This window comes from Bos taurus, chromosome 12 (assembly GCF_002263795.3).
Source record: "Bos taurus isolate L1 Dominette 01449 registration number 42190680 breed Hereford chromosome 12, ARS-UCD2.0, whole genome shotgun sequence".
In the NCBI taxonomy this organism is placed as follows: domain Eukaryota; kingdom Metazoa; phylum Chordata; class Mammalia; order Artiodactyla; family Bovidae; genus Bos; species Bos taurus.
Window position 1 is genome coordinate 23,257,514 of NC_037339.1, and position 288,358 is coordinate 23,545,871.

The 288,358-nt window shown below is 40.5% G+C and overlaps 2 protein-coding genes, 1 long non-coding RNA gene and 1 other non-coding gene across 5 annotated transcripts; 3 read left to right on the forward strand and 1 right to left on the reverse strand.

Moving 5' to 3' along the window:
• Nucleotides 1–521: 521 nt before the first annotated feature.
• STOML3 (stomatin like 3) lies at nucleotides 522–27,617 on the forward strand. 2 transcript variants are annotated; one of them, XM_024999865.2, is made up of 7 exons: nucleotides 522–1,136; nucleotides 15,148–15,251; nucleotides 15,333–15,405; nucleotides 20,592–20,674; nucleotides 22,198–22,401; nucleotides 24,096–24,230; nucleotides 26,379–27,617. In XM_024999865.2, exons 1-7 carry the CDS (start codon nucleotides 1,085–1,087, stop codon nucleotides 26,601–26,603), a joined length of 876 nt encoding a protein of 291 aa, XP_024855633.1. In that variant the 5' UTR covers nucleotides 522–1,084; the 3' UTR covers nucleotides 26,604–27,617.
• A 5,548-nt stretch (nucleotides 27,618–33,165) lies between these two features.
• Nucleotides 33,166–191,622, reverse strand: FREM2 (FRAS1 related extracellular matrix 2). Its single transcript, XM_002691799.6, has 24 exons — nucleotides 186,153–191,622; nucleotides 181,225–181,314; nucleotides 118,883–119,029; nucleotides 112,514–112,744; nucleotides 104,235–104,360; nucleotides 102,900–103,151; nucleotides 78,558–78,707; nucleotides 76,454–76,663; nucleotides 74,428–74,625; nucleotides 73,196–73,360; nucleotides 72,062–72,244; nucleotides 68,462–68,592; nucleotides 66,257–66,415; nucleotides 64,153–64,456; nucleotides 61,633–61,764; nucleotides 59,759–60,090; nucleotides 51,543–51,735; nucleotides 49,644–49,748; nucleotides 48,010–48,137; nucleotides 47,781–47,915; nucleotides 46,377–46,503; nucleotides 43,358–43,545; nucleotides 42,998–43,144; nucleotides 33,166–40,834 (listed from the first exon to the last, which is right to left on the reverse strand). Exons 1-24 carry the CDS (start codon nucleotides 191,323–191,325, stop codon nucleotides 40,322–40,324), a joined length of 9,519 nt encoding a protein of 3,172 aa, XP_002691845.2. The 5' UTR covers nucleotides 191,326–191,622; the 3' UTR covers nucleotides 33,166–40,321.
• Nucleotides 191,623–219,343: 27,721 nt separating this feature from the next.
• Nucleotides 219,344–220,905, forward strand: LOC132346713 (uncharacterized). Its single transcript, XR_009496626.1, has 3 exons — nucleotides 219,344–219,425; nucleotides 220,183–220,260; nucleotides 220,402–220,905. It is a non-coding gene; the product is annotated as an uncharacterized lncRNA (long non-coding RNA).
• Nucleotides 220,906–265,523: 44,618 nt separating this feature from the next.
• LOC112449153 (U6 spliceosomal RNA) lies at nucleotides 265,524–265,630 on the forward strand. The gene has a single exon (XR_003037645.1). It is a non-coding gene; the product is annotated as a U6 spliceosomal RNA (small nuclear RNA).
• The last annotated feature ends 22,728 nt before the right edge of the window (nucleotides 265,631–288,358 follow it).

The window sequence follows — 288,358 nt, forward strand, 5'->3', positions numbered from 1 at the left end:
AGTCGCTAAGTCATGTCCAACTCTTTTGCAACCCCATGGATTGTAGCCCACCAGCCTCCTCTGTCCATGGAATTTCCCAGGCTAGAATTCTAGAGTAGGTTATGGTTCCTTCTCCAGGGTATCTTCCTGACGTGGGGCTTGAACCCATGTCTCCTGCATTGATAGGTGGATTCTTTACCACTGAGCCACCAGGGAAGCCCAGAAGTGACCAAAAGCAACATAGAAACAAAAAGACATGGCCATGTTCCAGTAACAGTTTATTTACAAAAACTCAGTGGTAGGGCAAATTTGCCCAGCTGAATGCAATTAGCCAACCCCTGATCTAGAGGAAGAAACAAACATTAACCAAATAATAATATGTATGGTAACATGTGCAAAGGCCCTGTGGCACAGAGGACACATGGGTTTAGTAGTTTAGTAGGGGTTTAGTAGGGTTTAGTTTAGTACGGTTGATCGAGGCCAATGGGGCTATTGCTAAATGACAGATCATGTGAGTGCGGCTAGAAAAGGAGGGAGAAACAGACCAGCAGTTCTTTTAGGGCACATACAATTTTCATCTTTACGTATTAACCATTGGCAATCAATGGATTATTTTAAGCAGGATGGAGATATCAGATTCGAGTGTCAGAAGATCACTCACTGCAGTGTGTACAAGGCATTGGATGAAATTTCCTCATCGGAAACTTAAGGGTGGAGATGCGTGCCCTGTGGATTGGACAGTTCATTATGATAAGCAAATTACATGTGGTATAGATGGGTTTTATATCAATGATACAGACAACTACATGGGGATAATCTACAAGAAGCAGCACAATCAGAAGGTCCTACACATACCTTTGAATTTTCTCTATGAACAGTGGCAGTCTGAACTCAGGAAGGAGATTGTTTTGTTTATGTGAACAGACTTCCTTCACCAGGGTAACTAATCCTTAGGGTGCTCACGAAAGAAGAGGAACTTCTTTCACTCTCTCACTCTGCCTCTCTGCTCTTTCTTCTCTCAAGCACATCTGGGTGCTTCCTGGAGCCTAGGTCTGGCTCCAAACCCATGAAAATTTGCCAAGAATAAAAGCTTCTCAAGAATGAGATGGATCCCGGGGCGTCCTCTCCAGAGAAGCTGGATAAAGAGAACTTAGTGGGTAAGTTCATTTTTCCTGCCTTAAGTTTATTTTATGTATATTACACAAAATGGGAGTTGTATCATTGCAGAGAGTAAGCACGAGGTGGATTAATGCATATTGAAATTGGCTTCAATTTCATTTAGAGCCCAGAATTTTGAAGTCATGGCATATTGTGGTTTTTATTTGCTTCTTGAAGACCAGTCTATGACTTGCCCTTTTTCTTAAGTGTTAGAGAGAATTTGTGTTTATCTTTATATTCATTTTTTGGCATTAGCTAGCAAAGTTATGTTGAGCAGGCTAAAATTTATTCATTCTTAAATATCATTTGATGATGGTTTGATTAAATAGAAAAGTTGGTTTGAGCTGCACCATGTCTGATATACTGATCTCTCAAGTTGAGGAAAATAGAACAGCCTGTAAATATGAAGTGTAGCTTGAATACTAATGTTCTTCTGTATTGCAGAGCATATTGCTTGCATTATTTTAAATCTTAGGATATTTCTAAAGTAGATTCTTTTATAACTTCATTTTATGGTGGAGAAAACTGAGCCTTCGAGAGTTTGAAAACTTGGAGGTTCAGAAAATGGTTATGGTGATGATGGTGATGATGTTGGTGTATGTGTGTGTATGTGTGTGTGTGTGTGTGTGTAAGTCCTAACCTGTGCTCTATACAAGTAACCTGTGCTTCATGACACCAGTTAGAAATGCGGGACACATTCGGTATGATCATTTTGTAAAAAAGAAAATATACATTTAGAGATACCTACCTGAATTGGAAAAGAGACTTTTCTCTTGAAGTAGATCTAACAACACAGATAGATTGAAGACCATGGACATCATTTGGAAGGTGCATGTGGGACCACTCTTCCAGTGAACCTGGATTATTTTTTTAAGAAGTTTCATGAGACTTTTTAGCTTCCACTTAACAGGTTAAGACATCAACTGGATAAAGGGCACGGCTGAAGCTGTATCACCAGTGAAATATTTTAAAGCGTTCGTGGGTCTACTTGGTTTTGATTTTTGACTACAAGGAACAACCTGCCCTATCACAGAACAAACAGAAGTAGGGCTTATACACAACTTCTGACTTCACGTGCTCTAGGCAGTTTATGAGGTGCGATGTCGGTCCTTCTCTGAGACGTGTGGCATGTGTTTGCCCTTGCCCTCCTCCATCTTGGACACATTGAGAAAACAACACCATTTGGTCTTTCAAGCTGTATAGGAAATTCCACACACAGTGTTAGGAGAATTAAATGAATAACTGAGTCCTAGTTATCACCCCCAGTAGGAGCCCTCTGCAGAATGTGCCTCAGGCTTGGACCAAATTTCGAAAGCCCCAAGGGTACATTTCTTCCTGACTCCAAGTTCCGTGACGTCACAAGGATAAATCAGAATGTACAGAATGCTATAAACTAGGGCTTTCCCTCCCCACCCAGGGACCTCATTAGCACTTCTCATTAGCCTTGGACAGAAAACCCTACCCCTTCCTTTTTTTCTTTCTTGTTTTTCTTTAAGAGGTAAAGTGAAGTTAATTGGCATCTCGGTCATCTCCATCTTAGAAATTCTTCTCAACGTCAACATGCAAAAGAATCTTTCTGGGCATTGTTTTTAAAACACAGATCTGGTCCTCACCTCTAGAAGTTTTCATCCTTCTCAGACCTTCTGAGTCTGAGATGGAATTAGAAGTTTGCCTCCAAGTAAATTCCTAAACTAGTGAGGTTGCCAGATTAAGATCACATTTTGAGTGATTTAATTTAAATTTGGTTTCTTAAATTTAGCAATTCTGCATTTTTCCTTAAGGAAAAAAAGTTCTTGATACAGCAATCTGTGTGGATATTTGAGAGAAAAAGGGAGGAGGACAGACAAATTGCAGGTGATGAAAAGATAGTGTTTACCTGTTGGGTTTCACTTTAGATTTTATGTTCGGCACTTAAAATCCTTGTTTCACTAGAGAAAGGGCCAGGAAGTTGCTGAGACTCTGTTTTACTGGCTATATCTCCTCAGGATCAGAAGCAAACAGAAAAGGGGAAAGAATTTGTAACACTCTTTGCCAGGCCCAGAGAAAGTGATTGTTTTTATTCCACATACATTTTATTCCCCACCCAGCAAGAAGCATCTGGTCTTTCCTGTTCTAAAAATACACAAGACTTTTTTTCACTTGACTTGAGTAGTTTTTTTGCATAGAGAGTCCCATGGACAGAGGAGCCTGGCAGGCTACAGTCCATAGGGTTGCACATAGTCAGACATGACTGAAGAGACTTACCATGCAGATGGGTAGATTTTTATTTTTAAAGTGCTTTTTAAAATTATAATGGTAGCAAAAAATAAGAAAATTCTGAGCAGTATAAACCAGTCATACTTCCAACACTCAGAATTAACCACTGTTAATATTTTGGTTAATTTTCATCCAATATAGTTATTGTTGTTTTTTTAATGTGGACCATTTTTAAAGCTTTTATTGATTTTGTTACAATACTGCTTCTGTTTTATGTTTTGGTTTTTTTGCCCACAAGGCATGTGGGATTTTAGCTCTCCCTGCTCCCAGCATTGGAAGGTGAAGTCTTAACCACTGGACCACCAGGAAGTCCTCATCCAATATTTTTTCTAATCATACTATTTTACTAACAAGGATTATACTGTCCATATAATTTTACATCTTACGATTTTTTTCTTTTAACAATATACCACAGCAATTTTCAGCTTCCCTGGTGGCTCAGATGGTAAAGAATCCGCCTGCAATGCCGGAGACCCAGGTTCGATCCCGGGGTTGTGAAGATCCCCTGGAGAAGGGAATGGCAACCCACTCCAGTATTCTTGCCTGGAGAATTCCATGGACAGAGGAGTCTGGCAGACTAAGTCCATGGGGTCGCAGAGTCGGACATGACTGAGTGACTTACACACATAGCAATTTTTTCATGTTTTTGTAACTTAAAAATTTTTTATGGTTTTTTGGCGAGATGTCATGGTTCACTTAATTATCCCTCCATTGTACTTTCAGGGTGTTTTTCTTTTTTTTTCAGGGTGTTTTGATTTACTGCTCTTATAAATAACACTATCATGAGAATGTTTGGGCATAAATCTTAAGGACAAAGTAATTGTATTTATTATGGGTAGTTATTTCAGACAGAAAAGGAAAGGGAGAGATGAGAATGATTTTAAGGAAAATGTTTTCTCTTTATTTTCTTCCTATAATGGTGGGAGTTGAGAGATAACACCTATGAAGGCGAAAACTTGAGGACCTGTTGTTCTCAGGTTAATTGACTCTCTTGAGAGCAAACAGAATCTTCTCTGATGGATCATTATTTCCAAACAAGAAACTTCAAACATATCAATACATCTATCCATCCTGTTGCTGAACATCATTTTTGATAGTCCAAAGTGTTGAGAGCACCGCCAACTTCATTCATTCAATGAATGAATCCAGAAACCACTGTGTTTCAGGAGATGGAGATGTCAAAATAAAATGCCTACTCTCAGAGCAGTAAAAATTCACAGGAAAGTTAACTAAAAATTACAATGTACTATGAAAAGTGATGGTAGGCGGTGTTGTAGAAACTCAGAAGAGGAGCCCCTGGAGGTGAAGGTACGATTGGAAAGTCTTCCTAGAAAAGAAAATGAGAGAAAGGAGAAGGTAGGGTGTGCAGGGGGTCTAGGGAACACAGAAGCCCACATAAAGCACAAGAACAAGTGAGGACTTTGGTGTTTTCTCTACCAAAGGGGATGTTTATGTGCTGTTAGCGTGTGATCTAGTCACCTAGATCCAGAAGTAAGAGAGACTGGGAGCTCCCTGGAGATCCAGTGGTTAAGACTCTGCACTTCTAATGCAGGGGGTGTGGGTTCGATCCCTCATCCAGGAACTGAAAGCCCACGTGTTGCGCAGCAAGGTCACAAAACTAAAACAAACAAAAACCGATAAACAACCAACTCCATCCCCCAAAAGAAAAAAAACAGAAGTGAGAAGAGAAGGCACTGCTACTTGAAAAACTAGATCGAAGATGCTCTAAGAGCCCATGTGTCAAGCCTGGTCTCTGAATGCCAGGCGTGGGAGTGGCTACTGCGTTTGACCGATGGCGATGGATGGAGTCCCGTAGGAGGCTGTGGGCCAGGCTGCCTGGGGTGGGAGAAGGTTATATAAAGAGGGGCACGCGAGTGGGGCTTTGTGTTGGCAACACTTACGTTCTTGGGCTGAAAGGGAGTGTGCACAGTACTAAAAACATTATTTTTACACCTTTTTTAATATTCCATTTCAAAATACATCTTAACTCTTTCTTTAAAAGACCAAATGGTTAAAAAGAAACTTAGTATTAATATAAATGTGTCATGAAGTTCCTGTCTGTAGTTGAGATGTAAATCTCAGTTTAGAAAACTCTTGGGGTTATGGAATTTTATAGCCCTAAGGACTAGCGATGATGATTAAATCATCACCTACACTGATTTGGCAGTTTTACAGCAAAGATCTGGTTGTCTTTCTCAGTGTCTCTCTGTCTCTCTCTCTCCTTCTCTTTCTTAAGGTTCTAAAAGTGGTCTGAAAGAACTTACAGAGTCAGTGACCAAGCCACTTTTTAGGAGGTAGAAACCTGTAGGAGTTAGGGTTTTATTGTATGTCCTCTTTTAAAATATAGTTTTTGCACATGGAGAGGAGCCATCCACTGGATGGGCCAGAATATCCACAGCTGATATTTAGAATTGTATGGTAAAAATAAATAAATTAAGAAAAATATGGATACACGTATATGGATGGCTGAGTCCCTTCACTGTTTGCCTGAAACTACCACAACATTGTTAGATGACTATACCCCAATACAAAATAAAAAGTTTAAAGTTTGGGGGAAGAAAAAGAAAACAAATGTCAGTTGTCAAAGCACGCACTGACCTGGACAAAATTAAATAGGCAAAAAAGGAAAACCTTACTCAAGCCTATTGCCGTCGAGGAGAGAGGAGGTCAAAACTCAGTCTGAACCAGCACCACCGAAACGAAGAGGTGTAGGGTGTTTCTTGTTTGTTTTTATACAATTTTGGTTGTTGTTTGGCTTGCGGGATCTTAGTTCCCCAACCACAGATGGAACTCAGGCCCGGGAAGTGAAATTGCCCAGTCTTATCCATTAGACCACTGGGAAATTCCCCAGGGTGTGGGGTTTTTAAAGGCTGCAGTGCACTAGTGGAAAAGTATGAATGACTTTGCAGGGTGGTCATAGACCATCTGGGTTTGGTTTGCTAATAAATTTCCCACATCTTTATGACGGGCAGTATATTTTACAACTTGCAGCGCAGTGTCTACTGAAGTCAGTCTCCTACCGCCCACAGAGACTGGGAGTGACGGGTGCTGTCTTCTTAGCAGTTGCGTTTCAAGAGAAGGTCTCCCAGGTCCTTGAGATAGATAGTCCCAGATTGCAAAAACCGGCAAGAGGTTTTGAAAAAGGCTTACATCTCAAAGGGGCAGAGAAAGAATTTACAAGGATAAATGTTCTAAAGGAAGTGCTCATGGAAAAGGGAAATCAGGGGCCTTGAGTCAAGAAGAATCTCTTTAAAGGTTCATCAAGCTGAAGGAAATGTTCAAAACTTGAGGAAATTCCTAGGCAGTGGCCTAGCTCACTAGGGGGCTTCCTAATGAGATCAATGATTTCTTTGTGTGTGTTGTGTGCTCAGTCACTTCAGTGGTGTCCGACTCTGCAACCCCATGGACTGGAGCCTGCCAGGCTCCTCTGTCCATGGGATTTTTCAGGCAAGAATACCAGAGTGGGTTGCTAGGTCCTCCTCCAAGGCATCTTCCCAACCCAGGGATCGAACCCACATCTCCTGTGTCTCTTTCACTCCAGGCAGATCGTTTACCACTAAGCCACTGGGGAAGTACTATTAATTCCTTTACATGTAATTTATTTAATCCTCAAGGCTAGCTATAATTGTGCTAACAGAGAAGGAAACTAAGACCCCAACAGGCTGAGTAACTTGGAAGGCGTCATCTAGCTTTCATGTGCAGTGTCTCATTTAGAACGCAGGGTCACGGGACCTGGGACCTACAGTTTCCATCCCTGTAAGCACTGCCCACAGGCTGGTTGTGCTAAAGCTCTTCCATTTTCTCCATCCTCTTTTTTTTCTGAGTTTGCAGAGCAAGCAGTGAGCTTTCCATCCTCAGTACTATCCTGCCCATGGGTACAGTGCATAAGTCTTAAACCCTTGGCTTGAGAGACTGAATACACAAACAGACAAAAGGCTGGAGCGTATCTAAAAATAGGACTCTGACCACCAACCTGCAGCAACCAGCCCAGAAAACCAACCCTTCATCTATAATAACCAGCCCAGGAAGCCAGCCTGCTAGATGGCAGATTTGCAGGGAGTCAGATTGTTATCTCTGACAACAGTTCAGGAAGCTGAACAATTACTTCTGTAACAATCAACCCCCAGTGGCCAGGGCTTGATTAATAACTGACAGCTCTCCTGCTCTCTGATTGCAACTTAGGATCAACGGAAGAAAACCACACGGCACTCCTCTGTGATGGTTCTCCTAGACCATCACATAGGATGCTCTGCCTCTAGTTTGTCCACGCATAACTTCACCAGGGTGACAGCCTCCAATCAAGGCACACCTGGAGCCTTCCATTTTTCCCCACTATAAAGCTTTCCCACTCCTCTGCCTACCTTTTAGTCTCTGCTTGTGATAGCAAATTCTGAATAAATAGCCTTTGCTTTTCTCTTTGCTGGCTGGTTTTCATTCTCACAGGCTCAATATGTGTAAGTCTATGTAATCACCACCCAGATCAAGATACGGAACATTTCCAGCACCCTGAAAAGCTCTCTCATCTCTTCCCAGATAATACTCAACTGCCCAAACTCCACTACCCAGAGACAGTCTACTCTGACTTCAAACATAATAGATTAGTTTTGCCTTTTCTTGAATTAAATGATACAATACGAGATCATGCAGTATGTATTCTTATGTTGTTGTTGTTTAATTGCTAAGTTGAGTCTGACTCTTTTGAGACCCCATGGATTGTAGCCCGCCAGGCTCCTCTGTCCGTGGGATTTCCCAGGTAAGAATACTGGAGTGGGTTGCCATTTCCTTCTCTAGGGGATCTTCCTGACCCAGGGATCAAACCTGTACATCCTGCCCTGGCAGGCAGATTCTTTACCGCCAAACCACCAGGGAAGCTCATGTATTCTTATACATGGAATCAGAAAGTATGTACTCTTATGTCTAGCTTATTTTGCCCAATGTTTTGTCTATGAGATTCATTCATATTTTGAATATTTTGAATTCATATTTTGAATGCTATAGGAGTATAGCTTTTGTCTTTTTTCCTGAGTAATCTTTTATATGAACATAAAACAACTTTGTTCATTCTACTGTTGATGGGTCTGGATGGTTCTTTGTTTCTTGGATTTTATGAATAAAATTGCAATCAACATTCATGAATATGCTTTTCTCCATAATCAGCCTTCATTTCTCTGAGATATTACTTAAAAGTTGAATACTAAGTCATAAAGTAAGTGTGTATTTGGCTTTAATAGATACTTTCAAATAGTTTTTCAAGGTGATTTTATCAATTTGCATCTATGAAACCTCCAATTGCCCCACAACCTTGATAAAATGTGGTGTTGCTGCTGCTGCTGCTGCTAAGTCGCTTCAGTCGTGTCCGACTCTGTGCGACCCCATAGACGGCAGCCCACCAGGCTTCCCTGTCCCTGGGATTCTCCAGGCAAGAACATTGGAGTGGGTTGCCATTTCCTTCTCCAATGCGGGAAAGTAAAACGCGAAAGTGAAGTCGCTCAGTCGTGTCTGACTCTTCGCGACCCTGTGGACTAAAGCCCACCAGGCTCCTCCATCCATGGGATTTTCCAGGCAAGAGTACTGGAGTGGGGTGCCATCGCCTTCTCTGAAAATGTGGCATTATCAGTCTTTAATTGTTTGCCATTCTGGAAACTGTGTATTATTATCTAATTGTGGTTTTCATTTCCCTGATGTATACTGTACATCATTGTTTTGGTGTTTTTAAACAATGTCATTACCTAAATGGCTATTTCTGCTTAGAGAGGAATTGACTATGTATAGTAACACATATCTGTGGGCTTGAATTGTATATAGTACTGATCTCGACTGAAGTGACTTAACAGTAGCAGCAGCAGCAGATCAAGACAAAATTGGGAAATAAGCAAGCAAGTCATCTAAACTATTTGATTTCCTAAAATTTGTTTCTACTTATAATGCCATCTAAGTGGGGTTAGTGATCTAGAATGTTCCTTCCCTACTTCCTAACCTCATAGGAGTTAACATCTTGCCCTGAGTGTTTACACTTAGTCCTGGAGAGTATTTAAGTCTCCTCTGGTGCTATGGGCTGCATCTAAGCTCCAGGAACAAAGCCCCAGAGGCATGCACCTACAACTTGAAGCTTGGTTTTGCCTCACTGCCAAAGATTGTAGAACTTGCGGGTACCATTTTACTTAAACAGAGATTAAGGTGATGGTGACAGTGCTAACCAGGATGCTTTCTGGCTGCAAAATGAAGAGTTGGCCTCAGTTATCCCTAAATCCCTTCCAACTAAAGTCCCAGAGTCCTTCTCCCCAGAGTCAGCAGTGCTGGGACTCTGGTGTCTGTGCCGTATGGCTCATCTTTTGTTTCGCCAATCGAGGGGAAGATGTTCACCAGACACTGTGCTGTGCTTCATCCCCACTTACTTCACCAGCTGTGCGTATCTGAGAGGGAAGTGCAGCAGAGCCAGGACCCTGTTATCACACTGTCCTGTTGTCGATTTTCCTGTTAGATGTGAACTCTTATTGGAAAGTTCCCCATTTTATTCTCTTGCATCTGCAGCTCTAGCACCGCGTACCTGACATATAACTGCTAAAAAGTGAAAAAAGTGAAGAGTTAGTCAGTCATGTCTGATTCTTTGCAACCCCATGGACTGTAGCCAGGCTCGTCTGTCCAAAGAATTTCCCAGGCAAGAACACTGGAGTGGGTTGCCATTCCCTTCTCCAGGGGATCTTTCTGACCCAGGGATTGAACCCAGGTCTCCTGCCTTGCAGGCAACTTCTTTACCGTCTGAGCCATCATGGAAACCCCAAGCTGGTAAAATATCTGTTAGACGGATGAAGGAGAAATCCGGGTCAATTTGCTGCCCCCAGCAAAGTCCAGTTCTCCACCAGGGAGTAATACGATGGCAACTTCATGGTATGGGGACAATTACGCAGTTGGATGGCATCACTGACTCAATGGACATAAGTTTGGGTAAACTCTGGGAGTTTGTGATGGACAGGGAGGCCTGGCATGCTGCGGTTCATGGGGTCGCAAAGAGTAGGACATGGCTGAGTGACTGAACTGAACTGACAATTACCCAGAGGAAACACCCCTCCACATATTAGGATAAAGCAGGAGATGAACAGATGGCTAAAGCAGGAGATGATCAGAGAGGATATGGCCCCTTTTCTTTCCACCACCCCCTCAAGGGAATGGCTCTGGAAGGATCCTTGTGTAGGATAAGGTAAAGGGTGGGTATGGGAGATGTATGAAGAGCCTTTATAATACAATCTCAGTATTCCTTTGAATTGGAATTGTAATCCTCAAATCCACTTCTCAGCACAGCGTCCTGGTTTTAGCTGTGGGGGAGGTGGGGAGGAAGAAGGCTGGTTCTGCAGGAGGCTGCAAAAGCAGCTTGGTGCTCCCCCAGAGTTGCTGTGCTCACAACGCTGAGCTGCACAGCCTTGAGGGGACGGCGACAGCCCCACTTTAACAGCAGCTAATGACACCCCAGGCTCCACTGATCCTCCTGGGGCAGCGGCCTGGGTAATTCTAATGCTCAGGTGTAAATCTTGGAAGATTAATCATGTCCTAATCATGTCCTCATCTCTGGCCTCTCTCTCGGCACATTTAGTACTTAACAGAGCCACGCTCGCAGGTAATGATGCTAGGGACTGCGGCGGAGCTCATGGAGGTCAGGGCAGTTTTCTCCGTGACCAGCACTTTCTATTGCAGCTTGGTGTTAAGGCTGTAGAGTCTGGACGTGTCTAGGGCTTGCTTGGGCTTCCCTGGTGGCTCAGACGGTAAAGAATTAGCCTGCAATGTGGGAGACCTGGGTTAGATCCCTGGGTTAGGAAAATACCCTGGAGGAGGGCATGGCAACCCACTCCAGTATTCTTGCCTGGGAAATCCCATGGACAGAGAAGCCTGGCGGGCTACAACCCATGGGATCGCAAAGAGTTGGATACAACTGAACGACTAAGCACAGCAAAGGGCTTGCTCACGGCATAAAGTGTAGCTGAGGTCCTTGTTGGAGTCCCAGCTCCCTGTGCGTGTGGTAGTGTAAAGTCACAGCCCCCAACACCCCTAGGTTTCTGAGCACCAACTGTGACAGTGTCAGCAGGGCGAAAACACACCAAAGGGGCAAGGACTGTGCTGCGTTCTCAAAGCTTTCCTCAAGATGCCAGCAAAGTGCGAATCATCTGGGAGAGTCGTGTCCAAGCAAGGTTATTGCAGCCTTGTTTGTAAAAGCAAAATTGCCAGTAACCATAATATCCATCAATAGGAGAACAGCTAAATAAAACTTTTTTTTTTTGAGTCACACATTTAATATATGAGGCAACAATGAAGAAGAATAAGGTAGATCCAGATGTAGTGCCATGGAAATATCTCCAAAATGTATTCAGTGAATATATTTTGAAGGCAAACAGAGAAGAGGAGGGCAGAGGATGAGATGGTTAGATAGCTTCACCAACCAACGGACATGAATTTGAGCAAACTCCGGGATATAGTGAAGGACAGGGAAGCCTGGCATGCTACAGTCCATGGGGTCAGACATGACTTAAAAATTGAACAACAATATTCAGTTTAAAAAAAGAAGTAGAAACAGTGTGATGCCATTTCTCACAAAATCTACAAATCAAAACCAGGGTTTTCTAACTGTAGATACAAGTATGTAAATACACAGCAATCGGTCTCTAAGGACATATACCAAACTAAGTGGACTGAGGAGAGGATGGTTGGGGGACTCCAGTTTTATTCATATTTCTTGGATTTTTTATTAATGAGAATGTACATATACAAGGTCTGTCATTAGTAATAACTTTAAAATGCTAATAAATAAAACAACAAAGATTCTATGAGAAGGCACAAAATGGCATTTTATCCTGCATAATAATAGTCTGATCTACTATTGTATGATCAGATACATAATAGTATGATCTACCATACATAATAGTATGTATGTAGATCAGATACATAATAGTATGATCTACCATACATAATAGTAGATCATACATAATAGTATGATCTACCCGATGTGGTCCAAAGTTTCGGAAGGTGATATATTGGAAATTTAAACTTTGATATACGCAGGTAAACCCTTATTGTTATGGAGTAGATCTTTATGTGCATTTAAAGCCTATTAAAGAATATTTGCACTCAGAAGTTTTTCACATGAAATATGTATCTGAAACTTAGATGCTTTTCATTTATTAGAATGCAGCAACTGAAAAGACTGAAAATAAATGGTGAGGACAGGGTGTGTGGGAATAGGCACAGGGTACAAACTCTTTCAAGGGCACTTACCATCTATCAAAATTGTAAATACTAATCCCCTTGACCTAACACTTCCACTGCTGGGAATTCTCCTACACAAGTCCACAAAAATACACATTAGGACTCCTCACAGCATTATCTCTAAGAGCAAAATCCTAGGATCTTGTCTCAGTTCAGTTGCTCAGTCATGTCCGACTCTTTGCGACCCCATGGACTACAACACACCAGGCCTCCCTGTCCACCACCAACTCCTGAAGCTAGCTCAAACTCATGTCCATCGAGTCAATGATGCCATCCAACCATCTCATCCTCTGTTGTCCCCTTCTCCTCCCGCCTTCAATCTTTCCCAGCATCAGGGTTTTTTCCAGTGAGTCAGTTCTTCCCATCAGGTAGCCAAAGCATTGGAGCTTCAGCTTCAGCATCAGTCCTTCCAATGAATATTTAGGACTGATTTCCTTTAGGATGGACTGGTTTGACCTTCTTGAAGTCCAAGGTACACTCAAGAGTTTTCTCCAACACCACAGTTCAAAAGCATCAATTCTTCAGTCCTTAGCTTTCTTTATAGTTCAACTCTCACATGCATGTATGACTACTGGGAAAAACCATAGCTCTGACTAGACGGACCTTTGTTGGTAATGTCTCTGTTTTTTAATGTGTTGTCCAGGTTGGTCATAGCTTTTCTTCCAAGGAGCAAGCATCTTTTAATTTCATGGCTGCAGTTATCATCTGCAGTGATTATGGAGCCCAAGAAAATAAAGTCTCTCACTGTTTCCATTGTTTCGCCGTCTATTTGCCGTGAGGTAATGGGATTGAATGCCATGATCTTCGTTTTTTGAATGTTGAGTTTTAAGCCAGCTTTTAAGGATCCTTGTAAATATTCATAAATGCGTGTTTGTCAAAGCACTGGTAGCAGTAAAATGGATAAGTGAGGATGAATTTGAGATGGTATCAGTGAGGCTTAGTGTCTTCTGTGGTTGGCCTGGACAACAGTATGGATGGTTAAGGCAATCATTGAGACAAAGGTAGCATAAGGTGTATGTGGATCATCTGAGTGGAGATACCAGCAAGTATTATTAGTTCCAGTGCCTGTGTGGAATGTGGAATTAATCAGAGGAAGTTAGGGGTGAGGGTGTGGTTGTTTGTCAAGGAGAAGAGAACAAGAAGCAGTAAGGATTTAAAACAAGGTGAAATAGTGAATATAAATAATTCTAAAGTACAGGGATCTACCAGACCTGGATGCTTTACAAACAAGAATCATAGTACTTGAGAAATTATGTAATTGATGTGATTAAAGCTATAAAGCTTTAAGTGGCTGAAATATGATTTGAATTTAGTTCTATCTCTTCCTAGGTGATATTAAGCTAAAATGCCCCTGCTGTGGTAGTATGTGATTAGCAAAAAGACACTGAATGTAGTGAGCTGATGTAACAAAATTCTATGAAAAAACAAAATTATCAAATATCAGTGCCTGACAAGTCTCTGTAATATTCATCAATCTGTAACGTAGGGACAATGGTAGTAATAGACATTTACTAAGATAGATATAGGGCCTTTCCTGATGGCTCAGCAGGTAAATCAGCTTGAAATACAGGTGACACAGGTTCAGTCCCTGGGTCGGAAAGATCCCCTGGAGGAGAAAAATGGCAACCTACTCCAGTGTTCTTGCCTGAAAAATCCCACGGGCAGAGGAGCCTGGTGGGCTATAGTTCAAAAGGTCATGAAGAGTTGGACATGACTGAGCAACTATGCACAAACATGAAGGTAGATACTAATGTATGGGTTAGATGCCTTATGTAAACAATCCCATTTAGTCCTCATCAAGTTCTTCAAGGTAGGTAATATCTGCCCCCACCCTACAGATGAAGAAATTGAGGCTCAGAAAGATTGAGTGGTTTTTCTGAGACCACAGCCCTAGGGAGTTAAAGACTCTCATAGAAACTCAAATGTAAGCACTCTTGAAAATGTTTTTCCTTGTGCTACAAGGTCTCCTTTGGGATAATAGTACCTACCTATCTGCCTCAGAGGTTGTCTTGATTTCACCTGGGGAATTCTGAGGCCCTGGGAATCTGTCTTTTATTTATTTATTCCATTTTTATTACTTTTGACTGCACCATGAGACATGCAGGCTGGACCTGTACCCTGGACCACCGGGGAAGTCCTCAGGAATCTGTCTTTTAAGATGGCACCCTGGTGATTTTCATGTGTTGAGAGTAATAAACCATGGCAGCCCTATGTAAATGCTATGGTTATTATTATTACTGATTGCTATGAGATGTGTCTTGGAAGGGACAGGTCCATCTTCATCTAAAAACCTGAAGGAATATTTTCTGTGTGTGTGTGTGTGTGTGTGTGTGTGTGTGTGTGTGTGGTATTACTGCCATCAAGAGTGTGTGTGGATTCAGGTTGCTTCCTCAGCCCCATTCCAGCTTGGCCAGCTCCCTGGATGGTTTCTTCATGCATGCCACTGAATCGCTTTCCTAAGAACCATGTCAGTTACAGGCTTGCCTCCTTCCCGTTACCTAGGCATCAAGAATAAAGGGCTTGGTGTATGTGGCTGGATCCTGCTTTTCCTTTCTTTCCTGCTGATGGTCATTACCTTCCCGATCTCCATATGGATGTGCTTGAAGGTAATACCCTGGGAAACAGATTGGTCTCTCTGTGTGAGTTGATGAACCATTAACACTAAATGCTCTCCCTTCATCTCTTAGATCATTAAGGAGTATGAACGTGCTGTTGTATTCCGACTGGGACGCATCCAAGCTGACAAAGCCAAGGGGCCAGGTATAACACTGGTTTTGTTGAACTATCATCAGGTTTACTTGAACTCTGTGACATTGCTAATGTTTGTTTTCAACTCACCGAAATGGCAATTTCATAGGACAGATTCTAATATTCTTGAAAGAAGAGTCTATTCAAACAGTAACTTAAAAGGCATATGGAGGAAAATGGTTATTTGCTACACCTCTCTAGTAATGTCTGTTGTCTGCCCCCTAATAAGATGTGTTTAAGTAAAACCATTCTCTGTTCAACTATATTGTGGAGTCTCTGGGGAACTTCCTTATTCATTCTGTGTGCTCTGCACTTGGCCATGTACTAAAGCAGGCACTCAGGTGTCTGTTACATTTTTAAACATATGAGAAACTTCAAAAGGAGAAGCTTGTTACAGAGACTTGGCCATTTCAAGTAGTATGATCCTACTTGTCTAATATAGACTTCCCTTGTGGTCTAGTGAAGTGAAAGTCACACAGTCGTGTCTGACTCTGTGACCCCCATGGACTATACAGTCCATGGAATTCTCTAGGCCAGAATACTAGGGCTTCCCTGGTAGCTCAGTCTGTAAAGAATCTACCTGCAGTGCAGGAGGCTCAGGTTTGATCCCTGGGTCGGGACGATCCCCTGGAGAAGGAAATGGCAAAACACTCCAGTAACCTTGCCCGGAAAATCCCATGGACAGAGGAGCCTGGTGGGCTGCATCTATGGGGTCGCAAAGAGTCAGGCATGACTGAGTGACTAACACTTTCACACTGGTGGTCCAGTGGCTAAGTCTCCGAGCTCCCAGTGCAGAGGACCTGAGTTCAATCCCTGGTCAGGGAGCTAGATCTCACATGCTTAAATTACATGCTTCAGTGAAGACCCTGTGCATTGTCTAATAAGGAACCTAAAGGAAAGAAAGCAAGAAATGCTTGTTAATGGGTATTTTTATGAGTTCATCCAAATAGTGGTGATGGGATTATCCAACTGAGGAATTACAGAACAAAGGTAAACCCTTTCTAGTCATGTTTCACCTGGTGGAGCCAAGGTTATAACTTAGAAAAAAAATTGGATTTGAAATAGGTGGAATAACCACAGCTTGAAGGACTCTGGAGAAAAGTCTCTTCTAAATGAATTTTCCCAGAAGAGTTCACCACTAAATGTCCCAGGGTAACAAATCTCGTCATACACGTCTCTGGGGCTGAGGAGTTACCTCAGAATGTCACAAGAGCCAGAGGGAAACAGGCCAAATTGCTAACAGAGAACCTCTCCACTTCTGTAAATCGTAAACTATTCTTTAATAATAAAAGTATTCATAACAGGAGTTACTACTTCTTGAGAACTTAATACATGCCTGGCACTATGATTTTTTTTAATAATTTTATTTATTTATTTTTATTTGTGTTTCTTCTGCATCCTCCTTGCTGTGTGGGCTTTTCTTTAGCTGTGGTGAGCGGGGGCTACTCTCTAATTGCGGTGTGCGGATTTCTCATTTCAGTGGCTTCTCATGGTGGAGCAGGGCTCTAGGGCATGCAGGCTTCAGGAGTTGCAGCTCCCGGGCTCCAGAGCACAGGCTCAAGAGTTGTGGTGCATGGGCTTAGTTGCCCCGTGGCCTGTGGGATCTTCCTGGACCAGGGATCACATCTGTGTCTCCTTCATTGACAGGTGGATTCTTTACCACTGAGCTACCAGGGCACTATGTTTAGCATTTTATTGCGTTATCATGTTGTGTGTGTACTGGTCGCTCATTTGTATCTGACTCTTTTCCATCCCATGGACGGTAGCCGGCAAGGCTCCTCGGTCCATGGGATTTCTCAGGCATGAATACTGGAAAGGGTTGCCATTCCCTTCTCTGGGGGATCTTCCTGACCCAAGGGTTGAACCCAGGTCTCCCATATTGCAGGCAGATTCTTTTGCCATCTGAGCCACCAGGGAAGCCCTGATCATGCTTAATCTTCACTATCATCTTATAGGAATTGGGTGACTGAAGCTCAGAAAAATTAGATGAATGTTTCTAGGTCACAAGCTAGTAACCAATAGGGCTGGGACTTACCTCTGACTAGTTCTAAGGGCCATGATTTTAACCAGTGACCTAGCACCCAAAAAAGGAGTAAATTAGGAAGTAATCCTTACCTCAGAAAGGCTTAGAGACCAAAAGAAAGAAAGCACCTTAGCAGTGTTTTCTGTTGATGCTACTAGCCCTTTGCAAGGTACTCAATGCAAAAACTTGTTTCTTCTTTGAAAACAAAAACAGAATCTTTTCGGTAAATGGAAAAGGATGGGCGTCCCCATCGTGCTGACATGCTTGTGGTTCTAGTCTTGGTCACTCTTGCTGTAGAGAAGCTTCACCAGAGCAAAGTTAAGGCATCATGGAATCCTCAAAGCAGTGTCCTCAGCCCTCCCTGCTCCCCAGTCTAATACTTGACAGCTCAGAGAGAAGTAAGAGTATTCACAATTGAGGAAAGTTGTTGTATATAAGCTAGAACACAGTTACAGAGAAACTGTAAATGTTGTAATACATTAGTTTTAGGGACACTGAAATCCTGGGAAGATTTTAATGCTAACATTCCTTCAGTCCTGAAGAATATAAATGAGAATGTGGACAGACATTGATATTCAAGGCCTAAAGTCTATGCTTGAATCTTTGTACAGATACCTTTAACCCAGGGAAAAACCAATTTCCAAAATATTCTTATAAATAAATGTCTAACTCAATACTTGAATAGAAGTAGGTCCAATGTTTTTTAATTTTTAATTTCAATTGGAGGATAATTGGTTTATAATATTGTATTGCTTTCTGCCATCAGCGTGAATCAGCCACAGGTATACATAAGTCCCGTCCCTCTTGAAGAATATCTAATAATTAAATGTTAGGGCTTCCCTGGTGGTCCAGTGGTTAAGACTCTGTACTTTCACTGCAGGGGTGTGGGTTTGATCCCCGGTTGGGGAGTTAAGATCCCACAGGCCTCTCAGCCAAGAAAAACCAAAACATAAAACAGAAGCTATATTGTAACAAATTCAAGAAGGACTTTAAAAAATGGTCCATAGAAAAAATATTGAAATAAATCAAAATTATACGCCAAGAATTTTTAGCTTCTTAACAAAAGATTTTAATTTCTAGGGAATCACTTTCCTTTAGTCCTTAACTCATCAGGTCAGTTCAATTCAGTCGCTCAGTCATGTCTGACTCTTTGCGACCCCATGAATCCCAGCACGCCAGGCCTCCCTATCCATCACCAACTCCCGGAGTTCACTCAAACTCATGTCCATCGAGTCGGTGATGCCATCCAGCCATCTCATCCTCTGTCGTCCCCTTCTCCTCCTGCCCCCAATCCCTCCCAGCATCAGGGTCTTTTCCAATGAGTCAACTCTTCGCATGAGGTGGCCAAAGTACTGGAGTTTCAGCTTTAGCATCAGTCCTTCCAATAAACACCCAGGACTGATCTTCTTTAGGATGGACTGGTTGGATCTCCTTGCAGTCCAAGGGACTCTCAAGAGTCTTCTCCAATACCACAGTTCAAAAGCATCAATTCTTCTGCACTCAGCTTTCTTCACAGTCCAACTCTCACATCCATACATGACCACAGGAAAAACTATAGCCTTGACTAGATGAACCTGTGCTGGCAAAATAACATCTCTGTTTTTTAATATGCTATCTAGGTTGGTCATAACTTTCCTTCCAAGGAGTAAGTGTCTTTTAATTTCACGGCTGCAGTCAACATCTGCAGTGATTTTGGAGCCCCCAAAAATAAAGTCTGACACTGTTTCCACTCTTTCCCCATCTATTTGCCATGAAGTGGCGGGACCGGATGCCATGATCTTCGTTTTCTGAATGTTGAGCTTTAAGCCAACTTTTTCGCTCTCCTCTTTCACTTTCATCAAGAGGCTTTTTAGTTCCTCTTCACTTTCTGCCATAAGGGTGGTGTCATCTGCATATCTGAGGCTATTGATATTTCTGCCAGCAATCTTGATTCCAGCTTGTGCTTCTTCCAGCCCAGCATTTGTCATGGTGTACTCTGCATAGAAGTTAAACAAGCAGAGTGACAATATACAACCTTGACGTACTCCTTTTCCTATTTGGAACCAGTCTGTTGTTCCATGTCCAGTTCTAAAACTGTTGCTTCCTGACCTGCATATAGGTTTCTCAAGAGGCAGGTCAGATGGTCTGGTATTCCCATCTCTTTCAGAATTTTCCACAGTTTATTGTGATCCACACAGTCAAAGGCTTTGGCATAGTCAATAAAGCAGAAATAGATGTTTTTCTGGATCTCTCTTGCTTTTTCCATGATCCAGCGGATGTTGGCAATTTGATCTCTGGTTCCTCTGCCTTTTCTAAAACCAGCTTGAACATCTGGAAGTTCACAGTTCACGTATTGCTGAAGCCTGGCTTGGAGAATTTTGAGCATTGCTTAACTAGCGTGTGAGATGAGTGCAATTGTGTGGTAGTTTGAGCATTCAGTGTCAGACTTTATTTTTTTGGGCTCCAAAATCACTGCAGATGGTGACTGCATTAAAAGACGCTTACTCCTTGGAAGGAAAGTTATGACCAACCTAGATAGCATATTGAAAAGCAGAGACATTACTTTGCCAACAGAGGTCTGTCTAGTCAAGGCTATGGTTTTTCCAGTGGTCACATTTGGATGTGAGAGTTGGACTGTGAAGAAAACTGAGCACTGAAGAATTGATGCTTTTGAACTGTGGTATTGGAGAAGACTTTTGAGAATCCCTTGGACTGCAAGGAGATCCAACCAGTCCATTCTGGAAGGAATGATACTAAAGCTGAAACTCCAGTACTTTGGCCACCTCATGTGAAGAGTTGACTCATTGGAAAAGACCCTGATGCTGGGAGGGATTGAGGGCAGGAGGAAAAGGGGACGACAGAGGATAAGATGGCTGGATGGCATCACCGACTCGATGGACATGAGTTTGAGTGAACTCCGGGAGTTGGTGATGGACAGGGAGGCCTGGCGTGCTGCGATCCATGGGGTCGCAAAGAGTCGGACACGACTGAGCGACTGAACTGAACTGAACTTGAGCATTCTTTGGCATTGCCTTTCTTTGGGATAGGGGGAGATAATTACCCCAAAGTTAAAGATGTACTTATTGAAGATCATCTGATATACTCCCACAAAAATAATGTACTGTATATCTAGGAGACAATCTATTGCAGTTATTTTCAGTTGGTCAAATTTTAAACTGTATTTACTTTTGCACAGGTCTGATTCTGATCTTGCCCTGCATAGATGTGTTTGTCAAAGTTGATCTCCGGACCGTTACTTGCAACATTCCTCCCCAGGAGGTAATGCTGACTAAAGATATGTTTCTGGAAATAAAGCCAATCTCTTCCCTGTTACATGGACAGTTGAGAATTCATAATATATTTTCAAACGATAAAGGGAAAGATGAACTGAATTCTTAGAGACCTGCTGGAGGAGTCCTAGGTGGCTCCTGAAACTTTGGGGCCTTGTTTTGCCAGATGAGAATGGAGCCAAGAGCAAGGGCTGCAAAGGTAGAAAACGTGGAATGATTGGGTGGGAGAAAGTCTGGAAGGAGAGAGAGAATGGATACAGAAGGTAGAGAAGCTGAGATGCAGAATGACAAGCAGATGCTTGGGAGAGTCTGATAAATGATTTTAAGAAGGAGCTGAAAGTAATTTGGTAGGTGGCACTCACTGGTTATGATATTATCCTTTTCATCACCTTTTCAGGAAATGCTTTAGTGTCATCTATATCTCTCACCTCTGCTCTAAATTGTTTATCTGTTTGGATCCAGTAATGTGAGATGGGCATGGAGAAAGAACACCCAGGGCACAGGGCTCACCCGCAGTTGGATTTCAAATAATGCTTTTCAGTTCTTGAAGTACTGAAACTGAATGAACCAAGCCAGTGACTGGGGGACAGGGGAGAGAAACAGAGTTATTAATCGTCATGCAACTTTCTAATAAACAAAAACAATCCAGGGAGAGAAAAGAAAGTGTGTGGAAGAGCAAAGGGGATTAGAAGAGAGAACAATCAACATCTTTGGGTAAATGATAATTTTCCTCTCTCTGGTCCAGAAAACTGAATCAAGACCCAGCCATGATGTCTTCATAGCACTGGCGGGAGTTACAGAGTGCTTACCTTAGAATTCAGCCCTAATCATAAGAGACCTTGGGATGCCTAGGGACCTGTCACAGGCTTTTTATGGCTCCGTGGTAAATAGTTCTAGGTGGGAGAATGGAGTTCTAGGGTCTAATTTCGTGGTATGCCCAGAAATCTGATTTTTCCCAAAGTCCCTTGTCATGTTAGTTCAGAATAACTAATGCAGAGCCTCTATAAAGTTAAATTGGTTTTTCTTTATCTGAATATAGAACACGGATCTCTGGTGCCATCTATGTTTTCTAAGAAGCATTGCTATTCATCAAACTGATGAAACTGAGAACCGAAAAGATTTCAAGTATCAGGGAAATGACTTTTCTACCTCTATTTAGAAGGTAGAATTTCAGCAGGGGTCTATATTTTAAAGTGGGAACACCTGCTTCACCTCTGAGTAGGGGATGTGAGACTTCCATAAGATGCAGTTACAGGGATAGGTACATATCACACCTATGTAGGAATTTGGTTACTAATTAGGATGATAGTAGATTCAAGTCAGGGCAGATTTTTGGTGATGCTGGCATGAGTTGTGATGAGCGCTCTTCTTCTGTGGAGTGGACTCTGAGGTAGTCTGCCGCTGTTTTGGTCATTGTGAAATTCATGTGTCTCTGTGCTCAGTTGCTCAGTCGTGTCTGACTCTTTGTGTGAAAGTCACATGCATGTGATTTTCCGTGTTCTTGCTCTCCAGATCCTCACCAGAGACTCTGTGACCACTCAGGTGGATGGAGTGGTCTATTACAGGATCTATAGCGCCGTCTCGGCGGTGGCTAATGTCAACGATGTCCATCAAGCCACGTTTCTGCTGGCTCAGACCACTCTGAGAAATGTCTTAGGGACACGGACCTTGTCCCAGATCCTAGCTGGCCGAGAAGAAATCGCCCATAGCATCCAGGTAAAGCCTGCATTGTTAATCCACTCATTTTAATTATCGGTGATAATCAAATATCAGCAGTTCAAAGCACCTCCTCCACGTGTGCACACACACATGTGCACTGCTGCTCTTAACAGATGGGCTTCAGTTTAGCATTTCTTTTTTTCTTAAACAATCGTGAGGTCCAGATTTAAATATGTAGGTGGGAAGAGGGAGCCACTGGAATTGCTTTTGGAACTCAAAATGTTGAATTGAAATCATACACTTCAGCTTTTTCCTCCTAGGAAAGCTGACTTCATGCTCCCAATGTCAATAAAGATATGAATAGTAATCGTAGTTATACTATTGATGAGGATGTAACAGGTAGCCCTCTCACCTCTTGTTCACCCTAGATTATGTATATGTGTGTATGTGTGCTAAGTCTTGTCCAACTCCATGGACTGTAGCCTACCAGGCTCCTCTGTGGAATTTTCCAGACAAGAATACTGGAATGGGTTGCTATTTCCTACTCCTACTTCCTGACCCAGGGATTGAACCTGCATCTCTTGTGTCTCCTGCATTGGCAGGCAGATTCTTTACCACTGTGCCACCTGGGAAGCCCTAGATTATAGACAATCACATTTCTGTGTTTTTGGAATCAGTTATGTTTTTATTCTGAGCCTGCCTTCTCTAAGAGGGAAATTCATCTTTGGTCCTTCTTGGCTTCTCCTCCAGTCTCTAAGGTAGCACAAAGTCCCTGAGGCTTTATAAGATAATATCAATTCTGCATGATAATGCTCCATGCCATTTTAAGAGCTTCACAAGTTCAATGACTCAGATGTTTCCCCATCACAGTTAGGTCAGTGGCTTCTTGGGAGTTCTCCCCATCTCCCGGCTCTCTGCAGGGATCACAGGAAAGCAAGGGCTCACTTGCTAGTTGGTAGCACGGAGATCTCTGCCCTTTACGCTTTAGGAGAACTATTCATCTAATCTCGCTATTTCTTGAGGCATTCTTTCTCATCCCTACCCCTCCAGGATAACCAGCAAGCTATCTTCAGTTGTCTGAAGCTCTAACGAAGGATGAGGATGTCTTTGGTTTTAGGCTTCTTCTGCCCTAAAAAAACATGTATGCCTTGCTACCTGTTTAAAACTGAGCCACAGGTCAGAGGTTAAACAGAGCAAGAAAAAGCGTATCTCAAAAAGTACCCAGTGATAATGTTAAGATATATTGAATTATTGCTGGGCAATGATAGATATCTTATGTGTATTCTATCCAAACCTCATGGCAATCCTGAAAGAAAACCTGTCATAGGTATGAAGACTGAGAATCAGAAAGGTTAAGGAGTGAGCCCGATGATTCACAGCTGTAAATGGCAGAACCAGGACAAATGCCATTGCTGCCTGCTTAGTGTCAGTGACAAGAAAATGTGGGGTATCTGCTCAAATCTGGATGAACAGTGTATGTTCTTTAGGAATGGTTTGGGTGCATCTGCTGAGTAACCACCTCTTAAAAGAAATACCAACTTATGTTTCTGAATCCTTCCTGGGATTTACTTCAATTCCAGGAAGGCAGTGATAAGAACTCCTATTTTCTTCCCAAATGGTCTCACTCCAAATGCTGTAAATTCAAAAGGAGAAAAGGAAGAGTGTTTCTCTTGCATATGTAAAATATAGCAGACTCTTTTATCGCATTGCCTGTATTCTGATTGATGTCCTTTCTTTTGACTTGGAAACAGACCTTACTTGATGATGCCACTGAGCTGTGGGGGATCCGCGTGGCCCGGGTGGAAATCAAAGACGTCCGGATTCCCGTGCAGTTGCAGAGGTCCATGGCCGCTGAGGCCGAGGCCACCCGGGAAGCCAGGGCCAAGGTAAGGGCGACTCCAGTCGGTACTGGAGGGTGAGCCCCCCACCCTGGAGCCCATGAGGATGGAGCTTGAATGGAAGCTCAGGCTTCCTCAATGATTTTAATAAGAAGGCTGCTTCTTTTCCTCCCTTTGTTGTTGTTGTTTTTTTTTAGAAGTTTTACCGAGAATTTCTTCCTGAATTAAAAGGTCATGGGCAACTTTGAGGGGAAGGATGGGGGAAGGCATATTAAGGGAGTTTGAAATGAACATGTACATCTGCTATATTGAAAATGGGTAACCAACAAGGACCTACTGTAGAGCACAGGCAACTCTGCTCAATGTTATGTGGCAGCCTGGATGGAAGGGGAAGTTGGGGGAGAACGGATACATGTATATGTGTGGCTGAGTTCTTCTGCTGTCCATCTGAAACTGGCACAGCATTGTTAATCAGCAATGTTGTTGTCGTTCAGTTAGTCAGTCAGTTGTGCTGGACTCTGCGACGCCAGACTTCCCTGTCCTTCACTGTCTCACGGAGTTTGTTCAAACTCACGTCAATCATCTCTACCCCAATGCAAAATATTATAATATAAATATAGATTTATATTATACACAGTGACTTAGCAAGGTGGGTCCCCTTGAGAGACATGAGCAAGGCAAACACCAATCCCCAGGTCTCACCTCAGACTCAGTGAAGCAGAGGCTCCAGTGGGCCCAGGAACCTACATTCTCATGTAGCTGGTGATTCTGATGTAGCAACCTGGTGCCTGTCTTTCGAGCGTTAACCCTCTAGTATGTTAAATGAACACACTAGATTAAGAGGACCAGGTGCCTACAATCCAGGTTAGAGTTACAAAATATGAGCACAACTTGGTCTCAAGTGTTCTTGAATCTATTGGATTCATAGCCTTCTTGTCTGTGTAGAGGAATTTCCTGAAGTATCAGAAACCCGTTGAGATTAGAAGCCTCCAACTATCCTCTTGGGAATCTTACTTGGGAGTCCAGGAAGATTCCCTCTGCTTATCTCTGACTTCTCTGTTGAGCTCCAGCAGCTTCTAAGCGGTGGACTTGGGAGGCACTTTTGCACATGGGCAGTGAGTGCCCACGACGGGGGAGTTGAGTTCCAAGTCATTCCTGGGCAGCTTGAGAACCAGAGGAGGTGCAGGGTGCTTAGGAGGGTTCCAAAGAGGGTTTGCAGACTGCACTAGCTGCTGCTTGTAATCAAGAGCAGGTGGAACTGGAAACAATTCTTACACTGTAAGAAGGAAACAAAATTGGAAATTTTTTTGTTCTAATTCTGTGAAAAGTGCCATTGGTAGTTTATTAGGGGCTGCATTGAAACTGCAGATTGCTTTAAGTAGTATAGTCATTTTCACAGTGTTGATTCTACCACTCCAAGAACATGGTATAGCTCTCCATCTGTTTGTATTATCTTTGATTTCTTTCATGAGTGTTTTTTAAAGTTTTCTGAGTACAGGTCTTTTGCCCTCTGTAGGTAGGCATTTTATTCTTTTTGTTGCAATGGTAAATGGGATTGTTTCCTTAATTTCTCTTTCTGACCTTTCATTGTTAGTGCATAGCACAGGGAGCTCAGCTCGGTGCTCTGTGATGACCTAGATGGTGGGATGGGGGGTCTGGTGGGAGGGAGGTCCAAAAGGAGGGGATATATGAATACATATCGCTGGTTCACTTCCTTGTACACAGAAACTAACACAATTATACTCCAATTAAAAAATGAAACAAAATTGGCAACAGAATGAAAATTTTTTAAAAATCTGTGATAAATGAAACTCACAGAAGAAAAAGCCAGTTGGAAGCCTTGAATTTCAGACTTCTCAGCAAATGAAAGCAGCAGATGGGGAGGACAGATTCAAGAGCACCACTATGGTGGCTGGACCTGTATTTGTTTGGGTTAAAGGCAGGGCTTTTATTTTGTTTGGAATGAAAAGTAGGGACTCATAATTTGTAAGTTATCTCCCTGTTTCCTGCAACCTCCTCAAATTTCTCTAATCACATAAGGATATGAAACTCTAATCCTTGCCGAAACATGGGTGAAACATGGGTGGCCAAGTGGGGGCTAGGAGAGAAACATCATTGCAGACCCAGAAAAAGAAAGCAAGCACTAGTCACAATCGGGAACCTTATTTCTAAAGTCTTTTCTTTCTGTTGGTGTAGGTCCTTGCAGCGGAAGGAGAAATGAATGCTTCTAAAGCTCTGAAGTCCGCCTCCATGGTGCTGGCCGAGTCCCCGGCAGCCCTCCAGCTGCGTTACCTGCAGACCTTAGCCACCGTGGCCACAGAGAAGAATTCCACCATTGTGTTTCCTCTGCCCATAAATATGCTAGAGGGCATTGATGGCATCACCTACGACAACCACAAGAAGGTCCCCAACAGAGCTTGAGGTCCTCCTGCTGCCTCTGGCCATCACTTAGACATATCTGTTCCTATGGCAACCCCAGCACTTAGAAGTGTTGAGAATGTCAACACTATTCAAGCAGAGTAACTTTACAGCTGGATCAGCATTAGCAGGAAAAGGCATAGAGGCTACAAAAAAAAAAAAGAAAGAAAGAAAAAAAGAAAAAAAAAGAAGGGCTGTATGCTACTTTTATTTTTAAGAAAGGAAAGAAAACTTTGCATTAGTCTTAGGATAATCAGTAAGTAGGCATCGCTGACTTAGAACAGGAACTTTCTTGCTGTAGCTGGGGTGATCTTTGGGTGACCGTGATTATGATTTCAGAATTGTTTTTTAATGAGGTTAAGCAGGGCTTCCCTGGTGGCTTAGATGGTAAAGAATCTGCCTGCAATGTAAGAGACTTGGATTCAATCCCTGGGTTGGGAAAATTCCCCTGGCACTCTAGATAATCGACAAAGTAACACATTTATACTAGCTATTTGCCTTATCAATAGAAAGTGATTATTTGCTCACTTTCCAGTTCTAGCTATCTGCTTTGTAATTCCAAAGTAGTTATTAGCTAAATTTCTAATTGTGACAACAAATCCCCAGAATGCTTAAAATTATGATTGATTTTGATGTTAAGGACTAAAGAGGCACTGAGGCTTCTGGCTGCAAATTTATCACCACCTCCCTCTTCCAGGCAGATTGCCCTCAGCTCCCTGGCTGTGTGTCCTCCTCCTGGAACTGTGGCCAATCCCGGCCTCCCAGCACCTTTGTCAGAGGGTGAGATAAGACACTGCGATCCTGCAGGCTCCAGTCTGCTTATTTGTTCACAAGTGAGAAGCTGGCAAAAGGCTGTGTTATTTGAAATCACTGGGGAACAGTAGCCTGCGAACTTCATGTTTTCAATCTATCCTTAGTCCCAAGAGTCACAAGTCATCAAGGATTGCTTGTAATGATTCTTCCTCTCTAACCCATGCCCCCAAACCCCTCAAAAATAAAGACGCCATAGAATGTGAATGTATTTTAAAAATTGCTTTTTTGGAGATTATTTTGTTGCCATGGTGCAGTTTTCTTTTGGGAGCCATTTTGAGCAACAGGATAGAATTTTTTAAAGTTACCCTTTATTGAATGTCTGCTGTGTGTGACACTGTGTTCCATCCCGCATGGATGCTAAGAAGTATTCTTACATTATAAAGGAGAAAGTGGTGTCAAAAAGTTGAATGACTTATGCAGAGTCCCTTAGCCTGTGAGTGATAGATTGGGACTGGAAATCAGATCTGCCTCCAAAGTTCTTGCTCTTAAATATCATTGAGTTTTCCTGGGGAGAGGTGAGTGGGGGAGGCGATGGAACCCTTCCATTGCTTTTTTGCCTTCAATTCCAATCTTTTATGTTCTAGAAGTCTGGGTGCTCACTATAGTTTTCCACTGTGTCTAGGACTCTTCAGAGCTTGCACACACATGAGCACACAAATCCTCATACACTCAAACTCCTTTTCACACTCGACGCATACTCCCCATGTAACACCCACACTTACTTTCTCCCCCTCCACCTACCCCCATCTCCACTCACATCTCCTCCGCATGCTCCCCTCAACACACAGGGACTCAGTTCAGTTCAGTTCAGTTCAGTCACTCAGTCATGTCCGACTCTTTGCGACCTCATGAATCGCAGCACACCAGGCCTCCCTGTCCATCACCAACTCCCGGAGTTCACTCAGACTCACATCCATCGAGTCAGTGATGCTATCCAGCCATCTCATCCTCTGTCATCCCCTTCTCCTCCTGCCCTCAATCCCTCCCAGCATCAGAGTCTTTTCCAGTGAGTCAACTCTTCACATGAGATGGCCAAAGTACTAGAGTTTCAGCTTTAGAATCAGTCCTTCAAAAGAAATCCCAGGGCTGATCTCCTTCAGAATGGACTGGTTGGATCTCCTTACAGTCCAAGGGACTCTCAAGAGTCTTCTCCAACACCACAGTTCAAAAGCATCAATTCTTTGGCGCTCAGCCTTCTTCACAGTCCAACTCTCACATCCATACATGACCACTGGAAAAACCATAGCCTTGACTAGATGGACCTTTGTTGGCAAAGTAATGTCTCTGCTTTTCAATATAGTATCTAGATTGGTCATAACTTTCCTCCCAAGGAGTAAGCATCTTTTAATTTCATGGCTGCAATCACCATCTGCAGTGATTTTGGAGCCCGAAAAAATAAAATCTGACACTGTTTCCACTGTTTCCCCATCTATTTCCCATGAAGTGATGGGACCGGATGCCATGATCTTCACCTTCTGAATGTTAAGCTTTAAGCCAACTTTTCCACTTTCACTTTCATCAAGAGGCTTTTTAGTTCCTCTTCATTTTCTGCCATAATGGTGGTGTCATCTGCATATTTGAGGTTATTGAGATTTCTGCCGGCAATCTTGATTCCAGCTTGTGCTTCTTCCAGCCCAGCGTTTCTCATGATGTACTCTGCATAGAAGTTAAATAAGCAGGGTGACAATATACAGCCTTGATGTACTCCTTTTCCTATTTGGAACCAGTCCGTTGTTCCATGTCCAGTTCTAACTGTTGCTTCCTGACCTGCATACAGATTTCTCAAGAGCCAGGTCAGGTGGTCTGGTATTCCCATCTCTTTCAGAATTTTCCACAGTTTATTGTGATCCACACAGTCAAAGGCTTTTGCATAATCAATAAAGCAGAAATAGATGTTTTTCTGGAACTTTCTTGCTTTTTCCATGATCCAGTGAATGTTGGCGATTTGATCTCTGGTTCCTCTGCTTTTTCTCAAACCAGCTTGAACATCAGGAAATTCACAGTTCATGTATTGCTGAAGCCTGGCTTGGAGAATTTTGAGCATTACTTTACTAGCATGTGAGATGAGTGCAATTGTGCAGTAGTTTGAGCATTCTTTGGCATTGCCTTTCTTTGGGATTGGAATGAAAACTGACCTTTTCCAGGTCTGTGGCCACTGCTGAGTTTTCCAAATTTGCTGGCATATTGAGTGCAGCACTTTCACAGCATCATCTGTCAGGATTTGAGATAGCTCAACTGGAATTCCATCACCTCCACTAGCTTTGTTCGTAGTGATGCTTTCTAAGGCCCACTTGACTTCACATTCCAGGATGTCTGGCTCTCGGTCAGTGATCACACCATCGTAGTTATCTGGGTCGTGAAGATCTTTTTTGTACAATTCTTCTGTGTATTCTTGCCACCTCTTTTTCATATCTTCTGCTTCTGTTAGGTCCATACCATTTCTGTCCTTTATCGAGCCCATCTTTGCATGAAATGTTCCTTTGGTATCTCTAATTTTCTTGAAGAGATCTCTAGTTTTTCCCATTCTGTTGTTTTCCTCTATTTCTTTGCATTGATCACTGAGGAAGGCTTTCTTATCTCTTCTTGCTATTCTTCAGAACTCTGCACTCAGATGTTTATATCTTTCCTTTTCTCCTTTGCTTTTTGCTTCTCTTCTTTTCACAGCTATTTGTAAGGGACTATCTGCATATAAATGCGAAATGGAGATCCCACTCTACTTTTGATTTTCTAACCTGTTTTTTCCCCATTAAGCCATATCATGCTTTATATGATTTTTGGACAATTCACAACTTACAGATTTTTCAGTAGATTCAACTGACTCTATAACTCGAGTGAAAGTGTTGCATCTGACTCTCTGCAACCCCGTGGACTGGAACCCACTAGGGTCTTCTGTTCATGGAATTCTCCAAGAGAGGATACTGGAGTGGGTTGCCATTTCTTCCTTCAGGTATCTTTACTGTCTCAGGGATCAAGCCACATGTCTCTTGCACTGTAGGCAGCAGATTCCTTACCTTCTGAGCCACTAAGGAAGCCATAGAGTCCAAGAAGGCTAACCAATTCCTAGACCTGTGTGTCTTTCATATGCAAACCAAGCAATTCAGAGCTCCTACCCGACCCGCCTCCTTTCTCTGGCTCTAACACTCTGGTCCAGATCTATGTGCTCCAATCACCCCAGCGCCAGGCACTAGGTAAGCAGAGACAACTCTGTCTAGAGCCCAGTGAAATGATTCAAACCTAATAATTTCAGCTCAGTGTTCAGCTCATCCTACACAAGTTCACCTGCCTTATCCATCCCTTCCCATGGAAACCACAGTAGTGGCTCTTGCCTACACTTCACCTTCACTCCTTTTGCCTCCTGATGGACACTGTGGCTCCCCTGGCGCTCATTTTGGGAGCTGAGTATAATAAGTATCTTTTCAATGGCAATTATCTCTTAATCTGTTGGCCTTGTCATACCTGAATTATAATAAAACTTACATTTAAGAGTTTTATTGGGCTTCCCTGGTGGCTCAGAGAGTAAAGAATCTGCCTGCAATGCAGGAGATCCAGGTTTGATCCCTGGGTGGGGAAGATCCCCTGGAGAAGGAATGGCAACCCACTTCGGTATTCTTGCCTGGAGAATCCTATGGACAGAGGAGTGGGGTGGGCTACAGTCCATGGGGTCGCAAAGAGTTGGACACAACTGAAAGAGATGAGCGATGGCAACCCACTCCAGTACTCTTGCCTGGAAAATCCCATGGACGGAGGAGCCTGGTAGGCTGCAGTCCATGGGGTCGCGAAGAGTCGGACACAACTGAGCAACTTCACTTTCACATTTCACTTTCCTGCAATGGAAAAGGAAATGGCAACCCACTCCAGTGTTCTTGCCTGGAGAATCCCAGGGACGGGGGCGCCTGGTGGGCTGCCGTCCGTGGGGTCGCACAGAGTCGGACATGACTGAAGTGACTCAGCAGCAGCAGCAGAGAGACTAGCACTTTCACTTTCTATTTAAGATATGGCAGCTGGTGGTTAGGCAGGAGTCTGTATCGGGTCAGCTCAAATGGGCCTGACTCATCTCCTGATGGCTTTTTTCTCTAGTCAGGTCCACTTTGACTAATTCTGGCTTGGGGACGTTTCCTTTAAATTGAGCGCCTCTTGGGGTGGTTGTGACTTTCTGGCAGGGAGATCTTAGTTCTAACTGTCGGTATTCTCGTGGAGCTGGATGGTCAGTCTTCCCTTTCTTGGTTCCATTCCCCAAGCTCCTGAAGGCCAGGCTTTCTCCCTCACAGCTTGGAAATTTCCAGCACACAGACCTTCTTTTTCTTCTGTGGCGGGGACTGACCAATCCATCCACATATCTCTGTTGCTGATCACAACCTTTCTGCTAAAACACAACTTTTTCTCCCCTGACTCTTGGAAGTGTTGGGAGAACTTTGACACAGGAGTTTCCCGTCCCCCCAGCTCCAATAATTCTGTGTATTTTGCCCATTTTAGGGGGTAATTCTTCAATAGCAGGGCTTCCCTGATAGCTCAGTTGGTAAAGAATCCACCTGCAATGCAAGAGACCCTGGTTCAATCCCTGGGTTGGGAAGATCCGCTGGAGAAGGGATAGGCTACCCACTCCAGTATTCTTGGGCTTCCCTTGTGGCTCAGCTGGTAAAGAATTCACCTGCAATGCAGGAGACCTGGGTTCAATCCCTGGGTTGGAAAGATCCCCTGGAGAAGGGAAAGGCTACCTACTCCAGTATTCTGGCCTGGAGAATTCTGTGGACTGTATAGTCACGGGGTCACAAAATAGTCGGACATGGCTGAGTGACTTTCACTTTCACTACTTCAGTACCAATAAAAGGCTGTCTTTTTGTTTCCTTTTGGCATTAAAATATTAGGGCATTCCCTGGTGGTCCAGTGGTTAAGATTCTGTGCTTTCACTGCCAAGGGTGTGGGTTCAATCCCTGGTCAAGGAAACTAAGATCCTGCAGTGCGGTCAACAACAACAAAAATAAAATAAATACAAACTAATGTAAAATTAATAAATGACTGGTTTAAAATAATCAAATGATATTAAAATAAACCAAACGAGATTACTGACTTAGGTTTGTTGCTGTTGTTTAGTTGCTAAGTCTTGTCTGACTCTGAGACCCTGTGGACTGTAGCCCACCATTCTCCTCTGTTCCTGGGATTTTCCCAGCCAGAATTCTAGAGTGGGTAGCCATTTCTTACTCCAGGGGAGCTTGCCAACCCAAGGATAGAACCTGAGTCTCCTGCATTGGCAGATGGATTCTTTGCACCAAGGCACCATGGAAGCCCATTAACTTAGGTTAACTTTGCAAAGAAGTGACTAATCTCCTTGGCAGTAAAGACCCTTGGCAACAGATCAGATGAGTTGGTTCATCTTCACCAGTGCAGCTTAGCCAGGTCTAGTCAACCTTCCCTCTCATCTGCCATGGCCCCACCCCGTGAAATGTTAGTCACTTAAGTATGTTGTTGTCTCTAAATATCCATTGCCCTGGCAGCTCTCTGGCCGTGTCTGCACCTGTTACAATGGGTAGGCAGGTGCTAAGACCCTGAGGAGCAGCAGTATTTCACCACCAGCATTAAGGAAGTCATGGGGTAGACAGACCTGTAGGTCCCAGGGTGAAAACCTACAGATGCTCAAGGCTGTAGAATCAGAATGGAAAACAACTGCCAGTCATTGCCGACTTACAGGGATCCCGTGATTTTTGTGTGGCTAAAAGGTATAGAATACACCCCAATAACTTAGCCGTTTGAACACTTTATGTTTATACGGGTTTTATTTATATTCAACATGTGATATGTTGTAAAGGAAAACAGGTGCAGTTATAAAACACAAGGGGAGCAAGAATTCATTTAGACATGGACTTAAGACTGAATAACTCCAAATTGTTTGCATAATTGAATTCCCAGGGATAAACTTCAATATCCAGCAAATATGCAGTGCCTTAGTAAATAGAAAAAATAAACCTAGATTCTGTGTGAAGAATTCCCATGGGAAAAATCACAAAGGCTATTAAGTTCTCAAATAATTCAATTACACACCGTTATGTCACTCGGGGGCTAGATAAATATAAATTTGTCGAGTGTTTTGGAGGGCACTTGATACACAAGCAGGCACTTAAAATGATTATAAAGCACACAATTCTTTGTCCAGGATAAAGTTTTTTGTATAGACAAATGGACTTAAAAAATATCTTGCCAAAAGCTTGAATTCCTAAAGCCACAGACAAAGACTCTGCTTTGTATTCTTTTTGTAATGTGCTTAATGTGGGCCCTTACAGAAATTTTCTTTTAGTCTTACTAATAATTATCTTCTCATATTTTAAGTGATTTTTATTATAATGGTCTTTGTTTTTAATATTAGTTTTTAAAGTTTACGTTTCTCTTTTCTTTCTTCTTCTTTTTAGCTACAGTACTGAGATTTCCTGTTACAGGATCACTCAAACATCAGAAAAAATAAATGTCTGTAGCAGAAATTCACTGAGAGTGTCTAAACAATCATGTACTCAGTGGAAGCCACATCTGGGCAGCAGTAAAGGAGTTTTGTGCATTTGATGACTGTAATTTTAAATACTTCAACAGTGTTAACATTTTAACAAAGTTTCTGGCCATTCATTTCATTCCAAGGTATTCCATCATCCAAAACAACCTCATCTTGTGATCTCTGACCTTTTATTCTTGCTCAATTAAATTCTTAAAGGGATGTTTTTTACATTTTAAATGTCAATGTTGAATCTCCACTGAGAGAAAAATCAAGACACAGATTGTCATCACATTATTCAATATGATGCCTTTGATCTTTTGCAGGAAGTTCTTTTCTCCTCCTTCATCCAAAAGCCTTAACGTTTTCTAAAGAAGGGACACTATACAAGCCCTGTGCTCACTTGCCAGCTTTCAGATGACTGAGAACACTAACGATTTAGTGAAAACAGTAACGGTTTCAAAACTAAAAGGGAAGCACTACTGAAAAAATGACAGATCTCAGAGAGGGTAAAAAACAAGCCCACAAGAGAAACAAGGACATAAAGGAGGGAAAACGGAAAGAAAACAAAGTGAAAGTAGATGTTGTTGCTAGAGCAGTAGTTTTTGATGTCGAATTTGTTCTTTAGCAAAACACAATATTGAAAACAATATAAACAAATATTAAGGAACAGAAAGCAAATGCACTTGAAAGACAGGAAAGGGAAAAAAAACACCTTTCTTGTTTAAAAGTTTGTAAGTTCAACATTCTCATTTTTCTTCCATGAAAACAAAGTCTCACATTAGTCTGTATTGTTTATCAACTTTAGTTCTAAAAGAATCAGCTTTCTTTCCCTATTTTAAAGGTTTCTTTGTAATCTTTTTAGTAAAAACTGTAGGAAAATATCATGCATTTCTGTTTTAGAATCTCTTATCAAAATAACTACCAAAATCTCAAAGTACTATGTTCTTAATATCGAAGGATATGGAAACAGAGAGAATTAAACACGGTTACCTTGAACATATGGATAGTTTCTAAGAAGAAACTAGAAACCTATGTCATTCAGTTCAGTTCAGTTCAGTCGCTCAGTCGTGTCCGACTCTGCGATCCCATGAATCGCAGCACGCCAGGCCTCCCTGTCCATCACCAACTCCTGGAGTTCATTCAGACTCATGTCCATCGAGTCGGTGATGCCATCCAGCCATCTCATCCTCTGTCGTCCCCTTCTCCTCCTGCCCCCAATCCCTCCCAGCATCAGAGTCTTTTCCAATGAGTCAACTCTTCGCATGAGGTGGCCAAAGTACTGGAGTTTCAGCTTTAGCACCATTCCTTCCAAAGAAATCCCAGGGCTGATCTCCTTCAGAGTGGACTGCTTGGATCTCCTTGCAGTCCAAGGGACTCTCAAGAGTCTTCTCCAACACCACAGTTCAAAAGCATCAATTCTTCGGCACTTTCTTCACAGTCCAACTATGTATTAATATTACTTGAATCAGTTCTAGGGAAACGATCTCTTAAGGAAACACATTAACCTTTGAATTAGTATCAAAGAAACTCCCACTATGGTCTGTTTTTACAAATGAGCATTGTGTTGACCTTGAAAATCTTCATAATGGGCAATTCCAGTTAAAACTATGGTTTTCGGGTCATTATTTCCTAGAAGTGTGTTTTTTTTTTTTTTTTTTAATGCATGTGAGCCTCCGTGTGTGTGTTAAGAGTAGTATTTATAGTTTCTGGCCAAATTATACTTTTTAAAGCCTTGACAAGTTGGGCTGTTGAGCATGTGTGTTCTATTAATTTGCCATATGGTCAGTGAAGACACCTGTTTCCATCCTTTTATTATTGCTATCATGGCTAGAAAAAAAATGAAAGTTTCAAAGATCCATAATATTCTGGCTTTCAAATTAGTATAATTATGTAAATTCTAATTTGTAAATTATTTGCATCTTTAAAAATATTTCTTTTCTTTTTCCTATTAAAGTATAACATTGATTTCTAAGTTAATCCTAAATAGATATTTTCAAAGCAGTAGCTGAAATCAAATTCCCAACTCTTAAAATCTAGATGTCATTCCATTTCACTGTTATTGTTACCCTAACATTTCTCAGGCTGGGGCTATTTTAACCCCTAGCACCAATTTGTCTGAGGAAGGGCTCTCTGTGGTTTTTACTCAGTTCTGTTTTCATTTTGAAAATTGACTTTGGAGTTGGTGAGTAGGCTGGTGGCTCAGATGGTTAAAAATCTGCCTGCAATGCAAGAGACACAGGAGACACCGGTTCGATCCCTGGATTGGGAAGATCCCCTGGAGAAGGAAGTGGCAATCCACTCCAGTATTCTTGTCTGGAGAATTCCATGGACACCAGGCAGGATACAGTCCATGGGGTTGCAAAGGGTTGGACATGACTGAATGACTAACACTTTGGAGTTGGTAACTTGGAAAATAATAAGAGGTAAGATAACTTGATAAAGAGGCTCTTTGTTGCTTCCAGAACTGAATCCCTTGGCATTGAGCCCAGAGTCAATCCTCTTGTCACAAACACTCTGCAATAGAATGGCAGCGGATTACTAGTGGCCTTTCTTCATATCATTCGCAAATCGTGATGCTTGTGTGAATCACAGCGTGCGACTTTAGGACATGCGGTTGATGTTAAAGAACCAGAAGAGCTTAGCTGTTACACCACATCCTTGGAATAAAGTAGGCCTATCTTCCATGAAGAAGAAAAAATACGCCGGGCCTCCCACATTACTGGGGCTTCCCTGGTGCCTCAGTGGTAAAGAATTTGCCTGCCAATGCAGGAGATGGGGGGTTCAGGCTCTGGGTCAGGAAGATCCCCTGGAGAAGGAAATGGCAACCCACTCCAGTATTCTGGCCTGGGAAATTCCATGGATGGAGGAGCCTGGCGGGCTACAGTCCATGGGGTCACAAAGAGTGGGCCTCGACTCAGCGACCCAGCTCTCTGCAACATGCTTTCTCTGCACAGTTGTGTAAAGGATGATTCCATCAAATTTCTTATTTGAAATATTTGGTGTTAGATCTGTGTTCAGAATGATCCATAACGTGGGGTTCTTTAGATGGAGAGGAGCTGACTCCTCTGCTCCTGTGGAGAGAGGTTGTTAAACTATAGTTCACAGATAGGCTTAGTGTCTTCTTCATCCAAGAGGGAGACAAATGCAAATCTTGATCCCTTCAGTCCAAAGAAACAGCCACATTTGATGGTAACCTGCCCCAGGGTACGAACAGTAGCTTGGGCTAATCCTAGAGGAACATTCAGTAAATATTAACTGAGGGAACGAACTGAAATAAATAAAACCATATGTTAAAACACACTTATGCATTTTAATGTTTCATGGTTCATATGTCAGGTGAGCAGTTAATGCTTAATATTGAGTTTTGTGTTTCCTATGCAATGTCAACAGACCTTGTTTTGTTGGAGTCAGAAGCTACTGAGATCTAAGGAGTGATTACTGCTTACACCCTGTCCTCTATGGGCATTTATTTTAGGTATTTATTTTATGTATATATGGGAATTTATTTTACTAGAATGATTCTCTAAAACTAGAATATTGAAACTATTCTATAAGGGTCTGTCTTACTGTACAGAAAAGCATATGTCTGATGCCTTTTTTTTTCCACTAAAGAGTTTTTAATGATTAGACATCTATTAAATCACATATTAAGTATACATATATTAACAAATGATGCAGAAGTCCAAGTAGTTCATACTTAAGAAAGCTATACCTGCCTATTTCCCATAGGCTCTTTTCCCTCCACCCCCATGGGGAAGGAAGAAGAGAAAGGGAAATAGAGAAGGAGATGGGCAGAGAGGAAGAGATTTTTCTAGAAAGGGCATTTTCTATATTACGTGAGCTCTCCAATTTATCCAGTCATCTCACCAGAACAACTCATTGTAGAGAGAAATTTGGTATAAAACCAGCCTGGCCCAAAGGTTTACAATAGCCTTCTTGTAATGACACTTGCCTGATAACATAGTCAGTGATAGAAACCCCCAAGGCTGTTTGACAATCAGGCTCAGAGCATCTTAATAAAACATAATATAAAGTCAATTGAGAGTACTTGCTCTAAGTTTCCATAAAACTGAATCCAATGCTAAGTTGTAAAAAAAGTCCACACGCTATTTAAAGTTGCTAAAGAAATGCCCATTCTTATGCAAGTCACGAGGTAGCCAAAGAAGTCGCTAAGCATCTACCAGAAAGCAAAATAAAAGGGAAAGTGATCATTAAGAAAGTATTAATGTTTATTTGATAAGTGATCTCCTGGGTCATACAGTACTTTCTGTCTATAGAAGTCCTCCCGTGGACCACCTACACTGGAGTTGTAGGTGACATTTATGTATTCCCCAGTGCAAGAAGACTACAGTCTACCCTATTCTTTAAAAGACTTTGAATGTCAAGTTCAGGGCTGCCCCCACTTCTGGCCTCTCTCCCAGCACCAATGTCACTTCTTTTCTCCAGTGAAGTGAAATGACTGGGGCTCACAGACACCAGCTTGAAAGTGCCTGAATGACCCAAGGAGGCCGCTGTGACTGTATTAGTCAGCCGTGTCTGACTCTTTGCCACCCACGGACTGCAGCCCACCAGCCTCCTCTGTCCACGGGATTTCCCAGGCAAGTGGATTGCCATGCCCTGCTCCAGAGGATCTACCCAACCCAGGGATTGAACCTGCATCTCCTGCATTGCAGGCGGTTTCTTTACTGACTGAGTCGTTGACCTTCTAAAAATCTCCAGTCCACCAGAATGTCCAGCTTGGCCAGATTATACCTAGGCATGAGAGGGAATCCCAGACAGCACTTGAGAGGGAGTCTTTAGGTCAGGTTCTTTTCCTGCTGACCTATTTCTGCTTGAAATACATGTACTAACTTTTGGAAGATTGGTCACTAAACTACTGACATATTCCCTTATCAACTGAAAATTCTGCTATTTGGTGAAACCATATTTCTCAGAAAGACAATGGGAGGCTTTTCAAATAAGCTCACTCAAGTTCCTTGGTTTTTAACCCTGGAAACAGTATTTTTAGATACTGAGATGGACTGCAATGCAGTTCATTTCACAGAACTGAAGATGTCAGAGAGCTGAAGCTTTCTTCTTTGATCAAAGAAGAATATGATTGGTGATTCCCTGGTGGTCCGGTGGTTAGAACTCTGAGCTTCCACTGCAGGGGGCACAGGTTCGATCCTTGGTTGGGGAAGTAAGATCTTGCATGCCTTGTGGCATGGCCAAAAAAAGAAGAAGAAGAATATGATCAGTGATGCTGGCCATCTCTAAGATCATCTCTGGAATGACGGTTGAAGGGATTCCCGTTGTTTGGACCAGGTGCTGCTTAGGAAGCTAATAAAATGCCTTCTGGACAATTTACATTTAGGACCTCATTGTGTAATGCTATTGTGAGGGTTAACCTCATGTGTCATTGTCAAAATGTTCTTTTATTCTATAAAGTATACGTAAGAGGCACTTTGGTTAAACATATTATATTAATAAATACCACTTTCTCCCTTCACCATCATAATGACATTTCTCCTTATCATTTATGGGTTAAATACTGCAAACATCTAGGCTCAGTTCTTCGAGAACATTGTCTTGTAAATGGGGATCTAACTCTATGGCATTTCTTCATCATCAAACTGTCACCATCCTTCTCATGTCCCACAAATGAGCACCAATAAGGTATATTATTACACAAGAACTCTACTATTTCTTACTATGTACCCAAACAGAGCAGTCTCTCTTCAACCATCTTCTCCAGACTCAACATATTCTTTGGTTTAATTTAAAATTAAATAAGCAAATGAAACAAGCAGGATCCGACGAAGATGAGGAACAAAGCAAATGCAAGTAGCTGAGCTACTTGCCCTCTATCTTTCCTTCCACTCCCTCTCAAGTAGGAAAAAAAGGTGATTTGTGGGTTGAGCTACCCTTGGTCATAATTCCATGCTGTCTTCGCCTATTAGAAAACTTGTCACCATAAACAATGTGTTTATCATTCTTCAAGACTACTGATGAAAACCTTTCGAGTACTAAAATGTTATGTAATGAATAAACAGTGTGATAATTGCACCTTCAAGATTCACACCAACATAGCAACAAGAGACTCCTGTTAAGTTTCTGAAGGAGTCTGTGAGCACCAGGTTCATCTCCACTGCGTAGAGAAAATGCCTAAGGTGAGTACATTCGTCGCCGCCTACCATGGCTCTGTGTACACCTGGATATGCACTTGATGCCTTCTGGGCAAGAGGAAAGATGTGGTCTATGGTCTGAAGGTGTCCTCTGATGCCTGAATGAGTAGACAGAATGCCAGTCAATGTTCACTAGTACAGGCAGGTCCTCTGAGCAGCTTTGTCACAGAAGTCCCCAATTCTCTGCTGTCGACAGAAGCACTGGGTTGGTTTTGATTGTCTTTTCTTGGGCACTGGAGGAAAAGGCTGGGTTTCCCCTGCAGCCATCAAACCTCCGAGCTGTCGCTGTGGTGGCTCACTGAGGGCATCATGGGCTCACGGCTGCCGGGGTCCTTGGGTGCATCCTTCCTCCTGGCACCCTTCCTGCCCTGGTGCATCCTCACCGTGACGGCAGTGAGGATGACGGCCAGGAGTCCCACCACGACGCCCCCCACCACCGTGAGCAGGCTGACCTCAGAGCTGGGACTGTTGAGCTCCCGGGGGAGGACGCCGTCAGGGGAAACCCTCCCGTGAAGGATCTGCTTCCTGCTGCTGCGGTCCAGGGCGACGTGCTGGATGTTCGTTCCCCGATTGTTCTCAGCCCCGATTTCCCACGCCAGCGGAGGGCTGCTTCTGATCTCCCTCTTCTTCCGGCTCTTGGTAGCTGCCTGGGGCTTCCCTTGACCCACCAAAGAGTGGTACCGGTACTCCACGCTGCGTTTGCCAATGCCTCGGTTGGCACTGTCTTTCGATCTTACTGTGTAGATGGTGTGTACGTACCATTCTCGACCCAGAGCAACCTAGAAACACAATTCTACTCATTAGAAAATTTAATCCTAGGGCAATCTAAAAATTCACAACTCTCTGCAAGAGAAATTCATAACAGAGATCATGAATAATCATTTAATTTAGTCTGCAGAATTAATATATTTAATATCGCTATATGTGTAGTCTGTGCAAGGCTTTGTGTAAAGCACTCTGTAAAATACTCTGTGCAACTCTTAAGGGAACATGTGCAGGTAAATATCTGTCAGGGCTGCAGAGAACTCCAGACCACACAGTCTAACGTATTCACTTAAAAAATGAGTGGATGACACAGACACAGAGAATAAATGAGTGGTTACCAGCAGAGGGGAGGGTCAACATAAGGATTGGGAAGTGGGAGATGAAAAAACTATTGGATGCAAGATAGGCAATAAGGATGTACTGTATGACATGGAGATAGAGCCAATATCTTGTAATATTAATACCTGTAAATGAGACAGTAACCTTTAAAAACATATAAAAATTTAACAATTAAAAAAAGTTTAAAAATGAGCAAATGAGAATCCATAGCAGTTAAGTGACTTGCCCAATATCATTGAACTAGTTAGAATCAGAGGCAGGGCTAGAGGTAAGACTTTCTGAAGCTCAGAACTCTTTTTCTAGTGTGTCTTGCTGTGTATTTACATATAAGGCCATAGAAAACTTTTTCTGCTTTTTTCAGGGTCTGTGAAAAGAAGGTTCTTCAAAGACTTCAGGATTTGACTTCAGGTCAAATGCTTTGAGGGCTAACAATAAAAACAAACAAACAAAAAGTCAGGATTTCCCTGGTGGTCCTGGTCCTGGTGGCTCAGTTTATGTGCTCCCAATGCAGGGGCCTGAGTTGAGTCCCTGGTCCGGGAGCTAGATCCTGCATGCCGCAACTCAGAGTTCACATGCTGGAACTAAAGATCCTGCTTGCTACAGTTAAGACCTGGCACAGTCAAATACATAAATTAACAAGTAAATATTTTTAAAAAATCATACTTTGACTTCCTATTTGAAAAGATTCAGGATAACAGACATGCTTCCTTAAATTCCCTCTTTAGCAAAATAGTGAAGTGAGAGTTGCTCAGTCGTGTCCAACTCTTTGCGACCCCATGAACTATAGAGTTCATTCAATTCTCCAGGCCAGAACACTGGAGTGGGTAGTCCTTCCCTTCTCCGGGGGATCTTCCTAACCCATGGACCGAAGCCAGGTCTTTAGCATTGCAGGTGAATTCTTTACCAGCTGAGCCACAAGAGAAACCCTTAGTGGAATAAGGGTAATATATTTCTCCAGCCCATCCTATTTGGTCAATTTTCAGTAAACATCCTGAAAGATGCACGTGCTACCCCAAGGATTCACAATATGAACACATCTCTGAATTTGTCTCATTTGTCTGCTCAATGTTATGGTCTCCTGGGTATCTTTCTACCTTCTGTCTCTAGGTTAGCTCTTCTTATTTTGGTCTATGAAGAATGGAGATTTCTGTGCTGTGCACAATAGTTTTTCTGAGTCCAGCTGTTCATTTAAGATCACTCTAATAAAGACAGTCATAAAAAGTCAAATGAAAGGAGATTTTGAAGAAGACCACCAGAGTTCCTAACCAACAGGTTTAGATTTATACTCTGGGCTGAATAAGGGTCTTCATTACATATAGACATAAAACATGATGAATATATTGATAAACATAATAATAGCTAACGTTTATGGAATGTTCATGATGCACTCGGAGAAGGCAATGGCACCTCACTCTAGTACTCTTGCCTGGAAAATCCCATGGGCGGAGGAGCCTGGTAGGCTGCAGTCCATGGGGTCGCTAAGAGTTGGGCACGACTGAGCGACTTCACTTTCACTTTTCACTTTCATGCATTAGAGAAGGAAATGGCAACCCACTCCTGTGTTCTTGCCTGGAGAATCCCAGGGACAGAGGAGCCTGGTGGGCTGCCGTCTATGGGGTTGCACAGAGTTGGACACGACTGAAGTGACTTAGCAGCAGCATGATGCACTCAGGACGGTCCGGAGCGGTTTACATACATTATCTTACTCAAAGTTCACATGAACTCTACACAATACGGCAATTACTGCCTCTTATCTGGGAAATGTCTGAGGCATTCCAATGTTAAGTGGCTTGCATGTGATTGCACAGCTATTGTAAGGAACCTTGTTTCTGGCTCACCTGAAAGAGTGGTGTTGAGTCGACTTTAAATCCATCAGATCCAGGCTGATTCACTAAGAGGATAGCTTCAGGGTCATCCACTGCCAGTTTGGCATTAAACAGGACATTTCCAAAGCTGGTGGCTTGTGTCTCTGGTTGAGCTTTGTCCTTTAGGCAATAAGGAAAACGAGGATTGCTGTGGATAATGCCAACGTTTGCGAACACAGGAGGTTTTCCTATTAGTTTTGTGCAAGTACCCTTTACCGTAAAAGATCACCATTTGGTTTCATTTTTAAAAGATGCTTTTGTTTTAAAATAGAAGACAGAAACAATTAACTTTGACTGTCTAATCTGGTGCATTGTTTGGGTCAGAGCACTTACCACAATTTTAAATCTATATAAGAGTGAAGGTGAATCAGCCAAGCAGCCGTATTCTGCGTTCGTTGGATTGTACTTGGGAACGTAGCCGTCAGCCCCGGTGCACAGAAACACCTTTTCAATGCTGCAGTAAAAGGAATCACCTAGATTCTGGACTGGATCCACCATGACCCGACCATAAATGATATCACCTGCAACAGACATGTGGCAATGTCCTTTCTATTAAGGGATATGGTGTGTCTCTGTGACGCAGCAAACAGTTTATGACAATAATGACAATAACAATAATATTCCCTTCTCTTTCTAATCTGGTATCAAATGTTGAAGGACTGTCTGCATGAGCTTCAGGGTCTCGTCCACTCCCAGGCCTCAGATAGGACCACTTGGCAGATGACCACAAGTACTGAAGATTTATTGACCTTTACATGCCAGTGGGAATAACCTCGAGGCATGGCTCATAACTTAACATTCATAACATCCCGTTGTAGTTTAAGCCCAGTTTACACAATACATTATTAGTTGGCAAGATGTAGGAAAATCATTATAGGATAACACAAAAATGAAAACACCAAACAAAGCCAAATTAGCTTTGTTTGCTTTTAAAGGAGGGTTTAATGAAACTCCCTGGTATTTCCTCATCTATTTCACGGCCACTACTGAACACCTACTGTGTGTACTAGGCATTTTGCTAGGTTCTGGGAATATATCACTAAACAAGACAGACACAATCCTAACCCATGAGCTACATTCTCATGTACTTGGGTGTATGAAATATTGAGTGTGTGCAACACACAGTAAACTGTGGAAAATTCTGAAAGAGATGGGCATACCAGACCACCTGACCTGCCTCTTGAGAAACCTACATGCAGGTCAGGAAGCAACAGTTAGAACTGGACATGGAACAACAGACTGGTTCCAAATAGGAAAAGGAGTACGTCAAGGCTGTATATTGTCACCCTGCTTATTTAACTTATATGCAGAGTACATCATGAGAAACGCTGGGCTGGATGAAGCACAAGCTGGAATCAAGATTGCTGGCAGAAATACCAATAGCCTCAGATATGCAGATGATACTACCCTTATGGCAGAAAGTGAAGAGGAACTAAAAAGCCTCTTGATGAAAGTGAAAGAGGAGAGTGAAAAAGTTGGCTTTAAGATCAACATTCAGAAAATGAAGATCATGGCATCCAGTCCCGTCACTTCATGGCAAATAGATGGGGAAACAGTGGAAACAGTGTCAGACTTTTTTGGGGGGGCTCCAAAATCACTGCAGATGGTGATTGCAGCCATGAAATTAAAAGACTCTTACTCCTTGGAAGGAAAGTTATGACCAACCTAGATAGCATATTTAAAAGCAGAGACATTACTTTGCCAACAAAGGTCCGTTTAGTCAAAGCTATGGTTTTTCTAGTGGTCATGTATGGATGTGAGAGTTGGACTGTGAAGAAAGCTGAGCACCGAGGAATTGATGCTTTTGAACTGTGGTGTTGGAGAAGACTCTTGAGAGTCCCTTGGACTGCAAGGAGATCCAACCAGTCCATTCTGAAGGAGATCAGCCCTGGGATTTCTTTAGAAGGACTGATTCTAAAGCTGAAACTCCAGTACTTTGGCCACCTCATGTGAAGAGTTGACTCATTGGAAAAGACTCTGACGCTGGGAGGGATTGGGGGCAGAAGGAGAAGGGGACGACAGAGGATGAGATGGCTGGATGGCATCACTGACTCTATGGATGTGAGTTTGAGTGAACTCTGGGAGTTGGTGATGGACAGGGAGGCCTGGTGTGCTGCAATTCATGGGGTCGCAAAGAGTCAGACACGACTGAGCGACTGAACTGAACTGAACTTGCAAAACAAAAAACATCCAAGGAAAAAATTCCAGACTTGTTTCAAAAATCACTTCAGTTCAGTTCAGTCGCTCAGTCATGTCTGACACTTTGAGACCCCATGAATTGCAGCATGCCAGGCCTCCCTGTCCATCACCAACTCCCGGAGTTCACCCAAACCCACGTCCATTGAGTCAGTGATGCCACCCAGCCATCTCATCCTCTGTCGTCCCCTTCTCCTCTTGCCCCCAATCCCTCCCAGCATCAGAGTCTTTTCCAATGAGTCAACTCCTCATGAGGTGGCCAAAGTACTGGAGTTTCAGCTTTAGCAGCATTCCTTCCAAAGAACACCCAGGACTGATCTCCTTTAGAATGGACTGGTTGGATCTCCTTGCAGTCCAAGGGACTCTCAAGAGTCTTCTCCAACACCACAGTTCAAAAGCATCAATTCTTTGGCATTCAGCTTAGTTAAGGGAAATCTCAGTTGGTAAAGAATATGCCTGCAATGCAGGAGACCCCGATTTGATTCTTGGGTTGGGAAGATCCCCTGAAGACATGATAGGCTACCCACTCCAATATTCGTGGGCTTCCCTGGTGGCTCAGGTGGTAAAGAATCCATCTGCAATGCGGGAGATCTGGGTTCGATCCCTGGGTTGTGAAGATCCCCTGGGGAAGGAAAAGGCTACCCACTCCAGTATTCTGGCCTGGAGAATTCCATAGACTGTATAGTCCATGAGGTTGCAAAGAGTAAGACATGACTGAGAGACTTTCACTTCACTAAGGGAAATAAAGGTTGATTTTCTGAGAACAAAATTCATCCTGTAACATATATCTGGATCCCTAGGTGGCTCAGTGGTAAAGAATCCACCTGCCAATGCAGGAGATGTAGGTTTGATCCTTGGGTCAGGAAGATCCCATGGAGAAGGAAATGCCAACCTACTCCAGTATTCTTGCCTGGAGAATCCCATGGACAAAGAAGCCTGGAAGGCTATAGTCTATGGAGTCGCAAAGCACATTAAATACATATCCAGTTTCAATGACCCCTCCCCCATCCCTGCCAAAATGATAAAGACCCAGTTACATTCTCAAAACCATAAAATAATTTGTAATTGTCCCCCTCAATCACAATCCCAATAAAGCAAAGGACAACAGACACAATGGCAAACAGACAGAGCAGGCCTCTCGTTTGTAAAGTGATACCTTCTGCAAAGGCAACGTCGCTCTCCTGCCCAAATCCCATGGATCCGTCAGACAGCCAGAGGCTCTTCTTGGAGAGGAGGTACATCTGGGTGTTCAAGCTAAACTCAGCCGCCACTGGGTCACTGACCTAAAACCAAGTGTAAAAGCCCTCTTATGTGTTGTTGATGGTTCTGGTGGTGCACAAACACATTATTTGCAGAAACACACATGCGCTGTCCCCTGGCATAAAAAACACTAAACTCTGCACTGTGATCAGTGTTCATGTCCAACCAAACCGACTTAAGGAATTATGACACTGGCTTTGTCCTTCTTAAGAAGGCAAAATGGTCAACATTAAACCATTTTTTAAAACACTTTTTTGATGTGGGTCATTTTTAAAGTCTTCATTGAATTCGTTACAATATTGCCTCTGTTTTTTATGTTCTGGTTTTTTTGGCTGCTAGGCATGTGGGATCTTAGCTTCCTGACCAGGGATCAAACCTGCGTCCCCTGCATTGGAAGCTGAAGCCTTAACCACTGGACCACCAGGGAAGTTCCAGGGTTAAATCATTTTTTAAATGGGACTAACTAGCATTGCTTGAGCTTATTTCCACTGATTTATTGGGATATATAAAGGATGTATATACATATCCTTTATATATATAAAGGATATACAAATTGGGATATATAAAGGATATGTATACATACCCTTTATATATATATAAAGGATATATAAATATCTCGGTCAGTGGAAGGGCCAACATTTAGTGTAAGTTCTTGGGCAAAAGATTTTCTCATATTTCTTTTAATGCATATTGACGATTTGGTACTTTGAGGCGGCGTAAATGACAGGATATTCATTCTCCTCAATGATCAAGAGCAAGACAAAGAAGTGCAGAACTCTGGGGAAAAGACTCAAATCTCCAAGGTAGCAGACTCCAGAGGAGACCAGATCACATAAGAAACAGTAACCCTTACAGACTCTTAAACTGTGGATTTGATATACTGAACCAGTAAGGAATAAAGGGCAATTCTTTCCTCTTTCTTTCCCCTCTTGCTCCCTTACTGCCTGACTTCCTTTTTTCTCAGCATGCAAGAATTGAAGTCACTGGGTAAGAATTTTTTTTTTTTAACTGATAAAAGTAAACTATGCCTTTAACAAAGGGCTTCTACATGGGAAAAGGGACTTCCCTATAACTCAAACCGTAAAGAATCTGCCCACAATGAAGGAGACCAGGGTTTGATCCCTGGGTCTGGAAGATCCTCTGGAGAAGGGAATGGCAATTCACTCCAGTATTCCTGCCTGGAGAATCCCATGGACAGAGGAGCCTGGCAGGCTACAGTCCATGGGGTCGCAGAGTCAGACATGACTGAGCAACTAACACACACACGTACACACGGGAAAAAGCATTCTATGAGACACACCTGTTGGAAGCGGATGTCAAGGTCAAAAGTGATAGGCTCTCTGGGGTTGCAGGTGACAGGCAGGCGGAATTCCTGATGGGATGGGGTGGTGCATGGCAGCAGTTTTACTGTGTAGGTCCCCGAGTAGTCACGGACCTTTAAGGAGCAGAGAGTTTGTGCTTTTCACTTAAAAATCTGAGGCGCAATCAAAGGAAGTAACAAAGACAAATGAAGAGTCTTAGTCACTTACTGCAAAGTCAGATACGAAGCTCCACTGCTGGACTGGCTGGTTATAGGTTGGTTCACTTCTTATGAGACGCAGGGAAAACGTTAGACCTGGATGATCGACTGACATGATCATTGAGCTTGTGAAGGATGCTAGAAAATTGCCAACAACAATAATGGTCTAGTGGTTAAAAGGATCATAACAGTTTAGAGTGTTCAAAGTGCCTTATGATACCTTATTTGCATGTATTCTTATAATAAGCCTACAAAGTTGGTATAATTATCCTCATTTCTCAGATAAAGAAATGGACTAAGAGTGACTGTGTGACTCTCTCCGGATCACACAGCTGGCATATGTGCCTTCTCATTCCTAATGCGGTGCTTTTTCCACTCTATTATTCTGCCAAAAAATAATCGTACAGAAATGCTCAGATGGTTCAAGGCTACTTTCCAGGGAGGCACAGCAGTTCAATAAAGGCTGATATGAATGCAGTCATTGTGCACTGAAGCTATGAAGTGAACCTCAGTCTACTCGCATCTGGGTAGACAGATCCGGGAAAACCCAATTTATAAATGGAGTCTAATTTTAATTAGATTGCCTCAATCGTGTCTAAACAAAGACTCAGTTTATTAGAAAGGTAGACATGCAGAAGGACACTGAAAAGACCAGGAAATCCTCATTTTGCAAAACAGTCAGCTGCAATAAAGCTAAATGATTCTTTTTGGTTCTGTATTTCGGAACTCAGACTCACAAAATTACAGCAAACCATCTTTCTCTTCCTGTGTCTTCAGGCTTAACCTCTTTTTTGTTTAGAGCTTGGATCCAGAAAAAGGAAGGACACAGAAGACAGTACGTGAACTATTTCCCCCTTCCAATCTGACATGAGTTGGCACACCAGTAAAATGTGCAAGCCAGTTTAGTAATGTGAAGTCGAATAAGAAGTTATTTCTGATGAAATGGAATTTTTAGAAAAGCTTAAACATAGGACATTAGTGACTGCCACATTATTGATATGTATAGCACAATCTGCCAAATTAGTAAAATTACGTAGCTAATACTTTAGAAAGTTAACATGTCTGAAACTAGGTATCATAGAGAAATGCTACTTCTGACACCATTATAACGGTCTCTTACAATACCTGGAAAAGAGCTGTGCTTGCTGAATAAATGGTCAAATTTCTGAACAATGCATTTAAAGTAGAGAATGGGAATGTTATAGCTATGCTCTCTATCTAAAGGAAAATTCCTCTTAATTAACTTGGTAGATTTTTCTTTTATTTCTTTTGTTTAATTAATTTATTTTTTTGGCCATACCACGTGGCTTGTGATCTCTATTCCTTGACTAGGGATTGAACCTGGGCCACGGAAGTGAAAATGTTGGATCTTGACCACTAGGGAACTCCCGATAGAATTTTCGTTTAAATTAACTTTAATCTTTTGGTATTTCCTCTAGAAGTCTACAGTGATGATTTTGTAGTTTATGAGACATATAGCTGAACAGTGATCAAGCCCTCATGTAGATACTCGCACATACACAATTCATTTGAAATTAAGGGCTTCAAAGCTCATAGGTAAGCATGTGGAAACACATGCAAATATGGAAAACCTATCTTCTTTTTTTGTCTGCAGAGTGGCTGTTTGTGGGTAATGGGGCTTACCAGGATGTGACAGCACAAACAAGCCATGGAACTGAGCCTCTGTCTTGAAGTTCACGACCAAACGCCCCTCTTCACCGATGCGCATGCTGGTTGGGTAGAGAGAACCTAGGATGGGACGATTCACAGGAGTGGAAATATTGGTGACCAGCAGCTCCAAACGTATGGAGTTTCTTCCAAAGCCAAATTCAGATTCATCTCATGTTTAAGTATTCTAGCCAAAGGGTATTATCAGAAAAATTCTAAGTGATCAGAGAGACAGAAGTATTCTTATTTTGTTCTGCTTTTCTAACAAGAAGAATTGTCTGGCAGGCAGGCAAAATAGAATTAGGTCATACGAGTGAGGTCCATATGAAATATATGGATTGACGACAATAGGCCAAAGTATTTTTGAAGCTTTGGTCTACATAAATTAAACTGTAAATGAGAGACAGAATGAACTGGTCAGACTTTGAAGATCTGCACATGTAGGTGGAAACAGGTTTTTGTTCTCCAGAATAATTCCAAATGTTATAGGCTTGATGAAAACTCCAAAGGCTTCCTAAGAAATTTAGCAAGTTGATCAAAGTTGGCTCCAGGTATAAGAAGGTAACCTGAGATTCTTATGTGGAAGCTGAGAACTGAGCGATGAATCTGCAGTAAGATTCACTTAAATATACATTTCTAAGGCAAGATATGGGATTAAAACATTTGCAGGGATCTAAAAGGTTTGTTCAGGGTGATCATATTACCTTTCACATAGCCTTAAGGTAATCTTAAAGCCAGTCCATTCTGAAGGAAATCAGCCCTGGGATTTCTTTGGAAGGAATGATGCTAAAGCTGAGACTACAGTACTTTGGCCACCTCATGCGAAGAGTTGACTCATTGGAAAAGACTCTGATGCTGGGAGGGATTGGGGGCAAGAGGAGAAGGGGACAACAGAGGATGAGATGGCTGGATGGCATCACTGACTCGATGGATGTGAGTCTCAGTGAACTCCGGGAGTTGGTAATGGACAGGGAGGCTTGGCATGCTGCGATTCATGGGGTCGCAGAGTCGGACATGACTGAGCGACTGAACTGAACTGAACTGAATCTCTTTAAGATAATAGATTTTGAGATTTTTGAAAAAATATCAACAGTATTTTCTCTCTGGCTCATAAAAGGTCATGATGGTCAGACATGCAAGGAACCAGAACAGCAGTATGTGCTTGAAAAGAAACAGCATTAATTCTACCAATGGAGTAATTTACTTTATGCTTATGGACTTTGAATTATGGTTCTGACACTGAGATTGAAACTAAGTTATTATTTGGGGCAAATGATTTTGGGGCCCAACAGTTAGTGGCTCACACCACCACTCTTCCAAGGCATTCAGCTTAAGTATTACAAAATAATAGAATTTTTAAACTGAAAGAATATTAGAAGTCTAGTCTATCTTTCATAAGAAGTTGAGTGCCAGAGATTAAGCAATATGTTTGAGATCACACAGCTAGTTAGCTGTAAACCCAGAAATAGAATCTGGGACACAATTTATACTAGGCTTTAAAATGCCTCTCTCACTTTCAGAAACAAAAATGTGGAAGTTTTTCTCTGAATTCTTTCTTTTCTTTCAATTGGAACTTCCTCCATCCATTATCTAAAATCTAGAGGGAGAGATAGATTGTGTTGAGTACCGCATGAGCGATTAATTACCTTAAATGGACATTATATTTAATAGTCACAAATGCAAAAATTTAAGGCATTGATATAATTTAGTTAAAATAGATTTTTCCATGACAAAATGAAATTATTTTAAAGTATGAACAATAACAGTAAAATTATTGAAAGTTGCTTCTCTTATTTTTAGCTGCAGTAAAAATGTCACTTAAGTCATTCATACAGGTAAGAAAAATGTTAATTTTCCAAGTTTCTGTTAACTCACCTTGGAGTTCAGCTTCTGGGGGGCTGCCAATTCCATCGGTCCACAAGATGGCAGTGTCATACACGAATGTCAGACGGAGTTCGGACTTCAAGTCAAAATGCTGCCAGCCTCCGACCCCAGCGGGGGAGTGGAACACATAGGAGACGTACAGAGGGACTCGGAGAGTCACGTAGGACTGCACGAGGTTTAGGACCTAAAACAATACAATTATGTCTATCAGCACCATCTGGGGTTAATTAAACACACTTAATTTTGTACAAGCCATTTTCTCCTTTCACTTATCTGAAGATTTTGAGTTAATCATCGAGGAAAAGAAATGAGAGCATTGACAACACTACTGCCCCCTCACTTAATTTTGGATTGGGGTCATGGAGGATAAATAATTATGTACTGAGCGCCTACCACTGACATTGTGTTGGGTTCCCAAATAAAGCTACTCAATATTTTCATTCTCTCCCATAATTGTATTTATAGGTATGTGTGAATGACTGAATGAATGGATAGAGGGGTGAAGGATAGAGACAGGAGAGTTAAGACTGAAAGAAATAAAGCAAATTTCCCAACAGAAATTTCCCACGTCCTCCTGGAGTAGCCCTGCCAGTAACAAATACCAGTCTTTGGCCCATGCTTGTTCTACTCTTTCACACTTGATTATATTCCAAAGCTGAGCGTTGTCTTATGATCACCTACCAAAGGTTATCATCCTTAATTCTCAGAATAGCCCTGAAGAATAGCAGGGCAAAGACAACTATCTTCTTCTTATACATGAGGAAATGGGCTTAGGTCAGATCATACTGCTCACAAGTTTGAGTCAGGTTTTCTGATATATCTATTTCTCCTTCTATGTTGAGCTGGCAATAGGAATCACACATGTGAGTTACTGAATAATTAAAAACATGATAAACTCTCATTTATCATGTTTTCATGGAGTTAAAAGTAAACTCCTCAAATCACAAAATGACCACCTGAATCACGAACAAAAATGTATCAAATGAAAACCATCTGGGGCTTCCCTCATGGTAAAGAATCCACCTGCCAATGCAGGGGACACAGGTTCGATCCCTGATCCAGAAAGAAAAGATCCCACTTGCTGTGGAGTAACTAAGCCCGTGCACCAAAACTATGGAGCCTGTGCCCTACAGTCTGTGCTTCACAACAAGAAGAGCCACCTCAACGAGAAGCCCTTGCATTGTAACTAAAGAAAGCCTGACCAGGAACCAAGACCAAGCACAATCAAAAATAAATAAAAGAAAACCATCCACCAAGCTGTGGATTATTTGATTCTCAGCTGTGTAGTAGCTAATACTCCCCATTATCTTCTAAGGTAGTCAGCAGAAGAGGGGCTTTACGTCGAGGTCTTTTAAGATAGCATTTTCTAGGACTTGCTATTCTTGCAGTCATTGAGAAATTGATCTTGAAGTGCAGTTTTAACACCCTGACAGTGCAATGGAGAGTGATTGCTAATCCATATACCACGAGTAATTAAGATGACTCTTTCATCCTGTGATTTTAATAAACACTCATTAAAAAATAGGCTGCAGACATGGATTCCCAATTAAACTAAAAGAATAATTTTGCCTACATTACACACTATCCATCAAATGTTACCAAGTGTGCTATTTTGGAGAAAACTAACATTGATGTCCTAGGGACAAGTTACTTGGTGTACAGCTCCCTTACTATTTCTTCTTGATTTCATTTGATTTCACTGGTAAACTAGAGTTTAATTGTTTCTGGATGTGGAATCAGCATCTTATTGCATCTTCTTCTCAGCTTAGAATCTCTGTCTAAAGGAATTGGAACCTAAATGGAACTAGGTAGATCATTCAGGTCATTTACCTGTTCATTCCTATAAAAATGAAGAATGCAATGCATTCATTTAACTTCTAAATATCATGTGAATGAGCAGTTAATTTTCTTAATCCAGTACATCACACATACATTTTAATATGCCATCAATAAACATAATTTTAATGTAATATTTTAAATTATTATTATTATTTTTGCGCCAAGTCTTTGAAACCTGGTATGAATTTTACATGCACAGCACATCCCATTTTGGACTAACCCCATTCTGAATGCTCAATGGCTACACATGGCTAATGACTGCCATATTGGACAGCACAGATTAAACTCTTCTACCTGAGGTCTTTTAATTAGAGCACACATTGAAAACAACAATCATTTAAAAATATTTGACAGTCATGTATCAATAGTCATGATACTCTATGTGGGATATGTGATAGCCATGATATTCTGTGTGGGATATGTGACTTGTGCTTATGTCAAAGGAAACTGAGCCAGAGTTGTTAGAATCTTACTTGAGGATTTCCCACTGGTTGAGATTTTTTTTCTGTTGCTGCTTTTGTTGACAGACACATGTCTATATCATCAAGATGGTGGTGTGTGTGAATGTGTAAGAACAGCTCATAGATCTCAATAGCTTGAAGTCTCAATAAAGTGTGTACTTAGCTACTCAGTGGAGGACATTGTTTGAACAAGTCAGAACTCTTAGCCAAGGTCTCTTGAGTAATAGCAGTCTACACATCCAGGAACACTTGGACGGAGATCTTGGCATCTGTCCCATTAGACGCCTTTCTGAACAACTGTGGTATCAGAGATGAATGAGGGACCTTGAAACAAGGAGGAGTCAATACTAGTCCACAAATTCTTTAGGACAACTCTATAGGACATTACAATAGTAGAATCAGAAATAATCTAAATGACCAATAATAGAAGAATGGTTAAATAATTATGATGGCATGCCAACAAGGTGAAAGATCAAGTTCAGTTCAGTTCAGTCGCTCAGTCGTGTCTGACTCTTTGTGACCCCATGAACCGCAGCACGCCAGGCCTCCCTGTCCATCACCAACTCCCAGAGTCCACCCAAACTCATGTCCATTGAGTCGGTGATGCCATCCAACCATCTCATCCTCTGTCATCTCTTCTCCTCCCGCCCTCAATCTTTTCCAGCATCAGGGTCTTTTCCAATGAGTCAGCGTTTCACATCAGGTGGCCAAAGTATTGGAGTTTCAACTTCAACTTCAGTCCTTCCAATGAACACCCAGGACTGATCTCCTTTAGGATGGACTGGTTGGATCTCCTTGCAGTCCAAGGGACTCTCAAGAGTCTTCAAAAGCAACAATTCTTTGGTGCTCAGCTTTCTTTATAGTCCAAGTCTCACATCCATACGTGACCACTGGAAAAACTGTGGCCTTGACTAGACGGACCTTTGTTGACAAAGTAATGTCTCTGCTTTTTAATATGAAAGATCAAGTAGTAACCAAAAATCATGTTTATGAAGGACTCCCTTGGTGATCTGGTAGTTAAGAATCAGCCTGCCAATGCAAGTGACACGGGTTCGATTTCTGGTTCAGGAAGATTCCACATGCCACAGGGCAGCTAAGCCCACGCACCACAACTACTGAGCCTGTGCACCCTGGAGCCTGTGCTCTGCAACAACAGAAGCCACTGCAGTGAGAAGCCCACACACTGCAACTAGAGAGTCGCCCCCATTCGCTGCAACAAGAGAAAGCCTGTGCGCCGCAATGAAGACCCAGTGCAGCTGAAAATACACAAATAAACATAAGGGCTTCCCTGGGGACTCAGTAAAGAATCTGCCTGCCAATGCAGGAGACACGAGTTCAATCCCTGGCCCAGAAAGACCCCACATGCTGCGGAGCAACTAAGCCAGCGTGCCACAACTACTGCAGCCTGCACGCTCTGGAGCCTGTGCTCCGCAGCGAGGGAGGAGCCCTGCTCGCTGCAACTAGAGAAAAGCCCGCACAGCGACAACAACCCGGAACAGCCAATAAGTTAGTAAAATCTAAAACCATAGAAAAAATCATGTCTGGGACGAATTTTCCTTGTCAAGGAGGAAAAGGATTATAATATGTTAAATTAAAAAGCCATAACCAAAGAGTATAAATAATATGCCGTTACTATTAAAATGCATATACATATTGAAAAGAGACTAGAAAATATGCCTGTGTACAGTGATTGTGGATAAGGAGTGAGTTCTTTTGTAAACTTTTGGTTTCCCAGCTTTCCATAGAACTATCCTTACTTTCACTAACAAAAAAACCTACATCACTAAACATATTGACAAGCTTGACAACATAGGAAGCAATGTACTTCATGAAATTTATACATTTTGGATTCTTCTTGCTATTTCTCACAAAATGATTTAGAGTGGCTTACAATTTTTTTTTTTAAGAGTAAATTGGTGTGCTAAGTGGAAAATAATGGGATGGAAAGAGATGACTTCTAAAGTAGATTCTAGCCTCAGGGGTGTATGTTTCTAAATCAAACAGTTTTTGTTTTTTTTTAAAGGAAAAGTATTCCACTGATCAAAACAACTAAGAAAAAACATGCATACTTTTCCAGAATTATATTATGTCTTTTCATGAGTAAACTGCCATTTCATGTGATTGAAGTTGAATTTCTGCAACTTGTTCATTCTCCTTGAATAATGTTATCTGTTGCTAATAAGGTGAGAGTTAAACCTCTGACCTTTCAATGCTGCTGACCAGGCTGTGAAAGGTGGAATGAACTGAGATCTTTTAGTCTTAAGAGAAGTCGTTTACAAGAGAAAGTCTCCAAAAGAATCCAACAGTTTAAAAATTTAGTTCAACTTTAATGACTATTTTGCATCACTAGTGTTTTTCATTGTTTCACCCAAACAATTTAAAAGTTTATTCATAAACGAGGTCACACAAAACGATGGAGCAGAATAATTTTCAATTTATCTCTATTTCTCTCTTCCTGCTGAATCTGCTTTTACATTTTAGAAACTAACTATTAAGAGGGATTTTAGCATTGACTATCATTAGAGAAATTCCAAATTTCTTTTTGTTGGAAAGTAAATTGTTAACTTTTATAAGAGTGAGTATTTAACTCCTGTAACTCGACTTGGAGGGAGTTTAACGTCTGTGTTTGATGTCCTCACCGGGTACCCATACAGACCCTGGCACAGAGTAGGTGCTTATTCAATATTTCTTTAATGAATAAGTGGCAATAAATTAGATAGAAAATGCAGAACCAGTCTTGTGTGCGTGTGTGCTCAGCTGTGTCTTTTTGCAACCCTTTATATTGTAGCCTGCTAGGCTCCTCTGTCCATTGGATTTTTCAGGCAAGAATACTGGTGTGGGTTGCCATAACTTACTCTAGTTGATCTTCCTGACCCAGCGACTGAACCCACATCTCCTGCATTGCAGGCGGATTTTTTTTTTACTGTTGAGCCACAATGAATAAGACAGAAAAAGCAGAACAAGTCTTAATATTAGCTAAAACTAGTTGTAATCAAACTGAATAAAACTTAATAAAACTTCATTTGCTGTTAACAGAGAACTATCTTGGATATTTCATGTGATTCTTTCAGTTTGGCAACTCTGTCTTGTAAGTTAAATAACTTGAAGCTGGGAGGTTAGACAAACCAGAAACCTTTAAAAGTGTGCTACAAAACAGCTTTTTAGTCACAGAGAAAAATGCAGAGACCTGGCAATATTTCCAGGCAGTAGCTCTTGCTACTAAGAACATGAAAGATAAAAATCGGTCCTTCATCATGTTGTTCTTGGCAGAAGCAATTACCACTTAGTAAAATTGGTTTGCATAGTGATTACCTTGATCTAAGTTGGCAAGTCTAGAAAAGGACTAGAAGAGAGAAAGGCACATCTATTTGCTGCTTGGCCAGGGAGATGCGGTATTGGCAGAAGACAAACAGACCCGGGCTTATTTCTGTTCTTGTTTAAGGAACGGAGAACAAAGTTTGTCTTTCTTGCAATTTCATCTGTGACCATAACCATTCCTCATGTTCACCCAACTAAATGACACTGAACTCACTCAAATAAATGTCCAGATAAGTATCATGATGTGGTTAAGAGCAGAGGCTTACAAACAAATTGAATTGGGATGAGTTATTTGAATTCTCTTTGCTTCAGCATCTCCAAAAAGGGAAAAAAAATCATATTTGTCTCATAGTGTTTTTGTGAGGGCAGATTTAGTGGAAAAACGTAAGGTACTTAGACATGATGACAGGTATAAGGTAAGCATTAAACAGATGTTAGCTATACTATTATTGTCTTCCCTGATGGCTCAGTTGGTAAAGAATCCGCCTACAATGCAGGAGATGCAGGGTCGATCCACGGCTTAGGAAGATCCTGGAGTACGAAATGACAACCCACTCCGGTATTCTTGCTGGGAAAATCCCATGAACAGAGGAGCCTGGCGGGCTACACTCCATGGCGTCCCAAAGAGTCGGACACAACTGACGTGACTGAGCCAGGGTAACTGCAGGCTTTTCAGGAGGGAAGCCTGTCTGGACTGCATGCATAAAAGATAGAAAAGTACTGCCATTTTGCAGAGAAGATAGAAAACATTCTTGAGACTAAAAAGTGACCATAGACTCGATAAGATCTACAGAGAAGCTCCATGGTACGAAAAGCTTTTTAAAAAACAAGAACCAGAACAACAGTGGAATCCTATTACTATGTCCCATTGTGTTTATGCCAGTAGAGCCCATGACTCTGGCAAGATCCAGAGAGAAGAGCATCCAGACAGAACACAGGAATGATTTAATAATGCATCAAAAACAGGCTCTGTAAGGGACAATCAAAAGACTGGAGATACTTGTCCTCTAAAGAAAAAGGCTGATATAGATGTGTCAACGTGAGTCTTTATTCTGGGGATAGGACTTTGTTTCTTTCATGTTTCTTCCAGGTGGCAAAGAGCGACTTGAAGAGGTAACACTTATGAGGGTTTAAGTAACCTGCCCAAGAAGACGGAGCTAGAAAATGTCAGAGCCAACTTTAGGTCTGCATTTGCTAAATATCAATATGCAGGCTCTTTACACCCTTCTATACTGTCTTCCTGTTGGTGTTCTTACTTGGGATTTTTAGTAATTCAAGCAAGTTTCTGGACATTTGTTGCTTTTAGAGGATGTAGAGATAAAGTCTCACATCCTTGGAGTCCAATAGATCCCAGACATAAAATACATGGCCATTCGACATCAACGCCAGCAGAACTGCTCCAGGTTTACAGCTTTGCTCTGGGGGTAAACCCACAGTTATGATCTACATTCCCCTTACTACTAGTTTTCTTATATTTTAACATCACAGGAATATAGCACAGAAAGAAATATAGACTCATGGTTAAATTTTGAAAGACAAGATTATTCTGGATACCATTTGACACTTTAATGTATGCATGTGTGCTAAGCCTGCTAGGCTCCTTTGTCCATGGGATTCTTCAGTCAAGAATACTGGAGTGGGTTGCTGTGCCTCTTCCAGGGGATCTTCCGGACCCAGGGATTGAACCCACATTTCTTACATCTACTGCATTAGCAGGCAGGGTCTTTACCACTAGCGCCACCTGGGAAGCCCTAGTTTAATGTATAAGCCTACTTATATAAACTTTTGTTCAGCCCGGTAGGACGGAGCAAGAGTTTTAATTAAAATACTCATTTCAAATCTAAGCTACACCCTATATATTTTAGATTCTCTGTTATAACTGCTAATGAAGACCTTGCTTCACCACCATTTTAATAACAACTTTGCTGCTGATGGTGGTGGTGATGGGGGGTGGAGTGTGTGTATGTGTGTCTATTTTTATGTATAAATGTCTGCCTGTGTAGTATGAAGAGGAATAAGTAATTGTAGAGTAGAAATAACAGTAAGCTTTAAATGAAAATACTTTTGACTATGTTAGTGATGGACTATGTTAGTGATGAACCAAATAAGGAAGAAAAGGGGAGAAAACTAGAAAGATAAAGGAGGCACAATGGAGGCAGAAGGAGAGAAAGATAGATGGTAGGTAAAGAAGAAAGTAAGGAGGGAGAAAAACTGGACTGACTTTGAGGACTAAATCCTTACTTTAGATGGTTCATGATACATCCCAGGCATCTGGAACACAACACAAAAAATGCAAATGTATACTTCGAAGAGAAATTAGTATTTGCAGTTTTATAATATCAGAGTAGATTTGGAGCTTACAGCATAGTTATATGGTGTCCTTTCAATCCAAAGATAATGCTACTGACCCATTGCTTAAAAAAAGACATAGATTTCTAGAAATAGACATGGATTTTTATAGCACTCGTGCCAATCACCTACTCTTTCTTGTGCCCAGTAACCTCCATCACCAAGATGGAAAACAGAAGCTGGGACTTCTGTCCAACCGGTTTGTCCAGTGACCAAAGCTCAGATGTTAAATGTCCATACCTGTCCATCGGTTCCAATGGTCCCTCCACAGTCAGTGAGCAGCTCGGACATGTCGTAGTAGCTAACAAACTCCCATAAGCAGGCCTCTAGGTTCAGGTTTCGGTAGAAGCGTAAGGTATTGGAGCCTCTGATAGATGAGCTGTACTGGTAAGGATAAGTCTCTCCAATTATTTCTGGATTTTTGGTAGCATCAGTCAAGAAACCGTGGTGGGTCTTTACTTCGGTGTAATCCAAGAGGTTGGAGCACTTGTGGTTTCCAACACGGGTACCATCAGGGCTGAGTGTGAGCTCAAAGTTGGAAAGCTCTTTGGTAGAGATTACAGGGAGCATGCCTACAAGGAATTGTGATAATCACTGTTACCATTTTCACCAACAGCAAAGGGCTTTGAACACTTGCTTTATAATCTCTTTATCTCTTGAAAAGCTAAGTGAGCAGTGACAGTTCAGATGGTAAAGAATTGCCTGCAATGCAGGAAACCAGGGTTCAGTCCCTGGGTTGGGAAGATCCCCTGGAGAAGGCAATGGCACCCCACTCCAGTATTCTTGCCTGGAAAATCCCAGGGACAGAGGAGCCTGGTGGGCTGCAGTCCATGGGGTCGCTAAGAGTCGGACACGACTGAGCGACTTCACTTTCACTTTTCACTTTCATGTATTGGAGAAGGAAATGGCAACCCACTCCAGTGTTCTTGCCTGGAGAATCCCGGGGATGGAGGAACCTGGTGGGCTGCCATCTATGGGGTCGCACAGAGTCAGACACGACTGAAGTGACTTAGCAGCAGCAGATATATATAATATTGCCTAATATTGCCTAAAGCTTCCTGTCCATTAGCTACTTAAACTATAACTAATGTACCAACTAATAGAATTAATGTTTATATACTTTAGATATAAAGTGAATTAAGAGGAATAGAATATGAAACTGTCTTCTGTACATTGGGAAATGTTCCTAAAGTGTGGATAAAGTTACTGACTCAGAAATTCTGGCTGCACTTCGCTATCCAGAGAAAATGAACACAGAATTTAACATTGTTAGGGGTATTTTTATCTTATTTTAATGCCTAAGAAATGTCTTAGTTGTTGCAATAAATATTGGCAGAGATTTATGAGATTCTTGCTATGAAAAAGCAAATAGATGTTGAAGGCAGGGACTGAGATATCATGTGCTTTAATGTAAGTCTAAGTTCAAGAGTTTTGAAGGCACACTATGCCATTTTGTAAAACCACATCAACCAAAGCTTTGTTTCATTGTGTTGTGACATGTATGACACTTACCTAATTTTAAACACTGAAATTGTCAGAAAAAATAAAACTGGGCAGACAGATAGCAAAATACACTCAAAAGAAGCAAGACTTGAAACTTAATGTAAACTGAGCATTTATTGTACACTTGGTTATTCAGAAAACAGGCAGACCTCAGAGATACCACAGGTTTGGTTCTAGATCACCGCAATAAAGTGAATATAAAAATGAAGTGAGTTCCATGAATTTTTTCATTTCCCAGTGCAACTATACTGTAAAGTGTGTAATAGCGTCACATCTAAAACACAATGGACCCACCTTCACTGAAAAATATTTTATTGTTGAAAAATGCTAACCATCACCCGAGCTTTCAGTGAATCAAAATCTTTATGCTGGCAGAGGGTTTGAAATATCGAGAGAATTACCAAAATGCGGCACAGAGATGTGAAGCAAGCAGATGCTGTTGGGAAAACAGTGCCAACATTGCTGGAAGCAGGGTTGCCACCCACCTTCAACTTGTAAAAACCGGAGTATCTGTGAAGTGCAATGAAATGAGCTCTGCCTGTATTCAGTAAAATAAACCAGGGAAAGAGAAACCCAAGCCATCTCCACGCTTTGCTTACGCAGTCACCTACCGTCTGTGTGGGGCATCGTGACGGTGAGCTTGATGAGGTTCGTGTACTCTGAGTCCTCGGGGCCCGTGTAGCGCAGTTTAGCTGAGAAGGGCTCTGCTCCCACTATCCCTGGCACTCGGGGCTGGCAAAGGCCTAAGGCACAGTGAAGACACTTATGCTAAAAGAAGATAACGGTTGACACCTAAAGTATATACGTTTTTAATAGGCACTATTATTTTTCTCTACTTTAAAATTCTCTGTGGACCATGGCATTGCTGAGAGTAGATACTATGAGGAATCAAAAGACCATTGTGTGACAAGTAATTCCAGCAGACAGTCCAATGGCTACTTCTTAAGACTTGGAGTATCTTCTAAAGTTTGAGAAAAAAGAGTTATTGTTCAATGTGATTTAATATATGCTGTACATCATCGGTTATGGTCATATTCACAAGATTATTTTATTATAAACAGATACAGTTAAAATGACTGAGAAACAATAGGAGAAAAGTGTCAGTTCAGTTACTCAGTTGTGTCCGACTCTGTGACCCCATGAACTGTGGCACGCCAGGCTTCCCTGTCCTTCACCAACTCCCGGAGCTTGCTCAAACTCATATCTATCGAGTTGGTGACACCATCCAACCATCTCATCCTCTGTCATCCCCTTCTCCTGCCCTCAATCTTTCCCAGCATCAGGGTCTTTTCCAACGAGTCAGTTCTTCGCATCAGGTGGCCAAAGTGTTGGCGTTTCAGCTTCAGCGTCAGTCCTTCCAATGAATATTCAGGACTGATTTCCTTTAGGATGGACTGGTTGGATCTCCTTGCAGTCCAAGGGATTCTCAAGAGTCTTCTCCAACACCACAGTTCAAAAGGTATTTATGAGAATGTCAACAAAATCAGAATCAGGCCCTAGCATCAGGCATGTCTGTTTTATTAATAAAGGGTGATTAATTTAAAGTCATTGTTTAATTTTTTTGGCATCAACACAATACTTTGGCTTTAAAAGAAACTTAAAAATCATACATTTTAATCCTGATAAAAGAACATGTTTACTACACTGTTTATTAATATATATTGACCCTGAATATATAAGGGTGGGAGATGGTCCATATAACCTTTCTTGCTGCAACAAACATACTTCTGAAGAATTGTTTACAAATGGAATTTTTAGAAATAGAATCTTATAAAAATAATTATTTTTAAACTCTAGGTTAAAAATTCTGCAGAGTAGAGGGTTAGTTTATGAAGTGGATTTCCCGTCTTTTCAATGTTGTCTCCAGCCACATCTATTTCCCACCTCCACTGTGTCTGGGCTCCAGTCCTGCCTCATCATCAGTTACAGTCAAATTCACAAGATCATTTTAATATAAACAGACATAGTAAAAATGATTGAGAAACAACAGGGAAAAAGTAACTGTGGTTTAACTAAATGAATGAGATTGTTATCCTAGAATTAAATACTTGACTAGTCATAAAATATACATTATTTATAATAAAATAAAGTTAAAAATGTACTCATTTTAGAAATGAAAACTAGAATCAGAGAATCTTAAAGAGACCAAAATACATAGTTTTCTCTCTCTATATGGTTTCTTACAGTATGTACTTCCCTTATTAACTCCCTTGTAATAATAAAGTATAGACACTCTTGCATACCTCTGTTCTTGGACTGTCCTTCCCCTCCTGCCCCAGCAAGCTCCTGCTCATCCAACACCCAGCTGGGAGTGCCCTGGCTTTGCACCTTCACATGAGCCACGCTGCCCAGATCCGACCCGCGTGTACCATCTGCTTCATCTGATCACCCCTCTCTCCCCTACATGCTGCCTTATTTCTCTGCTTGCAGTTCCCAGAATACTCTAGGTTTCCTCGTGTGTCTATGAGTCATTGCTCATGCCTTTCCCCCACTCCTGTTTTCAAAATTCAGCTTAAGCATCTCCTCTTTGATGAAACCTTTCATGATCCATTCAGATTAGAACTCATCACGATGACTTTTGCATTTCTGAGCCCTGGCCAGACTAAAATGTGTCTGTCTTCAACTTGAGTGTGAAGGAAGGGCAGGAATATGGGAGGGCAGGAATCCTGCCTTATTTTTCATATTCCAGCAAAATTGTAACATTTGTGTGGTGATTGAAAAATGAACAATGAGTATATATTTGTTTTCTAATGTCTATTTTTGTGAAAATAGATTATCATTTTAAAATACCTATCATTTTAAGAGCAGCAATGGCTCAGATGGTAAAGAATCCTCCTGCAATGCAGGAAACCAGGGTTTGATTCCTGGGTTGGGAAGATCCCCTGGAGAAGGGAATGGTAACCTGCTCCAGTATTCTTGCTTGGAAAATCCCATGGACAGAGGAACCTGGTGGGCTACAGTCCAGGGTTGCAAAGAGTCAGACACAACTGAGTGACTAACACTTTCACTTTATCATTTGAAATTATCAACGTATCACAGAATACATGGGGCATTTGGAGGAATGAAAATAACTAGACATTAGACATATATAACATTCCTCGGTATTCCAGCAAACATGATGTGAAAACTACCTTCTTCTCTGCCGATGGTCACAATAGGACTCATCAGCTCCAAGCCTTCACTGCCGTCAGCATTCACAGCTCGAGCTGCACACTGCACTCTGGATCCAGGCTGGAAGTATATGGAGTCTAAAGTGATCATCTTGGACGAAGTGAAAAAGGTGTCAAAGTCCACTTCTCTCATGGGGCTGGTCACGCCGTCGGGGCCCGCGGGGGCGCTGATCAGCCATCGGTACCGGGTCGAAGTGTCATTGATGTTCTCACTTGCACAAATAGAGCCTGTTTTTTCATAGTCTGGATATTTAGGGTTGCAAGCCTATGGGAAACAAATAACTATGTTAGGGCCACAGGATAGAACAAGGTGGAAATTATTCCTCTTAAATTCTCTCTACTTTAGTATCTTTGGTGCTACTTTTTTTCACCCGAAGTCAACAATGCTATTCATGCAACTTTCAAATTCCTATTCCTATCCATGCTAGCTTTCAGGAACTCTGATCTTGCATTTCAAACAGCTTATGGGGCTTTTCCGCCTTTAACTTGGTAACTTGAGTAAAAGTGACACTCATTTCATCATCTCTCGCATCCTTAGAGTTGTCGGATCATCCCTGTTCTTTCTCGCTCCCTCACTTTCCTCTTTTTATTTTGTCCCCCATGTCCAGTGGGTGAGTGAACTTGGTTGATTCTTTTTGTGCACTGTCTCGTAAGTTGGTCCCTTCTTCCCATTCCCAGCATCACCTTTCTATCTAATTCAGAGCCTTTCTAGTCAGGGGACCATTGCTGCCATGGTAACACTTCAGTACAACCCCTCTGCTCATGTCATTCTTCTGGGCAAGAGCTCCCTGCTGCTGCTGCTGCTGCTAAGTCCCTTCAGTTGTGTTTGACTCTGTGCGACCCCATGGACTGCAGCCTACCAGGCTCCTCTGTCTATGGGATTCTCCAGGCAAGAATACTGGAATGGGTTGCCACTTCCTTCTCCAGGGCATCTTCCCAACCCAGGGATCAAACCCTTATCTCCTGCATTGCAGGCAAATTCTTTACTGTCTCAGCCACCAGGGAAGCCCGATACATACACTGCTGCGGCTGCTGCTAAGTCGCTTCAGTCGTTTCCGACTCTGTGCGACCCCATAGATGGCAGCTCACCAGGCTCCCCCGTCCCTGGGATTCTCCAGGCAAGAACACTGGAGCGGGTTGCCATTTCCTTCTCCAATGCATGAAAGTGAAAAATGAAAGTGACGTCGCTTAGTCGTGTCCAACCCTCAGTGACCCCATGGACTGCAGCCTTCCAGGCTCCTCTGTCCGTGGGATTTTCCAGGCAGGAGTACTGAAGTGGGGTGCCAGTGCCTTCTCCGATACATACACTACCATGTATAAAATAGCTAGCTAGTGGGAAGCTGCTGTAGAGTGCAGGGAGCTCAGCTCAGGGCCCTGTGATGACTTACAGAGGTGGGAGGGAGGCACTAGAGAGAGGAGATATATGTATACGGACATATAGATGATTCACTTTGTTGTACAGCAGAAACTAGCAGAACATTGTAAAGCAATATAAAATAAGTAAATGTGTCCTGATTTTTGCTCACAAGGTGCTTATAATTTATAGCAAAGAGAGGGTAACTAAAAAAAGTAATGATAATATGCCATTTGTAATGCAACCATCATTTTGGAATAATATTTCCTTATGTGACTCAAACTAGTGACCCTCCATCAGACCGTCCCAAACCTTCCCTCACAGGTGGAGCTGCGGTTCTATTTCCTAGTTTGTATCATGATAATGCTCATCTTGCCTTATAGTAGAGTGACAGAGTCTTACATATTTTCCTCTTCCTTATTTTTAAATTCCTCGAGCACAAAGTTTATATCTTACTAATTTTTCTCCCAGTGACAGATTCTGAGAGAATATGAGATACATACTATGGGCACATCAGTTAGTAAACCTCTGTCAGATGAAAGGGAGAAAAACGGGAGCTTCACTTGAGTAATATTTTCCTCTCCAAAGACCAAAGAGTAAATACTGCAGTATTTTCCCACTTTTATCTCATCATGGCAAAGCCCATGCGACCTTGGTTAATGTTCATAACTATTTTTACTATTTCACAATTTTCCTCCATTTCCTACTCACTGTGATACAGACGACAGGATAACCAGACACAGGCCCAGCACTCTCTTTGGCCCTGGAAGAGTCATCGTACGTCAGCAAGGACACAACTTGAGGGACAGAAGGAAAAGTGACATCGGCCATGCTGTTCATTTCTTCTATATACACGATGGCTTTGGTCGCCTTGAAGGAAAAGATAAGTTACCCATGATTATTGAAATATCAGACTCTGGATGCTTCTACTGTGCAGAACAATACCGACAAGTAGGCAAGTACATGGTTTCAATATAATAGCAACTGTCACACCCAGAGACCCTGCGGTGTGACAGGCCCTATGTGGCTTGTTTCTAATGACTCCAGAATGTACAAGGGAGGGGACCTGCGCCCAGGGCAGTCTGTTGGCCAGTGGTCCACAAAGTATGTGGTGGTAATTTTTTCTCCAAATGGTAATGATACTGGCTAAATGTAACTTGGTTTGAAGTGTTGGGGTCGTAAAGTGGAAGACGATGACAAAGTCAGTTAATGAATAGTGGGAGGAAAGCTGAAGGAGCCATGGGAGAAGGTGGATTCTAGGGGTCACGTGAGATTGTGGATCCTGCTGAAGGGGATGGCCGTGCAAAGTGAAGCTTTAGACGGGCAGAAGCACAGCGTGAAGCAAAGGCAGAGGGAGAAGCTGAGTCGCAGACAGAAGAGGGTCCTGTGAATATCTACTGCTCGTAGGGTGATAAGAACACCTTGCTGATACATTTGCCTTAGCTCCTGAACCATCTTCCAATATCTGATGATACCTCACAGTTCCTAAGCCTATACTTACCAATGTCCTCTTAAAAGAGGCTTTGATCACTTAAAGTCATTTGAGTGAATCTCTGTTCCTCTTACTCAGGAGAGGTTAATACAATGCTCCATAAAAATTAAAGACTCATTTCTTAGGTGATCAAGACTTACATTTGAAAAAGATTTGCTGTTCCTACTTCTTGAATTTTAACTATGACTTGAAAAAAAAGCCAAGTAGCAAAAATTATAAAATATTAAAAATACTTGTACTTAAGGGAAAAATATCTTATACTAATAGTGAAGTCACTAATATATAAAAGAAATAGAATAATATAAACATTGGTCAGTTTCTTAAATCTTACGATATCACTTATATGCAAAAATCTTAAAACAATGATACAAATGAACCTATTTACAAAACAGAAACAGATTCACAGATTTAGAGAATGAATTTATGGTTACTAGTGGGGAAGGGTGGTGGGGAGCGATAGAATGGGAGTTTGGGGCTGACATGTACAAATTGCTCTATTTAAAATAGATAAACAACAAAGACCTACTGTATAGCACAGGGAACTTTGCTCAACATTCTGTAATAAATGGGCAAAGAGCTTGAAAAAGAACAGATACACCTATATGCATAACTGAATCACTTTGCTGTAAACCTGGAACTCACACAACATTGTTAATCAACTACTCTCCAATATGAAATAAAGATTTAAAAATCCTTTAGTTTTAAAAATTAGGTTTAAAGGTCAAAATTCTATGGAGATTATGGTTATCTTGAAGAAAATCTGGTCGATGATACAATATAAAATAAAATGAAAACAGAAAAGAATTGTTAGGACCGTAACATTTGAGTCTTTGAGCCTCTGGACATCAGTTTAATAGTTATGATGAACAGGTGGGGATTTTGAGGGTTAGAAAATAGTTTCATGGGTTAAAAATGTGTGTTTTAATGAGTTATGGCACTAAACTAATAGCCTCATCCTTGTGCTGAGACTACAAAGCACAAAGGTTAATCCCAGATTCAATCATTATTAGATTCAATCATTATTGACTGAAATGGAAGGGTAAACTGGGCTGCTGTGGGACTCAGAGACTCTAGTCCTTGACTTCCTACAGACATGATTTTTCAAGAAAGAGACAGGAATCTTTTTTTTTTTTTGGCCGTGTCACTTGTCTCGTGGGATCTTGGTTCTCTGACCAGGGATGGAACGCAGGTCCTTGGCAGTAAAGGCGTACAGCCCTAACCATTGAACCACCAGGGAATTTAGGAATTTCTTCATTCTTGTTTTCCAATGGAAGTAACATTTATTTAGGAGGTGAAGAGAGATTATGTGCATCTTCTTTATACAAGTCTAAAGTCCATGACTTAGCTGTATACTGGGGATGGTTACACGCATTTTCCCTGATAAAATGTTGGCCATGACTTTATATCCATATCTGATTACTTACCTGTGTCTCTGCTATCATATTTTCATCAGGTTTTAGGTGGACAGTGAAGGCCTCTCTCATTTCTCTTACGCCATCGAATATTACTTCAATTTCAACAATGTGCTGGGTTTCTCCCTCCTTAAACTCAATTTCTACAAATGCAAAATCACAGGTTTAAATCCTTTACATAGGAATATGAGAAGCTTCTGGTAACCTTTGACAATGACCCACAATGAGAAATACATTTTATATTGTGGCCCAGTATACTTAGACTATGTAAAGATACTCACATATCTTGCACATGTTTATGTGCACATGTGGGTGTGAATAAAATGAATAAAGTTTTTAAAACATCATCTATTCTCACTATATGCATTGCATGCTAATATTTTTCCATTCCATTTTATCCAGAAGAAAACTCTAATCATAAGCTACTAAATTGATTTTTTTGATTCACAGTTTGAAAAAATGCAGAGTGATGGAATAGGCAATTCATAATTCTAATACTGGAACAACCAGACAAACTCACCTCTCATTTCCCAGAATTTCCAGACCAATAGGACGTGTGTCAAATATATGATCACACAGGTATTACTGAGTGTGAATAGTATTTTCATTATGTATGTATCTAGAAAAGCTGGACATAAAATGGTTGCAATTTTTAACATCATGTCAAATTATATTTTAAAAAGACTTCTTTTGTTTGTTGATGTTAATCTTAGAAATGCAGAACATTTTATTAACAAAAGCATTAATGGTGTTTTTGCTCTCACCCTGTTCCTCCTCACTAAAAATAATTCCTTCATTGTTATGAAAATTAAACCCATCATGATAATCCCCTTTTAATCATTTATTCTAAAATTCTCAAGATATTAAAAAATTAATTGATTTTATTGAACTCATGAATAAGCAGCTGACCAAAGTTGGATAAACAACTTTGTGGGCTTTACAATGCCTTTTAAGAAACTGGTTCAGGAGAGAAAATAAAGAATATAATGCATAATCATTCCAATCTGAGAAGATAACAGATGCTGCAGTATTTGATCATTATAATTCTAAATTAAGAAGTCCTTTAAAATGTAACAGAAGAAAATGTGTCTTTAATGTATCTTTCTTTGCCTACTTCCATCAATTATGAAAAAGATTTTTTCTTTAAAATTGTGTTAGTAAGCCAGACTCATCTTTCAAATCAGTTCTGTTTCTCAGTACAGCCATTTCTCACATTGGCCTTAACCTATAATTTGAGTCCATCAGTCTTATATTTCTCCCACGCCAGGAGGGCTTATGCTTCTTGTTCCAGAGGGTGAAAATAGCTGATCACTTTCGGGTCATCAATTTGTTTGGCTTGACCTGTGATGATGTTGCAATGGAAAGTTAGTTTCTAATCCTTCAATATCTGGGGATTTCACAGGAAAATACAGATTTTTCATATCTTTTGCACTTTTCTGACTGCACACTGTCATCTGGCTATGACCATACAAGTTTTGCTCAGCAGGGAATGAACTTTCTTGTTGAAGAAGATTTCCATTATTCCATCTTTCCCTCATACCCTCCTTGATCTACTCATTTTCATTGCTTATCTTAGCCTTATAAGCATCTGAGTTCGGCAGTGCTGTGAATTATACAGACCCAGTTTCTAAGAAGTCGAAAACTTCAGTATTTATTTTAAATGCTTAGATTACTGTCTTCTTACATATATGTGCTAAATGACAGTTCTTCCTTCAATCAATATATAGTCTTTATCTGCCACTTTAGTCATTTTTTTAGGGTTTCTTTTTTTTTGATGTGGAACATTTAAAAAATCTTTATTGACTTTGTTATAATATTGCATCTGTGATGTACTGTGATGCCTTTTTGGCAAAAAGGCATGTGGAATCTTAGCTCCCTGATCAGGGATTGAACTTGCAGTCCCTGAAATAGAAGGCAAAGTCTTAATCATTGGACTGCCAGAAAAGTCCCCAGACATTTATAACACAAAACTATTTCAACTTTTATTCTATGTTTAATTTTTTGTTTATTGCAAAGGACTGACCACAATTTGGTCCATAAGAAGATGTTATGTTTCAGGAAAGATTAAATTTTTATTATAAACATTTATAAATAGCATGCTCATATTTATAGGACAAAAGAGACACAGGTTGATTTAACATTTTATGTTTTCTCTGACTTCATTTGTCAATTTACTATATACATATGATTTTGTTTTTGTCTTAGCAAAAAGAATGGTTTTATTTCTAAGAAAAATATTTTCTGTTAAAGGTCATATTGTACATATTTAGAAGATGCTTCCTTCATGTAAAACATGCTTATGTTAGAGATACTTATTTCAGATTTTATAATTTCATAGCTGATCAGTTTTTTCCTCTCCTTTTCAGTTTTATGTGATTTATTTCAAATAGATTATCATTCTTTACATAGGAAATAATATGAAGATAACTTTGAAGCTCTATAGCAGTTCATCAGACTTTTACCATATATGCAAAGAAAATACATGGTTCTTTGTAGAAGATGCTGTTTTTTCCTATTGTCTCATTAACTCAGTCAATGACTGATAGTAACTATTAGTCACTTTCTAAACTGTTCTGAAGTTGGCAGACCAAGATGAATGCCTGTAGTCTATGATCACCAAAAACTGTTGGCTGTGGCAGGTAGAAAACTAGAAACGAAGTGGGTAAGGACAATTACTACTACTAAGTCGCTTCAGTCGTGTCTGACTCTGTGTGACCCCACAGACGGCGGCCCACCAGGCTCCCCCATCCCTGGGATTCTCCAGGCAAGAACACTGGAGTGGGTTGCCATTTCCTTCTCCAGTGCATGAAAGTGAAAAGTGAAAGGGAAGTCGCTCAGTCATGCCCAACTCTTAGCGACCCCATGGACTGCAGCCTACCAGGCTCCTCCATCCATGGGATTTTCCAGGCAAGAGTACTGGAGTGCGTTGCCATTGCCTTCTCTGGATAAGGACAACTAACTACAAATAATTCATAAACTTAATTTTGGACATCATTTTATGTCTATTTTGCCAGTAAATAATCCAGAGAGAGAGAGACTAATTGATTTGTTTTATACTTCTAAAAATAGATGGTGAAATGATCCAAAAGTTTGAAGAAGAAAAGGGATGGATGAAATGTGTTTATGACAAGCTCGTGAAGCCCAGAGAATTCATGGTCTCTATAGTTGGTCGTCTGTTCCCCTTTTCACTGCCTTACATTAACACAAAATTTTCAAGCTTGACGTTTTGGATTGTTGGTATTCTATAAACTAAAAAAGACTATCTTCTTGGCTATGACATACATTTTCCATGTAATAGAATATTCAGGAAAGTTATTATTTAATATCGAATGACCATAATGAAGGTAAAGATTGTTGAAAATGAAAGTAGACTCAAACATCTAGCAACTTTATTCAAAATTTCCTTAAATCCTAAGACATATAGTCTGTAAATCAAAAAGGAGATGCCTGGAAATAAATTCCATTGACTTTGTTTTTCTGAAGGAAGTTAACTTAAAGGAGTATGTGCATCTGTATTTCAGGTAAATGGATATTTCTCTTCTTTTTCTTAAGGACACCAGCACCAACGCAGTGCGAGTACAACTCATCCGGACATCCCGAGAGCCCCCATACCTTCCGACACAGGGTGATAGTCCTCTCCAGAAGTGGCCGAGCCATCCTTAGTGTGAACTCTCACGATGGAAACTTTTGAAGTGTCTCCTTGGCGAATCACTGGAATTTTTATAACCACTGACTGTCCTGGTTCTTTGGGTTCACTGACGCTGAATTTGGTCTCTCCAAATTTAATAATTGTCTCTGAAACAGTAGGAAACATGGGCAAATTAGTTTGTAAAGGGAATGCTTTTTCCTTCATTTCTGACAGTTTTTTTTTCCCACGTGTGTGCATGTTAAGTTGTTTCAGTCATATCCAACTCTTTGGGACCCTATGGACTGCAGCCCGCCAGGCTCCTCTGTCTATGGGATTCTCCAGGCAAGAATACTGGAGTGGGTTGCTATGCCCTTCTTCAGGGGATCTTCCTGACCCAGGAATTGAACCCCTGTCTCCTGCATTGGCAGACGGGTTCTTTACCACTAGTGCCTCCTGGGAAGCCCCTTTTTCATGTGGGTGGAGCTTAATTATATCATATGCTGGGCTTCTCTCTGTCCCCTCAGTATAACTGGTGAGTGTGTCAGGAGAAACTGGGCATGCGTGGCCCAGCTCCTTACTTGGAAATTAACCAGCCCCCAGAAATCACGTGCTCTGGGCTGTCTCTGTGTGCCAAAAATTTTTACATGAGTGGGCCACTGACTGCGGGAGGGGAGGGAAGAAACTGTTGCTCCAGAATTACCTGCACTGAAGGCAGGAGGAGGAACAAGCAGGTATGAGTGCTCTGGACTCAGCATTTACGTATAAACAATGTTCTTCAACATCAACTTACGGTTTAAATGGTTTACTGCCTTCTCCATTTATCTTAGTCTTTTTCCTATTTCTTTTTAACAATCTTTTTTTTTTAAAGTTCTTTTTATTTATTTAGCTGCACCACACGGCATGTGGGAGTCTCCAAATAGGGTTTGAACCTGCACCATCTGCATTGGAAGGTGGAGACTTAACCACTGGACCGCCTAGGAAGTCCCCTTTTTCCTATTTCTCAACCACTTAAAAAGCCTAGTCAGGAAGAGGGGCTTATTTTCTGAGCTACCTAAAACTTGAACACAGATGGATTTCAGTTCCCAATTTACAGCTGAGCACAAGACACGGCTTCTTACTATCAGCATCGTCTCGGATCCTTATCAGAGTTTCATTTTGTTCCCCAACTGCAGCTCCAAAAGGAGAGTTGCTTTGTGGGGTGCCAAGAACCAGTCGGAGCTCCTCTACCTCCTCGTACAATACGTCATCCATCAGCTCCAGGATGCAAGGCTTTTCGATCTCCCCTGGAACGATAATCATGAAAGCAGGTCAGTCATATCCCTTAAGCCCTAACGGATACCTCTGCAGTAGAAGGTAAACACCACGAGGGTGGGGATGTTGTTTTGTCCCTTGCTGCATCAGTAGTGCAAAGAGCTATGTCTAGCATGTAATAAGCCTTCAGTTACTATTTGCTGAATGAACAACGAGGTTTGAATGTATGCAATGACAGGTTCCTATTAGTACAGGGAATTTCTTCTGTCTTTAAGTTTTGTTACTCATGTCTGAAAACAAGGGGAAAAGAGCAAATGTTAATGTCATTTACAAATTTCTAACATTATGATCAGGATGCAAATTTAGCAAATTTGTACCAGTTGGTCATTGTCAAATGGATCACAGTACATGTTTCTTGGACTGTATAGTCCATGGGGTCGCAAAGAGTCAGACATGACTGAGCGACTTTCACTTTCACTTTTCACATGTTTCTTACACAATTATTGGATCAAAGTAGTCAAGTATTTTAAGACATTGAATCCATATTGAAAACGTGACACCTATTTCTTTTCATTTCTATCATTTGAACACTAAGTCTTTCCCACTATTGTAAAATCTGTACATGCCATTTTCTGCTGAATAAGTTTTGAATAAACCATATAGCATGTGTGCTCAGTCGTGTCTGACTCTTTGCGACCCCATGGACTGTAGCCCGCCAGGCTCCTCTGTCCATGGGATTCTCCTGGCAAGAATACTGGAGTGGGTTGCCATTTCCTCCTCCAGGGGGATCTTCCTGACCCAGGGATCAAACTTGTACCTCTGCATTGGCAGGTGGGTTCTTAACCGCTGATCCACGAGGGAAGCCCAAACAATATAGCACATCACTAGAAACTAATCAACACACTGACACAGAAACCAAAGGGAAACGCATTCAACCTGTTAAAATCAACCTCACTTCATTGTCATCTAGTGCACATTAAACCATGTCAGAAGCTTGAGGGAATCAAGAACTTGTAGAATCAAGTATCCTTGATAGATACTTCACACCCAAAACTTGGCTTCTGCAAACTCCAAACAAAAACTTCAAGCTGACACGTACCAGGGAGGAATGTGATGATGGAGATGTCAGTATTGGGGCGTTCTTCGAAGTCCATCATCACCTGTGCAGAGCCCTGTCGCGTGTAGCATCTCACTGAAGACCTGTACCGGGTATCCCCACTCCGGTGGATCGTGGCGACTATCTGCCCATCATTTTCATTGCCAGTGTATACTCGTTCTTTGAATTGCATCTTAGGTACTGCAGAAAACACAAGAACATAAATACCTGAATCAAAGTGAACAGAAATTTGAGGAAAATGGAATTTCAGAAAACATGGCTCAGTGGGAAGAATACCAAAACAACAACAAGAACTGGATCCCAGTCTCTGCTCGGTTACTGGCCGGTGTTTTGGGCTTGAGCTAACCACTTAACCCGGAGTTGCGATTTCCTTATCCTTGACATTTCGCTCTGCCTCTTTTGTGGAGTAGGGAGACACAACGAAATGGGAAAAAGTAGATAAAACCAGAGACTTTAAGATATCTGTATCTATATACATTGGGTTTCCCTCATAGCTCAGTCGGTAAAGAATCTGCCTGCAATGCAGGAGACCTGGGTTCAATTCTTGGGTCAGGAAGATCCCCTGGAGAAGGAAATGGCAACCCACTCCACTATTCTTGCCTGGAGAATCCCATAGACAGAGAAGCCTGGTGGGCTATAGTCCATGGGTGTGCAAGAGTTGGACATGACTTAGCCACTAAACCACCACCATCTATATATATTGCTTAATCAAGAGCCTTTCAAAATTTCTTCATATGAAAAACATTAAAGATTGTGTACATAATTACAAGCATAGTTACCCAGACCATAATGGAAAAGATGACAATGACTATAATATATATATTACATAATACATGTGGAATTGCATCAAGAAGTGTTAGTTGCTCAGTCATGTCTGACTCTTTGCGACCCCATGGACTATAGTCCACCAGGCTTCTCTGTCCAAGGGATTCTCTAGGCAAGAATACTGGAGTGGGTTGCCATTCCCTTCTCCAGGGGATCTTCCTGACCCAGGGATTGAACCCTGGTCTCCTGCACTGCAGGCAGATTCTTTACTGTCTGAGCCACCAGGGAAGCCTTTATAGAAAACACAGGTGACACCTATACTGGGTCAATTAACTATAGATCTCATTGATGAGTTAGACTCCTCCAAGTAATGCCAAGATCATCATGGTAGAAGGTTATTTAGAATTTCCTTTCGACGATGAATCAGAGAGCCTCACTTTTGGCATATCGTTAGGAGTAATTTCAGGACTGTCTGTGTGTAAGGAGATAACAGGAAGTGTCTGGTGTTGAGAAGTGGGAAAAGACCATTAATACTCGAGGGTTTGTGCAATCTCACGCAGTTGCACCAATCTGTGGGAGGGAGTTCTTGACACACAAGCAAGGTAATGATAACAATCTCACTTTTATTTTAATTTGAAAGGAAGACTACAAGTTTTTCTTCTGAGACTGTCTAATTCTATCAAAACAATAAGAAAACAATCAGGAGAAGAAAGAAAGACTCTGTCAGCTAAGGTATTATTATGGGATGAACTGTCCGTCCACACCTCCCTCCCTGCCCCCTGTTCATAGAGTGAAGTCCTAACAACCCATACCTGAGAATATGACTTTATGTGGAGAAAGGGTCTTTACAGAACTAATGAAGGAAAAATGAGGGCATCAGCGTGGGCCTTAATTCAATATGACCGGCGCCTTTATACAAAAGGGGAAATTTAAACACATAAATACACATAGAAGGTGATGTAAAGACACATACAGAAAAGATGGCTATCTACAAACTGAGATCTGGAACCGTTCTTTCCCTCACATCCCTTTGAAAAGGTTGTTGCTGTTATTCAGTCGCTCAGTCAGGTCTGACTCTTTGTGACCCCGTGGACTGCCACACGCCAGGCTCCCCTGTTCTCCACTATCTCCTGGGGTTTGCTCAAATTCACATCCATATAAAGCCTAGTTTATCATTTTACTTAACATTTATGTAAACACTAGCCATCTTTTTACTTATCGTCATCAGTTAATAAACACTCACAATCTGAGACAGAATCATTTATGGTCACCGTGGCTTTGCTGGGGTCCCCAAGGGCTGCATTCATAGGCATTCGGAGCACCAATTCAAATTGCTCAATACCCTCCAGCATTGGTTGTCCGAGATCATCCAAAATGATAACACGAATGGTTTGCATGTTGACTCCAGGTGCAAAATCTAAATTACGGCTGATTCCCACGTAGTCTGTTCCAGCTGTGACAGGAACAAAAGAATGTTTCAGCTGGGGACTGGCTAAATGCACACAAAATTACGAGATGAAAACTATGTTTTCAACAGACTTGTTTATAATTCTTTAAAAAATATATTGACTAGCATAACATTACAGAGAAGTGTATTTAATGAAATGTAAAAGATTAGCATTTACATTGGATATGAGATGGTAGCTCAAAGACCAGGTTCCTAACTCTGTCGTATCTATGTCTAAGGTTATTTTACTTTTCTGTTATTTTAGCTTTCTGTCTTGTAGTTTATCTATTTTGGAATTCTCAATTAGAGCTAATAAAAATCAGGTCTAAAAATAATCAGCATATCAATCAAGTATTTGATCATAACAAATTATGAAATATAAACATGGAAATAGTCAACCATAGTTAAAAAACCATTTTTTATTTTCAGAAGTTACTACAGAACATCTTATTTAGGTGTGTGATTGTCTGCTGGTTAAAGCAACATATTTTAGATATAAGCTTTTGTCCAACACACTTCACCCATTCCTATCCCTGGCAAAGAAAGCAATCTTTAATTCTCAAAGACATATTTCGCTTTTAGTGTATTATTTTTCAGACTGTGGGGTGCATACTAATGTTGACACCTCCATATATGTCTAAAGTATTTAAGAAACAAAACTTTCTCTTAATCTTTAGGCACGACATCCATGAAGACTGGGAACAGGGGAGACAGTTCATTATTATCTCTTTGTTTTCATATCTAATGCTCTTCTAACTCTCATTTTGTATCTATTTACCTCTGAATATGCAACTATAATTAAGTACATGTCTTTATTTTTAAAAATCTCTATCTCGTTGTGTTTCCTTTTGTATTTTTCTTGTCCTCTGCTTCTACATCTTAATTCTCATCTCTTTGATTGGAATGTTCTCTAAAGAAATGACTAATTTGGCTAAACAAAGGTTTATTGGACACGGACCACATTCAAAGCACTCTACTGGTTCTACGACATTTAAAAAGTGAAAACTTAAGGGTGACTTTTAAAATGGAACGGCCACTACTTGCTTTGTGTGTGAGCATGTGATGAGTGTCTTATGTGTGCGTGTGTGTATGAATGAGAAAGAGGTAAATTGTACTATTGTTCATTTAATTTTTTTGAAGTATTTTCATTTACTTATTTATTGGGCTGCACTGGGTCTTAGTTGCAGATGTCACGGTTTCAGCACGTGGGATCTAGTTCCCTGACCAGTTCGATAACTGGATCTCTTGCATTGGGATCATGGAGTCTTAGCCACTGGGCCACCAGGGAAGTCCTTTATTGGTCATTTACATGAGACAAAGAGAAGGCAATTTCATATCTTATGCTTGTCCTAAGTTTCATGATCAACTTTTTGCACATGTAGATTCCAGAATCAAAGGCAACCATGTGCCAGCTAGGACAGATTGTATAATGAAAGGTAGAAAAAGTCTTTGGGGCTCAAGTACTTATGGGGATGTTTGTTTAAAATGAAGAGGGAGCTAAGCCAGAGATCCACGCCTGCATGACACTTAAATGTCACTAGATTCTGTAAGGGTGGCCAGCAAGATTATTCCTGTTGTGCAAATGACGCCATAGGATTCAGCCATGGTAGATTTGCCAGGTATAGATAGAACCCGTTCAGGCAAAAAAAGGCATTCAAAGTTAAAGTTCTTGACTTACATGTTTATAACTTAGCTTTCGATTTGTGGCCCTGGGGTGCATTTTCTCACAATAGTAAACAGAGTGTAAATTTACTTACTATATAGCAATAACGTCAGGAAAAAAGTACATTCAATCAGACTGCTTCAACAGAAGTGAAGTATTTGGGCTTTAAGGTATTTTGTCATAAGAAGTTGAAAATTGTGGAATCATCAAAAAGAATCATTGTAGGAAACTACTCACCATCGGCTGAGGGAGGGTCTGTTTTCTGCGATGTCACGGTGACACTAGAAGCCTGGGACAGGTCAGTGCCACTCCTCCACACCCGCACCTCCACCGAGCCCGCACTCTCATCCACCTTGTACTCGACGTCACCAAAGTAGAAGACAGGTTCTGTGAAGAAGGAAACAGAAACCACTTCTGTTACATTTGCTTTTCCACATCAAACTCTACATATGTAATTACCGAGAAGAGTTAGCCTCATCTCATAGACATCCTTAGAAGGTCATATTATTTCCTTTTAGCAAGATAACACCTCTGTATTTAATTTATTTTGGCCATGCCATGCGGAGCCAGAGTCCTAGAACCCTGACCAGGGACCAAACCAGTGCCCTCTGCTTTGGGAGCACTGAGTCTTAGCCAGTGGACCACCAGGGAGGTCCTGATGACATCTCTTTAATGTCTAGACTTCTACAAGGCTTCAGATTAAAATGTCTCTGTTGAAAAACAGAAATACACACAGTAAAGTGTCTAATGGAACTTTTTTTATGGCTTGTTTTGGTTTTTTTTTGGCCTTGTCTTGCAGCTTGCTGGAGCTTAATTCCCAGACCAGGGGTCGAATCAGTGCCCCCTGCAGTGGAAGCTCAGAGTCTTAACCACTGGACTGCCAGGGACGTCCCTCTAATGGAACATTCTTCTTTTGAGGCATATGAGTTACTTTGTCCCCTGTACGTGGAATTATGAATGGTTACTAAATGCATTTCCTAAACATTTAGCTGGTAAAATAGCAACAAAATGAAACAAAACAAAAAAGACTGAAATTTTATAAATTTGGCCTGACTGGTCAAAATGTTTCCTACTGAGTTATCACTTTGGAGACTATTTGCATAATGACATCTTCTAGTCCACTGAAAGTGAAAGTTGCTCAGCCCTGTTTCTTTGTGAACCCATGGACTACATAGTCCATGAAATTCTCCAGGCCAGAATACTGGAGTGGGTAACTGTTCCCTTCTCCAGGGGATCTTCCCAACCCAGGGATCAAACTCAGGTCTCCCGCATTGCAGGCAGATTCTTTACCTGCTGAGCCACCAGGGAAGCCCAAGAATACTGGAGTGGGTAGCCTGTCCCTTCTCCAGAGGATCATCCTGACCCAAGAATTGAATCGGGGTCTCAGCAATACATGAACCATGAACTTCCAGATGTTTAAGCTGGTTTTAGAAAAGGCAGAGGAACCAGAAATCAAATTGCCAACATTCGCTGGATCATCGAAAAAGCAAGAGAGATGCAGAAAAACATCTATTTCTGCTTTATTGACTATGCCAAAGCCTTTGACTGTGTGGATCACAATAAACTGTGGAAAATTCTGAAAGAGTTGGGAATACCAGACCACCGTGCCTCTTAAGAAACTTGTATGCAGATCAGGAAGCAACAGTTAGAACTGGACATGGAACAACAGACTGGTTCCAAATAGGAAAAGGAGTACGTCAAGGCTGTATATTGTCATCCAGCTCATTTAACTTATATGCAGAGTACATCATGAGAAATGCTGGGCTGGATGAAGCACAAGCTGGAATCAAGATTGCCTGCAGAAATATCAATAACCTCAGATATGCAGATGACACCACCCTCACGGCAGAAAGTGAAGAGGAACTAAAGAGCCTCTTGATGAAAGTGAAAGTGGAGAGTGAAAAAGTTGGCTTAAAGCTCAACATTCAAAAAACTAAGATCATGGCTTCCAGTCCCATCACTTCATGGCAAATAGATGGGGAAACAGTGGAAACAGTGGCTGACTTTATTTTTTGGGGCTCCAAAATCACTGCAGATGGTGATTGCAGCCATGAAATTAAAAGACACTTACTCCTTGGAAGGAAAGTTATGACCAACCTAGACAGCATATTAAAAGCAGAGACATTACTTTGTCAACAAAGGTCTGTCTAGTCAAGGCTAGTCAAAGGTCCGTCTAGTCAAGGTTTTTCCAGTGGTCGTGTATGGATGTGAGAATTGGACTATAAAGAAAGCTGAGCACTGAAGAATTTATGTTTTGAACTGCGGTGTTGGAGAAGACTCTTGAGAGTCCCTTGGCCTGCAAGGAGATCCAACCAGTCAATCTTAAAGGAAATCAGTCCTGAATATTTACTGGAAGGACTGACGCTGAAGCTGAAACTCCAATCCTTTGGCTACCTGATGTGAAGAACTGACTCATTGGAAAAGACCCTGATGCTGGGAAAGATTGAAGGCAGGAGGAGAAGGGGATGACAGAGGATGAGATGGTTGGATGGCATCACCGACTCAATGGACATGAGTTTGAGTAAACTCTGGGAGTTGGTGATGGACAGGGAGGATTGGTGTGCTGCAGTTCATGAGGTCGCAAAGAGTTGGACATGACTGAGTGTCTGAACTGAACTGATAAGGTTTTGAGGGTACTCTATACCAATGGAGGTTCCACTAGAGAAATAATCTTATACCAAGGAGTTTACATTTATTTTAAACATGTATGAAAATTGTGTGACTCAGGTCATTAAAACAGACACATACATTGGAGACTTTATACTTCTCTCCAGTACTGATGATGAATTCCCCTTGTGACCAGGAGTTTACCTTGCAAAACAGCCGGAAGTCTGAGGGACTGCAGTTAACTGACTAATGAAGAAAGCAGAGATGATTTGTGAGTTTGCTTTAAAAATTCCCCAGACTTATTCTGAAATATTTATAGGCTCATGAGAAAAGGCAAAAATAGCATATAAAGCATATACTTTACCCACTGTGAGCTTATTTTATAAGCAACCATTAACAAAGATAAATTAATTGCATATATTCACTTAATAAGGCAAACAGCCTTTGGCTTGAGACATTTTAGTCATCTGTGTTTGGTTTTACAAGACTCCAAAGGACTAAGTCTAAAAGGTCACACAACTCACATCAGTGTTTCCTAAAAGGCAGGGCCATTCAGGAGATGACTATCCCATTTCAGAGCATCTAATTGAATTATCAAACACAAAAATCAGACAAAACTCTGCAATTGTGGCTCACAGCCACACAGGAAAGCCAGTTTGGGGCACTGCTCAAGTGGAGTAAAGATTCTTTATTTTCCTGTCTGCAGGATAAATCGTCTTCATTGAAACTGGTGTTTTCTTTGTTTCTTCCTAAGGCATGTATAATAAAAAGCATAGAGCTCCGTGGACTCTTGAATAATACACAACCAACCTTGGACATTTTGCCTGCACGCTTTGGTTCATGAAACGATAAACCTGCCCATAGCATACTTTCACCGGCCTCTCATCCTTTAGACTTGGAGGGTGCCTGGACATGTCAGTGGATGTGTGCAGATGAAGGTTATCTTATTCACCTCAGCCAAGGTGGACCTCAACTACAAGCCAATAAATTCCTTACATTTCTCACACCTGAGGAGGGGGCAGAGGTGAAGACAGAACCCTGAAAATGCTTACTTGGACCAGACAGCTGCACCAAGCACATCTGTACGTCTTTTAAAAGGCTTTTATTAACATAATTATGGCAGAGGCCTGATCATCGGCATCCAGCGAGTAATCTAAGGCTCTTGACATTTCTGACAAACCACATCATTGTGCAGATTAGATATGGGTTATGGGGGAGATCTGGGAAGTGCAGTAAGGAAGACCCCCTATTTAATCATGATCTCTCCTGTCCTCCTGTCTCTCTATGCCTCCCAGACACATACTAGAGGTGGAACAGAATAAAATCATGTGAGGGAAGGTGATCATCAATCACCACATGGGCTCTGCAGAGCCAAAGCTCTATTCTGCCTGTGTGTTTCAGACTCACTCCGTCAACTGTAGGTCACGTGTTTTTATGGTATCGCTCAATGCGCATTTCTGTAAGAAAAAATGTTTTACATAGTACTCTGAAAAATTTTAATCCTAATTGTTGTTAAGAATGAAGAGTAATGATAACAGTTACCATATGTAGGACATTTATTATGTGTCTGACCTATGTTCTGTGTGTGTGAGAGAGAGAGAAAACAAGAGAGAAGAAGAGAGACAAGTGGGAGGTAATGGTGCATGTAACAATACATAATAAGATTTATGGGAATAATGCAAACAACATTTTATATCACCATTGTGTAGTATGTAGTAACCTCCAGCAGAAAGAAAGAGGAAAGATGGAAGAAGGATTTTAATCCTAAATCTCTCAATTTTATTATCGCAGGTAATAGAAGGCATTAAGAAAGATTTCTTTCCTTAAGATGGACTTTTGCATATCTATGGATTTGAGTTATTTATGTAATTTCTCTTCCTCTCTGTGCTCTATCATGATGACTGGAAAATTGGTCTACTATTCAATTTGAAATCTTTGTGATTAAAGTATAAAGTGACTATAATGAAATTAAAACACAATTGAATATTTTTAGAAGAGAAACAGCTCTTGTTAACTGCCTAGTTTCAATTTCTCAATACCTCATCATCCGTCTCTAAAACTTAAATACTATTTATAATTGTCATCATTTGGACAGAGTCTCATGTAATATGAAGGACTTAAACATTCTCAAGCAATGAGTTGAGTTATAAATAATCACTCAAAATAACTGGCAAGAGGTTACTGGACATTTTAATGCATAGATAATAATCAAGTAAAAGGAAGAAAGAATAGATGCATGAAAACTGTCAAAAGCTGAAAGACATTTGGGCAAAATCCAAAAAAATTGCTTGTTCTTGCAAAACTATTATAATTTATAAGTAAGATTTTAACTCACCTTTCTTTGGTACAATGCTTGTTTGTTTTTATATGGGCACTTGGTTTCTCCAAAAGTTAAGTAAACTGTAAACCTTTGTCTATTAGTTTTATAAACGTCCACATTACAACTTCAAGCAAATCAGAAAAAAAAGACCCATTTAATTTTGTGAACAAAAAAAATTTTTTTTGTCATGCGCTATGGCATGGATCTTAGTTCCCCAAGCAGGGATTGAATCCGTGCCCCCTGCATTGGAAGCAAAGAGTCTTAACCACTGGACCACTAGGAGAGTCCCTAGAGTCAGATCTTAAATACACGCTGTGTCTTGTAAGTTCACAGTCTTAATAAAGAAAAGTCAGCGGCTGATATTACTACCTGGAATAAGAGAACGATCAATTAAAGTCGTGTATGCCACAGCCCACATCCACAAAATGCCATAAAACAGTCATTCTTCCCCACTCCATCATCCACAGAAAACATGCAGAATGCATGTTAATTCCCTCTGGAGACAAAAGATAAGTTATATCCAAATAGTGTGTGAGCACCACAAGGAAAGTTTTAGCTTGGCCACATGACATAGTGTGAAATTAAGGGAAGCCAAGCTTTACTCTCTGTATCCTTTGTGGTCTTAACACTTTTAAATAAAGGGCACAGATCAAGGCAATGACTACAGAAAAGTCTGTTTTAGTTCATTAAACATTAATATGCCTTTCAAGGTTGGAGAGACTTTCAACACAAATAACACAGATAGGATCATGTCTATTTCTTACAAACAATGCTGATGAGGACGGCTCGACAAGTCGCACAACACACACACCTGCAGTGAAGACAAAGGGAAAATAACTCGTTTTTCCCCACAGGGAAAAAGTGAACTTTTTTCCCTTGCTGAGTCTGTGGTGTCTAGATTGATGTTTACAATTACTTTGTGTCTCAGGAGATGAAAGGAAGAGGTGCCTGAAGTAATTGCTATCTGGAGCCAAATCTTATTTACTCACGTGTACCTGGACTATCAGTCAAGTAGGCGTTGTAGCTCTAAGATGTTTGCTTAGAACTGAATGAAAAGAAAAATACACAAAAACTTTTATGCCGTCTTTTGGTTCAGTGCTGTAAACAATAGAAAGGAACCTCCCTAAATTATCTCCAACTCAGATCTCTCTTCTGAGCTTTGGACCTTGATAACCAGCTGCCTATACAGTCCCATGCCACAGGCACCTCCAGGCAAACTTGCAGTAGACTCACCACCATGCCCCGCCCCCGGCTTCTCTCTCTGTCACAGCCACTACCCTAGATACAGCCAGCATCACCCACCATTGAACCCCTCTAGCAGCCACTCAGCCAGGTTCCTAACCAGAGGCCATCCACCAAAGAAAATCCCATCACGGTAATGCCTTTGCAGAAAGCCTGTCAAGTGTTTCAGTGCTCTTCGGGTTGAAAACAGCCTTTTTTATTTTAAATATTTTATTTTATATTGGCATATAGCTGGAAGAAATACCAACAACCTCAGATACGCAGGTGATATCACTCTGATGGCAGAAACTGAAGAGGAACCAAAGAGCCTCCTGATGCGGGTGAAAGAGGAGACAGCTAGCTTAAAACTCAACACTCAAAAAACTAAGATCATGGCATCCAGTCCCATCATTTCATGTTAATAGATGGGGGAAGAAATGGAAGCAGTGACAAATTTTCTTTTCTTGCGTTCCAAAATCACTGTGGACCATGACTGTGGAGTCATGAAATTAAAAGATGCTTGCTCCTTGTAAGGAAAGCTATGATAAACCTAGACAGAGCATTAAAAAACAGAGACGTTACTTTGCCAACAAAGATCCATCTAGTCAAAGCGATGGTTTTTCGAATGATTGTGTATGGATGTGAGAGTTGGGCCATAAAGAAGGTTGAATGTTGAAGAATTGATACTTTCACATAGTGGTGCTGGAGAAGACTCTTGAGAGCCCTTTGGACAGCAAGGAGATCAAACCAGTTAATATCAAAGGAAATCAACCTTGAATATTCATTGGAAGGATTGATGCTGAAGCTGAAGCTCCAGTACTCTGGCCACCTGATGTGAAGAACTGACTCACTGGAAAAGACCCTGATGCAGGGAAAGGAGAAGGGGCGGCAGAGGATGAAATGATTAGAGAGCATCATCGACTCAATGGGCATGAATTGAGCAAACTCTGGAAGACAGTGAAGGACAGGAAAGCCGGGCGTGCTGCAGTCCCCAGGGTCGCAGAATCGGACACGACTTAGTGACTGATCAATAGCCAGTTAACAATTCTGTGATAGTTTCAGGTGGACAGCAGAGAGACTCAGCCATGCGTATACACGTGTCCGTTCTCCACCAAACTCCTCTCCCATCCAGGCTGCCATACAACACTGAGCAAAGTTCCCTGTGCTATATAATAGGATCTTGCTGGTTATTCATTTTACATATAGCAGTGTATACATGTCCATCCCAAACTCCCTAACCATCATTTCATTAATTAAAAACGCTGGTTTGTAAAACACTAAACATTTGGTTTTAAAAACATTTGCCTTTTAAACTGCATTTTGGCCTCCTTTCTATCCAACAATCCAGTGTCTTGAATGTCAAATGTGGCATGTTCAGTCTTCACTATGCCATTGCCATTGTCTTGAACACTCTTCACTCCTCCTCATTGGGATAACTCTTGATCCTCTCAGGTTTTTGTTTAGAAGTCACTTGTGCCAGGGAGTCTCCTGTCTTCTCCATCAGAGCCCTCTCTCCCTCCAGCCTCGGCAGGCTTGCATCTCCCATAGGCTCTGAGCTCTCTAAGGGGGGGAATTCAACCTCCTTTATTCACTGATATTTTCCTAACAATGCCTGGCCATAGGGTGCTCAATTAACATTTGTGGAATGAATGAACATCCTGTAAAATAGGACCTTTAATTCGCCAGAGCAAATGAACAAATACAGGAAGTCCCCCTACACATGAACCTTCAAGTTGCGAACTTTCAAAGGTGCGAACGTGCTTTCCTGTGTCCAGACACAAAAGTTAGTTCACACGTCTGAACTGTCATGTGTGTGCAGCCTCTACAAGTGGTTGTGTTTTTGTGTACTTTATTATACAGTGCTATGTACAGCGGGCTTTACAGGTGGCTCAGTGGTAATGAATCAGCCTGCCAGTGCTGGAGATACAGGTTCGATCCCTGGGCAAGGGAAGATTCCTTGGATGACGAAATGATAACCCACTCCAGTATTCTTGCCTGGGAAATCCCATGGACAGAGGAGCCTGGCGGGCTACAGTCCATGGGGTCACACAAGAGTCAGACATGACCGAGCAACTAAGCATGCACACACGCACTGTGCAGCGTACAGTAACACAATATTTTTATTTTGAACCCAGAGTGTCCTGAAGCAGGTATAAAGGCAGCAGTAATATAGCTGATATTACTGTGCTGCTGCTGCTGCTAAGTCGCTTCAGTCATGTCCGATTCTGTGCGACCCCAGAGACGGCAGCCCACCAGACTCCCCCGTCCCTGGGATTCTCCAGGCAAGAACACTGGAGTGGGTTGCCATTTCCTTTTCCAATGCATGAAAGTGAAGTCGCTCAGTTGTGTCCAACTCTTAGCGACCCCACGGACTGCAGCCTACCAGGCTCCTCCATCCATAGGATTTTCCAGGCAAGAGTACTGGAGTGGGGTGCCATATTACTGTACTATAAGATTCTTCTGGAAATAGAACTGCCTTATGACCCAGAAATCCCACTGCTGGGCATATACACTGAGGAAACCAGAATTGAAAGAGACACGTGTACCCCAATGTTCATCGCAGCACTGTTTATAATAGCCAGGACATGGAAGCAACCTAGATGTCCATCAGCAGACGAATGGATAAGAAAGCTGTGGTACAAATACACAATGGATTATTACTCAGCCATTAAAAAGAATACATTTGAGTCAGTTCTAATGAGGTGGATGAAACTGGAGCCTATTATACAGGGTGAAGTAAGCCGGAAAGAAAAACACCAATACAGAATACTAATGCATATATATGGAATTTAGAAAGATGGTAATGACAACCCTATATGTGAGACAGCAAAAGAGACACAGATGTATAGAACAGTCTTTTGGACTCTGTGGGAGAAGGCAGGGTGGGAAAATAAATACATAAAAATGTTTTCTTAATTTTTTGTTTTTGTGTTTTGTATATATTATTAACTTAATATAGCACAGTTACAATTACAAACCTATTATAGTACTATATGGCAAATTGTGTAAGTTGGGTGAAAAGTGTTAGTTGCTCAGTCATGTCTGACTCTTTGGGACACCATGGATTGTAGCCCACCGGGCTCCTCTGTCCACAGAATTTTCCAGGCAAGAAAAATTTTCAGGGTTGCCATTTCCTTCTCTAGAGGATCTTCCTAACCCAGGGGTTGAACCCAGGTTTCCTGCATTGTAGGTGAATTCTTTACCATCTGAGCCATCACTGCTTACCAAGGTTGACTTTGTTGGACTTAGGAACAAACTGGACTCACCAGTGTGCCGTCAGAATGGAATCATTTGTATGTAGGGAACTGACTGTGTGTCTTTGTGGTGGGTGAGTTAGAAGACCATAGTCCTTAGCAGCAGGGAGTGGGGGTTACAAAGCCTCAGGAGAATGAAGAAGATGTCTTTGCACTAAAATGACTGTGGAGGGCAGCCATTTGAATCTGGAGCAAGCCCACAGGGGCGAGGGAAAGCCACTACCATGAACTCCAAGAGATTTTTTTACTTTCACTTTTAAAATACTTTGCCTGCAGGCTTTTCCAGGTTAGATGTGCATCAGATTTATCCAAGGAAATTGAAAGATACTGAGGCTCGGTCTCACCTCCCATTTATCGAATCAGAATTTCCGGTGGGTGACCCCTAGACACCAGCACTGTCTCTTTTTCTTTCTCATTTTTCAGTGGACTATATTTTTTAGAGTAGTTTTCAGTTCACAGCAAAATTGTGCAGAAGGTACAGAGGTTTACATATACCCCCCGCTCCATCCACGCATCGCACCAGTGTTTTTGAAAACCTCTACAGGTCTCGGCAATCTGCAGGTTGTTTTTTGCTTATGTCAGTGTTTTAGCAAACGGTGATTCGTGGTTAGATACAACACTATCTTACTTCATCCTTACAGCCACCCTGTGAGGTATGTGAGTCCTGTTTTCACAGACAAGGAAACTAAGGATTAGGGAAATTAAGAGATCTGCCTAAAACCACGCGTCAGGGAAATAGTGGATTGCAATCCAGACCAAGAAAAAGTGTGTGTCCTTGTGTGTACGCTCAGCTGATTCAGTCGTGTCTGACTCTTTGCGACCCCATGGACTGTAGCCCGACAGGCTCCTCCATTCACGGACTCCTTCAGGCAAGAATACTGCAGTGGGTTGCCATGCCCTCCTCCAGGGGATCTTCCCAACCCAGGGGTCAACCCCACGTCTTTGTCTCTTGCATTGACAGGTGGGTTCTTTACCACGGAGCCACCTGGGAAGCCCTGTGTGCCCTTGAGCTAATTAACTTTACGGCAAGAGAGAGGTCATAATACAAAAGGTGGTCACAAGATTTTAACGAACATAACGTTCACCCCACAGTTCAATAAATGGGAGTTTATCATACAGAAATGTTAACATAAATGTACAAAGACACATACACAGGTATATGTTGTACTTCATTTATACTAGGGCAAAACTGAAAACAAGCGCAAATTCTCCCAGAAGGAGACTGATTGTATTAAGTTCATTCATAAACTGAAACACCAGGCTAGGAAGTTGATTTTTTTCCTTTCCCTTTTTAAAGGTATATATGTATACATAAAAGCTAGTAAGACATTGATGTCTGGTTAAAGACAGTTTTGTGATTTTACACCCTCTACTTGGCTTCATCAGCAGTAATGAGAGATTAAAAATGAAAGACAGCATGACATTTCTTTTTGGTAGCTTTGAAGATTTTCACTTATCATTATTATACTTGATAAGGAATGGGATAGCTGTGCTCAAAAACAGGTAAGCATTTCTGTGAACTAAAAGTGTAACAGAACAACAGGACTTCATAGTGGTGAGTGGAGCCAGAAGTGAATTCTTCTGCTGGTATTTTAAGGCTGTGAACCAATACTGGAATCGAAGAAACCAAATGAAAACAGAATTCAAGGGCAAAATATAGATATTTTCAGCAATCAAAAACAAAGGTTTTACTCACTTATAGATACACATTGAGTAAAATCAAAGAGAAGAACTGAATGAAAGAGAACTGGCTAAGCAACGGATAAAATATGCTGGTAAATCCAACTACTTACTGCAAGCATAAATGATCATCATAAATGATATTTTCAACTTAATGCTGAAACTGAAACTTGAAACAACAGAGAGGAAGTTATAAATTGAGGAGTTCAGTGGGTCTCTAAACTCTTCCATGTCCTTGTCTTTTTCAAGAGAGTAAACTTTGTTAGGCAGATAGTAAATTATCTTCATTAATATTATGCTTTGCCACCAATAGGACAGAAACCAGCAGAAAATAAAAGTTTCACAAAGGATACAGAAAACTTTCTGGACAAAAGAAGAAGCTGTAAAGGAAAAATCCATACAGACAGATGCCAAATAAAAAGCACAAATATATTACTTAATTAGAATAAGGTACACTGTTTAACTTTTCTTATTTAAAACTGATAGACTGGATTAAAGAACAAAAAGACTTATAAACATAGCTGTAAACAAAACTGGAGGAAAACAGGTAAAATACAAGGATGCAAGAAGGCTATATGAAGCCAATAAGGAAGAAGGAAGGTGGTGTAGAATGGATATAGACTATATATCAAACTGCTGACTCGTTACGTCCTAGAGATGGGATTAGGAGGAAATTTTACCTCCTTTGCTACGCGTTTCTTCCACATACTAATTTGCTATAGTTTACTGTTTTTTTTTTTTTTTTCCAAGTAGCATGTATTACTTTTGTAAATAGGAAGAAAAACAAAATCAGGTTAACTTCCTTCTATAAATGACATCTTTAAAAAAACTAGTGTTAAATCATTTTGACTGGGCCTTTCTGTACTTTTCTTTCAAAAAATACATAAACATTCTTAAGAACGACTTCATAGTTAGTCTTTAACAAGCATTTTCAAAATTTCTGTTGGAAAAATAAAGTTCAAATATAGATTTAGTATATATCAGTTTAAAGGCATGTTTTGACATTTTTTCCCCTTGCCAACTATAATTGCCTCAGAAAGAAGAAAGAAAAGACAGGACATGTCTAAAAATGCTTATAACTTAAGGACTGAACCTTTCCAAGATTTCAGCTGAGAATATGTGGGGAGCTTTTCTCCAGAAAAGACAATGGTATCAGAGATTCTACTGTCAATCTGGTTTTACTCCCAAACTCTGATTTTGTCGTTTTCAGGGTTGCTATAAGTTTAAAATAAAATTTAAATGTCAAGATCATTAGAGTTTTCTACCATCCAGTAGCCTCTGAAGAAGGCTTCCTGAATATTATTTATTCAACAAACACTGTTGAGAACCCACCTCTAGAAGAGGGTTTTTAAGACTTTTAATATTTGTTTCATATAAACAAGGGACAGGAAGGAAAGCTGATCATAACTCACTAATTGATTTCTCAACTCAATGGATTCAATGTACAATTCCCTAACCACTATTCTTTATGGCATCTAAAACCTAATATAATGATAAACACTAGAGAAATAAAAGATATTTTGTACATGTGAAGAAGATATTTACTATCTCATATGTGTAACAGAAAAAAGATCTGAAAACAACTTAAATGCTCATCAGTAGGGAATTTTTAAAATACGTTACAGCCACATTGTGAAATATTGTGTAGCCACTGAAAAGAATTAGTCAGGTTTATGGGTACCATCATAAACTTTTTCATGATACACTGTTCCGTGAAGTAAGCATAACATAAAATAATATTCATAACACGGTCATTCAGTCATGTCTGACTCTTTGTGATCCCATGAACTGTAGCCTGCCAGGCTCCTCTGTCCATTGAATTCTCCAGGCAAGGATACTGGAGTGGGTTGCTATCCCCCTTCTCCAGGGGATCTTCCCAACCCAGGGATCAAACCTGGGTCTCCCGCATTGCAAGCAGATTCTTTTACCATCTGAACCAGCAAGGGAATGACAAGTAAAATAGTAAACATTAATTGAGTATTTTTAGTGTGCCTGAATTGTTTTAAGGACTAATAACCCTTTGAGGTAGGTTTGTTATCATCTCTACTATACAGATAAAGAAACTGAAGTCCAGGAATTCAAGATCAATAGCCAGTAAGTGGGAAGGAAGACAGACTGTCTCCCACATTCTAGGAAATATGTGCTTGTTGCTTCTTTGCTATAACAACAATTAATTCTAGTCAAAGTCAAAAGAAATGTGTGCACATGACTGTGTATACAGAAAAGCCACACACGGTACTCAAGTGACCTCAAGGGAGACGGATGGGTTTGACAAGGGAGCTAAGGCTACTGCCATTTAGGTGATGTTTTTCTATTTGGTTCTCATGCAATAATTTTGTAATAAAAATGTTAATACTAAGCAAGAGTTAATCTGCACAACATACCTCCATGAACCACAGCCTCAAAATACTAAATCTAATATTTCTTAAAATATTAGATTTAAGAAAAGTATTTATGACAAAGCAGAGAGTCTTTTCTCTCTTGTTAAGATCGGAAACATTTTAAACTCGTTAAAGATTCTGGCCTCTTTACCACCTTGCTGCAGTATTTTGCAGTGCTGTGGAGGAGTGTGCTTTCCAGGGAACTGAGTAGTTACTGTGCTTTTCAAAAAATCATTATCTAAGAGTTTGCAAGGCCCTACAGAGTTGGTCTCTTTCCATATTCACATATGGAAGTTGTGAATCCAGTTGACATATATCCATGTGGATATCCATATATCCACATATCCAGTTGACAGTCAAGCACGTCCAGCCGGCTCACACTTCCCACGTCGCACTTTTCACACTCTGTTCACTCACTCACTCCTCTCCCTCATTAGGCAGAGACACCCCCAAAGGCAGAAATCAAGTACTGTTCATCCGTTATCATCTGTAAACTCCAATGAGAAGCATAGAGCCTGACACATGAGATAAAAAAAAAAAAGTATGCAGACTGCTTCCAGTGTTACCAATACAAATCATCACATTTAGGGCTTCCCTGATGGTCCAGTGGCTAAGATAAATAAATAATAACACACCAATAAATAATACAGTTAGTGTAAGAGTAATATTATGACGTAATTGCTACTTTTGCTGAGTGTCTGCCTCTTTAGGTCACATCAGAATCTCTAGAATCTTGTTATATTAACCTATGGTGCTCCCAACAGCCTATAGATTAATAGGCTTCTAAGGTCATTGTTTTTATCTGCTGTTTACAAACCAAATGAAATGTAGACTTAGATTAAATAATTATCTTAAGGTTACATAGCGTGGATGTAGTAGATGCAGGATTCAAGCCTAAGTCTCTAAGACTGCAAAAGCTGTGTTTCTTTTCATGATGTAGTGCTGTCTCTGAAAATAATTAAATAATGGAAAAGTTTGCACTTTAAGAATATTGTTTTAAAAAGAAGCTTAATGAGCATCTGTAAAGACAGAGCCCGAATATTCCATGTAAGAGAAAAATTAGAATATGTTATAGATCAATATTTTTCAGTTATGAAGAAAAATGTCTTTATTAAAAATAAAAACAAGATCAGACCTTTATAGAAAGAAAAGAAAAATAAGGTGTCACGTTATGCTTAATTTCTCCATTCCTTTAAAATTGTTACTGCTCCCCAAATCACCCATCAGAAGGCAGGCATGTACATTTTTGTTCCTGCTGACTAAAGAGAATTTCATAAGTAAGATTTCAGAATCCATAGAGACTTTGACATCAGGATGATTTATGTGGGAATCCCAAAAGAGTACGGCCAACGTGGTGTCAAACACAGTCTGTGTGAGGTCTCAGGAATAAAGGCATGTGGTTGACACTGGAAAAACAAATAACCTTGACCACAGACTGTTCAATAATTGACACTTGAAACACGCCTGCAGGCAGCAAAGAAAGGGATTCTAGAATAAAGAGCTAAAGCCATTCCATTTCCAGCTGAGACAATGGGCTCCCTTTGTGTAAGAATCCTCCTTCCTCGTTTTCCCCTGTATTACTCAGTAGCAGCGGGTGATTCTGCTTTATTGCTTTTTAGTGTAGACCCTCAAAAGTGGTCCAGGGCTCTTCCATCCTCTTGTAGTGTGATGAGGAAACACAAAACAAAACAAAACAAAAGAAGCTCTCCTACAAGCCATGAGTGAAGGCCCCTTTCAGTCATTTCAGAAATGCCTGACACTGGGAAAGTCAACCTCTTTGGTTCTTAGGTTTCTGGTCTGCAATATGGAGAATCCAGCCCAGCTGTGCAAAGTCAGGTCACTAAGCTCTCAGGTCTCTGCACATCCCCTTCCTGGCCTTCTCAGGTTGGTGCTTTTCTTATTGATAATGATACTAGTTGGCAGCTATTTCTCTCATTTAACATCCATGTGACCTGTTTATGCTGACTATCCCCATTCTTTATTGCAAGGAAAATAGTTGCTTCCTCTCAAGGAAAAATAGGAGTCAGAAAATCATTCTTTCTTATAAATGGTTTGCACAGTAAGGAGAAACCATAAGCACAGAAGATAAAAATATAGACATTACGATTTTCAAACGATTTCTCATATTCAGATAAAATTTACTCAGTAATATATCTGGGTCCCAAGATAACATCGTATTTCACCCTTTCAACTTGTGCTTTGTCTTAATTTATAGAGAAGAGCTGTCTGATATTTTTAAAAAGCAAGATTAAAAAAAAATAAAGCCATATAACCTCCTGGGATAAAAGGGATAGCTTCAAGTGTCTGGGGGCTCTGGAAGCATTTGGCATGGCTGGTATGCTACTTGGGGTGAGGAGATGGGGGAAAAGGGAAAACAGAAGGCATCAGCCAGGGACTTCCCTGGTGGTCCAGTGGCGAAAATTCTGAGCACCCAATGCAGGGTACCCAGGTTCAATCCCTGGTCAGGGAACTAGATCCCACATGCCACAACTAAGACCCAGTGCAGTCAAATAAATACAAATAAAAAAGAAGGCAACGGCAGGGCACGTGTGCTATGCCAAGGGGTTGGAAGCTTACCCCAGAAGTTATCCCATAACAAGTGGGTTCAGTTTCAAGAAGGGGAGGGATGTGATGAAACATGCATGTACAGGGTCTAGAGGATGGATGCCCATGGCAGGTGGCAAACTGGAAGCAGAGAGACTAGTTAGCAATCTCAGGAATTTAGCCCAGATAATGAAGCTGGCTGTGTGCTTCTCCAGTGGCTCAGCAGTAAAGAATCTGCCTGCAATGCAGGAGCCTCAGGTTTGATCCCTGAGTCAGGAAGATCTCCTGGAGGAGGGCATGGGAAGCCACTCCAGTATTCTTGCCTGGAGAATTCCACGGACAGGGGAGCTTGACGGGCTACAGTCCATGGGGTCACAAAGAGTCGGACATGGCTGAAGCGACTTGGCACGCGTGCATGGGCGTGAAGCTGGCTAGCACAAGATGGGAGCGGTTCTGATGGGTGTAAAAGACAGCAAACGCATCACATTTGGAGGTATAAGGGAGACAGAATCAAGGATTTGGGGTGGAGAGTGGAAGAAGAAAGTCTAGTCATGGTAGAACTAGTCACCAAGATTAAGGAATCAGGAGGAAGGACGTCCCTGGTGGTCCAGTGGCTAAGACTCCACATTCCCCATGCAGGGTCCTAGTTTCAATCCCTGGTCAGGGAACTAGATCCCACATGCCAGCAACTAAAGAACCCACATGCCATGACTTGGTGCAGCCAAATAAATAAATAGCAAATAAAGTAATTAAAAAAAATACAGGACGAAAACCAGGTTAGAGCAAGGACTACTGTTCTCTATTTTTTCCCTTGATTTGCATTGATTTCTTTCAGAAGCTAAGGCCTTAGGGCCACGGTGACTCATATGTCTATAGTACTTTCCTTGTTTCAAAAGAAAAATAAGAAACAGACCCCTCACATAACTCAATTATCGGGTCCCCCACAATGATAACACAAGAGTTTAATGGAGTTTCCCTCTTCACAGAAATGTCGAGGGATATCATGTTTTGAACACGGTAATGAAATTGTCCTCAGAGAATTAATCAAACCTCTCCTGCTAATAGTTTATTTGTCCTCTTGGTATATTGAAGTAAGTCTGGTATACAGAGCTGTTAAGATGCGCTGACATTTTAAAGAACTTTATATATTCTGGACCAATATCAGTTAAGGCAAGCAAGCTAGATGCGTTGGGAGGATAATGACCCCTTGGAAAGTGGGTAAACTCTCAGTACATCCCTGTTGTGCAGAGTGCCTGCTCGCACGGTAAGTCACTTCAGTCATGTCCGACTCTGGACACGACTGTAGCCCACAAGGACTGTAGCCCACAAGGCTCCTCTGTCTGTGGGATTCTCCAGGCAAGAATACTGGGGTGGGTGGTCATTTCCTTCTCCAGGGGATTTTCCCGACCCAAGGATCAAACACGCATCTCCTGCGGCTCCTTGCATTGGCAGGTGGATTCTTGACCACTGAGCCACTGGGAAAGCCCATTGTGTAGTGTAGACAGTATTTTACCAGTTTACTGAGCTCGGGACCACACACCACAGATCCACAAAGTGTAGACGTGGCATCTATACCCGCTACAATTTTCTTCTGTACTTCGAGGATCACCTTGCAGCATTGAGAATGCAAAGCTTTTTAAAGCTTTCCCTGGTGGTGGGTGCAATCCTGAAAAATCACCCTTCTGAATAAGCGTGATTCTCAAACAATGACAACAAAAGAAGAACGGGTTTCTTGATGGCATTTTGACCGCAGAGTTCCAGCTTTGTGGCATCCTTCCTGAGATTGTAAAGCAGGTTGTTTGTGAAACACCCTCAGGGAAATGGAAGCTGAGATATATTTCAGCCCTATGAAGTGTAAAGAGAAAGCTATTTTTCTCTCGCTGGGTCAATATACTGACTCTTCTGAGTTTTAAGTACTGACTAGTAAAGCTCTACCAGTCGTTTGATTTCTTTCCCCAGGACTGTGTTTAACTACATGATTGCTGACCTGTCCTGTGATTTGGCTCATCCGGACACTGTAGTGGTCTTCACGGTGATGAGCCTGTCACAGCCGGAGGGGATATGTGACAATGCACATCAGTTTCTGGGCTGCCAACTCCCATGACTCAGTCTTCCTGACTCTTGGTGTGGCTTTTCTGGAACCTCAGGCCGCACTCGATGTTGTTTTGAAAACACCCATTGCATGTGGCTTCCCTGGTGGCTCAGAGGTTAAAGAGTCTGCCTGCAACGTGGGAGACCCGGGTTCGATCCCTGGGTCGGGAAGATCCCCTGGAGAAGGAAATGGCAACCCACTCGAGTATTCTTGCCTGGAGAATCCCATGGAGGGAGGAGCCTGGTAGTCTACAGTCAACGGGGTTGCAAAGAGTCAGACACGACTGAGCTATTTCACTTCACTTCATTGCATGTGGAGCCTGGTTTTATCAGTGGCTAACTTGTATCCCTTTGCCTATTTTCTTGCGGAAATCCTCTATAGATTGGGCCTGTCTTGTTCATCACGGTGTCCTTGGAGCCTTCAGGGGTGCATGCTACTCAGGAAAGGTACTACTAAGTGTTATGTGGTGTTGATGTATGTATATATATACACACATATACATATCTATATACATATATATATATATATATAGAGAGAGAGAGAGAGAGAGAGAGAGGGTGAGTGAGTGAGGGCAGGAGAAATCCTTTCTCTCTTTCACCCTAGCACAGCATTTGGGGCATTAGAGATGCTCAGAAAATGTTTTAAATAAGCAAATGTCTGAATATATATTATTTCAGTCGTCTGTCTCACTACATCAGAATGAAGACCTGTTTCTTAGGAAAAGGATGAAGCGATGCTTTATGTCTCTAGAAGTGTGAAGGGGAAAGTTTTACCCATAATTTTAAGTGCTTCAAACTGCTACAAATGGCCCGAAGAAAAGAGGTTTGTTTAGTTTTAGCTACACTTTATAATCCTAACATACATTATCATTGTGATCTTTGTAGCACAATGTAGCTCGCTGGTTTTATCAAATGATATTACCTGTATTCTTTATTGGGTAATTTTGTATCTCTCGAGGTCAGTAGCAAGTTTCTTGATGTCATTTAAAGGCAGATTCAAAAGGCCAATGACAAAAAAAGGTATGTATATGACTGATAAACTAGGAATAAAGGGAGAGAAGAGATGCAAACGTCTGCTTCAGTAAGGCAGAATGAAGACCTGCTTCTTAGGGAAATCATAAAATTCATGAGCCTCCTGTGAAAGGTAACAGCTACCTGTGCAGAGCAAGGAAGATATCCCGAGAACACGGTGGCCCTTCAGGACTTCTAATCTGAGATCTACCTTCATTTGGTGACAAGTGTCGTAGAAAACCTAACTAACAAGTGTCACATTTCTACGGTGACCAGTTGCTCAACCAAATGTCTCAGAAAATAGTACATAAATTCCAAAATGCTTTCTTAACTTTTCATTCTAAAACAATTAAAGAAGATGCTGTTGTCTAATTAGTAATCAATTTATGAAGCATATATTTTCAACAGACCACAGGTACATATATGTGCACTGTCTGGACTTACTAAATAAACACTCAGACCTCTGTGATTTCACTGTAGTGTTTCATAGATTCTGACCTCTGTTTGCATCATGGAGCATGCAGGTCAAGGCTTTAAAAGTCCTGTTTTCAGCTAAGATGTAGCCTCAGCTTATCGGCATTTTCTTTGTGTTTTATGATTTAGACAAAAGGATACGTTAAACCTCTGTTGCTGGTGAATAATTTGGAGTTTCTGATGCTGACACTAAGATTTACTAAGATATCTTTTCTAATGGTTTGATCTCTAATGAAGTTTGTTGTTTTTTAAATTGTAATATCTCTTTTAATAATAATTTCAAGCTTATTGAAATTGGGCTTATTAAAATCTGAAGTCTAGGATCTGAGAAGTTGCTTCTCACATTTATGTGATTTTTAGCACTAACGTGGAGTTCACCTGTGACTGAGATCTTGAGGTTTCTAATGTTTTTAGTGACTTGCTTCCAGGGATTTAGTGATATAAATCAGCAATATTTATCCTTCAACATCTACAAGACGGTATTACATAGCCAGCATTCTCTCTCTCCTGTGGAAAAGATGGGAGTGAGGCAGATAGCATTACCGTGCAAAAGACAAAACAAACACAAGATGCCATTTATCCATAAGGGCTTGACAGGACAGTTCCAGTCTAGTCCTTCAGACGGGAAAACCTTCCACTAGGCACTTTGCTAAATGGTGTGGAAAAGCAATGCTTTACTTTGTACAACTGAACTGCCAGACTCCACTCATATGTTCTCCTAGTGATCCTGGAGGAATTTTAACTGATAAAGGTGAACCAAAATAATTCATGCACTAGTTAGCCGAATATCTGTAACTGCTAACATTTGAAGTATTCTAGGATCATCAAGTGCAACATGCATAGAAAAGTATACAGCTTGTTTCATCTCTACTAGGATGCCTCATGCTATTTTTGAATATTATAGTATAAAATATACACTCTATAATAACTGTTCAATATACATGCTGCCGGTACACTATGATGTGGGCAACATACCGATTGTGCCATGGACTCTGTGTTGTCAGCCTGGCAAATTCTTCTCAGCTATTTGACCTTGAGCAGGTTACCTGGCCGCTCAAAGATAATAAAACTGAGTATAACAGAACCATGCTCATAGTCTGTGTGTCTCTGTATTAAATGAAATCATTTAAGTAAAAGGCTTAGCACAGCTAAGCTACTGTTATCATATACAATAGTTATATGTAACTATGCATGCATGCTAAGTCGCTTCAGTCATGTCTGACTCTCTGCTCCTCCATGGACTGTAGCCCAGGCTCCTCTGTCCATGTGGATTCTCCAGACAAGAATTCTGGAGTGGGTTGCCATGCCCTCCTCCAGGGGATCTTCCCGACCCAGGGATTGAACCTGCATCTCTTATGTCTCCTGCATTGGCAGGTGGGTTCTTTACCACTAGGGCCACCTGGGAAGCCCCTATTAATGACTATAGATTATAGTTATTGGGCTTCCCAGGTGGCTCCTGTAATGTCAATACAGGAGACATGGGTTTGATCCCTGGGTTGGGAAGATGTACTAGAGGAGGAAATGGCAACCCACTTCAGTTTCCTTGTTACAGTTATTATTATATGACATATATGCTGTCTATAGAGACCTGAAAAACAAAGATATGAGTTGACTTAATACTGCAAACAGTACGATCTGTTCAATACTGCAGCCTTAGTATCTTAGAATCACTCTAGAAGACAACACAGCTGTTAGCTTACACTCCATGAGTTTGAGAGCTTACTTCTGGGTGAACCGTTCCCAAGCCCTGGCACGGTTCCCTGTGCTCACTTTCTTGGGAGCCATAAGGTCATTCTTCAATGCAAATTATATAAAATGGTGAGCTGTTGTCATAGAGAACTCTGGAGCTCTTCTTGCCTTTTCTGGTAATGGTGGTGAATGTTTTCATGCGACTGGCAGAAGAGATTCAAGTGGCTGCTTGCCAAGTTCGTGTGTGTACAAAGGAACAAAGCTCTGAATGCCTTTCCTGCTGTGAGCAGTACACTGTATCAACAGTTTCAAAAAAACTAGTTCACAGCAGCATTGTGGCAAAGTCCTTTAGAGCCGATGACCATACCAGCTTGAGTCAAAGGTACCCCATTGCTAATGACCCCATCCCAGCAGCCTCAGACCCTTACTCACTTGCCTTTATTTTAATGCATGCCCCTGTACCCCCAGCTCCACGTGGAGCTGTTCCCAATGAATAGCTGGCCTTCTAGGCTCTGTGTCCAGCCAGGTCCAGAATTAAGAGAGGACTGGGGTTGGGGACCCTGTGGGTCCTCCCATGGTCAAGCCTGGAAAGTCTCCCTTCTCCGGACCCTCCTAATCATATTTAGGGAATGACTCACTCATTCACATTCACAAACACTCTTTTTCTTCCTGCCCTCCCCCACTCATGAGTTTGTCAAAAATAAATTGATCCTGTAATTGCCCAACTCCTCTCCTGAAACTATTACAATTTGAAAAATGATATGAAGGGGCCCTTTATCATAATATGGTTTATGTTTAACCCAAAGGATGTACAAAATGAGGGAAGTAGACCACACCATTTTAGTTTTTAGTCATTTTAACAAGAGGCAACATTTAAAACCAGTTTGTTTTAAAGGTCTAAAGTCCCTTCTCCAGTACTTTGGCCACCTGATGCAAAGAGCTGACTCATTAGAAAAGACCCCGATGCTGGGAACGATTGAAGGCAGGAGGAGAAGGGGATGACAGAGGATGAGACGGTTGGATGGCATCACCGACATGAGCTTGAGCAAGCTCTGGGCGATGGTGAAGGACAAGGAAGCCTGGCGTGCTGCAGTCCATGGGGTCGCAAAGAGTCGGACACGACTGAGCGACTGAACTGAACTGAACTGCCATCTTCTGTCTCCATTTTACTGTCCCAAATGATCATTTATAAATTATTCTCCTTTAACTTTTTATGTACTTAGGTTTTTTTCCCCGAAATAGATTTTAAGCTTCGTGAGATCTTGGCCTCCACATTAAATGTCTCTATAGTTCCCACATGTTACACTTAGTAAGTACAGAATAAATACTCACTGTGTGTGTGGTACGTGAGGTTAACTATTTTTTTAAAAGGCAAGACATTTCCTATATGTTTTCCTTTATCTTATTTTTGTTTTCAAAGAGTGTAATATCTACATCATTAAACTAGTAGTCTTCCCATGTGGAAAAACTGGTATAATCTTTCTATTCAGCGCATTCTTGCAATGCCTCCCACAGACTAGAAACTCATTAAACATCCATTAGCTTTCACTGAATCCTTAGCATTATCAACTATATTAAACAGTCTGTTAATGGCTTCAATGCATTAATATTCTGAGCAGTTAGAAACTCATTTTTCCATTTCTTGATTTTTAATATTGTTCTAACTCAAGCATACTACATACAGAATGTAACTTTGTCATCATTTCTTGGCCTTTTGGCTAAGATGAGGAATGTCATTCTTGGCAGAATGTCACTTCATCAAGCTGTTAATTTAACTGAGTTTGGCCATTCCTTACATATTGACCTGGCATTACTTAACTGGTGAGGTGAAGGTGAAAGTTGCTCAGTCATGTCCAACTCTTTGCAACCCCATGGACTATACAGTCCACGGAATTCTCCAGGCCAGAATACTGGAGGGGCTAGCCTTTCCATTCTCCAGGGGATCTTCCCAACCCAGGGATTGAACCCAGGTCTCCTGCATTGCAGGCGGATTCTTTACCAGCTGAGCCACCAGGGAAGCCCTTACTTAACTGGAGTTTACCCAAATGCAAATAAAAGTATTCAAGAATAAAAAGGATGGTGATCAGGCCTGTCAGTTCAGTTCAAACGAATAAACCATATTTCACCCACACACCATACCATGATGTATTTTTCTAGCACTAGAAATATTTTCTTCTCTATGGTACTCCTGCTGTTGAGAAAGCTTTTTTAACGTCAGTAAGCTTTTGAATGGCACTGACTTGACTTACATTTACCACAGGGTGCATCATTCTACCTTTTACATGTCTCTGGTTTATATCTACCAGCGTGATAATTTCTCCAGGGTGGCTGAGGAAGCCAGCCCCTGTAGCTAAAACCTCAGCCACCATAGCTAAAACCCCAACCCCTGGGTTGGCACACAAAAGCTGAAACTGGAATCAGCTGAAATGTTCCTTAATTAACTGCCAAAGATTGACAGCAAAGATTAGTGAAATATCGCTAGCACTGACTTAACACACTCTTCCTAATGAACAAATCTGTGTGTGTGTGTGTGTGTATGTGTGTACTAGTCGCTCAGTCACATCTAACTCTTTGTGACTCCATGGACTGTAGCCTGCCAGATTCCTGTATACATGGGATTCTCCAGGCAAGAATACTGGAATGGGTTGCCATTCCCTTCTCCAGGGGGTCTTCCCATCCCAAGGACTGAACCCAGGTCTCCTGCATTGCAGGTGGATTCTTTATCATCTGAGCCACCAGGGAAGCCTGGGAGGATTATTTTATGGTAATTAGGTTTCCCTCATGAAGAAGAGTCAGGATAAACTCTCCTCCTTTTTGGAAGCCTGTTGGACTTAATTTCCCATATACTTATCACCTTCCTAGTTCTTCGTTTAATAGAATTGTCTGCTAGTTTCTTGGTTAAACAAATTCAAACACAGAGATTCGAGTTACAAAAAATAAGCTTTTACAATTGAAGCAAAACAAATAAAATAACAAATCATTTATTAAAACTGCTTCGATTCTTCACCATGAAATTTTTAAATTTATTCACTTAACGGGACATGGCATTGTCAAAGAAACTGTACACAGGAGAAAACACGCATAGGCGTGGCTTTACCCTTCCAAAGCACTAAAGCGAGAAAGACAGTGGACTCATGCAGCCAGCCTAGAAACCTAATCACACTATAAAGTCAAGCATAAGATAAATGCACGCATGAAAATTCTTTCACACTCTCATTCTTTCTGTTTAGAGGGCTTTGCCTCTAGAAGGTTTAGAGGGCTGGTCTGCCCGGTAGGAGGAATAATTTTTAGGTAAATTAGTACTTACCGTCGTCTTTGTCGGGTTTGATTGTAACCTGAGCCCCTGGGAACTCTGATCCAATTCGCCCACCCATCGGCATACTCAGGAGAACGTGGAATGTTTCCTCCTCTTCAAACAAGGAGTCATCAATTATAACGACCCTGCACATCTTCTCCCGCTCATCTTTGTCAAAGCGGATAACACTGGTGTGGTCCTCGGGCCGGGATATGTAATCAGAATAGGAGAGCACAGACGTTGGCACGGTTCCTCTTGCCGTTCCTGGAGGCAGGGAGGATCCAAAAGGGGCTTATAAAACATACTATAAGAGTATTTCCAGAAACGATTATTTTCATCTGTAGCATTTTCATGGTCCATCGTATCTATGAATACTCCTGGAAATCGCAATAGCGCCTACATACTGTTCTGGCATTATGAGTCATCTTCATAATGGTCTCCAACATATGACAAATATTACATTTCAAGTGTTTTCTCCTCTACTTCCTGCCAGTGGTCTTTTTAAAGCAACACAATAATATAATATAATAGCTCCTACTCTTCAAATGCTTGCGGTGTACAGGCAAAGTGCCAAGCGATTTCCATGCATTGGCTCCTTAATCCTCTTAACCAGTCTATTGGGTTTTACATGTTTGGTAACTGAGGTTTATAGAAGTCAAACCACTTGCTCTGGGACCCAGAGCTCAAGGTTGATCCTGAAATTTGCATTTTGACCACCATACTTTATTGACTTTCAACTCATATACATTAATGAAAATTTTAATGAAAGTCTGCTAAGGTGTTAACTGTACCTAAGACCTTTTCTTTTATATGCTTAGAAAAAATTTACCTGTTTCCTAGAAAGGTGTTTAGAATATTAATTATATTATGTTTTGATCTAAATTTTGTGTTACATAAAATCACCCTTCAGAGCATGCTGACTCAATGAGCAAGACAAGCATTTTTAAATTTGGTTGCAATGAGTCTCAAACTAGTTTAAAATTAGTTCTTTTCCTTGGGTATGCATTTCCTTGCCTCTTCTTTTGGTTGTTGTTTTTAATAGTAATCTCCTTCTACTCGAGCAGGCTTGAGTAGAGGAGGGGAACTTCAATTTCCTGCAATCCCAAAGGCCTTGAGTATTAGAGTAAACCAAGTATATCAGAAATGTTTTCAATAAGCAGCAAAGTCCTTCCAGACCCTCAAAGGTGCCATAGTGAAGGAGGATGTCTGCATGCACTTTTTTTTTTCTTTTTGAAAATTGTACTAAAAAAGTATAATCTTCATGGCTTAATGTTATAGCTCCGACATGTTAAGAGGCTTATTTATATCTTTGTGGGGACATTTTATTTCATTTGCAAATCAAGCTACCTTGCCGCGTATAACAGACCACCATCAACTCCTGGCTCACGTCTCCACTTCTCCTGATGGGAATGAACAGTTCGCCAACATCCTCTTCAATGGAGTATTCAGACTGGGGGATGAACACAGTTGATTCTAAGGAGAAAATACAATTGTTTTTGTCTGAGCTTCTTATATGTGAAATGATCTTGTGCAAATCAAAACTGCTCTCGTGACTGATCATTTCCCCTTGCATATTCTTTTATTTTAAAATTTTTCCTCATGTACGATCTCAATTTTATTTACTTACTTGTTATACATCTCAGTTTTATTCTTCTTCTTAATATCATTATTATTTTGGTTCATTGTTACCCTCCTGCTCTCTCCCTCTTCTTTATCATCATTATCATTATTTGCATAATTGTTAGCCTGGTGCTCTGTGATGACCTAGATGGGTGGGACAGGGGAGGTGGGCACAAGGTTCAAGACGGAGGGGATATTTGTAGACTTATGGCTTATTTAGTTTTGTTTTTAATTGGAGTACAGTTACTCTGTGCTGCTGTGTCAACTTCAGCTGCACAGTAAAGCGAATCAGCCATATGTATATAACATCTCATCTTTTATTTTTGGATTTCCTTCCCATTTTGGTCAACACAGAGCACTGTGCTATACTGTCGGTTCTCATTGGTTACCTATTTTATACACAGTAGTGTACATATGTCAAGCCAAACCTCCCAATTCATCATTGACCCTCTCTGCCCCACCCTCCCTCCATGCCCCCACATATCTACATTTCTGTCTCTATTTCTGCTTTGCAAATAGATCATCTTTACCATTTTCTAGATTCCACATATATTCGTTAATATACGATATTTGCTTGTCTATTTCTTACTCTGTATGACAGTCTCCATGTCTCTGCAAATGACCCAATTTCATTCCTTTTTATGGCTGAGTAATATTCCATTGCTAAAGCTGAAACTCCAATACTTTGGCCACCTCATGCAAAGAGCTGACTCATTGAAAAAGACCCTGATGCTGGGAAGGATTAGGGGCAAGAGGAGAAGGGGACGGCAGAGGATGAGATGGCTGGATGGCATCACTGACTCGATGGACATGAGTTTGAGTAAACTCTGGGAGTTGGTGATGAACAGGGAGGCCTGGCATGCTGTGATTCATGGGGTTGCAAAGAGTCAGACACGACTGAGTGACTGAACTGAACTGAACTGAATATTCCATTGTATATAGGCACCCCGCCCCTCCCCCTCCCCACATACTCTTTCAGAAGAGCTCAGCGTGAGGGGAAGGAGGGAAGAGAGGGGAGAAGAAACAGCTATAATGCAGGTAGGCTCCAGACCAATGAATTCTTAACCCAGAAATAGAACACAGCATTGCATTCAACTCCAGTAATTGCTTTTTTCTCAATTAGTAAGTGCTGCTGACACACTTCCTTTAAATCCAACCTCATTCTCTTGGTGAAGATCACCATCTTCCAATGGAGCAGTTTGGCTTTTAGATGTAGAAGAGACCGTAGAAGTACTCTTGTCTCACCCCTCACTTTGATGAGGGAACTTGGACCCACGGAGTTGAAATTACTTGTCAAGAACTCTTACTGATCAAGTTCAGATTAAAATTCAGATCTTGTAATGGCCATTCTATTATTTTTTTAACCCCATGTGTCCCTTCTAAATGATTAATGATTAAAAGTATAATTATGCATTGTTTAACACCTGGTGATTTTGTTTGTAGTCCCTATAGAATTGATACATCTATATGTTGACCGTAATGAACACATCTATCATTTCTTGAGTATACAACATTATACAATACTGTAAGTCTCAATGATTCATTTTGTAAAGTAGAGGAGAGGTTCAGTAAATAGTAAAAATGGCATAATGAAGTTGTTGAAAATTATGGTTCAATGTAAAACTGTCTATCAATCATGTGCTCAGTCAGGCCCAATTCTTTGTGACCCCATGGACTATAGTTGCCAGGCTCCTCTGTCCAGGGGATTTCCCAGATAAGAATACTAGAGTAGGTTGCCATTTCCTCCTCCAGGGGATCTTCCTGGCTCAGGGATTGAACTGGCATCTCCTGCATTGCAAGCAGATTCTTTATTGCTTGAGCCATCTACCAATAAAACATTCAATAAAACGTTTAGGTCAATAACTAGGCATGATAAACCCCCAAACAGATGCTTTGATATTTGCCTGGGAGTCTGTTTCACTGGAAGTCCCACATATACACAGAAAATGTTCTGGTTACTTTGAAAACAGTAAGCCACACTGCTCTGGATGATTATAAAAGATGCTGGAATAATGGACACTGGTCATCAAGGTCCACGTTCCACCCCTCTCCACCCTGCCCTGTACCCCAAGGGCTGACTAATGTGAACCACATCAAAGGTTTCCCTTGTTCTCTGGCTTCCAGCTGGGCTAGCCAAAGAGCAGCACAGACAGGACCTTCCCCCCGCCTGCCCTCAAGGTCCCAGAGCTGGCAGCACCCCAACAAATAAAGGTCATTGTGCCCACTGGCTGCCCCAGCTCACACACTGACTCAGCTAGCTCCTCCTTCTCTGTTCCCCCAGGCTAGAGGTGGTGATGGTACCTGCTCTTACCAGCCTTAAGGCACTTAACTATACCTGTGTTGTGCTCATTTACTCAGTCACGTCCAACTCTTTGGGACCCTGGACTATTGCCCACCAGGCTCTGCTGTCCATGGGATTCTCCAGGCAGAATACTGGAGTGGGCTGCCATTTCCTTCTCCAGGGCATCTTCCTGACCCAGGGATCGAACCCACGTCTCTTGCATCTCCTGCATTGGCAGAGATTCTTCACCACCAGTGCCACCTGAGAAGCCCTGGTGGTTTCCCAATCCTCGCCCTCACCTTTGCAAATAGTCTTGTTATTCAAGTATTTTAAAATTGCTAATTTTGAATGTGCCTTTTGTTTTCTCCTGGGACTCTGATATACAAGTTTAAAAAATGGCACCATTAAAAAAGCTGTGGATATAAGCTTTCACAACTAATTATTCATTTATCAAACGTTGATGGGGTGACTTCAACTTGCCAGACACTGAACTAAGCAGAGGAGATATGGAAGTAAAAAAATCCCTGGTCTCATGGAGTTTTCATTCTAGTTGGGAGTGAAGAAGAAGAAAATACACAAATATTCAAGAAAATACATAGTATATCAGGAGGTGACAAATGATATGGAGAAGATGGAGGGTCCTGAGGGTGTAGAGAGGGCTGGGGCCTGTGTATGCCGTGGCAGGTCTGTATTAAACAGGATAGTCTCTTTGATGGAGTCACATTTTAGCTGAGATTGAAAAGTGATAATGAAATACCCCATGTGAGTAACTCGAGAAGAGAATTCCAGGCAAAGGTATGAACAAGTGAAAAGGGCCCCGGGCCAGGTATATACAAGGAATGGTGGTGGTGGTTTAGTCCCTAAGTGGTGTCCGACTCTGTGACACCAAGGATTGTGGGCTACCAGACTCCTCTGGCCATCGAATTTCCCAGGTAAGAATACTGCGGGGTGTTGCCATTTCCTTCTCCAGGGGATCTTCCTGACCCAGGGATCGAACCCGTGTCTCCTACAGCATTGCAGGCAGATTCTTAACCACTGAGCCACCAGGGAAGCCCATACAAGGAATGGCCAGGGTGCTAACACGGTTCGAGTAAACTGGGCAAGGAGGACAGGACAGAACACGGGGCCAGTGAAGTGGTGATGAGGTGGGTGGTAGGTGGATCCATGGAGCTTTCAGGACTAAAGTCCACTGGAAGCACCTTGGTATTACTCAGAGCAAGATACTGTGGAAACAAAGACCACCCTACGGGATGAAACAAACAAAGGAGATTTATTCAGAGCTTTGGAGGGAATGATGGTGAAGCTGAAACTCCAGTACTTTGGCCACCTTATGTGAAGAGCTGACTCATTGGAAAGGACTCTGATGCTGGGAGGGATTGGGGGCAGGAGGAGAAGGGGACGACAGAGGATGAGATGGCTGGATGGCTTCACCGACTCAATGGACGTGAGTCTGAGTGAACTCTGGGAGTTGGTGATGGACAGGGAGGCCTGGCGTGCTGCGATTCATGGGGTCGCAGAGAGTCGGACACGACTGAGCGACTGAACTGAACTGAACTGATAGCAGGGGAGTCAGCCACCATTACTTGTATTTGGCTGAGACCCAAAGCAGTCAGAGGAGGGGAAAGTTTTATTGTGGAATAAAACTTATGGTTACCAATGGGAAAAGCTTGAGGGAGCAATACATTAAGAGTCTGTGATTAATAGATACACACTACTGTGTACACCGAGAGACAAGGCAAGGGTGATACTGGAGAAACAGCTGAACTCTCTACTAAGTAAATGTGTGAGCTGGGCTCAGTCGTGTCCAGCTCTTTGCAGCCCCTTGGACTGTAGACTGCCAGGCTCCTGTGTACATGGGATTTTTCATGCAAGAAAACTGGAGTGGGCTGCTATTTCCTACTCTAGGGGATCTTCCTGACCCAGGGATCGAACCTGCGTCTCTTGCATCTCCTGTCTCCTGCATGGGCAGGAGGATTCTTTATCACTGTGCCACCTGGGAAGCCCTGACTAAGTAAACAGAGACACAGAAAAGAGTGGCCGCAGGGTCATCCCCTGAGAGGTAAACACTGGTTATTTTCACATGGTAGGACCACAGGTGACTTTCATTTCTTTAAATCTCTGAATTCCTGACAAGGAACGTGTGCTACCTTTATGTCTTCAGATTGGTCTCACTAGTCTTTGTTTTGAAAGATGAAGTCGAATACAATGAATGTACTCTTTATTAGCCTGTGTGGCTAAGTTGAAAGGAGTACTTTGATTCATTTAACAGCAATTTTATTTTTAGGTTTTGACTGCACTGTAACTCAGGCAAAAAATGACTTCTGTTCTCAGAAATAAAACAGTTGTAACTACATCTGAAAGATGTCCTTTTCTCAACTATATTGAGCAGATTGAAAAAGAGAGACTGCTAAAAACAGGATAGAAAAAATATCTCCTAAAACTCTTTGCTATAATAGAACAAAGAAGGGAAAGAAAAATACAGTGCCTGGATGAAGGTAGTGAGTGTCCATCATCTTTAAGAAGTTTGGCATATTCAAAAATGACCCAGAAGATATTCTGGGACATCTTCAGGCTGCCCGTATGGCCTCAGACTAACCAACAAATGGCACTGAATGTGGAGTCTGCCAATGATTGGCGAACATGGATGGAAAGCTTTCTTACATTTCAACGTGTTTCTTTTTTTTTAAACTCCAAAACAGATAAATAGGCTAATTTAATAGGAACTTTAAAAATAAGACTAATAAAAACATATATAAGTCACATAGTAAGTATGGTAAGTTCACATTAGGATACCATGAGGTCCAAAAATTATTCTAAAGCACTATGCAAATAGTTTGATTAGAGTGAATCTTTGGGTAATCTTCTTTCATATCATTAAATGTTTTTATTTTGGAAAGTTTTCCATCACATGAAATAGTTTTATTTTGTACCATTTTTTTTTTTCTTATTGACCTTTTGGTACCAGAAATGTATAAATGTGTGTGGACCTTTGAACAACTGTTTAGTAATTTTTTCTTTCTCTTAAGACAATGACCCATGCTTCACAGCAATCGAATTCAAACAGAAGAACTGTATCAAGTAAAACGCCAACACTGGTACAGAAGCCTGAGACGTAGTGAGGTAAAGGAGTGAATGAAAGGATGTGTAAAACGTGTTGAGGATACTGGCTGCCACACGGCAAGTGCTCGATGAATTTCAGTTATTATCACTATCAGTGCCAGTTATGGGTAAGTAAAGAACCGGCAAAAGCGTACTTGTGTGTGTTTATATAATATTAAATGGCTCATAAGTAAAAGCAGTTCCCAGCCTAAGACAAAGCAGAGTTGCTGTTCTCCCCTTCTTGTTCCCATAAGGCACTTTCTTTGTTGTTCTACATCATTCTTTGTTCTACTACATCACACTCTGTTGCCATCACTTACGTATAGAGCTCTATTTCCCATTACTCCATACACTCTTTGATAGAGGGAATTTATTCTATTATCTTTGCATCCCCAATACAGAGTGCTGTACTCAGCACCAGTGTGAGTTGGATACATTTTTAATGCATGCAAAAACAGTCTCATAACATGTTCTAGAATTAATATGCAGCAAGAGAGCTTATAGACACAATGGTTCCTAGAGCTAGTGAATCTATAGGTGAAGAGTTATAAGAAAGAGTAGAAAGAAACAATTGAACTTTTGAAATGGTTAGGAAAGCAATCCTTTGCGGAAAGAAAGAAGATTGTTTAATCTGTGAATATGAAATATAATAAACATTATATTTATGGTAAGAGAAATAACAACCGTATTTGTATTGTGCTTCTTGTTTTTATGGAACTCTTTCATAAGAATTTCTTTTTTGTTCATTGGGAAGCAAAATATTAATAAAATATAATTAATTAATAATTAATAAATTAAATAATATTAATAGTAATAAAAGCTATTTGACTTGATTAAGGTCAGACAACTAGAGATGGTAGAGTTGGGAATCAAAGCCAGGTCTTGTAATTTCAAGACCACTGGTCTTCAACAAGACAAGGAACATACCAGGCATTTGCTGTATCAGAACATTTGTCAGTCATCACAGGGATGATCATGGCTTGGAATGAATGGGGTTGAACTTCATCCAGAAAATGCCAAGACAGCTTAGATGACCATTACATAAGATGAAATTATGGCAAGTTTTTATTTGGTAGCCTTTAAGGTTATATAAAGAGTGTGTGTGTGTGTGTTTGTGTACCTGTGTGTATTAGTTATTAAAACCCCACTTCTCAGATTTAATATGAGTAGAGAGTATTCTGTGTTATGCTGGGCTTATAAATAGGAGAGCACATGAATTTAAGTGTCTTATTCCTTAAGGTCAGTATGGCAATTATACCAATGGGCAAATACCAAGCAATGGCTTCAAATAAGCTCTCACTAACAGGCCAGTTTATATGTAGTAAAGCTGTCATAGGCTTCTTCCAAAGAGAGAAGCTTTATTATGCTAGCTTACCCAAAACTTACCCCAAACTCAGGACTAAAAGAAAATTTAATTATTTATTCCCAGATAATGCAGATAAAATTGAATGTAATTAAATTGTTAACTGTTCTTTAATGGAAATGATAAACATAACTGAGCTTCATTTTCAACTAAGGACAAAGATGTTAAACAAGCAGAGCCGGAGCTCCAGTTCTCCCATCCTCTTTCTTTAATTATGCTCTGTTGTTAAACCCAGAGATTTCCACATACGTCTCCATTTCATGTACTCAGTAGATTGTATCTTCACAGACCATTTAAGAGTTTTCTGGCTGATGAAATAAAGTAGGCTGGCAGTATGAAAGAAAGTCATGTCTGTCTTCTGACAGGATTTCAGCTTTAGCGGAGTCTCTCCAAGTTTTGTATAAATGCCAGCCCTCAAAAAGCCGATTCAACCTTTTTTTCCTTCTTGGCTGCAGTGAGACAAGTCAGGACTGTAGGAGTGTGGCAGGGGAAGGGAAGGTCAAATTACACTCAAAAGCAGTGAGGTTCATTTTAACCAACATCAGCCACGGCTGTGCAATGACAAGAGAACGTGATCTCATAGATTTAGGAGCAATGATTCAAGAGATTTTTCACCAAAAAGCGGGGGTGGGTTGGCGGTCATGTAAAAAATATGGAAACGTACGGCAGGATGAACAGTTTTGACTGATGAAGATATGAATAAATTTGAATAATTAAGTGTTATATGGAGAACAAATTAATCCCCAAACCGTCTAATCCTTAAAGTATTTGTTTAAACGACATTTAAAAGACTTTAAAAAGTCCCTAATGCTGGGAAAGATTGAGGGCAGAAGGTGAAGAGGGCGTCAGAGGATGAGATGGCTGGATGGCATCACCAATGCAACGGACATGAACTTGGGCAAACTCTGGGACATAGTGAAGGACACAGAGGCTTGGTGTGCTGCAGTTCACGGGGTCGCAAAGAGTCAGAGACGACTGAGCGACTAAACAACAACAAAGTCATGAAATAATTCTAGAAAAATGAGATCAGTGATGTGCATGTCGATAATCCTACGCATACTCGTAGTTCACTGACTTAAAAAAAGTACAGCTTCTCTTCTTTCATTTTTGAGTTCCCTAATCCAGCAGCATATCTAAGAATGCTGACCTAGAAAAGTCTGCGCTATGGAAATCCAAACATTACATGTAAAAACCTCCTCCGCAAAGTGCTTTGTTATAAAAAGCCGACAGCGACAACACGAGCGAGGTGCCGGTCGCTCTTACCATCTCCTGGGTCCACGATCTCCACTGTGGTCACCGCGGGGAACTCCAGGGCAGCCAGCACGGGCTCTGCGAGAACCACCTGGAAGGTCTCGGACTGCTCGTGCGCCCCGTCGCTCAGAATCCGCACTCGCCACGTGGCCCGGGTCTGGCCTGGGTTGAACTGCACTTGCCTCTGTGCTTTGCCCTTGAAGTCCTTGTCTTTTTTTGCAGTCCCGTCTCTTGTGCCAATACCTTCACAAAAACACAACATCATAGCCCTAGTGTCATTTTCAGTTGGGTTATTAAGGTTTTCCTTGCTGTTAACATTCTGTGTTACGATATCCTGCAGTGCAAAGTAAATCCTGCTTCGATTCCATGAAATGGATAATTTTAAGTGTCCTGTTGTAGGTATTAACAGTCCATGATTTCTGTTCTACTGTGGCCCCAGTATGGTTATTTCACATATTCTTTTTAAAAAAAAAAATTTATTTGGCTGCTCCAGGTCTTAGTGTGGCAAGCAGGAATTTTAGTTGAGGGATATGGGATCTAGTTCCCTGACTAGGGATTGAACCCAGGCCCCCTGCAGGGGGAGCACAGAGTCTTAGCCACTGGACCAGTAGGGAAGTCCTTCCGTCATATATTTTTGAGTTAAGTTTGTATTAGAACTGCTTGTAAAGTGAGATAGAGGAAACTGATGCTCACACTCTGAAACAGTCGTACACCCACAAATTCATGTAATCTAAAAACTCTTCACACTTACTTTTTTGCATGGGTTGTATTGTATGTGTCATATTTTTAAAACTTGAGAAAAATTCTCTAACTAGAAAATATAAGCCAGCAAGAGACTCCGTGAGTCAGTGAATTCTTTGATAATCTGAGCTGTAAATGACCAAGAATAATAATAAAAATTTACTATATTCACTCAACATTAGAACCCTTAAAAAATCGAATTTACTGTTTGTCAACATGACCACTGCCAGGTTTTTCTTTGTGGAGCGCTCCAGAATTCCATGACGCCAAGTGAACAGAACTGGAGAGCTAAATATATACGACTTTTGTGAGCAGTATGTTTGGCTTACTCTGTGGGTTCACGCAAGGTCAATTTCCACTAGCTGGGAAGGTTGAAGGATCTCTGAGTCTCTAAGAACATTATGAGAAGATCTTTATTTGCCTACTATGCCACATACTCAAATAATAAAATATATTATCTATAAAGCGATGAATAAGAGTCAAAAAATTCAACATCACATAAAAGTTACAAAATTGCAGTTAGTACTTGTTCTATCTTTGGGTACTAAATCAGAACCTCTTAATGATTCAAGTTAATAGGATAATTTTCAAATATATTCCTTTAAACATTGGTCATTTTCAGAGAAGTTGGTAGAAAGATTTAAAAGGAGAAAAATAAACTTTTGAGCCTATTGGAATGAAAAAATCTGAAAATGAATTCTTTGCATCACTTCTCACTTCTCACATCATTTTTCAATTAAGAAAAAATTATCTTGTTTCCAGAAAAAAAATGTCCCTTTGTTCTTCAAACTAGAAACTGGACCAAGTAAGATTTGTTCAACCACCAATATACATAGAGCACCTACTATGCACTAGACGAAACAGATAAAACCTCTGTCCTTGTGTGCTTATGCAAGAACAATTTGAACTTTATTTCTTCATCTGAATATATCACTTGTTATAGATCTCAGAAATATTGCCTATCGTTCAATAAGAGGTAAAGCATAATTTACTGAATGGCAACAAAAAAGGGGCACAGAACCAGGAATTTCAGCACTACATATCATGTTGAGCATTTCAGACTTCCTGTTAGCTCTCTGGTTCCTAGAACACACAGAGTGGCTGTCAACACTTCTTAGATCCACTACAATTTACTGCCAAGGTGATGATGAAAGGAATCATTCTCTTTGAGGTTCCAGCACACACGCGGCTCGTTGACCCATTTATTCCCAGTGGAACGACCAGCAAAAGAATCTATTATTTTGCCTCTGATAGCTACTGCCCACTTTTCTGTTTTGTTTTGTTTCATCAACAATGCATTATTTTCCCAGAGATTCAAAAGGCAGTGAAAAACCAGAAGGATTCCGTACAACATAAGGAATGTCCGCTAGTTCCAACTAGTCATCCTTCTAATTGATAATTAAGTCATCCAACCTAATATAAAATAAACTGCAAAAGCAAATCTCAGTTGTTGCTGCCAAAAAAACACCCAGAAATTTTCTGGTGGATTTTATAAGAGATTTTCAGTTGGATGTGAAGTATAAACAGACAGTATCTTTGATTTATCAAATGAAGAGAAATAGATTTCTATTTCGTGGGAAAGATTGTCATCTTAAACTGTTTGACATGTTTCTCAAACATGAGAAAACAATGAAAGGCATGTCATCTTTTTTAAAAGGTTGAATAAGAGCCAGATGGAATATTAAACTTGCTTGGAGTAAAAATAAAGATTCCCTTTTCATAACTGACACATAAGACCTACTCTAAACACAGGGCTAGTCTACCTTGTTACTTAAAGTGTGGTCCATGGGTCAGCAGCTTGAACAAGACCTGGGCACTCGTTAGAAATTCAGAATTTAAATCCATACCCCAAACTTACTTAATCAGAATCATTTTAACAAGATCCTCATGTAACATGCGTAAGACTCACATGGGTGGGTAGACACATACGAAATACGTCATACCTCCACGAAGCCCTAGACAGAGGTGCCTAACTTTAATAAAGGATGAAGAAATGGTGTACAGATGTGGAGGAGATGGTCCACACTTGAATGCAATAGGCAAGACAGTCACATAGTCAATGTTCAAAAATTTTGCTCCTACTTGGAGATACAAATACTCAGCTGGTAAAACCATACCTGTTATAGAAATATTATTATACGGGGCAAAAAGAATTGTGGAAAGTAAAAGCTTACAAATTAGGCTTAAATTGATGTTTTTTTTTCAAAGATAACTATTAAAGAAAACATATTACTCTGATTTACTGAATTTACAATTTACAATTGCATCTCTTCCTGGGGTATGGAAAAATGGCATGGAGGTTAAGTAAGGTCCTTCCCAGGTGGTGCTAGTGGTAAAGAACCTGCCTGTCAATGCAGGAGATGTAAGAGACACAGGTTTGATCCCTGGGGCAAGAAGATCCCCTGGAGAAGGGAATGGCAACCCACTCCGGTATTCTTGCCTGGGAAATCCCACGGACAGAGAAGCCTAGTGGGCTATAGTCCATGGGGTTGCAAAAGAATTAAACGTGACTTAGCAGCTAAACAACAACATCATAATGACAGTCACTACCTTATAGTCCATTTTCTAACACAGTGTCTGGCACTTACCAAGCACTCATAAAATACTAGTTGAGTTAGTGAATAAAGGATTGTAAAGTGTAAAAAGCGATGGGTAAAGTACTTAATGTGCTTAGCTGAATAGCTTGTATTTAGTAAATGTTTGATAACTGGAAGCAATTATATGTTTGAAATTGAATTTCTTCTGTGAAATGCAAATACAGATTTAATTTATCAATGGGTTATTATGGTTATAAAATGAACAATTATCTCTGGGAAAATACATATATAAAACTCATGGTTTATTATCTGTGTGCCTGTAGGTAAGCAACTCCTGTCTTTAGCTATAATGCACGCATGCTCAGTTTCTCAGTCATGTCTGACTCTTTGTGACCCTACGGACTGTAGCCCACCAGGCTCCTCTGTCCATGAGATTCTCTAGGCAAGAATACTGGAGTTGGTGTCCATTTCTTCCTCCAGGGGGATCTTCCCTATCCAGAGATCAAACTCGGGTCTCCTGCATTGGCAAGTGGATTCTTTATCACTGAGTCACCAGGGAAGCCCCATTAGCTATAATAAAACTATCCAATTCTAAATGTCCATACATAAAATTGGAGGTTGTAGGGGAACAGTAATATGAAAAAATATCCATTGTAGAACTTCCATGGGATCACCCTTTACATTAACCTGACTTTCCCATTCCAGTCCTAATGTAAATTCTATTACCATCTTCAATGATTGATGAGTGAGGGCCATGCACAGAAGTCTTTCCAACTTTCCATCACCCCAGGTTACTAAGTAACCTGGGGAGGTTAACCTAGTAGAGCTATAGAGCCTTTATAGGATTGTGAGTGATTTCCATACTAGAAGGAAATACTGGTTCATTGAAAAAAATAACTGCAGGAGAAAAAAAAGAGCACTCATTCAGTATTTTAGCATCCAGCTTAAAAGTGCAACAGAGAAAAATCTGAAAAGATAGTTTAAAAAAAATATTTTGTTTGATGTGGGCCATTTTTAAAGTCTTTATTGAATTAGTAATAACATTGCTTCTGCTTTACGTTTGGTATTTTGAAAATATTTTTCAACTATTAACTTTCCCATTCCTATCAAGTGACTAAGTGAGTGAATAATTAAATTCACATACTAGGAGTGGGAATTTAGGTAACACGCAAATAGATGAAACCTTGCTGAAGAGTCGCTAAGATGCTCTATTTTTTAGTTATTATTTTCCCTGCAACTTATCTGCTATATTTTCAAGCACAAAGCACAGTTAAGGCACATCTCTCACTGACCATGTAAGACAGAATTAATCAGATTTCTGATCTGAAGGTCACATTGTGTGTGCAGAGAAAGAGCACAGGTCTTTAAGGGCAATAAGAGCATTCACTGTGCTCTGGAAGGTTAAACACAGACTGTAAATGACTGTCTACAATGAGGCATGTGCTAAAAGCAAAGCTGGGGGATGGGTCTAAGGGTCAACCAGTACTTCTGAAGCTAGAACAATCTTGAGGAGCTGGCAAAGCACGGTGTGGAAAACCCTCCTCTAAAATTAAAACAACAAAAAGCATTTTTGAAATCAGGGGTAATTAATATACTGCATCCAGGCATCAGGAGGAATCCTGGCAGGTGGGTGGGGACAGTGGTCCTGGCAAAAGCTTGGTGTGTGGAATGTGTATGTGTGGGCTTGTGTGTGTGTGTGTGTGTGTGTGTCTGTGTGTGTCTGTGTGTGTGTACGTGCATTGATATGGATCTACTGTTAAAAGTTTTTTAATTTTGTGGACCAGTAAAATTTCAAATAATCATTTTGGAAACAAACACAGGGTCATCCGCTTTTTTATTTTGCCAACATTTCCCTAGATTCTTACCTTAGTTGATACTCTCAATGAAAGCTATTTCACCCCATGAAAACTCTATGAGCCTAGATGTCTGTATAACATTGCTGTTCTTGTTTAGTCACTAAATCATGTCTGACTCTTTTGTGACCCCATGGACTGTAGCCCGCCAGGCTCCTCTGTCCATGGGATTCTCCAGGCAAGAATACTGGAGTGGGTTGCCATTTCCTTTTCCAAGGGATCTTTCCCACCCAGGGATTGAACCTGCATCTCTTGCTTTGGCAGGTGGATTCTTTACCACTGAGACCAGAGAAGCCCCTATATAACGTAGGCTACTAAAAAATAATATAATTGCCTGGGAGGCAATCACTTTTCACTAACATGCCAAATATTTTGTGCTGATAAAATGGCTGCTTAAAAGTACAAATATACCTACTTTTCTCTATTTTACACTTACATGAAATTGAATGTGAGATTAGAGCTGATAAAGGTTTTACTCATGTGTTTCTCTCAGTTTTACATAAAGGGGTAAAGCAGCAAAAAATGATTAATGTTTATTAACACCTTTCTGTTAATGCTGGAAAAAAGTAGCAACGTATACCTTTTATGTAGTGTTAGGATTCTTGAAACTTTTAGTGACCTACTAGAACATTTGAAAGCAACAGATAGTAAATTATACTTCAATGCCTAATAGGTCACTAAGTAGGTTTCTTGTTTACTTATTATCAAACTAGCTTTCATAATTTGATATTTCAGCAGACTTTTATCTTATAAATTACAGAGTTGCTTGAGCCTATTCTAAGATTTTGGAGAAGGAAATGGCAACCCACTCCAGTATTCTTGCCTGGGAAATCCTGTGGACAGAGGAGCCTGGCAGGCTACAGTCCATGGGGTTGCAAAGAGTCAGACATGACTGAGCAACTAAACAATCTTCTAAGATCTAGTGACATTTAAATTATTTTCACATATGAGCGATTATTGCCCTTTTGTTATTAATTTATACCAGGGCAACATCATATGTAGGTAGAAATTTTGAAGAGATATATATTCTGATTACATATTCCTTATTCTTCAAGCTTTGTTTCTTTGATTTAGCCTCAACACAAAACTTTTGGTATGTTTTGTTAGCAGTTTAAAGAGCCTTTAAGTGTCAATCTCTCCCTAAGCTTTAAACCTAGACCAGAAAAAATGAAACATTTTTTAATTACTATAAAATCATGAAATTTTGATAGAAAAAGGGATATGGGGACAGAAGTGCAAATTAAACTTACTTATAAAGGAAGTCTCTCCCAAATAACCTCTACGCTTAAGCATGACATCTAGAAATTTGGAGTCCTCATTGATCAAGTAATATTCCTTTTCAAAGGAGATCCATGCCCAATTCAGACGAAAATGCTGCTTGGTTAATTTGTTTCCACCTGGAAAACAAAAGTGTAAAGCCTCAGATTAGTGCTCTCTTTAATGAATGACCTTAGACATTCCAAAGATGACTCAAATGATGTAGCATTAAGAATCCCTCTAGTTACTTGGCTTGATTCACAATCTAGAATATATCCAAGGAAAACCAGCTTACTGTCCACCCATTGTTACGAAGACACACAATAGCTGACATAAATCTTCGCAAAATGCCTTAGTCTTTAGCAGGGGAAATGGATTACTAGGAAGGAGCACAGGACTACCAAAAGCGATTCTGTTTCTTCACAAAATCAAATATTCCAGCTGAAGGATGAGTCACTCCCCACAAGGTGCCGCTAGAGAGCAAGTTTTGCCAAAAAGAAAGCTGCAAGTCGTTTTCGTGGTGTTAAACATACACACACACACAGCTTCACAAATACCTTTTTCTGGTTCACTGAGCAATTGGGTGGAAGGCTTTAATTATAACCACTTAAGGAAAAACAAATATCCCTTCTCCGCCTCCCTTCCCCGCTAGAGTCCACTCCATTCCTTAGAGCAAACAGACAGCTCCTTTCATTGATTTCATTCTACTCTGAAGATAAGGCTTTCTCCTCCCCCCATCCCCTCAAAATGGAGCTGGCTTCCTATGCGGGGGAAAATAAACCTTGTGTGTGATCTCTATAATGTGAAAGCTGCTCTGCTAGGTAAAAGAAAAGAGAAGTGGTTATCAGCTGATCACTATGCATGTATCCTTCTATTTCCTTTGATCTACACCAATTATTTCAGAGTAAGGTGAGGTTTATAAACAAAGGCATCAATAATTGCTTTTAAGCCTTTCTGTAAAAGGGTGGGAAAAAGCCCAAATACTAAATACAGCTAGAGGCACAATTTTAATTTCAGTTTCTTCCCTTCTGAGTTCACACAAGGCTATGCTAGAGAGAGAAATGAGACAGGAAAACATCAAGGCTTTAATAAAAAATCTGCACACGGAGAAACATAGTGAGTGAACAAACACGTGAAAAAAAATGTTCATCTTTGCTGGAAAAAAATTTTTTTTAATTGCAGCATCTTTGAGCTTTGAAATGACATGTGCGAAAGATGAAAGAGGACACCCAGTACAGCTGAGATTACGTAAGGAAATTGTTTTTCTTGTTTATTGCTGTTTAAATCGTAAATTAGCACAAGCCATTTAGACAGCTACATGGCAATGCATGTAAAAACAAAAAGATGTTCATACCATGTGCTCTCGTAAGTCCTTCTATGGGAGAAGCAAAAATATATTTGTAAGGGACTGTGCATTGCGATACATTCTGTACTAGCCTCCAAATAGAAAATCTTAGAATTTATTATTTTTATGGTATATAAAAATAAACAAAAGAGAATTCAGCCATTAAACAAAAAAAATGTGAAATTTTTATTGAAATACTTAAAACACTTAAAATACAGAAACAATATTGATGCTTGTCAATGCAGGAATATAACATGAGACGTTACAAGTAGGGAGCTGCTTGGTGTTTAGATGGGTGGGGTTGAAGATGTTTCAACTTTTCATTTAAGTTTTAATATATAAGGTAAATAGATTGGAGAACAGGAGTTCCTTCCACATTCTGTTCTTAATTGTGCCTGCCATGTCCTAGATAATGGGTACTGTTCTGGAGGGGGTGGGCGGCACAGGCTGAGTGCTCCCCAACCTGGAGTCCACAGCCTACTTCACTTCTATCTGCTGTTTGATTTTGAGCAAGTTTCTTTCCTAGACCTCTGTTTCCTCATCTGGAGAGTAAAATGAAGGTAATGTTAATTAAGGCTTGGGTCAAGTGAGATAAGCCTTGCATGCATCCATTACTACTGCTGCTGCTAAGTCGCTTCAGTCGTGTCTGACTCTGTGCGACCCCAGAGACGGCAGCCCAGCAGGCTCCCCCGTCCCTGGGATTCTCCAGGCAAGAACACTGAAGTGGGTTGCCATTTCCTTCTCCAATGCATGAAAAGTGAAAGTGAAGTCGCTCAGTCGTGTCCGACTCTTCGCGACCCCGTGGACTACAGCTTACCAGGCTCCTCCGTCCATGGGATTTTCCAGGCAAGAGTACTGGAGTGGGGTGCCATTGCGTTCTCCGATGCATGCATTACAGTGTGATACAAATGTAGCCTCCTTCGACAAAAGTTCGCCGGTTCCTCGCGATGCACCAAGCATTCTCAAATCTACCCAGCTCACCAACTGCCTGACTCTTAATCTGCCTTAAATCCTCAGTCCTCCTTTGCCCCATCTCCCTACAGCTGCAGCGCACATCAAGCCATGAGGCAATCTTTGCAGATTTCTGGTTTCACCTGCCCTGTCTTATTCCATTTGCCTCTAACCTGCTTACTCTGAGGTTTAGCCAAGAGTCTTGCTGCTCCGTGAATTTGTCACCCTGGCTCTTCTTGCCACTTCTACTCTCCTGCCTACAGTGATGATGTCCCCATCACTCTTCTGCTTGAACTTTCTACTCAAAGTCTCCCTTTACCATCTCCTCCATGAAGCCTCCTGTCATCATTCCAGCCCTCTCATCTCAGTAATTCTGCATCTGTTCATCTGTCGATTGTTTTGGGCAGTTTTGCAGTTTACTGGATATCCTCTCCTACTGTTTAATTATACACATTTCCTAATTGTAGTCATTTTCATCAGAGACTGAGAGTGGCCATTCATTCTTTTACCATCACCAAGACCTGGTCTTGCTGTCTTTAAAAATACTTTTTTACATTATTGCCTTTATGTTCTATTATTGAGAACATTTCTTCTAAAAAGTCATAGATAGCCAACAAAAATAGAATAACATTTAATTACCTAAATTAATACCTAACAGCTTTCTGATTTCTCATTATTACTTGAAAACAACTTTATGCTGCACTTCCCTCTCATTCAGATTGTGGCTCCATCAAGTCCTGGACTTTCTTCCGAACTTCTGGTCCAGCTGTACCAAGCCAGTCAGTCCATCTGAATACCTACAGCTTCATGTCCCATCGCTTCTCCACGGGGAGGAACAGCCACTCATACCCAACTTCTCATTGTTTTCTGAACTTGATGAGTGATTTTTGCATGTGGGAAGTCTTCTGCTCAGAATACCTGTAGCTTCCTGCTCCTCCTTTATTTGTTTAAGGCCAAATCACCAGCTCAGGAAGCCTGGCTTAGCATGCTGTGGGTACCTCTTCTGTATCTTCAATCAGGGTAATTGTAATTCTTTATCTTCATGCTTATTCTACCCGAGCACCCCCCCGACTCCCCCACCCCAGGACAGGCCCTGGTCACATTCATCCTGCTAGTCCAAAGCCAGTGTAATGGCAGGGACACCGTGAGGTCTACCGACTTCTGCCTTGACTGTCGATAAAAGGCCTATGGAGTAAATACGATTTTCAGTTATAAAATGGATACTTTGCAACTCCTGTTTTATTCCTTATTTCTTAACGGTTCTCAGCTTACAAAAAATAAAAATAAAACACATACTACAGTTTGACTTGACTGTGATTAATCACATCTGACCTATTCAGTAACTCTTGTGTTTAATGTGTTCAACAAATGAATTTTATTATAGTTCTGTATACTTTCTTCCTGACTGTCTCTTCCCCCTATGTCTAAGAATGAGATCATTAAGCATACCATTTCTCTTTAATCATTTTTAGCTAATTTTAAGATCTGATTCTCTTTCCTGAAATACTCTGGAAAATATTACCCTTTTCCTAAATATTGTATGTTTTAAGAATCTCAAGTCAATGAGGCCTTTTGACATTCAATATGAAATGGCAAACACCAATAAAAAACCCAGCCTTTTCGAGCACCTTTATTCTGGTAATTTTTCCTTACAGTGCTTTCCACAACCTCGTATCCCATTTACGCTTTCGTTTTTGTTTGTTCACTCTGCCTCCTCCCATTGTAACCCATGACCTAGGAGAGCAGGGAGTTCATTTTGCTTACGGTTAGAAAAATGCTGATTTAATGAATTAGACACTCTAACATCTTGGTTGAAAGAAGTTCAGAAATGCTTCATTTATCGGGCAATATAAATATCCTATATAAATGTAACATATCCCTTTTAGCGCTGTATCTTTTTAAAACAACAACAAAAATTTTAATTAAAAAAATCTTTTTTTGACTGTGCCATGCTGCTTACAGGATCTTAGTTCCCCAACCAGGAACAGAAACTGGGGCCCTGGCAATGAAAGTCCCAAGTCCTAACCACAGGACCACCAGGGAATTTCCGAAATAAAATTATTTTTCATAGCACTCTTTCTAAAGTGTCTTGCATACGTCTATGAACACTATGTAAAGATTTTAAATGATTGCCTATGAATGTGAATTACTGGAATTTGGATTTGTCTAGATTAGACCTCCAGAGGTTATTGATGACAAAAGCCCTGTTTAACCCTTCTGTTGCATTATAAAGTAGCAGAGATGGTCTTAGGGATGGCCAATTTCACCTCTACTTACAGATTTATAAAGCTTATTTTCCGGTTGGTGTTTATGTCCTGGAAGGATCAGAGTGCCAGGTTACTGGTTAATCAAGGGTTTCAAGTGACAGACAGCTGAATAAGTCCACCAAGGACTTCATATGTCCACCACTTTCAGCTTTTATTTGAAATAAAATTCCAAAGAAACACTGAGAAACTTTGCTTCACAAGACCAAGACTCAGTCCAGGTAATTGTTTTAAATGCTCAGTGTTCAGTCTACATTGAGGATTTTTAAGTAGATGTCTTACTAGAGGCTAGAATGTTAGTGTATAAAGCTTCACTCTAAATAGAATTAAATAGTACATGACTCTTCTGATTTCTACATACGGGAATCATATTGCATCTCAGAATCTGCAAAATTTTAGGCACTACTTATTGTGCAGGAGTACTATAAGGACCTGAAGAGCTAAGCTGAACTTTATTGTAACTCTGATTATTAAAACTGACCTTGCACATAAGTTCATTTTGATGCAGCTCCTATTTTTAGTTCAAAGGAATGAAATTCTGCAACATTAAAAGATTTAAGGATAAAAAAAATAAAATAAAATCAGTCTTGCACATGGAACTCTGTACTTCATCTAAAGAATGTAAAGGGACTTCCCTGGAGGTCCAGTGGTTAAGACCTCACCTTCCAATGCAGGGGGTGCAGGTTCAATCCCTGGTTGGGGAGCGAAGATCCCACATGCCTTGTGGCCAAAAAAAAAAAAAAGCCCCAAACATAGAACAGGAGCAATACTGTAGCAAATTCAATAAAGTCTCAAAAACTAGTCCACAGAAAAATAATGTAAAGACACGTTATTTATTACATGTTACAGGTTACCTACCATGTAGATTCCCATAAAACCTCAAAGTATAGGAATAATCAGTGTTGACCCTTTTAATAATAATAGCCACAGCTTACTGAATATGAAATTTTAGATGAATTTAGAGAAGGAAATGGCACCCCACTCCAGTACTCTTGCCTGGAAAATCCCATGGATGGAGGAGCCTGGTAGGCTGCAGTCCATGGGGTCTCGAAGAGTCAGACACGACTGAGCAACTTCACTTTCACTTTTCACTTTCATGCATTGGAGAAAGAAACAGCAACCCACTCCAGTGTTCTTGCCTGGAGAATCCCAGGGACGGGGGAGCCTGGTGGGCTGCCGTCTATGGGGTCGCACAGAGTCGGACACAACTGAAGTGACTTAGCAGCAGCAGCAGCAGCAGCAAGCAACCTAAAAAACTGACAAAATTTCACTTCCACATCATTCTTTGGTTTTCTAAGAGATTCTGCCATCAAGAAGCTATTCCCATTGGAAACAAATTAAAGTCGTAACCGGTGTCATAAATCCATACAACAGGTGTCTGACAGCTGATAACCACACTCCCAAATGCTTTGTCCCCAAACCCTGACAGCACAGCCATTAAGGCTGTGATGAAAAGACCTCTTTTGAACTTTTCCAGCTGGTCTTCAGTCATCTTCAGCTTCTTTCTCAATGGGAACACAACAGATTTTTTTAGAATAACAAAGAGTCACAACCTTCAATTAGCCCTCCCTAGGAATTTAGGGCTGCCTAATTTCTGTAAAGACAAAGCACACTGCTTTCAATACAAAACTGGTGGTGTATCGACTTTGACTTGTGCTTAAATAAACGGTCATTTCTGGGTGCCTGTTTAAGCTCTGACAACTTTTTTTTTTTTCATGAAGAAAGTTAGCTTCCAATAGAACATAATTCCAGTGGTAATATTTTTCCAACCTGCTAAGATTTTCTTATCGAACCTGGGTCTCTTGCATTGCAGGCAGATTCTTTACCATCTTAACCACCAGGGAAGCCCTAAGATTTTCTAGCTTGCTCAGTTCTCAGTTCATTTGCTCAGTCATGTTTGACTCTAGCTTGCTACAGTTCCATTTGTTTAGAATAAAGTTCAGCCTGGGAGTGAATTGGAAATCAAATATATGGCTGTTTGAAAAAGCTGGATATCAAGCTTTAAATCAGCAGTAAAGATAGATATTAATATAGAAAAGATTAAGATAACAATACTACCTAATTTATAGGGAAAATTTGATAATTTGATTCTTAAGCAGTCTTGTTCTCTTAGAAAGTAAGGGCAGTGGCCATGCAACTACCATCAGCATCAATGTTATTAATTATTGTGAAAATCAAAAATTAAAATTAAAATAAGGGATTTATTTCATTGCCCTTTTGGTGTTAGGATGAACTTTGAAACTTTGCTTGAGATTGTCATACTGAATGAAGTAAGTCAGACAGAAAAAAATATCATGTGATATCACTTATACATCAAATCTTATAAAATGGTATATATGAACCCACTTATAAAACAAAAACTGAGTCACAGATGGGGAAAACAAACTTATGGTTACCAGGAATGAAGTGGGGTGAGGGATAGATTGGGATTGACATATACACACTATTATATATAAAAGAGATAACTAATAAGAACCTATCATATAGCACAGGGAACTCTACTCAATACTTATAATGACCATGATGCTGGGAAAGATTGAAGGCAAGAGGAGAAGCGGACAACAGAGGATGAGATGGTTGGATAGCATCATTAACTCAATGGACATGAGTTTGAGCAAACTGTGGGAGATAGATAATGAAAGACATTGAAAAAGAGAGTTCCAGAAAAACATCAACTTTTGCTTTATTGACTACGCCAAAGCCTTTGACTGTGTGGATCACAGTAAACTGTGGAAAATTCTGAAAGAGATGGGAATACCAGACCACCTGACCTGCCTCTTGAGAAATCTGTATGCAGGTCAAGAAACAGTTAGAACTGGACATGGAACAACAGACTGGTTCCAAATCAGGAAAGGAGTATGTCAAGGCTGTATATTGTCACCCTGCTTATTTATCTTATATGCAAAGTACATCATGAGAAATGCTGGGCTAAATGAAGCACAAGCTGGAATCAAGATTGCCGGGAGAAATATCAATAACCTCAGATACGCAGATGACACCAATCTTATGGCAGAAAGCGAAGAAGAACTAAAGAGCCTCTTGATGAAAATAAAAGAGGAGAGTGAGAAAGTTGACTTAAAACTCAACATTCAGAAAACTAAGATCATGGCATCCAGTCCCATCACTTCATGGCAAATAGATAGGGAAACAGTGGAAATGGTGAGAGACTTTATTTTTGGGGGGCTCCCAAATCACTGCAGATGGTGACTACAGCCATGAAATTAAAAGGTGCTTGCTCCTTGGAAGAAAAGTTACGACCAACCTAGCCAGCATATTAAAAAGTAGAGACATTACCAACAAAGGTCCATCTAGTCAAAGCTATGGTTTTTCCAGTAGTCATGTATGGATATGAAAGTTGGACTATAAAGAAAGCTGAGAGCCAAAGAATTGATGCTTTTGAACTGTGATGTTGGAGAAGACTCTTGAGAGTCCCTTGGATTGCAAGGAGATCAAACCAGTCCATCCTAAAGGAGATCAGTCCTGGGTGTTCATTGGAAGGACTGATGCTGAAGCTGAAACTCCAATACTTTGGCCACCTGATACGAAGAACTGACTCCTTGGAAAAGACCCTGATGCTGGGAAAGATTGAAGGCAGGAGGACAAGGGGACGACAGAAGATGAGATGGTTGGATGGCATCACCGATGCAATGGACATGAGTTTGAGTAGGTTCCAGAAGTTGGTGATGGACAGGAAGCCTGGGGTGCCGCAGTCCATGGGGTCGCAAAGCGTCAAACAAGATTGAGCAACTTAACTGAACTGAAGGAAAGGGAATCCTGGTGTGCTGCAGTCCATGGGCTTGCAAACAGTTGGGCATGACTTAGCGACTGAACAACAACATGGGAATAGAATCTAAAAGCGAGTGGATATAAGTGACTCATTTTGCTGTACAAAGAGAAACTAACACAACATTGTAAATCAACTATAATTCAATAAGAAAAATTAATTAGTAAAAAAAAAGAACAAAAATTTGCTTGACCTTAGAATCTTCCATAACAGAACCTCTGAGAGCTCCTGGAATTCTGTTTTCTGGCCCTTATAGTCAGGTGGATTCTACTGTTTATGGAAAAGCACCAGGTGCGAAGCTGGAGCCAACTAGCTCTTAACATCCACCCTCCACCCCCAGGAGTTGACACTCAACCATGGAAGATGGCTTGAGTACATAGATAATGTGCATAAGCTAGAGGCTGACAACTGCTAGGAGAGCGGCACTGATAAAGAGCTGGGGGAGCTCACAAGAGGGAGAGATTATGCTGACCTGAGGGGATCAAAGACAAATTCACGGCAGAGATAGCGTTTAAATGCAGTCTTAAGCACAGGTATTTGGATACTCAGCGAGATGGTGGGGAGGGGAGGTGAAGTGTTCCTGGAAGATTAAGTATAAGAACAGAGATAAGAAATTCAGTAAAGGGGGAACTTCAAAGAATTTGATAGGAGCTCAGGACATTTACTCAATATTTATTTCCCTCTCCTTTTTCTATTGAAGTAACTGGATATTAAAGACAAAGAGGGAGTAAGTAAGTAAGTGTTAGTCACTTAGTCGTATCCGAATCTTTGCGACCCCATAGACTGTAGCCCACCAGGCTCTTCGGTTCATGGAATTCTCTAGGCAAGAATACTGGAGTGGGTTGCCATGCCCTCCTCCAGCGGATCTTCCAGACCGAGGGATTGAACCTGCATCTCCTGCATTCAGAAGCAGACTCCTTATTGCTGAGCCACAGGGGAAGCCCTCCCACTATCAAACACGTTCTAAAAACTAGGGTGCACAGCACAAGGGGTCAGATCCACAGAGACATGTAGAGAATATATGTAGAAATGTATAGAAAAACAAGCACCATGACCAAGACCTGGAGGGGGAGAGAAATAAGCATAGCACATGTTGACTTCTATGGATACATATGCTTGTGCAGAGGTCTTCTAGGCTATTCTTAGGAAAGGCACTTACACACACACCCTTCCTAAGAAAAAAGCACACACGCACTGTGATATCTGGGTAACTATCACATAAGCCTCGTGGAATTGAGCTTTAGTGTGCATTAGTTCAGTCATGTCCAACTCTTTTGCGACCCCATGGACTGTAGCCCACTAGGCTCCTCTCTCCATGGGATTTTCCAGGCAAGAATACTGAAGTGGGTTGCTCTTTCCTTCTCCAGGGGATCTTCCAGACTTGGGGACCAACCCTGCATCTCTTGCATCTCCTGCATTGTCAGGTGGATTCTTTACCACTGGGACATGGGCTTCCCAGATGGCACAATGGTAAAGAACCCACCCACCTGCAATGCAGGAGACACAGGAGATGTGGGTTCGATTCCTGTGTTGGGAAGATCCCCTGGAGAAGGAAATGGCAACCCACTCCAGTATTCTTGGCTGGGAAAACCCATGAACAGAGGAGCCTGGAGGGCTACAGTCCATGGGGTTGCAAAGAGTCAGACACAGCTGAGCGACTAAGCAACAACAGCATCAATAGTATGTGATAGACCTAGGATTCAGATACAGCCTGCTAGTACTGCTTTTACACTTCTTCTGAGTAATCACATCACTTCCCTTAGGTCACCATTCTATGTATAGGTGACTCCAGCTGAATTTTAATTTGCTTTAACCTAATTTCTAAATGACTGCCTGTGGACTGAAGCAAAACTGATGGTCTGAGTGTGCTTCCCTGGACCATCAGGAAGCCCTCTTGTGTTATGCAGAGTGAGGCTGACAAATAATAAGAATTAGGTAGGGAAACAAGGGTATGAAGGTCAGTTTTCAAATATCTGAGACTGAATCACAGAAAAGTTAAGAAGGATATGACCCTTTGGTTTTATGAACGAACTGGGAGCCATAGCCCAAAGCAAGGGATGCTGGGAGGAGAACCCTTCTTCCAGGTTAACGGATGTGCTCCATCAGGGCCACAGCTGGGTCAGTCAGCAAGCCCCAACCTGCAGGAGTCCTCCAGAGTTCTCCAAGCATGTCCCTTCCCCCAACTCCATCTCTAGAGAAAAAACGAATGTGCTTATTTTCAGCGCCTGTAACAAAATGAAAAAAGTAAGGGGAGAACTATGAGCTTATATCTCCTAACCTAGGGCTTAAAAATACTTCATTAATCAAACCTAATCGTGCAATACTTTGCTTTCTTCGTTAGGAGTTTAAACCTGGTGGAATGAATGTCTTCCCTCTTGGTATGTATGCCTAGGATACAGAATTCAGAGGTAGCTCTAGAGAGGACAAAGGACAAGGCAAATGTATAATTTCAAGGTGAACTCTCATTTACAACAGGCGGGTTCCAAGCTGATCACATGCAGTCAAAATTAAAAACTAGCGCCATCATTTTCCAGTGGTAACATGAGTAACTGGGGAGACTATTTTCTGAAAATGAAAGTGGGATTCTGTATTCGAATCAAGAACATCAACTAATTCAAGAAATAATTATGTTGTTGAACAAGGCATGTACAAACTCCAAGCACTTTAGAGCAAGAATGAACTCTTGATTGCATCTTTTCTCATGGACCTGTTTTTGCAAGATCCGGAAAGGCTGTGATTTGAATAAGATTACAAAGCAGCTATTTGCAGAAGAGGAATAAATCCCGGAGGTTTTCACTCCTAGTCTACTGGTCTTTCCATTTAAGAGACTGTGATCTCAAACACTGTGGTTAAGCAGAAAATCAGAAAAGTCATGTGTTTAAAATGATCAAATATTATATACATATTTAAATGTGGGGAGACTTACTCATTTCTTTTAAAAGCAACCAGGAATAATTAATTTTCTATCATTTCCTCTCCCCCTCCCCATTTACAAATAGGAGTAAAATTGAAAAACCACCATACTTTCATAGAAACAATAACTACTTCATCAAAAATGTGTCAGTTAAGTCTGTCAAGAAGATTCACACCCTCTCCTGCTTTTGGGGAAAGGAAAAAAAAAAAAAACAAAACCAAACACCTGGTGCAGCAAGATTTCACGCATGCACTGCCTGCGGCAACGGAGAAATTTATTAGATCTCTGGCAACACATTCTTAAAATAAACTTAATAGCCTTCAGGTTTCTGTTCAAACTGGAGCCTAATTCCTTTTGTGGCGCCAGACACCTCCCCCCAACCCCAAGGAGACTCTGCAGGGAAATGAAAGCCACGGTTCTTTCTCCTGTACCTCTTGGAGTAACCGGTTTAGCACCATTTAGTTAATTCCCTGTGAAGTGAGGTGGCTCCCTAATTCCTATTTGTATGAGAGGACCATGCACATTACTACAAGACACAGCCACAACAATTAACAAGGATTATACACTGAGTTCTATTTTGGACTGTCTTTTGAAAATGTGTTATATCTACTTTGAGATAAAATTAGAAAAGAGGGGGGGAAAATGCCAGAAGTGTTTTAATCTGGTCGTTAAAAAAGAAACCTTCTTTAACCTAACTTGTTTATATTATCACCACAATTTAAATTTGATGGCTAGGATGGAGGGATTAGTGTGGTGTGGCAACACAAAAGGCATTCTATCCATAAAACAAGATTTTTAACTTAGTGTCCTAGGATGTTAGTGCTACATGAGAATTCCCTGAAAATTCAAGCTTTAGGTTAACCTATTGTCATTGTTTTTAAATGAGTCATTAACACGTTTTTAGATATATTTGTTGTCAGAAGTAAAAGCGAGATTCAGAAATTTTAGATTTTTAGATTGAAAATTAAAAAGAAGTGTATGGAATTGTATCACAACTGGTTACCTAGTATGGCTCCTGTGACAAACTAAAAAAGCCTTGTCATTGATGTCTATCCAGGATGAAAGGAGAGAGGGAAGAAAGGAAGGAGGGAGAGGGTGGGGGGAAGCCAGGAGAGAGTGGAGTAGAATACCATCAATGTCATATGTCTGTTTTCACTTTTCTGTTCATTTATTTCAGATTAGTTTTTCAAAGCTGGCTCTTGTGCTCAACTTGTGCATTATTTAATTAATCAAACTTTTTGGTGGTTGCTCTGATCCCTTTAAAATTATGCCAGAGCTACCCTTGGTGATTTTACTGTCATATATAGCTGCCAAAAGACAATAGATACAGTAAGTATAAAGACAGGTTTGTGTAGTTTAAAGCACCAGACCTTGGAAGGAAATAAGACAACATCCAGCGAACGTGTTTGCTTAATCAGAGCCCTGAACAAACACACGTGTTGTACAGTATAAGGATGGTTCATGTATAGTACCTTCTGTTAAGACTTAGACTCTAGCAAGGAGCGCAAAGCAAAACCCATATGTAAATTATAATGCAAAAACGTAAGGTGAAACGCTGAACATACAGCATCTGGGCTCAGAGGAGGGGAGGGAGGACATTCAACTGGGACCACAAAGATCTTGGCACGAGAGACACCTTGGAGGGGCGGAAGGATGGTGCCACTCCAAGAGGAAGAAATCCCAGGAAAACAGGTGCAGAAGGAGGAGAACCTGTTATGTGCATCAGTAAAACAGTCCAGCTTTGTAGGGTTTGCCAAAGTGCAGTCGGGAAGGAGGAGATAAGTTGGGGATGATGGGGCGGAAGAAGGAAATTTGGGGTAGAGAAGGGTAGAATCTGAATTCTGCTTTAACAAATGTTAATTTGGTAGAATTATCCAAGGACTTGTTACAATTGGGATTGGGAATCAAAGGTATCATTAGCAATGTTATTGATAACGTTATTTATTTGTTTACTTATCTTTGGCCACCCTGGCTTGTGGGGATCTTAGTTCCCCCACCCAGAATTGAACCCCCAACCTCACAATGAGCCAGCAGAGCTCTAACGACTGAACCACCAGGGAATTCCCCATATTAGGTTTCTGCCAGTGGACGATATGATACAACTGAGCATATGAATATTGCCATATGAAAAAAAAGTTTTGCTTACAATAAAAAAGGAGTCCTTAAAATATTAAAATTTACCCAAGAATAAATAACATGGCTAACCAAAACACCCACCATGAACAGTCAGTCAATGTCATATACTTGTAGAACTGGTCGATTTAACATAGATTTTTGCCAAAGTGCCCCAGGTAAAAGTTTCTCTCTGACTCCTCTCTCTCTACTTAAAATGACAATCAATGTGACAAGATTCTCTTTCAGGCCAAGATAAGCCACATATTCTTCACTTGGGTAATATGCAATGTTGGTGGCATGATTTGAATATTCTGAGGATGTGAGACAATGCTGACTGCAGAGAATTCATGGGTTGCAGAAAACTCTTTGAAGACAGAAAGCCAATGGACTTCCCTTGTGGCTCATCTGATAAACAATCTGCCTGCAATGCAGGAGGTCTGGGTTCAATCCCTGGGCTGGGAAGATCCTCTGGAGAAGGGAAAGGCTACCTACTCCAGTATTCTGGACTGGAGAATTCCATGGAGAATTTCATGGGGTTGCAAAGAGTCAGACGCGACTGAGCGACTTTCACTTTCACTAGAAAGCCAATATATTGACTTTGCAACTCTAAACCTAGTCTAAACTGATAGTTCTCAGTGAGGGAGAGAGGGTTAATGATTTTGCCCTCGTGGAGACATTTGTCGACACTGGGAGACATTTTCGGTTGTCACAATGGGGGAGAGAAAGAGGGGAGGTTACTGGTATCTAGTGGGTAGAGGCCAGGAAGGTAGGGACCCTATAGTCAGAATTAGACTGTGAATTAAGGATTAATGTCAATCTTCTAAAACTTCCTATATTCAGACATATCAACATAACCTCTCATATTTACTTTTCTCCGTAAATTCCATGCTTTCTTATGAATTGATGGTACATGTGGTCGAATGATAAACGTGCTTCTCTTTTCACATGAATATGCAGACATTCTTAAAACCATTGTTTCAGGAAGTAGTTGAGCCAGTAGTTTTCCTACTCAGTCAAAATTTATGGCTGATCAGGGAAGTTAGGAGCGACTCTCTCAAGAAATGCACAAACTATGTCAAAGTGACAGTGTATGCATGACGGATTTTAGTATGAAATCAAGTGGGCAGTGATTTCCCATGAGGAGCTTCTCAGCAGATGCGGCTTCATCAGAAACAGCTGAGAGTTGAGAGCCTAAAGTTGAAGGGCTTTCAAAGGTCATTTTAGGAGGGTGAAGCTGGGCACAGGTCACCCTGTTTTCCATTTTTCTTTTTTTTGTAGTTGAAAAGAGAAATACTACCTATTCAAATGCACCCGTGTGCTGGCACACACTTGTGTGCACACACACACATATCCTTTTTTTGGCTTATATAAAGAATGAAAATACTGTCCAAAACGTCCTCCAAAAGTACAGAACACACCGCCCTTTGACAGGTCTTCCGCTGAACGAGTTAGAGAAGCATTTCCCAGGACACATTTTTTCAAATCGTGTGTTTCCTGTCTGTTCATAAGCATTTTGTTTTGAAAAAAAATCATCCTGAGTCAACGAGGAGAGAAATGTCCTGGGATTAAACTGTCTAAACAGAACTCTTCACTGCTGCAAGTCTTAGGGTTTAATATGTGAACATCGCTGAGCAGGCACAAGAAGCGTGCTAGAGGGTGATGAATTTCCCAATCTCATTTCACCAGGGAACCCAGTCCTGAAGCTAGCCTGTGAGATTCTGGTCTGCAGACTGTACTTTTGGATAGGTTGACTTCAGGTACGCTAAGTCACTTCAGTCGTGTCCGGCTCTTTGTGATTCCATGGACTGCAGCCTGCCAGGCTCCTCTGTCTATGGGATTCTCCAGGCAAAAAATACTGGAGTGGTTGCCATAAAGCATTTAAAATCCAGATATGAGCAGAGAGTCCTGTGGAATGCCAATCACATCCAAGTTACATCGCTTTCAGTTGTTCGCATTTGACACCAAACATTGGAATTGAAATTCACAATCTTGAGCAAAAACCAATAAAGTTAAGGGATTTCCTACTATCAACATACAAATTCTGGCTCAAGGTGCTTCCATTTCCTAATCTGAGTGGAAAAATAAGTATGTTAGCTTGCAGAACGCCAAGAAAAATAAACTAAGCTCAGGTAAATACAACTGATTACTGGTAAACTTGTTCCTAGAGACCACATTTACTGTTCAAGCACACATGCCTTGCCATCTTTATGGCTTCACACTATAATGCCTCAGCTCTGTTTTTTAATTAGTCAAATGTGGGATCAGATGTCAGAAGAGACAAAGACTATAATTTTCATCAGTTCCAAAAAAACACACCGAAAATCACCAGCAAGGTACAACGAGCCATGTCAGCCTCCCATTTGCAGTTGGATCTCACTCACTGTGGATATTTGAACCCGATGATCTGCCCAACTCTGATAAGGGATTTAAAGGCTTACTAAGGAGAATGCTTCTGAAGTTATTAAAACAACAGGCACGGGAAGAACAGACTTAGCTGGGTTTTGGAAAGAGGATAAGGCTGCAACAAAGACTTTTAGGTTGATAAACAGATTTAAAAAAAAAACGTGAAAGCATATTGTTTCCTAGTCTGTACTTCTTCCTCACCCTGATCAGTAATTATTTCACATGAGAATATCAATCAATATGACAGCTCTGTACTCATCAGTTTCAGGAGGAAGCAGAAAAGCATCCTTGGGTCATCGATTCACATCTCAACTGACTGTTGTAATGATACTAGCCAGCTCTCCTGGAAAACATCATTTACTCACTGAAGGACGAAATGCAAATAGTTAATTAACTCCACTATTGGGGTATATATTTATAGAAGAGTATATATGTCAAAGTGTATATATACTTAGATACACATTCAAGAAACTGAAAAATCTTTACAAGAGAAAATTCACACAAACAGAAAACCAGACCATGTGTATCTTTTAAAGAATAATAATAGGAAAACTATTAGAAATATAGAAGATTATCAGGATGCTTTTTTTTTTGTCTGCTCTGTGACAATGCTGGAGACTTAAGAGACGTGGTCCGATCCCTGGATCGGGAAGATTCCCTGGAGGAGGGCATGACAACGCACTCCAGTATTCTAGCCTGGAGAATCCCATGGATGGAGGAGCCTGGCAGGCTACGGTCCATAGGGTCGCAAAGAGTCGGATACAACTGAAGCGACGTAGCATCCACGCACATGGTGCATGTGGGATCTTAGCTCTCTGACCAGGACAGAACCCATGCCCCCTGTATTGAGAATGCAGTTTGTTTGTATCTTTAATTGGAGGATAATTTCTTTACAATGTTGTGTTGGTTTCTGCTGTATAACAACATGAATCAGTCATATGTATACATGTATCCTCTTCCTCTTGACCCTCCAGCCCATCCCCCATCCCACCCCTCTAGGTCATCACAGAGCACCAGACTGAGCTCCTTGTGTTGTACAGCAACTTCCCACTAGCTCTGTTTTAAACATGGTAATGTATATATTTCAATGCTACTCTCTCAGTTCATCCCACCTTCTCCTCCCTGAGCTGTGTCCACAAGTCCATCTTCTACATCTGGGGAGTTCAGAATCTTAACCACCGGATCGCCAAAGAAGTCCCAGGATGCTTTCTTAAGAGATGAAAATCTTATAAATATCTTTTAGTCTCTTCAGTTCAGTTCAGTTGCTCAGTTGTGTCGGACTCTTCGTGACCCCATGAATAGCAGCACGTGCCAGGCCTCCCTGTCCATCACCAATACCTGGAGTTCACTGAGACTCATGTCCATCGAGTCAGTGATGCCATCCAGCCATCTCATCCTCTGTCGTCCCCTTCTCCTCCTGCCCCCAATCCCTCCCAGCATCAGAGTCTTTTCCAATGAGTCAACTCTTCGCATGAGGTGGCCAAAGTACTGGAGTTTCAGCTTCAGCATCATTCCCTCCAAAGAAATCCCAGGGCTGATCTCCTTCAGAATGGACTGGTTGGATCTCCTTGCAGTCCAAGGGACTCACAAGAGTCTTCTCCAACACCACAGTTCAAAAGCATCAATTCTTTGGCGCTCAGCTTTCTTCACAGTCCAACTCTCACATCCATACATGACCACAGGAAAAACCATAGCCTTGACTAGACAGACCTTTGTTGGCAAAGTAACGTCTCTGCTTTTGAATATGCTATCTAGGTTGGTCATAACTTTCCATCCAAGGAGTAAGCGTCTTTTAATTTCATGGCTGCAGTCACCATCTGCAGTGATTTTGAAGCCCAAAAAAATAAAGTCTGACACTGTTTCCACTGTTTCCCCATCTATTTCCCATGAAGTGATGGGACTGGATGCCATGATCTTTGTTTTCTGAATGTTGAGCTTTAAGCCAACTTTTTCACTCTCCACTTTCACTTTCATTGAGAGGCTTTTTAGTTCCTCTTCACTTTCTGCCATAAGGGTGGTGTCATCTGCATATTTAAGGTTCTTGATATTTCTCCCGGCAATCTTGATTCCAGCTTGTGTTTCTTCCAGTCCAGCGTTTCTCATGATGTACTCTGCATAGAAGTTAAATAAGCAGGGTGACAATATGCAGTCTTGACGTACTCCTTTTCCTATTTGGAACCAGTCTGTTGTTCCATGTCCAGTTCTAACTGTTGCTTCCTGACCTGCATACAGATTTCTCAAGAGGCAGGTCAGGTGTTCTGGTATTCCCATCTCTTTCAGAATTTTCCAGTTTATTGTGATCCACACAGTCAAAGGCTTTGGCATAGTCAATAAAGCAGAAATAGATGTTTTTCTGGAACTCTCTTCCTTTTTCCATGATCCAGCAGATATTGGCAGTTTGATCTCTGGTTCCTCTGCCTTTTCTAAAACCAGCTTGAACATCTGGAAGTTCATGGTTCACGTATTGCTGAAGCCTGGCTTGGAGAATTTTGAGCATTACTTTACTGGCATGTGAGATAAGTGCAATTGTGCGGTAGTTTGAGCATTCTTTGGCATTGCCTTTCTTTGGGATTGGAATGAAAACTGACCTTTTCCAGTCCTGTGGCCACTGCTGAGTTTTCCAAATTTGCTGGCATATTCAGTGCAGCACTTTCACAGCATCATCTTTCAGGATTTGGAATAGCTCAACTGGAATTCTATCACCTCCACTAGCTTTGTTCATAGTGATGCTTTCTAAGGCCCACTTGACTTCACATTCCAGGATGTCTGGCTCTAGGTCAGTGATCACACCATTATGATTATCTGGGTCATGAAGATCTTTTTTGTACAGTTCTTCTGTGTATTCTTGCCACCTCTTCTTAATATCTTCTGCTTCTGTTAGGTCCATACCATTTCTGTCCTTTATCGAGTCTTTTACTGATCATAAAATGAGTAAAATGGTTATCAACACTCCTGTTTCTTCTCTTTTGGGCTCTTGTTTCTTTTTTCTCAATATGGGAGGGTCAGGAGAGGTGAGGGATGAGACTCAAGCAAGGGAATATCTGATAGAAATTATAGGCACTGGACTAAATGAATTTAAACAAGGGGGAACTGGACTGAATTGCCCTAGCTTGTGATCAAGTTCTGAGTTAAGATGTCTGCATTGGTTGGAAGGCTACACCTGCCTAGTGTTTGGAACTCTGCTCTGGTTTTCATCAAGGGCCCAGCTATCACTGCCAGGTAGGCAACATCTATCTGCCTCTATGTGTCTCTTCTACACCTTTGTTCTCTGGAGGAATCAATCACCTGCAGTCATTTAAAGCTCTTACTCCTTCATGCCAGCCCTCCAGCTCTACAATTTCCCTTCTTTCTTCCTAACCTCCATTTTAGTCCCCTTTACCTGAAAACAGTCAGGTGCTAAACAACTTCTCTTAAGTAAGTCAGCCTAAAATACATAGACCTTTATTTTTTCATGTTTTTTTTTAATAAGTGAGGAGCTTCTTAACATCAAATATTTTTCCTATAGTGAGATATTTTAAAGCATGTATTTCAATAATTGTTTCCTACCATAGACCATTATTCTTACTTAATCTCCCAGGGAGAAAATTCATAAAATTACATGGTTGCTGCACTTTATCTTTCTTATACCAACCTCTGGCCAGCCAGCATCCCTTACCCCTATCATTTCTAGGGAGAGATTTTTGGTTAGAAAAGTGATCTGCGTGTTCTGAATGAATGTGGACATTCTTATGTGTTTTGGCAAAGTCAGGATCAGGACCTTATCACTCCTCATGCTCAACACATTTAGACAGTATTACAGATCTTTCAGTAGGAACAGTCTAAAGACATATGGAAGCTTCTAAGTGCATACATTTCTCTACTTATGAATTCTGTTTGCAGTCTTACCAAAAAGTTAAATAGGCTTGGAGATGCTGTCATGAAGAAAAACAAAGTACATGGTTACTAAACCTATGTTTAGAGCTTCTTGTTAGCATAGAAGTGGTACAAAGATCAAGAAGATCCCCTGGAGATAGCATGGCAGCCCACTCCAGTATTGTTGCCTGGGAGAATTCCATGGACAGAGGAGCCTGGCGGGCTACAGTCCATAGGGTCACAAAGAGTCAGACACGACTGAGCAATGAACACACACACACACAAAAGCCAAGTTAGGACAGATGAGTAGAGATGACTGCAATTCTAAGAGCTCTATAAAAAGTACACTTGTTCATCTAATAATTATTTCAACTCGATTCAGTGAGGCAAGATTTCCTGATTTGTACAGGGATCATGAAAGTGAGAAATGGGATCCGAGTCTTCGTATAAAGAAATGCTGAGATCTAGAAAGTATACGTTACTAGAATGTGAACTGGGCACAGAGGGTAGCTGTGGGGAGCCAGGAAAGGAAGATGAAGAAATGAGGTAGGCAAACACATGCAGGCAGAAAATTCCTGTGTTTGCCCCCAGATCTCTGCTAAGAATATGGATAATCCCCAACAGTGACCTAGTCAACTTCCTGGTTTTGTTGTGCTCCCGTAATAGAGAAAGAAAGAAAAAAAAAAAAAGTAACTGGGTTAGCATGACAACCTAGACTTCTTAGGTCAATAGAGGACAAGAAGGGAGAAAAATATAAATATTTTTAAAGTTTACATTCTATTTCTTCATAAACATTTTTAAGAAGAGATAAAATATGTGAAAACCACACAGGAAAGACAGAAGCAAGCCTGGTGTCTCCAGGGAGGTGATTAAGTACCACCTCTCAACTTTTATAAGCACTCATACCCCAGAATGAAACACACAGAATGCTATTATGAAATGTCAGGGACTATATCCATAACAAGTATGGGATGGAAGGTCAAATAAATGTATTTAAATGAGGTATGTTTCAGGATAGTTCCTAAAATTAATTAATTTATTTGGCCATGCCAGGTCTTAGTTGTATCAGGTGGAATCTAGTTCCCTGACCAGGGATTGAATCCAGCCCCCTTCACTGGGAGCACAGCGTCTCAGCCAGTGGACTACCAGGGAAGTCCCTCAGGATAGTTTTATAGCCCCGATTGGAACTTTTTTTATAAAGATGTATCACAAAATATGAAAAGCACGCTCAACAAAACTTTCATTTTATTACTTCATGATTAAAAACATACTTCAACAAAATTTAAAATAATTGAATCAGATTAAAGCCTGCTTAATTTATGAATATTTAGCCCCAATCATGGGATTCCATGTACTACTTATGTGTGCCTTAATTTCTATTTTCTATATTTTCTACAATAGTTCTCTTTTCCATGCAGGCATCACCTTCATATTTGAGGATTATTGGGTCATTCATACTAGCTAATATTTTAATGGCCATGAAGTCATTTGCCTAAGCAAAAAACAAGATATAATCCAAATGTATACAGTTTGACTTCTAGTGAAAAACAGATGATTCAGTGAACTCCACAGTGTCATGCTTGTTTATATAAAGCTAAATAAATAATGACTGTGATTATTTGTTATCACATGGCCTCTATGAGTAAAAGTCCTGTTGAAATCTGCTTAATTACCTGGATAAGGAAGGTGGCATCCTTTGTCACTGAAGAGTTGGCTTCTTTTTTTATAGAATTATTTGGGATTATCTTAAGTTCAGAAACAAGTTGGAGTCACTCAAAGAAAAACTAAGGTTTGCCACTAATCTGTAAACTAGAGCTCTAACAACAAAATATTTTAGATGCTTTTCTTCTGACTTCACAGATGTTGGTAGTTTATGGTCTTAGCTGACACTCTTCAAACCCAAAACCTCTTCATGTTTATTCTGTTCACTTTGTCTTTTTTCCACCTCTCCCATTTCTGTGGGAATTAGGAGAATTTGTCTTTATATATTTTTGTAAGTATTTCTCTGGTCTTAGGTAACCTTTACATGTAATTGTTTCTGTCTACCTACCTACCTACCTAGCTTTCTACATGGCTAGCCATTTTTTTAAGCCATTTACTGTACAAGTAATTACAAGTGGCTGCCATGAACCAGGCATTGTGCTAGGTGACCATGGATGGAAAAAGCCACCTCATGATGTAATAAGGGAAAGCGCATAGAGAGCTATCTTTATTGTTCTGCTTGTTAAGGACTGAGATAATCAGAGAGTAAAGGGTGCTACAGTGCTTGGCTTAGAGACTCCGGAACACAGTTATGAACAGCTGTTATTACACTACTCTGTAATAAAGCAATGCCTCTTGGCTTATTGAGAAGCACAAGGCTTTCTGTACTTAACACTAAATAGACTCCATTGTGCCCTCTGAGTTTCTGGCTTGTTTTTAAATAGATTTTCTCTTTCTTCTATTATTGTAAATTGTTTGCTGTCAATTTGTGTTATAAAAGCTTTCCTCTTTTAAGTAGATGCTCTGCACCCATCCTAATGTGCTGTCGCTCGGTCGTGTCCAACACTTTGTGACCCCATGAACTGTAGCCCACCAGGCTCCTCTGTCCATGCGATTTTCCAGGCAAGAATACTGGAGTGAGTTGCCATTTCCTTCTGCAAGCCATCCTGATATCATCTTTGAACTCTGCTGGGGGCCTGGAATAAATGACTAACTGAACTCCATAGACCGAGCAAAGCAAAGAGGAGCAACCTTGGTGCACCATGTTTTTTGGGGGGAAATAGCATAAAGAACATACTATTCAGACAGAAAAGAAAACTGACCCAGGTATGCCAAAAATTAACTTAGCTGAAGCCTCCCTGGATTGTATGAGTGTAGATTTGGACAAAAGGAGATCTTCCCTCTCCCCAGCATAAGGGATGTCTGGAAGGAAGGTGGATGAGATGGGGTATCAATTTTGCTCCTCAGAACTTGTTTTGCTTTACTTGCTCCTTTTTTTTTTAAATCGATGCTCCATATAGATAAGTTTGCCAAGTATGCTGTGTATCACACATGTGAAATGTTACAATATTTTCGGTCCTAGTTCAATGCCTAAGTTAGTCTAGCAAACCTAATTCAGACCTTGTGATTGGGCCATTCCCACCAGCAATACGGTTGCTATTGCCCTGATGGTCATTTAACAGTTGCAGTAACTCACAAGTGTTGGTTCTTGCCAACAGAGAAGATGTGTGCGTGTGTGCATGCTAAGTCACTTCAGTTGTGTCTGGCTCTTTGCAACTCTATGGACTGTAGCCCACCAGGCTCCTCTGTCCATGGGATTCTCCAGGCAAGAATACTGGAGTGGGTTTCCATGCCCTCGTCCTGAGGATCTTCCCAACCCAGGGATCGAACCCATGTCTCTTATGTCTTCTGCATTGGCAGGCTGGTTCTTTACCACTAGTGCCACCTGGGAAGCCCAATTTGTATCTGAAGACACTAAAAATTGAGCTCAGAAATTGATGGTCCCAGGTAGATCCTCACAGTTAGCCTCTGTTTTATCCCCTCTGAAAAATTCACATTATGATAACTTTTCTAGTCCATAAAATTTCTCTGTATGAGGAATTAGATCTCACTTCTCACTTTCATGATCCCCGTGCTGTATAAATTAGGGAATCCTGCCTCATGGAACGTAGCAGAAATAAACACTCATTATTAGATGTGCATGTATATGTTTTTTTGTAGAACTCTTATAGTATATCCATCTCTACCCATCTGTCCTAAATGGGTCTTTAAAACACTTCTACAGAGTAGTAACTTTAAACGTGAGCTTCATCTCTGGTAGAGATCCTTAAAACCCGAACAGTTGAGAGCACTGCATGGAAGAAATGTTGACAGATAGGAAAAGAATTACCTAGATGTTATTGTAAATAAGGTGCTAGTTTGCCTTATTTTAGGTTCATAACTCAAAACTATATTTTTAGCAGTTTATTTCTAGTGTATGTCCAGCCTCTAAACAACATGCATTTTTTTTTAAACTTTCAGTATTTATTAGGTGAACAAGAGAAAAAAAAAATCAAAGGATCCTCAGGGCCTCCTCTATCCTGACAAGCATATCAAGACTTCAGCCCTAGATTTACACACTTTGGCTTTGGCAACATTTACACTGGTATTTTGATGAAGTGATTCCCATTTGCACATCCTCAGAAAAATATGTGCCAGGAGCAGTGGCTGCATAACCATCCGTGTGGATAATTACCCTCCATGATGGATGAAGACAGCTGCATCAACTCAAGTAAGGGAATGAAAACAATGCTTCCTAAAGGTTAAGAGTCAGGGAGCCCATTAACTGAAGTGCTATTAAGGTAATAACTACCTCAGATTTGTGCCGTTTCCTAGGAAAAACTAAAAGCACAGAATCTTAACATCTCGATGCACTTCTGACAATGATTTGCTTGCCATACAGAGGTCCATGTTTATAAATGTTTGCCACAGACTGCATTTCACATCCTCAAGAATGGATTTCAATGGTTAGTGTATATTGATTATTCATAAAGATGTGTTGAACTCCAAACTGGTGGTAATTCAGTGAGTAATTTCAGGGCATTAAAGTCCTCATTAGGCTACCCACTCCAATATTCTTGGGCTTCCCTTGTGGCTTAGCTGGTAAAGAATCTGCCTGAAATGCGGGAGACCTGGGTTCAATCCCTGGGTTGAGAAGATCCCCTGGAGAAGGGAAAGGCTACCCACTCCAGTATTCTGTCCTGGAGAATTCCACGGACTGTAGAGTCCATGGGGTCCCAAAGAGTTGGACACAATTGAGCGACTTTCACTTTCACTTTAGGGGGAAACTCTGCTTGTTTGTCACTTGTTTGTCCATAATACTTCTTCCATGTTTTCAGTTCAGTTGCTCATGTCTGACTTCTTGTGACCCATGGACGGCAGCACCCCAGGCTTCCCTGTCCTTCACTACCTCCTGGAGCTTGCTCGAACTCATGTCCATTAAGTCGGTGACGCCATCCAACCATCTCATCCTCTGTCGTCCCCTTCTCCTCCCACCTTCAATCTTTCCCAGCATCAGGGTCTTTTCCAATGAGTCAGTTCTTTGCATCATGTGGCCAAAGTATTAGAGTTTCAGCTTCAATATCAGTCCTTGCAATGAATATTCAGGACTGATTTCTTTTAGGATGGACTGGTTGGATCTCCTTGCAGTCCAAGGGACTCTCAAGAGTCTTCTCCAACACCACAGTTCAAAAGCTTCAATTCTTTGGTGCTCAGCCTCCTTTGTGGTCCAGCTCTCACATCCATACATGACTACTGGAAAAACCATAGCTTTAACTAGACGAACCTTTGTCAGCAGAGTAATGTCTCTGCTTTTTAATATGCTGTCTAGGTTGGTAATAGCTTTTCTTCCAAGGAGCAGGGAAGTGTCTTTTAATTTCATGGCTGCACTCACTGTCTGCTGTGATTCCATGTTTTAAAATGTGTTAAAAGAGCATAACATGCTTCTGTAACTTGTTCATCTTTCTATTTCATAATGTCTAGCACTGTTTCACCCTCTTGTACCCTACTGGTGCTGTGTTGGACATAAGTCTTGTTTGTCTTGCTTGTGGCCAGACTACTCTCTTTTAGACGTATAGCAAGGGTCTGAATCCCAGCTTTTCCAACTATTCCTTGGTACTTGAGGTCTCTTATTCTCCCTCTGTGCCTCAGTTTCCTACCTTGCAACCTTGAGCTAAACACCTTGCAGGATAGAGATTTGAAGTCAATAAGAATAAAGCAAAAGCATATATTCTTTATATTATTACATAAGTTTTGTGTGTGTGTGTGTGTGGATGACCTGCATGTACATACGAGCATTGCATTGTTGAAGGGTAAAGCTTAATTTCACCCGCTAATTTCACTCTTAAGGCAGGAAAGAGCCAAGAGTTGCAAGTCCAGTCTCATTTCTATCTTTTAACACTAACCATTAATAATGGGGCAAGCTTCCAAAGGCATGCCTTGCATAAAAGTTTCCTAAAACCTTAACATACAAGAACTCATTTTAAAAAATTGATCACATGCAACTGTGCTTCTATTTGCAATTAAAATTTCAATTATCATCAGCACTTACTGATACCTACAGGGCCAATAACACTACTAAATTTTTCATCATGACAGATGCTGTAACAAAACCAGAGAACCAAATACAGAATGATCCGTTTGTTTCCTTAGGAAGAATAAGGCTTGCAAATGGGATACTGTAATTTTCTTTGCTTCTTTTGTAAAGAATGAAGCACACAGAGCAACATGATCATTAGACTCAGCCACGGACTCCAATTAATGAAATCAACAGTTCACTATTTTCATCTGAGAAGTCCTAGTTCCTAATAGTGCGTGTTTTGGTAAAGGCCTGTTTCAGTTTGTGCGTGTGTAAGATCTCAACTTACTCTCATGCTTGTTTTCTATTTTGCTATGATTCTTTACTGTTTCTAAGTCAAAATACTACATTTCTATAGCATGAAACTATAGTATGTAATGAAAATGTTATTTTTAAATCATTTTTTTCTCTATGGCTTGTTAAGTATTTGAGCAAACAGCCTACTACTTATGTTTCAATGAATGACTTATTTACTTACACAAAAACATTAATTGAGGACATATTAAAATAGATTATTATAACTCACTACTGAAAGTTTTCTTAGAGTTTATAAAAACACAGTTACAACTTTTGGTAAAAGGATGGATGTGGTTTGGCTTTGAACTGCCGAAAAGAATCAGTTAAATTATAGGTGGAAGGAATAGCTGAACACTGTGATCCATCTTGTTATTTTTAACGGGCTTAAATGTAGCCACTCTAAACCGAAGGACAAAATTATGCTGGTATTAGCAGGCAATAATACCTTTCTCTGAATGCTCTCAGACTTTGTGTATATCAATTTGAGGTTTTGATACCAATCACACGGCTAATTTTTAAAAAGCAACTTTAAATTACATTACAATATATTCCAGTTACGTTATCATGATCAATAAAACAAGTTCCAGCTAAGCACTGCATAACCAAGTAAGACTCCAAATCTGTGTCTTCAGAGGCAGGGGCTAGAATCTCTTTGGGAAACAGTGGCACTAAAGTGATCTGTGATAGGTGTTTTTGTTTTGTTTTTATTTTTTGGCCATACCATGGGGCATGTGAGATCTTAGTTTTCCAACCAGGGATTGGGCCTGAGTTCCCTGCAGTGGAAGAGTGGACTCTTAACCACTGGACCACCAGGGAAGTCCTCATGTTAGCTGTTGTAGGGATGGTGCAGAGGTTCTGTTTGAAAGGAGGGAACACAGGAGAGCCAGTGAGAGGGGCGATGAGAGGAGACTTCTTGGAGCGCTTGGGTGTTTGGCTGAGTTTTAGAGAGAAGGATAATCAGGGTGGGGCTTTCCTGGTGGCTCAGAGGGTAAAGAATCCACCTGAGATGCAGGAAACCCAGGTTCAATCCTTGGGTCAGGAAGATCCCCTGGAGAAGAAAATGGCAACCCACTCCAGTATTCTTGCCTGGAGAATCCCATGGACAGAGGAGCTTGGCAGGCTATTATAGTCCATGGGGTCACAAAGAGTTGGACACGATTGAGTGACCAACACAACACTTAGAGGCATGTGTTTAGAAAAAACACACTGAAACCACGTTCTGGTTTCTAGGAAGGAAACAGTATAAGGAAAGGAAGGCAAATACAGGCGGAACCATTCAATATTATGAAGGGCCAGGCTGAACAGACCAGGCGTTGTCAGTCTCAGAGGGCTACACCTAAAAGGTACCCCATTTTTCTCCTTCCCATAAAAGTCAAGGAGGACTCAACCTAATAAATACCAGTTTCTTCATTAATACCTGATCTCTATTGCAGCAGGTGCTCTGGTCCCTGGAAAACTGTGTTCACCAAGATCACCAATCAAATCTCAGTAGTCAATTCCATTGGGCAGCCTTGACGCTTGCACTTTGCCATAGATATTTGAAAGAAAAGTGAACACTGTGTATTCCTTCCTTCAGACTGGTCTTGGATACTGTTCTTAATTTAAAGAAATCTAAAAAGGAAAAACATGAGCATTCCACACACCTCACAATGAAATAACAACTGTACAGGGGAGCTTCTGGGATTTCTAATCATTCAAAAGTGAAATCTAATTCATTGGTTTATTAATTCAACAAACTGTAAAAATGTGCAATGTGCAAGGGGCTGTTTTAGGGGTAAATAGTACCAAGATGAAGGAGACATAGCCCCCAAAGGGAGATGGACAAGAGAACCAGCTGCTGAAATGCCCACACAGGTGTACACACACACTCAGGACTTTCATGGGTGGGGAGCACAAAGCAGTGACACCATCTTTGTCACTAACAGTTTACAAAAGGAGACCCTGCAGAAGCTGACTCTTTAAAGACAAAGAGGATTTAGTTTAGATAAAGACGGGAGTAAGGACATTTGAGACAGAGAGACTGTCAAATGCAAAGGGAACTAAAAGTAAACTGTAAGAGAGGAAACAAATAAAAAGAATTATGGAAGCAGTAACAAAAATAAACATTTAATTGTGTGTCTTCTGCTAAAAGTTAACATTACCTATTGGTGAATGGAATTTTCATCACAGGGAAATGTGTTGGTTTTGAGCATCAGTACACATTTCTTTCCATGGTGGTTTTCCACTGTTTATTTAAACTAGGAATATCCACTTATTATCTGCTTTGTTTTCCTAATGCTTGAGGTTGAATCCATATATCTATGGATCTGCATCTCTTACAAGCCCCATGATCAAAAGAGTCTTGCTATATATTATGGATGGAGAGAATATAGTCTAATATATAAATAAACATTTAAGAGGAAAGTGTATAAATGGAACCATTTCAATGCAAACCACCAAAAGGTTTCACATGTTGAAAAAGCATAAAATACTACAATCAATTATAAGTACCTTTTGTTTTTTGAAAAACAATGCCTGGTCCCTGGTTAGAGAGAGCAGTTTTGAGGATGTACTCATTAATAAAATCATAAAACTTCTAAACAAGTTGCCTTCACAGATCAGTCTCTCCATCCTCTATTTCCCTCATCTGCTTTTAGATGTTTTCTTTTGAAACAATTTTGCAGCACCCCAAGGCCAGAAAACACAAGCCAGTTAGAACCACTTGCTACAAACCATTCTTCCAAATAGGTTACTTTCTAGTTAAAAATTATCTTCCAAGGTTTGAGATATCTTGTATCATTAAGTGAACCTCTGAGGCAAAGAAAAGCTTGATTGAGTAAACAGTGCAAACTAGTCTGGTTCAGAGTGCTTGCGGCTGGATGTGTATGTGTGTGTTTGGGGGTGGGGGTGTTAGAATATACAGAAGTGGATTCATGAATCAAACAGAACCATTCTGCATCACCCCCCCCCCCCGCCCCCATTCTGCCACTGACTGCTAACCCTCTGCTCCTTGGATAAATGGGGATTCCAGTTTTCACAGCAACAGCATCTCCGTGACTTTGAGGGGATCTGGTAAACTAAATCCCATTTTCCTAGCTTCATCACCTGGAAAGAGGAGTGGAGACAGTAGTTGGGATGGGGACGCAAGGGGAAGCCTTCAGTGTTACCCACCTGGGCAGGTGCTCACGGGTCCCCCATGCGCTCACTCACCTGGAACAAGGTTCCCAACAACGGAAAAGCCAACTTCTGGGTCTACTCTAAAAGCCACTCCGTTCGTTCTCTCACTAACCAAAACATTTTTGGACTCTTCACTAATGTGTATTAAGCTGTCCAGCAACAACTATTTAAGTTGTCCTAAGTTGTTCCCGAGTAAGCATTTTTCAAAAGCTCTTGCTATGATGTTCTGCTACAGTGATAAGTAATTTGTATTTTGATAATTTTTTTTTTTTTACCAAGAGTAAAAACTGAAAATAGGATGACAAAGGAGCAGTTTTCTTTTTCAGAGATATAATTAAGAAAGAACCATCTTACTGACATAGAAATATATCCATAATGATACAATCATAATGAATGTATATAAAAATATAACTGCTTTCCATTGTAGTAAGTTCAGGAATGATTTTTTTTCTTTTACTTATTTGTAATTATTCTATTATGTATCACTTATATCAAAGAATTTTTAAAATGCTAAAAAAGAAAAAAAGCCATCAAAGAGAGCAGATCATTCCTGCCTTAAATGAACTTCAGTTGCAAATATAGCCATTATTGGATATATATACATTGTGGTCAGAGGTCTCTGCTTATCAAAATGTGACCATATAATTTCTAAACTAAGGGACACATTTATAAATTGGATTATGATACATGTTATAAGTTGAGATGATTTAAACATCTTACGGTGGCGCAGCGGTAAAGAATCAGCATGCTGAGGCAGGAGATGCAAGAGATGTGGGTTCAATCCCTGGATCAGGAATATCCCCCGGAGTAGAAAATGGCAACCCATTCCAAAATTCTTGCCTGGAAAATTCCATGGACAGAGGAGCCTGGCAGGCTATAGTCCAAGGGGTTGCAAAGAATCAGACACGTGACTAAGCACAATACAAACATCTTAAACATAAGAGTTAGCCTCAGTTTCTAATAATTATATATAGTATGAAGATATTAAAATTCTCCATAAGGAAAAATAGTGAGGCTGAATAATCTTAATATACTTTGATCCAAATGACATATCACTGCAGATTGAATGCAGAATCAGATATGAAAATCAGATTGTCTTTTAATTAAACCTAATGTTAAAGAGATTTTTAGAAATGCACAGCAGTGCCACTTTTCTCACTAAGGTTTTTATTTAGCAATATATACGCATTATCAATAAAAATATTAACTAATAAAAATGCCAAATAATAATGGGTTCATTATTAGTATGTTTAAATGAATTAATAAATGAATACTTTAACATTATCTTAGTTTAAATTATGGCATATATCCATAGATATGTCTTCCCAAAGGTTCTTTGCAATCCTTGAGAATTATGCAAGAATAAAAAGAAGTTCCAAATCCAGAATAATATGAGAACTGCTGCTATACAATATGCATAAACAATAATTTAATCACAAGGGTTCAAGGGTCAAGGAAAATCTTTTAACTGTTTATATAAATAAAATACTTCATAGCTGCAAAAGCGAGAAATACATTTTGTCCCTTGAATCTGTCTGAGGTTCTTTTTTCTCATGTTGTTCTATGCCTCCTGCTAGGCTCAAAAATGTATATTGAACATGTAAAGTTCAGGAAACATTTGATTACTGAAAAAATAGGGCAATACAGGCTATTTTTTTTACAAAGTGAAAATTTAAAAAAATATATAAGCTGAGTTTTTAATTTTTTTTAACTGTTTCCCCTCCACCCAGTATTTTAAAGTCTTTATTGAATTTGTTACGACATTTTTTCTGTTTTTTGTTTTGGTTTTTTGGCCATGGGGCATGTGGGATCTTAGGTCTCCAATCTGGGATTGAACCCACACTTCCCACACTTCCCACACTGGAAGGCAAAGTCTCAACCACTGAACTGCCAGGGAAGTCCTGAAACTCCTTAAGAATGAGCTCATTTTACTTGGTTTGTTCACTTGAAAATGTGTTTTAAATAAGAACGTAAATAGGCATAAAGTCCAGTTTTTAGTATCAATGTTGCTTTCCTTGCATTACTTACATAACCTGTTCAGTAGGCTTCCTAAACACTTGTTTAGGTGAAGTTTTTTTTTTTTCCTGACTTGAAACTAGAAGATTTATTTTTATCATTAACTGGGTGGTAAATACAGTTCTATGTAAGCTAATTATTTATCAAATGCAGACAGCTTACGTTTCCCTAAGATAAATATGAGAGGTATTTTGTCCAAAAATTTTTTACAACAGTAAAACAAAGGAAAGGGATTTGAACTGAAGAATGACATTATGTCTCCATTTTAATCATTATACCACTTGCTGCAGATACATGTAGATTAAAGATTTTTAAAACTTTTTTTTGGGGGGACCACTCTGCGTGGCTTGTGGGATCTTAGTTCTCTCACCAGGGATTGAATCTGGGCTCCTGGCAGTGGGAGCATGGAGCCCTAACCACTGAACCACCAGGGAATTCCCTAAAAGACTTTTTAAAAAAAAATTATGAGAAAAACCTTCTACTGTAATTCATGTTATCAGTGGTTAGTGAAATTATTTTAGTGGTGGGTTGCAACCAATGTCTTAGTAAGAGTGGTAGACCAGAAAATATCCATTTCCCGTAGATAGCAGGGATGAGTATGGTCTCTGGAAAAGAGCTGTGCCCTTTGTATCCCTGCTCTGTTAGAGGCAGACATTCCTGTGCATTCGAGGTTATCTTTTTCCCTCCATGGTTTTGTCTTCATCACACCTGCACATCCCCAGGAGAAACCATTGCCCCCAGATCGTCTCCACTAGAGGCTGCTGTGTTCTGACCACTCATTCACTAGTGAAGAGGAGGCACTGGTCCATTCCCTCCTCTGCAGCGCCTCTTAGAAACTGGCAGTTCTACTCCCCATTCCCGTCTTCAGAGTCCATAGTACTGTCTAGACCTTCAGGACACCCTTTCTCGTTACTTGACGACTCTAGCAATTGCCTGACGGTTTTCCCTCTTTCCACCATCTGTTGCCATCCTCTGTGCAGGTAACCAAACACTCCATAATGAAGGCGCTTTCGTATTGTCCTTGTCAAAGAGCCTCTTGTGACACTGCTTTCACCCCTAATAGTTCTTGAACCATTGTAAAATCACTGAGACAATATCACAACAATGCAGTAATATTTCTCACCATTAGTGTGATTTCTTTCCTCATTGTCACACCTCTTTCTGTCAGGGACTACATCTTGGCAGTCTCTGTTTGTCTATTTTAATGTGTTATTTGTGTGAAAAGTATTATAAACCTATTGCAATATAGTACCATGTGGCCGACTGTGTTCACTGGGTACCTAAGCTAACTTTGTTGGACTTAACGAAGAAACTGGACTTACAAATGTGCCTTCAGAGCAGAACTTATTCACATGTAGGGAACTTACTGTAATGACATAAAGGATCCATTTGACAAGCTAATACATATAACAGGGGACTTGCTGATGGCTACTTCTCACTGACATCTTATAATTTCTGTCTACTCCCTCTCCCCCCAGGGACACCCATATGATGTTTTTTAAGCCAATTTATCTGAGAATAACTTTCATCATTTAATTTTTATGCTTAAGTCATTACAATTTTCTTGATTTAATATCTAAATTAGTTACCAAGTAAAATAAAGTCAGTGAAGCAAAAATTATTTCCTCAGAGGCTACGATTTCTGGAAGTTAACATAGAGCTCTCAGTCTTATTTAAGTTATTTTCTTTTTCTTGCCACTCTTATGAAAAGTTCTGTGATATAAAATTTTGAATGGAGTCCTGTTATTTAAAAGGTGGTAGGCAGAAATGGAATACTAAGCATTAAGCTTTGCATTTGGATTTAAACTCAAAAACAAAATGAATGCATCCTTTAGTTTAAACAACATTCACAGCAGCATTAGTATTTCTCAGCAAAGACATAGATGAATACTTTGAAGAAGAGAAATTTACAGAAAATTAAGTTGCATAAAAGATACTTTTATAGTCATTTTGGTATATTTGCCTAGAATTTACACTTTTGAAACGAAGAAAAATAGTGTCTTTGATCTTTCCCTCCTTTAATATACAAACAATAATATTTTTGACTATTTTCCTCATCTTATCTGCACCTATAAAACGAAGGCAAGGAGCCTTATCTAGATGACAAATCATGGTTCAATAAAAGCGCTTTAAACTTGTAGGAATAAGCCATGAGCACATCTCAAATCACATAGGTGCAAATAATAGGTTTCGGGAGGTGGGGAGTGAGGGTGAGTTGCCTGAGGAATAGGTCAAATATAATTCTTTTACTTTCTTCTTACAACTCTTTCCAAGAAAGTGCCAAGTCTTAATGAGAATCTCCAGGAAGGCAGCATTCCTTTCTCCCAGAACGGGATACTGATTCACACTGATAGCAAAGCGAAAGCTCACAGAAATCCCTGTAGCAAGCACCTAAGTGCCTTTACTAATTGCCAAGCTGCCAAGTTCACCTTCCCTGTACATGTTCCATGTATGAAGTTCTTAGATGCCACTTGCATTTTTACCACTGAATAATGGTGGAGAGAATCCCTTTATAAACAAAAAGAGTAACCATTTATAAAGAAGCTAAATGTGTAACAATCCACTCCTCCCCTACACTTTTTCTTTAAACAAATGCACCAGCAGCATACCGGAACAGTCCAACCGAAAATAAGAGAATCCCAACGGTACAACAGAAGATAAGACATCTTCATGCCGCAGCCCGGGGGTACCAGGGGGTGTGCACGACAATGGATTCTCGGTTTATTTAGCATTAACTGAAAGCAGCATTCTACACTGTTTCTAAATTCTTGGCCATCAGGGTTCACTCCCCTCATTACATTGTTTACAACTACGCTATATTTGTACAAAAAAAGGAATCTTTCCTAGTGTTTTTGATCTCTTCATTTATCTACCACATAGATTTGTAGCTTTATTCTCACAGCCATCTGTTTTATCATTGAACAAATTTGGATAAAACTATGGTTAGCCAACATAAGATAACTTAACGTTTACTGCCAGATCGTAAATAAGGCTATCATTTCTCCTGATGTTACTAATTCAGTATATGAAACAATTTTAAATACTCTATAATTATGTACTTTTTTGAAAGAAACATATTGAGCCCAGCTTTGACCACAAACATTACACTACTAGGTATGATAGAGCCCACATTTAATAGTGGTGCAAACATCTAGAAAACTTCAGTCCACCAATCACAATTCTGTACTCATCAAATGCATCACTTATAAACAGGTATAGTGTCCTTAAAGAAGTATTCATGGGTAAATAAAGTTGAGTGAGGATTAAACCCAAGTCCTTTAGAAACACTGAAGATGACAGAAGTAAAAGTAGTCTAAATTCCTAGTTTGGTCTAAAATTCAGTGATAATGATTAAAATAAAATTTAAGAAAATCACAATCTTGCTGATGTTGCAATAATGGAAATTATATGCTAACATGTTCCTGAGGCCATGACAGAATTACATTACCTTTTTGGACAGCTATGTAGCAACACATTTCAAGAGTGACATACAAGTTCTTATCTTGCTATTATCTCATATATAATTCAGGGGGGAAATTTCACATGCACCAAAACTCATCATTCTCTCCATAGTGTCTATAAGCCATGTTTTGGAAAGAAAAATTCTACAGTATCCTAATTGATGCTACTTGAAAAACGCAATGTCTGTAATCAAATGAGTATGGGAAATAATGACTTAAAGGTTTCTTTTCTTCAGAACTCTCAAACTTTTAGGGCACTTTATGAGGAAGATAAAGTAGGCAGTAGTTCTGAAACATAGAGCTTACTGTGTTCTTTCTTTCATGGACTATCTCATGAGCTTAGTGACTTGTGAAACATATTCATGGAAATGATAGGGTTGAGAGCTTTAGTGAATGTTCCATCTCAAACACAAAGCCATTGATATGTGACCTTCTCAATCACTCAAATGGAGAATACCTAAGCTCACACTCATTGTATATTCAGTCCTGTAGTATTAATCCTGCTTGGTGAAAAATGGTAACACTGGCCTACCAATAATAGCATTGGTGCCCTGGTCCTTATCAAAGAGTCAGAAAACCACCAGGCAGGAAAAAAAAAAAAGGAAAAAAGTATACAATGTTCTGTATTATTTATGATATCATGGGCTCACCAGAAGTTTATCTGAGGATTCTAGTCTTGAATGCAACATGAACTCTCTGTGTGAATCTAAGTATATCCTAAACCTCTACTTGCCTAATTTCCTTCATCCAAGAAATGGGCCGACCTCACATCCAATATGCATTTATAAGGTTAATGTGATTTGGCTGAACCACTCGGTGCTGTTGCTGCTATGCAACCAGCTGCACACAAGCCATGCTCATCTAACAACTTGGATTCACTTGCAATCATAATTAAAGATAAATAGAGTTAATTTTATAGTTCTGAATTGTTCCACTTCCATCACTAAAATTACATAATGAAATTATGAAATGTTATTGGCAGAAGCCAAACAGGGCTGAAGAAAGAAATTGAGAGGTTACGCAAAAAAGCATGAGTACATGGCAACACTTATTACATATCAATAGATAATAATTAGAGAAGGGAACGGCTACCCGCTCCAGTATTCTGGCCTGGAGAATTCCATGAGCTATACAGTCCATGGGGTCGCAGAGAGTCGGACGCGACTGAGTGACTTTCACTTTCACTACTCTATGCCTAGGACTGTGCTGCATGCACGCTCAGTCATTCGGTCCTGTCTGACTCTTTGCAATCCCATGGACTGCACCCTCCAGGCTCCTCCATCCATGGGATTCTCCAGGCAAGAATACTGGAGTGGGTTGTCATTTCCTTCTCCAGGGCATCTTCCCGACCCAGGGACCAAACCTGAGTCTCCTGCATTGCAGGCAGATTCTTTACCACTGAGTCCCCTGGGAAGCCCAGGGGCTATCTATGTTAAGTGCTAGATAAAATGATGACCAAACGTGGTTCCCACCTTCAGGCAGCTGGCAATATTTTATCAATAAAAGAAACATTTTCAAATGCATTTGAAAAGCAGAAGGTAGATCTGTATCTTATATAGCATTTAAAATAAACGAATCAAATAGTACACTATGCAGAGGAATTCTTTTAAAATTACTTGTATCAGTGATATGGTACAGATTTCTATCCTTTAGAAGCTAAAACCTAAATACCTACAATTTAGAGATGTTTTGGTGCAATAGAGGAAAATTTCTGGTTCAGTACAGCTGAAATTGTACCTAAAGCATAAAAACTACCTCCGACAATCTTTGGGGAATTAAAACAATACTTTCTTTGCACCTTAATTAAAGTCAGGAAAGAATCTTACTTTGTCAGACCTGACAATCACCACCTTTCATTTAAACTATTTTAATTAAAATACCTAGCAACTTGGCAGTAGTCTTACCGATTAGCTGAACCACCACTTAACTCTTTTAGAAACAGCTATCGGATTCCAAATGAAGGTGCAGCAACAGCTGTTAAGTTCATTATATGCATACTGGGTAAATATTTTATTTTTTTCTACCCACAATCACACATCTAGGCTAAAACATCAGTAAGAATAGTTTGGGCAACAAGAAAGCAGTTGCAATTTCTTTGTCTAAGCTCCCTACAGCCAGACTCTTTTCTAGTGGAGGGGGGAAAAAAAGCAACAAAAAGTATTTTTCCACCAGTCTTTCAGATATCATTTTTAGCACTTACCAAAGGTATCTGGGAAGGGGCTTCTCGGGTGGTGCTAGTGGTAAAGAATCTGCCTGCCAATGCAGGAGACAAAAGAGACGCCTGTTTGATCCCTGGGTCAGGAAGATCCCCTGGAGGAGGGCATGGCAACCCACTCCAGTATTCTTGCCTGGAGAATCCTATGGATGGATGAGCCTGGTGGGCTACAGTCCATAGGGTCACAAAGAGTAGGACAGAACTGAAGTGACTTAGCACAAAGGTATCTGGGATAGTGAATAATTCTCAACCTTTACTTAGCACCCCTGCCCTCATAAACACATAATAGATGCCACTTACAAATTCATACCTCCAGTCTTAGATTAACAATCTATATTTTCTGATTTTCTGTAGTTTGTTTTGGCCACATCCTGTGGCATAAGGGATCTTAGTTCCCCAACCAGGAATTGAACCTGCGCCCCCTGCATAGGAAGCAAGTACTGAGTCTTCCCTGATTTTCTGTATTCTTGATGTTCTGGAATCTGGGGTCTTGCTCCCAGTCACAGGCTTTTCATATGCAAAGCAACTTATCCAGAGCTTGTACTCTTTACCAACTCCTCCATCAGGTTCTTACACTCTAGGAAGCATACTCCTCTGCTTAATCATCCCAGGGCCAGGTACCAGACTGCTAGAGACAGCCGTGTTCTCCAGAGACTGCTGAAAATTTTCAAACTGGCCTCTCCTAAGCCTGCCTACTCCACCTTGCATGTGCAAAAGAAACAGTAAAGGCTCCTACCCATGCTTTCCCCTTTCCCCAACCCTGGTGCGTCTCCACATGGCCCCACATGACATGATGTACTCCTGCCTCTTGGGGACTGTGAGTAACAAACTTTTTTTTTTTTTAATGTTTTGGTTTTTTGGCCCAGAGGCAGGTGAGATCTTAGCTCTCCAACCAGAGATCAAACTTGTACCCTCTGCATTAAAAGGTGAAGTCTTAACTCCTGGACCACCAGGACCACCCAAACTACCTTTTTAATAGCAGTCATAGACTAATCTGTTGGCCTCACCATATATAAATAATAATAAAACCCACATTTCAAAATGGGCCCAGACCTCAGTAAGTCCTAGATCCCATATGAAACTGCACACCTGCCACCTCATTTGGAAACATCTCAGTCTTGCTGTGTTTAAAGTAGAACTTTTCATTTTCCCCAAATTACATCCCCACACCACCAAAAAGCCTTGCCGTTTATCCAATTACTTGAGCTTGAAAGATGCCCAGATCAGTTCTCTATAGATTTCCAAAAGTAAATTAGATGAATGTTTTCAGTTGCTCAGAAACTCTCCATGACATCCACTGTATTTTAGATGGAATCCATGGTTATTAAGAGGGTTGTGTGCATGCTTAGTCGTGACTGACTCTTTGCAGTCCCATGGACTACAGCCGACCAGGCTCCTCTGTCCATGGGATCTCCCAGGCAAGAATACTGGAGTGGGTTGCCATTTGTTTCTCCAGGGGATCTTCCTGACCCAGGGAAGATCCAATGTCTCTAGCATTGCAGGCAGATTCTTTAGCACTGAGCCACCTGGGAAGCCTGTTAAGAGGGTTAATGTCTCTGAATGATCTGGCTTCCACTCACTTTCCCTCTACTTCACTTTCCTTCAGCTACTCTGGTCTTCTTTCAGTTCTGAAGAGGTGAGATTTTCTACCTCAGGCCTTGGCAGAAATGACCCACACTGTTCATTCTGAGTGTCTCATTTTCTCCCAAGTCTTCCTTGGTCTAAATCCTTCTCACCTATTAGGGCTCAGCTTAAATGCAGCTTGGGGCTTCCTTAGTGGTTCAGATGGGAAAAGAATCTGCCTGCAATACAGGAGAACTGGCTTTGATCTCTGGGTTGGGAAGACCCCTGGAAAAGGGAATGGCAACCCACTCCAGTATTCTTATCTGGAGAATTCCACGGACAGAGAAGCCTGGCAGGCTACAGTCCATGGGGTTACAAAGAGTCAGACATGACTGAGAAGCTAACACTTTAAATGCAGCTTAATGAGGGTCTTCACTGGTCTTGCCTAGGAAAATTTTAATACCTCCTATATCTCCTCTATTTCCCCATCATTCCCCCACAATTTGTTTCCTTTTATTTTTAGACTACTTACTATGATCTATAACCATTTGAAAATGTTTTTACCTGTCCACTGGTTTTTTTCCCACCCTTAGAAAAACTATAAAGGCATGGATTCCTTGTTTTCTTCATTGTCTAAAACCTGTACCTAGTATTGTACCTGACACAAAATTGCTAACTAATGAACAGCTAATGAATGAGTAAATTCTTAAATGAATGTGTGTGTCTGCACATCCATTTACACACCCAAATCACTGCCTGTGGCTGACAGAATGTATGCTGGGGTTACGTACAATTCCCCGAAAGTCCTAGGTATAACTTCATCTTCTTCTTTTCTTCCCTAAAAAGTATACTTCAAAACAAGTGTAATTTACATTTGAACACTGTCCATTTCAGGATGTATTTCTTTCTCCCCCAGCGACATGGATAAGCAATCAGTGCACAGGCAGATACAAAGGAAACTTTCTCTATGTAAGCGGTATCATCAAAAATTTCTTCTTATATCTGAGAAAGTGAAAAACTGATGCCTGTGTTAACAAGCTCTACTTGCTTACTGTGTGCCAGACACAGATATTAACAGATTCAAGATGAGTAAACATATTGACTGCCGCACACCCCCTGGGCATCTTCAGCTGGCCTTTAAATACTTCAAAGCTCAAATTTTCAACATTCAGCAAGACTGTTTGCAAGCCTCTTCAACAGATTGTCAGAAATGAGTAATAAACAGGACGTATTTGAAATCTCATGTTTGATATTAACTCTGGGTCATAGACTGAATCTCTGAGGTCAAGTAGTCAGGCAGTAGGATGAAAAAAATATTACCAGATATAAACTCTGCTTGATTCTATCTTTACATCATCTTGTTAGAACAGAGGTTCTCAAAATGTGCTTCTGAATCAGATACTCTAGGGGTGGGGCCTTTTAATCGGTGTATTAACAAGCCCTACGGGTTATTTTGATGCATGCTAAAATTTGAGAACCGCTTCTCAAGCAATGTAGACTTAGCTGAGTCAGTCAAATCAGTGTTAAAAAAAAAAAAAAAAGAGGTCAGAATTCCAGGCAGGATTTAGAATTTAGAATCTAAGTCAGTGTTTCTCAATCTTTGGCTGCATATTAAAATTACTGGAGGAGTTAAAAAAAATAGCAAATGCTTGGGTCTCAGCTCCAGAGATTCAAATTCCTGGGACTGGCTTGGGCTTTGGGATTTTTAAAAACTGTCCATGCACTTTTGATACCTGACTGGGACTAAGAAATTACTCTCTCTAAGCTATAGGTAGTATTCAGGAAGGACGGTCACTGTTTTCATTTTCAGAGTTTGATTTTCTGGCACTAGTAGCTTTGGGCACCATAAGGAGATAATGAGTGTGTATTTATTCCACTAAAATGTAAGAGTAAACATTACTTAATTTGCTGTTACTTGGAATAAAATTTGGCAGATTTCATTCAAATGACTGGATTCAGCAGTGCTAAAATGTTATTAAGAGTTAAACTAGTCTCAGAAATAAGAGTTATGAAAAAAGTCAATATTTTTTCCCTTGCAGCTTCACAGTGTGTTGAAATTGTGTTGCGTGAATATGCATACTCTTTCTCATAAAATGTGCCATTAACCTGGCTTTTGGATCAGCATCAGTTGATGTCATCTTTGACACATCCATCATTGTTCTGATACAAGTGATGAGACTGCACATTTTTTTTCCCTAAGATTTTTTCTGATGTGGACCATTTTTTAAAACATTTATTGAATTTGTTACAATATTACTTCTGTTTTTTGTTCTGGATTTTTGCCCACAAGGCATGTGGGATTTCAGCTCCCTGACCAGGGGCTAAACTGCACCCTCTGCACTGGAAGGTAAAGTCTTAACCACTGGACCACCAGAGAAGTCCCAGTGGAACTGTTCTTAAAGATCAGTTTACCACTGTCCCACAGCAAAGGGGCTCCCCAGGTAGCTCAAATGGTAAAGAATCTGCCTGCAATGTGGGAGACCTGGGTTGGGAAGAGCCCCTGGAGAAGGGCATGGCAACCCACTCCAGTATTCTTGCCTGGAGAATCCCATGGACGGAGGAGCCTGGAGGGCTACAGTCATTGGGTTTGCAGAGTCGGACATGATGGAACGACTGTCACAGCAGAAGCACCCAGTGGCTATAAAGCTGTGTGGCTGGCATGCCTTTCTGTCCCCGGCGGCTCCCTCTGCCTCCCTCATCTCCCTCTGGTCTGCTGTCTTGACCCAAGGCTGATCCTCTCTTCAGGGTTGCTCTGTCTTGCCTTCCTGGTCCCTACCTATGCGCCCATTACTCTCTTCCCTCTGATGTCTTATCAGTTAATCTCAGTTTCCTCAAGTTCTAGAGACATCTGGAGTCAATTTCCATGCACTGTCAGCCTACTAAACATTTTTTTTTTCCTTCCTGATCTACCAAACACACAGTTACTTCAATAGTCACAGCACCTCTTTTCATCAGTCATGATCAGAAAGATCCGTGTGCTTCCACACTGAGGATACCCGTAGTAGTATGGGATCCACAGTGAGGCGAGCAGTAATACATCTTAGAAAAAGGCCTCCTTCTTTTGGACCCCAACCCTCTGGGTACCCAAACCTCTGCTCCCTCACGCCAGGGGCCCCATGACATTTAGATTCAGTCTTTCTCCCTCCCTTTTGAAGTGGGTTGCTTGATCCTGATTTCTTAGTGTCTGTTTGTCCCATAAAGTATTTGCAAAATGCTCTGCAGCATCTTCGCTTCAGTTCAATTCATTTGGACTGAGGACTTTAGCTTTCTGCCCATTGGGCTGTGGGCTGGGAGCCTACCCTTACCTTGGTCCAGCTCAGGCTCAGTACCTCTGTGCATGGGACACTCCAGATACTTAATTTTATAGAATGTGATTCAGACAGCTTTCTTTAATTCACATAGATCATTCTGGCCTGAATTTATAAACCCAGGTTTTCATATGTCAGCATCCACTCAGCATTGAGACAAAATTCATATCTGCAAGAGCATATGTGGTCTTCCCAGGTGATGCTAGTATAAAGAATCCGCCTGCCAATGCAGGAGATGCAGGAGACTCGGGTTCGATCCCCATGTTGGGAAGATCCCCTAGAGGAGGGCATGGCAACCCACTCCAGTATGCTTGCTTGGAGAATCCCATGGACAGAGGAGCCTGGTAGGTTGCAGTCCATAGGGCCACAAAGAGTCAGACACAGCTGAAGCGATTTGGCACGCATGCATGTAGAGCATATGTAAGCCCATGTTTTTAAGCAACGTGGCTTGCACATATCAAGAAATCAATGAAATTCTGTCCAATTGAATTGACTACATTTAGTGTCAATCTCTGTAGACAAACCTACATCTCCATTCTAGTTGATAGTGAGCCAACTGATTAGCTTTAATCTGTCAAGTATCAACAAGAGAGTAGCAAATAAGGATTAAGAATTCAGAAAATATATCAAGGAAAGGTTCCAATGCTGTTTGTACATGCCTCATATTCCTGAGTAAGGGGGACATTTTACCAGTAAGACAAGCTCTGGGCCAAAAGATGTAATAGACTAGGAAGAAAATTAGCATCATTATGCTTCCTCTTTCAATGACCTTCTTTGCTACCCTTTTCCCTACTTCCTGCTCCTGAAATGTTCCTTGTATTCAATAAGTTGTCAACAAATCTCCTGAATTTTACTTGGGGGAGTCTTAGTGACTTTTGCATATGAACCTCAAAGACAGTAATTCTGATGGTGGATTTTCAGGTATCATGGCAGGCAGTGGGTGAGATATGTTTGCATAGGATGATCTATCTTGTGCCTCTTGAGTTCTAATAACTTGTGGACCAACTTGGGACTTGACTTGTCACTTGGTTTATTTCCTACAAGCAGGATTACTTAGTAGGAAGAATAATGGCTCCCCAAAGATAGCCTCATCCTAATCCTTGGGGAATCTGTGAATGTGTTAGCTTATGTGGCAGAGAGGAGAGGGAAGCCTGTCGCACTGCAGTCCATGGGGTTGCAGAGTCGGACACGACTGAACAGCAACAACAAAATGGTGATAATAGAAATCACTGACTGCTGTTTTGCTAATCCAGTAAATTGACTAGGGTGGATTGCTGGTTACCTAGGAAGTATTCAATACACACTATTTCCTATCTCTTCTATCTGCTGGCCCATACCAACCTGCCACCATAAATCTTGCAATGATGGCTCTATTCAAAACTGAGGGGATGTAATTAACAGATAATCATCTAATAGACTTAATAGAATTATCTCTTAAATGTATTAGTGTAATTTTTTAAGAGAGAGAAACTGGTAGAACAAGAGCTATTAGCAAATACTAAAAAAACTCTGGTATAGCTTATCACTAGGGGATATAAAATGACTTCGGAGCTAGTAGATGCTCTGAATAAGCATGCCAGGAATTCAAAGTTCAAAAGATTATTATAAACCATACTTTCTTTCCATTAATCCTAAAAAGGGAAAAGGAATGCCGAGGGGGCCTTGGTCTCATCAACTCTTAAAAGTAACAAGAATATAGCTTGATTCCACCTGTTAATATGGAAGAGCAATATAGACGGGTCTAAAAATATTTCATAAAAATGTTTAGAACACTGAGAGAACAGACATACCATTAATAGAAATGGGGACGACAGAAGCATCGCGTGTGATAATAGCCACCTAACTACTGTAAGAATTAAATGTCAAATCAAATTACCATCCAGGAATAACTCAGAATGTGAAAAAAATTTTCAGCCTTTTTTCATATTATCACTTAAGATGGCAATTTTGAAATTGATATCAGGAAATGTTATTTTAATTCACTAAAGTGTAAAGCTGGTTGACAAAAAAGTGATACACTAGGATCCCGCAGGAGAAGTCTCTGTGTGTGTGAGTGTGTAAGTGAATGTGTGTGTACTGCCTTGTTTCAAAGTAACTGATCGGGTAAAAATAGAAACATATATAAAATGCTTTCTGAATTCTACTTAATAAAGATACTGAAGGATCATTAAAATATGAGAATGGGTCTATATTGATATATTATCCCTAGTGTTAGTCACTCAGCTGTCTCTGACTCTTTGCGATCCTGTGGATTTTGGTCTGCCAAGCTTCTCTGTCCATGAAATTCTCCAGGCAAGAATACTGGAGTGGGTAACCATTCCCTTCTCCAGGAAATCTTCCTGACTCAAGGATTGAACCTGGGTTTCCTACACTGCAGGCAGATTCTTTACCATCAGAGCCACCAGGGAAGCCCCAGTATATAATTCCTAAGGAAGTAATAAGAATATGGCAGAACCTGTATTAAGGGATCTTGCTAGATTCAAAGGCGCCTTAATCATGAACTTAGTTGCATATATTATTTACAATAAAAAAAACCTTGGGCCAAGTAACTCAATCACCATGGATTAGGCAACTACCTAATAAGGCAAAATCATGTTTTTCTAGAGAATTACAGAAGAACCCTTACTCAAAATCAGTCTATACATCTGTGTTTCCAGTCTGCCCTATTTTCATCTAATTCCTTAATTCTTAGCTTCAGGAATCTATAAGTTAAACCATTTAATTAAAACTGCTTGTGGTCACTGTGGATATTTGTAGATAGTAATAATGAAGTGTCAAATGCTCTTTTTAATTCATGTTTTTACAATTGCATGGACTCAGTTTACTTCATTTTTTCATGGAAAAAATTGTTTTAGAATTCTAAAATTATTTTCAATTTTTAAATTAAGTAGTAAGACTTTTAAAAACTATCTCTACGTGAATATATTAAGCTACTGACTTGGTCAACATATTAACTTTTTAGGAATCTTCTATTTAAAAGGAAACTTTTTCTCTGAAATCTCAAAATCAAATGCTATATTGTGTCTAAAATTCTGAAGATTGTGTAAATACAGTCTTCACCACATACACTATATAAATTCATACAGGGAATGTTTAATCAAGCAGGTAAAAGTAGATACTAGTTTATTTCTAGACACCTTTACTTATCACATCACTTAGCAACACCATTTATTCAGAAGAATCTCTGGCATAAAATGCTCTGCTAATCCACTTTATCTCTTACAGTGTTACTTTTCTCCCTAATTAAATGAAACAGATATCAGGTAACATTTAATTGACTTTGTATCTTTTCTTATCAATGCTGACTTTCACCACACACATACTTGAGGTGGTAGAGGGAATAGGGAGGGGAAGGGGTGAGTAGTTTTCTCATCTTCGTCAAAATGATGCTGGAAAAGGGGAGTGAAGCGAGTCTATTAAGAATATAAACTCATTCCAGTCTCAGTGGTGTCTAGAACATAAATCAGTAAGATTCAGTAAGCTTATTATTATAACTAAGCCAGAGAAATCGCAGCATCTACAAAAGCTGAAATGTCTAAAAGCTAAATCTTTAAACTAGAATCATATCCAGGCATTACATGCAAGAAGAGGATCTCCATTATAATAAAACCAAGACAGAGTCTGATGTCACCATGAAAGTCTATGAGAAGAATATTGGGAAAGCACATGTTCACATATAAGAATGTTCAAAGTGTTAGTCTCTCAGTCATGTCTGACTCTTTGCGACCTCATGGAATCATGGACTGTAGCCCACCAGACTCTTCTGTCCATGGAATTCTCCAGGAAAGTACACTGGAGTGGGTAGCCATCCCCTTCTCCAGGGGATCTTCCCCACCCAGGGATTGAACTAGGGTCTCCTGCATTGCAAGCAGAGTCTTCACCCTGTGAGCCACCAGGGAAGCCCAAGAATGCTCAAACCACATACACTTGTGCTCATTTCACAAGCTAACGAGGTAATGCTCAAAATCCCTCAAGCCATGCTTCAACAGTACATGAACCAAGAACTTCCAGATGTACAAGCTGGGTTTAGAAACAGCAGAGGAACCAGAGATCAAATTGCCAATATCCATTGGGTCATAGAAAAAGAGAGAATTCCAGAAAAACATCTGCTTCACTGACTACACTAAAGCTTTTGACTTGTGTGGATCACAGTACACTTGGAAGATTCTTAAAGAGATGGGAATACCAGACCACCTTACCTGCCTCCTGAGAAATCTGTATGCAGGTCAAGAAGCAACAGTTAGAACCAGTCATGGAACAACAGACTGGTTCAAAATTTGGAAAGGAGTACGTCAAGACTGTATATCGTCACCCCACTTATTTAACTTATACACAGAGTACATCATGAGAAATGCCGGGCTGGAGGAATCACAAGCTAGAATCAAGATTGTCTGGAGAAATATCAGTAACCTCTGATATGCAGATGATACCATCCTAATGGCAGAAGCAAAGAGGAGCTGAAGAGCCTCTTGATGACGGTGAAAGAGGAGAGTGAAAAAGCTGGCTTAAAATTCAACATTCAGAAAATGAAGATCATGACATACAGTCCCATGGCAATGGGATAAAATGTGGAAACAGAGGCAGATTTTATTTTCTTGGGTTCCAAAATCACTGCAGATGGTGACTGCAGCCATGAAATTAAAAGATGATTGCTCCTTGGAAGAAAAGCTATAACAACCCTAGACAGCATATTAAAAAGCAGAGACATCACTTTACCAACAAAAGTCCATATAGTCAAAGTTATGGTTTTTCCAGTAGTCCTGTTTGGATGTGAGAGCAGACCATAAAGGAGGCTGAGTGCTGAAGAATTGATGCTTTCGAACTGTGGTGTTGTTAAAGATTCTTGAGAGTCCCTTGGACTGCAAGGAGATCCAACCAGTCCATCCTAAAGGAAATCAGTCCTGAATATTCATTGGGAGGACTGATGATGAAGCTGGAGCTCCAATACTTTGGCCACCTGATGTGAAGAGCCTACTCACTGGAAAGGACTCTGATGTTGGGAAAGATTGAAGGCAGGAGGAGAACGGGGACAACAGAGGATGAAATGATGGATGGCATCACTGACTCAATGGACTTGAGTTTGAGTAAATACTGGGAGACAGTGGAGGACAGGGAAGCCTGGCGTGCTGCAGTCCATGGGGTCGCGAAGAGTTAGACACGACTGAATGACCAAATAACAGTGAACAACAATAATGACAAAAGTGAGGAAAGAGTTTGATCTTGTGTCAAATCATTGCCCAGGGAAGGTATCTTTTAGCTTGTAAAAGCTTCTTGAAATAAAAGATGACATTGAAACAAAAAAATTAAATTACTGTATAAATGGCAGCACAAATAATTAAAAATAGCATAAGAAGACTTCCCTGCTGGTCCGGTGGTAAAGAATCCACCTGCCAATGCGGTGGACACAGGTTCGTTCCCTGGTCTAGAAAGATTCCACATGTCATGGGGCTACTGAGCCCGTGTGCCTCAACTACTGAGCCTGTGTGCCCTAGAGCCTGCGCTCACACAAGAGAAGCCACCCAATGAGAAGCCCGCGCACCGCAGCTCGAGAGTAGCAGCCGCTGGCTGCAGCTAGAGAAAAGCCTGCGCAGCATCGAAGACCCGGTGCAGCCAAAATTAAATAATAGCATACTATAAGGTTGTTCAGAGAAGGCAATGGCACCCCACTCCAGTACTCTTGCCTGGAAAATCCCATGGATGCAGGAGCCTGGTAGGCGGCAGTCCATGGGGTCGCACAGAGTCCGACACGACTGAGTGACTTCACTTTCACTTTTCACTTTCATGCATTGGAGAAGGAAATGGCAAGCCACTCCAGTGTTCTTGCCTGGAGAATCCCAGGGATGGGGAAGCCTGATGGGCTGCTGTCTATGGGGTTGCCCAGAGTTGGACACGACTGAGGTGACTTACCAGCATAAGGTTGTTAATATACTAAGCAGTACAATATATTATGTATACGTATATGTGCTTTATAAAAGTGTTTAAAGTGTAAGATTATAGTACAACTCACTCATCAAATCTTTTTTTTCAATGCCAACAGTTTCTTAAATGGTTAAGCGTAGCTTACCTTCCTTCTTAATTCTAGAGCAATGATGCAGTGCATTTAATTTGGGGCTATTCTACATAAACATGTAAAGCAAGAGAAAGACTGCTGCTACTGCTGCTGCTAAGTCGCTTCAGTTGTGTCCAACTCTGTGCGACCCCAGAGACGGCAGCCCACCAGGCTCCCCCGTCCCTGGGATTCGTTGCCATTTCCTTCTCCAATGCATGAAAGTGAAAAGTGAAAGTGAAGTCGCTCAGTCGTGTCCGACTCCCAGCAACCCCATGGACTGCAGCCTACCAGGCTCCTCCGTCCATGGGATTTTCCAGGCAAGAGTACTGGAGTGGGGTGCCATTGCCTTGGGAACACAAAACAGTTCTTTTCTGGCTCTTGGATTTCTGAAGTCTACTGACCAGTTTTACCACTTTATTTTCAATTCCTGAAGTGGCTTTCTTGAGCTACGCTTGAAAACACTGTTTTCAGTGTTCTCCAATCATGCCTCTAACAGCTACACAAATGGAGTTAAAGGTAACAGGCAGGGCATTACCAGGACGAAATGATCAGACCTTTCTGCACCAAGGAAACCAGCAAAGAAATGGAAAACAGGCAGGTCTGCTGTCTCAGTTTGGAGGAAAGTCATCAGAGCTGTCTTGAAACAAAACGAGGAGAATTGTGTCCTGGCTTCCTTCATCAAAAGACACTCTAAACGTGCTATTTTCTAAGCTTTCCTTACCATTAATAAGAAGGATAAAAAAGTAGTTCTAAACTGAAAACTAAATATAGCGAGATAATTATGTTTCCTTAATCTTTTCTTTTGAATTTCTAGTACCAAGAATATTAGTAACATGGGCAAAAAGTGCATCTTACCCGAGACAGAACTAGGAATAACTGAATAATTTATTCTGGAATCTTCTACCATAACAACACTATAACCATCTAAAGATACATTGTTTTCTTAACCTAATATTTATATTATTTATTCCCTAAGTGAAAAATCACTTATGCAACATGGCTTGGCAATTGATTTTTTATTCTTAGGGGCAGAAACAGGTCAATAAATTAATGATTTTAGTTCATTTACACTATTTTAAAACTAAATGTTCAGGAAAACTTTTCCCCTTCATTTACACAAACATTATTGCTCCCAAGAAATGTACATCATGAAATTGATCCACACTTGTCAAACAAGAACCAAAACATCTATATTTTTGTGTGTATGTGTGTGTGGTTCATACATTCCTCACTTTATCACAATGTTAAGCTTCAATAAACCATATTTTCCCTGATTTGCAGTCAGGATTAAGTATGACATTTGTCCCTTTGACTTCACTGGAATATTGCAGAAAGATCCATGGCTTTAATACTTATAAGGTAGAAACAAATAAATGAGGCTGCTAAATAAAATGTACGAAAGTTGCTCATTTGTGTCTGATTCTTTGTAACCCCATGGACTATACAGTCCATGGAATTTTCCAGGCCAGAATACTGGAGTGGGTAGCCTTTCCCTTCTCCAGGGAATCTTCCCAACCCAGGTCTCCCACAATGCAGGCAGATTCTGTATCAGCTGAGCCACAAGGGTAGCCCAAATAAAATCTATAAAGTAATAACTCAAACACTATTTATAAGAACATTAAAGGGACAAAGTTTTAAAAAGTAACTAGTTTTCTTGTGATATCATAGGAAAATAAGATTTCACATTTTTATTACACAGAATCAAGAAGTATCTGTCTACTACAAATCATTTGCATAAGCAATACCAAGCTTTTAAGGAACATGTTAGGAACAAAAATTAACTATGCACAGCCCCTATTTTCCAATGACCTCAATGAAGAATTTAAAAATATATGCTTCCTTATTACTTAAATTTACTAATTTTCTCAAAGACGCATTTATTGAACTGTTTTCTTCTTTATAAGTCTGTCAGCTGCATGACTACAGCATTCTGTACTAAATATATTTAGTTGATTCTAAGACCTGGACAAACATGGTATGTTATCCCTATCTTCAGCTGGTTGCAGCCCAGCGTATTAGACTTGCAATCAAAACTATCCTTCGAACCTCCCACAACTGCTAAATCGAGATGTTTTGGAGTACTATGTTTTGGTAAAAGTGAGTTACTATATGTAATGTTCAAGTCTATAAAATGTACACTTCCAAGCACCAAAAAAGAGAAAAAAACATGTACAGTGAGCTCAAGAAGTACAGTGCTTTGCGTTTCCATGATTTGGCCAAAGTGGAAACTCATTATTATTAGAGTAATGGAAATCTTAGCTTAGCTACTTACTAGTGGTCCAATAACTTTGGAAGCATTCTTAGCCTTTAAAGTGGGCACTGAAGAAGTGTTAATTATCTTTCCACTTTCATCCCTCCTATTCCATCTTTCCACCAAAAACAGACAGTTAAACTTTACACACAGTTACTGTGAGAAAGCCAAGAGAAAGGAGGAAAGAAAAGGACAGAAGGAGGAAGGGAGAGAGGGAAAATAAAAGCAAGGGGAAAAAAAAGAAAAAGGAAAAGCTCTGGAGACTCTCACTGTAGTAGCTACCTGCACAGTCGCTACCATGCCACAGAAACTATACTGCATGAATGATCCTATTTCCATGAATAATTTTACTGAAATCTTCAAAAGAACCCTAATAGCCAGGTGTTATTATTGTCCCACTTTACAAATGAAACCGAGGCTGAGAAAGGCTCAGTCTCCTGGCCCAGGGTCATATCACCAATTCTTGTCGGAGGCAGAACCTCTATTTATTCCAGTTCCAACTCCCCTCACTCTGATGGAAAGGAAGATACGCAGGGTCAAGAGACTGGCCTTCCTGTGTACACATTTCAAAGAAGTAAGACATCTTATAATTAAGACGTTCGAAGTGACCTCTTCATTTCCCCCTTAGACCGTTTCCACGCCCCTCTAGTCTTTCCCATCTCAGTGAATGCAGCACCACTCTCCTCTGGCCAAGAAACCCAGCATCATGCTCACATTCTCTTTTTTCCAATCCATCAGTAAGTCCCGTAGATTGAGGTGTGAAATTATGCAAGCCCATCCTCTTCTCCATGTCACATCTGTCTTCCTGCATCAGCCCTACATCGATCTCCCTTCTTCCTCCTTGAAATGCCCCCTTGACTCTCTACTGCTACAAGAGTCATCATCTGAAAACATAAATTAGAACTTGTGAACTTCCTTGTTTTAAAAAGATGTGGGGGCTTCTCTTTCCCTTAGAACAAAATCTGAATTGCTACCCTGGGTTTGTAAGGCTCTGTACCATCTGGCCGCCGTCTAGCTCTCTGGCATCCACTGCCTAGTGCTACTCTCTCATTTGTTAACTCAGCTCCAGGTGTGTTGATGCTCTTCTGGTCCCTTGAACACACAAAGCTCAGGGCCTTTGCACATGCTTTTCCTCCCATCTGGAACATTTCTTCCTCCCTTCTTCCTGTGACAGCTTCATCTCATCCTAAGTCTAAGCTTAAACATCACCTTTCTGAAGCCTTTCCTGACAGGTGCATCTTTATCTTGGATTTACTGACAACCTCTGCAATAGTTTAAACAATGAATACATGTTGTATTTGTCTACTGTTCTATTATCCATACCTATCATAACCTCAGATCAGATCATAATTGCCATGACTGTCACTGTTTTTCAAGATCCCAATAGACACCTGAAACATAGTGGCTGCTCCAAAAGTACTTGCTGAATAATTCAATAAACAAATGAATAAGGAAATTATTTTCACCCGGTAACTTTCACCATAGAAACTCTTTCATTGCATTCTGGTTTTATTGTATTCTTAAGTGTGTGCGTGTGTGCTAAGTCACTTTATTTGTGTCTGACTCCGTGCGACCCTGTGGGCTGTAGCCTGCCAGGCTCCTCTGTTCAAGGAATTCTCCAGGCAAGATTACTGGAGTGAGTTGCCATACCCTCCTCCAGGGGATCTTCCGGACCCAGGAATGGAACCCGCATCTCTTTATGTCTCCTGCATTGGCTGGTAGGTTCTTTATCACTAGTGCTACCTCAAGTCATGTCCGACTCTTTGCAACCCCGTGGACATAGCCCACCATGCTCCTCTGTCCATGGAATTCTCAAGGCAAGAATACTGGAGTGGGTAGCCATTTCCTTCTCCATGGGCTCTTCCCCACCCAGCAATTGAACCTGGGTCTCCTGCATTGCAGGCACATTCTTTACCATCTGAGCCACTAGGGAAACCCCATTGTATTCTTACAGGTTCTAACAAATATGCAATTATACTAGCTACAACTGTGTACTAGACCATTCAACACCACATTCTATTTCTCCTGACTGCCCAGAGCAAACTTAAAGAGACAGACTGGAATATTTTTGAGTTATGTAATATATACCATGAATAAATCTTTGATTTGAAACTGTGGTATTTTAATCACTTATGAAACATTTGCTTACTTTTTAAAAGGTGATTATCATTTGTTGTGAGAGTAACATAGAACCATGCTAAACTTCAAAGATGTGTCTAATACTTATCTTGGTTGCTTCCAGTTGCTGACAGTTAAAATAAAGCTGCTATAAACAACAACAAAAAAATGATATATCTAATACAGATTCACATTCATGGGAAGATTTAACGATTTAGAAAAAGCTTCCTCTGAACTAAAGCTAATAAAAATGGTACATCCATAAAATTTTGGAATGAACTTAAAGAATAATTAATAAAATGTAGTTCATACTTTTCTGTTTAAAAAATACAACTTCTTTCATGGATACAGCACAGATATTTTATAGATTCATACTTTTATTTTATTTTTTTTCTTTTTGGCCATGTGATTTTAGTGGCTTGTGGAATCTTAGTTCCCTGACCAGGGATTGAACCAGTACCCTTGCAATGGAAGCATGGCATCCTAATGACTGGACTGCAGGAGAATTCCTGATTCCTGCTTTTAAAGGCAGGGGTCTGGCATTGAAAGAGCTTGATGACTTGAACTGTTCTGAACTGCTCAATGAAAAAAGAAAGGCTTACAAACATTATGCCATAGTCACCAACACCTCCTCCCAGGATCAGTTTTCTAGTGGATCTGTGCTCTCTTACAGATTAAAAAATACTTGCATCAGTGCCTGACATTACTTCACTTTCTTATTATAACTCCCTGAGACACTAGTATCTTTCCTCTGGTTCTCATGTCACTAGCAATTAACTTTATTGCCAAGAATGCTTGCTTTTTTCCCCTCTCAGCTGAATATTTGTATAATCTTTTAATGCTTGTACTCAGACCTTGTTTTCCGACTTACTGCGCTTATCTATATTTTTCCAGCCTTGCTTTAAATTCAAGCTAATTATCAATAATGACTTTGCCTTCAACCGTGAAGTTACTGGTCACCTTCCAGCAGAAAGTTGTGCTCCTTCTCGCCAGAATGAGAAGCGTCCAGTCTCCTTGTGTCTTGACTATTCAATCGTCAAGTATGGACTAAAAATCTGCAAGACTCGCCCTCCAGTGACATTTCACATACAGAAATGACTTGGCAGCTTTTTTTTTACTATGTCAAGAAGCTATTTATATCTTTCAATAGCATATGAATTAGGGATCTTGGCGGATGAAAAACTAGGCACCACAAAGCACAATCAAAGACAGTGGCAACACACATCTGGCTACGGACCAGATGCTTTACAATGGCCAACACACATATTATGTCTGACACCCCAGTTTCAGGGCCGAAACCGGAGACAGACTCGCTTAGTCGGCGTGCCCGTGTCATATGAGAGCTGAAATGAGGAAATGGCCAACCAATTTTCATAATGGAGAAAAAGGAGGGCCCCTCCTACTTAGTATAACTAGCCAGATGATCACATATCCTAGTTCTTTCTTCTGCCCATCAAAAAGTACTTTGATTTATGTCAGAGTTTGGGGTTGACATGTACACACTGCTATATTTACAACAGACAACCAACAAGGACCTACTGTATAGCAGAGGGAACTTTGCTTAATATTCTGTAATAACCGAAGGGGAAAAGAACTTGAAAAAGAATGGATGTATGTATATGTATAACTGAATCCCTTTCAGTTACCTGAAACCATCACAACATTGTTAATCAAGAGAGATCGCAGAAAAAGCAAAGTATCTTGAATCTGATGAATCTGATGCTGACACTTTGAGACTTGAAACAAGAAACAGAAAAAATGTACATAATGACTTTTTAATAAGAGTTGAGGATATTTTATGCTAATATACTTTCTACTTCTCTTCTTGTCGTAAAGTTGTCTCACATGAGGCAAAAAAATTGGGGTGACTAAAAACACTTTAGGCAGTGGTTCTGACTTACATATTTCAATGATTTATAAAAAATGTCTATCTCTTTAAATTTTTAAAATTGCATTATATGATACAATTGTTTATAGTATACTGTCAACTATTTTATTTTCTGAAAAGAATTCTTTAAGAGTAACATGAGCTCTAAACTGGTGTTTACTATGAATCTCTTCAGTCTTAAGTATATTTCACTGAAGATTTCAAAGGCATTTTTATAGGAGTTAGTTCCATGTGTTTAAAAATGTGAAAGCTTTACTAAAAATCTTTTTTGGTGCCACAGGGATTTAAATTAATGCTAGGATAAGAGAATGTTCCAAAAGAATGCACAGGTCCCCCGGGGAATTGTTTATAGGAGCTTTTCATAGAATACTATTTAATTGATCCTTATATAAAATAGAGCTTCTTTTTGCCATTTATCTATTCATTTATATTAATATTTGTGAAATATTTACTCTGTGTTCACCCAAGTGTAGGCACTGTGGTTAAAGATTAATGACATCTTTTTGATTTGAAAAAGTTTCTTCTCTACTAATGAAGATCTTCACAGTAGCAAATAATCAGGATACAACATTTTTGTTATAAATAAAGACAGGGACAGAAGCACACACACACACACAAAAGGCATGACAAATTTTGTTATCAACACGTTGGGAACAGCCCTAGAGAGGGAATGACATTTGAGTTGAAAGTCGAAGAGTGATTAGCAGTCATTAGGGCTGAGGGTGGGGCATGCCTGAACAGTTACCTGAGACTGGGTTTCACATAATAAAGAGCTACAGGAGTTTATTGGAGAGAAAACTAAAAAGGGACAGGAGCGCTTCCATGTTAACATACACAGAATGTGAGAATAGGAAAATTACAGAGTTAAATGCTGAGAAGAAATCAGGCAAGAAATGCTCTGTTAAAAGGGGAGAAAAGAATGTGTGCTTTTCTCAGAAATAGAGGCACAGACATATAGAACAAACTTGGATAACAAGGGGGGAAAGGTGGGGTGGGATGGATTGGGACATTGGGATTGACACATAAAACTACTATGTATAAAATAAATCACTAATGGGAACCACTGTGTAGCACGGGAAATTCTACTCGATGCTCTGAGATGACCTAAGTGGGAAGGAAACCCAAGGAAGAGAGGATATAGGTAAAACGTGGCTGATTCACTTTGCCATGCAGCAGAAACTAATACAACACTGTAAAGCCACTATACTCCAATAAAAAAATAAAAGAAAAATAAAAGAATACATGCTTTTTTCTTCCCACAAAATTCCAGAGTACTAGATCTGGAATTTCATTCAAAGAGGCAATTATCAAAAGAGGATATATTTTCCAAGTCTGTATTATTATTATTATACAGAGTTACCCTTGAGAAGGCGTGTGTATGTGTGTTAGTCGCTCAGTCGTGTCTGACCCTTTGTGACCCCAGGGACTGCAGCCTACCAGGCTTCTCTGTCCATGGAATTCTCCAGGCAAGGATATTGGAGTGGATTGCCATTCCCTTCTCCAGAGGAACTTCCCAACCCAGGAATTGAACCCTGGTCTCCTGCATGGCAGGCAGATTCTTTACCGTTTGAGCTACAGGGAAGTCTTGAGAAGGCATAAAGAATAGAAACAAAAGACATGGAAGACAGTTTAGCTAAATCCAGGTGGTACAGTGGTAAAGAATCCACCTGCCAATGCAGGAGACACAGGCTTCCATCCCCGAGCTGCGAAGATCCCCTAGAGGAGGAAATGGCAACACACTCCAGTATTCTCGCCTGGAAAATTCCATGGACAGAGGGGTCTGGTGGGCTACAGTCCATGGGGGTACAAAGAGTCAGACAAGAGCAAGCATGCACTCACATAGGTGATTGTAACGCACACTCACGTAAGACATCTCCTCAGCAGAAGCCACAGATGACAGAAGCACATTTCGTAACTCCAGAATCTGACCTTTTAGCTTGTAACTATGCATATGCATGTGTTGTTTGGCCCCAGAAAATCTGGATGGATGACCTATTTTGATATAATATTTCTTTTTTTTTGGCTGCACCATGCTGTTTGCTGGACTTTAGTACTCTAACAGTGAAAGTGTTAGTTGCTCAGTCATGTCTGACTCTTTGTGACCCCATGGACTGTAGCTTGCCGGGCTCCTCTGTCCATGGGATTCTTCTCTTCAGTCAAGAATACATTTCCTTCTCCAGGGGATCTTCCCAACCCAGGGATCAAACTCGGGTCTCCTGCATTCCAGGTGGATTCTTTACCATCTGAGGCAACAAGGAAGCCCACCAGGGATTGAACGCGGGCCCTTAGCAATGAGAGTGCAGAGTCTTAACCACTGGATCACCAGGGAATTGCTGCATGTTCTTTATTAATATTCCAATACACATATTTCATTACTAAATGAGCATTATGACAGACTTTATAATTATGAATTTTCAGGGCTGTATACCGTTTTCTGGTGTTGATACCATTACTAAAAAGCTCTTCTTATTTTTATTGGCATTTAGAGCAATTTCCAGATTGCTGTTGTTCGCATGGTGACATATCTGTGCCTACAAGTCTTTACCTCTGTTAAGCTATGTCTCAAGTGGAGTCTTACAGCCTTCCTGACTCCATCTACAACTCAGAGATGTTTCTTCAACTTCATTTTCTTAGTTTTCAACTTCACAAATAGTTTGGAAGTGTAACTGTTTCATCATAATCCCTGAGGTGATTTTTTTAAAAGTTTCTTTGTAATTGATAAAACTAGTATAAAATGGTATCTTAAGATTGATTTGATTTGTGTTTAACTTTAGAAAGAATACATTCTTCTCCACATGTAGTTAGAAAAATTACAGTATGGTACCAGGAAAGAATACTATAAATGTTAGGATACAGTGACCTTTAAGATATTCTAAAATAAAAGACTATATTCCAAAGGATGCAGAACTTGTACCTATCAGCAGATCCAATCTTCTCATAAGTAAAAGGAGGAGAGTGAAAAAGCTGACTTAAAGCTCAACTTTCAAAAAATGAAGATCATGGCATCTGGTCCCATCATTTCATGGCAAATAGATGGGGAAACAACGGAAACAGTGAGAGACTTTATCTTTTGGGGCTCCAGAATCACTGCAGATGGTGACTGCAGCCATGAAATTAAAAGACACTTGTTCCTTGGAAGAAAACTATGACCAACCTAGACAGCATATTAAAAAGCGGAGACATTACTCTGTCAACAAAGGTCTGTCTAGTCAAAGCTGTGGTTTTTCCAGTAGTCATGTATGGACGTGAGAGTTGGACTATAAAGAAAGCTGAGCACTGAAGAATTGATGCTTTTGACTGTGCTGTTGGAGAAGACGCTTGGACAGCAAGGAGATCCAATCTGTCCATCCTAAAGGAAATTAGTCCTGAATACTCATTGTAAGGACTGATGCTGAAGCTGAAACTCCAATACTTTGGCCACCTGATGAGAACTGACTCATTGGAAAAGACCCTGATGCTAGGAAAGATTGAAGGTGGGAGGAGAAGGGGATGACAGAGGATGAGATGGTTAGATGGCATCACTGACTCAATGGACATGAGTTTCAGCAAGCTCCAGGAGTTGGTGATGGACAGGATAGCCTGATGTGCTGCTGTCCATGGGGTTGCAAAGAGTTGGACATGACTGAGTCACTGAACTGAACCAAACTGAGCTCTTCAGTCTCATCTATTGAACATGCAAGACTCAGTCTGGAGAAACCAGAGGATTTGAGCATTCTGCCCTCTTAAGTCTCTCCTGAATGTGTTGAAGTTACTATTTGGGGAAAGAATCCGAGATTCAAACTGGCCTCTAGCTGCCTCATTATGCAACTTGCAAGAGGTCAGTTACCTATATCTGTGATTCAGTTTCCTCATCTGTCATATATATATTTAACCATGCTGGGAGCTATGATGGCAAAATTGCATAAATGATAGTTCTGATAAAAGATCTAATTGAAAGAATAATGACATATTGAGTATGTGTGCATGTGGTATGAATACATATGTGTGTGTATAATATATACCTGCTATATTAAGCAACAATCATTAAGTCCAAACAGAGTAGAACTCCCTGAGGTGAAAATTCTGACATTATCTATTCTTTGAATAGATAACTCTATGGTCCGGTCATTTGGTAATTGCCCCCAAGCCCTCCAAAAACTGAAAAGCAGAAACTCTGTCCTAAGCACCACCCATTAGTAGGGGATGGTCCCAGTCCATTACTAAATGTTAACAGAAAAATTCTGTGGCTAGCCAGGTTCTTGTGATAAATCTGAAACAGAAGATTTTAGTTTTCTGTTCTCCTCCCTCTCTTCTCCCATTCTTGATTCCTGAAATTAAAAGCTATATTTTATTTTTAAGATTATTTGAAGATTCTATTTGCTCTAGTAAATTTATTTAGACAGTTGCTATCCTAAAATAAATATGGTAGATTTGAAGAAAGTGAATTTAGTAGGTTGAAGAGAGAATTGGTGGTAGAGAGTTCTTGGTTTTATGACATGAGACTTTGACTTGCTTCCCAGATGTGAAATGCTAAAAGCATTTCATATATTTCATGAGAATGGTTTATAGACATGCTTACAAAATTATATAAAGTATTGATTGCTGTTGTTTAGTAGCTAAGTCGTGTCCAGCTCTTTGTGACCCCATGGACTGTAGCCTGCTAGGCTCCTCTGTCCATGGGATTTCCCAAGCAAGAATACTGGAGTGGGTTGCCATTTCCTTCTCCAGGGGATATTCTCAACCCAAGAATTGAACCCACATCTCCTGCATTGATAAGCAGATTCTTTACTACTGAGCCACCAGGATAGTTAATAAAATATTGATAACTGACAATAAGTCACAACAGCTGAATTCAATAACCAAACCCTCTGGTCTAAAAAGTCTGTCATCAAATGGATGGGAAGATAAATACCCTTGTTACTTTCTGGAAGGATGGTTGTGTTTGGGGAAGTTATCTGGTTGTTCCAAGACCTAGATCCTTCCAACTGAGAAGCAAGGCTAATCCTTGTTCATAAGATTCAAGTACCTGCCATAATTCCTGAGACATACATATCTTTGAGAAGTGTTAAATGATATCATAAATGTGTCTTCATAAACATGTCATCTAGTTCATGAAATTTACATTGTTACATTTGACCATATTGAAAATATGTGTTTCTATTACACTCTATAAAATAGGTCTTTTCTAGAGTATATTTTGGTGAAATTATTGGCTGTACAACTAGAAGATACATAGCTAGTTCAGAAAAAATTTAAAATTCTTAGTATAATATTTTTGTAGAAAGGAAAGACAATTATTTTTTTTCTCACAAATATTGCAAAAATATTTTTTTGTTTTACTTCTGTTTGTCAAAATACCTCACACTTTCCAGACAGAAGAATTTCACTCAATATTCTCTGTAAGTTTAAATAGCATTGCACTTCTCATTCAAATATTAGGATATGTTATAGACAATGCAAAAAATAAGTATCAGACTAAAAATATTTTGAAATACATATGTGACTTTTCAGTTTTTAACCTTGCAGGTCTCTATGATTATTCTGTCAAAGAGAAGTTTTCTTGTATTGGGGAAATTAAAAATAAATTCTGTTCCACCAAAAGTTGCCAGAATCTGCCTGAACCCTATAAGTAACACATTATCAGTGAGGAAGAAAAGAGTAAAAGACAATATCTCTGGAAGTTTTTGCTCTCTAATGAAACTCTAGCTCTGAAAAAGCTCCCGAAATGATTTAGTTCCTATTTCCATAAACACAGTCTTTAGAGGCTCATCCATTTTTCCAGCAAATCCAAAAATAAACCCAGTCTCTTCAGCTAGTCATTCCTCACTTAATATTTTGAAATATGATACAGCATAATGTTTTCTAATATTTGAATACATACCAAAATTTCAGAGTAAATACTAAAAGTCCATCCAGCTAAGGAAAGAAATGTGCAAAATAACAGAGCATATATGTGAATAAAAAGAAAGAAAAAGTAAAATATATAGAAAAGCAAAAGCTATGATGTCTTGGAATTGTAGTCATCAGATTTCAAACTTTTTTGGCAATTTTAAAGAAAATGATACTTTTGTTATTGAGGTTTATTCAGTCATTCTGAGATATATACATGGTGCTTTGAGCCAACAATTTAGTCCTTAAGTTTATATTATTTATATATATATATGTATATATATATGAAAAGTGAAAGTTTCTCAGTCATATCTGACTCTTTGCAACCCCATGGACTATACAGTCCATGGAATTCTCTAGGCCAGAATACTGGAGTGGGTAGCCTTTCCCTTCTCCAGGGCATCTTCCCAACCCAGGGATCGAACCCAGGTCTCCCACATTGCAGGCTTCCCTGGTAGCTTGGACGGTAAAGCGTCTGCCTACAATGCGGGAAACCTGGGTTCGATCCCTGGGTCGGGAAGATCCCCTGGAGAAGGAAATGGCAGCCCACTCCAGTATTCATGCCTGGAAAATCCCATGGACTGAGGAGCCTGGTGGGCTACAGTCCATGGGGTCACAAAGAGTCGGACACGACTGAGCGACTTCTCTTCACTTTCTTCACTTCCTTACCAGCTGAGTCACAACGGAAGCCCAAGAATACTGGAGTGGGTAGCGTATCCCCTCTCCAGTGGATCTTCCCGACCCAGGAAACTGAACCAGTCTCCTGCATTGCAGGCGGATTCTTTACCAACTGAGCTATGAGGGAAGACATATATATATATGTGTGTGTGTGTGTGTGTATGTGTGTGTGTGTGTGCTCAGATGCTCAGTCGTGTCTGACTTTTTGTGACTCTATGGACTGTAGCCTGCTACACCCCTCTGTCTGTGGGATTCTCCAGGCAAGAATACTGCAGTGGGTTGTCATTCCTCCCCCAGGAGATCTTCTTGACCCAGGGATAAAACCTGGATCTCTTACATCTCCTGTGTCTCCTACATAGCAGGCAGATTCTTTACCACTATGCCACCTGGGAAGCCAATAAATATATGTGTGTGTATATATACACACACACAAATATATGTATATAAAATACAAATTTGAATTACTTCAGAGTCTAATTCTAAAGTTTACTCACAGTGAAACTTTCCATTTGAGCAGCAAGATTCAACAAGCAGATTAGTTTTCTATAAGTTGATTTCCTTCTCAGAACTTGGTTTCCTACTAAGATTCACTTATCAATATGTCGAATAGTAAAGTATAATTTGGTTGCTAAAAAATAAAGTTATTAAACTTAACTAAATTTAGTTGAACCCAAATTGACACTTTTTTTTTTTTTTTTGCCTCTCTGGCACACACTCAGCAGATGTCATTTTTCAGAGCTTGCAATCCTGTTACATCCAATGATATTTTAAACAAGCGCTATTTAATACTTCAAAAAATAGGAAGGGTGAGCATGGAATCTTTTTGAGATAGATGACAGAACAGTGTGCATTTTTATAAAGTGTCATAAAGAAACAGATGACTGAACTGGAATTATTTCTCTCTCTCTCTTCCCTTGCACACATGTCCCCTCATTTCCTGTGTCCTATTCACATATTCTTTCTGAGGTTCTTTTGCTTCTTCTGAGAGCAAACGAGAACACAAACATCTTTATGATCAATCTAGAAGTGGCCAGTTTTCCTCCTAGGGTGAGGAAGAGAACTGAACAATGTGAGTGGCTGTCAGGGCACTGAGGGAGTGATGACAAAAAAATTACTGAGGTGACTTAGATCTCAGGTCATAGTCTATTCTCTGCAGTATTCAGACTCCACTAAGGAAAAGTTTAGCTAGACTAAGTCACTAAACTTCCCAAACTAAGACAATCATTAGACATACTGAACTTGATGAGATGAAACATACCTTTACTTAACATTGATCTCTTGGTGAATGCTATGTATCATCCACCAGCCTTAGTCCACACAGCACCCAAGCAAATTAGAAATAGGCACCCACTTTGGGCAAACACAGCTAGATAGGACATGCTTTGCAAGTGGGGCTGGCTGGTTCAACATCTTCCTGTTGCCTCAAGTAGGAAGCTTTATGCAGAGCAAAATCTGAACAACTGGACATGAGGATCCTATTTATATAGATCTTTCTCTTTAGTGCTCTATAAATCACAAGACAAAAATAATATAACTAGAACATGTATTCACAATCATTGCAGAGTAGGACTGTGTCAGATTGAGAATGCAAGATTTTCTAGAGAAAATACCAAATTCACTCCATATAAATTTAGGTGAGCCTAAACTGATACTTGATACAGATTCCTTGTATGAAGGTTGTCAAAGAGCAATGAATAAAAGCCACTCTCCTTGTTTACACTAACAGGAGAGTGAATACTTACCCCCATCTTCAACTGTAAACTGGAATATGTCACTTACGGCATTAGCCCCTTCTCTTAAGACATAGCATATTTTCATATCATCAATGTCAGCTAGAAAACAACCAAATAACAAGATGATTAATTACTAGGGCAAAACCAGTGACTCATTATGTATCATAAGTCCTATTGGCTGTTACTCTTCTGAACCATGTTTAGGTCCTCTTCTCCTAAGGGAATAGAAGCTATCTTATTTCTCCTATCTCCAAGCCCCCTTGATTTCAGCTGTCCCTTGGAAATCTGATCCCTTACACAGATAAATAGAGTGTAAGAGTTAGGCTATAATAATAGCAAGGTGTTGCCCCTCCCAGTGGTATTTGCATGTTCGTGCACCAAAGGAGTGACTATCTAAATACGGAATGTCAGACTCCATGACAGGTGGAAAGGGAGATATTTTGAGGCATGGCAGATTTCCTGGCACTACAGAAATCACACCCTTTGCCTCCCTGGCCCTGAGAGGACAGAGGTTCCTCTGCTTTCCCTTTAGGCTAATTTTTCTTTTCTCTTGTGTTACAGCAGGCTGTTTTTAAGCTCTCCAAATTTTTGAGAGAAAAAAAATGAAAATTAAAAAAAAAAATCCCACAGATTGAAGTTACTATCATGACCCAGTACCAAAGAGAACTCAGAAAACATCTAGTAAAAGCTGAAACCTTTATTCAGAGTGAAAAATTATTCTGCCTCAGAAGTGTTTTTTCCTGCTATTTTCTATTCTAGCTATCAAGTTCACTGGTATGGTTTGTTTTCAGTATTGACTAATACGCAATTTTAAAATTTATTCATCCATTGTGTGTTTGTCTCTGAAACAATGCCACTCTTCTTAGGTGCTTAGCAGAAAGACAACACCATCTGGTCACGTGGAAAGACCTTGCTTGGTCCAGTGTTCCCATTCGATCTTTAATTCTGTAAGAAAATCTAAAGGCTGTACTATAAGAAAAAGAAAAAAACACCCAGTCCTTGTATTAATGTTTTCTACACAAAAACTATAGTACTTGGGAGACAGTTTCATTAAAACAAATTACCACTTCAAGGGTGATTTTTCAGAAGTTTTCTTTTTTAAACTAATGAGAACATGAATTCAGTTATAAGATACACAAGAGTTAGATTTTCCCTCCAAGTTAGACCTAAACTATTGATTAGATGAAACAAACGAAAACTCATTTTATAATTTTCTTAATAATGCACTATTCAAAATCTCAAGTAAAGACTTTGATTATAACAGTTATTCTACAGGTGCCTCTTTATATAAGTATATACTTTTATATATACGTATTTATATATGTGTATATATATACACTTCTGTATATATAAAATGTGTTTATATTGTATATAAGGCTTCTTTGGTGGCTCAGTTGGTAAAGAATCCACCTGCAATGCAGGAGACTTAGGTTCAATCCCTGGGTGGGGAAGATCCCCTGGAGAAGGAAATGGCAACCCACTCCAGTATTCTTGCCTGGGAAATCCATGGACAGAGGAGCCTGGTGGGCTACTGTCCATGGGGTCACAAAGAGTCAGACACAACTGAGCGCCTGAGCATATATTATGTTTATATATATATAAACACTTGCCTCTTAAGGTACAGAAGTATTAAAAAGATAAAAACCTGATAGCCAAAATACTGTCTTTTTTAAGTAAACTTAGGATAATTAACTAGATTTTCTTCTTGCTCTTAAACTTGCATTAGATTTATTTCAGTTTATCTACACAATCATTTCATGTTTTTTTTTTAATTCTAAATTAATTGACATTCCTGGTAACCACACCCTAGTTACCTTTAGGGAAATTTCTGAAAGTAATAAATTATCCCCCATAAGATATTACTATGTATTTGTCATAGAGAAAAAAATCCTGGTACTTGAGACCTGAGGTGGACAGAGCAAAGAAGCATACCTCGACAAAACATGAAGTTTGAAAAGAACAAAAAAAATTCCCTAATTTGTCTAATTCTACCTTGGTTACTTTTCCTAATAGTGAAAGTTAATAAGTTTTTTTTTTTTTTTTTCGTCTTAGGGACCATTTAGTCAATCTATTTGGCAATAACCTTCCCAAGCCATATATGCTAAGCTGACTTAATTTAGTGTATTGAAAATCCATCAAAATATTGTTCAGCTTGTCCCTTCATGAAAAAACGAAGAAAAAGACAGCACAGTTGTCACTTCAGACACTGCTTCCACTTCCTCTGGCAGAGGATGAAATGGTTAGATAGCATCACCAACTCAATAGACATGAATTTGAGCAAACTCTGGGAGATAGTGGAGGACAGAGGAGCCTGGTGTGCTGTAGTCCATGGGGTCGCAAAGAGTAGGACACGACTGAGCGACTGAACAACAACATTACTTCCTCTACTGCAAGAGCAGCCATGGTAACCACTATAACGGAGCTTTCTCCGTTTTTACTCACTCATCTAATTTCCATTAAACTCCTCTGAATCAAACACCAGCCTCAACTTGTTGAAATGAGTCCTGTGTAATTAAATAAAAACAATTTTCCTATGTTCAAATTTGCATTCTCATTGGAACATGATGCTTTCTCTTAAAATGTAATCTTAAAAACTTATATTCACTTTTTATAATAAACTCACAGCTACTCTCTATATTTACAAATGACTATAAAAAGCAATCACGGTGATTCCAAGTCAGTGACAGAGCAATGGTCTGTACTGAAATAGAATGATTTAATGGCTCAGTGTTCAGGAAATAATATTCCAATATTTTGAGCTGTTGCACTTGGCCCATGGAATTTAAATTAAATATCCTTGCCCTATTTTCATTCAGAAATTCTTTTTTTTTTTAATCACTAAAATCAGATTCTTTTTTCTGATCACAGGATTCGTTTTTCTGATCACAGGATTCGTTTGAAGTAACATTTTCGATTCTCTGAAGAATATCCTTTCACTATTCCTTGCATCCTCTTTCCTTTCCAAGAAAAGAAACCAGTGCAAGAGTGCATGCATCTCTATCCTCAGAAAGCCTTCACACACAAGTTTCCTGCTGGTCTGGCATGACACTTGGCACCCAGTTTTCCTGTCCCTGCAGGCCCTGGGATATATATTCAGGCTTTCAGCCAAGAATCAGGAGGTTGAAGGGTAGGGCTATTTGCCAGAATCTAAAACAGAGAAGCAGTTTACTTTACACTCTGCGACACCCATGTTTATTAAAGCATTTGTTATCTAAGAGTCTAACACTGTTACAGAACAATAACACTCCCCCTTGGGAAGCCCTGGGGTTTAACTCCATCTCGAACCCACAGAGCTCACACAGGAGAGATCTGGTTTCCATTCTGACAAGGGTGAGATTTTCATGAAAGCAACCCAAAGCTCTTTGTAATGAAAGTTGCACATTCTAGAAAACAGAGGTCTAACTCCCAAGCCAGCAGACTGAATGGGCTTCTCCTTTTAGTCACTGAGTTAACTCTGCACAGGTCACCTGCCCTTCCTGTCTCAGACTCTGTGGACACACAAAGAAAATTGAGGTTACAAAAATGCATTCATCTCCGAGAATGCAGATGCTTGAGGCGATGCAGTTTGTTACTGTGTTTGACACAGGGCAGAGAGGAGGTCTGAAATGAGAAAATAATTTCCTCCTACTATGAATTTTGTTAAAATATCTTTAGGCTCTTAACAATGAACTGGATATATATTTTGGTGATGGGCTTCCTGTCTTCTTGCTTGTGCTAAGTCACTTCAGTCGTGTCTGACTCTTCATGACCCCAGACTCCTCTGTCCATTAGGTTCTCCAGGCAAGAATACTGGAGTGAGTCGCCATGCCCTCCTCCAGGGGTCTTCCCAACCCAGGGATCAAACCCGTGTCTCTTACGTCTCCTGCATAAGCAGGCAGGCTCTTTAACCACTAGTGCTACTTGTACTGACATAATCATTCTAAATGTAGATATGTGTTTACCCGTTATATCTTTGGACAGGTGTTAGTCTCATAAAATCTTATAAGAATTCTAAAATCTACAAAGTAAATATAAATGCATCTTTCTATTTTCATTACAAGGTTGTTAACAACAATAATAGTCTTAGAACAACCCTCCAAACAGCAATCAAATTAATACAAATTGGAAGGGTCTATTTGAATGGTAACACACTGATTTGCTCAGTCATGTCCGACTCTGCAATTCCACAGACTATAACTCGCCAGGCTCCTCTATCCATGGAATTTCCCAGGCAAGAGTACTAAAGTGGGTTGCCATATCCTACTCCAAGGGATCTTCCTGACCCAAGGATGGAACCTGTGTCTCTTGTGTCTCCCGCATTGGCAGAAGGATTCTTTACCACTGTGCCACCTGGGAGGCCCCTATTTGAATGGTGGCTGGTAATAATAATAATGTGGATTCAGAAAATTTAGAAAGCACATCCTTCTCTAAGATGCTAACATGCTTCATGAACTGTCTTCCGCATACAAAACAGGTTGCTCAGAGGGAAAGTGGGGCTGATGGAACAGAGTTGAAAAGCCTGTTTCAAATTTAATTCACCAAAGTTCAGCTCTTTCTTTGGCATCTTAGCTTATATTTTCAAAATACAATACTCCTACTAATGAAGGTCACTACAGTGGGACATATGGCAAGAAGGGAGCTGTTCTCTGACGAAACAGAGTCCCTGTATTTTCGCCTTTCCTTTATTTCCCTTTCCTTCTCTTTCCTTGGACTTTATTTTTTAATTTAATTATTTTTTGGCAGCACTATGTGGCACGTGGGATCTTAGTTCCTGGACCAGGGATCAAACCCACACCCCCTGCATTGCAAGCATGGAGTCTTAACCACTAGACCACCAGGGAAGTCCTCCCTGGCCTCTAATTTGATGCTCTACTTACAAAGTTATCAATGACAGCCGTATCTCAAGAAGTAAGACTTGGAGTGCCCTTTGATTATAAAGAAAGCAGAGTGAACCGTACCTTGTGTAAACTCAGTCACACTGTGGTTGCCCTGGCCCAGGTTGAGGAGATATCCATGTCGAGGGGCCTCCGTCACAATAAACCGGAGAGAAACGTGTAAGCTGTCTCTGTCCTCTGCTTTCAATACTTTACTTGTGATCATGAACCCCAAGTGGCCTGTGGCCAGAGTGCGAAGTGTAGAGGCCCCTTTGTTCACGACAATTTGGGGGACTCTGTTGTCAACAGCTAAGATCCGGATCTTCATTACTTGGGGTCTTCTTGTTTCAAATACTGTATCAGGAAAAACATAGAAATCTGTATGGGAACCATCAGTCACTGTGAAGGAGAAGCTGTCTTCACTTGACTCGGTACCATCATGTCTGTAGCTGATTAAGTTTTCATTCAAGTCCTGCTTGGTAAAAATCATGGCGGGTCTGGTATTGTTGAATAGGAGTTGACCATGAACAGGCACTTGGGTGACAGTGAATTTCAAGAGTTTGTCTGGAGTATCCCTGTCTTCCACAGTGAGTTCAAAGGGAGTAATCAGCTTCTTTTCACCTTCGCTGACAACCAGGTTATGGATGGTGACCACTGGCTTTTTGTTGTCCACATCGCTGATGGAGATACGGAATGTCCGGAAGACAGGGTTACGTCCATCAGTGACCTGAAACTCAAAACTGTCCATCTTTACCTCGTCATCAGCTGTGTGGATATAGTAGATTTTATTGCCAGCCAGTTGGAGCTGAGTGAAAGATGTGATAGACACTCGAGGCTGGTCTGTGCTTTCTAAGTGGCCTCTCATGGGAGCCCTGGTGATGGTAAAAACTAAGTTTTCATCAGGACTGTTCAAGTCACTAGTGCTCAGTAGATCTGTTGTGAGGGTGACCTTACCACCTTCTTTCAAGGACACTCCTTTACTTATCACATCAGGGAAGACAATGTCAGGGCTTCCAATAGACACATAAAAGTAGCGATCTATGAGGGCATTGATTCCATCAGTCACGTCAAATTTAATTAGATCCCGAATGCCCTCTTGCCCAAAATGGACATACTGAATCAAATTGCTGTCTACTTCATCCTGGGTAAAATTCATGCCCAATGTGATATTTTCAAAGACACCTGTAGGTGTTTGTCTCTGTAATAAGCCATGTCCCGGCCCATAACGAATAATGTAAACCAAGAATTTGTCTTCAGAATCTAAATCAGTTGCCATTAATATTCTGTTGTTGATAATTTTGGTTTCCCCAATTTCTATTTCCAGTCCATTATTGATGGCCATCCTAGGGGTCTCGTCATCAACAGGAATAACCATGATGAGGACCGTCTTTTCCACAGAGTGCTTACCATCTGTGAGTTGAATCACGAAACTGTCTTCCTGAGTCTCAGAGTCATCGTGCTCATAAATGATGCTGGAACTCTCTATGATCTGGTCCAAGGTGAAGCTTTCCACCAAAACAGTGCCATTTATCAGCTGGTTCATGATGTGACCGTGGGTGGGAAACTTGGTGATAGTGAAAGTTAAGTCATCCGGGGGAACATCAGCATCAGCGGCATTGAGGATGGGTGTATCAACCACCAAACTCATGCCTTCCATCACCAAAAATTCCCTGATGAATATTTCTGGCTGTTCATCGTTGGTGGGAATGATTACAATGGGGAAAAAATGTCTCTCTGAAAAGTTAATGCCATCAGAACAGCGAAATATAAATCTGTCTTCCACCGGTTCTACTCCTTTATGGACACTCTGGACGTAGTTTATATGACCTTGCCTGAGATCTTTCAGAGTGAAAGCACTTACAGCAATTCCTGCTCTCGATTTTTCAGAGCCAGGGGCTGGAGAGATGTTCTCCACGTAACCCGAGGTGGGCTGAATGACGATGGTGCACAAGATGTCATCATTGAGAGAATCCATGTCTTCAGCACTTATGTGCATTGAGGTTATAGCACTTTTATCGCCTTCCAGAACGATAAACTGCTCACCTACGGAGATTTCTGGGGCCTGGCTGTCAACAGGGAGGATGGTCACCCACATGGTCACTCCTTGGATAGTGTTACCACCTATTCTCCATTCTTGAGACATATCCGACAGACTCAGGTTGAAAGAGTCTTCTTTGGGCAAGAGACCTATCTCCCCGCTTGTGTGAGTGTAGACGACGGAGCCCTCCAAGATGTCTCTTTGGGTAAACTGCTCTGCTGGAACTCCATTGACCAGGATTTCTCCATATAGGGGTGGATCTTCCAAGAGGAAAGTCAACATCAAATCATCAGCGTCCCCATTGGTCCCCCTGATAACATTGGCCGTGATTTCAGTAGCCCTGTTTTCTAAAACGTCTAGATAGGACCCCAGAGTGCCTGCAGGAAGGCTCAGCATGGGCAGCTCACCGTCCATTGGCCGGACATTCACTCTGAGAGTGATGGGTACCACGTGGTGTCTGTCACTGACCTCCAAGGAACAGCTATCGGTCAGAGACTCAGCCCCATTATGGGCGTAGGAAATCCGACCCTGTTTTATGTCCTCCAAGTGGAAAATCCCACCGACATGCAAGACCTGTCCAGACAGCTTCATGTGGCCATGTTTGGGCACCTGTATGAGAGTGAAGGTGATGTGGGCCACATCAGTGTCCACATCATTCACACCCAACTCAGTCTCACTCAGGATGTGATGGCCCTTCTCCTGAACGGTGAAGCCAGTGTTGAGGATTTCGGGTGGCTGGTTGTCCACTGGCTGCAAGTAAAAGGTGAAGGTGCCTGGAGCCACGTTCCCAGCTCGGTCCTCCACCTGGAATTGAAACTGGGCCACTCGGGCAGCCACTCCCAGCTCCTGATCTGGAGGCCTGTAAGCAATTTTATGGTGGTTGACCTGCGCTTGTGTAAAATGGGCCACAACCACCGAAGGATCATCGGTCAGGACCAAGGTGCCCAACGGGGCTGGTGAGTGGTTTTCATCTGTGTCCATTGGGGGCTGGGTCACCGTGTAACGGAGTTCTCGGTCATCCGTGTCCAGGTCCGTGTAGCGTAGCCACTTCTTCCTCAGTGGTGTGAGCTGGGATTCCTGTACCACCATCCGAAGGGGACAGCCGCTGCCCAGCTCGGGAGGGAGGCGGTCCACAGGATGAATGCGTATCATGAACCTCTGTAGCCCAGACTTATTAGGGGGGTCATGGTTATCCTGGACACGAAATGTGAACTGGTCAATCACTGGCCCAGGACTGTGGGGCCCAGAGTGCCTGTAGAAAAGTCTCCCCTCTGTTATGTCTCGCTGCCGCCACTGTGTCACTGTTTTCTCATAGAATATTCCCTGTTTTCTCCAAGGGCTCCCAAGAAGCATCTCCTCCCCTTGGGGAGGATGGGTCTGGCGGAGAAGCAGATGCCCTGCTGTGGAGGAAGGTGACTCGAGCACAAAAAGCAGCAAAGAGTCCTCTGAGTCCATGTCAATTGCACTCAGAGCTTGGGGCAGGATGGGCACGGTTTCGCCCTCTGCCAGCGTCAGCCCTGTGTTGGCATTGAGGACTGGTGGCTGGTCATCCACAGGCACTAAGGTGATGGGGAACAGAAACTGCACCTGGTGCCTGCGTCCTCCGTCCACCATTAGGAGCACGAGGTTGTCACTTAGTGAGCCATCTTTGTCATCGTGATGGTAGACCACTCGGCCGGCTGCTAGCTCCGCTACAGTAAAGGTCTTAGGGGCAGAGTTGCCATTGGAGGCACCCAGAAGGACGAGGTGACCGTGCCGGAGCCCGGCCACCACCTCCAGCTGTACGGCCTCTAAGTCGTCTTCATCACTGATGACCAAATTTTGTGGTCCACTGCCTGCAGGGCCAGTGAGGGGCCGAGACTGGCCCTCGTAGAGAATGAGACCAGTGTTCCGGGTGACCACTGGAGCCAGTGTGTTCATGGGCTTCACCACTACCATGAAGGAAAAAGGATCAGAGGCAGCGCCTTCTGGGTCCACTACTTCCAGCTCGAGTTCAAAGAGACGCTCCTGGTCAGAGTCTTCAGAGGGGGGCTGATAGGCAATTTTCAGGAGGTGCAAATCCCTCTGAGTGAAGGAGGAGAGGGGCAAACTGCGGTCGTCAGTGCTCACCAGGAAGCCCTGGCCGGGCTGGAATGGAGAGGTGAGATTGAAGATCAGCAAGTCTGGGGCACACTCCGCATCCTCGGCTGCCAGCATGTCTGGGGTCAGGGCGGTCAGGACAAACTGGTCCACCTCCATCATCATCATGGCCACAAAGCTGGGCTTGGGGGCGGTGTTCTCAGCCCCTCCTCGGATTCTCACCAGCACTTGGAAGTGCTCGCGTTTCAAAGCCGGGCTGCCCACAGGAGACCCTCGCGATCGCAGCTCCACTACCATGGGCACCCAGTCCCTGTTCGGAGAACGACTTGGGGCGGTGTGGCGGTAGCGCACGCCCAGTTCCTGGAATGCTGTACAGTCCATCAGGAGGGGCTCCTGGCTGTCCCCCTCGCTGGCCGAGCCCGGGACCTGCGGGTAGTGAAGGAGTTCCCCGTAGCGAGGCAGCGCGCCCAAACCAGGCAGGATGCCCACGCGACACTCCTGGGTCTCAGGCTGGTAGGCGAATTCCAGGCTCCGCGCGTCCAGGGCATTGCTGGTCCCCAGCAGCTCCTCCACGACCAAGGGCAGGTTTCGCGTCACAACCTCCAGCTGGGTGAAGACCACCTCCACCTCCAGCACCAGGGGGAGCACGGCCGCCCCACCCGGCGCGTCGTAGCGCAGCTGCAGCCGGACTCGATCCCGCGACGGGCTGCGCGCGCCCAGGTGCGAATAGCGCACCTCTCCCGCGCCGAAGTCGCAGGGGAAGCGCTTGGGACTCAGGCGGCCGGGCCGCTGGGCCAGCGCGTCATTGTCTAGCACGGTCACTGCGCACCGATCCCCCGGTTGCACCTGCAGCACTAGGTCCTGCAACGGATCCAGCCAGACCTCACGGCCGAAGGGCACCCGGAGCCCGCGGTTCGCCAGCACTATGGCTTCTTCGGCGGGGACCCCTGCAACCCCCGCGAGATCCGGGGACAGCAAGGCCCGGCCGGGGTCAGGTGGCTGTGCCCGGACGCGGCTTACCAGTGACAGGAGAAGCAGCAGCACCAGCCCGGACGGCGTCGGAGGCGTCGGTGGAGATTTGGTGGGGTTTCCTGCGGGGCGCGTGCGCGCGGTGACCCCGGGGGTCCCGGTGGCTTGCATGGTCCGGTTGTGACGGCTCAGCCCGGTCCCCTGGAGAGCGCACTCAGTCCCAGTCCCGGGCAGGAGGTGAGAGCGTCCTCCGGAAAGTGCCAGGAACTCCGCACGGCGCCCGCGGGGTCTCGCTGTAGCCGAGGCTGGACCAGAAGGATGGGAAAGTGCCCCGGCGCGGTCCAGGCTGGAGCTGCGCTGGGAGGCTACACCATCTCGGCCGGCCTAGCTCCACGGCTCGCGGCTCAGACGCGTGGAGAACTGAATCTCCTCCACTCCTCCTTTCCAGGTCCCGGGACCCTGAGCTTTGAGGGAAATCCCACCCCTCGCACCCCCTTACTCCAGTCCTCCCAGGAGGCCAATCGTGAGTCCGGGGAGGAGGCCCCGAGACCAGGGTTGGGTAGCGACTCCTGCCAATCAGGTCCTGGGGGCCGAGGCGGGGAAACCGCGCGCAGGGGAGGAGATAGAAGGCTCAACAGGTTGTCCTGAAAGTGAGGGGGCTCCCTTCTTTCTGGGCTGCTAGGGTTGGGACTTCAGCCTCCTGCGATCCACGAGAACCCCCAGTTTACCTCCCACTCCCCAAATCCAATGGGAACCCGTTCAAGGAATGTTTATTTCTCTCTGCAATTTGCAAACCCAAGAGGCAAGTTAGAAGCAACGTGGCTGGAGTTTGAATCAAAACCCAGGGCAGTAAAGGGAGAAACGCGGGCGCAACTTTGCATAAGAAGGAGAGCTGGAATTAAAAGCAAAACTAGAGGAGACGGAGCCTCCCCTCGCCCCCTGCTGTCTCCTTGTAAATTATGACGGGTGCAGTTCTCGGGACTGGTGAGATTTCAACAAGTCCCCGGTTTGCAACCAAATTTCATAGCGAAAAGAGAAAGAGGCTTTTGGAAAGGGTGAGAAATGCAGTCAGATCGAAATCGCGAGGGTCGCCCCAAAGAGTAAGTTCTGGGGAGTGTAGCCCCAGGCTCTTCCAAAGCCCGCTGTTGGGGCAGCTGTCATTAAAGACGTTCCTGTTCCCTTCGCAGTAATTAGACCAAGTACGAACTAAACCCGCCTGTCAGCATCACAGTTCTTGGCATGCCGAGAGAACTGATAAATATCCGGAGGGCGAGCTAAAATAGGTTAGCTCCCTTCAGGCAGCCGGTTTTGAAGCCTGACTCGAGCTTTGCCTGCCCCCTTGTGTTTGTCAGGTTTCAGAAGTGCGGAGATTCCCGTCCGGAAAGGTTTTCTAATAGCTCCTCTCCTCCTTGAACCCTCACAATTAAGACGCTACCGTTTTCACATTTGTTCTTTAAGCAGTCTTGCTTTTCCTGAGCAAAATGTTTTATTTTAAGTCACATTCTTTTCTCTCCAATAATACAAATCGGATAATTGGAATATCAAATTGAAATAATGGTCATTCTGCCCTTTTTCTGCTCAAGGGTATTTTAGATTTGGGGGTGGGGGTGGGGAGGGAGTGTAAGACAGTGTTAAGTCCTTTTACATTTTGGTCCAAATTGAAGATGTAAGATACGTTGTTGTTTAGTCGCTAAGTCTTGTCCGACTCTTTGCGACCCCATGGACTGTAGCCCCACCAGGCTCCTCTGCCCATGGAATTTTCCAGGCAAGAATACTGGAGTGGGGTGCCATTTCCTTCTCCAGGGGATCTTTCTGACCCAGAGATCAAACCAGCGTCTCCTGTTTGGCAAGTGGATTCTTTACCCCTGAGCCACCAGGGAAGCCTTTAAGATGCATATGGGGTTACATTTCGGTGAGAAGCATTTATCCGTTTAACCGTTTGGTGCTTTTATCCGGAGCTCCTCCAGCTTAGGTTTTTGATCCCTACCTGCAGCATTGAGAGCTATTTTCCAGGACCCAGCACCACTTCTACATAAGTATTGTTGAGTGATGTCAGAGTCGCTCCAGGAAGCCCACTGGGCAGCCTCTGCGCCTGGGAGTGGAGAGGGAGAGAGTTTAAGTGAGCCTCTTATCCAAACAAATAACATTTTGTTAGCCTAATATGTTTCAGCCTATTGTACTTTGAACTCCTGTGTACAACTCATACATGCATTTTACAATTTAGTACAAAATGGACATCCAGGAACACAGAAGGGATGTGACTAATCTTTTAAACATGAGAAAATCCCCACCCAACTCTTCATCAATTTCTGATCTGTTTTGGTATTATTATTTTATAATTTAATATCCTTGTTTATTATTATGTACAGAATTCAAAAGAAAAATTCTATGATGTTCTGTTCACAAAACGAACTGGAAGATGCCAAATGAAAAGGGACATCATTTTCAGAATATGGTTCTTTATGTGTTGTATTTCAAATCCTGGTTATGGATCTTGATTGAAAAATGTCAGGCATCGTGATTGTGGGTTCGTTCTGAGAAGTGAGACCATCAGCCTGACCCCTGGTGCTTCCCAATGTCTGGAGGGCTTTCCTTTCTTCCTTTTAAAGTCCAACTCTGTTTGACTTGCAAGTAATGATAAGATCAGCATTTGAGGTATGGCAGTATGCCTGAAGGGCAGAGTTCAATATTTTGTTTCATGGTAAGAAGAATAGAGGTCCACATTTATTTTCAAGTAGCCTAAGGAAATCAGTAAATTATAATTTTTTTGACTTTTTAATTTAGCTTGCCTTGATTGAGGTGAAAGAGTGACTCTTAGAAATTATTTTTGGTAAATATCTTGGGTACTTGGGTTTTTTTAATTACATAGAAAGTGACACATACGTTTATTTACTTAAATGTATTTTGCATTGATGATCATTGACAAAATAGTAAAATATTAAATTCTCATCTGAAAGCAAAGATTATTGATAGTAATGATCCCTCATTAGGATAAATACCTCAGTGTTAAAATATTTCTATACTTAAATTGGCAAAGAAATATTTTATGACCAACACTTGCAAATCTTAAGAGATAAAATAAGTTGACAAACATGTAGTTTTTAAAAAATACCAAGCTTAAGTCTTCAGTTCTTGCTTTTTAAAGCTTTTGAACACCTGCTGTATATATTCTGGGGAAAATATCCTTTACAATAAATTTTTAAATTTATTTACTCTATGGAACACACACCAGAATGTCTCTTCAAACCAACTTAAAGCTAAGTTTATTGATTGTTAAAACTCAAAGGATCTCTGACCTAAGGTTAAACACCCAAGAACTTCTTGTGTTGTAAAATAAAAGATGCAGGCAAGATATTCAGGTAGAAATGGGATAGAAGGTTTGGGGCTCTTAAGTCAGATGCACTAAAGACACACGTGGTCACATTTTGATTGTTCAGAGTGGTTTCTCGGTTTATTTCACCTCTCTTATGTTCCGCTACTGGCTCAAGAGACTACTAGAAGAGATTGCCTGATAGGCATCTTAAAAGTACTTACAGACGAGTGATTAAAGTTTTAGGTAAAACATCTGTAATAGTTCTCAATAGAATTTTATTCTTTGATAGTTTCAGAACCACAGCTTACTATAAATCCAAACCTAACTAATTTCAGAGCGGTGCTAAAAGGGTAAACAGCCTTGTGCCCGTTGACCAAAAGCTGGATTTCAGCCTTGGCTCTGACATCCACTAAGTGACTTGCAGCAGCTCCCCTTTGTTTAGCAACCAGTCTCCTCAACTATAAACCAAGGCCCTCAGTCTTTGTGGACAAATTCCTCTTTGGTAATATTTTGATTTTTGGTGTTTGGTGCCTTAAACCAAATTTATGGGTGACCTTCCAGTTCCTTCTTTATGTTCTATGCTCAGAAGCAATAGTTATCATTCTTGCTGGAAAGACTGACTCAGCTAATAAAAAAATATGACTACTACTTAGTTAGAAAATTAGAAGTCAAAGCTCATGCCCTTTGACAATGAATCAACTGTTTCTTTTTAGATAATATGAAACAATTTTTACATTCATTGACATGGGTAGTTTAATACATCATTAAGTAACTATATTTTTTAATCAAAGAGAAATTAAAACCTAGCAATACAAAACTAAATTAAAATTCATTAGGAGGATAGATAAATTTTCAAGATGAATCTATTATAAGGTGATACACATAGTGTCATATATACCCAATCTTTTAGATAAAGCTATGCTCAAATAGGGGTCTACTCTGTGGAAAAAAGAAAGAACACTGGACTAGAAGCCAGAAACCCTTGTTTTTTTGAAGCTGGCTTTTCCACTTACTTGCTTTGAGCTCTGGACAAGTCACTGTCTGCATCTCTAAAAAAAAGTGATTGGAGAGGAGAGAAGGAAGATGAAAATATTGCCTAGACTTTCCTCATGATGCTATTGGAAAGGTGAAATATTAATAATAAAATATGCATGTGTTTATGTGTATGTATATATGCAAAGTTGAAATAAAGAAAAATGATCATTGCTTTCAAATACCTTTCTATATCTAGAAATATGTAGATATAGATTGATCAATAGAGATAATATTCCAAATTTTTACTAAGTAAAGATGGCAAACTCTTAGTTTCTCTTTGGTTCTCCTTATCTCATTTGCTCAACTAACTTCTTAGTATCTTATATCCTGACCCAGGAATCGAACTGGGGTCTCCTGCATTGCAGGCGGATTCATTACCAACTGAGCTATCAGGGAAGCCCCCCAAAATATTTGGGTCATTGTGAAAGTGAAAGTCACTCAGTCATGTCTGACTCTTTGCAACCCCACGGACTATACAGTCCATGGAATTCTCCAGGCCAGAGTACTGGAGTGGGTAGCCGTTCCCTTCTCCAGGAGATCTTCCCAACCCAGGGATCAAACTCAGGTCTCCTGCGTTGCAGGTGGATTCTTTACCAGCTGAGCCACCAGGGAAGCCCTATTAGTGAAAGTGAAGCATTTGATTGTGATCATAACAAATAATGAATCCTAACCATGTATATTAATTGTTCTATTAGTTTTCCTCTCTTGCTTGGATTTCCAGTCTTTATAATTGCTTCCTCTTTGATTAAAATCTTGCTTAATTTTTCCTATTTTATAGAAAAACAATGTCCCTCGGAAACAGCAGCCCCTCTCCTTTCTCAGCCCCACACATTTCTCTCTTCCTGAATTTTTTGAATCATTTGTATCTACTGTTTCAACTTTATCACCTAACAGATTTATAAACCTGCTACAAAGTGACCTTCACCCCTCAAGTCATCCAGACCATGACTCACCTCATTCTCTACAGCTGTGAATTGTAGAGACTCTATCTCCACAATGCCGTTCACATCTGTCCTCTGTTCCCACTCTTATCTGTCATCATCCTAGTTCAGTTCATCATTTATTTTTCTTTTTTTTTAACTTTCTTCAAATCCCAGTTTCCTGGCTGTTGTATCTGCCGTTCTATACATTGCTCCAGAAAAAAAATGAAAGTTCTTCTTTGATCATAAGCATTTTGCTAAAATTTCTTCTAGGCTTCCCATTGCCTGTCAAGTAAGACACACTATCTTCATCTCTATATTTTACGCCAAACTCCATATTGTTTGGGTTTCCCTGATGGCTCAGGTTGTAAAGAATCTGCCTGCCATGCGGGAGATCCAGGTTTGATCCCTGGGTTGGGAAGATGCCCTGGAGAAGGGAATGGCAATCCAATCCAGGATTCTTGCCTGGAGAATTCCATGGACAGAGGAGCCTGGTGAGCTACAGTCCATGGAGTCACAAAGAGTCAGACACATTGAGCAAGTAACACTGAGCCACTCTGTTTAGGGACTGGACTTTCCAACACTGGGTGTGAGACAGCAGCTCTGCAAACACCACCTCTGCTTCTTTAAGATTCCAGATGTCACGGCAGCAACTGACCAAATGAATTCTCTCTCTCTGTCACTGTAAATTCACACGTCCAGACAGGAGGGGATTATCCCAGCTTAAGTCACAGGCCCACATTCTAGCTGCCAAGGGTACAGGGAACCTGTGCGCCTGGTGTTTTTGTCCTCCTCGTGTTGAGTGGCTCTCTTTACACTAAGATTCACACTGCAGGAATTTCTCACTCAAGAGAAAGAAGCCAAAGAAGCTCCAGGGAGCCAAATACAACCACAGCACATCATAGTAGTTAAGTATCAATATTACCATTTTATATTTGAGAAAACTCTTCCCTGGTGGCTCAGATGGAGACACAGCTGGGTTCATCCCCCCTCCCAAGTTCATGCCATTAATCACCAAATTAGAATTAAATAAATTTGATGAGATTAAAAATGAATGAATTACAATTCAAGTCATCTGACTACTGCTAATTTGTTTTTTCTTTTACATTCTGAAATATGCCATTAAAAAAAACACACAAAAATCCTTGAAGCACATTTGGCAAAGGCTTCCTATGTTTCTATTATTCTGGCAAAGGCTTACTGAGCACTGCAGAGAGGAGAAAGTGGTGCATAATAGCATCACATTTTTTTGTTTTTTAATTTGGAAGATAATTGCTTTACAATGTTGTGTTGGTTTCTGCTATACAACAACATGAATCAGCTATAAGTATACATATATCCCCCTCCTCTTGAGCCTCCCTCCCACCCAACCCCATCCCACTCCCAGCATCATCTTCTGATGGGCTTCACTAATAGGGATAACTAGATCCACACACTTGGAAACCTACTCAATCCATACAATTGTGAAAATTCTTCCTGTTGAAGAAAGCAATCAAAGAAGGAAGGAGAAGAGAGCGGCCAGGTCATTGTGCTTTGCAGGGACCTGAGCTGAACTAGCAATAAAAACTCAGCGTGGCTCGAGGTTCAGCATAAATGCCTTAACTTGTCACCCTTTATCATAGTTGTCCCCAATATCTGGCTGTGTCACGCTATGATCTTTTCTTTTTTTAAGTCAGTGATCCTAGGATACGAATAGCTGTGGATTTTTCACCCATAAATTTTAAGCAAAACTCCGAACAAAGTGGAATTTGAGTTGAAACAAGAGACCACCACTCAGCTTAACCCAGAACTAAACAAAGAACAAATAAGGGCAAAAACTCTTACTGGGATTTAAATTTTTAAAAAAATGTATAGGATGACTTCTGTAGGTTTCTTACAGCAATACTATTCTTGACCCCTATTAACAGGCCTTCACTGAGGTATGCATAGTGTCCTAGGAATAAACCAAATGAGTTTTACAAAAGCCCCTCTGAAGCAGAGAACTTTGTCTCATTTACATCTCACGCAAATTAAGTTCTATAAGACAGACTAATCTAAGGGACAAGTTTTAAAAAGTTTTTAAAAATCTATCTAATTTTAATATAAGATGAATAGTGCATATACTTCTAGAGGGGGAAAAGACCCTTTAACGGCTTCAAAACAGAATTATAAGGTCAGAACACAGAAACCATTACAGATTTATTTTCAGAAGCTATTTTTTAAGATGACTTAGTTCTTGAGAACAATTTCATTGGTAGGTCACTTAAAGGTTTCCAAAAATGTTTTCTTTCATTTTTTATTTATGAATCCATCTCTAGACCCCATTTTCCAGGAATTTTCTAGCCCCCACCTAAAAGATGCCAGCCTTGCTTCTGCTTGTGCCCTCCTAGGATCTCCAGCCATATTCCTAATTTGCTCTCTCCAGGCTCAGCCCTGTTATCTTTTGCCAGGTCCCCCAAATTCCATCCCCATCTCCTGCCTTCCTGGCCAGACTTCAGTATTTAAATTTCACCAGTTGGATAAATGGTCATTTGGCTGCAGCTAGAGCCCCTCCAGTGACAGAAAGCTTGTTACTCCAGATGGTAGTCGGGTTTATCCCTGAAAAGCTGTAATTATTAGAAAGTTCATCCTTCCATAAAGCTGAACACTGCCTCCTTGCGATTCCATCTATTCTCTTCGCTGGCATGAAATGGATTCTATCTACTCCTTCTTCCACATGACAGCTCCCTAGGTATTTGAGGTCAGCCATCGTGTCCCTACCAGTTATCTTTTCTCCAGACTAAATATCGCTGCTTCGCTCAACTGTTTTTTGGGGATACCTTTTCCAGATCCCTTGCCATTTTATTTGCTCTGTTTATTAGTGCCTCTTTGAAAAGGTGGCACCAAGATCTAAGCACAATAGCTTTCTTGGGATGGCATGACTGATTAGTGACTGAGCTGGGCTTTGAACCCAGGTTATATAGATCTGATGACTGGGTTTTGCTATTCTACACAATCTTGTCTGCCAACACAGTGCTTCCATTATTTGTGTTTCAAGGGTATTTCAAAGTAAAATAAGCCACATTACCCTGCTAAGCACAATTTAAAACAGCAGAAAGAAATTAACTGGAAAGTTCCCTAGCTCCATTTTAACCTCTTCAATTTTTAGAGAAACAAACACAACAACATCAGAAATTTAAAAGGAAAAGAAAAAAACAAAAGGGATGTTAAGTTATAGAAAACGTGTATACTGTTACCACACTTTCTGGAAAGAAATTAGCTTATTAGTGTATTGGTTGGTTCACAATGAAGAGATGATATTTTTATTCCTTTGAAGAAGTTATTGTCATTTTAAGAACTTATCCTAGGAAGTAATGCAATGTTAAAATGAGTTCTATACAAATAGAGATGTTTATGATAATATTATAGATTTTAAAAAGTCACAAAAAACTGTCTAAAAGAAAATAGAAAGATAAATTAAAATTTAGTAAACTAACAGAGAAATCACTTGAGGAGTCGCTTTAAACAATAGGGTAGGCATATGCCGCCTTTTTATATCTGCTGCTGCTCAGTCATGTTTGACTCTGCAATTCCATGGTCTGTAGCCCACCAGACTCCTCTGTCCTTGGGATTCTCCAGGCAAAAATATTGCAGTGAGCTTCCATTTCCTCTTTCAGGAGATCTCCATCCCACCAGAAAATCATGTTAGATCAATGTTTATTTAACAAGTGGTTGTTATAATTATTTATAATATTTTAAATACGGTTCCTAGAACCAGATGACTCAGGTGGCTGTAGGAACAAGGAGAAAAAAACAACACTTGGAAGTAAGAATATATCATCACTGCTGCTGCTGCTAAGTCACTTCAGTTGTGTCCAACTCTGTATGACCCCATAGACGGCAGCCACCAGGCTCCCCCGTCCCTGGGATTCTCCAGGCAAGAACACTGGAGTGGGTTGCCATTTCCTTCTCCAATGCATGAAAGTGAAAAGTGAAAGTGAAGTCGCTCAGTCGTGTCTGACTCTTAGCGACCCCATGGACTGCAGCCCACCAGGCTCCTCCATCCATGGGATTTTCCAGGCAAAGTACATATCATCACAGGTCATTTGAAAAAATAATTTTTGAGTGCTTATTATGTGCAAGGCTAAGCTGCAAGGATTTGGATGGATGAAGGAAGGAGATCCGGTCTCATTAATGGAAATTATCAATTATAGAAAACAAAATGTGTTCACCTCACTGTCAATGAATGGATATATTTTAACTTAAATACTAAATCCAATAACATCTAAGAAACTAACTTAGTTGAAACAAACTTTCTAATTGTTAGCTTATTGTGTAAAATGTAATTACATTCTTTTCTACTACTTTTAAGAATACTCAGGTTTCTCACCTTCCTTGGTTTGCATCTTAAGAAAGCTAACTAGAACAGTGACTGGAAGAACAAGAAAAGTAAAATCTGCTGAAGCAATTTTCTGAAAGAGTTTTCAAATTCATATTAATGACTTTGAACTTGATGTAACCTGCTATTTCCCATAACTTACATATGATGCTTATCATATTAAAGACATCGATTTCTTAGAAGGAAAAAGTGATTTTTTTTTCATTTCTTTCAATTATTTTATTCAAGACATTTTCTGACTTAGTGCATCAAGATCAGTCATACCATTGATAAAATAAGTAACTTTATCTTCTAAGCCTAGTACTCATGACTTTTGAGCTTAAAGGTGGTGATTAAAACCTGTCTTACCTTTAAAAAAAACTGAACCATCAAATTGGATAGACCAGAAGGAAATTAAGGGAAAATTAGAAAGGAATTCAGAATAATATGTAAATAAATAATGAAATTTGCAACGTAGACTAAAGACTGTAATTGTTTAGGAAAACAGAAGTACTTGAAGTCAAAGATGCTGCTGCTGCTGTTGCTAAGACGCTTCAGTCGTGTCCAACACTCTCCCCTGTCCAACTCTGTGCAACTCTCCCCTGTCCCTGGGATTCTCAAGGCAAGAACACTGGAGTGGGTTGCTATTTCCTTCTCCAATGCATGAAAGTGAAAAGTGAAAGTGAAGTTGCTCAGTTATGTCCGACTCCAAGCAACCCCATGGACTGCCCACCAGGCTCCTCCGTCCATGGGATTTTCCAGGCAAGAGTACTGGAATGGGGTGACATTGCCTTCTTTGGAAGTCAAAGATAGGAAGGTTTAATGAAGGGAGTAGGTTTGGGTTAGAAACTGAAGGATGCACTTGGATAACTGAATAAAGAAAGGAGAGCTTGCAGGTCAAGGAGGACAGCAGAAGTTAAGGGTGTGGGTACACTGTACCTTAGGGAATTCCCTGGCTGTCCAGTAGTTAGGATTTCATGCTCTCATGGCCAGGTTCAATCCCTGGTCAGGGAACTAAGATCCCACAAGCCACACAGCACAGCCAAAACAAAAACAAAAACCCTACATCTTAGTAGCAGACAGTACTGATAAAAATAGACTAAAATAAAGTACTAAAATAAAGACTAAAAATTAAGTACTGATGAGTTTGCTGTAGCCATTCATGTTAGAAAGTCACTTTAAAAAAAGGAAATGGACCGGGGGGGGTTGGAGGGGAAGGTGGGACAAATTGAGAGAGTAGCATTAACATATAGACACTACCACGTGTAAAATAGCCAGCTAGCCAGAAGCTGCTGTATAACACAGGGAGCTCAGCTCCGCGCCTGTGATGACTCTAGAGGGGTGGGATGGGGGATGGGAGGGAGGCTCACGAGGGAGGGGGCATAAATGCACATTTATGGCTGATTCATGTTGTTGTACAGCAGAAACTAACACAACCTTGTAAAACAATTATACTGTAGTTAAAAGATTTAAAAAGATGATATTAAGACTTGAAAACCAAACTAGCAGTGATTGTTGGGGATTTTCAAGGTGATCAATAATTAGTGTTGTCCTAAGAAGAGTAATCTGGCAGCTAACTTCCAGCTGTGGTAAATGAGAATATAGTGCTTAGGATGTCATTTCATTGGAATGACAGGGGTAAGGTGAGTAGGGTTGCTGCAGAAATAAGGAGCGAAAGGTAAGGCTAGAAAGTTTGGAAGTGAAAATATGTCCGTAGCAAGTACTTTGAGGAAATACTTGTTGAATGCTTCCTACATGCAAAGGAGTATGCTAAGAATGGACAGGATTGTTATAGTGTCAAGACGACGGAAAAATGAAAGACAGCTTTATGGTTTCTAACTAGAAGAGTGGAAAAATAGATTTCATAAGACATAGGAATGGAAGTGTGAGACCTCTAACATGTGGGAAGACTTCATAGACCCAAAGAACTGGAACTAAATGGGACCTGAACAAGGGAGTCTTGTTCCAAAAGAGCACATGTTTACATACATGTCCATGTACACACCCACATCCACTGTGCTGTCATCAAAGGAAGGAAGGCTGTGATTATATACACAAGGCTGTTCACATCTCTTTGATCTATTCCTGGTGTAAAACTGTTATGCTCCAAGATATTCATCATGGGCTCTGGTTACAGAGAGTTGTAATGTCTCAAACTCCACTGAGTGTTTTCCTTCCAGCTCTTTGCGCTATTATTTTAGACTTTAAAATAATATAATTACGATATTTTAAACAGTGTAACTTGCCATTTAAATTCTAGAAGAAATCTTCTTCTTTTAATTATGTAGTCAAACTAATATTTTTCAGCACATTCCTACTTACTCCTCCTAATGCCTCCAGATTCCTGCATGTTGATATCTGTCTGACTGTGTCTATGAGTATAGCTTTCCAGTGTAGGTAGGACGGTTTTTGTAAAAATATGCTCTTAAGCTACATGAGTCTTAACTCAGAAAAACATATATGTATATCTTTGGGTTCCGTGTTTTATCTAGAAACATGTTGCTTTTATAGGCATGCTGATATGGGTATAAGATACTGCAGCATAATATCTTTTTTTATGTTATGATGAAATATTTGACTCTCCTTACTATCTCTTTTCCCTGGAGTATGTAACTCACCATACTCATATTATGTTTCCAATAGGCTACTGTGTGTGCTTAAAAACAATACCTTAGGTACTGATTTTGCTGTGCTGGTGCCTGACTATAGGAGAGCTATTAAAAGAATAATAGAAATATGTACATGTCTAAGATTATATATATACACACACAGAGAGAGAAATAGAAAAAGTTGGTAAAACATTTTTATGAGATAGTACTACTATGATATCTTCTGGGAGTTTATGTGATGGAAAGTACTGGTGCATTACAATTATAAAAACCGAAATATTTCACAAGTGTTCTGGATAATATTAGATAGAGGAAAATAGCCCATTAAAAGAACTAATTAATGCCTTCGAATGAAAGTAGATGCTAAGTATGGCTTCTTTTTGGGGTTATGTTGCATGTCCTCCATGCAGGCGATGTGAATAAACGAAGACAACTATAGGAATATCAGAATCCATCTGACTTCTCCGATACTGCACAATTGATTATTTCCCCAATGTCACTGAAATGACATATTCAATTTTAATAATGTTAGAAAAATCTCAGCAATTTTGTAAGATGTGATGGCTCTGATTTATAGAAGTTCTTAAAAGGTAGCAATAAGAAAAATAAAAAATGTAGCAATAAAAAACAGGCAATCCATGAGAAGAATATCAAATATAACATTCCTCTTCGCTGAGGGCATTCATCATCAACACTCATACGTTACTTGTATAATGCTAATCAGCTGGGGCAAAGACTCTGAGTTCTCTGCTGGTCTTTTCATAGGACAGCTGCTTTGAGTGTTGACTCATGACAGCTCATGTCCTCTCCCTTCTGTCCTCGGCCAAATGAGAACCACCTCAATAGATCAACCAATACTCCCTTCTACTCATTCACCGTTAGACCAAGGCCAATGATGTAAACAGCAAGCCTCTGTACCTCAAGGTGGGACAGACTCTGTGGAGTAATTCATACTTCAGAGCTTTCTGGAGGAATCACACTAAAGCTAGGTTTTAGTTAAGATTACATTCTTGCTTAGTTTTTTTTTTTGTCCCCTGCATTGTCCTGCTTCTGTCACTTCCAATCTCATGAGAGTTCTTCCTCAATAAATCACGTGAACAAGAATCTTGATCTCAGGCTCTGTTCCCACTGAACCCAACCTAAGGCAATGTGATGTGGATAAAATCAAATGCTATAACGTGGGTTCCAATCTTTCAACTCTCTCAGTGGCTTGGTGATGACTTAGTAACCTGAGTTTCTTCTGATTCCACCTGATGATGAGCAAATAATAGATCACATATTCATTGAGACACTATTGTTTTTGGATCATTTCTTTTCTCAAGGACCCCTTTTTCTGCTCTACAAAACCAAAAAAGACCCCACTAATATTTGTTTTTGTTGTTCAGCTGCTAAGTTGTGTCCAACTCTTTGAAATCCCATGGACTGCAGGGATCCCACACCAGGCTCCTCTGTCCTCCACTCTCTCCCGGAATTAGCTCAGACTCATGTCTGCTGAGTTGGTGACGCTACAACCATCTTGTCCTCTATTACTCCCTTGTCTTTTTGCCTTCAATCTTTCCCAGCTTCAGGGGTTTTTCCATTAGTATTAATATTTACCCCTACCTATTTTGAGAATTTCTGCCAATATCTCACATATAATCACAATCTCTTTAGGAAGGATCCTTTCATTACTTTTGCTACTGATGTTCCCTGTGAGACCTCTGATTTTTTTCCCCCCAGAGGGCCATCTCCCAGAACCTTCCAGGTAACCATATGATTGTGTCTTTCTCCTGCCATCTGGAGAAGAGAATGGCTACCCACTCCAGTATTCTTGCCTGGAGAATTCCATGGACAAGGTAACAGTCCATGGGGTCACAAAGAGTTGGACACAACTGAGCGACTAACGCTTTCAATACCACCTTCCATCTACCCATGCAGCCATCAGTTGACCCATCTATTCATCCATCCCCACATGCATCCTCATATTTAATCAACAAATGCCAACAAACACAGATTCTGTCTTTGCCCTAATGAGAATGTCCAGTGGTGGATACTGATAAGAAAACAGACTAGTGCAATATAGATTGTCAAAGAGTTATGAGGTGTGATTCAATGATGAAAGCTCAAAGATGAGTGGGCTGCTTACTGTGCTAAGGGGGAACTACATTGTTCAGGCACAGTCTCTCTGAGCAGAGCAGACTGTTGATCTCATACATGGTTCAGAAAAAGAACGAAGTTCAGAGTCTGGCAGAATTTCAAGCATGTCAATGAATTGAACATCATCTGTAGAAATAGATTTTGAGGAGCTTGCTGTCAATTGGTTGGCACTTAAAGGAGAGTTGAGAGGACTGAGTCTGAGTCTATTTCTGACTGGCCAATTCCTGATCCACGAGGAGCTGTTACTGCTTGGCTGGCTTACAAAAGTATGTTCCCTGAGGCAAGCTGTCAGAGATTAAATTGATTTTACAATGCTGGTGGCTACTTATTAACATGTCTATATAACCATTAGTCTTTTCCTAGGAAAATGGGTTTTGTTTATAATTCACAAATGAAATTCCCCCCAAGATGGAATCTAAAAGCATCCTGTGGAATCACCTACTTGGGATTTGTAGGGATTCAAGAAAGCTTTCAAGAGGAGGCCACTTAGAACTGAAGGAGAAATAAGAACATTTGCATATTATGGAAGGCAATAAATTCCCCTCTCTAATTTTTTTCCTTGGGCTATTTTGAGCTGACTTTCTATTAATTACATCTAAAATGTCTTGCTAATCAAGATAAAATTAACCTTTTTATTATTAACCTATTTTATTATAACTTAGTCCCATTGAATGAAGAAGCGTTTATTACCTAATTCTGTTAAGGATGTTCTTTCCATTGGGATGGGGCTTCGCTGGTGGCTCCTATGGTAAAGAATCTGCCTGCAGTGCAGGAGACCTAAGTTTGATCCCTGGGTTGGGAAGATCTCCTGGAGAAGGAAATGACAACCCACTCCAGTATTCTTGCCTGGGAAATCCCATGGACAGAGGAGCCTGGCAGGTTAGTCCATGGCGTTGCAGAGAACTGAACATGACTGAGTGACTAACACTTTCACTTTTTCACTTTTTTTCATCAGAATATTTTCTGACTTAGCTTGGACACATGCTGTGCTTCTATTTTGTATTTATATTTTAAAATTTTTAGTAAATTGCTTCAGTCTTTAGACTCTTTGTGAGTTCAGTATTCAGAAAAAAAAATGAGGACTGAGTCCTTTGTTTTTCTGTTTCTTATACCTTGGTTACTATATAAAGTTGAATTACTGTAAAAAGTTGAGAACAGGATCTCTTTTTGATTGCTTAGTTCTAAAATCTCTTTTCTGAGATTAGCCTGAGAAGTCAATTGTTAGAATCATCTATTTTTAGCACAAGGGCGTAGTAATCTGAAAATGCTACATTTTAGATGTAGTGTAGGTGAATACCTTTTCTAAAACTCGGCATTTTTAAAGTATTAAACCTGTCATTGAATACCAACTATCACTGTTCAGGATGGAAGGTGAGATGTATCATAGAAACTCTATGATTTCAGTGATGTCATAGCAAACAGAAATATACTTTTAGATGTACTAGCAGAAGAAAGAGAAACAAATAAACACAGACATGTGTATGTATGTATGCGTCAGTCGCTCAGTCGCGTCCGACTCTGAGACCCCATGGACTGTAGCTTGCCAGGCTCTTCTGTCCATGGAATTTTCCAGGTGAGAATAGTGGAGTGGGTTGCCATTTCTGTTTATTTACTTACTTGTTTCTCTTTTATACATACATACATTTTCTGAGAGAAAGGACTCCAGAAAATATTTGAAGGAAAGCCTTAACTTCAGTAAAGCCAGAGAGCTGGCACTTACAGGGAAAGAAGACACAGCAGCAGTCAGTGAGTGTCAGTAGAGCCATTGCTGTTGGGAGAGAAGCCTCACTCTGAGTCACGACAAGCAGAGCTGGAGTGAAGGGGTCCTGCAGGCTTGGGAGGGTGACCTTTAACGTGGTGGGAGGGGAGCTGGGGAGTTCCTGTTAGTGTAATTCTAATTTACCCTCATCAGCTAGCATAACAGTAGTGCAATTTACAATTCTGTTTCTTATCAACACTTTTCAGCTAATACTTCCCTTGTGTTTCTAAATGAAACATTTTTTTAAAAAATTTCTGAATAGGATTTGATGTGTGACTCTTCTTTACTTTTTATGGCAGTAATTGACCCACATTTGCCTGTGCCTGGGAGATGTACAGCTGCAAGTTTGCCAGCAGGAACTTCCCCGGTGGTCCAGTGGCTAAGACTCCTCACTCCCAATGCAGGGGACCCCCCTCCACCAGCAATTCGATACCTGGTGAGGGAACTAGATCCCACATCCCACAGTGAAGACCTGGTCCAACCAAGATAAATAAATGACTAAAAGTAAAATTATATATATAAAAAGTTTGCCTGCAGTTTCAAGGAGTTCACAAAGAGGAGCTTTCCACCCCTCCAGTTTATCCGTGGTATCCAGGAGTTCATGGATCTTAGATGTAAAACACCTGCTCTACAGAAACTAACAGAAGAAGCAAACAGCAGGCTGAAGACTGAAATTTCAACAGAAGGATTAAAATGGAACAGAGCCTGGAAACAGGAGAGGGAATGATCGAGAGGCGGCCCGTAACAGGATCTTTTCAGATTTAACCCTTTGGCTGAATCATAAAGTTCATCCCACATTGTCTTGGTTTCTTCTGATTCTCTCTCCTTCCTTTCCTTTCCAGAAGTTTTGAATTCCAAACTAAGGCTGACCGGTTGCAGAACCTCCTACTCAATAACCTTTGATTCTTTACACATGTCCGGAACCCAGCGTCTGTTTGCCTTGTCACTCAGCTTCAGGGTGACTGATGTGGACATTCAAATGGAAATGACAAATAGAGAAACAGTGTATGGATATAACACGAGCTTTTCTCAACAGGGAATATGTTGCCTTTTGTTGCTCACCTTGTGTGAACCTTGGTGTTTTCTTTGATTTACTTCATGACTGTGGGCAAATGACTTAACTTGAAATCCGTCAACTTTCCCACAAAACCTTTTCTTTACATCACCTGGTGGCTGACGCCGTGTGTCTGTCTTTGATTCGCAGAGGTCTGAAGGCTCTAAGATTTTTGGTGCTACTGCAGGCAAAATACCATGCGTACATAATTGACATAATTCCCTCTCAGGCAGATTTTTATTATGCAAACACCAAAAAAACGACACCCCGTCAAGTTTGAACATGTAAAGCAGAGTTATTTTTCTCTCCACCACGGCATGCCTCTTTCTACCTTAGTTAGGCTGATGAAAAGCAATGCTGACAGTTTGAAAAGCAGGCATATGTTTCAAGAGGTAGATAAGATGCAGAATGCTGCATGCATGCAGTGTAGGAAGCAGGAAATGCTTGTTGATTAAGTTTGTAGCCAATTAGCTGGGTTGCTAAGCCACTCCTTGGTTCTGCGCACCAATCTAGACTTTGCGTTATTCACTCACTCAGGCGTGCCAGGCTCTGAGCTTACACTGTTGAATTAAAACCAAACCTATTTGGAGGGCAGGAATAGAGACAAAGACATAAGAGTACGGACTCGTGGACATGATGGGGGATGGAGAGCATGGAACGAATTGAGAGAGTTAGCATTGACATATATACGCTACCATATGTGAAATAGATAGCTATTGGGACGCTGCTGTATAGCACAGGGAGCCCAGCCTGGTGCTCTGTGATGACCTAGAGGGGTGGGATACAGCGGGTGGGAGGGAGGATTCCGAGGGAGGGCGTATATGTATACTTATGGCCGATTCACATTGCTGTACAGCAGAAACCAACACAGCATTGTAAAGCAATCGCTCCCCCAATTTAAAACAACAACAACAGCAACAACAAATCAAACGAAATGAAGCAAAACAAATGTATAACTTAGCACAAATGGTAAACAAGCAAATCGCAAGTTTTATCACCATTAAGGAAAAATGCAAGATACTCCCAGTGGCATGATGTTTATGACTTTACAAAAAGTTTTCCCAATTATACTGTGGAAATGCAATGACATGTAGAGGTTTAATGACACATTCCATAGTTCAAGCACAGAGAAGAAAACTTTTTTGTTTTTGCATATTGGCTTCTTTATCTGATTGATAAAGACAGAGGTTTTTTTTTGCTGCTGATTTGGGTCCTAACACTGTAGAGGGTGTGGAGTTGCCATGTAGAGCAGCCACTCTGACACTGACAGGGGCGAGAGGGAGGCAGTGAGATTTGCATATTTCAAGTGGGAAATTGCAAGTGAAACAAGCATGGATAAAACGGATTGAGAGATTACAGGAAAAGGCAGTTGTGTGAAAAGGCTGGACAGTAATAGGGCAACTGAATTATTGTGTAGTTTAAAGAGCTGGGAAAAGTGAGCAATTATTCTAAGTTCCACATTGGGTTTGGGGGGGACATGGCAGTATAATTTTCATTGACAAGTAAACAGGAACAGACAGCAAAGAGTGACAGGAAAGAGGTCCTTCCATTCACTGAGCACCATTCGTTTAATTTTCCTGTGATGATCCTGCTGCTGACTCCTGCCCTTACTTTGTACATGCATTTAGGATTGGAACACCCCTGTTGTCCACAATGTTGATTTTGTCTCAATGCCCCGTGAGAAAATGCACATTCTGGGTTTCTTTGGAAGAAGAAAGACATCTTTAGAGCCGGGACGTACCCCTTAAGGCTCAAAGCTCACAGCCTGGGAACTAAGCTTTTAAATAGAGAGAGATGACCTGAATGTCCTACAGATCCTAAGGGAAGCATGGTTTCTCTTGACCCTCTTGTTCATCTTTCTGTTCCTAGAACCTAAAATAAGTCAGACACAGGGTTAGTGCCCTGCACTTTTGTGAATGAACACAGCTCACCCTATATTTCCCATCCCTTTGGGTGAGGATGGGGGTGGGGATTAGTGCATCCCTTTTAATGTTCTCAGATAAAATCACAAAAAAAGGATGAAGAACACTTATGCACTGGGGAGCCCTCCAGAAAGGCGAGTTACATCTGATGTGAGAATTTAAACCTAGAGTTAATACTTGCAATGAAAAATAATTATATTTTCTCCTTTGTTTAATTTGGGAAAAAAGCTTCCCACCCAGGGTTCATGTGAAGACAGAATTGGTTCAGTTATTACTTTCAGAGAGGATAAGGTTAAAAGTGCTTCTAAGTTTTTTCTGTGTCAGTTTTCTTTTTATCTCAACTGTAAGAGTTACTGATTGTAAGCAGCTGGGGTCTTGCCCAGGTCTTCAGTTCAATGATTCATACAGCTTCTCATCGTAAGAAGACAATTTGGAACTGAGTTTGTGAGCAGCCCCCTTTCTTTAAAAGAATGTGCTTAGAAGAAAGGACAGTGGAAACTTCTGCCCCCTGCTCTCCTCTTCCAGGGAGAAGAGAAAGAAAAATACTCCATGCCTGTTTATTTAAAGCATATTTTCAGAGTCCTTGCAGAGTAGATCAGAACACATGTGGCTGTTTTACTTTTTAATTTTCCTTCTCTAATCTATAGATTGATAAATAGCAAAGCTCAGGGTAAGATATCAAGAGTTTCCAGTTTGGAAAGTCTGGATAAATCAAGAGTTAAAAGAGAGTAATTAATGAGCAATTCTTTTTCTTTCTCTACCCTCATCCTTACCTGTATTTCAGGAAGATAATAAAACATGATAAAATTTCAATCTTATCATTATCATTAAAGTTCAAGGTAGCTTTGCAGGCAGATTTTTGGGAGAGGGAGCATCTGAATCTTTGGATAATCCCTTTCTTCTTTAGGGTATATGCCAATCAGCCACAGAATTGACTTTTTATCTCAAATTTTAATTTAAATTGTAGATTATGAGTGAGCCCTGTTTAGCTTGGATAATACATTTTTTTTCCCCCTCCTTTCTGGGTTCCCAGGAACTCAAGAATAAGCATATAAAGAGAATGATTTAAGATGTTTTGTATTAATATATATTGCCTTTCTGGTTTCCAACAGAATCATTTTTTTTCATATTTAGATCTATTTTTTGTAGTCTTCATTTCATTGTAGTAATCCATATATGTGAAAATATAATATTATGGTGATTTCTTTAATATCTTACAAATGCCAAAAATTGCTTAGAACACTGTTTTCAAAAATAAATATTCAGTCCTTTTAAGCTTCTCTTTCTCTCTAGCTCACTTACTCTTCAAAAGGTCCTTGGATAAAACCAATTGCAGCATAATGTCATAATTGTGGAAGCTTGGCCTTCATCCATGCTGAAACTTCATCAGAAGCTGCTGGTACAGGGAGAAATTTAGTAGTGAGCATGTCCAGAGACACTAGAAATATTATATTATGGGTGTCCCTCTAGTATTTTAGTCTAAATTAAATATCTAAAAGGGATATGGAGATTTCAGATTCATATTTAACAAGAAACAAAGTGGATATTAAGACTTAAATGTTGTAGTTTACATTTAAGCCCAGTGCTTTAATTCTAGCGTGGGAAATGGACATACAATTAAGAAAAACCCCAAGCATATGGTCAGGGCACCCATGACAGGTATGTGTATATGGCAGGGCAGGAGGAACTGAGGCAGGGGCGTGGCTAGAAGAGGGAAGCAGGAGAGGGATCTGATACGCATGTACTCAGGGCAGCAGGATTCATTATACTCTGCTGCTTCATGTTGGTGAGTCTAAGCCCACAGGAATGAAGACTCTCATGATGAGGACTGGCTCAGGGTCTGAGCTGAGCAAAACTTAAAAGTTTAGTAAAGATAATGCCTGCAGATTAGAGAAGTTGGAGAAATTAGGCACTAACTCGTCCATCTTGGAAGCAACCCAGGTCAGAACAAATGACCTGGGTGAGTGTGTCTCTGGGTTTATATGAGATGCCCTTCCCTCACTCATTGTCGCCTTTAGTGTCCTTCAACCCAATCCTCACAATCAGGTCACATAGAAATGTACAGATATTGCAACTGTCTCAAGTGTGATAGAACAAAAAAATATAATTATAGATGAAATAAAGAAACCCACATTTCATATTATTTGTTTTGTGACAGTGTGAATAAATAGCATAACATTTTCACCAAAACAGAAACTAGTAAGTCATGATAAAAGTGCCACCTCCTAGAGATATTTACTGATACTGTACTAATCCATCTTCTGTCAATTGTGAAGATTGCATTATTTGGGGTAGAGGATGTTGTTGTTTATATCTTTTGATGTTACTGACCAGACCAAATGTACCCCAAAGAAAGTATATCTCTATAGGAAAGACTCCTGGTGGTCATAAATTCCATTTTTTCTTCTTGACCAGATATAAAAAGCACATTTTGCAGCTTTCTTCAAAGCTGGCATGGTGCTGTGTGACTGAGTTTGGTCACAGGATGTGGCAGGAGTAAGGTACATAGTTTTGAACCCTGGTGATAAGAGCCCCGTGTGCTACCCTCCTCACCTTTTCCCATGTACAGATGTGGAAAAATGAAACACATTGTTGATCCTTGGCTTAGACCACCTCGCAGCCATGAAATTAAAAGACGCTTACTCCTTGGAAGGAAAGTTACAACCAACCTAGATAGCATATTGAAAACAGAGACATTACTTTGCCAACAAAGGTCCGTCTAGTCAAGGCTATGGTTTTTCCAGTGGTCATGTATGGATGTGAGAGTTGGACTGTGAAGAAAGCTGAGCGCCGAAGAATTGATGCTTTTGAACTGTGGTGTTGGAGAAGACTCTTGAGAGTCCCTTGGACTGCAAGGAGATCCAACCAGTCCATTCTAAGGGAGATCAGCCCTGGGTGTTCTTTGGAAGGAATGATGCTAAAGCTGAAACTCCAGTACTTTGGCCACCTCACTTGAAGAGTTGATTCATTGGAAAAGACTCTGATGCTGAGAGGGATTGGGGGAAGGAGGAAAAGGGGACGACAGAGGATGAGATGGCTGGATGGCATCACCAACTCAATAGACGTGAGTTTGAGTGAACTCTGGGAGATGGTCATGGACAGGGAGGCCTGGCGTGCTGAGATTCATGGAGTCGCATAGAGTCGGACACGACTGAGCGACTGAACCGAACTGAACTACAATGTGATCATGAAATATACTTTTGGTATGATAAGCGACTGAGTTTTGGGGTTGGTTTAGCCTGTCTTAAAGTCTAGAGAGATAGTCTTACTGGTTAAGGGACGTATAAGCAAACTGACTGAGATTTATTCCAAAGAAAAATTAATCGATGACAGAGGTGGGGAAGTTACAAGGTATTCTTGTATCTGGAGATGCACTGGAAAACAAGAGACTAGAATCTTCAAACCAAACAGAAGTAACTTTATCCTCCCTTTTGAGTTATTTATTGTAGTATTACAAATTACCCTAAGCTTAGTGGTTAAAAACAATTAAACATCGGCTTTCTCCAGTTACTGTGGTTCAGGGATCTAGGACTGGTGCTATCTCGGATCTCAAGTGAAATTATAACAAAAGTGTCAGTCAGGACTACTGCTACTGCTAAGTCACTTCAGTCATGTCTGACTCTGTGCGACCCCATAGATGGCAGCCCACAGGCTCCCCCGTCCCTGGGATTCTCCAGGCAAGAACACTGGAGTGGGTTGCCATTTCCTTCTCCAATGTATGAAAGTGAAAAGTGAAAGTGAAGTCACTCAGTAGTGTCTGACTCCTAGCGACCCCATGGACTGCAGCCTACCAGGTTCCTCCATCCATGGGATTTGCCAGGCAAGAGTACTGGAGTGGAGTGCCATTGCCTTCTCTCATCTAAAGTCTTCACTAAGGGTGGAGGATTCAATTCCAAAAGTCTCCCTCACATAACTGTTGGCTGGAGGTCTCAGTTTCTCACCATGGAACTTTTTCTGGGACTGTTCACAACATGGCAACTAATTTCCGCAGAGCAAGGGATCCCAGAGAAAAAGAGAGAGAAGCAGAAGCCACTACATCTTGGAAGTAACATACTGTGCACACTACAATTCTTACTCCAACTTGCCTGAGTTTGGTTAAATTTCACAAGTTCAGGGTACAGTCTTGTACAAGGCTGCCCTCAACTTCAGACACCAGATCACCTGCACTTCTGTTCTGATGGCTACAAATTTGAGGCTTCCTATTATCCTCTCAAGTACAATAATTCACTACAGTGTTTCACAGAACCTTGCAAAGCACTATATTTATAATTTTATAATATTACAATAATATTTATATTTACATAAATATATGTGATTATCGGAGAAGGCAATGGCACCCCACTCCAGTACTCTTGCCTGGAAAATCCCATGGATGGAGGAGCCTGGTGGGCTACAGTCCATGGGGTCGCTGAGAATCGGACACAACTGAGTGACTTCACTTTCACTTTTCACTTTCATTCATTGGAGAAGGAAATGGCAACCCACTCCAGTGTTCTTGCCTTGAGAATCCCAGGGACAGGGGAGCCTGGTGGGCTGCCGTCTATGGGGTTGCACAGAGTCGGACACGACTGAAGCGACTTAGCAGCAGCAGCAGTAGCAGCAGCAGCATGTGGTTATAATAAATAGCTATAATTACATTTATAAATTTATAATAGTACAATAAGGCTTCCCAGATGGCTCAGTGGTAAAGAATCCGCCTGCCAATGCAGGAGATGCAGGAAACTTGGGTTCGATCCCTGGATCAAAAAGATCCCATGGAGAAGGGAATGGCAATCCACTCCAGTATTCTTGCCTATGAAGAAAAGAAATGTATCTATATATTTTGCTTGCATTTCTTATAAAGTATTATTGGAATTATTAAAGTACTCTCACATAGTAGACATTTAATAAATATTTTGGGGTTTGAATTGGAAGGTAGTAAATAGAAATACAAATTTTTTCTTCTGGAGAAGTAAATTATGATGCTTAATTTAAAATTACATTAATTACACTTAGTTTGCAGATGGCAGCACTTAAGAAACAACTAGAAGACATATGCATTTCTGTGAGAGGGTAAATTTTTTTCTAATAATATTACATTGAATATAAACCAAGAAATGAAACGTTTTGTAAGAAAGCTTTGTAATCCATTCCAAGACAAATAAAGGAAGAATGAAGGCTAATTAAAAAAAAAAAAAGAAACAAGATCTTTTCTTGTTTGGTCCTCATTTTAAAATCAATACGTCTGAGTTAAGGGAAATTTTTCTGCTTGGTGCAATCAATTTTACTTCCTAATATGACATAGAAATTAACTTTAGGTATAACCTTTCCACTTAATTACAAAGTAAAAGGATTTAAGGAAAGTTTAAGAACAGCCAGAGTTAATCTTTAACCGAGGTAAAATAGCAATCCAGTCATGTGGTTCAATAATTAATGAATACAGGACATTTAAATAAATGTGGTATCTTGTTTGCTTTAATCATGAATTTAAACCAAATGACTTTGTATGCTATGATATCAGATACTTAGAAATTTAACTAAGTATGTCCCATCCAAAGAGTAAATTTAATTTATTTTATTCCCTATTCATTATCTTTTTTTGTGGTCCTCTGAAATGAATCTTTTCCTCATTGGAGCTTAATGGTATAAATCTTTGTTTAAGCCTGTTGACTCTTTTTTTGTAAGTAGTCTTTGAAAAGAGTGTAAAGAATCAGAAGAGAGTATGCTGTTATGAAGTTATTTCTTATCTTTACCTTTATTAGTGAAGGACAGAATTATTTTCAAGTCAAAATGATTCATTCTTAGCCTTTTTTATTCTTTGTGCAATAAAGTGGACCATGTAATAGAAATTTCTGAAGAAATACAACTTTCAGATTTAGAGTTACCTTTTTAGGGAGTTATCTAAACACAAAGACAAGACTATTTTTAAATCATCTTGGATTGAGCTCAGCAATTGTCCGGCAGCACAAATGAAACATGGATAGAAAATGTTAGGGGCCCAGCAGGGCTTTTCAAAATTATTTTATTTAGATACACGAGAAGACTAAGATTAGGGTATTTAAAAATAAATCAAGCAGGTGGTGGAAGAACCAAACAATTATGACTTGATGACAAAAGAGGCATGTTCTTATCTGGATATCCAGATAACAGATTATGAGGTCCCATGAAGACAGGATTCATGTATCAAAGCTCTCAATTTAACTCTAGTAATCGAGCTCTTTGGATTTCATAGATTCTGAGCTGTATCACCGCCCATCTCTACAAGGCTTCATTGCTAGCAATTTAAAGAAATTCAAGTCTAGTGCAAGATTCTAAAAACCTGTGAAAGGAGTCTATCTTTCATCAGTTTTTATTCTGATGAAACCTAGGAGTCTGCCTAGGAGATAGATCAGTCTACAAGTGCATGATAGCATAAATTGCAGAAGCATTGATAGAGTTTCATCTAAAAATTGCTTTAAAAGACATCCCATCTCTGGGCCTAGAGAACTATTTTCAGATGAGAAGATTAAGTGACGGTATTTAGGAGATAGGTATCTCAGACCTTTTAAAAAAGCGCTAAGAGCAACTATCTTTTGATCACTTACTATATACAAAGTTCTCTAGTCTGCTTAATGAAGAAATAAAGAGACATAAAAGATACCATTTATACTTTGAAGGCATTTAAACAGTGTGTAGAAAAAGACACGTCATGAAAACAGTAATTGGTAGTGAAGTGAATGATACTGGAAATGTATATATTATATGTTATATATTATATAACCTTAATATATGTAAGAATAACGTTTAAGTCTATTCATAGAGGAATTTCTGAAGTATATATATCTGAGTTCAGTTCAATTGCTCAGTCATGTCTGACTCTTTGCCACCCCATGGACTTCAGCACACCAGGCTTCCCTGTCCATCACCAACTCCTGGAGCTTGCTCAAATATCTGAGAGAGATGCTATTTATATCAGTTCAATTGTAACAGAGGGAATCTGAAGATGAGTAAGGCCAAAAGCCTGCAAAGACAGGTTTGGGGCAAATTGTAAGGTGATCAATGAAAAGTGGAAACTACTTAGACTATTTGAGATTAAAAGCACTTGAACTTGTTTGACGGTAAAGTGAATCCTGTGAAATTACTGATATTTGACCATGTTGGACCTACATTAATAGAAACTTCATATGGCTAAATATAATAAGGTGAAGATTCAGTAAAGTTTAGTATTTGAACAAAATATGTTTGTGTTAGTCTATCGGTTGTATCCACTCTTAGCGACTCCATGGACTGTAGCCTGCCGGGCTCCTCTGTACATGGGTTTCAGGTGACTTGGGAAAAGATGCTTGTTCACAAACAGAGGCTTCCCAGTTGGCGCGAGTGGTAAAGAACCTGCCTGCCAATTCAGGAGATATAGGAGAAGTGGGTTCAGTCCCTAGGTTGGGAAGATTTCCTGGAGGAGGGAATGGCAACTCACTCCAGTATTGTTCCCTGGAGAATGCCATGAGCCAAGGAGCCTGGTGGGCTACAGTCCGTCTACAGGGTCACAGAGTCGAACACAACTGAAGCGACTTAGCATGCATGCACCACAAACAGAAAATTAAGAAAGGAAAGCCAAGTGGTATGTTTTTTAGATGAAGGCTGGGAGAGCGAATAGGATCTCAAAGGAAAAGGACGACAGGGTTGAGAAAAGAATAAGATCAAAGAGCCACTTTTTAAGGTGGGGCGGGGGGCAGGTGGCGAAGGCATGGTCAGAAGTAGAAGGGGATATGGACTGGTTCAGTAGGATCTTGTCTGATGAGAAATAAACATCAGTCATTGAATCTGATGATCAGAAGATGATGCACAATCTTTGGGGAAGTTAATTTAGTAGTGGAATGAGGATGAAGCCAGACTCTTTAGGAAAAAGAAAGCCCTGGATGAACATGGTCAGAGCCTTCTATGAACAAGGTGGGCAGTACTGGCAGAGCTGTCAGTCTGGCTGGTCAATAGAAGAAAATCCACCACACTCCATGACTTCTGCCCCTAAAGAAGACCAAGCAGTGATCTCTTGTAGTTTCGCGCATGTTTGGGCTTCCCTTAGGAGCACTCCAGAATATAAACAGAAGAAACGGTTTTCAAGAAGTTCCAATTTACAATTAAGAATGAGAGCCATGTTTACTATGATACATTTGCTTGTGAATTTCCACCCTGACCTCAGCTATCAGGCCTGAAGCATTCACACCCAGGTGCAGAGGCTGTGGAGGCAGCTGGCGCCTTGTGCTCCTGTAAGGCTGCCAGGGTCCTTGGATCAGGAGTGGAGATAACCTAATAGAAGCTGGCACAAGCAACCACAGCCTGGAAGGAACTTCTTTTCCTTCTTGGTTTTTGTTTAGCCCAAACAGCAAAGCTTTAAGTCAAATGCCATCTAGGCAACAATCATGACTCAGTAAATAAACTTATTAGTTCCAATTTACATTATTCCTTCATAAGGCATTCTCATATTTTTGGTTATGTGGTTATGATTTTCATTTCTATCTCATGTATTTTTTTATTGTTTGGGTTATTGAAAACTCTTTGGAGAAGATTTTATTATAGGAGGAATCACATCAACACCACGTGGAAATCACAGATAAAATTAATCACACTCTGGAGACTATGAAGATAACAAGATAATTAACTAGATCATATTCACATTGCCATGGTCAACTGAACACTGAATCCTGATGTCAATTACTGAATTATTTTAGGGATTACTATGTCAAAACCATTTTCATAAATTACTTTTTCCCTAACTTTGGTATGATTACATTTGCAATTTTAGTATTAAAACTAAATTTTTCATTAGACTTAAACTTTAATTCTTTTCTCCTACTAGCCATCACACAGAAGTAGGATTCTATAAATTTTCGCTTTTTTATGCATAATGCAGGAGACCTGGGTTTGATCCTTGGGTTGGGAAGATCCCCTGGTGAAGGGAATGGCTACCCACTCCAGTATTCTTGCCTGGAGAATTCCATGGGCAGAGGAGCCTGGCAGGCTATAGTGCATGGAGTCACAAAGAGTTGGACATGACTGAGCAACCAACACACACACACACACTCTCACACCCTCCCATTATGAGGCCCAAGAACTAGAAGACTCCACTGTCTGTGCTGTGTGCCACACCCTGATCCTGTCTGTCAAGGAGATGTCTTAGGACAAGCCTGGACCAGAGCTAACAGGAGCAGATAGAAGACAGAGGGCATTCTAAGTGCTTATACTAATTGCCTTTTTCTAAAATACCCTTATTTGATTTTCTTAACTTTTTGATGGATGTACAAGTGAGACATGAAGAAGATAGATTTAACATTTTCTTAATATAAAATGAAAAGAGTTGAGAATAGGATATGACATTTTACCATGAATAACATCATTAGAGTTTACTGTTGCAAAGAAAAATGTTCAGAGTTCAGATATGGGTAAAACAATTGCCTCTGGCTTTTGAAGAATTGAGAATCTAAGGGCCTACCCAGGGCAAATCAGTAAAAAAAAAGAGCCATAGAAATCTATGTCATGATTAGGAAAAATTCAGCTTTAAATAAGCTAAAAGAAAAGGAACACAGTTTCTTCTTTCAGTGGGAGAGATATGTGGCTGGTAATCATAACCGTGGACTTCCCCAGTGGCCCAGAGGTTAAAGAATCTGCCTGCAATGCAGGAGTTGCAGGTTCGATCCCTGAGTTGGGAAGATCTCCTGGAGGAGGGCAGGGCTACCCACTCCAGTATTCTTGCCTGGGAAATCCCATGGATGGAGGAGCCTGGCATGGCACTACAGCCATGGTGTCACAAAGAGTCGGACACGACTGAGCAACGGAGCACATGTGCAGTCATAGCTGTGCCGCTCAGTCAACCAAGTGTACTGAGCGCCTACTGGGTGCTAGTGGTCTAGGCACTGGGAATGCAGTAGTGGAAGATCTCTGCCCTCGCAGAGTGTAACATACATTCCTCTGTTATTCCTTCTGGGTGCCAGGCTCTGGGAACACAGAGGAGGATGTTTCTCAGCCTTAATATCGCAGTTTCAGAGGTGGAGGAACTTATAAACACTCAAGTAAGTGCAATAATATAATGTACTAAAGACAGAAACCATTAGTCATTGGAGGGAGACATTTATTTAACAGTGTATTTTCTGGATGCTCAGAAAATACATCTGATACAGGACTTTAATGTAACTCTTGTTTTTTTTTTTCAGTTTTTGAGATTGGCCAGTAGCCCTATGGCCTAAGGAAGTTGTTAGAACATCTCTGCTGGACTTCTGTTTATGCTTCCCATTGGCTCCTGTTGTTTCCGCCATTCTGAATCAATTCATTCTTTTTTTTTTTTCTGTGTTTAAAGGTACCTTCTGGGAACAACAGAGAACTCAGTTTTATTGACCCCTCTTGATTAGTGCAAGATTTTCCTGTCCTTTGGTGTGGGCATACCAAATAAAAAGCATCTTTTAATAACAATGCTGGAACAAAGATTGGTTTGGTGGGTTGTTTTGTATGCAGTCAAGGTGCTAATTACTGCCAGGAGAAAAGCTAGTCAATTTCACCACAATCTATTCTTCCTTACCGGGTCACGTGCTTTTGGTCACACAGCCATCACCAATCTTTTTAGCTAGACATATATGTCTGCCAGAATTGTATCCAGTATGTATCAAAGGAAGAAAGAAGTATCATAACATGGCTCATTCTAATCTTTTTTTTTATGGACTTCAAACAATTCCTTTCAACAGTGTTTGATCTCTTTTTTTGGTAAAGTTCCATAAACCAAATAAAAATACGATTCTAATTTTACATAAGGCATTTGTAGCTATTCCTTAGTCCTCACAATTATTTTAGAAAACAAACATGTGTCTTGGTTACGAGAAACAGCTGCCACCTGAAAAGGAGGAGCCTGGTGCTGATTTTTGCTCTTGGAGTCAGATCAAGGTTTCCATTCTTTTCCCAATAACTTTCCTCATTGGATTAAAATGGCGTGATAGGAACCATTCCCTGATAAATAATGATGTCTTCCATTACTGTTTTATTATTGTGCTGGTAGAAACAAAAACTTCATTTGGTCAGGGTTATGTTCTGCTTTTCCTTTTATAAAGGATTGGGATTTAAATATCAGGTCTCTTGGCCTTTTGCACCGAATGAGCAAATGTAATGACATACAAAACTCTTGGGCCTTAGCCACAAGTCAACACAGTGTACCAAATGACCCTACTGGTCATTCCTTTTTTTCACCACCAGTGTATGGGGAGTTAAGAATGTCATTGACACAGAAGCAGACATACAATCCAGCAGCTTTCTACGGAGCTACATGGTGAAACATTTGCCAGAAATGTAAAATAGTGAGAAGTTCCTTGCTTTTTTTTCTTTTAGAAAATGTAGTTATTTTTCATAAAAGTATGTTTATGCATGATAACACCCAATGGATTTGCATTGTGCTTAATGAAATTAATTAAAACTTTTTTAATGTGGACCATTTTCAAAGTCTTTAATGACTTCATTACAATATTGTTTCTGTTTTGTTTTTTTGGCTATGAGGCATGTGAGATCTTAGCTCCCCATCCAGGGATTAAACCTGCACCCCCTTCATTGGAAGACAAAGTCTTAACCACCAGGCTGCTAGGGAAGTCCCATGTATTTTAAAATAAGGCTATAAATTCAGCTTTTAAAAATTTCTCAATTAAATTAATTAAATTAAATTAATTAATTAAATTAATTAAATTAAATTAATTAATTAAATTAATTTTTAATACAGTGAATATAAAAAGATATAGCCTACATAAACAAAAAGCCTTTGAGATCTTCAATAAATTTTCAGAGCATATTTTGGAGCATGAAGCGGCCATAGGGCCAAAAAGTATAGCATTTCTTTTCTACAGTGTATTACAGGAAAAATCAGGAAAAAGATTTTTTTTTTTTTAAGTGCAGAAAATCAGGAGGCCTCATTGCCTAGTATTATGTAAAATCTACGTAAGGCAACTGGAACCCTGGTTGGAATGTCATTCTGGTGTTTGTATTGGGAGTTCATGACTTCTTGCTAAGGTATAATTCAGATTATAGAGCTATCAATGTATAATTCAGGAAAATAATTTAAGTGAGTTTCTGTAGCATAGTGTAAAGTTGTAGAAATCAGAGGCAGAATGCCTGAGTTTGAATCCTCCCTTCACCATATACTACTTGTGTGATCACTGAACAGATTGTTTTATTTCGTCAGTTCTCAGTGTCTTCATTTGTAAAATAGAAATACGAATATTCCTTGAGGTATTGTTGAGCTGAGTGGCTACAGGAATTGGATGAAATAGTACATGTGAATGAACGGTGATTGCATCAGAATCATCATTCACCAAATACTGTCCAGTATTTTGTTTCTTCCTGTCCAATACCTCTCCCACTTATTATGTTCCTTTCATTGCTTTCAGTTTCTAACATTTTAGTTGATAACTGAATTGATAAAAATAATGCTCTCTAATTTTTAATTGCTGAAATAGTTTTATGATGCATTCTCAATGGGCATGTACATATACTACGGAAAGATTTTAGGGTATCAGTAACTAATGCTTCAGGGCTTCCCTGGTGGCTCAGTGGTGAAGAATCCACTTGCCAATGCAGGGGACACAAGTTCAATCTCTAGTCCAGAAAGATCCCCTGGAGAAGGAAATGGCAACCCACTCCAGTATTCTTGCCTGGGATTTGGAAATCCCATGGACAGAGGAGCCTGGCAGGCTACAGTTCATGGGGTTGGAAGAGTTGGACATGACTTAGTGACTAAAAAACAACTAATGCTTCAGGCAAACAAACCTGGAAATTTCCAACCTGCTGATTCCAATAGAACAACATCATGTAAAATAGTCTTAGAGAAGTAGCGCGCCCACGCCAACTTAATAAGCCGAGAGACCATGCTTAATGCTTAAATCTGTAATTTTTTTTAACGTTCATAAATCTTTGCAAATAGGTTAGGGCCTTGAGACATTTTTCTTGGGTTAGGCAGCTTTTGGAAACAATCCAGGATTTATAATACCAGAAGAGGAACATTCTTCAACAGTGGCAAGGATGAAAAGATTAACATAGCAAATAGGGATTTTGTAAAGAAGGTTTTTTTATGTCGGGATTTACATTAAACAAACTAGCCATGTGTTTACCATCTTCTGTCTTTACTCTTAGAGTCTCTTTACTCCTTTTACTCCTCCTGGCCTAGTGTCCTCACGTTGGCAGAATCAGACATCTTGATTTTAAGAAATACACACTTTGCCTTACTGTACACCAGAGGATGTGTATCAGGTGAGAAACAATCCAAGGGAACACCTTTGGTAAAACTGACCTTTTAGAGAAGGGACATGTGGACACAGCGGGGAAAGGGAAGGACGGGATGAACTGGGAGAGAAGCATTGACACATATACGCAACCACGTGTAAAGTAGGTAACTAGTGGGAAGCTGCTGGATAACGCAGGGCGTTCAGCCTGGGTACCAGTGTGATAACCTAGAGGGGTGGGGGTTTCAGTGGGGGTGGGAGGGAGGCTCAGGAGAGAGGGGGGTATATGTATATTCATGGTGATTTACACAACATTGTAAATCAGTTATCATCTAATTAAAACTAAAATGTTCGATGAAACCTCAAGAGAAAAAACCCACCAAAACTGACCTGTTGACATGAGTCCTTCAATTTGTTTTACTTTGTAGAATTTGCCCACAACCAGCCTTTTACGCATAAAAAACTTCTGCTACTTTACAGGAATGAGAGAAGACTGTGATTCTGTGTATTGTGAGAACTCATTTGGCTTCAGAGATTCCTGGTAAAACTTGGTAAAGTTCCTTCCACACACAGGTTGCATTTGTACCCATGCAATCCCATAAAGACAAAAGGAGTTCTTAATAAAGCAGGCTGGCTGCCCAGACATTGTGGGCTAAATGTAGGGATAGACAGACATGTATTATTTTATGTTATTAATATATTGGGCTTCCCTGGTGGCTCAGTGGTAAAGAATCTGCCTGCCAGTGCAAGAGCCCTGAGCCAGGAATATCTCCTGGAGAAGGAAATGGCAACCTGCTCCAGTATTCTTGCCTGAGAAATCCCATGGACAGAGAAGCCTGGCGGGCTACAGTCCATGGGGTAGCAAAGAGTCAGACATGAGTTAGCAATTGAACAACATTAATATATTAGAAGGTAAAATGAGTCCAGGTACATTTTTAAAAGAGTTCTGTGCCTCAATCCATCACTCATAAGTGAATTTAGGCATTAGACCACTCCTAGATTTCTAAGGAGAAAAATAAGAGAGTATCCCCAAATCATCTCTACTGATGTTATAAATCTGCATTCTTGAGGATCAGTTTCCTTGCCTTAGATTTAACAGGAGTTTGGTCTTCCTACCGACTAGTTGGTGGTAAAGTACGATCAAATCATATGAGATTTATTATATAAGCTTTCTTCTAAGGATGCTAAAATGTTTTTTTATTGTTAATTGATTATCCCACAGAAGTATGGTTTTTAAAATTCCTTTCACTTGAACCATATCCCTTGCTTTTATTTCCTGATGTTTAGCTGTTTAATTCACATCTGTCATCTGCTTCTTACTCCTGTTTTGTATTTTGTTTCCTGTTTGTGTTTCTTTGCCTTTGATCATTTCTCTGCCCTCCTTTCATATTCATCTATTTATACTCCTTCTAATTTTGTCATCTATTTTTATACCCTAAGTCCTGGCCAGACTTCTTTTTTCTTCTCCTCTAATCTAACCATTAAGAGATTATTTAGTGGTAGTTAGGTTAGCTACCGAATGGCATTACAAAGACAATTTTAAATGTTTTCCTCTGACTTAGGAAGGACAGAGGTATGGTTTAAGATTGGGAAAATATTAGAAATAGTTTCACTTGAGTGTCAGTGGAAGAAAACTACTTTCAGAATATGAATAATGGTGACTTTCTAATTTTGTAACATTTCTCAGTCGTGTAAGTATTTGAATCTTGACATTCATTTTATATTCAAGTTCAATAGGCAAATAACCAAAGCTTATTCCTAAAGAATTTGTATTCCTAGTAACTAATGAGTATTCACTAAATGTTTGAACTGAACTGAATTGTTTGTTAAAGTAAGAAAAGAAATTCCACAGGGTCAGTCTTCAAGTATATACTCTATGAGCACTCTAGTTCTAGATTCAATTGCAAATACTTGGACGCAAATGGAATGATTAATGGCTCTCATTGCATAAACAAATAAGCTAGGAATGCTAACTATCACTTTAGGTACTTGTCTTAAAACCTATGAAAGTAATGACCTGAAACACTCTGCTGAAACTTTCTTATTTGGCTGTTGTTTATATGTTACATCAAATGAATTAAAAAACACTTTCCTTGGTTATGGCTTCCTGATTACAAAGTATTAAGGTGTTTTGTTTAAAATATTTAAATATATAGTTTTCAACCCCTGTTAACACAAAGCTCTCCGAAATGGTTTTAAGTAAATTTATTTTTAAAATGTCCATGGTCTTAGGAAATTTCTTTTCTAGGATGCAATTATAGCAAGTCCTTTGCCACTGAAAATGAGGGGCTGAGATAGATGTTTTATATAAAAGCATTAACATTGTTATTTGCATGCCTTGTATCAGAAAGTGTTCAATCAGAGAAGGAACAGCAGTAAGAGATGTGTATTAAGACATGTACTGCAAGGAATTGGCTTATGTAGTCCTGGGGATGGTAGACAAGTCCCATATTGACAGGCGGGCTGTCAGGACAGGCAGGCTAGAACTCTGGAGCTGAAGATGCTGTCTACCAGTTGAGTTTCTTCTTTACCTAAGCCTCATCTCTCCTCTTAAAGGCCTTTCAACTGATGGAATCAGGCCGACCCAAATTATTTACTTAATGTCGACTTATTTGAACTTGAATTACATCAGCAACTAAATGATTGCTTGATTGAATAATTGGGCATTGTAGCTTAGCCAAGTAGACCCATCAAAAGACCATTATACCCAGAAACTCTTCAGTTTACTTTTAATAACCTTCCTCTTATTTATTGCTTTTAGTGTGGTTTTTTTTTTGTCCTTTTGCCTTTTATAATACTATATTTTATGGATTTTAAAATGTGATGTTTCCATCAAAAGGGCTTATTTTTCTCAATTAAGTTGTTGAAAGCTTCCTTATTCTGCTCATAATACTATATTTCAGCAAAATAGCATAATCATTATTTCAGAATACATTCTAAGTCTCTACTGAAGCCTTGTCCATTAGAAATAAATACAGTCAGTGACTTCTTTCTTGAGATTTATAACAAGAAAAATGTGAATATAAATATATACCTAAAGTTAATAAAATTTATCTCATATTTTTCTAAAAGGCCCTACATATATATTTAGAGTAATGAAGAAAGACTTGTATCCATTATATGCTTCTAAGAAGCATCTGGAGCTTATATTGTAAGTGGCCATCTAAAATCATTCTGTCCTCAGCCTACATTGAATATTTATGACATAGAGATGTAGGCTCAAGATATTTGGGGATTTACAGAGTAACTGGAAAGACAGATCAAAATGGAAAGATGAATAAGAATAAAATCAAAGATTCATGCAAATAATTACATGTAAATAAGTCTAAGGACAATTCTTGTGTCAGTATGAGGTTGCATTTGGAGTCATGGTAAGAAATAAATAGCATACTAGTAAGTGATTCAAGGAATTCCCAAGTGGCACTGTGGTAAAGAAGCTGCCTGCAATGCAGGAGGTATGGGTTCGATCCCTGGGTCAGAAAGATCCCCTGGAGAAGGAAATGGCAACCTACTCCAGTATTCTTGCCTGGGAAATCCCATGGTAGAGGAACCTGATGGGTTACAATCCATGTGGTCGCAGAGTTGGACATGACTTAGTGACTAAACCACCATCACCTCTAAGTGATGCAAACACACAGAGATGTTTTGTTTGTTTTCATCTACAAAACATGCCATCATCTTAGCCAGTTAGAGGGCATTTATAATAAGATGATTGTATCTACTAACGGTGAGAATTATCCAAGGGCAGAAGGTCAAAATAGCTTCCCCAAATCAACTGTCTGCTAAGAACATTACGAATGTCAGGATGAAAGTCTCCTACACCAATAGCATTTGTACCATAGTTCATTTAAGATCAGCCAGTCTCAGGGATTTGCGTAGAAATTCAGACATTCTTACATGTCAACTATTTAATGGATTCTATGAGCACCGAAGAATTGATGCTTTTGAACTGTGGTGTTGGAGAAGACTCTTGAGAGTCCCTTGGACTGCAAGGAGATTCAACCAGTCCATTCTGAAGGAGATCAGCCCTGGGATTTCTTTGGAAGGAATGATGCTAAAGCTGAAACTCCAGTACTTTGGCCACCTCACGCGAAGAGTTGACTCACTGGAAAAGACTCTGATGCTGGGAGGGATTGGGGGCAGGAGGAGAAGGGGATGACAGAGGATGAGATGGCTGGGTGGCATCACTTACTGACCCGATGGACGTGAGTCTGAGTGAACTCCGGGAGTTGGTGATGGACAGGGAGGCCTGGCGTGCTGCGATTCATGGGGTGGCAAAGAGTTGGACACAACTGAGCTACTGAACTGAACTGAACTGATGATCTATTATAATTCAGGTAAGCACTGTTTTTATTAAGCAATTACTAACACCCCATGCTTCACAAATTATACTCTGTTCTGTCTTTAACTTGCCCCCAGCACACACACATACACACACACGTATTAGCCCCTATATGTGCTTCTCCCTCCATTTTCTACATGACTTCCTCATAGTCCCTGCATTTTATTCCTTACATAGCATTCTGCTGACATCTCATTTCTTTCTAAACCAAGCATTTACTGTAAAGTCTGTACAGAACATTGCTCTATTATATGAGTGTTATCAGTCAGTTCAGTTCAGTTCAGTCACTCAGTTGTGTCTGACTCTTCACGACCCCATGAAGCACAGCACGCCAGGCCTCCCTGTCCATCACCAACTCCCAGAGTTCACTCAGACTCACGTCCATCGAGTCAGTGATGCCATTCGACCATCTCATCCTCCGTCGTCCCCTTCTCCTCCTGCCCCCAGTCCCTCCCAGCATCAGAGTCTTTTCCAATGAGTCAACTCTTCGCATGAGGTGGCCAAAGTACTGGAGTTTCAGCTTTAGCATCATTCCCTCCAAAGAACACCCAGGGCTGATCTCCCTTGGAATGGACTGGTTGGATCTCCTTGCAGTCCAAGGGACTCTCAAGAGTCTTCTCCAACACCACAGTTCAAAAGCATCAATTCTTTGGCGCTCAGCCTTCTTCACAGTCCAACTCTCATATCCATACATGACCACAGGAAAAACCATAGCCTTGACTAGACGGACCTTTGTTGGCAAAGTAATGTCTCTGCTTTTCGATATGCTATCTGGTTGGTCATAACTTTCCTTCCAAGGAGTAAGCGTCTTTTAATTTCATGGCTGCAGTCACCATCTGCAGTGATTTTGGAGCCCCCAAAAATAAAGTCTGACACTGTTTCCACTGTTTCCCCATCTAATTCCCATGAAGTGATGGGACCGGATGCCATGATTTTCGTTTTCTGAGTGTTGAGCTTTAAGCCAACTTTTTCACTCTCCTCTTTCACTTTCATCAAGAGGCTCTTTAGTTCCTCTTCACTTTCTGCCATAAGGGTGGTGTCATCTGCATATCTGAGGTTATTGATATTTCTCCCGGCAATCTTGATTCCAGCTTGTGTTTCTTCCAGTCCAGCGTTTCTCATGATGTACTCTGCATAGAAGTTAAATAAGCAGGGTGACAATATACAGCCTTGACGTACTCCTTTTCCTATTTGGAACCAGTCTGTTGTTCCATGTCCAGTTCTAACTGTTGCTTCCTGACCTGCATATAGGTTTCTCAAGAGGCAGGTCAGGTGGTCTGGTATTCCCATCTCTTTCAGAATTTTCCACAGTTTATTGTGATCCACACAGTCAAAGGGTTTGGCATAGTCAATAAAGCAGAAATAGATGTTTTTCTGGAATTCTCTTGCTTTTTCCATGATCCAGCAGATGTTGGCAATTTGATCTCTGGTTCTTCTGCCTTTTCTAAAACCAGCTTGAACATCAGGAAGTTCACGGTTCACATATTGCTGAAGCCTGGCTTGGAGAACTTTGAGCATTACTTTACTAGCGTGTGAGATGAGTGCAATTGTGTGGTAGTTTGAGCATTCTTTGGCATTGCCCTTCTTTGGGATTGGAATGAAAACTGACCTTTTCCAGTCCTGTGGCCACTGCTGAGTTTTCCAAATTTGCTGGCATATTGAGTGCAACACTTTCACAGCATCATCTTTCAAGATTTGAAATAGCTCAACTGGAATTCCATCACCTCCACTAGCTTTGTTCATAGTGATGCTTTCTAAGGCCCACTTGATTTCACATTCCAGGATGTCTGGCTCTAGGTCAGTGATCACACCATCGTGATTATCTGGGTCATGAAGATCTTTTTTGTACAGTTCTTCTGTGTATTCTTGCCACCTCTTTTTAATATCTTCTGCTTCTGTTAGGTCCATACCATTTCTGTCCTTTATCGAGCCCATCTTTGCATGAAATGTTCCCTTGGTATCTCTAATTTTCTTGAAGAGATCTCTAGTCTTTCCCATTCTGTTGTTTTCCTCTATTTCTTTGCATTGTTCGCTGAAGAAGGCTTTCTTATCTCTTCTTGCTATTCTTTGGAACTCTGCATTCAGATGCTTATATCTTTGCTTTTCTCGTTTGCTTTTTGCTTCTCTTCTTTTCACAGCTATATGTAAGGCCTCCCCAGACAGCCATTTTTCTTTTTTGCATTTCTTTTCCATGGGGATGGTCTTGATCCCTGTCTCCTGTACAATGTCACGAACCTCAGTCCATAGTTTATCAGGCACTCTGTCTGTCAGATCTAGGCCCTTAAATCTATTTCTCGCTTCCACTGTATAATCATAAGGGATTTGATTTAGGTCATACCTGATTTAGGTCTAGTGGTTTTCCCTACTTTCTTCAATTTAAGTCTGAATTTGGTAATAAGGAGTTCATGGTCTGAGCCACAGTCAGCTCCTGGTCTTGTTTTTGTTGACTGTGTAGAGCTTCTCCATCTTTGGCTGCAAAGAATATAATCAATCTGATTTCGGTGTTGACCATCTGGTGATGTCCATGTGTAGTCTTCTCTTGTGTTGTTGGAAGAGGGTGTTTGCTATGACCAGTGGATTTTCTTGGCAAAACTCTATTAATCTTTCCCCTGCTTCATTCTGTATTCCAAGGCCAAATTTGCCTGTTACTCCAGGTGTTTCTTGACTTCCTACTTTTGCTACTACTTTATGGGTGTTATATTTGATATTAATTTTATTTGGTTTGGTGACTCATTCATATAAATATAGTTATATACATTCTTTCTCTGATAAAAAATACTTCATAAATGTTTTTAGTAATATTGGTGTTTCAGCATCTATTTCATGCTTAAAGTACTACTGTATTTCCAAGGGAACTGATCTTACAGAATTTATAATTAGCTTATGTATTGCTTGTGTATGTATTTAAACACGAGGATATAATGGAGGGATGAAAACTGAGTCCACTGGTTTTGATGTTTGGGTTATGTTTATTTCATAAATAATATTTTTCAAAAGCATGGTGTCCAATTGGCTTCATATAATATCTGGCAAAATAGACATTTATAATGGGCGAGTATGTATGCTTTCTCTGGAGGAGGGCATGGCAACCCACTCCAGTACTCTTGGCTGGAGAATCCCATGGACAGAGGAGCCTGGCGAGCTACAGTCCATGGGGTCACACAGAGTTGGACACAGCTGAGCATGTATGTATGTATGTATGAGCGGCAGCATATGTATGCTTTCGAACTGTGGTGCTGGATAAGACTCTTGAGAGTCCCTTGGACAGCAAGAAGATCAAACCAGTCAATCCTAAATGAAACCGACCTGAATATTCATTGGAAAGACTGAAGGTGAAGTTCTAATACTTTCACTATCTGAGGCAAAGAGCGGACTCATTGGACAAGACCCTGATTCTGGGAAAGATTGAGGGCAGGAAGAGAAGGGTGCAGCTGAGGGTGAGGTGGTTGGATGGCATCATCAACTTAATGGGCATGAGCCTGAGCAAACTCCGGGAGGTGGTGAAGGACAGGGAAGCCTTGCATGCTGTAGTCCACAGGATCGCAAAGAGTTGGAAATGACTTAGTGACTGAACAACAAATGTTTATAAACACAGGAATTTCTTCAATTTGAAAACATTTTCTTTAGCATACAAAACTAGGGCAGAGATATGGTTGCCAGGAACATTTATAGCTAGAAGACATCATTTATCTTTATCCCTCTGCCTAGAATACTTTCTTCTCACATTTCCTTCTGGCAAGTCCTTAATCATTCCAAAAGACACGAAAATATTACTTTTTCTGTTAAATAACCTATATTTCCCCTGAGATAGTCATATCTTTGCACTTCCCAAATTCCCTCGTCTTCATCAGAGAGTGCAAGTCAGATTTGTATGTAGTTATATTGGATTAGCTTTGTGTCTCCAATTCAACAGCAAATTCTCAAAGGTAGGCTGCATCCTGTTTACCTCTTGTGTTTTTCCAGGTCTGTATATTGTGCTTGGGGTAGAGCAGATGCTTTCAAATATCTGTTGAGTTCATGAAAAATTTAATTGAAAAATACATTAAAGACTTTTTTACATTCTTTCTATCAACCAGCATTGACCAAAATAGAATGCCTCAAAATGCTACATTTCTTGTGAAAAAGCTTGACATAAAAGGAGGAAGTGGATGTTTGGCCCTTGAGTCAGATTATAAAAGAGCTCTTGATTGATAATTCAGTTCAAACACATACATTTCTCGTGGCAAAAATATACCCTCTGAAAAGATGTCATCTTGTTCCCTTGACATCTTCCCTCTTGAACTCTGTGCTCTAAATCACCAGACTGAATCCAGAGGTTCTCGTTTTTTCTGTGCTTGGCATGCTTTTCTCTGCTTAGGAAACATCCACCCACCTTCGAGATTAAACTCTAATGCCTTGTCTTTTATAAATCCTTTCTTGCGCCCCCTGGAATACTTAGCTGTATCATCTTCTAATACCCAGGAGTACTTGGATGCTTTTCTATGACAGGCTTGTCACTTGGTGTTTATTTGATTATTCATGACTACTATCACATGGTGAGGATCTCAAAACTCAACAAATATTTGTTACAGTTGGAAGAAGAGTCAATGGGCACTGATTTCTTATTCTCATACGCAAGCTAAATAACTTAGAAAATTCACAGCAACGCATGAACCCTCTCAACATATATGAGCTTAAAACAAAGACATGAAACTTGAATATGATTATGTAAACTGATGCTGATTGCTCTTTGAATTATAAAACCTAATCAATTTATTGTTGTCTGACCAGGGCCTAGCACTGTACTTGATATATAGCACAAATCAACACATAGCTACTCAATTAATAGTCACGTATAACAATTTTTATCTGAGATTCTTAAGGTTGACATGTGTCATAATCTTGTTTGACATACTCTCAGGACATGCAAACAGGTATAATGTCTATGTGACTGTCAATTCTAGCACTAGCCTGAAAATGTCACAAAGGAAGGGACCACGCTTAGTTAGCTAATTGTTGACTCTTTAGCACTTAGAGATGTTCATTTATAATTTTTTGAATATTGTTAAATGCTAAACTCCTAGGCATTACAGAATAGAGTTTAACTTTGATGAGAAAGAAAAAAGTCCTACTTATATTAATATCTTTTATTCCAGTTACATATGCTTTCTTTTAAATAATGATTGGATTCATTAATAATTGAATTAACGAGCCCATTAAGTGATTTATTGGAAATATTGAGGTAGGGATAATAATATTTTACTCAAATGTCTTGATATTCATATAATGAAATAGAACATGATACTTATACATGCTATCTATAAGTAAAGGTTAAAAATTTTGGAAGTTGGGAGTTAACTTCAGCTCATCCAGAGAAATGTTTTTGTATAGCTCAACTCAGTGATTATGCTTGCTTCATTTCTCAGCTGTGTCCGACTCTTTGAAGCCACAGGGACTGTAGTCTGTGAGGCTCCTCTGTGCATGGAATTTTCCAGGCAAGAATACTGGAGTGAGGTGCCATTTCCTATTCCAGGGGATCTTCCTGACCCAGGGATCGAACCCGTGTCTCTTATGTCTCCTGCACTGGTAGGTGGATTCTTTACCAGTAGGGCCACCTAGGAAGCCCCAATATAGTGCTTAATACAACCTCATGATTGAATTAAAGAAAGTAACTCACTCAGTGGCAAACTTTATGTTCAGAGTTGAGAAGACCCCCTCCAAAAAAAACCCCCAAATCAGAAATGTTACCTTTATCTTGCAAACTTTGAGTTTTCCTCTGATACAGATGGCATGGATAAATGTTATCCAGTATTCTCGCCTGGAAAATCCCATGGACAGAGGAACGTGGTGGGCTACAGTTCATGGGGTTGCAAGAGTCAGACTTGACTTAGAGACTAAACCACCACCACATACTTATTGCTATGCATCCTTAAAAAGATCTTTATGTATTTTCCCACTTGAGTGATAATTTTGATGGTTAGAAATAATTTTCTTTCAGACTCCATGGTCTGCTAGTTTCCAATGTTGTAGTTCAGATGCCTGATGGTACTTTGATCCTTGATCCTTTGATTTTGATCATTTTTTTCCTCAGTAATTTTTATAATTTATATCTTTTATGCACAGAGTTCTGAATTTTTTCTGATGCTGTATTTTCACACAGGTCTTTTTTTGTCTTAGGAACTCGTGGGCCTTTTCAGTCCAAAAGCTCATACCCAGGTCTGGGGAATCATTTCCTCTCTAGTTGTTTTTTTGGTTCTCTGTCTTTCTAAAAGGCCTCTATTTTGATATTGATTTCTAATTTTCTTATGTACTTTATATACATATATTTTGAATTTTTTCTTATACTTCCTGGGAAACTTTTTCAACTTTGCTTTTCAATCTGTTTTTAACATTTTCCATTCCTGTAATCTTCTTTTCAAAATTTTCTAGTTCTTGTATCAGAATGTTCTTTTTTTTTCACAAGACCATTCTAGAATTCCCTGGTGGTACAGTGGTTAGGACTCTGCACTTTCACTGACGGGGCCTAAGTTAAATCCCTGGTGGAAGAAAGATCCTGCATGCCGTGTGGCTTGGCAAAAAAAAAAAATTCTATTTTTACTTTAAGAATATTATATACTCTCTCATATTTTTGAAGATAGTAATTAAAGTTTTGGGATGTTTTCTTCTGCTACTTGCATTTCCTATGTTCTTTTCTGAGTTACTTCTTTGATTATTTTGACTTTTGCCTTTCAGGTTAGAAATTAATTAGAGAGAGAGAGTGTGTGTCTGTGTGTTGGAAGGACCTCCCGGGTGGTAGGTCTCGAGTAGGGTGATCTGGCTGGGTTGTTTCATTGGAGAAGCACTCAACAACCAGCATATGTGTGTGTTCCCTCTTGGTCTGCTTGGTCTGGATGGTTTCCCCTGAAAGGGATTTTCTGTTCTTAGAAGGATGAGAATAAGTCAGTTAGTGTTTCCTTAGGGTTAACAGTGTCCCCTGTGGCTCAGCTAGTAAAGAATCCGCCCACAATGCGGAGACCTCAGTTCGATCCCTGGGTTGGGAAGATACCCTGGAGAAGGGAAAGGCTACCCACTCCAGTATTCTGGCCTGGAGAATTCCATAGACTACAGGTCGTAAAGAATTGGACACGACTGAGTGACTTTCACTTTCAGGGTTAACAGGGCTAAATGGGGGGAGCCTTTTCTTACACGGGTTTTTCACCACATCTGCAGTTCTCAGTTTCAAGGGCTCACACTTTCTAGCCAGTGGAGCCTGGTGTCTGGTCTCACATTCTCCCCAGTTCAACCTTTCTGGAAGGCATGCTTATCTTCTGCCTGGGTGGATGAGAGGCAGTTACTCAGTATGGTGGGGGAAGAGTCAGGATCTGGGGGCTAACCACTACATACCTGCACAGTTAGCTTATCTTAGTTTTATTTTTAACTGAATCCTTACTTTCAGGTACACAGTCCCTCCAATTTCTGGGCTGCTTTGGGTTTCTGCAGCCCAGATGGTTTTTACTGCTGGCCTTTCTCTGCTGCCAACTCAGATCCTGGCTCCCTCTATTCTGTAAAGTTAGATATTAATCAGTTCACTGGATTCTAGCTTCCAAAAATTGGCTCCTGGCACATCTTCTCTACCATTGATCCTTGTGTATTTATGTTTTATAAAAAAATCCCCTTAACATCATTTGAGTGAGTGTCAGTAAGAAATAGAAGAAAATACCTGTATGCAGTCTACCTGTGTTTCTCTCTTGTTTCTCTCCTGTATTTTCCATAGTCATTCAGTTAACTGTATGTGTTATCTCATCAAGGAATTCTCCCTGGGCTTTAACCATGTTAAATCTGGACCTCTGTCATCCTTTCCCCAGATCCCTACCTTTTTCTTATGTCTCACTCTTCTATATGGCCCTTTCTCAAGTGATTTTGGAATATGCTTTTCTTTATAAAATGTCTCAATGGGCTCCTAATGGACTTAAAAATAAAATGATATTTAATGAATTCAAACTCCATAATCCATGCTTCTGGATGCTTTGGCTTATTGTCGGAAAAAAAAAAAAAAAAAAAAGAGAAAGGAGAGAAAACAGGATTATTAGTTGCAATAGCCTAGGGGAAAGATTGTGACCTAAATATCCACTTCTTCCCTTTTTCATAAATTCCATACAATTTTTAAGCTTAACTGCAATGAAATTTTGTAATTCTGTTCGTTAAACTGTATTTACTGGGCTTCCTTGATGGCTCAGAGGTAAAGAACCTGCCACTGTAGGAGACGCAGGAGATGCTAGTTCGATCCCTGGGTTGGGAATGATCCCCTGGAGGAGGGCATGGCAACCCACTCCAGTATTCTTTCCTGAAGAATTCCATGGACAGAGAAGCCTGGTGGGCTACAGTCTATGGGGTCACAAAGAGTCAGACAGAAATGGAGTGACTTAACACACCCACATGCAAGCTGTATTTAATACTACCAAATATTAATCAAAATTTGCTAATTTCAATTAATTCAGCATTTTAGAAATCTGTTGCAGAATAAATTATTTTCACTATTTTTTATAACTGAAATATACATGAAGCAGGTTTTCTTATGACTATCTAAAAGAAATATTTGGTTTAATTTTTACATTATAAGTGTCGACTAAAAAAATAAATACAAAAACTAAAAGTTAAGAACTATGTTTTATTCCATGGACATTTTTAGGATTTCGTCTCAAGTAACCCTGAGAGAACTGCTCCATGGAGGCAACGTTGGGGGAAGCAGCATATATGAGTTTTGCAACAAAGAGCAGATTGCACAAAGTGCTAGTAATGCTCAGTCGTGTCTGACTCTCTGCGACCCCATGGACTGTAGCCCACCAGGCTCCTCTGTCCATGGGGTTTTTTCCAGGCAAGAGTACTGGAGTGGATTGCCATTTCCTTCTCCAGGGGACCTTCCCGACCCAGGAATCAGGCCTGTGTCTCCTGCATATCTTACATTGGCAGACAGATTCTTTACCAGTGAGCCACTTGGTAAGCCCAAGATTACTGTTAATTAAAGAAAACTAGACATCTTAAGCTAAGGGATTTCATATTTTTCTTTGTATGGAAAGATGCAGGAATCTGGGCTCACTGAAATCATTCCTTTGATATGCATCTCTGCTTTCGGAGCCTGCCCTGTGCTTACTCATCCAGAGTATCCTCAGGGCTCACCATAGGGAGTGGCAGTCTGATTGCTGCTGAAAGTGTTATTCGCTCAGTTGAGACCAACTCTTTGCAACCCCATGGACTGTAGCCTGCCAGGCTCCTCTGTCTATGGAATTCTCCAGGCAAAAATGCTGGCATGAGTTGCCATTCCCCTCTCCAGGGGATCTTCCCAACCCAAGGATCAAACCCAAGTCTCCTGCATCACAGGCAGATGGTTTACATCTGAGCCATCAGGGAAGACTTGTGGTGGCTTCTAGAAGGCAGGTATTTTTTGTTCCCTTCCTAATTCCCTCAGGGCTCACCAGCACACTATAGGCTGCAACTGTGATATCACGTGACTGACATCATCATGACATCACATGGCTGTGACATCATTTGTTTACTAATATGGCAGACAATATTCTATTTCTCATAAGGTATTTTATATTTTTTGGAGAAGGAAGTGGCAACCCACTCCAGTGTTCTTGCCTGGAGAATCCCAGGGACGGGGGAGCCAGGTGGGCTGCCATCTATGGGGTCGCACAGAATCGGACACAACTGAAGCAACTTAGCAGCAGTAGCAGCATTTTATATTTTTAGAGGGTAATAAAATCAAATTGTAAATGACCTATTTGTAGTTGTGATAATGATTCAATAGCAATATATGGATTCAAGGTTTTCTTATCCCCAAATTCAATATACTCAAATCATTCTTTAATATGTAATATGTTCAAATAGCAACATATGTTAAAAATTAGTAAAATAGGTGTTTTTCTTAATTGTATATAGGGTTTGCTTCATTTGGAATTGCATTTAGACTTTTCTATGTTAAAGATAATCAATGTCTATATCAAATGCCTTATCACTCATCTAACATCACATTGCTGTGTTAGAGTAGACACAAACATTGTTTACTAAATATCTGGTGGTGACTATTCTGACCATGCATTTCCTGGGCTACACATACCCTCAACATTCTCAGCCACAAAAGTCTCATAATGTGGAGTTAAAGTTTAATAGTCTTTGCTGATAACATGCATTGATGGAGAGTTGCCTGACCTGCTCAACTTGTTCTTAATGACTTACCATTCAGAGCAGACGTCCACCAGACATTATCCAAAGAGCTGGATGCACACTGGTATGTTTTTGTTATTGTTGTTTTTCTTTTTTCTGGCCATGCCACACGGTATGTGGGATCTTAATTCCCTACCAGGAATTGATTCCACAGGCTGTGCTGTGGAAATGCAGAATCCTAACCATCGAACCACCAGGGAATTCCTTGATGTGTTTTCCTGTTCACCAGTCACCCATGCTTTAGATGGGCCATCCCTTTTGGACCTTATTGGAATCCCTTTAGGCAAAGTCTGTGTTGATACTGTGAATTTTAAGTTTATTACAAGTTTCAAAGATTACCAAAAAACGTTATCTACTTATGTATCTTCCTATGGCCTGGGTTTATTTCTTTTTTTACATGATTTCTAAAGGTTTATTTCAGCAATTATATGTGGGAAAAAAATTAGTTTTGTCTGACTACCATTTATTTCATTTAAGCAGCCTTGTAAGTTAGCAGAAAAATCCTGGCTAGTAAATGTTGAGAACACGGCAATGACAATGACAACCACAATAGAGCATCTTACTATAGAATAAACATGCATTAACGTGAAGATCTTGGCTATTTGACTATCATAAACTGTTTCTTGCTCTGAATAAATTCTAAAGTAGCTTTCATCGAGGTTATCTAAATATGGAGTCATTGATAATTTTTTTCTTTGTTATTAATTTCTATACAAAATGATGTTTAAATTTAAAGTAGAATTGACTTAGTTTTCTGGATTTTAAAAGATTCTGTAGAACATACCCAAATTTCAGCTTGGTAAGGATACTTCGAGAAGAATCCTAAGGTGTCTCACATTTGCTTAATGTGAGACATGTGCAAATCAGTGAATAAATGAAAAAGTACCATGTACAGTGAGCATCACTTTGTATCAAGTAGTGGAGGTCTCTAAGGAGGACCAACATACAGCTCCTTACCCAGCAAGTTTCGCACAGATTAAGATGTAGGCACGTGCTGTGCTTAGTCTCTCAGTCATGTCTGACGCTTTGCAGATGTAGGCATAAAAGAAGAGTAGAGCTGGCCTCATTACCAGCAAACAGCTTGCTTCCAGGCTTGCTCCAAAGGAGAAGAGGCAGGGCATGTTTAGTCTTACTAAAATTATCAATCTAAGTCATTCCACTTGAGGCTGACTAAGTAAAGGGGCAAAGTAAGCCCAGATGTCCCCAGAAATTCTCTTACAATTGGCATGGAAGAAGTAAAGAGCAAGGGAAAGCATTTCCCTACCACCAAGTGTTGTACCAGGCTCTGTCCCACCCACCTTAGTTATTCACAGTTAGAATCCACCACCAGGCTTGTTCTCTTTCTCGCTTTTTTCCTTTTCTATTTCTTTGTTTCTAAGGGACCAGTAAAGAGTCATCTGTTTAGTATTTCTAAAAGCTTTGCCTCACATACAGGGGTTTGACAATATTCTGATATTTCTGTGTTGAAGTGTAAGATGCTAAGCTCTTCTGTGATACTCTAATCTTTGTAATCTTTCCCATGCTCTGCAGGGAACTTCCATCAATCCTCAGGTGGCCCAACACCTTTAGCAGATTCTCTAAGTGGTACATGATAGCAGAAGTTTAAAAAACTACTGTCCTCTAGGGCAGGTAATATCTTCCTGGCATCTTGATCAGTAAGCATGGCTATTCTGCATCTCCAAAGACAGACTGTCCTGGGAGAGTAAAACTCTGTTCTATTCCCCAGTTGATTGGCTGTTATTTTTTAACATCAGTGTCTTGGAATTACCTTAGTCCTACTCACATCATATATCCAAAATGCCCATAGCTGTCTACACAATAAATGGATAAATCTGCTTTGTCCTGCTTGGACCTCCTCTAAGCCTTATCTTTAACCCAGGGGACATGTGTGTGCGGAGGGGTTTCTCTAAATTCTTAGCAACTTTCTCCCAAATCCTGCTTCTATGGTGCCATCTCTTTGACTCCAAAGTGAAAGTGAAGTCGTTCAGTCGTGTCTGACTCTTTGCGACCCCATGGACTGTAGCCTACCAGGCTCCTGTGTCCATGGGATTTTCCAGGCAAGAGTACTGGAGTGGGTTGTCATTTCCTTCTCCAGAGGATCTTCCCAACCCAGGGATCAAACCTGGGTCTCCCACATTGTAGTCAGATGCTTTAGCATCTGAGCCACCAGGGAAGGCTTGACAGGCCCTATATGTTCGGTTTCTTCAATCTAATAAGACTGAGGGTGGGGATGGGGATGTGGGGAAAGAATGACCTATAGATGAGGTACTTCTGCATGGATTTTTTTTCCCCTTAGGCATCTGTTATATGCCAGGGACTGCCCTAGGCTCTAGGGACATTAAGACAAATAAGACACAAAGCTTCAGTTTGGGAAGGGGGCGGATTATAGACATTATGTGATTTTTCATGTTCTCATGTTAGACCAAAGGAAAGTCTGATATATTCCCAGAGAGTACAAAACCCAATAGAATGGACCAGAAATGGAAGACTGGAAATTTTCAACACTTAAACGACTATGAGGATATAGATAAAATCTCTCAAGCTAGTGTCTGACAATCTTATTTCCCCTTAGAGAAACCGGTAAACTAATAAATGATAGACCTCAACTGAAATAAATGTGTGTGTGCTTGTACAGTCATGTCTAACTCTTTGTGACCCCATGGACTGTAGCCCTCCAGGCTCCTGTCCATGGGATTTTCCAGGCAAGAATACCGGAGTGGACTGGCATTTCTTTCTCCAGGGGACTTTCTCGATCCAAGGATAGAACCTTGGATAGGTGGATTCTTTACCACTGAGTCCCCAGGGAAGCCCTTCATGGTTAAAGGGGCTGATGCAAATATTGTCTACTTTGGAAAACACCAGGATCAAGATTCCCCTCTTCTGAATCTTTCATCTCTCCCTTAAGCAAAGGAAACTCAAGAGGCCATAAAACTCTCCCTTTTTGCCCAGCATCCCTTCAGAAGGAAAAACCCAGGGCCACCTTATTGGTCTTCCTCTCCTTCTTCATCCCCAAACAAAACCATTTTCAACTTCTTCTAGCCTTTTTCTATCTGTGTGACCCTCTGGGACTCTCAAACATCAGCAGTCCCTAAGTCTTCATCATAAATGGTGATGAGATGAATACAATTCATGCCCCAAACATTTTTAAGCGAGTAACGTTTGCCAGAAACAGTGCAAGGTAACAGGGACGTGTAGTGAACTTAACAAACACGGTCCGTGTAGTCCTTGTAGCTGTTAAACTTCATCTAGTGGAATAGACTGAAAATACATAAAGGCATAAGGAAATGGTGATTGTAAAAATCCCTATTCAGGAACACACAGGAAATAGAGGAATAAATCAGAGAGCGCGCTGGTGCAGTTACGGACCACCACAATCCAGTGCGTCACATGACGTTTTTGGTTTCCTATTGTATATAAAATTGTGTTTGTACTATACTGTAGTCACTAAGTATGCAATAATATTAGGTCTCAAAAATGCATGTGTTAATTTAAAAACGACTTTATTGCTAACAATGACGACCATCACCTGAGCTTTCAGCAAGCCATAATCTTTTTGTAATATTAACATCAAAGATCAGTAACGGTAGGTCATCATAACAAATCAACAACAACAAGAAAGTTTTGAAATATTTCTAGAATTACCAAAATGTGTCCCAGGATGTGAAATGGGCCAGTGCTGTTGGAAAAATGGTGCTGATAGACCGGCTCCAGGCAGAGTGGCCACAAATCTTCAATGTGTAAACAACGTGAAGTGCAATAAACAGAAATGCTATAAAATAAGGAATACTTCTACTAAGCTATGTGGCCAAATTCAGTTTGGAGAACAGGCAAGGTCGTTCTGCAAAAACGAAGTTTCAGTTTTGATGGAAGGATATTAAGATGGCATCCTTGGCGACAAAATAATACACCAGGAAATTTGCCTTTGGTGCACTCATGGAACACAGTATCATTCTAGGAAGCCAAATATGAAAATATTGCTTTGCTGCAGACATTCTTCAAAATTATATGAAAGAAAAATCCTGAGTCCTTAAAGTGATTCAAAGTGGTGACTTTAATGCGATAAAGTGAATGGAGAATTAATAATCACTTAAATTTTGTTATCAAAATAACTTGACCCTATCTGCAACCATCCTTAATCTTACTGACTTAAAAAAATATGTGCCACCTAAAAGTTGAGAGTTATGTTTTATTCGGTAGGAAATTTTTAGGACGTCAAGCCTGGGAGGCAGCATCTCAAGTAACCGTGAGAGAGCTGCTCTGAGGAGGGTAGGGGGTAACTAGATTATGCAGAAATTCTGCAATAAAGGACAGGTAGTCTGGACCATCAGAAGATGATTGCTAATTAGAGAAAAACAAATATCTCAAGTTAAGGAATTTAGCCCTTTTCTGTATATGGGAAGTTGCAAGAGCCTGATGGCTGCTGCTGCTGCTGCTAAGTCGTTTCAGTCGTGTCTGACTCTGTGTGACCCCATAGATGGCAGCCCACCAGGCTCCCCCGTCCCTGGGATTCTCCAGACAAGAACACTGGAGTGAGTTGCCATTTCCTTCTCCAAGGCATGAAAGTCAAAAGTGAAAGTCAAGTTGCTCAGTCATGTCCAACTCCTGGCAACCCCATGGACTGCATCCTACCAGGCTCCTCCATCCATGGGATTTTCCAGGCAAGAGTACTGGAGTGGGGTGCCATTGCCGTCTCCCTGATGGCTGCTAGATGGCAGGTATTCTTACCTTCCTGAGTTTCCTCGGGGCTCACCGGCTCACACTGGAGGGCTTCAATGATTGATGACATGCTTGGTTTACTGATAAGGTAGGAAATATTGTTTCTCAATCACAGTGCAGAGTTCAGGTAGCATTATGAATAAGGAAAGCATCTCTCTGTTTCTCTGACGATGCTTGATTTTAGCTCAGTGTTATTTATGATGTTCTTGGCTTTTACAGTACACACGCTTTTGTCTTACAAGAATTATCTCTGCATTAAACTTTATTGATGTAAAGTCTTTATATTTTCAGTGAGAGAATAAAACATGATGGGTTTTCTTTTTTAAGATTCTGGTTATTTTCCCCCTATGAAAAAATCATAACAACCTAAAAAGTGAATAATAATAAGGGCAGTATCGGACACTTCAGGTTCCAGGGACAAAGACACTCCTCTTGAGGGGAGCTTGAGCCAAGGATTTAACATTTTGGCATTTAAGTTAGAAAGCAAATAAAATTATTCTAGCAAGGAAAAAAAACAAAAAACAAAAAAACAGGTGCAATGTGCCTCACAAATAAATTCCCATTCCAAGTACTGCTCTTTCTTGTTTTTCACCTGAAAGCCACCGAAAGTCATCACATTCCTACTTGCTGGTGTTTTAAATTTACTTTTGCCTTAAATTTCTGTCTTTTCTTTTGGCATCTGTCCCCCAATACTTGCAGGGCTTGGGCCAGAGCCCACATGGAGACCCACATCCAATACAGACGTTCTGCTGATGGATCAATGAGATTTAAATGAATAATAAAATAAAGACATTCATAATTTGTACTTATTATTTATTCTATGAAACTTTTTTAATGCTATTGACAAATGAAATATTTCCTGCTGTATCGGTAAACAAGGATGTTACTGTCACCAGCAATTGCAGCTGCAATGGATGGTGAGCTAGTGAGACCTGACGGAACTCAGGACGGAAAGAATACTTGCCATCTGCTGCTGCTAAGTCGCTTCAGTCGTGTCCGACTCTGTGCAACCCCATAGATGGCAGCCCACAAGGCTCCCCCGTCCCTGGGATTCTCCAGGCAAGAACACTGGAGTGGGTTGCCATTTCCTTCTAGCGGCCATCAAATGGCTGCTGCTGCTGCTGCGAAGTCACTTCAGTCGTGTCCGACTCTGTGCAACCCCAATGGCCGCCCCTCCCAAATGGTGAGCCCTGCGGAAGCTCAGGCTATGAAGACACAGGATACTGGCCCCAGATACCTGAGATGCATATCAAAGGAATGATTTCAGTGAGCCCAGACTCTAGCATCTTCCCAAACATAGGAAAGCACTAAATTCCTTAACTTGAAATACTTGGTTTCTTTAATTAACAGTAATCTTGTGATATTCCTGACTACCCACGAAACACTTTGTATATCCTGGCTGCTCCTCTCATGTCCTCAGAGAGTTTCTCAGAGCTATTTGAAATGTGATCTACCAAGCTGCAGTCCTCATTTTGCCCCAAATGAAACTTAACTCACAACCCTTACACTGTGCAAAAAAAATCTTTAACACCATTTTAGCAAAATCAGTAATTATGTTGTTATAATCCAGATTTTCATGTAAATCATGTTTTATTGTCAGGAATGATCTAAGGCATAAAGAAAGAAAATAATTATGCAGCCTTAAATCCCAGAAGCAAAGTCAGCATTCAGAAAAATTTGAAAGAAGTTCTAAGTCTTCAAGAATGTTGCTATTGTAGCCTACCTGGAACTTTGCCTAAAATCTGCCTTCCACCCCTATCATTTTTGTCTATTACTGCCTCCTTGCAAAGCTGCACTGCTGCAAGCTTATCTTCTCAAGTGTAATTCATTGACAAGTGAGATTCAAAAAAAAAAAGACTAAACATTCCATGAAATCAAAGACAAAAAGGTGATCACAATTAGTTGAAATGAAAGAATACGTGGCTTAGATCAGTACTGGTACAGTGTCTGTGAAGTCATTTATGAATTCATGGTAAATATGTATTAATTTCTAATGTGATTTGCCCTATTAAGTGGGAAAAAGGTATATCTGATCCAAAATACTTTCAACTGGCAAAAAGGCTCCAAGTTAAAAAAAAAAAAAGTACTGTGTTGGATGAATAGGAAATCTGAAAAGAGATGTTATTTGGACAGGTTCCATCTGTCCATCAGTTAAATTTGATATATCATTCATTACAGTGTTTACTCCAGGAGTCAAAGGAATTTCAGTTATGATTTAGCACAACAGGATGACTTGGGGCATCTCTAATAGCTACCAGAATTCAGATAGTGCCCATAAAACCTACAAGGAGAGTCTGGGAGTAAGTGAGGGAAATGGGTGTTTGTGCAGCTTCTGTTAGGAGCCAGATATGTATCAAACTTATTATCATAAGCTGTCTCATTTCATTTAACAGTATTCTATGGATACTATAGATTTAACAGAACACATATAGGCAGTCATTCTAATTGCAAGGATCAGCAAATCTGTCTGGCTAACACAAGGAAAGGTGTAGTAGTTATTAGGAATTTAAGAAAAACATATCATGTAAAACCCACAGTGTGCATGCATGCTCAGTCACGTCTGACTCTTTGAAACCTCATGGATTGTAGCTCATCAGGCTCCTCTGCCCATGGAATTTGCCAGGCAAGGATACTGGAGTGGGTTGCCATTTCCTTCTCCAGGGAATCTTCCAGATGCAGGGACTGAACCTGTGTCTCTTGAATCTCCTGAGTTGGAAGGTGGATTCTTTACCACTGTCCCACCTGGGAGTCCACTAAACCCTTAACGATGGCTTCTGTATAATATCTCCACTCTGCCTTGACAATGACTCAGCCCTCTTAGGCTCTGCTTCTCCAGGGTCTCTTGTCACTTTCCTCTAAGTTGTCAGATCAAACAAATCATTCTATTTCTATACCTTCTCTGTGTTGTTGTTGTTCAGCGGCTCAGTCATGTCCGACTCTGCAACCCCATGCACTGCAGCATGCCAAGCTTTCCTGTCCTTCACTATCTCCTGGAGCTTGCTCAAACTCATGTCCATTGAGTCGGTGATGCCATCCAACCATCTCATCCTCTGTTGTCCCCTTCTCCTCCTGCCTTCAATCTTTCCCGCATCAAGGTCTTTTCCAATGAGTCAGTTCTTTGCATCAGGTGGCCAAAGCGGGTATTGGCGTTTCAGCTTCAGCATCAGTCCTTGCAATGAATATTCAGGACTGATTTCCTTTAGGATGGACTGGTTTGATCTCCTTGCTATCCAAGGGACTCTCAAGAGTCTTCTCCAACACCACAGTTCAAAAGCATCAGTTCTTTAGTGCTCAGCTTTCTTCATGGTTCAACTTTCACATCCATACATGACTATCTATAGCATCTATTTACTAATAATCCAGTTCATTCATAATCATCATATGACTAACTACATTTTTTTCTTTATGACCTTTTAGTTTTTCTTTCAGTTACTAAATTTTTTTTTTGCATGTTATTCAAATTTCTAAGAGGGAACAATCTCATTGACTGAGTTCTTTCTTACTAGATGGAGTTTTTTGGAACTCAGGTTACTTCACTGCCATTGGCAAGCTTACGTATCAGCTGTCTTTCAGATGCCTAGCCGTGTGGCAATCAGGGTGGTAGCACAAGTCAATTGGGAAAAAATGGTCTCCTCATAAAAATGGTGCTGAGAGAACTGGGCATCCACATTCAAAGAATGACATTAGACTCTTATCTCACCCTATACACAACGACTGACTCAAAGTAGGTGAGAACCCTGAATGTAAGAGGTCAAACTATAATACTCTCAGAAGACAATATGGGTATAAATCTTTGTAACCTTTGAGTAGTCAATGATTCTTAGCTATGACACCAAAGTACAAACCAGCAAAAAGCAGACTGGACATCATCAATATTCAAATCTTATGTGCTTCCAAGGACATCATCAAGAAAGTAAATAAACAACTTACAGAGTGGGAAAAAATACTTGCAAATCAAGTCATGTTTTTGATAAGGGACTTGTACCTAGAATATATAAAGAACTCTTACCGTTGAAAAAGGCAAATAACCCAACTGAAAAATGGGCAGAAGTTATGAATAAACACTTCTCCAAAGAAGATATAAAATAAGCACAAGAAAAGATGTTATTAGTCATTCAATTCAGTTCAGTTCAGTCGCTCAGTCGTGTCTGACTCTTTGGGACCCCATGAATGGCAGCACGCCAGGCCTCCCTGTCCATCACCAACTCCTGGAGTTCACTCAGACTCACGTCCATCGAGTCAGTGATGCCATCCAGCCATCTCATCCTCTGTCGTCCCCTTCTCCTCCTGCCCCCAATCCCTCCCAGCATCAGAGTCTTTTCCAATGAGTCAACTCTTCGCATGAGGTGGCCAAAGTACTGGAGTTTCAGCTTTAGCATCATTCCTTCCAAAGAAATCCCAGGGCTGATACCCTTCAGTATGGACTGGTTAGATCTCCTTGCAGTCCAAGGGACTCTCAAGAGTCTTCTCCAACACCACAATTCAAAAGCATCAATTCTTCAGCGCTCAGCCTTCTTCACAGTCCAACTCTCACATCCATACATGACCACAGGAAAAACCATAGCCTTGACTAGACAGACCTTTGTTGGCAAAATAAGTCTCTGCTTTTCAACATGCTGTCTAGGTTGGTCATAACTTTCCTTCCAATTAGTCATTAGGGAAAACAAAATCACAATGAGATACCACTTCATACCCACTAGATTGGCTATAATAAAAAAGAGAATAAAGAATATTGGTAAAGATGTGGAGATATTGGCATCCTTGTATACTGCTCGTGGGAGTGTAATATGAAAAAGAAAAAAAACATTAAAAAAACCAGTATGCCAATTCCAGGAAAGGCTAAACATAAAGCTACAATGTGATTCAGTAATACTCCTTCTACATATGTATCCAAGATAATTGAAAACACACATGTCCACCTAAAATTTATATGTAAGTGTTCATAGCAGCATTATTCATAATAGCTAAAACAGAAACGTCAAGAACAGACCTGTGGACAGGGGAAGAAGGTGGGATGAAATGAGAGAGTAGCATTGAAATATATACATTACTGTGTGTAGAATAGCTAACTAATGGGAAGCTGCTATATACCACAGGGAGCTCAGCTCAGTCCTCTGTGATGACCTAGAGGGGTGAGATGGGGAGGGAGGTTCAAGAAGGAGAGGATGTATGTTCCCTTGTGGCTGACTCACATTGTTGTATAGCAGAGACCAACACAACATTGTAAAGCAAGTATCCTCCAATTAAAAAAAAAAGACGTGAAAACAAGCTAAATGCCCATCAGCTGATGAATGAATACAAACAGATGATTGTCAGATATCTCTCACTTATAATGCTGAGCAGACAGTCACAAAGTTACAGTAAGCACTCTATTTATTTTGCAAAGTTATGTACTTTGAAAACTCAGAAATCTCTGAAATTTGGAGACATCCTGTAAGAAGGTAGTAACCTTTGTATGCATGAATATAAGGTAGAAGAAACTATTGATCAGACAGAATAAGAGGAGAAAGTGTGATTCTAAGCAAGTGGGTTGCCTTTTTCTGCTAATGCTCAGCAATTGAGACAAAGGTTTTCTTTTTGTACATTGCCCTGGAGGCCAATAAATTGGGATTCTCCTGTGTGGAAAGGAAGTCAGTTTTAGAGCCAAGCCCTTTCCACTCTATTTTTTTTTTTTTTCTGTCTTCTTGCATTGATACATGACACACTGGACCAACTGTCTCTCTTTTCAATGAGAGTCTCTTCTAGAGCCTTGAGAAAGACTTATCCTAAGATGCTGAGCCTTTATAATTAGGATTGAAATGTCAACAGCAAATATTACATAATGCCTTTTCCTATCACACGGGAGCAAGACTTTTTCAAAAACATTCCCCAAAGTTTCTGTTACTCTTGTGCTGTCAGCATGAAAATACACACAAGCACACGCCCATCCAGACTCTCTTTCTGACAAACAGACCTTGTGCCTACACACTCTCACAGTGCTTTTGGTATGAAATAGTACTTCTTGAAGCAATATTTCAAAGAGCTGTCCTCCTGCTTTTCTTCTCGAAATGTCTTAGAAAAGTTCTAAAACACCAATGGCATCAACAAATAACCTCGACCTGTGTAGCCCTTTTGAGAAAGTAAACTTAAAAAAGATTGCAATGCCACACTTAATTACCATTGTTTGAATCTACCGAGTACATTGGAATGAACTAAATATGAAACTGCAGAAAATGAGTATAAAATTTACCTATTTTTTTAAGTTTAAAAATTAAAATTGAAGACTTGGGATATTATCATTCTTGGACAGTTATGCCTTTTAAATATCTTATTAGGCATGGAAATAATTAGCATGAGACAGTGCTTGTTCTCACAGTCGGGAATCATGCAGAAAAATGAAATCTTAAGAAAGCGGTCAGTCCAGCTTAAAAACAAGGAAGGTTGTAATACTATGTGAAACTGGTGCTTCCAGATTCCAACTTCATAGAATGAATTGCAAAGCAATGAACCAACTGATTAAAAATATATATATATCTGTTTCAGTTCCGATAACAGAAATTCGTTCTACTCACATAACTTTACGTTTACACTCACATTTTGCTGCCCCCACCTCGCTGCCTCTGCTGCTGTCCATCTGACACTGACAATGTGCCATGCACTGCTGTGCACTGGGAATAAAACATAGCATATATGAAATAGGGCCTTTCTGGAGGCCTGATATAAACACAGTCTCACTCAATGCCATTTGTCAAAGTGGATAAAATATCACATAGGACAGAACTACAGTGTGTTCTCATCAGTGGGCTTCCTTGGTGGCTCAGTTGGTAAAGAATTCGCCTGTAATGCTGGAGAACCTGGTTCGATTCCTGGGTTGGGAAGATCCTCTGGAGAAGGGAAAGGGTACCCACTCCAATATTCTTGGGCTTCCCTGGTGGTTTAGCTGATTTGTGTATGTATAGAATCTGCCTTGGAGAAGGCAATGGCACCCCACTCCAGTACTCTTGCCTGGAAAATTTCATGGGCGAAGGAGCCTGGTAGGCTGCAGACCATGAAGTTGCTAAGAGTCAGACACGATTGAGCGACTTCACTTTCACTTTCACTTTCATGCCTTGGAGAAGGAAATGGCAACCCACTCCAGTGTTCTTGCCTGGAGAATCCTAGGGACAGGGGAGCCTGGTGGGCTGCCATCTATGGGGTCGCACAGAGTCTGACAAGACTGAAGCGACTTAGCAGCAGCAGCAGCAGCAGCAGAATCTGCCTGCAGTGTGGGAGACCTGGGTTCAATCCCTGGGTCAGGAAGATCCCCTGGAGAAGGGAAAGGCTACCCACTCCAGTATTCTGGTCTGGAGAATTCCATGGACTGTATGGTCCACGGGGTCGCAAAGAGTCTGACATGACTGAGCGGCTTTAACTTTCTCCACATTAAAATTTATTTTTTGTTCCTTATGACTCATGTCACTACTTTACATAATATTATTTAATAATGCTTGTTAGGTTTTCTCCCAATAAAATTTCAGCTTCATGAGAGTAGAATGAAATCTCTCTTTATGGAAGAAAGCCTGTCATAGACTGGTTACCCAACAGATGTGCATTGAATGAATGAATCAAAGAATGAATGAAAGCAGATGTAAGCCATCAAGTATGGGAGTTTTTACACTTGATTGATTTTAAGGGAGAAGAAATTCAATGCAATTAAAACATATATTCCTCTCATAGTCATTAATTTTTTTAAAAAAGATATAATGAAGTATGCCTAATATTCAATTTACCAGTTTAAGCATACAATTCAATGCCATTAAGTATATCTGTAATGTTGTGAAACCATCACCACCCTCCAGCTTCAGAACTGCTTTTATCTTCCAAAATTAGAGCTCTGACCTCATTAAACAGTAACTCCTCACTCCTTCCTGCCCCCAGCCCCTGGCAATCATCATTCAACACTCTGTCTCTATGAATTTAACTACTTTAAGTACCTTATGTAAGTAGAATTATACACTTACACATATGTATACATAACATATACATATATATGTTCTTTTGTGACTGGCTTACTTCTCTTAGCATGATGTCCTCAGGGTTCATCTATGTTATAACATGTGTCAGAATTTCTTTTCTTGTTCTTGTTCAGTCACTAGGTCGTGTCTGACTCTTTGTGGCTCCGTGATCTGCAGAATGCCAGGCTTCCCTGTCCTTCACTGTCTCCGAGTTTGCTCGAACTCAAGTCCATTGAGTTGGTGATGCCATCCAACCATCTCATCCTCTGTCATCATCTTCTCCTCCTGCCCTCAATCTTTCCCAGCATCAGGGTCTTTTCCAATGGGTCGGCTGTTCGCATCAGGTGGCTGAAGTATTGGAGCTTCAGCACCAGTCCTTTTAAAGAATATTCAGGGTTGATTTCCACTGGGACTCTGGTGTTTTTAAGCCTGATTAATATTCCATTGTATGTATAGACCACAGTTTCATTATCAATTCCTCCCATGATGGACATTTGCATTGTTTCCATCTTTTGGCTATTGTGAATAATGTTTCTATGAACATGGATGTGCAAATATTTGTTCAGTTTCTGTTTTAAGTCTTTAAAACAGAAGAGAAATTTGCTGGGTCATATGGCAATTCAGCTTAAATTTTTTCTCACAATTATTTTTATGCCTTTTTTTATTTTGTGGTGTGTATATTTTTCTTTTTAATTCATTGGCATTAAACCTTGAATCTAATGAAACAAAACCTCACTTATTTTAAGGGAATGCTTTTAGGAAGTAAATATCAAAAATAATTCCTGTTGGCAAATTAGCAAATCTGTTGCAAAGTATACATAATCCACTTGTTTCATTCAAAAAACCCATTAGAGCAGTCACAGAAACAAAACTTCATCCTGCTAAGCATCCCTGAATGTGATGTAACTATTCTTGGAATCTTGAATTAAAAAAAAAAGAAAAAAAATCAGGCCACCCAAGATACATTGAAAAAATTTAATTATTGAAAGGGATTGTAATGAATAATCTGTGCAGGGGGGAGATATTTGCTATTGCTAGAACTGGCTTTCAGTTGATACCAGTTTTTTTTTTCTGAGCCTGAAAAGTAGTTGGATAGCACAAGTCTCCCTTTGGACTCAAGCACATACAAACAGTTGATAATACTTATTATTATAAATGCAGGCTACAGCTGTTTATTACTTACTATGTACCAATTACTATGCTAAGCCTCGCACATTAATTACCCTATGAAACACAACAGAGCTGCAAGGCAGCTTTTTACCGTTATCAACCTGGTAGAGTCTGTTGCTGTCCACTGATACTCTTCCAACTAAAACTCAATGGACAGCACTCCTGAGTTTTAGTTGGAAACATGAATGCCCAGCCAGAGTGCATTTCCACTTTTTTGTAGCTCACCTTGCTGCCTGTATCAGTTGTTGTTTAGTTGCTAAGTCGTGTCCTACTCTTTGTGACCCCGTGGATTGTAGCCCGCCAGACTCCTCTGTCCATGGGATTTCCCAGGCAAGAATTCTTGAGTGAGTTGCCATTTTCCTTCTCCAGGGGATCTTCCAAACCCAGGGATCAAACCAGCGTCTCCTGCTTTGGGAGGTATCCTCTTTACCACTGAGCCAACTGGGAAGCAAATTTGTTCGTGTCAGTAGTTCATGGCTTTTGATCACTGACTTGTATTTGGTTGTGCAGACTTGCCACAGTTGTTTATTCATTGTCCTACTGATGGATACCAGGGCTTTCTGTTTTTTAGACATTATGGAAAAGAACTGCTGCCAACATTTGTGTGTTTAGTGAGTATGTTTATTTGAAATGATGGAGAATATTGTGATGGGGTTTACTGGGAGGTAGAAGCACTCATCAGCCCTTCGTGACATCTCTGATGGCCCACAAGGAAATCATCTGAGTCTCCACAGACGAGGCTAGGACCTGCATCTCTTGTCTGGTTTTGCCAGCCTCCTGCCCCAAGATCAGGAATCAATTTTTACCTCCATTCCTTAGTGTTCCCCACCTACAATACAACCCCCATTTGATATAACCAGGGAATTCACTTCTCACCCTTCAAGCTGCAGTCTAGATTGCATATTTCTCTAGTTTGCATATTGATTTAGACCTGGAATCAACTTGGGCAATCATCTCACTCATGTGGCTACTTGGTTTAGAAGTTAGTCTTACTGTCTCTTCTACCTGTTACTGCCAGCCTGACATTCGGTGGACAATAACAAGCCATATTTATTTATATTTATTTCTGGGGGCTTCCCTGGTGGTCCAGTGGTTAGGACGTCACACTTCCGCTGCAGTGGGCATGGTTCCACTCCAGTTGGGAAAGTAAGATCCTAAAAGCCAAAATGTGGCCAAAAATAAAAGGAAGGAAAATAACTACTTCTGGATGCCCACATGTGTCAGAAATTCCAGCCCCATTGTTTCTAATATGTAGGATAACTATTATTCAAACAAGTAAAGAGAAAGCTCAATGAGAAAGCAAAAGCAAGTGGTAGCTATTAGAATAATGTGTATACAAGATGTTCTTTTTCCATGTTACTTAGTTAACACGTGAACATAAAATAGAATGAACTGTCTATGTTTGGACAGAGGAGATCAAAATGCCATTTCTGTTTTCTGCATTTAAGTCAGCAGCACTTACGATCATGTCTTGTATATATTAGATATCTGATGAATGTCCATTGAATTTATTAATAAATGAATGAATGTTAAGTAGGTTGTGCCCCAGTGGCACATGCTAAGACACAGCAAACATTTTTTTCTCTGTTGTTTGACAGTGGGTGTAAGCTGCAGCTGGTCAGAGAGCTAAAGCAGATGCTGTGAAAGATGCGTCTAAGTATGAAATAGCTGAATGTGTTTGGGAGCAGGCTGCTTCCTATGTCATGTATCAGGTGTGAATGGATTAGAGACTCTGTCTACAGCAGCTTAAAAAATAGTTTCTTCTCACAGTCCTATCCAACATGGAAAACCATGAAAATAAATAGCAGTAAAGTTATTTACATGAAATTGAAGCTTTGACTGTATATGGTGATAGTAGTGAATTGCAGCTCATTCTTTCAAGTAAAGTAGTGAGTGAATCGGAGAAGGTGATGGCACCCCACTCCAGTACTCTTGCTTGGAAAATCCCATGGACGGAGGGCCCTGGTGGGCTGCAGTCCATGGGGTCGCTAGGAGTCAGACACGACTGAGCGACTTCACTTTATTTTTTCACTTTCATGCATTGGAGAAAGAAATGGCAACCCACTCCATTGTTCTTGCCTGGAGAATCCCAGGGACGGGGGAGCCTGGTGGGCTGCCGTCTATGGGGTTGCACAGAGTCGGACATGACTGAAGTGACTTAGCAGCAGCAGCAGCAGTGAGTGAATACCACATGAATGTAGAAAAAGATTATTCTTTGTGAATCTTATAAAACAATAAATATGTTGAGAGTTAACAACTGAAAAAAAGCTCAATTACCACCCCTAAATGTGTTAATTTCACTCTATAAAGATTGTAGTTTCAAACACTGTGTGAGAAGCCCAGTCATTCATTGAAATACAAATAGGAAATGGGAAGGGGTGGGGAAGAAGAAGAGGAGAGAGAAAGAGCGAGTGAGCAAGAGAAGTTCCCTTAAGAAGCATGCCCTTAGTAAAAGAGTAAGGAAATCCAGATAAAGTGTGATAAAAGTTTTCAAACTGCCTGAGGCATGCATTCAGTCCCACTTCAGTATTCTTGCCTGGGGAATCCCATGGACAGAGGAGCCTGGTGGGCTACAGTCCATGAGGTCACAAGAGTTGGACACAATTTAGCAATTAAAGCACCACCACCACCACAGGAGTTTTTAAACTGCTGAGGCATGCATTCAGTCAGAATCATTGTGCCCCTGGTCCAGATCAAGACAAGATTACATCTGCCTTTCCTGTGTCCAGCCCTTTCCGTGACCATCAGGAATGCCTCTGTGGCTGTAAACCAAAAGTCAACATTCCCAAACAGGCACCTAAGTAAGATGGAGTCTCATAATATATATTAACCAGCACACTTACAAGCATCAGTGCTTATCACAAAGAGCCTGCAGATTCGAGGCCACATCAAATATTTATTTGTGAGTGCTAAGTCGCTTCAGTCGTGTCTGACTCTTTGTGACCCTGTAGTCCTGGAAAATCCCATGGACGGAGGAGCCTGGTAGGCTGCAGTCCATGGGGTCGCTAAGAGTCGGACAAGACTGAGCGACTTCACTTTCTCTTTTCACTTTGATGCATTGGAGAAGGAAATGGCAACCCACTCCAGTGTTCTTGCCTGGAGAATCCCAGGGACGGGGAAGCCTGGTGGGCTGCCGTCTATGGAGTCACACAGAGCCAGACACGACTGAAGTGACTTAGCATAGCATAGCATAGTCCGCCAGCTCCTCTGTCCATGGGATTCTCCAGGCAAGAATACTGGAGTGGGTTGCCATGCCTTCCTCCAGGGAATCTTCCTGACCCAGGGATCAAATCAGCGTCTCTTTTTGTCTCCTGTATTGGCAGGCAGTTTCTTTATCACTAGCGCCATCTGGGAAGCCCTACATCAAATATACATCAACATAAATTAATTTAAAACAAATCTCTAATTTTCTATACATTTTCTATTTCTATAAATATTTCTGTACTTAATCATACCTATTTATATTAAGCTAAACTGTGAGTTCATACTGATATCTCCAAAATGAATTCGTTATCTTGTGGATTATTCCAGCCTTTCCCTTCCTGTAATAAAATACCCTACACATAATGCATTTTTGAATGCAAAGCTTTAACTGAGAATACTCCAAGCACCTTGGAAGGGACCTTGAGCTTATGAGACTCTACAGGTGGAAATAGCTGTATATAGTTATTTGCCTGCACACTGCACACTCCTGCATACCAGGAAGATTATCTGTTTCAGCAGAGTATACCCTTCTGAGAAGATATATGGTCAAATAATTCATCTTTGGCAATTAATTAAACTTGTTGACCATTCTTGTGCATTAGTGGTTCTTAAACCTAGAAATCCATCAGAATCAACTTGTGGGTTAAAGAAACAAAAAAAGCAAAGCAAAGCATTCTACCCCAAATGACTGAATCAGATTTTCACTCCAGGGAGTAATCAGACCCTGTCCCCTTGTGAAAAACTCCATGTCCACCAATTTGACTCCTCTGTCCATTGGATTCTCCAGGCAATGTATAGAAAATTAGAGATTTGTTTTAAATTAATTTATGTTGATGTATATTTGATGTAGGGCTTCCCAGATGGTGCTAGTGATAAAGAAACTGCCTGCCAATACAGGAGACAAAAAGAGACGCTGATTTGATCCCTGGGTCAGGAAGATTCCCTGGAGGAAGGCATGGCAACCCACTCCAGTATTCTTGCCTGGAGAATCCCATGGACAGAGGAGCTGGCGGACTATGCTATGCTATGCTAAGTCACTTCAGTCGTGTCTGGCTCTGTGTGACTCCATAGACGGCAGCCCACCAGGCTTCCCCGTCCCTGGGATCAAGTCCCTGGCTTAAAGCTCAACATTCAGAAAACAAAGATCATGGCATCTGGTGCCATCACTTCATGGGAAATAGATGGGGAAACAGTGGAAATAATGGCTGACTTTATATTTTTGGGCTCCAAAATCACTGCAGATGGTGACTGCAGCCATGAAATTAAAAGATACTTGCTCCTTGGAAGAAAAGCTATGACCAACCTAGACAGCGTATTAAAAAGCAGAGACATTACTTTGCTGACAAAGGTCCATCTAGTCGAAGCTATGGTTTTCCAGTGGTCATGTATGGATGTTTTCATAAAGAAAAATGAGTGCTGAAGAATTGATGCTTTTGAACTGTGGCGCTGGACAAGACTCTTGAGAGTCCCTTGGATTGCAAGGAGATCTAACCAGTCCATCCTAAAGGAGATCAGTCCTGGATGTTCATTGGAAGGACTAATGCTGAAGCTCCAATACTTTGGACACCTGATGGGAAGAACTGACTCATTTGAAAGACTCTGATGCTGAAGATTGAGGGCAGGAGAAGGGGACAACAGAGGATGAGATGGTTGGAGGCATCGCCGACTCGATGGACATGAGTTTGATCAAGCTCCGGGAGTTGGTTCCCTGGTGACAGGGAAGCCTGGTGTGCTGCAGTCCATGGGGTCACAAAGAGTCGGACACAACTGAGCGACTGAACTGAACTGAACCTCTATTCATGGGTGAAAAAAAAAATACTCTCAACAAACCATAAACAGAGAACTTTCTCAACTTGATAAAAACTTGTACTATTTAAAAAAAAATAAATTTATAAAGAAGTGAAAAATAAGTGCTGATACAGCAAAACTTGATGAAATGGTGAATTAAGTTTTAAGATGCTGAGGTATTTTTGACATTAAGGATAATTTGTTTTACATGAACTGACATTGAATTATGAGCGATTTCATTTGTATTGGCTAGGTTACTTCAAGGGTTTGGTTCTAGAAATATTTTGTTGTTATATTATCTTTGCATCTTCACAATTCATGTTGAATGAGAATCAAAAGCATCAAGTCCAATGAGAAAAACTGTCTAATCTTAATTTATGTAAATACCTTCTGACAATTTCAGTATTAGGAGTTCCCATTATAGAATTGTCACAAAAGAAAACCAGAAAAAGATTTCAAGCTGTTTTGAGAGTACTTTATAAATATCTCAAGAAGTTGTTCATTTGGAATGTTTATATAAAACCAATGTGCTAAGTTACTTCAGTCGCGTCCGACTCTGCGACCCCATGGACGGCAGCCCACCAGGCTCCCCGTCCCTGGGATTCTCCAGGCAAGAACACTGGAGTGGGTTGCCGTTTCCTTCTCCAATGTATGAAAGTGAAAAGTGAAAGTGAAGTCGCTCAGTCATGTCCGACCCTCAGCGACCCCATGGACTGCAGCCTTCCAGGCTCCTCCACCCATGGGATTTTCCGGGCAAGAGTCCTGGAGTGGGATGGCATTGCCTTCTTCATAAAACCAATACATAGGGTCAAAAAACCAATTTCTTTCTTTCTTTTTCTGGTCAGAGATGAAAAAGAATTTATTGGAGATGTGAGAAAGATTCAGACGGCAGTTCCTTTACCATTCAAACAGCAGCCCTTTGACCCCTGAGAGAGAGAGACTTTGCTATCTCTTTCCACACCTTTTTTTTTTCTTTTTCCCAAAGCAAGAGGAATTGACAATTTAATTCAAGACCTATTATTCACTGGGTAGCGCTTCTCAATGGGGAGGATTTACTGTACCATGGGGCTTTCTCTCTCACCCCCTGTTCCCACAAACTAAACTCACAAGCACAGTTACCTCTTTTTAAAAAGTCCTCCGGTGTTTTTTGTTCCTTCCTCATCAATGAATAATTGCAAGTATGATCTGTCCAAAGACTCAGTGAATTTAAATTCAAGCTTCACCTATTCTTACCATCCACCAAATACTTCAATCCCAGTTGTTACCAGGACTTCACCTTTAAAAATACTGGGATTTCACATCAGAGCCCACAAATTAGAAACGGCCGACTTGTTGAAATCGCAGCTTAACCTGTATTTCTACGACATATGCTCATTTTATTATCTAAATAATCATATGGTTTCTAGCCAAATCATGTTTAATAAAACTTACCAAATCTGTTCTTTCTATTTTTGCTGAGAACTCTCTGGATATAACCTTTGGGTGATGATTTCCTTTTTTCTGGGCTTCCCTGGTGGCTCAGAGGGTAAAACATCTGTCTACAATGTGGGAGACCTCGGTTCGATCCCTGGGTCAGGAAGATCCCCTGGAGAAGGAAATGGCAAGCCACTCCAGTACTCTTGCTTGGAAAATCCCATGGACTGAGAAGCCTGGTAGGCTACAGCCCATGGGGTCGCAAAGAGTCGGACACGACTTCACTTTCACTTTTTTCCTCTTTTCTATAGAATGCATGTGGCACACTCAATCTGATGGAAATACTTGTATAAAACCCATTGACACGTTGAAATAATATGTTCAAAAGTTAAAGCTTACATAATGTTATAGCCTTATAAGTGATGTTTTGGATAATGCTTCTGTAAAGTATGATCACTTTTGGATAACACTTTATACGGTAAATATTTGAGATGAGACTTGGAGGAACGATAAAGCAGAAAAAAGTTTTTTAAATAATTTACTAAAGGAAGTCATAAATAGGCAGAAAGAGCAAATGGTTGGGGTTTCTAGTTGTAATTCTGCCATTATTTTAGGTGGTTTTAGGCAATACACTGTGATCAGCTTCCTCTTCTATAAAGAGAAAAAAGGGGGTGAAATGCGGACACTGTTGATCTCTGAAATCTGTTTTACTTGGAAGGATGACTAACTAGGCTTTTATGAGACCAAAGCCTCAAGCACTTGAACATTTTTGGAATGTTTAACCACCTGATGCTATCTCTGTGTGAGGGAACGGGAGGGGGAACTTCTATTTTCTTGTGACTTTTATAATTTTTTAAATGAACTTTACCTTTTTAAAGGTTGCAGAGCACAAGGTTGTCTTAGAATCTTTTTTTTAAAAAGTAATTTTTATTAGTGTATAGTTGCTTTACAATATTGTGTTAATTTCTGCTGTACAGCAAAGTGAATCAGCTACACATATACATATATACCCTCTTTTTCAGATTTCCTTCCCGTTTAGGTTATCACAGAGCATTGAGCTGCGTTTCTGGTGCTATACAGTAGTTAGCATTAGTTATCTATTAGTTCACATTAGTTGTCTATTTTATCCATAGAATCAATAGTGCATGTATGTTAATCCCAGTCTCCCAGTTCATCCCACATCCCCCTTTCCCCTTGGTATCCATAAGTTTATTCTCTACATCTATGTCTCTGTTTCTGCTTTGCAAATAAGATCGTCTATAGCATTTTTCTAGATCTCACACATGTGTTAATATACAAGAATTTTTTGAAATGCGTCAAGCATTTCTCCACTTTCCTGAATTACCTGGAAATATCTTCAAATATTTTTGTGACATAGAGCACAGTATTCCTTACACCCCATCAGAGCTTGTTCCACACCGTGAAGATGAACAATGCACGAAGCAGCGGGTATCCTCAGTGTTTCTTCTTTAAGGAAGGAACGTGGGTGATTGTTTAGCACTCCACCATCTACTCTAATCCACTGTTAGAAGAAAAAGACAACAGGAACATTTTACTTTTTATTAATAGATTTTATGTCTTAGAATAGTTTTAGGTTCACAAAAAATTGAACAGCAGGTACAGAGATTTCCCACACAAGCACAGCCTCCTCCATCATCAACATGGTCACCAGAGTGCTGTTTGTCACCACTGATGAACCTCCACGGATACACACTAATCACCCAAATCCACAGTTTACATTAGGGCTCACTCTTGATGGCATACATTCTATGGATTTGGACAAATGCATAATGACAGGTGGACTTGCCAGGTGGCTCAGAGGGTAAAGGATCTGCCTGCAATGCCTGAGACACAGGAGTTGCGGGTTCAGTCCCTGGGTGGAGAAGATCCTTTGGAGGAAGGTATGGCAACCCACTCCAATATCCTTCTCTGGAGAATCCCATGGACAGAGGAGCCTGGCGGGCTACAGTCCACGGGGTTGCAAAGAATCAGACATGACTGAAGTGGCTGAGCATGTGCACATAATGACATGTAGCCACCATTGCAGATTCATACAGAGCGATTTCACTGCTTTAAAGTCCTCTGTGCTTTGCTTATTCAGCTCTCCCCTCCCTCAGTCCCTGGAAACTATCGGCCTTCTTACCATCTCTCTGTGTGCCAAACCACTTCAATTGTGTCTGACTCTTTATGACCTTAAGGGCCATAGCCCACCAGGCTCCTCTGTCCACGGGATTTTCCAGGCAAGAACTCTGGAGTGGGTTGCTGTGCCCTCCTGCAGGGGATCTTCTCCACCCAGGGATCTTTTAATCGCCACTATTTATGGTTCTTATCCCATATCTCTCCTATATATAACATGATTTTCTGCCAATCAAAGCAGGTTGCCAGAGATTCTTTTAAAAATGCAGGTAATCATGTCACATTATAGCCTAAAATCCCCCACTGGCTACTCAGGCTTTTAGATAAAACTCAAGTAAGCAAGTACAGATATCATGACCTCGTCATCAAATGCCTGCCTGCCCACCTAATGTTGTCTGTCACCTCCACCAGTTGTCCACGTGTCAGTCCCATAAAACTTCCTGACATTCTCTCAGCACGGTGACTGTTTTTGACCTTCTAGCTGTTACTTCATCGGGGAGAACTCTCTCCAACTCTGCTCTTGATTAGTTCCTGCTGGCCCCAAGGTCCAGCTTAGGTTAAATCCCCTGGAACATCATGTCAGATTTGCGGTTTTTCTCCTAAAGTTCTGATTTACATCTTCCTTCTTTGACCTTTGGTAGTAAACTCTGACATTTACTATATTTCTTTGGTGGTTTTACTGCTTTTGTCACCAAACTGTGGCCTTTGTAAGGTCAGGAATTCTTTCAGAATAAACAATAAATATTTTTTTTCATGCATGCTCAGGGAATCTAAGATCATATATCTGTGTATCTATGGCTTTCTATTGAATGGCAATAGTTTACTATACAAATGGAAACAAAGCTCCAACACATTACAGGGATAAACTGATTTACATGTCCAGGGCTTTTATTCAGGTTTATCTTTAGCTGGATTTCAAAACCACAAAAAGAAATTTATCACCACTGCTTTCCTTGGAGCATAACGATTCATGTTTTTTATGTTGGAAGTTGTTTTATCACTTATTTGAAGAAGTCAGATCCATTAACCCATCTCATCAGGCAACTGCATCAGTGGAGAAGTAGGACCGTGTGGTCTATGTGATTTCTTTAAAGAAAGTGGCATGTTTTGTTAAGCGTCATATCCACCGCCACCTAGTAGGGTTAACCGCAATTCTTGCAGTGATAAAGATTTCTAGACCACCTGGGTTTAGTAGTCATGCTCAACTCTTTTAGACTAGGCAGACTTGAAAAGGAGAAATCAGTGAACCAAGTGCATGGAATTATTTCAAAGGAACAAATATTAGAAACAGGTGTGAGATACTCCCTAGGGAAAATAAAGCATTAATTCATTCTAACTGGCAGTGGACCATGCCACATTTCCTGAAGAATTAGCTGCCTGAAAACATTTTGATAAAGGAGTTAATTATACATGTTGCTAGTTATTTTTCATTTCCGGCCCAATTTTTCTGAACCATAAAAGTGCATTAAAAACTTTTATGCAATTATGAAGTCTCAAAAAGCATTTTTATTTTCCATCTATTTCCCAGTTATATTTTCTGAGCATCTGTATATATGAAGTGAATTTTTTATTATATGGAAAGCTTATAATCCATGTTTTATACTTGTCCTATGGCTCAAATCCTACAGTAAAATGTATAGCATCATGTATATATCTAATGTTTAGTTTTATGAAATTTTTTACCCACTTGCTTCATTCCTGAAAGGATTTGAGGTTGTGGCATTGAGGAAGTTGCTTATTGATTACCTTAGTTTTAACTGCATCACATACTCTTTTAATATTTAATTTTTATATGGGAAAAATGCTCTTATTTTGCCAAAAAATTATTGATTAAATAATTACTTGTTTGATAAGAGCATAGCAGTTATAATCTTATAATGTCAATAAAACATTAATCACTATAAATGTTTAACATCAGAATGTTTAACTATCTCTATGGCTCCTCTCACAGTTCCTTCTGGTGGTCTATTAGCAAATGTTTGCTTCCCTTCATTGCAACTTTGGACTTTTATGATTTAAGTCTTCTAAGTTTCCAAGAAGGAGTGTTTCCACTGGGAGATACAGAAATGGTTTCATAAAATGAAAGGCTGAGATTTCCACATGTCTACTTTGTGTTTTTCATAATATGAATCAAACATTTGACAAACTAGATTACTTGATTGGCTGCGGTGGTTTGTACTAGCCACTGGAGATTGAGTTGCTACTACAAAATGGTTTGAATAAGATAGGGGCACACAGGTACACATATACCATGGAATATTACTCAGCCATAAAAAGGAATGAAATTGGGTCATTTGTGGAGATGAGGATGGACCTAAAGACTGTCATACAGAAGTAAGTCAGAAAGAGAAAAACAAATATCACATGCGGGATCTGAAACAGTTGATACAGATATCTTATTTACAAAGCAGAAATAGAGACACAGATATAGAGAACAAATGTATGGATATCAAGGGGGAAAGGGAGGCTGGGATGAATTGGGAGATTGGGATTGACAGATATACACTATTGACACTTTGTACAAATAGACAACCCATGAGAACCTACTGTGTAACACAGGAAACTCTACTCAGTTCTCTTTGGAAATCCAGAAAAGAGGGGATATATCTACACGTATAGCTGATTCACTTTGCTGTGTAGCTGACTCACTTTACAAAACTGTAAAGCAACTATACTCCAATAAGAATTTTTAAAAAACAACAGCACATAAATTTTGAAAGATTCAAAGTTCGTACCTTAATTTCATAATCTTTGAAGATCTATAAAAATGAATTTATCATTAGAGTCAGTATAGCCACAAATTGCTTAATTCTTAATCTTTACAGCACCTTCTGGAGATGACAGCAAGAAAGTCTTTAGTCAGAATGTGATAATGTTCAAAATACAACACTAATGAAAATAATTTTCTATTAATGCCTGTGTATAATCCAACTACACACACACAAAAACACACAGAGCCTTTTTCTTTTGATGCCTCACGTGACTTAGATTAAGAATGTTATGGATCTCCTGCTTTATGTAGAATATCTGTGACACTGACATGGACAGTGGTTTGCCCTCCAAATTGGACTTCAACAGAACTAGCTGACAAGTTTAATCATCGTAAATCAGGAAACAGTGTTAACTCAGTAGCTTTTCTCCTCATTTTTGACCTTTTGCCCAAAGATACATATTTTTATGAATCCCTTTAGGTGAAGGAGTTTCTTGCATTCCAGCTGTCTTAAAACTGCTGAGGTTTCCTGAAATCAACTTCAATTCACCAGCCAGACATCTACAAACCATGTTAATACCACATTTGCTTGTAGATTTCTTGTCTGCATCTCAAACTTCCAAATTTTGTGTAGCTTCTTCCCGGATTTTCAGAGATCTAAACAAACAAGAGCTTCCTTTTCCTGCTGCTAAGCTCCTCTCCCCTTTTTCTTCTCTGCTATTCCTCTTACTTCTTGAGAGCAGCCTTTGGCAGTCTCTTCCTACAGGTGTTCTTCCAGCCGCCTCTCGTGCTAAGCGGCATTAATGCTGCTCTGCACTCATGACCACAGCCATCAAAGGTAGTCATGAGTGAAATCAACAATGTTCTGATCATTTGCTTCATCATTCTTGCTTACTAGATCCTGACACTTCCTGGAGACCGGAACTTCTGTCCGTATAGCTCAGGTGGGGTCAGGATGTAGATTCTCATTGTATTTGTGGTGAAAGTTTTTAAGCACTGTTTCAGAGGATTCTTTGTACACCTTGCTGTCTTGTGCACGCTTTGCTGTGTTGTTTCTGGGAAGGAGGGCAAGGGTCTATTTCTTTTGTAGGCTGACAAGAAGAGCTGAGTAGAAAAGCGGTAGCAGGGACTCTCTGACTCTGCTTGTGACCACAGACATAAATGCATCTCCACAGAACTATTCATTTATTTATACTGCCCCAAATGATTACGCATTTTAAGGAAAGTCTGGGGAATGCAGACAAATATTTCAAAACACTGTGTACCTTCATCCTTTGGCCTAATGTTTTAAAATTTCAGAGTGGTGTCTCTCACAAAGAAGAGCATGAATAGAATAAAAACTGGTCAGACAACCTGCTTCTTCTGTCAGCTTTTAAAAATATGTGAATGACTTATTTGCTGATGAAACTTATTTTCTTTTCATGTGTGTTTTGACATTCTGAAAGAGGCTCAGAGAATATTTTGTTAATAATAGGAAATACAAATTACCTGTTTTGTATCCATAAATCAAGTTTATTATCTCTGAGCCTTATTCATTTCTGGGGCAAAATGTAAAGTGAGACACTAATCTCTCAATTATTATAGATTTTAAGTTTTGATTAGTAGAATATGACTTCTTTTCTAATTTCTTACAGTTATATGATATATATATATATTATATATATATAAAAACTCTCTATATACATTCTAAAATGGAATACAGTGAAATGATTTAACTGACCACTCAGATCTCAGTGATTTTGGGACCAGTTAATGCATCTTAATTCTGAATATTCTCAACAACCATATTTCAAGATTATTTTAGTATGAAATTAAGGACAAAACTCTATTAGAAATATAACTACAGAATTTCTGCTTGCTAGTAGACAGCATTATTCAAATAGGTGATCTGTGTTCAGACTAATTTCTTAAATTTCACGTCTTCATGATCTAGTAAAACTGTTAAAAAAATAAATTTATTCTGAATGTCACTTTAATTCAAAATGACTAGACAAAGTCAATTCAAAATGACAGACACATAGCAGCATGATGAAATTGCTGGTTGTCTGCCAATTTTCCCAAATGTTCATTGTTATCTCAATAGGGAAGCCTTCTGTCTCTTCATCCAAGCAGAATCAATTACTTCGTTTGCTATGTCCCCTCAGAAATGTGCATTTTGAATTACGTAGACTCCAGATGTCTGTCACCCATATCCATACAATGTTTGTTGTTTCGTGTCTGTTCTCAAAAACCTCAGTTGTACCTAGGTTGTAAAAGATGGAAATGAATCAATTTCTTTTTCTCATTATTTATGTCTTCTCTCTTAGACCTTTGAATCTGTTTTTCTCTCTGCTTGAAACATTCTTACCTCAGAGAACCAAATTGCTGCTCTCTAATATCCTTCAGCCTTTGCCCAAATATTACTTTACCAGTGAGACCTTCTCTGATGATCCTATTTTAAACTTTAAACTCTGTGCTCACTTTGGCAGCACATATACCAAAACTGGAATGATACAGAGAAGATTAGCATGGCCCCTGCGCAAGGATGATACGCAAATTTGTGAAGCGTTCCATATTTTTAAGAAAGCTGTGGAATATATATACATATATATATATATATATATATATACACAATGGAATATTGCTCAGCCATTAAAAAGAATACATTTGAATCAGTTCTAATGAGGTGGGTGAAACTGGAGCCTATTATACAGAGTGAAGTAAGCCAGAAAGAAAAACACCAATATAGTATACTAATGCATATGTATATGGAATTTAGAAAGATGGTAAGAAAAACCCTGTATGCAAGACAGCAAAAGAGACACATGTATAGAACAGTCTTTTGGACTCTGTGGGAGAGGGCAAGGGTGGGATGATTTGGGAGAATGGCGTTGAAACATGTATATTATCATATGTGAAATGAATTGCTAGTCCAGGTTCAATGCATGTTACAGAATGCTTGGGCCTGGTGCACTGGGATGACCCAGAGGGATGGGATGGGGAGGGAGGTGGGAGGGGGGTTCAGGATGGGGAACACGTGTACACCCATGGTGGATTCATGTCAATGTATGGCAAAACCAATACAATATTGTAAAGTAATTAGCCTCCAATTAAAATAAATAAATTTATATTAAAAAAAATAAATAAACTTTAAACTCTTTCTGAAGTGTAATTTTCACAAGGTAAAATCCTGTAAGGAAAAATGAATATTTTTAAAAATGTCATTTAACTCATTAATGAATTAATGAAGGAAGAACTTATAAGATGCTTGCACAAGTTCAAAGGAGACTCCTGACATATGTATAAATGTGTATGTATACAAATATGTCACAGTGCTTCCCTGGTGGCTCAGTGGTAAAAAATCTGCCTGCCAGTACAGGAGATGTGGGTTCAATCCCTGGGTGGGGAAGATCCCCTGGAGAAGGAAATGGCAACCCACTCAGGTATTCTTGCCTAGAAAACCCCATGGACAGAGGAGCTGGTGGTCTACAGTCCAGGGGTTCGCAGAGTTGGACATGACTTAACACGCCCATACATATACATACACACACATGTGTATAGTCAGGAATGCTGAAATGAAGTTGCTAATAGATACAAAGCTGGTAAGTATTCTGTAATGCAGTAAAATGTTTGAGATGATCTTTTAATTTTTTTTTACAGAGTAGAAATCGATTGAAACTCTACCAGACAAAATTTATTTACATCATGATGAATGGTAGTTATACTCATTAATATCATTTTTATACAAGTTAATTTATACCCCTACAGAGAGGTGAAGTAGTCCAGCCCGTAATAATCAATCAAAGGTACACATTCTTTACTTTAAAAGTTTTATAAATTTAAATTTATTTACTCTTGGTTGTGCTGGGTCTTTGTTGCTGCACAGGCTTTTATCTAGTTGCGGTGAGCAGGGACTACTCTTGGTCACGGTGCGCTGGCCTCTCATTGCAATGGCTTCTCTTGTTGCGGAGCACAGGCTCTAGGGCGCGTGGGCTTCAGTAGGCGCAGCTCTGTGGGTTCAATAGTTTCAGCTCCTGGGCTCTAGAGCACAGACTCAGTAGTTGTGGCTCATGGGCGTAGTTGCTTGGTGGCATGTGGAATCTTCTTAGGTCAAGGATCAAACTTGTGTTTCCTGCATTGGCAAGTGGATTCCTCACTCCTGAGCCACCAGGGAAGCCCCACAGGGCATATTCTTATGTGTTTAGGACTTAGGGCTAGAGAGCAAAGGGGAAACCTCAGCCTTCCATATCTTTCTTCCTACCTTCAGCTTCCTTGTGCAGTAATATTAGGCTACTGGCCTGTGGACACCCCAGCCTCAGGGCTGGATGAACACATACCCTTGACCCTGTGGTTGGCTTGTTCAGACAGGAGGTGCATGGCCCGTGAAGGATCAGAACAGGTGCTTCTAAACTTCGAAGCCCAGAGCAGGAACCTAGTTGCCAATGTCTAATGGCTGCAGATGTTTTCTGCCATGAAACTTACCTACTTATTTACTAATACTTGCTCACTGTTATCCTTCACTACTTTGCAAATTCCATGTGGTTAAGAATTTTTATCTGTTTTATTCACAACTGTAATTTTAGCTCCTGGAAAGATGTTTGATAGCAATTTTTTTTTTTAAACTTTGTATTTTGTATCGGGGTCTAGCTGATTAACAATATTGTGACAGTTTCAGGTGAACAGCTAAGGGACTCAGCCATACATATACATGTATCCATTCTCCGCCAAACTCCCCTCCGATCCAGGCTGCCACATGACATTGAGCAGGGTTCCCTGTGCTATACAGTAAGCCCTTGTTGATTATCCATTTTAAATATAGCAGTGCATTAATAAATATGGTTGAATGAATCCTTGTCCTCAACACAAGTATTGTACTTGTTTTGTAAGATATATTTGTAAATATATCTTTCAGGAAAGAATGATGGTTTGAACAATAGTGGAATAAAAAATTAATTTCTGAAGTACAAACATTTTAAAAAATTTAATAACAATATGTAATATAACGGTGCATTATAGATTTTAAAACAGCTTATTGATACATAGTTCATATACTGTACGGCTTGCTCATGTAAAGTATAAAGTGTAATCGCTTTTAGTTAAATCACAGTATGTGCAACCATCATTACAATCAATTTTAGAGCAACATAAAAACTTTAACAGATTTTAAAAAACTGAAATATGGCCTTGCAATAGTTATGCCTCCGAATATATGGATAAAATAAGTGCCATTTTGTAGAATAAATTTTGTGTGCCTGTATAATTATATCTAAAGGATTAAAGTTTGCAACTTACATTTTTCATAGAGTTTCTGAACAATGAAAATTGCATGAAAAAATTCAAAGCTTCAAAGGATCTAATTTGAGGTATTCTATAGTCCATTGTGTCTTCACAGGTTTTAAGCCAAAAATTCCTATTTGTCTACTTCAGATGCTGTTTCAAGGGCTAAAGATGATGTCAAAGAGCTATTACTTTAAATAATCTTAAAAATTTTGTGACTCTTTAAACCAAACCAAGCAAAAAATTAAAAGTATCCTTAACAAATTCTATGGACTTTTAAAAATGAACATGGGAAATGTAGACTATTGAGGCTAAAACTTTTTATAATGTTCAACCAACATCTTTATTTTCTGAAACTGCTTTCACATTCCTTAATTATCTCAAGACCCTCCCCCATTGAAAGGGAGGCATTCATTCTTTCAAAAAGTCCCTAACACAAAGAAATTGCTTTGAGGTTTAAAATAAGTACAGCTTGTTGAGTTCTTAGGAAAATCATAGCCTAAAAGTAAGTACTTTTGAGTTGTAAAAATCAGACTTAGTTGAAGGAAGAACAGTTTTTCCTGTAAATCCTGAAAGCCACAGGATCCTGGAAATCTGAAGCATATTTTCACAAAGAATTAGTTACAAGGGATAAAGGATGGTGGTGGTGGTTTAGTCGCTCAGTTGTGTCCAACTCTTGTGACCCCATGGACTGTAGCCCGTCAGATTCCTCTGTCCCTGGGGTTTCTCAGGCAAAAATTCTAGAGTGGGTTGCTATTTCTTTCTCCAGGGGATCTTCCTGACCAGGGATCAAACCCATGTCTTGCGTCTCCTGCATTGGCAGGTGGATTCTTTACCACTGAGCCACCAGGGATGCCTAGAGGCTTTCTAAAAAGGCAGCTGAGAGCTGTAGGACTAAGTGACTTGAGAGAGGAAGTAGAGTTGAGAATTTGAATATTTTGTCTTAGATTTGAAGGCCCAGGAAGTAGGACTAAGTTTTTCATCAAGGAAGTCACCTTGTCTACTCTTTAAATTGTATAATAAACACACTGAGACAGGTTCAGATGAGTTAAGAACATCAAACTCAATGCTACTCTTTTGTGAATGCTACCAAGGAAGTGTGCAAACCTTTCAGTTCCCTGACATCCCCTGGAACACTGAGCAAGCACACCAAAGGCACTGAGACCCAGGTAGGAGAGAGGGTGTCCATGTCCATGTTGGTGAGTCTGGGGCCAGCCCACCAGGCATTATGTTCTCCATGGGGGTGGAGGGGAGAGCAACTGAGTAGCTGCTTTCCTGAGTGGAGGATTTGAGTACAGAATGCAGAAGCATTCAACATCAGTATATTGGAAGAGACTGCTGGGAAGGGGACCCCATCATGAAGGGAATGGCAGGCTCCATGCTCATGAGTGTGAGATACCAGCCCAATGCTCATAAGACCCACAGGGATGCCAGACCTCAGAGGTGCAAGTTCAGGGAGTTAAAAGAAATCTGTTCAAAATCTGGTTATGCTACGAATTTCTGTCTGATGATGAGTTCATTGTTTAAGTTCTATGAACATCTCTTTTAGTTTTAAAAAGTGAGCCTAAAATACCTTCTTACAAGGTGGTTTGGAGGATTAAAAATAAGGTGTGTGTGTGTGCATGCATGTGTGTGTGTGAATGTGAGTGAGTGTCTAAAAATGTGCAAGACACATCATAACTCCCCAAAGCTCCTTAAAGAGTCAAGTCTAGAATCCTGGGTTGCTTCAACCACACCTCTGCAAAGAAAGGCAAATAATGATTTAAAACACTTAAGCAAATTGGCCATCTAGTCCATTCTTTACCACAGATGCTAAAAGTGGTAATATATTAATGAAGGTGAAAGTGTTAGTCACTCAGTTGTGTCCGACTCTCTGCTACCCCATGGACGTAGCTTGGCAGGCTCCTCTGTCCATGGGACTCTCCAGGCAAGAATACTAGAGTGGGTAGCTGTTCCCTCCTCCAGGGGATCTTCCTGACCCAGGGATCAAACCCGGGTCTCCTGGATTCTTTACTGTCTGAACCACCAGGGAAATCTACTCCTTTCCTTTTCCCTCTGTCTCTGATGAGAGTGATCATGAAATCTACAGAGCCCATAATTTAGAGAATGCTTAGGTCTTGGACATCATACAAATGGGCAATTCAGCTTTGAAATGGTTGTCTGTAAGAAAATCAAAGCATTACTTTTCACTAAAAACCATACAAGCCAAAAGAAGTGTAATAAAAGTTCAAGAGCCCTTATTAATGCATGAAGTTACTCATCAGGTCATCAACAACAGTCTCTACCTAACAGATGGGGGAGCTGGAGTGGACCATCACGTGGCTGTGAGATTAAGTGGAGGAAAAGTTACCTAAGTTACCTTTTGTGACTTCTCTTATTGTTTCAAATACAAGTTGGAGCAAAGCTTTTTTGACAGTATGATCTGAAACATGGTGTACCCAAGAAGAACCACAAATGTGTCACCTGGGTCCCTAAGCCTGAATAACATAAGACTCTCCTCCAAACGAAATTACAATGGTAATTAGCAAATATAAGCCGGATGTCCTTGGAAACAGAGATGCAGAGAGTAGGCTTTTCAACAATCCATGAAAGTGTATAATAATTAAGAATTAGAGAGGAGGAGTCATTCAATTACAATTAATCTAACTTTTTTTTCCCTCATCTTCTTCCTTCTTTGAAACCTGCACTAACAACATCCCTACTTCATCCATAAAATATTTCTGTGCAACTCCACCTAATTTTAACCCTGGCTTTATTTAAGATTCTTTATCATTTATGTACATAGTTTTGTTTTTTTTTTTAACTATTCTCTAATGAAGCCTGCTCTGTGAATATGTTGCTTGGTAAATATGCCCCTTAGTTATTTTGTGTATGCATTTCTTATCCTTTCTCTTTGATCATGATCTTCATGAAGAAAGGAACAGTGCTTTCCTTTCCTCACTTTTTATTCGTTTGTTTTGTATTTATCTTTTTAATTTATTTTGGTTTGTATTTAAATCTAGTAGACATTTAATGCAGAGTACCATCCAAAATGTATTTAAGGCAGAAATATATTTTGAGAACTTCTATAATGAAAGTCATTCATATTTGTTGTTGTTGTTCAATTGCTAAGTTGTGTCCAACTCTTTGCCACCCCGTGGACTGCAGCACACCAGGCTTCCCTGTCCTCCACTATCTCCTGGAATTTGCTCAAGTTCATGTCCACTGAGTCCGTGACGCTATCTAACCATCTCATCCCCTGATGCTCTCTTCTCCTTTGGCCTTCAGTCTTTCCCAGCATCAGGTTCTTTTCCAAAGAGTCAATTCACATTTATTGAGTGCTAAAGAGAGGTTAGGAGAAGGCGATGGCACCCTACTCCAGTACTCTTGCCTGGAAAATCCCATGGAAGGAGGAGTCTGGTAGGCTGCGGTCCATGGGGTCGCTAAGAATCGGACACGACTGAGTGACTTCACTTTCACTTTTCACTTTCATGCGTTGGAGAAGGAAATGGCAACCCACTCCAGTGTTCTTGCCTGGAGAATCCCAGGGATGGGGGAGCCTGGTGGGCTGCCGTCTATGGGGTCACACAGAGTCGGACATGACTGAAGTGACTTAGCAGCAGCAGCAAAGAGAGGTTGGTTCTCTGTCAGCTTTAGTTTAACAATCATTTTAAAGAAACTTTAAAAAGTAATATGGAATTATTGAAAACATTTTCAAGTATTATGGAAGAGCAAAAAGTTAAACTTATTCTTAATAACACCCCATTACTTAGTAGTTTAGTGTATATTCAGATTTTTTCTCCTTTTTTTCTTTCCTTCCTCACTCCCCCTTTCTTTGCTTTCTTTCTCTCTTTCTTTCTTTTCTCCCTCTCTCTCTCCCTCCTTCCTCCTTCCTCTCTACTCTTTTTTCTTTCTTTATCCTCAGTATAATCACAACCTTTATTTTTATTGTGGTAACATATACACAGCATAAAATCTGCCATCACGGCTATTTTTAGGTGTACAAGTCAGTGGTATTAATTACATTTACAATGTTGTGCAACCATGAATACTCTCCGTTTCCTATTTTTTCCCCTTAATTAAATACTATTCACACTGCTGCTTGCTTTTTCACTTGCTCTGTAAAATCTCATTGGATGAAGCTTCATCTCCAAGTACTCTTTCAGTTGTTTAATAAAAAATTGGCAAGATGGCAGGGGAGTTTGGGGGAGAATGGATGCATGCATATTTATGGCTGAGTCCCTTTCCTGTTCACCTGAAACTATCGTAATATTGTTAATCAGCTATCAGATCAGATCAGATCAGTCGCTCAGTCGTGTCCGACTCTTTGCGACCCCATGAATTGCAGCATGCCAGGCCTCCCTGTCCATCACCAACTCCCGGAGTTCACTCAGACTCATGTCCATCGAGTCAGTGATGCCATCCAGTCATCTCATCCTCTGTCGTCCCCATTTCCTCCTGCCCCCAATCCCTCCCAGCATCAGAGTCTTTTCCAAAAGTTTAAATTAATAAAAAAAAAATTTGACAAAACTGGGAAAAAGATTTTATTTCTAACAATTTGTCTATTTAACATGTCCCTAGGATCCTTGAAGATGAGTGAAAAACCTGCGGGAATTATCTTTTTTCAGAGTGTAAAAAGAAATATTTTATATTTAAGTAATAACTCATTCCAGTTTTTATGCTTGGAACACGTTATTCAGAAGCTCTTTATCACTTTTATGAGAACTCTGTTTTCCTACAATAAGTAAATCACAGAATCTTTAGTTGCAAATGATCCCAATGGTCATAACCAACTCATTTAGGATCAGAATCCACTTTACAGAACCAGCCACTAGGTCACTGTGGTATTTAATCTTCTCTACTGATAGGGACTATATTACTGCACAACCTTCCAAGGGAGCCCTTTCTTTTCCTGAGGTATCAAAAAAATTACTTCTTGTTTTTTTTCTCTCCCTACCTGGAACTTTTACCCATTGGGTATATTTTAAATCTTAGTGTCTTATTAGGCAAATACAACCCTCCTTTTCAAGTGATACTTGAATATAATCATCAACTCCCTCCTGAATATTCAATTTTACAAAGATAATCACCCCAATTACTTCAACAGTTCTTGATAGCCTGTGGTCTCATGTTCTTCACCAACCTGGTGATTTTCTCTGAGTTGTATTTCCATTGAATCATTTTCTCCTTAAACTACCATGCTTGGAACTGAAGATAATAGTTCTGATAAATTCTAAATGCTTTCAGGTAGAGCAAAAATTTCTTTTATATGTTTTACTTCAAACTCCTAATTCATTACAGAATAATTTTATGGTAGAGATTTAAGATTCAGATTAAATTCGCTACTAACACAATATGGGTACCTCTTTTAATCATTTATTTCAGACTTGACTTTGTGACAATGGAGTCTTTCTAGTTTAGAAAGAACCAAAAATTCATGTAACATGATCACACTGAGATATAGTTAAAGTCGAAACACATACCTCACAATCTTGCTCTCTTATGTAAAACCACCAGCTTTTCTTACAACATCAAAGGAGACACTGAAACGTGAGGCACAGATATTAAGCTGCCAAATGTTTTGATGGGTTGCTTGTCATTTCTATAACTTCACTGGAAGGAGTAATGTGGGAGTGTGAGAATTCATACTCCAGAGCTGGTCTTTTAGCAACATATAGCAGACGTGGAGAGGAGGACTAGTTCTGATAATGTAAGTGAGAATTCTAGTGTTAATGCCTTTCTCTTATCCATCTTGAAGTATCACTACTTTCAACGTGAAGTCAGTAAAAAAGCACTTGTAATAATTGGGCCAAAGTCCTTATGAACTAGAGGTATGTCTTCCCAGGTGGCACAGTGGTAAAGAATCTGCCTGTGATGCAGGAGATGAAAGAGACATTGGTTCAAGCTGTGGATTGGGAAGATTCCCTGGAGGAGGAAGTGGCAACCCATTCCAGTATTCTTGCCTGCAAAATTCCATGGACAGAGGAGCCTGTGGGCTATCATCCTTGGGGTTGCAGAGTTGGACACAACTGAGCATGCACACACATCTAAAATTTATTACCATAGGCTTCAGTGTCTTTACTATCTCATGTCCAACCTGGATTATGGATGTTTGTCTTTCCTTCCACTTTTTAGTAATATGCAAATATTCAGTAATATGTAAATATTTAGTAAAATGTAAATATTAGTAATAAGCAATTATTCAGGGTTTCCCAGGTGGCTCAGTGGTAAAGAATCCATCTGCCAATGCAGAAGACGCAGGTTTGATCCCTGGGTCGGGAAGATCCCCTGGAGAAGGAAATGGCAACCCACTCCAGTATTCTTGGCTGGAGAATCCCGTGGACAGAGGAGCCTGGCGGGCTGCAGTCCGTGGGGTCACAAAGGGTCGGACACGACTGAGCGACCGAACGGCAGTGACAACAACAAGGTGTTGACTAGGACATTGGAGAGGTCTCATGTGGGGAGCCAGCAATTCGTTATGATAAATTATTAACAAATAGCTAAACTCAGAATGAGACAATGTGAATAGAAAGCAAAGAGAAAGAACTGTCTGGGTTTCTGGTCCAACTGAATATAAAGGAGAAGGAATGAGAGATTTTGAAGTTCTTGGCTTGATGGAAGGGGAGACGGTACCATTAATGAGATAGGATGCAAGGTCCTAGGAGAGATTTGAGGAAGTAGATGGACATTCCCTTGAGTGCAGGCATTGAATGTTATGCATTGTTCTGTCATCAACACAGCCCAATACCTGGCATATAGTCAGGACTTTGACGTTTCATTTGAAGAAATCAGTGAGTAAGTGCACGAGACAAGGGGATTTAGGTGTACAGTTTGGAACGTGATGAGTTGGCGATTTCATCCACGTGAAAACATCTCTGCTCTTAACTTCCCCACACTCCCATGATATATATTTTAATATCTTCCTCAAGCATTTATCCTAGCTATCTCAGCTGTATAGCTATTTAGAAGCAGGCCAAATTTCTTTTTACAAGACTATAAATACTTGGAGTCAGAGTCCATATCTCACTTAACAGCTATGCACACTATCATGCTTCATAAATATAGGACTAGAAAATACTTGAAAGGTAGAGAGAGACATCATGTCTTCGATTGCACCATATGTTCCTTAAACCTGACAGTGCTTTAATAATAGCTGATGATTTAGCTGGAGTGCTTCACAGTGACCTCCCCCGTTTATTAAGCTGTCCTGTACTTTTTTGTTAAAGTGGAGTGAAGTAGGTTTACAAAAAGACAGTCTGCTAAATACGGTTAGTTCATAATAGAAATTAATGCCCGATGTGCCCTCCTAAAATATCTAAGGTCGTTTGTGAAGTTTCTTATGTTTTCAAAAGCAAGTCTCCTTTAAAGTCTGCTCTTAATTTAGGAGCCCTCAGAAAGGATATCAGTGCAAAACTAAGTGAATTGCGTTTGAATCCCATGTTATGGGATTATCTATGGAGCTGACCTCCTCCTGACACCTTCAGAGAAGCTGGTAGAGCTGGATTCTGTAAAACAAGGTGACTTTGATAAAGGCCATGCCTCCCTCCAATCCTTAAAAAATCGGCCTGAGGAAAGAAATCACCTAGAAATACGATGACAAAAAGCCTTGCTCGTAAATCCAGCAGGCATTTTGACACTAGTGAAAAATCCATGCTGGTGATTACTGTCCTCAGATTCTGAAAACAAAGAGACTTATTCAATTAGAGGTTAAATTTACTATTATTTGCAAAGAATATATATGATGTCAGTTTAAAATCAGTCAAGTTTTGTTTCTTTGTTACAATTTAGATTTCTCAAATAATTTTGAATTAGCAACCTTCACAGTTCAGATTGCTGTAGTCATCTATAAATTAGTAGACATCAATTGTATCAGCACAGTGAAAACACAGCAACATGTTGATGGGACGTGTGATGATGTGAAATATTTTAGGGTAATCTTGGCTTTTGCCAATGGCTGGGTGCCTTTGCTGTCCACCTGAAGCTATCACAATGTTGTTAATCAGATACATGTTGTGCTGCGCTTAGTCGCTCAGTTGTGTCCAACTCTTTGTGACCCATGGACTGTACCCTGCCAGGCTCCTCTGTCCATGGGGATTCTCCAGGCAAGGATACTGGAGTGGGTTGCCATGCCCTCTTCCAGGAGATCTTTCCAACCCAGGGATCGAATCCAAAACTCCCACATTGTAGGGGATTCTGTACTGCCAGGACCACCAGGGAAGCCCAAGAATACTGGAGTGAGTGGGTAGCCTATCCCTTCTCCAGGGGGTCTTCCCGACCCAGGAATTGAACCAGGGTCTCTTGCATTGCAGGTGGATTTTTTACCAAATGAGTTACCAGGGAAGCCCATTATTCAGCTATACTACAAAACAAAAAAAAAAAAAGAAGTTGGCAGTCCTGTGGGGAAAGAAAGTGAAAGTGTTAGTTGCTTACTCTGTCCAACTCTTTACAACCCCATGGACTATAATCCACCTGGCCCCTCTGTCCATGGAATTCTCCAGGCAAGAATATTGGAGTGGGTTGCCATTCCCTTCTCCAGGGGATCTTCCCAACCCAGGGAATGAACCCGGGTCTCTTGCATCGCAGGCAGATTCTTTACCATGTGAGCCACCAGAGGCAGTTTCAGTACAGTGTGATTAGCTCTATGGCAGGATGAGAAAGAGTTTTAGAGAAGGTGGTATACCTCTCCATGGGTAGGCATCATCAGACAAAAGTGGAAAGGGAAGGTGTTGGGGAGAAAGCAAAGCAAAGCTGAGTGTGTTACGATGAAGAGGCAGGAGCCTCTGGGAAGAAGACAAAGGTTTGCCATGTTAGTAACTTTGGACTTTAACCTGAAGGCAAAGGGCAGAGAGAATGACAAACCCACCAAGAATCTGAGAAGGTAATAAAACTAGGGGCACAAGGTGTCTCTGAAGTCAAGAGATAGAGTGTGGCCAAGAGTGCCAAACATTTGTGAAAGGTGATGTAAGATAAAGACTATCAGGTGTCCATTGCGTATAGTAACAGAGAGATTGCTGGTAACCTTGGTGAGCAATGCTTTATAGAGTGATGGGAAGGCAAGCTGGTTTGCAAGAAGTGGAGGCGTGTTGGGACTTCCCTGGAGGTCCTGTAGTTAAGACTCTGTGTTTCCAGTGAAGGGAATGAGAGTTTGATCCCTGGTCAGGGAACTAAGATCCCATATGTTCATGGCCAAAAAACAAACAAGAAGTTCAGGAGTGAATGGGAGGTGAAGAAGTAGATGAAAAAAAGAAGGCAATAGCTAAAAAGGAAGGTGCAGTCAGGTGGGTTTTTGTTGTTGTTGTTTCTTTGCTCAGTTTGTTTTTAACTTAGAAATATTTGAGATGTTTCTGTGCAGCTTACATGGAGCCAATGGCAAGGGAAAGGCTGGGATAAAGAAGAGCAGCCTGGAAGGAATGAAGAAACCAAGTATAGACGGAAAGATGGAAGCATCTTCAGCAGTGTGGGAACCCCTTCTGATACAGAGAAGCCAGAAAAGAGGGGTAGGGGTGCCACGTACTTCGTAGATGACACGACAAGAAGCTGAAGACTTACCTCTCTAATGGACCCCATTTTCTTTGCAAAGTGGGAGTTGAGACCCTGAGTTTAGGATCTGACCAACTAGAGGTGTTCAGTAAATATTTTATAATGAAGAAATAAGTAAATGAAAAATAAACATGGGAAAGATGTTTGGGTAGGAAATTTTAGCAAAGGTACAGAAGATTGTGGAAGAAACGCTCTGGAGTAAAGGGGAATTTCTTAGGATAGGAGAGGATGGTAGCTGAAGGCTCAGTTAAGACAGCTTCCCCGTGAGTCAGCAGACAAACTGTTCTGAGAGAAGTTTGCGTGATTGTTTCTCAGTTGTTCCCAGCAGCCTTGGGATTCGGGTTTCACAGGCATCAACCATTCTGGGCGATAACACTAACTAGTTTAGAACGATGGTCTGAGGGCATTTGAAGTTGAATGGAGGTGAATATCCTTGGAGTTCAAGGAGCTGGTTTTCTGAGAGATCGTATGTGTTGTCAATGATGATGCTATTGGTCAGGATGATGACGGAACATGGGTGGAAAGACAGCCAATCCAGCAGCAGGTACTGTAGTCTTTGATGAAGGGCAGTATATGGAGAGTGTGAGATGGCAGTGAGGAGACTGATGGGGAATCGCTAGCAAATTATGAACATTTGTAGTTTACCTTTATAATCCAAAAGTCTAAAAATTCAAATCTTGGTACATATCAGAAAATAAATACTCACATATACCTGGCATACAGCTAGCAAACATTTCCAGAAATTTAAGTCTTTTACGCAAATTTGTTCTCTAGTTGCTATTGCTCATTGACCTGAAAAATTAGAATTAAGAAAAAACAATCAGTGCAAGTCTAATGAAATATTTGTTTTCTGCAAAAAGCCAGGGTGAAATAGCTTTATTTGGAGATATGGTGGAGTTGTAGGACATTATACACATATATGGGTGAAGTATAATGAAAAAGACCCTGATGCTGGAAAAGATTGAGGGCAGGAGGAGAAGAAGGCAACAGAGGATGAGACGGTTGGATGGCATCACTGACTTGATGGACATGAGTTTGAGCCAACTCCAGGAGATAATGAAGGACAGGGAAGGCTGGCATGCTGCAGTCCATGGTGTTGCAAAGAGTCAGACATGACTGAGTGACAGAACAACAATGAATATTGAGGATACATTTGCACCCATTGCTGCTGGTGAGAACTTCTCTCCAAGGAAACAACTGTTCAATAAGCCCAGTGTTTTCTCTTTGACCTGTTTCTGAATCTACTCTGAAGAATGGTTGATTTCCTTATGTTTGGAAATGGTTCCTAGCACAAGAAAGTGTGCAATTTCCAAACAATGAGTCCAAAGTTCACTTGTACTTGGTTGGCATTTTTGAAGATTAGAAACAAAATCTTGAGAGGCATGCAATGAAGTTGGTACATTTTCTGAAAGCTTTAGAAAGCATAAGGGAGAAGGAGATGGAGAATAGAGAAAGACGGTTAGAGTAAGGAAAAGGGGGCTTATAAGACCTAGAAAGCTTGAGACCAGGAATAAACCAGAGATGTTTGCTTTAGTGGGAAGGAAATTTGATTACTAAGTTAAAATCTTAGTTGTGATACTTCTCACCTGTGAGAACTTGAAAAAGTTTTATAACTTTTCTCTGATCCTCAGTTTCCTCATCTGTGAAGTGGGCATAATAACATGAAATGAATAAGCTGATGGTGAAGGTAAAAGCAGGAGCCTTTAGGTAAAGGGCCCACCACAGAGCCTGACAGATTGGCAGTGCTCACCAGGGGTTTTCTCCCCTCTAGGAATATTCTTTTTTTTTAGAAAATTTTTTTTTATTGAAGTATGGTTGATTTACAACGTTGTGTTAGTTTCAAGTGTGCAGCAAAGTAAATCAGTTACATATACAATATATATGTATGTATATATAGATACAGACTCTGTTTTAGATTCTTTCCCCATATAGGTCATTACAGATCATTGAGTAGAGTTCCCTGTGCTATATAGTAGGTTCTTATTAGTTCTGTTTTATGTAGAGTACTGTGTATATGTCAACTTGTAGGAACATGGATAGACCTAGAGATTGTTATACTTAGTGAAATAAGTCAGAGAAAGACACATATCATATGAGATTGCTTAGCTGTGGAATCTAAAAAAAAAGGGTACAAATGAATTCATCTACAAAAATAGAGTCACAGATGTAGAAAACAAACTTATGGTTACTGGGGGTAAGGAGGTGGTGGGGATAAATCGGGAGACGGATTGACGTATAGACACTACTCTAGGAATGTTTTAAGTTCATTGAAAGACTACTACCTTTTCACTGACAGCTAGGTAGCTATTACATTTTTAAACCAGGTTCTGATTTTTGTTCAACGTGATCAATTTCCTATTAGGAAAGACCATTGATGATTATGGCATCAGGTATAGCAACCCGGGTGCTTCCTATTTTTGGATGCTGTGTAGACAGCGGCAGTGGCCCCAGTTAGCCGCAGGAGGGCTCCTGTACTGATAAAGCAGTGGAGCCCAACCCTGACCCAGAGGGCTCTGCTTTCTCATCCCGCCAGGACCTTGATCAGTCGGTGCACATTCCTGCCCAATCTCGCTGGAGATTTGAATTACACATTGCTAGCTAAACCTGACGCTTGGCCAAAGAGGTACTTAGTGGCACTTATGAAAGAATGAACGATCAAATGACACAGCCTCGCCAAAGCATCATTATCTTTCTGTTGAGTGATATTTTAAGCCTTGCAGTGCTTCTGGATCCTTTGAAGAGCTCAGTCTCTACGTTGGACTAGCTTAGGATGACCATGTTTGAAGATGACGAATAGTGGCTGGAAAGTGTGAGGTTGCTGTACACGCTGCCTTCCGACAGTGGGGGAAGAGGGTTTACTCTGAAGTTGGACTAAGTGCTCATGTTTGATAGCAAGCCTCTGCACATGGGGGTTCCAGGAAAATCCTAACTCAGCCTCCATTTCTTAATATGTCCCTGAATCATTTATACTTTTATGCTTTGTCATATTTATTTTATATGGAGGAAAACAATGAACGTGTTTATCTTTGAAACCTCATAGAGAGGAAAAATAATTAGGTATTTGATATCACTTGTATTTCTCTATGGAGAAGGCAATGGCACCCCACTCCAGTACTCTTGCCTGGAAAATCCTGTGGATGGAGGAGCCTGGTAGGCTGTAGTCCATGGGGTCACTAGGAGTTGGATACGACTGAGCAACTTCACTTTCACTTTTCACTTTCATGCCTTGGAGGAGGAAATGGCAACCCACTCCAGTGTTCTTGCCTGGAGAATCCCAGGGGCAGGGGCGCCTGGTGGGCTGCCGTCTCTGGGGTCGCACAGAGTCGGACACGACTGAAGCGACTTAGCAGCAGCAGTATTTCTCTATTTAGACTTTTTAAACTGTTGGAATGCATATCCAAGGACATTCAACTTTAATCATGTTGATAAGTAAATAACATGCTTCAAAATAAAAAAAATTAAAACAAAAAGGGCTCAGCAATTTGTAGTGAATTTAAGACCACTTGTTTACAGGAAATGTTTTCATGTCAGAAACTGGAAAAAGACCCTTCCTAGCTCACATCTTAGAATTTTCTCTTCATTTTGACTTACAGTTTGAAAAAACTTAAGTGCTACCATGTTACAAACACTGTGATAAGTATATAAAATACAAAAATGAACAGATGATAATCTCTTAGCCTCAAGGTTATATTCTGATGGAGAAATAAATACATGCAGGAACAAGTTAAAATTCAAGAAGAAATAGATTGGTTATGGGTTCCCAGGTACTGCAGTGGTAAAGAATTCACCTGCCAATGCAGGAAACACAAGAGATGCAAGTTTGATTCCTGGGTCGGGAAGATCCCTGAAGGAGGAATTGGCAGTTCACTCCAATATTCTTGCCTGAAGAATTCCATGGACAGAAGAGCCAGGTGGGCTACAGTCTGTAGAGCTGTAAAGAGTCAGACATACCTGAGCACATACATAGCATTACAGAGAAGCATAAGAGAAAATTCTGAATTTCACCTGAAGGAACCATGGAAGTCATCCTGGAGGAGGTGACATTTAACAGAAGGATACATGAGGTTATGAGTCAGATGTGGTGGTGAGTAGTGAAGAGAGGGCAACATTCTGGATAGAGAGGAAAAAAAAAAAATCCAGTGTGCACGTGGTTTTGAGAATATCAAGTAGTTAAAAAAGGCTATCATGAAAGTTAATTGTGACTGAGAAATAGAAGGTGAGTGTGAATCTGAGGGTAAGGTTAACATAATTTTCTAAGTCCTTCAATCTTAAATGACTGGTCATTTTTGGTGACCAGCAGAAGGGCTTCTCTGCAGGTAGACATATCCAGGGGGGGAACCTCTTAAGGCAAACGTGTGTTCTTTTTACCACATGTACATGGGCAGCCTCTCCTTTTATTCTAGGAGACGTTGACACAGAGGCTGCTGTACTTTAAATCCTTATGAACACTTTTGTGCTTTCCTTTTTGTGTTTTAGTAATGAATTAACACATTTTCTAGCTAAGAGCTAGTTCTCCACTGCCTCTCCTTAGATATATACTCTTTATCTTGATGATTAGAGAATGTAGAGGATACATCATGGATATTTTTGCGATATTGCTGGTGTAGTTTTACAGTATCAATGCTAAATTAGCATCGTTCTGTTATTTATGGGTGGCTGTAACATGCCTTCTTAACCCGTTCAACTGCAAAGTAAACCAATAAATAAATAAATAAATAAAGGGATTAACCTTTACTTAATATTTACAGGCTACCCAAAAATTGCTAACAGTTTTATATGTAGTATCTCATTCAAGCCTTACTATTATCTGATAGGACTCTATATTATAATTATGTAATGTACTTTCCGCATTAGACTGACATCATTGAAAGCATCATGTTTATCTATGTGTTTTCAGTATTTTTCACGAGGTATAGCAAATAACAGGCATTCATAAATATTCATTTAATGTAGAAATACGGTGAATCTCCCTTGCCCTCATTCAGTCGAAAGTAATAAACACTAGCTTCTCTCAATTTCCTTGAGAAATTGCCCCTTGGTTGGCAACGTGCAAACACTGGTGAATCATCTGCTCTGCCGCTGCTCCCGGACCTCATCTCATCCATGTCTCCCCAACGCTCACTGGACTCCGGATACACACCTGTTTCTCAAATAAGCCAAGTCCCTTTCTCAGACCTTTCTCAGAACCTTGGCCATTGGTCTTTCTCCTGCTTGTGATACTCTTCCCCCAGGTGTCCCACAGGTTGCTCTTAAGTTCGATCCAGCTATTGCCCAAAGCATCAGAGTATAAGCCAGGAGCACCACCTCCCTACCCTTCCTCCATCCAGCACTCCTGGAGTCCTGCTCTATTTAATTCTTTCTCTGAAGCATTAAATACATCTTTAAAAAGATCAATCTATAGTCCATGTCCTTCCACCAGGTGTAAATGCTATGATGTCTGGCTTAGGACAGTGCTTCACAAACAGTTGTTAAGAAAATGGGTGGAAGGATGAATGAAAGATGAATGAATGAAAGAAGGTTTGAAGATTTGATGAATGAAAGAAGGTTAGAAAATTTCTCCCATCTGAGATTCCCTCATGACAGCATGGTTTGTAGCAAGAAACTGACCACTGAGGGTTCAGAAATGACCCTCTCTCTCCGATTCCCCTACCTGCCTTTGTCTGTTTCCCAGCATCTTTCTGCCCTCAGTGGGGACCCTGTGTTTCGTATTTCTCCTCGCCATTTTTTTTCCCTCCCACCAGATGGCACTGTGTCTTCAATATTGAAAGCTTTAGGTGTCTGTAGCTTACTTTTCTTTGTTCTTCTCTATACTATGCGAATCTTCATGTTTCACAAAAGAGTTCCAAAAGTTCCAAGATCCACAAATGTTAATGGCATGTGCTGAACTAACAGCCTTAAATACTATTCCTCTAAAATGAAAAAGTAGCTGAGCTATATTATATATCAGTGTTATATCTTACGGCTTCCCAGGTGGCTCAATAGTAAAGAATCCGCCTGCCAATGTGGAAGATATAAGAGACGTAGATTCGATCCCTGGGCCAGGAAGATCTCCTGGAGTAGGAAATGGCAACTCACTCCTGTGCTCTTGCCTGAAAAATCCCATGGACCGAGGAGCCTGGCAGGGTATACAGTCTATGGGGGTGCAAAGAGTCAGACATGATGAGCACATTGTATCTTATGAACTATTTCTAACAGCCAAACACAAAGGCAGTAAGTATATTGGTTCATACAACATCAAAGAAACTTGATTTATCTGAAAATTAAAGTGTGAAGTGTTATCACATCCTCATACTATAGAACTAGAGTGATAAATAAATAATAAATAAATGGAATATATGGGTATGCACACAGAGAGAGTATGGTTTACATGGTAAAATATACCAACTAAATTTGCCAGAGAGCTTATAAAGTCAGGTTTGATAAAAATAATTCCTATAACTAATACTGTGAAAGTGAAAGTTGCTCAGTCTTGTCCGACTCTTTGTGACCCCTGGACTTTAGACTGCCAGGCTCCTCTGTCCATGGAATTCTCCAGGCCAGAATACTGGAGTGGGTAGCTGTTCCCTTCTCCAGAGGATCTTCTCAAGCCAGGGATTGAACCCAGGTCTCCCGCATTGTAGGTGGATTCTTTACTGTCTGAGCCACCAGGGAAACCCAACTAATACCATGGGGCAGCCAACTGTTGGAACATTTCATAGAAATTCTACAATCAATGAAAATAAATTAGTCATTATTTCTCTTATATAGAGTGGTGGTGCATCAGGTGTGGGCTTCTGCTCTTCAGTTCCAAGTTTATACAGACATACAGAAGAAATACAGAAATTCACATGATTGTCCCCTAATTTAAATGGAATTGTAAGCAGTAGTGCTAACACGCTTTCCAAATCTTTGATTGACTTTCAAAAATGTTTTCAAAGTAATGGCAATAGTTTCCGGGTTTTACTAAAATAATGTATTCCACAGATAGCAATTTAAAAAATCTCTGGGAGAATTTGAAAATGTCTGATGTAGAATCATGTCATTATGGTGTAAAACCAATGCTTCTCGAAATCTTTAAATTATGTTTCATCTTACTGGTGCTCTCAGGTTTAAAAATTTTAGAAGGAAAGTCTCTAGTTCCTTGCAGAAAACTCTCTGTCCACTTTTCTCCATGCATGTTTGGTCCATGAGAATGTTAAATACGCTTAACATTTTTCTATTAAATATTCTTACTCTGTTAGGAAGACTAAAACAATGAGGTACCACCAAACACCTGTTCAACTGGCTAAAATTAAAAAAAAAAAAATCCTGCCAATACCAAATGCTATAGAGACTGTGGAGCAACAATAATTCTTATTTGTTCCTGCTAGGAATGAAAAATGGTACTTTCGAAGACAGTCTGGCAGTTCCTTACAAAACTACAGTCTTACTGTACTATCCAGAAATCACATTTCTAGATATTTTCCCAATTGAGTTGATAACTGATGTTCACACGAATACCTGCATGTATTTGCTTATAGCAGCTTTATTCTTGATCGCCAAAAAAAACTGGCAGCCACTAAGATGTCCTCAATAGGTGAATGCATAAGTAAATTGTAGCAGTATGGAATATTATTTAGTAATAAAAAGAAATGAGCTATCAAGTCATGGAAGGAAATGGAGGAATCTTAAAAGCATATCAGTAAGCAAAAGGTGGCAATCTGAAAAGTCTAATTATTATATAATTGCAACTGTGATATTCTGGACAAGAGAAAACTACAGAGACAGTATGCAACTTGATTGTTGACAGCCATCTGGGGAGTAGTGGTGGTGGGAAAGATGAATACATGAAGTGCAGGGGATTTTTAGGGCAGTGAAATTATTTCGTATGACACTGTAAGGGTGGGTATATGTCATTATACATTTGTCAAAACCCAGAGAACTGTACCTCACAAAGAGCAACTTTAAATGTGAACTATGGACTTTAAGGGGAGAAGGGGGTGACAGAGGATGAGATGGTTGGATGGCTTCATCGACTCAATGGACATGAGTTTGAGAAACTCTGGGAGACAGTGCAGGACAGGGAAGCCTGGCGTGCTGCAGTCCACGGGGTCGCCAAGAGCCGGACACGACCGAGCGACTGAACAACAACAGCAAGGACTTCAGTGAAAATAATGTCTCAAATGTGACTCATTGATTTGAACAGATGTGCCACAATTACGTAAGATCTTAATCCTAAGGAAAACTGTGTGTGGGGTAGGGGTGTATATGAGAACTCAGCATTATCTGCACACTTTTAAAAATAAATATAAAGCCATTAACAGTAAAGTCTATTAATCTAAAAAAGATACATAGAATTTAAAAGAATATGACAATTTCATTGATCGATTTTTATGTCATAAAACATTTTTCAAGATATATCTTAAGAAATTAATGTTAAATTTTTCTATAGTACCAAAGAATATTAAACTTTATCTGCAAAGACTGTTAAATTACTTTCATTTTTCAACTTTGTATCTGTGTGAGACTACATATCTTTTACCTACTTCAGCCAAAACAACATGTCACATTGGAGTAAAGTAGAAGCAGATATGAAAATCGGCTATCTTCTAGTAATCACAATATTAATAATTTTGTAATTAATAATTACAAAAAATTAAGGAATGTCTGTTTTCTCACTGATTTTTAAAAAAATATTTTAATAAAAATTGTTATTTATGTCAGCATGCACTTATTAATTTAATTTTTAAATAAATCATAAGTACTTTAAAGTAAGTGGGTTGTGATACACATATTAGCAAATTGAAAGATGAAAGCTATGTGATAATCTTGATAGATGCTGAAAAAGCTGTCAACAAAGTTCAATACCCATTTTTGATAAAAGTGATTGGGGAACAACTTAGAGACTAGGTAAATAATTTCATTTCTTTCAAATTTTCACTCTTTTAAAAAAATTTTTATATATTTCTTTATTTTTGTTTGTGCGGGCTTTCCTCTGGTTGCAGCAAGCAGAGGCTACTCTCTAGCTGTGGTGTATGGGCTTCTTTTTGCGGTGGCTTCTCTTGCTGCAGAGCTCGGGCTCTAGAGCACAGGCTTAATAGTGGTGGTCCACAGGCCTAGTTGCTCTGTGGCATCTTCTCAGACCAGGGATTGAACCCACGTCTCCTATATGGGCGGATAGATTATTTACTCCTGAGCAGCCAGGGAAACCCCTCACTCTTTTTATAATCACCCATTGATTATTGTTTCTTGAATCAATTTTTACTGAGGTGACTGCCAGAAGGGGATATTCTCAGTTCATCATTCTTTCCAGTTTAATGGTTGGTGTTTTACCGTTATATAAAGCAATCCTTTCTTCCACTAGCTATTCACTCCTTCATTTACATTATATCAGCATGGACTCATGGATTCCCATCTTATTCAATGGGTTATAACTAATTGTTATTGTTTATTTTGCTGCTCAAATTGTCCTTTTAAGGCGTTTTCTTTGCTTCCTTACCATGCCCAAATATTCTTCAATCCCTTTCTTTCTTTCTGGGACCACACAGAATTCCAGCTCCAGAGTATATGTTCCTTGCTCTGGAATCATCCATTTTTCCCAAGGAGTCCTGGTTTTGTTTAGTGGAGCACAGCATTTAAAAACCAAGATCAGGATCCTAGGTACGGGGCTTCCCTGGTGGCTCAGTCAGTAAAGAATTCACCCACGATGCAGGAGATGTGGGTTCAATCCTTGGGTCAGGAAGATGCCCTGGAGAAGGAAATGGCAACTCACTCCAGTATTCTTGTCTGGAAAATTCTGTGGACAGAGGAGCCTGGTGTGCCATCCCCATGGGGTCACAAAGAGTCGGAAACGACTGAGAGACTAAACCTCCACCACCACATTGGGCTTGCAGAACTCAGCAGCAAAACTAGAAATATATATACACACATACACATATGTATATGCTCACTTAGATCTCTATCTCTTTTTATACTCATCCATCTATTTATATATTAAAAACCATGAGTTCACAATTCCAACCCAACACTTCAAGATTTATTCTCACCTTCCTTATTTCTATATTTGTATTTTCTCAAGCAGTGAGAAATCTGGCTTCCATAATTCTCAATATATTCACTTAGTTTTTAAATGTCTGTATATAAGTAATTTTTTTAACCATATGAGTCATCTCCTTTGCCTCAACACCTCTATGCATGGAGGTTCCTTCAGGCCAGTCAAGGCTGTATCCTAAGCATCAGTTTCTGTGACTGCACATTATTCTAACATGGTGAATGTTTTCCATCATACTCTATCATATTAAAGAGAACAGTAGGATGAGTTATTCTAGTCAGTATAATATCCAATAGGTATGATGTACCTATTCAGGGTCAGCTACATAATCTGCAGCCCCAGTGCAAGATGAAAATCTAGGCCCCCAGACGGGCCAGGGAAGTCAGTCTTCATTTCCTGTTGGTAACCATCACAAGCATCACTGTCTGGGTGACCCTCAGCCCTAAGAGGCTGTCTCCTCCAAGTTGGAACATGTGGAGCTGGATCAAGTGTGTAACAGAGGC

What these genes read in the sequence shown, in the direction of transcription:
- STOML3 (XM_024999865.2), top strand. Translation starts at nt 1,085, where the DNA reads ATGGATCCCGGGGCGTCCTCTCCAGAGAAGCTGGATAAAGAGAACTTA. An exon ending in CCATATGGATGTGCTTGAAG is followed by an intron (nt 15,252 to 15,332) that starts GTAATACCCTGG and finishes TTCATCTCTTAG; the next exon opens with ATCATTAAGGAGTATGAACG. An exon ending in GCAACATTCCTCCCCAGGAG is followed by an intron (nt 20,675 to 22,197) that starts GTAATGCTGACT and finishes CTTGCTCTCCAG; the next exon opens with ATCCTCACCAGAGACTCTGT.
- FREM2 (XM_002691799.6), bottom strand. Translation starts at nt 191,325, where the DNA reads ATGCAAGCCACCGGGACCCCCGGGGTCACCGCGCGCACGCGCCCCGCA. An exon ending in CTATCACCCTGTGTCGGAAG is followed by an intron (nt 68,593 to 72,061) that starts GTATGGGGGCTC and finishes TTGCATTTGTAG; the next exon opens with AAATTGAGTTTAAGGAGGGA. An exon ending in ATATGATAGCAGAGACACAG is followed by an intron (nt 66,416 to 68,461) that starts GTAAGTAATCAG and finishes TTTTCCTTCAAG; the next exon opens with GCGACCAAAGCCATCGTGTA.